Raw genomic sequence first — 288,358 nt, 5'->3', positions numbered from 1 at the left:
CTGCGATCGAGTTTTTAAACTATTATAACCTTATGGGACTACGGATGTATATATGCGAACGGACGTTGTCCGAATGGACGTTAAGCAGCGCATGACTGTTCAAGCCTTTGGCCTTTTCTTTAGTGATTTTCACAATTTCCAGTGACTCTGCATTTGTAAATTTGTGTTCCCTTTAGAGCTTTTTAAACATCTCTCCAAATATGGAAAGCTGCTATATAGTATTTCATATCTCATTCTTATCGAATCGATATCAAAGCGAATCGAATCGTTAGCTTGTGAATTGGAATCGAATCGAATCGGGGCATCTGTGCCAATACCCAGCCCTAGGTGCTTACTGCCTTATGTGCTTTATTGATCTAGCTTCCACAGTGAGGATGAAGACAGTTAAAATTAGACCTATCCGTTGCCTCATAGCTGGACAACTGAAGATGTGTTGCACTGTGATACAGGGTAACTCATTGATATGGCAAAATCTGATAAATTATTGAAATCATTTTTGAGAGACAACGACAACTTGGATGTTGCTTTTGGGTTGGCTTCCTATAGGTGAATTACAGCATGGTTTCCAAGTAAGTGTTTACTGAGCTACTGTTGTTATTAGACAAGTATTAAAATTACACCAAATGTATTCTTACTGTCTGTGAAGATTACATAACGATATTAGTAGTCCTATACTGTATAAAATAGCCAACTACAGTCAGCAGAGTTACCTACATGAAACATTTTTAAAGGACAGTCATGTGTATGTGTTGCACTATGTGTATAGTGGTGCCATTATGGTACTGTATGTGTACATCCATTTTGGAAAATATCTTGATGATGGCATTATGTGAGTAATTGTATTTGTAGTGATGAACTTTTTGCATTTACATTACATTTATTAATTTGGCAGACACTTATTCTATTCAGTGACACATCTCCACATGTCTGAAAGCTTGTAAATGAAAAGTGAAATAGAATAAAAATCAGTTTTGTGCACATATGTGCTAAAAGTAGTAGTAAAAAACATCTGCAGCTTGGCTGCATTAACAGCAATGCAGCTAATGGTTATTCAGATTATTCAAATAATAATTTTAAGAACAAGAATCCCAAAATCAATAGCTTGCAATCACATACAAACCAAATACAGCAGAAGGGCACATTAAGATTTGCCTGGCATTTCTGACATTCCTTAATTTTAGACTGAACATGAAAGGTTACTCTAATGTGGTAATCTGGTAACATAAAGATATGTTCCTACCACATTTAAAGCACTGTTAGAACATAGAAGAGTGTTTTAAAGTAAATATGTCTCTAATCTCTTTTCATGGGAAGTCCAGTACATATGACAGCCATCAGATAGTAACAGGACATGCCAGTGGAGAAACGTTACTCAAAAAAGCTACAATATTTAACTGAACTAATCTCATTTAAAAAAGACTCAAACATACATGGACCATCCTGTTCCAATTTCTGCCTATTTTCTATTGAAATAGAGACCTGCACCTTTGTTCTTTGAAGTTGAGAGTATGTGGGGGTTGGCTCAATTTTATATTGATTTCCATGGTCTTCCATCCACTTCCTGGTCTGTGATGTGGATGTGCATTTTTCAAACATTCTTAGTGGGCCTTTGATCTGATGTGTCCCTGCAAAATTCTGCGTGCACATGCAGGTTGCAGTGAAGCAGACTTGAGTGTCTGCTGCTTTCACAGTGTATGAGGACTGGCTGGATGACACCGCTCATTTAAAACGAGGCCTTCTGACCAGCCCTCACCTGAGATGCTTGCAAAATCAATGCCAAAGGCCCCCAAACCATGAACAAAAGATGAAGTGAAAAGAAGCTGACCAAGAGCTTTATAAATACAGTTTGTTTCAAGTGTGTATTGAAAAATACTGCAAGCTTTAATGAATTGTTCAGTACAGAAAGCTTCAAAACACTTGCCCAACCACAACCACTGCACTGTCTCAAAGTAAGGCTTCATAAATCTTGTTCTTCTTAAAACTTCTTTAAAAAGCCCAGCTATTTTCTATATTATGAAGATCAGATGATTTTAAGATACAAGAAATTGAAGGTAATTAAAGCATATTGTCTCAATTTGAATTATGTTAAAATAATATATCCATCCTGACTGAGCTGTACAAACAAGGTGGTATTTTCTGCAGTGTTTTCAGTAAATTGCTTTAGTCCCAAACCACCAAAATAAACTACATTAAACTGGAACAAGAATGTAATAAATATGTTAGTTATACATTCAACAGCTTACCAGTAAAGGCAGTCATAGCAGATCTGAACTGCGTATATGTAAACTGTATTACTGTTCTATAAAATCCAAATGGGTAGCATATACAGTTTTACATTAGCATTACATTATCTGAACAATCTTCTGAGACAGAAGAGGGGCATATGTGTGAAAGCAACATACAGTGGATATAAAAAGTCTGCACACCCTTATGAAATTGCAGGTTTCTGAAATGTAAAGACAGAAATAACAACAATGTAAATGTCAGACTTTTTCCATCTGTAATGTGATCTTCCAACAAACAAAAATCCAGAGAAAGAAAGAAGAGTTAATTATTAGGAACTTTTAAAATAATAATAATAAAAACTGCAACATCCTTGTTGGGGGCTCTAGCTGTGTTCAAAGTTAACCAATCACATTCAAAATCATGCCTGTAGGTAAATAGCATACACCTGCCAGTCAATAGCATGTAGCTACAAGTAAAAATGAAGAAAGGCATGTCCGAACTTTTGACTGGCACTAAATATCCAACAAAATCAGGCATTTAAGCACTAAGCAACAAGTGTATAATCAGATTGTTAATTGAAGTTAATTGAAATTGCTGTTATGCAATTGAAAAGTGGAGAGAAGCATGTACAGTACCAGTTTGGACACACCTTTCTTTCTATAATTTTAGTATTTCCCACATTACAGAATAATAGTAAAAACATAAAAACTATGAAAAAACACAAATGGAAATATTCAGTCAAAAAAGTGTTAAACAAATGAAAAGAAATTAAACAAAATGAAAATAAAAATCTCATATTTTAGATTCTAGCCAAAAAACTATTGTTTTCAATATATATATATATATTTTTTGGTAAGATATTCATACATAGGCATCAACTTCATTGTTTATATTTTTCTAAGAAACAAATTTCAAACATTTAGGCTCAGACTTCAAAATGTCTTTGAATGCAGGTTTCCAATTATCTTAATCGGGTGTGTCTAAACTTTTGAGTTTAGTTTGAGACTTTTGATATATATATATATATATATATATATATATATATATACGTGCGCATGTGTGTTTATCGCCTTTCATAGAATGAAACTGCAGCCCAAAGTGCTACATTTTACAATTAAAATCTGACGACACCAATAAAGTAAAATTTATCTCTGAGGCCTATCTAGCTTTCGTATATACTAATATAGATATGAAAGCTATCTGGGCAGCAATGCTCAAGGCTTTTTATGTAGTATAGTAGTAGCATACACCCTGGAGGGTATGTTAAACATGCAGGGGAAAGCATTTAGTTAAAACACCCAAATAGTTTCATCTGATGACTACTTAGAAAGGTGATGCATTTGTAAAGAAGTGACATAACACTGATTGAATGCAAACCAATTTTCTTTGCTTGATATCTGTACCACTGAACCTCAATACTTTAGCACGTCTTGAGCAAAAGAAAAGAAATTTAAAGATGTCTTACACTGCCCCAGCAATAACAGAGATCTGGAGCACAGATCTACTGTATCTATATATGTCTATTTATTTGGTAAGATGAACTTAGTTTGAACCGAAATATTATCCTTGTTGGCCCCACATCAAATGGCATCATACGGGTTCATTGTTAAAAATGACTCCTGCTTGATTGAAGTTCCCTGAACAAATGTTCCTTACGTATATCCTAGTTCTGGTTTCAAACACTACAGAAAGAAAAGTTACACAACAATACACAACCAAGTTTTTTAATCGGTGGAAGAAATTATACGGCTCTGCAAAAGGACATTGAATACATTTAAATCAGAAGTCGCACAAAAAGCATTTCAGTTTAGCATATTCTTGCTTGCATTTATGGAAAACAAACAGACCTGACCTTTAAGCACAGAAGGCAAGCCAAGGGACTCTTGCCATTAGCAACTGGAGCTCAGGAAATGAGAATAGCTCAATCTCAATCTGCTTTATTGCAGCGTGAGAGACACCAGCGTGACCTGGAGCACATGGGACAAACCTTTCAAATAAACCAGCGAGGCCTTGGGGATCGAGCTCTGAATCAGGAGACTGTCAGATAAAAGGCAGTTGTGTCTTTCTATGACTGGCTTCATCTCTTCTTTTAAAAAGAAATGGGGGACAGCAGGGGGGTGGTGGAATACTTTCACATGTCAACTGGCCGGGTGAGGGCTTGGTGAAATTGTCTCCAGATGTCCTCTGCTTTTAGATCTGTCTCATTTATTATTAGTCAGCTGTAGGTTTTGGGAAACTCCGCTGCGGCATGTGATGTGGAGTGCCGAGGTCAAATGCCATCATGTCAAGTTCAATGAAGGCTTTCATTCACAGTGAATAGGTTATTTCTATTTGGTGTTTAAATAAAGTGCTCTTTTTCCTAACTTAATTTCTGCACCGCAGAATACAAAGACATGTTATATGTGCATGAGTAGTCATTTCTGCACCACATAGTGCAAAAACATATCTTATGTGTTGGGAAACAATTAAGTTGAGTGGAAATAGTGTATGAAATTATCCTCACTTTACAATTAAAATTCTTAAAAATTGTATTTCACTGAGACAATATACAAAGCTTTTGACAGTAGAAAATAAACAAAACTAAATTGACAGTAAACTGAAAAACTTTTTACCCACTATTCACAAACATGTCAAAAATAACTCGGTTATTGGCACTTCAACAATAAGGCTTTTCACTACACTGCAGCACATAAATGTCTGGCAAAGTATCACTGCAGAGCAAGTTCCTGTGTGTGCAAACAGTGCAGGTGAGAGCATGTGCTGCTTTGAATAGATTTCCCCTGTGCCATTTGCCCTTGAGTGTGGACGCACACTTTCTGTTGTTTTATCTCTTCTGGTTTCTATGAAAAACGTACCCCAATGGGCCATTATCACCACAGAATATCTGGAGTGTTTACTCTCGCATTAGGGCCCGTCACGGGACAAGCATCTATCTAACCAGCCATCTGTCTGTCTAACCGCAGTGTTGGCTGGAGGATGGTCTTGCAGCGTGTCAATCCCCCGTCACAGTGGGGGTTTGCACTTCCTCCCTCACAGGAGCCACACCTGGAGCAGGCTGGGTCTGACAGAGAGTGTAGTTTGAGGTGAGATAAGGAGTACCGCTCTCCCTTTGAGAGAACCGAGTTGGTTAATCAGCACCATGCTTGCAGAGTTGTCGCTCAGCTCACGGAGTGAGTGTCTGCTACAGCTGGTTCTTTTTTAACCCGGATTCCTATCTGTAACAGGTAAGCTGACGTGCCACCTCTTCTCTTGGGAAATGAGTGCAGGTGTGAAAAAGAAATGAACATCATTTAGGATCACCCCCCCCCCACACACACACACACACACACACACACACACACACAAACATACACACGCACACATGCACACTCATGCACACACATTCATATGTGATTGCCTGAGCAGACAACTGGACTGTTCTGAAACGAAGCAATCCACCCTTGTGGAAGTCAGGTTTGCAGCCACAGCAATGGGTAGTGATGCATTTCTTTCCACTCATAAAGAGGGAGATCAAGGCAGCTGTGTGACAGTTGTCTGTGGAGCGGCTGTGGTTAGTATCTACAGGTGCTACAGGGCGTGACCATAGTCCCCGGAACTATTGGCAATTGTATTTAAATACACGATTAATCTTCACAGGCTTTTCAGTTCAGCACAGTTCCCTGGTCTGCATTAAGATTTGATCAGATCATCACAATCATCAAAAAATAGTTTGGAGTGGCTTACAGTTCTTCTGGCATTTGAATCATTCATGCACAAAAATAACACAAAGGCCTATGTTTGTGCAATTGCATACGTTTGTGCATTTGGAATAATGATGTCATGTCATCAGAAGTACTAAAGCTCAGTTTCTCAGCAACAGGTGCACTAGCTCACTTTAAGACAGGGGTATCTCAGGAATATTTTACGTGTATTGCTGATGGCTTGGCAGATTTAAGCTTATGAAACACTAAACTGTTGAGAGAGTGTCAGAAATTAACTGTTGAGCTGTTACTTTCTACAGTATTTCCCCTCTCTGTAATTCCTTTCCATATCTCTCTCCTCTAAAGCTCATTTTGATGCTATCCTTTTCATGCAAGGTTCTAGAGATTCCTTGGGAGTGATTAACTGACCTGAACCAAACAGATCCTTCTCTATGGGGACCAGGGATCATCTATGCGCTTGCCCCTGTGGAGTGATTTACAGATGCATATACCAACAAATAAAAGGAGCTGAAATGGAAAGTAAGGAAAACCTATTCAAATTACCACAACAAAAAAGGCAATGTAAGAATGCAAGTGAGGAGAGCTCAAACTGCTGTGAAAGAGCACACCACAAAAACAATGTCTATTGTCAACCACTGCATCACATTTATATTTTAATTTTGTCCCAAATCAGCTACAGTACTTCATACAGCAATGCAAATAAGCACTACCCACAAATGAACATCCAAACAACTATCTTTAATGAATATTTTACTTTTGATTTTGCTTTTTAGGTTTGGCAGGAAACAGCCCCCACAGTCCATCATGGTGTGATACGTGGCATAAATTTGCTTTTCTGTTGCTCAAACCATATCCTCTAATCATCTTGGACAGGTGTGGTTGCACCACTCAGGCTGGCTGACTGAGCTTGAAATTAAATAGGCTGAATATGATGCAAAAAATAATAGACTTTGGCTGAAACTGAACAGTTCTAGGATAAAATATTCATTGTTCTTCTGTCATGTGTGGCCTTAGGGGATTGAAAGAGGGATAAGTTATAACTAAGGGAGTATATGCCCTTAGTCCAGTGACACATTTACCAAAGAAAAAAAGCAATCATTACAGAACATCCACTTACAATAATTAGCCACCCTGTTCACAATGCAGGGTAAAATAGCCCTGAGGTCCTGAGAATGACTGGCACTATAAACCTTGTGTCAGATTGACTTGAATGTACAGTAAGTCTTCTGTTTATTAATTGCAACTCTTTCCATGACATTGTCATTCTGACTCAGTCAGTCTTGTAATTAACACTTTGATCTAACGACCAGCATCTTTCTCAAGTGTGTAACAGTTCTGAACAAATAGCTATAATTTAATATATAGCACTGCAATTAAATGTGCTATATATAATAATATAATATATAGCACATTTAATTGCAGCTGTTAAAGTGGCCTATCCCTGCATGAAAACTTCTCATACAACAACATGAACATGCAAATAGAATTCTTCCACTCTCCTTCACAAAGATTACCTGCAAGGACCAGTTTCAGCTTTTGAATCAAGTCCTTACATAGGCTATAATGATCTAGTTCAGAGTATAGGGGCTCTGAGATCTAGGCTTTGTTTTATTATGAAACTGTGTCACCTGTTTGGTAGAACAGGTCGAATGCCATTGCTTGTAACCAAATCATAACACCATTTTTAAAATGTTCTCAGCTTAGAGTTTTTCATTCTAGCATATATTTATCTGCATAGTTTTCCCTATGGCTGCTGACTTGAAATATCTTGGTTTCATTCATTTCTAAAAGTAATGCTTTTCACACCATGTCATCAACACATCTGTAGAGGTCCTGAAAGCTGTTCCTTCCTGGACTTTCCATATTTGTGGCAATATTTGTAAAAACTAGCAATAAGTGGGTTTTTATTGGGAAAACACTTCAGATTTGCTCCTGATTTGCTTACCTGCTGAGAGTTGTTATACAGGTTGTTTCTGTCACTGGCCCCAGGGACCATTTAAGATTTTAAGAAGTATTCTAATCGGGACTTCTATTCAGTTCAATTCAATTCAATTTGTATAGCGCTTTTTACAACACAGATTGTCACAAAGCAGCTTTACATTGTTACCAGGCCTGAGACCCCCTGAGAGCAAGCCTAAGGCAACAGTGGCAAGGAATAACTCCCTAACTAACAGGAAGAAACCTTGAGCAGAACCCGGCTCAGAGGGGGAGCCCATCTGTTTCTGGCCGGCACTGGGCAGGTAGAATTACAGAGAATACTAAAGTTGTAAATGTACTTAAGACAATCGAGTTATCTAGACAATAGTAATTACACAACAGAGTAATTATAAAATGTAATCCTGGAATGTCCAGTTCTTGGCACACAGTTGGCTTGATAGGTAGGACAGTGAGGTAGCTGAACTGGAAATCGGGATGTGGCACTTGAGCTATAGGTTCAGGCAGGAGCCCAGAGCAAGGACAGGAAACAAAATGAAAACGGTGATTAGAGGATGTTAATTGCAGGAATGAAAAACATAAAGGCAAGGGAGGAGCAGAGGGGGGAAAAGAGATGCCTGTGTGTAATAAGGAAAAATCCCGGCAGATATGCATTATGGTAGCATACCTATGGGACGAGAGGCGAGGGGCCAGCACAATCATGAGGGTGACCTTAAGGTAGTCAACACCAGACCACAGCCAGATTAGCTGAACACAGAGTGACCAGGCCATGATGTAGTGACAGCAATGAACACTTAGTCCACCAGAGACTATATGTATGTATATTGTATATTGTATATTATGTGTGCACGTTAATTAATATCATGTTTGCCTGTTATGTGTAAATGTTGTCACTGCCATAACCATTAACACAGTTAAAAGAATGTACTGGCCTAATGCCCTGTTCCTGCTTATTCCTTGCAGGAAACCACACATACAAACAACACACATACACAAGCAGGGTGCGAAATACGGGGGTTCTCGGGGTCTGAGACCTCTTGATTGACACTTGAGACCCCCTGAAAGCCTCAACAGCAAAATTTTAGGGGGTCTCTGGAAAAATCTTAAAAAATTTATTTGTCACTTGCAATGTCACTAAGAATGTCTTTTAACCCTTAAAGCCCGACAGACGCAGCCTGCATCCAAATTCACATCCCTTCTTCTCGGTTGAATTGCTTACGAAGTATTCATCGCTAATGATTCTAGTTGCTTGTCTACGCGAGGAAGTGCTGGCAAGAAAATTTTGAATTTACATCAAATTTAATCATAGTTACAATCTGCATACAGCTCTGCGTCCATCGCTACACCAATTACTCTTGTTTGAATTACTCATGAACTCATCATTGCATAGATATGGAACCGGAGGTTTGTAATGATGCTAGTCACATATTTGTACATACCGAAGTAATCATGTTATGAAGACAGATCAAACTTCTCCAAAGTAATATCTGTACTAATTTCGTCACCCATTTTCACGCTCCTGCTTCTCGGTTGAAGCAAAGTCCCTATCACTTCATGACGTACCGCATATCAAAATAAACAGCAGAACCCTTTCCGATGACACTAGTTGTTTCTCTGTGTGACAAAGCGTTGTTGAGTAATCCGGTTTTGAAATCACAGTTAATTTCTGCATTGTCTCCAACATATGGACAAACACAAAATAATGTATTTGCTTTTCATTGCAAAGAAAAGCAAATACATGCCGAAAAAACTTCCCATATTTTGAAACCTAAATGTTGGCAAGTATGGGTAGGGGGGACCCCCCGATTGCCACCAGGTATTTCGTACACTGCACACAAGCAACACGCACAAACCACACACACAGACACACACACACACACTCCATGGAAATCCTCAATAAACTTCTGAATCTGGAACCTGACTCCTGTGTCCTGACCGACACCCCACTGTGACAGCAAATTAGCCTGAACCTAGTTTACAGGTGGACCTGCCCCCTCAGTTTCAATTGGAGAGTTTGCTCCTGATAGACTTTGGGCCAATAATCAATATTTCTGTTTTGTCTGAATTTAGAGGGAGGAAATTATGGGCCATCCATGTCTTTATATCTTTGTGGCAGACTTTCATGTTTGATATTTTCAAGGAGACATCAGGTTTGGCTGATATGTATAACTGGGTATCATCTGCATAGTAGTGGAAATTAATGTCATGTTTACGGATGACATTGTCAAGAGGGAACATGTATACATCTGCGTAGTAGTGGAAATTAATGCCATGTTTATGGCTGATATTGTCAAGAGGGAACATGTATAAAGAAAAGAGCAAAGGTCCAAGCACGGATCCTTGTGGTATTCCATGTCTTACTCTGGAGCAGTTGGAAGACTCATTGTTAATAAAGACAAAGTGATGTCACTCTGATAGATAAAGACCTGAACCAATATAGAGCCTTTCCACTTATGCCAATCAGGTTTTCAAGTCGGTCTAAGAGAATAAGATGATCGATAGTATCGAAGGTGGAAAGAAATAGGCCATTAAGCACTTTTAGGAGAGTGGTTTCTGTGCTGTTATGCTGTCTTTTTATTGTTGGACTGTAAAAAGGAGCAAAGTTACTTTGTTGCCATTTTTTTAAGATTTTTTAAAGGAATGGGAGATGTGAGATGGGCCTGTAGTTCAACAGGTCTTTCAGGTCTAGATTGGGCTTCTTCAGAATAGGCTTGATGACAGTTAATTTGAAGGACTGAGGTACATGTCCAGAAATAAGGGAAGCATTGATAAGATTTAACAATGGTGTGCCAATTTCAGGTAGCAGCTGTTTTAAGAATCTTGTCAGAATAGGCAGGTGGCTATTTTAGATGAATTAATTAGGGAGGAGAAGTAGCTAAACTCAATGGGTGTGAAAGAGTCTAGGCATGTGGCTGGCCTAGTAGACATATCTATGTTATCTGAGACTGGACAGGCCAGGCTGGAGGCAGAAGTAGAGGAAAGTTTTTGGATTGTGTCTTGTATCTTTATGATTTTGCTGTCAAAAAAGTTCCTGAAGTCATCGCTACTATGAATTGTTGGAATGCAGGAGCTGCCTGATGCAGGGGTCTTAGCTAGTCCGGCGACAGAGCTGAACAATTCCTTGGCATTGTCCTTATTTTTCTCTATTAGGGTAGAAAAACACACAGATCTGGCAGCGGTGAAGGCATGCTTGTAGTTTAGAAGATTTTCTTTCCAAGCCAGGAGAAAGACCTGTAATTTGGTGGAACACCATTTTCTTTCAAGTTTCTGCACAGCGTGTTTGATAGCACAGGTCTGGTCATTGTACCATTGTACGAAAGACTGAAATCAAATGCATTTTAAATAAGGGAAGATTCCCTCTTCCTTTTGCCATTATCTAAATATACGCTTGAAATGATGTTATTTTCTCACACATCACTGACAGAACTTTCTGGCAAAGTGTATTTTAAAAGGTGACATTTAGACTCAAAAGAAAACCTGATTTGCAATTTGTATTAAACTCCAAAGCGGTTCATGTCAGATGTGAACCCCTAGATGATCATTAATCTAAACTCTCTTCAGCACACTTAAAAATTTCAGAAGTCTTCAAACAAATCTGAATTGCAAATATGATGATAATAAGCCAACGGGGAATGGTGTGCTTCTGTGTTCATCTAAAGGCTTTGAGGAATAAGGACACCTGAAGCTTAAGTGCGCTAAGGGCCATTTCATCACGTCTGCTGCAAATGGCGGGGGCCACAAACAAATTGGGACAAAGCCACACTAAGGTGACGATTAGTAAGCAGCCTTCCATGCCTTATTAAAACAGAAAAAAGGCAGGCTGAAAAATTATGTTTCTTATGTCATGTGTGTAATGTTTGTTTTTTTTTGCTAGCATTTCCTCTAATTGTGTCACATTACAGTGCTTATAATCAGCATAATCGCACTATAAGTGAAGTCAAAACGAGGGTTTTCAAGTCAATAAAAACAGTTATATTTGGCATTGTCAGCGCCTCACTATTTTGTTGTCTGACTTGACAGGGATATGGAAACAGGCAATCTGCACAGCCAACAGGCGTCCTTTCAGAACACTCTTCCTGCGATGCTGTCAAAATTCAAACTTGATTAATTTATCTTTGCCATGTATCTGTTTTCAGCTGTAGTGCACAATCTTGTGAAATAGAAGTATCTTACTTTGTGTGAATCTTGCAACCTCACCAGTCAAGGAAGGCCTGTAGTATGCTTTTGTATGTTCTGGCACAAAATTTACCTGTACCCTCCATTTCTTTTCACATCCCAGAAGAAATGTTTGATAAGTCCATTTCTGCTATTTTACGAGGAGCTGTTTTTCTTTCTTCTAAATAAGAATTGATTGGACTAATGTGAAAATAAGCTTTGGACAGCTGCATAATTTTGAGTGATTTCTTACACGCCAGTTTCTAACCAAGAGCCTACACTTGGCAAAAACAAGCTCTGTTTCCTCTCAGCTGTAACTCAGGAAAGGTGGTGACAGTACAATTGTAAACAATATCATAACTTCCCACCTGGGACCGCTTCAATGCTCGTCCCTACTGTTATGTTCGCCATTGCCATGGCAATGCAGTGTTCTCTGGTTTACGTATGACGTTGCACGCAATGTCAGTCAGGTTGGTTAGTTGTGTGAGTGATTAAATGGAGGACACTCCAACTTGAACTCTCTGTGCCCGAGTCGTTCTTTACATAACATTTGGCGACGAGGATGGCTGACTACTCTCTGCCACCACCTCCTCCTTTCCTTGCCCTACCTGGGGAACCACCCGTGCCGTGGTTGCAGTGGTTTGCTGCCTTCGAAACCTATCTTCTAGCTGCAGGCTTGGACAATGTTACGGACGGGAGAAAACGTGCGCTGCTGCTGCACTGTCTCGGAACAGAGGGTCAGCGAGTCTTCGGAACTTTCGCGAAATCCACCAAATACGACGAGGCTGCGAAACAGCTCAGAGACCACTTCGCGGCCCCACAGAGTGCCCTTCTCCGTCGCGTAATGTTCTGGCGCAGACACCAACGGTCTGGTGAGTCTGTCTCCCAATATGTGGCTGATCTACGAGGCTTAGCTAGTTCGTGCAAGTTTAAGTCACTGCAAGACGAAATGATACGTGACCAACTCATTTTACACACGAACTGTGATAAAATTAGAGACAAACTGCTTTTGGAGAATGACGACTTGACACTGGCTCAGGCGGTGAAAATAGCGCTACAAGTTGAATCTGCTCTCCAATGCGCGGCAAATCTGTCAGTGTCCGCCCCATCACCGTCAGCAACAGCAGACGAATTACAGCTCCAAACTTCCTCTGCCAAGCAAACTGCCAGTTCAGATTGTGTGCAAGTAGCTTCACAACCACGCGAGCGCCCCAGACAGCCATGTGGTAACTGTCGTTCCCTCTCACACAATTCTAGAGCACAAGCTTGTCCTGCACGGGGGAAGACCTGCGCCAACTGTGGGAAGCTTAACCATTTTCACAAAGTTTGTAGATCTGCTCCAACCAGAGTCAATCAGCAACATCCACTTGCCCCCGCAACAATTATCCACAATGTCCGTTCAGGTGTTTCATTTAAAACCTGTTCACTTATGGTTGATGGTGTCACACTGCCCCTCCTCCTTGACACAGGAGCCACTGTATCACTTTTGAACTGGTCAACCTGGAAAAGGTTCTTCTCTCATAAGCCACTGGATCCAGCCTCCACCACGCTGCATGGCTATGGGAATTCTAAAATCGACATTGTCGGTTCTGTCAGACTTCCAGTGTGCTATGGGGACAAGACCCTGCCACTATTCACATTCCACGTATCCCGCCATGGTGCCAACTTACTTGGTCTAGACCTTTTCAGTGGCCTCGGATTCACTCTGCTCGACACAACAGGCTCAGAGATTCACACTGTCGCCTCCACATGGCAGGAACAATGGCCTGGCCTGTTCGGTGGGTTGGGCTGTCTCACTGCTTTTGCTCACCAACCCATGGTAGACCGTAACGTCACACCAGTGATGCAACCACTCCGTCGCTCCCCGCTAGCCCTACGCGATGACATCACAGCTGAGCTGCAGCGTCTGCTAGATGAGGACATAATTGAGCAGGTGAATGCCTCACCATGGATATCTAATTTAGTCGTGGCAAAGAAAAAGAGTGGGGGCCTGCGCATCTGTGTAGACCTGAGGTCCATGAACAGGGCCATAATACCCGACTGCTACCCCTTGCCAACAACTGAGGAGCTCACCGCCCAGTTTTATGGGTCTACAGTCTTTTCCAAACTGGACCTGTGCCAGGGCTACCTCCAGGTGCCTTTACACCCAGATAGCCGCAACCTGACTGCGTTCATTACGCATAAAGGGGTTTTTCGCTACAAACGCATGGCTTTTGGCCTTAGTTCAGCTCCAAGCTGTTTTCAGAAAATAATGGCCTCCATCCTGGCTGGGATTTCAGGCGTGGCTGTATTTTTGGATGACATAGTAGTCCATGGCTCCACCACCGCGGTGCATGATGAACGGCTCCAGAGAGTTTTCGCAGCATTATCCAAACACCACCTCACACTTAACGGAGGAAAGTGTGTCTTCGGGGCCTCGTCTATCGAGTATGTGGGGTTCCGCCTCTCTGCTGAGGGCATAAGCCCGCTCCTCTCTAACACAGAGGCCATCCAGCAAGTCCCAGAACCCACGTCACCAGCTCAGATTGCTTCTTTCCTGGGAATGACGGCGTACTATCTCAGGTTTGTGCCGCAGTACTCCGAGACGACTGCGCCGCTGCGCAGACTATTGAAACACAATGAGCCCTGGGTCTGGACACCAGCTTGTTCTGATGCCGTGCAACGCCTGAAGATGCAGCTCACAACACCACCGGTCCTGGCACATTTCGACCTAGCCAGCCCCACTCTGGTCACATGCGACGCCTCAGCCATAGCCATTGGTGCTGTGCTGTCCCAGGTCCAGGGAGGTACAGAAAGGCCTGTCGCTTTCGCCTCCCGAGCCCTCACCCCCACAGAACAACGCTACTCTGTGGGGGAACGAGAAGCGCTGGCGTGCCTGTGGGCCTGTGAGCGCTGGCACATGTATTTGTATGGCCGCGAATTCACACTGAGGACTGATCATCAGGCACTCACTGCCCTTCTGGCCACATCAGGCACTGGCCACAGGCCACTACGGTTGCACCGTTGGGCTGACCGCTTACTGCAATACAACTACCGCCTGCAGTTTACGCCCGGACGTGACAACGTGGTAGCAGACCTGCTGTCCCGGTCAGTCCCCGCCCCGCCCACATCTCAGGTCTTAGTCCCTGGCCGCGAGCAAGCAGAAAATGACATCATACAGCTGCTCCATACACCACTCCAGGAAACTGTGTCGCTGCGTGAGCTGCAGGATGCCTCAGCAGCCGACCCTGTCCTTTCCTCAGTATCAACATACATCAGGCAAGGCTGGCCAAAAACGGTGCCGGATGAGCTAACACCCTACTTCAGGATCCAGGAGCAGCTTGCATGCTGGAATGACACCTGTGTTGCCAGGGGGCTCTGTACTGTGGTCCCAAGTTCCCTGCGTGCGCGTGTCCTTGCTATGGCGCACGAGGGCCACTTGGGCATAGTCAGGCTCAAACAACGATGTCGGGACACAGTGTGGTGGCCTGGGATCGACAGGGACATTGAGACCCTGGTCAAGGACTGCACCGCCTGTCTCCTCAGTGGCAAGACCAGGGCCCCAGCCCCGCCGCCACCCATGCAACCTTTGACCTGGCCGTCCAAACCCTGGGAGCATCTACAGCTCGATGTCTGTGGTGAGCTGCATGGCGTGCCACACCATCAGCGTTTTCTGGTTGTGATCTACGACCTTCACTCTAAGTGGCCAGAGGTGACACCAGCCGGCTCAGTGACAGCCAAAGTGCTAATTGACATTCTGGACTCTTTATTTGCCCGTTGGGGTTTGCCCAAGAAAATCACCACTGATAATGGGCCTCAAATGGTTTCATGTGAACTGACCTCCTACCTGAAAGAGAAAGGGATTCACCATATCCGCACAGCTTTCTATAACCCCTCTGCCAACGGGGGGGTGGAACGGCTGAATCAGTCTCTGAAGAACGGAATCAGGGCTCACCTTGCTCAAGGGTGCACATTCAGCGCCAGCCTACTGCAGACATTGTTACATTATTGTGCCACCCCACACGCCACGACTGGAGTCTCTCCCGCTTCCCTCATGCTGGGACGAGAGCTCCAGTTGCCTCTGGATAGACTTCGCCCTGCCCTGGCCCAGACTCCAGCTCACCCGATCCAAGAAAAGGTGGATGCACGTCAGTACCAGATGAAGACTCGGTTTGACGGGAGACAGCGAGCTCGGTCTCCTACCATCGCAGTCCACGACTGGGTCAGGATTCGCCGACCACTACGCGAGAATAAATTGCAGTCTTTCTGGTCACATCCTGTCCAGGTCAGCCAACGACTCGGCCCGGCTACTTACAGGCTTACAGATGGCACCCGCTGGCATTCCAGCCGCCTGCGCAGGGTCCAGGCTCCTGTTGGGCTTAGTGAAAGTATGGCCCCTGTAACAGCCACATCAGCCCCACAGGATGGCCCCTGGACAGATCCCAGCACAAACCCGGATGGCCCCACACCTCCAGTCCAGCCTGGAGCCATAGCCCCTGAACTCACGACCCCTGAGCCTGCCACTGAACCAGAGGGTCGTCCAGCTCGGGCGCATGCGCGGCCTGGACGCTTCAATGACTTTGAGGCAGTCTTTCACACTTAGTTTCCTGTGAGAGGGGGGGGAAATGTTATGTTCGCCATTGCCATGGCAATGCAGTGTTCTCTGGTTTACGTATGACGTTGCACGCAATGTCAGTCAGGTTGGTTAGTTGTGTGAGTGATTAAATGGAGGACACTCCAACTTGAACTCTCTGTGCCCGAGTCGTTCTTTACATAACACCTACCACAACAAATGGGCTGCTTATGGCGCTAAAAACTGCCATGTCCCCACTTTATGTTTTCTTGGCAGTGGCATGGCATAGCAGTTAGGAGCAGGACAAAGGTTGCCGGTTCAGTTCCACAGGGGCCACTTCTGTCATCCCATTGGGCAAGGTATTTAATAATCACCTAGGTGAGCATCTAGCTATGTAAACGGATAACATGTAAACATTGCAAACCATGTAATTTTATCTGGCTAAGTATGTGCAATATAACATTTTTAGCATTTTCCGTGGTTTCTCTTTTTCAGACACACACACAGACGCCTGATGCGATTAGATTAAGAGACAGAGATCTCGCAACCTACTACTAGGTGTGTGGGGAAAAAACACAATCACTCTCATTTCCATTATGTAAATACATTCTTTCAATAATTAATCAGTCCCAAAAGCAGTGGCATTATAAAAAGTATAAATGGATTCCCAATATCCTCTGAAAGACACTTATTTTATTTTGACACTTATATTCGAAAATAGCACTTCACGGCATTAGTCTCACTTCTTCAGGGGGCTGTTACAACTTCCTAAACAAATACCCACAATTACTCTCGCTCTCTCCAGGCCTTTTAAATATTTAGCTTGTGAAAGTGTGAAAGTGACGGCCAGATAGAAGTGTTTCAAATGCTCTGGGGGGGGGGGGCTGGCAGCAAAGTGTGTTGTCTGTGGTAATAGATACCCATCCAGCAGCAGAGGAAGCCAACCTGCCGATGATTGAAAAGAAAGCTAAGAAATGGTGCACTGTGGCCACCTTATCAATCTCCCCATGTTCCCTTTCGACTTCCTGTATCGGAGCAGTCTCTGTGAGCTGCCCTGGCTGCATCCACGGGACCTCTGTTAATCTTTTTGTACAGGTCAAAGGAAAGTTATCCATCACAGCTGCGATTCATGCCAGGTGATAAAGTGTTAAGTTATTACTCTGCAAGATTGTATCTCCCCACCGCACCGTGCCACACCGACCAGACAATGTAATTGCAAACTGCCCTAAGCTGGTTCAATTGATTTCCCCTATCGGCAGTGTGCTCTGGAGGCTCAGTAGGCTGCACAGCCATAGATCGGATAACGTGCATGTCTGCTGACAAACTTCAGCTTTGCATTGTCCTTCATTATTGAAAAAATATATGAAGTTATGCAAATTGCATATATATATATATATAAGTTGATGTGAATGGATGACACTATTGAAATGAATCACTTATGGTAAATAACCCCCCCCCCCCCTTGTTTTGAAAAGTCTTATTTTCTGATGTGCTCAGTCATGTGTCTCTAATGCCTGTCTTGTTTTGGAAGATCTTGATGCAGAAGGTAAGTGATTCGGTGAGGAAAAGTAAGCAGTACAGTGAGGTAATGTAAATTCATGGTTATTTTGTAGATGCAAATCTGTTGACACCAGCACCATTATTCTGTTAGAATCTGTAAAATATTCAGCAAGTCACCTGTCTCCTACACTCTGTGGTGTAGCAATGGAATTTGAATAAAGCACATTGTTAATGCTAGTTTTAATTACAGCATTGCAAGCTGGATCAAACCAAAATCCCCAATGCATTCATCAAAAGGTTGTGATAATTTTGCCCATTTCCATATCAATATATTATTCACAATATGAATTGTGTCTGCATAAAAGTGAAATAACATGAATAAGCAGTAAAATGGATTGCCAGTAGATATAGACCTCGACTGAAATGCACAAAAGAAATCACAGTTGCTAGGGTGCAGACGTCTCATCTCTTTGTTTGAAATTCATCAGCTGCATGGTTATACGGGTGCGTTTTCAAAGGTTTACTTTGGCAGCATGAACTAATGAAAACAGATGCTCTTCCTTTTGGCTTCCTGCTGTTTATGTAATCTCCATATCTTCTAGCTCAAGCATCGTCAAGACCACCAACGGACACGTCTATAATTCTCGTATCACATTTACATTCTCCAAGGCCTGGCATCCTCAGAAGCCGTTAACAGGGTTGATTCTGATGCATGTGCCAGGTCAGTCAGAAAGCAGTATTGATAGGAAACGTCACCATGTATCCATGTGGTTTCTGGCTCCCATTTTAGATGGCAAATGTGTGTGCTCTGCCCATACCCCCTTGGGTTTAGTGTTCATGTTTGAGAGGAACCTCACATTCCTCTCTGAAATAACATTAAACCCTTTTTATGAAATACCAAGCATTTATTATCCAGTATTCCCTCCATTTGATGTGTGTGCAGTTCCACCAGCCACAATCACTTTGTTTCATGATTTAACTCTAAAGAAATTTCAACCTCCAAGTACAATGGAAGAATGGTACTATAATGAACTAGTATGTACTATAATGTATGTTAATATTATCTTTTAATAATCTATTGATTGTGTTAAGTCTTAATATTGTCTTTTAATAATTTTCTAATCAATTAATTTAGTAGTCTCTTGTGAATCATAATTGTTGGAAATACAATCCCTCTCTTTTTTTATTCCTGTTTTTCACAGCACAAACAGTACCACGGAGGGGCAGGAGCCCAGGAAGAGTGGCGAATGATGCAGGGGGGTGGGGGGACCTGCCACAGTCCGTTTGCCCTGCCTGTCTCACCACGCTGCCTCTCATTACGAAAGAATGCCAATTCATGGAAATGGTGCTTCATCTGCTCACTTCAGCTCCCCGCCTGGCCCGTCGGTCACCCGCCACTCCTCCTCAGGCACACTAAATTAGACACTCTGTCACGGAAACGCATCTGGGGAGGCAGAAGGGTTCTTGCGAAGGAGTGTTGTGGGGGAGTTGTGCTTCTTAATCTTGCTGGCTATACCCCCCCCCCCCCCCTTGAGTTCACCTTCACTTCAAATAAATGTGTCAGTGCCAAGGCCGGAGGAAATTGGAAATGCATTGAAAAAGAAGGCCTCGCTTTAATTCTATTCTTCCCTGTCCATGTGGTGCGGACAGACCGCGTTGATTGAGCCCCCGCTGCAACGCCTGCAGAGCACACAGAGATGGATGCACATCAACATTTTCACAGCCTCAGTTAGGGCACCAGAGCATTTGAAAGACACACTTTCTTAGAGACATGATAATAAACACCTCTCCACCACTCCACCAGGGCCGCAGATTCTTCACAGAACAATTGGCTTCTTAAGATCTTTGATATTTGTCTCAGCCATAGGTTAGTGGATGTCTATTGTATGATTCATTTATCAGTCATTTAAGTTGTAGAAGCCTTTTTACACTTTTCACAAAGTCTAAAACCAAAGGAGGCAGTGGGCAACAGAACAGTTGTCAAAGGGAGCGATTTGGTATTATTTTATTAAGATTTCCAACAAATCATGAATGCTTGAGGCAAAATGCTCTCATGCATGGTAATTACAAGTTTATCCCTAATGTACGAATCCAGAACTCTGTGAGAGAGAAAAAACAGTATAGAATGCAATCGCAGAATCAAGCGCCTCTTGCAAAGAACACATTCCATATGCATGCTGGGATAGTAGCATTAGCAGGATTGGTCACTGAATAAAGAACACATCTGGAAATGTTACACCTGAGGTTTTTCTGACATCTGAGAGATTTTTAGCAGGGGGTGTGACTGCTTTTAAAAAATGCAGCCACACACTCAGAACCCAGCAGCCTTTCAATGAAAATCGGTCTTGGCTATGACTTCTGTCAGTTCTGGGCACCATACAAACACATGTCAGCAAAATATCAGAGCCCTTCAAACTCCCTTATTTATCTATTAAGCATTTCATTCACCAAGATTAAAAGAAAGCAGAAAACTAAATTTAGGCTTGGCCCAGCAAGGAAGAATTGTTTTGGATTTAATGAAATCAATGGCTAATCTAATCTGAGATGTTGTCCATCATGCTGATTGCACATTGTATTAATTACCAGCACAAATGGTGGTGGTTCATGGTAGATACAGATCTGTTCTTTTATTATATAGGATTAACATGGAAATTGCTCACTGATGAATAAACTCCTCCTCTCCATCCTAGTCATCTAATCCTTCATGGTTGTGTTTACCATCCTCATATTATTCAAATGCCAACTAGCTACATAGCATTCATGGTAATCCAATTAAGAGTGTGCTTTTGGTTAACATGAATATGTAAGAAACATACACTGTACATACTCCAAGTTTTTTTTGTCATCCACGGGTAGCCACGAATAACAGTTCTTTAAGCACATCTTTCTTTAATAGCAGTTCTTTGAGCCCCTGTTAAATCACCCACTCTCTGAGGTTTGAACTGTGCTGTAAGTGTTGCAGTATTACCAACAGCCCATGAACTCTTTCTGTTGGGATAGGATTTTGTTTGCCAGTTTATTTAAAGGATTTCTACATACATGCAAGTCCATGATGCACTAAAGCAGCAATTGGAGCCATTGGATGTACTCAAAAACCCCTGTCTGAGCTTCTTTATTTTCCAATCATTTTTAGGCAGTGAAGTATTACAAAAACAATGCATGAGAAAATCAGAGCAGATATGGTCATATAACTAACACATTGTCAGGGTTGACAGGGAAAGGACCCAGGCGCAGACAAACAAGCAGTAAAAGGAGATCCTTTAATAACAGATCCAAATGCACAGGCAAAGTCGTAATGAAAAAACCAATCCAAAGTCAGTAACCAAAAAATACACAGGAAAAAACATGGTATCAAAAATGGCACGCAAAAAGGGAGAATGAGGAACAGGCAGAGACAAAAAAACCAAACAGATCAGAACTAACAAACAGCGAGAACAACACAGGAATAAAGCTGAGACAATCAGGCAATGAACAAAGGAAACAGCAGGGCATATATACATGGGCTGGTGATGAGAGAACCGGGAACAGGTGTGCAGGATGGGCTTCAGGTGGTGGGTGTGGCAGCAGGGCAGATAGGCAGGACAGGAGGTAGGGCAATGGCTGAAAACAAAACAAAAGCACATGCATGGGAAAAACAAACAAAAGACACACCCACACTGACAGACAGGGAGAAACCAGCCGCTCAGACTGGAGTGCTAACACACATCCCATAAAACTCTCAAATGCTTAAACAAGCACAATGCCACCACACATTTATTACGCATGACTCTCAACTATTACCACCAAGTAGAGTTATACATGCATCTATTTCTGAAATGTAACTGAACAGCACTCTCATAATCAAAAAAGCTTCTAGCCATGTTCAGTCCTCCCAAATGAAACAACACAGTAACACGGCTTCATTTTAGAAGTCTGTTATAAATTGCAAGTGACTGCTTGGCCATCCAAAATATTTCCTGATGATGCTTATTTGGCCATGTCATTATTTTCTTTCTACTTAGTGAAAGTCAAAGCCTACATTTAAGAAAGGCAACTTTCAACCCTATCCTATCCCACTGAGTGTGTAATAGCTTCACAGCTACCATTCTTAACAAGAGAATGAGCTGTACAGTATTCCTAGACCATGGGTTGGTATGCTTGTTAAATTCTAAGGTTCCATTAAACAGTACAACTCCAGTATAAACCCATGTGTGAAAAAATGTGAATGTCACCATTTGGAATACCTTTTCTTTCTACATATATAATTTACCTTGTTGTAATTCATTTCCATAGTGCATATGTTCATTTGGTTCATACTTTACCTTTCCTGGTTGTAATTGTTTGTGGATATATTCACTTTTGACCATTTCTGCTCACCATTAATAATCCATTACAATGTTTCTGTGGATGGAATGGCTATAGTTACTGTGAGTAAATAGGATTATTAACAAATGCTGAAACTGATTTTCTCTGACCATAACCACGATTTGTGTATGGAGGTTAAGAAATGTTCTATATATGTTTGCAGATTGTTGAATTTTAAGGATATGCTTCCATGTTCTGTGGATCAAACAAGCAGAAAGGTGAAAGGAATCTATGAAGCTCCATATGCTGCTGGAAGCTTTCTGAATTATGAGCCTATTAACTCCCATTCATTTTCAAACATCCAAGCTAATTCAATAGAATTTTGGCCAACCGTTTCCCTTCAGAATGTCAAAATTCCAACACTGGTTACACTGCCACAGACATTTATAAAGGCTAGTTAGGAAGCTGCATCTTCTTCTCCCATTGATAATAACAGATTTACAGCTGAGGATTTTTAGAGGAAGTGCACAGAACCTGGCCTATTGCAGCTCCCTCTTTGCTGGTCTTCCTTCCTGTACCATCAAACCACTGCAACTAATCCAGAATGCAGGTGCACGACTTGTCTACAATCTGCCCAAACGTAGTCAAGTTACACCCCTACTCACCTTACATCATTGGCTTCCTGTCATCACTCACATCAAGCTCAAAATCTTGGTGCCAGCATACAGGACAGGTCCCTACAATCTACCAACAATCAGTCTTCAAACGTTATGTTCCACCAAGATGACTATGCTCTGCAACCATGGGGCAACTGTCTGTCCCATTCAGATGGGTTCGCTCCTCTCAGACATGATCTCTGTCTGTACAGGTCCCTCAGCAGTGGAATGAACACCCCACAGGGGTCAGGACAGCAGAATCACTGGCTATCTTCCAATGCAGACTAAAGACCCAATCCCCACCCCCATAACACCTGATACTTGTTTTTATGTGTAGTATTGTGATGTATTTTGGATTCTGTGTTCTTGTGACTGATGTATGGTAGTATACTTGGCTTCCCTTGTCTAGTCAGGTTGCACAAGTTAACCTGTAGTAGGGCATAAATAGTGTTATGCTCACACTCACAGCCCTGGGAGTGTGTTAGCCTGGTCTAACTCTGTTGCTCATTCAATTTGAATGGATACACTTCTGTTCTTTTGTGCTGGAAGTTGCTCTGGATAAGAGCATCTGTTAAATGAATGTAATGTAATGTAATGCAGTCTGACGGTATTGTGGCTATGCAAGAAGGACTGAATCTGAATCAAAGTGACCTGATGAATCAACCAAATTTTCCTGTTGTTGGCATTGCTTTACTTTTAATTTTCCACTGTTTTCTTGTTGATTGAAGAATTCAGTGCAGAATCTTTTTTTGTTTTTTTTTTGGTATGGGCTGAAATTCACACCCATCACACAGGACAGCAATGGACAATAATGAATGAGAACCTTCTGACATGTACAGCTTTTAAGACATGCCAAAACAGCTAAAAGCTTTTGCTACCCTGAATAAATCTTAAAATGTAACTAAAACATTTCTGACACAAAGTGTTTTGTGGTCACCCAAGGGGAATGTTGTTGTTGAATGTAGTTCACCACATTGAAAGAAAGGCATGTCCAAACTTCTGACTGCTCCTGCCCATCCAAAAAACAGTCATATGTGTATAGTCAAGTTAGCATTGATTATCTGTCAAGTGTACATGTAGAGTGTACATGTACAGGATCAGTCAAAAGTTTGGACGTGCATTTCTTTCTTTATTTTTATTATTTTCCACATTTTAGAATAATAGTAAAAACAAACAAAATGTGAAATAACACAAATAGAATTATGCAGTGACTAAAAAGTGTTAAACAAATTAAAACAATCTTTTATTTTAGATTCTTCAAAATAGCCAAAAAAATATTTTTTAAATTAATTTTGTTTGGATAAATTCATGCATAGGCATCATTTCCAAAATTTACATTTGTCTAAGAAACAAATTTCAAGAATTTAAGCATGAGTCTTTAGATCAAAATGTCTTTTAATGCATGTTTCCCATTACCTTAATCAGGTGTGTTCAAACTTTTGATTGGTACTGTAAACTTAATATACCTATTCTTTTTGCAACAATGTAGATTTTCTTTTTCAAAGCAAAATAAAATTCCAAGCTCAACATGAATAAAAAATATGGAATACATATACAAAAAGACATCAGAAGACTTCACCTCTCTCTCGTGCTTAAGCAGAAATGCTACTAATAAAACCCACCTGACAATTTCTTTCCATTTTTGAGGAAAGTTTGAATTCTACAAGGACAGGGAATGGCACATGATACAAGTAAAGTGATTTAATTGGGGTGGGGGGAATGCTAACAATAACTCAGGGAGGACAGCCCAAACAAAACTGATTCTCCTCCATCCCAGTACAAGGGCAGCAACAAGGTGTTGGAATAATTCAGCACCATGATGCTCTGCATCCATAGCAAACAACTTGCTTTTATCTGGAAATCTTTGTGGCTGCAAGGAAGAGAACTGTTTGTGTGGCACGGTGAGCATCTACAGACATTTTTTTTAGAAAAAAAAATAACCCCCGTATTCTCCTAGCAACAGCATCAGCCTATCAGATGAATCCTCCCTTTCCCTCGCCCGCACTGTCCTCCAGTCTGCAAGCTGAGCCTGAAGTAGGTCAGGTCTGCATCTCTAATGACGGCATGGTCTGGTGACCCTCCCGTCCCGTCTGTCTGCCCTGCCCCATAATAACCTCAATTGCCTGGTGACACGATGACATAGTACCCTGTTAGAGTGCAGTCAAATCAGCTTGCATTATTCCGCCCAGAGCATCCCTGACAGACCCCCGGGACTCCGGCGAGGGGCCAGCATCAATCAAGCGGTCATTCAAGTCTTCCTGCGCCTCTGACTTCAGACGGAGCCCTGCATTAATGACCTGCTGTTTGAGGGAAATACAAACAAAATGATGTCTCCTGCCCTGTTTGACTTACAAAAAACACTGACCGACTGCTGCCAGGTTAAAGCTATAATTCTGCCTTTGAAATTAAGTGTCATTGGATAACGTAGTGCAGAGAATGGAGGGGGGGCATTCTCATGGATTATAATTAAAAGGATATGGCTAGACAAATATTCTACAATTCTAAATATTGAGTTTTTTCCAATTCAGAGGGCAGAAATGAGTGAAATGGAACAGATTCCAGGACCACCTTGCTTCCAGTGATGTGATGAAACTCTCATGCCTAGCCTCCTTTGGCCACAAACTATTTCTCTGTGTCATCTTCTGTAAGCCCTCACCTTGATGACACCAAAAGCACAGCAGAGGCTCCTCCCTCTCAGGCAGCCCTGCAAATTGTCTGCTTTGTCACAATCAAGGCTCCACAGAGAGTGGCATCTGCACTCAACAATGTCAGTCTACTTCTTACTTCAGAGGGTATTTTTCTCAGCCAGTTTTTTCCTTTTTCCCCCAGAATAATTTTGCTCAAAAACATTTTCTTTAAGAAGAGAGAGGTTTAATCATTTAGAGAAAATGATTTCTCCAAAAAGTCACTCCATCCCCCAAACTGAGGTGGCCAGCTGTCTGTCACAAATACCATTATGAAACAGTCTCTAGCATTACAGATAATATTGTACATGAATCCTGAGCATGACTGATTACAGAAGCAACCATATTGCATATGTGTTGTCAGGGTAGCCTGACTTGAAAGCTGATAAATATTCATAAGCATACCCTGTTTCATGATAAAACCTACTTATCTATCTCATATAATATCCAGTTTGAATGTCTAAATATATATGACATATTTCTTTTGAATTAGTATCTAGTAAGTATCCTAATTTATGCATAATAAATACATGAAACCTATTCAATGAACTGTCTCTAAAACTTGGGAGTATTTTAAGACAAAACAACATATACTTACATACTTAAAGTAGAGGTTTTGTTTGACTTCCATTCTGTCTTAATTTCTTAGCTACAGCCAGGGGCTGAGCTGATGGCTCATTGCAGAGGGGGCGAGGACCTGTAGTGGGCCCTTATGCAACCTATTATAGGCTGTATGGAGATGCAAGACAGATCCAAGGGGAAATTTATGGTGACGGAAGGGCGGAGCGGAGTGAAATGCGGATTACAATGAGGTGTGCTATTTCAGCACACACCTCATTGTGTGAGACCATATTTAAATACCGCGGCCCTGTCAGCAGTGACAGCAATGGGAAATAAAACAAGACAGCCGGCGATCACCTAGTTCCTACTTTGGGACTCAAACAGAGGGCGTAATTTTTCTGTTTGTACACTTACACAAGGATACTGGACAGCAAATAAAGTTTTCTGTAACGATTGTGTCTCTGCTTATTCAAAATAAATGTCGCGGCGAGAAACTTAACTAGGTTGAAACCATTACGCCCTCAGTCTGACTTTTTATTTTTTTGCGGCAATGAAGGCACACAAACAAACTTTATTCAAAATATTCAACTAAACAACAAAAATGCATGTTCAGTCAGGCAGATTGGGACCAAGGTGGGCCCCTTTGTAACTGGAAGAACCGTGGGCCTAGGGCAGCCTCACCCTCTGCTCCCCTGCTCGCTCTGCTACTGGCTACAGCTGATACATCAAAGAATTGATAAATTACCAGAAATATTCCTATTATTTAATATTAATAGCAGTACTATCTCTAATCAATACCAGTAATAATATTACTAAAACATTTGGAATAGATTGTTCCTTAAAAGTTAAACCTGAATTTAAATTAAATTAAATTTAAATTTAAATTAAAGTCCTGCATGACGTATACCATGTGAAACACAAACGACTCAAGACAATAAATGAATGAAATCATTTTCTGCTGATGTGACAAGCTATTAGCAGCAGTTAATATTTCAGATAAAGGTGTGAAGAGCTTTACAGGCTGAAATCCTATTAGGTTTCCATGTGCATTCATACCGATTTTTTAATTATTACTATTATCACAAGTTATTTGAGTGATCAGTGTGAATCTTATAATCCTGTGAGGTCCATACCTCTCAACTGTCTCGAGATAATGATTTCATTTGCAAGCAACCAAACCCAAATATTTCCCAGAGTATATAAGGCAGCTTTGACATTCCAGTGGTTTAAGTGTAACAATGTCATACAGGATAATTAATGCAAGGGTTTAGTTTGCAATACACTCAAATATCGGGTCATGTCTCAATGGACGTTGCAAAGTCACCTGTTTCAGTTATTCAATCAATTCAAGTTGCATTCCTCTTCACCAAACTGGCAATAGATTCCAGAGGTGACTTTGGTCATGATCTTGGAAGCTTCATATTGCCAAAGGAGGATCGCCTTACCAAAGTTTAAAATGTCAAAAAGCTTTCAACAGCATTAGCAGGCTGAAATAGGACCCTGAAATGCTTTCAGAGTGAAACATTCACATAGCAATAAGGAGGTTGTAAAAGACCATTCATTCATCTGATCCCCATTTACGAGAATTCTTGAATAAGAATAGCCGATCCATGTGGGGAACATTTCAGTCTTTGGGCCAACTCAGGTCCTCTTTACAGATGAATTCTCTCTGCCTCAATTGAGTCTTATTGCTGCAGGGATTGATGATCAGGGGCTCCATCCAATCGCGGAATCTAAAGTTGATTCTCCAGCATCCAGATTTGCTTTGATGGATGGGAGTGCTGCTCCCTGGGGTCAGAGGTCAGATGTCTTATCCGCTATCGAGGAGCGCAGGGCTGCTTGAGGACCGTCTTTGGCATCGGACTGTCATTTTCAAACATCATCCCCTCTGACTGTAACAAATGTGTTAGCCGAACAAGCACCCACTTTATCTGACAAAGTTAGAGATGGAATGTTCCCCAGCGCTTGAGTGTATGAGAAATTTGATTAAAGCAACAGAGAATTGTTTTGATTCATTTATTTGTAATTTGTAGTTTCAAAATTGCTCGTTATTTTGATGTGTGATTAACTTTAAAAACTGCATAGCTTAGGGATGGTTTATATATTTATGTGTTTATTTATTTTAAGTTTTGTTTATGGCTGACAGCGTGCGTTGTATGTCTTGGTATTAACTGAGTGTCCTTATCCGACTGGTTTTAAGTAAGCCTCTTATGCAGGCCAAAACCACAATATCCATTTATATACTACTATGTTATGTATTTATTCATATGCTGAGTCATTGCTTTCCTATTTTTAAGATTATTTATTGTCTGAAAACCATCATCTGAAGCACAGCATATTTGCTGAGTTCAGTTTTTTTTTCATTTATTGTAGGAGTGTTTAAGCCTCCACTATTCGGCTTGGTTTAAAAGATGCACACATGCATTTCATTTTTCCCCCAAAGAGGTTGCATTATGGTAGGGAAAAAATACACTATGGATAGTAATCACCCCAATTCCTGACTTGTATGTTTTTGAAAAAAAAAAGTAATTTTAGAGTATGCTTTCAGCTAGGTCCACAGCATCAACAAAATTCCATTTCATGAAAATTATTTTACAAAAACACTCCAGCATAACATTTCAACTTATTCCAGTGACATTCATTAAAACCAGCTGAAGTTGGTTATTTAAACAAGGAATGTGTTGAAAAGTTGGTACGAGTTGGTATTGAGTGGTACCATCAACATTCTAGGGTATATCTGTAACACAGTATGGCACAATAATATAGTGTTTATGACTATTTGACAAATTCTCTCTGACTCAAATATGCCCAACCTGATCTTTTGCATTATTATCATTTAGCTGATACTCATATCCAGAGGAACTTACAGAGGTTACATCATTATGAGATGTTCCTGCCTACAGGAAACAGGTCCAGTTGAAAGTGAAAGTTAGATGCTCCTTAATTTGAAATAAATAAGAACTCAATCGTGAGTAACCAAATTTCAGGAAGTGAATTGCTTCTCTGTCCTTGTAAATGCAGCACAGGAGCAGATGAGATATTATGAGATTATGAGTGAACTGTGTGTTCACCATGGGATTTGATCTTTGATTGTGTAGTGCTTAAACAGAAGTTGTTTATGTGTTTTCAGTGCAATGATACGGCTGAAAAGAAACTGAAACACACTGGGTAGTTTATGTGCAATATAAAAACAGCAGTTATGCTGAACATTTAAAAAAAAATGATTAATTCCAATCATGCTCAAAACTGTGTTTTGCAGCATGATCATAACCTTTTTTCAGTTTTGTCTGTCTCCCTGTAACACGGAAAGATAATTGATTTATTTCCATGCTGATACTGAACCATATTTCTAAAGTTGTTTCTATACTGAGGAGACAATGGTGCAGTCACATCGGTAAAAGTATTTGTTGTATACCTTTCTTTTCAATGTTGGTCCATTATTCTGCTAAACAGAAACAATTTATGCATTAAATCACTTAAAATAACTATTTGACAAATTCTCTCTGACTCAAATATGCCCAACCTGATCTTTTGCATTATTATCATTTAGCTGATACTCATATCCAGAGGAACTTACAGAGGTTACAATTCTTATATGTTATCCATTTATATAACTGGATGTTTACTGAGGCAAATGTGGGTAATAAGTACCTTGCCCAAGGGTACAACACCAGTGCACCAACAGGGAATGGAACCAACAACCTTTTAGGTTCAAGTCCTGCCCTTTACAACTACACTATGTCAGGCCTGAAGTTCTGCCTTTATGGTGGCAAAGAACATCATTAGGAGATGTTTTAGTTTGCCCCTGCCTACAGGAAACAGGTCCAGTATACCATCCTCTTTTCTGTAGTAAAAATGAGACTGTTTCTCACTCTGCTTTTCAGTCTTCAGTCTGAGAGCAGTGGACAAGCTAGCCCAGAGGAATGGTTCGCAGGAGCAGGATAAACATAATAGGCTCACAGAGCCACTTTTGCGGACCCAGATCTGTGGTGAGGGATCTTTGCAGTGAGCATGTTGCTGGCACCAAGGATGTTCGTGTAAAGATACAGGAATGGTAACCTGAGTTCCGGCTTCAGTCCCAGCACCATGAAGAGCTGGCTAAAACGCAGCAAGTGCACATTGCATCTGTCCTACGGCCAAGGTTTTCCTGTGATATCAGCACAGCGTGATTGATGGGGACCTGCCAAGTGGAGTCAAAGAGAAATTACTGCAGATGAAAATCATAGTGATATTTATTTCCCATTAAATAAAAGAAGATCTATGTTGTGGGTGAGCAAAACAGACAAGACTTCTCCAGACTCCTATGTGCTTGCAAGGGTCCGCTCCTGAAACATGGCAGGTGTTCTAAATGTGTTGACAGGGTTTTATCACCAGGTAACATATCACTATGTTAGGGGGAATGAAACAGGATCACACCATGAGACCACAAAATCACATCAGAGGCCTTGCCTGGGGCCATCTTTGTGTCAGCCCAGAAAACCTTATTTTGATGGCATGCAATAAGTAATCTAAGACTGTAGGGATTTTCAGCATTTTTGTTTGATACACTTTTACCTGGATATATTGGCTGAGTGCCATGTTTTAAGACTGGTTAGAACATTCTAGGATTGTGGAGACAGCTGCATCTTTCTTAAGGTGACATACATGTCATAGGTTAACTAATCACCAGTAAGTCAGCCCATCAGCCAATCATGTTGTACGTCATTCCTCTCTCAGAAATCTCTGCATTTTCATTTGCCCTCACCCTGCTTAGATTTTAATATGTGGATACTACTAGAGCCAAAGGGAATATCTCATCCAAGGGGTGTGTACGCATTGTTGCTTAAAAAGAAGCTAACTGGCAGCACACTCAGCTTTCCCTCCCAGTGGTGGACCAGCTCCAGCTCCACAGCTTTCTAAGCCCAAATATTCAGCACTGCATCTAAATATTTGGGTCAAATTTCGCAAAATTCCTGTGTGTGATAATTTCTACTTTTTATTGCTGGCAATCCTTTGACACACCTACACACACACACTTGTGACTACAGATACAGTTTTTTTTTTTTAATCTACATTTGAAAAGTGCATTTTTTTTACTCCAGGAAATATTGGTGTGTACCAAGAATCTTGTTCAGAGTCAGACTTCAGTTTAGAGTTTATCTGAATTGTTGCCCTCAGTTATTTTTGTCATTGGCCAGGATCTCAGTGTGCACACACTTAACTAACCTGCTGTGGGAGTTGAAAGTGAAAGCTAGATGCTCCTTAATGTGAAATAAATTATAACTCAATCATGAGTAATCAAATTTCAGGAAGTGGATTGCTTCTCTATCCTTGTAAATACAGCATAGGAGCAGATGAGATATTATGAGATTATGAGTGAACTCTTTTTTTTTTTAAAGAAGTCCATCACAGGAAGCCCACAACATAATGTCTGCATAAAATTGTGGGTGATTTAAGGTTATGATGTTGAATAATGACACAATGCACTGAGTGTGCACCATGGAATTTGATGTTTTATTGCGAGGTGCTTAAACAGAAGTTGTTTGTGTGTTTTTAGTGCAATGATACGACTGAAAAGAAACACACTGGGTAGTTTATGTGCAATATAAAAACAGCAGTTATTTTTAAAAACATTTTAAAAAATGATTAATTCCAATCATGTACAAAACATGATAAGACAAGATAATTAGTTTATTTCCATGCTGATACTGAGCCATATTTCTAAAGTTGTTTCTACATTGAGGAGACAATGGTGCAGTCACATTGGTAAAAGTATTTTTTGTAAACCTCTACTAAACAGAAACAACCTATGCATTACATCACTTAAAATTTCTTTCTATATTTGAATTTACTATTTGATTTCATGTGGTGACAAAAATGTCATAAAAATATTAATATTTATTCAGGATGCCAACCTCAGTCACATTAAACATTAATTATCTTGCTCCTGGATTCAACATTTGCCATTTACTTTTAATTTTACTTTTTTTTCATAAATGAAGTTCAGGGATTCAGCCTCAGGGATCACCAAAATTAATGGTTTGTTTAAAAAAAAATTATTTTCAATTCAAATTTAAGGAAAACTGCATGCAGCATGATTAGGCTGAGTTACTGATGGATTGCGCTGTCATGCAGTGTGATTATACTGGTTATGAGTTACATTCAGATGGCACTATAGCACAGCGTGTTTTGGCTGGTCATGAGTTATTGATGAATGCACTATGATGCAGCGTGAGATGAGGCTGGTTATGACTTACTGACAGATGGCACTATGGTGCAGCACAATTTGGTTTGTTATGAGTTACCGCATTTTTTCCCACAATATCAGTCTCTACTATATTGAAGTTCATCACAAGATGTTAACGTAATCCATTGTTCTCAGAACAATGTTGACAAATATGGAAAAGACCACAAAAAGTCCACAAAACAGATGGCGATAAAGGATGATTTGCTATTATTTAGGCATATTAGTTAGAAGCTCTTTGTAAGTAATGTAGCTACTGGACCTAGTTTGCCATGTGAAACCTTTAGTTGCTGTAATTATCAAAAGCACACTTAGTTCCTTAGCTAGTTACGATGGGGTACTTATGAGCTAGCTAGCTAGTGAGAGATACTGTGCCTAGCTACAGTAGTATATATATCAGTGGCGAACCATCAGGGCCTTCAAGGTATTCAGAGAAGGCCCTGGAATCCTCAGATGAAAAAATAAAAAACGTATCTGATTAATTCTATAAATAAAATAAAATAAATAAAAATCGTCTCTGTGTTGCTTATCTCTAATATTACAGTGTTACACCGACTTGTTTCTGTTGTTTTCTGTCCATGCACTGAGCATTTGAGTGGTTTTGTGTTGGAAAAAAATGCAACCAATCAGATATTTTTCTATGGAGTCTCTGGGGGGAATATCCTCATCCGGGGTATCCTTGATAGAATGCCCTGACCATTAAACAGAATGAGAGCGTACGTTTGGATTGACAATTTGATCAACCAATCATATTTGGATTTGTAGTCATTCTTTCAGATTTTCCCACGGCTCCAGGGTATTCTAGAAGACCCGCTCACTCACTCAGAGTCTCAGACAGAGACTTAGCTTAGTGCTAACTAGCGATTGATAGCTGACATTGAAAATGGCAACAGGTGGAGATGATATTGACGCAGCAGGTGAAGATATTGATATTGTCGCAGATTCATTGTCAGTTTTTTGTTAAAAAAGGCCGCCCAACGCCCGAACATCTCGAGCTCAATCAACCTGCAAAAGCAGGCTATGTTCGCCAGTTTCAGGCTAGCAACTGGGAACGATACACTTGGCTTACAGGCTCAGTTCGACCCAAGAGGCTCTACTGCTGGGAGTGCTTGTTGTTTGGGACTGACAAGGGTGCGTGGAATTGAAAAGGCTACAAGAACCTTAGCTGTTTAACTAAGGCTGCACAAAAACACCAAAACACAGCAGGTCATCTTAAGCCTTTCGCACGTAACTTACTTTATGCTATGTAGCGCGTGTGTTGTTACATGGTTCGTTATGTTTTCTTCAGCATTATTAAGTTTCTCATATATTTTTTTAATGTTAAATCACTGTTTCCTCAAAACTAAAATTGGCTAGAATTTTTCCAATCTGGTGTTCTAATCACACGCATACGCATTTTAGCATACGCACTAAATGGCAAATCACACCGGTGTGATTGTACGCGCGAAAGGGTTAAGACAATGATCAGCTTTATGACCAGGTTATTGAAAAATTCATCCAAAAGGATAGGAGGGTGGATTTCGTCTTCAAGTGAACGTCATTGGTGAATGATTTGGTGATGTTTTTATTGCTGGTTTTGCTACAGTGTTGCATCTCGTTGAACTGGTTGCATTTTGTTTCCACACACTTGTTGAATGATTGCTAATTAATGGTGAACTTGGAAATATGACAATCTTGGCAATGTTGCCTAAATCAGATCACACATAAAGTGACTGCCTCCGTGATGTCTGAGTGTGTGTGTGTGTGTGTGTGATTAGAACAACGCAATTTTCGAAGATGGAGCAGTAAAATTATATTTTGCCTGCCTAAAGCGGAAAAATGGCCAGGGACGCCCCGCATTTTTCGTTAATGATTTTTTTTTTTTTTTTGGGGGGGGGGGGGGATATATAGAAGGCCCAGTTCTGATAGGCATGGTTTGCCACTGATATATACTTTTTTGTTTTTAAATTAAAGGTTTTTAAAATATTTATTTTAAAATAATAAATACAATATGCATCTGTAATCCCTTCCCCCAAACACTTCAAAAATTGAGCATTGACTGCTCATGTCCAAGTTCAATCTACCCTCATTGTACTTTGTCCATATGTTTAAAAACGACATGTGACCATACTGCTGTACAAAGGCAAAGCACAGTAACTACATATTTGGTCAAAATTGAGTTAAGACTCGAAATGGGCTTTGTGACATCTGTTATGTCTTGTGACAAAGTCTCATGGTTAAATTTTGTCCGAGAAATGAGAGGTTCAAAACTGCAGCAACTACAAAATCCCAACTAATACCAGGGCAAATCTCAGTAAGTGATGTTACTGCGTTCTGGCTTTGTTTCCTGGCTCTGACATCTCAGACACTGCGGTCTGCCTTGGTAGCTCTATCCCGACAGGGAATACGATCATACCACTCCCTCACACATAAACACCATGGCTCTATCCCGAGAAAAAATGATGGTGGAACTCGCGTTAAAACGCATATATCCAGAGAAGGGTAAGGAAGATAGCAAAATATGAACACCAAGCAAGGCAAATGACAACTATCGGTTTTATCAGTTAACATTGGCTAAGTTACTGCCTAGCCAGCTGCTGGCAAATCACAGACATTTTAGCCTATCTGCTCCCTTGAAGGCAATATCCACTCTGACAGGGTAATGATAATCCGATTTATATTCGCGTTGATGTTTCTTGATTGGGACATCTCTTCACATTTCACACTGCTAATCCAAGTGACAGAAATTACTCCTTCAAAAGTTAGCTGGATCCAGTAAAGTTGTAACATTAGCTAAGAGAGAGTTAGCTAGTTAGCTAGCTACTTAGTTGAGCCTCCTCAGGAAAGAGGACGAGCACGCATGGCAGCAGCTGTTTTGAAATAGCTGTCAAATCTGTCTGTGTTTACTATCCTCAATTTGCAAACCACATTAGATCACATCGAGATAAAATATCACGTTAGCTTTACTGAGCACCGGTGAAATTCAAAGGTTGCCAACCACAGATATAACTCTGATTATATCAGTGAATCACAGGCATTTGATGTGTCAGACAGTGTGTCATTAACACGCCCCCCAAAAATTCAGTCCTGTTTTTGTTAACCTCTTGCCAAGTTAGCCTTAAATAGGCAACCCAATGTGATGATACAACTGCTTGTATTATTATAGCTTTTAGTTACATAATCAATAAATTTAACAGATCTAGGCTATTTAATTTGTGTCTGTGTCATATTTTCAGTTGTCAGAGTCCAATTGCCAATTATGTGTCATATATAGGTACATAGGATATATTCATCTATATCAATTGTGTTTAAACAGGTTACTATTTTATAAATAAATAACTAAATCCATTCATTTGTTCATTTAAACATTCATTCATTCATTCATTCATTCATTCACATTCATCTTTCTTTATTGCAGTACATTATGAGGAAATTGCTCCAAAAATTTCTAAGGCAGAAGCAGATAGGGAAGAGGAGAGGATGAGAAAGCATTATCTGCAGGAGTTGTTTGCCTCACTGGATGCAGTTTGTCAGTCAGGTAGTTACACTGAAGAGTGGGCAAAAGAATCTGTAGCTCCAAGTAACAAACAGGATGAGGACAGGGTGATGAGGGCTGATGACAGTGATGAGGATGAGGAAGTTGATTATTATGATGAGAGGGATGCTACCTATGTGCCAGAGGATGAAGGTGATGATGATGAAGATAGTGATGATCATAGCATCCAGATTCCATGGATGGGGAAGCCTTGTGGTGAAATGTGTAGAAAAAAATGCACTAAAAAAATAACAGAGGAGCAAAGGAGACTGATATTTGCAGAATACTGCACCATGTCCTACACTAAAAAGAAAAAATTCATTTTCCATATGGTCTCACAGCGCCAGACCAAATACTACACCACAGCTGTTCCGAGCAGGCTAACCAGGTCACTCAGCTACCATCTAAATGACAACCTCGGCCAGCGACAGGAAGTCTGTAAGACAACATTTCTAACAACTTTGGGCTATCATCCAAAAAATGATAGACTGATAGTAACTGTTATTGGAAATTCAACCCCCTCAAGTCTAGTACCACCAAAAGAACGTAGAGGAAGGCATACTCTCATCAATAAAATTGACATGGCCCCAATATTTGAACATATTGAATCATTCAATCCCACTTCCAGCCATTACAGACATGAGCATGCCCCACATAGGTGGTACCTGCCGAGTGACGTCAGCGTTCAGCTGAAGATTTTAAAGAAAAAAACTCTCTCTAATGTTCATATGAAACATATAGGAAGGCTGTGAAGGAGAGGAACATTAGCTTCACTAAGCTGGGTGAAGAGGAATGTGAGCAATGTTTGAGGCAAGATGTCCATTGTAGAGCAGAACACCAGGCTGAAACCAGCATGCAGGAATTCCAACCCTGTCAAAAGTGGGAAGAACACAAGAGGAGAGCTGAGAGAGGAAGGCATCACTACAGGTTGGATGCAGAAAGGGAGGAGATTGATAGCCTCTCAATCCGTAGTGTTGACCTGCAGAAAATCATTATGCTGCCCCGAATGCCTGGAGTGAAGACTGCAGTATTTACAAAACGCATCTCAGCCTTCCATGAGACCTTTGCAGCTGTGGGGAAAAAAATCTTCCAAAAAGAATACCATTTCCATCATATGGCATGAAGACATTGCTGGAAGGAAAGGCAGAGGAGGGGGCATCGGCTTTTGTTAGAGCAATTAATCAGGAACAGGACATAAAACACATCATTTACTGGGTTGACAGCTGCACTGCACAGAACAAGAACTGGTGCCTCCTCACAACTTTAGTCACTGTGGTAAATGACCCCATGACCCCACTCGAGGACATTACTTTAAAATACTTTGAACCAGGGCGCACCTTCATGAGTGCAGACAGTTTCCACCATGGGGTGGAGAAAGAGATGAGGAAGCGGCCTGGAGGTGCTGTCCTGGATTTTGAAGAATTCAGGACTGTCATTGCCTCCTCCAACTCTGGGAAAGTCAATATGGTGGAGATCCAGAGTCAAAACATCCTGGCATGGAGGGCTGGCCACTCACTGGCTAAACTGAAGAACGCATCAAATCTCTCTGACATGGCTGTTATTCAGCTAAGGAAGGGATCGAGAGTGATGTTCTACAAATTCTCACATGATGACGAGGACTTCCTCATGAAGAAGGTAAGAGAGAATAACAGAATAAGAGTAAAATTTGTTTGTCATATACAGAGTTATAAACAGTGTACAGCTTCTGGTGAAATGTAAATTCTGGTTGACTCTAGGTGACTCTGAAGTATCCAAAACAGCTGCAACCTGGAGACAAGGGGATAGAGAAGGAGAAGAAGTTGGACATAATTTACAAGCTTTGTCCAATGATGCTCCTCAACCGCCGTCAGTTTTGGGAGAACCTGGCTGAGGAGGAGTGAACATTTGGGACGACTGAACAAGCCACAGACACAATTCTGCACACACAAACGAGCATGTACACACATGCACACTCGACCACTCACACAAGCACACACACAGACACACACACACTCACAAGCACTCACATGCACACACACCTACATATACATCATCTAATTGTTGTTCTATTCTATTGTTTTTGTTTAAATGAATTTCGTTAAAACTAATGCTGTTCTTGCAACTAATGATTTTAAAGCATTCTGGGCTGCAGAAACTGACATAGTTCAGTCCATTGAATCCACCCTTAGTTTTGGGACAACCTGGCTGAGGAGAAATGAACAAACTTGCTTGTTGATCTTCTATTCTTTAAATTTTATTCACAATTTTATGTGAATTTTTAACTTCTGTTTTTTAACTTCTTAACTTTTTTAACTTCTGTAATTAAATTTTTTGTTCATTTGTAATTAAAATAAAAATTCTAATCCAAGCCAGCATATTAATATTTATTTATTGTGTGAAATGCTAATGCTGCTTAGGGAAATGATGACAATGAGAATGACAGTTTCTTCAAAGTTTAACGTTATTGTCAAAACACATTGTGATAAATAATAGTTTAACCTGTCATTGTCAATTTCTTAATGAGTAAAACACTGAGGTGAAAAGGGTTACTACAGATCACTTTAAACATTCACAACTTGCAAACATCAGTAAAACTATTAAAGCTATTAAAAACAATCAACATGTCGTAAGAAACACAACAAGAAAGCTGGATGAACAAATTTAGTTTGAAGATACTGCACTTTGCCTTTGCAATAGTGTTATTGTTGTTTGAGGTCATCCAAAGGCAAAGTGCAGTATCTGCTTTTTGGGGGTCAATAGTCACATCAGTGCTCATGGTTTTTATCTATAAAAATTTTCTTCCTAAGAAGACAATATATGAATGCATTACCAGTAATCTACCCACAACATGTTGGACTGGCTGGTGCAAAAATGTTAGAGGTATTTTTCTCAATTTCAGTGTTTGCGTAGTTACTGCACTTTGCCTTTGTAGGGCAGCATACATACTTGAATCATTGTCATAATTTTTAGATGGAACCACTTTGATGTTAAATTGAACAGAGGCTGACATCAGTCTTGTCAGTAAAGCAGGAAAGACCACATTGATAGCCATATCGAAGCTTGTAAATGTCCCAAGGAATCAAAGTCAGTGATCTTCATGTATGTCAACTAATTGCCTTTGTTTTGCTGACACACATAAGAAACACAAAGGCTGAGTTTCGTTTCCTGAAGGATAAAACCAGGCTGTGTTTATTTACTGAGAATTTCTTACAATTTTTGCAACTCTGCAGTTGTTTTATGGGAATTACCTACAGAATTCATGGTTTTCTGAACTGAAAAAGAGTACTGTTTCATGTTATTATTGTGATGATTGGGAAAAATGTGCCACCATAATTGATAACGTCTGTAATCACCCTAAAGTAACTAACTGATATCTTTAGTGGATTTGGGAATATGATGATCATCATCTATGTCACAATGCCAGCACCTCATATCGATATCTGTTTACTACAAACATGACCCAATTAGCAAAATGGCAAGGCAAAAGTACTATTGAATGCATACCAAAGTCTGTTAAACTTGCATTGTGGTTCCTGTTTCTATGAGTAAGGTTTCATTCATATAATTCAATTTTCTATGCCATTGGTCATACTTACACTGTATCAGGAATTCTTTCATTAAATGATTTTGTATCTACCTAAACTTGCACCACTCTGATCATAATCTGCATCTGACACATTTTATAAAAGCCGTGGCTCCTAAAAGGGAGAAAATGCAGATACAGAGTCCAGAAACCTGTGCTCTCATCGGAATGCCACCATGTAAGTATTAGCTAAGTATCAGCCTTCAGAAAGAAGTGACTCCTGTGTCCCCATCCCCTGCGCTGGCTCCGCCCATGGATCTCTGGGATTATAAACCAATTTTCCCCTGCAGATGGAATTCATTACAGTAAATATTTAATGTGCGTGTGTGGTATTTGATTGAGATTACAAACTCCCCTGGTTTTTAAATGTCACATTATGAGCACCTGAACACAGATAGCCTTCTGAAAATCCACATTTGGCACGCAACTTTCGACTTTGCCCCCATCTCTCGGTTGCTTCCTCTCCCCACTTTTTTCCTGGGTCTGGTCCAAAATCTGTGATGGGCAACCCATTGTGAACATTTATGGAGGAGTTCCATCCGGTTGCATGTGTGTGCCAAATGCTATTGGCACTCCAAATCAGATGTCCTTTACCTTTGATGGTGCAAACTTCATTCTAAGAGAATGGCTCCACCAATAAAGAAAGTAATAAGCTCCCCTCCCGATATACCATGATTATAAATATATTTACATTGTCATCAGAAAACATGTTGTACCCTACCCTCCCATGTGATATCAACAATTTATGCTCTCAGGATAGTAATCCAATGGCAGCTGGCTGTTATTCAGACTGTCTTCGGTTTGCAGTTTCAACAGCAATGGGGAAAATCAAACTAAAAACAAGAATGAGCCTCACATGTGAATTCCTCAAGCAAGTTTTGCGACTAACTTTGGTCACTGTACGGACTACATCAGCTTCATAAATCTGCACTGAGTGCGCCGGGATGCAGCTAATTTAAGGTTTCAAATGCAGCTTCTTTGGCGAAACTGGGTTAATGACCCCTATCTACTGTGATGATGCAACCATCTGTGAAATGTGAAACCTCCAGGGACCTGCTACAATGTTTGCAAATGTTAATGGCCAGCAGGAGGACAGGCTGTGACAGGGACATCAGCCATGGGAACTATAAAGCTAAAAAAAACACATGCTGACAGGATGAAATGGCTTTTGGAAGTAAAATAAGACGAGTGTCAAGAGTGCGGACCCTGCTTATCAAAGACACAAAGGGTTAAGACTGAAGTTACCAAAAAAAAGACACAAACTTGGTTTTGCTGATTGCTGAAGTCTTCCCATCACCACAAAACACTGTAATGAGTCAGTTGAATTACAAAACCAAAAAAAACATCTGAAGCAATTGGTGTCACCAGTTTCTGGTGAAAAACAACAAGGACATCCCTGTGTGGCTGCAGAGCCGTGTGTAGTATATACATGCCTGCATAAATATAGAGTACTCCCAAGAAAAGCAGGTGCTCCTGAAGGACCCCCCCCCCCCAGTTCTCCCTCTTCCCTCCTCCCAATTGCCCGTTCTTCAAGGTCCCATTAATGGCAGATCCAAGCAATGCCCTGCTTCCTCCAGAGTGCCCATTCCTGTGACACTGCAGTTGGTAAATGAGGCTCCCACGTTAACGGCAGAGCAGGGGAGGCAGTGGATGAAGCAATCATGCGGCATGCCATTTCATTCCCCCTTCCTTCCCATTCTCTCTCGCTCTCCCTTGCTGTAGCCGGGGTTTTGACAGGCAGGATACATCACCAGGACTGCCTGTCTATCCATCTCTCTGAACGTGGCAGACAAGCGTGCTTAGCGCAGCCAGAGATGTTGAAGTGCATTTTATTCCAAGTGATTAATCCAGGGATGCAGGAAAAGAGCTCACTCCAGTGCCGTGTCGCTTCCCTTACCCCCCCCAGAAAAAAGTGGTGCCGAACTCCTCGATCCCCTCCACCTTGCTCCCATCCTCGCCCAAAAAATATCTGCACCATCCTTTTTTTTCACAAGTTGCCTTGTACAGGCAACTCAAGGATGGCATTCCCAGCTTCCCGGCCGTGGCATGTGCAGAGCACAGGCACTGAAGGCGTTGGTGAGCAGCTCTCTCAGACAGAACAGGCAGAAATAAACAGTGCCGGCGTAGAGCTGTCTGGATGTTGCTTCTATTGTTTCAGGGTTTCGAGACACCGGCAGGCAGACCCTTTGCCAGCAGCATCGGAGTAGCAAGCAAACAAACAAGAGAGACTGCAGCAAAAAAAAAAAAAAATGAAATTACAGCTCCGTACGCAGACGCATGGATTTGTGTCCTACCCCCCAAAACCCCCCCTGAAGCTTTCCTTCAATTTTTAGGGCTTTCTTACAGCGATTTGTGTTTTGGCTGCACCGGCTGCTGAGCAGAGACGCAGTGGCAGAAAGCCTGCTCTTTGGATGAGGCACCGTTCCCGTGTCACATGAGGAGCCACATGACAAGCAGGGCTGCCTGGGCTGCATTGGTCAACTACTTTAAGGGAGATGCCACGTGAGCCGAAAAAGAGCTCTCTCTCCCTCACTCTGTGGTGGATGAGCGGAAATGTCTCTCCTCTTTCCTCCTCTCCCTGCTCTCCCCTTCCTCAGTGTTCAGAGCTCAAGAGTGGAGGATGCTGTTCTGCAGGCATTAGCTTGATGGCAGCAATAATACTTCAGACAGCAGTGTGGTGCTTTCACTCAGGTGGCTCCCTGATTGAAGGAGGGAGGCTCAGGGGCTGAGTTGTCACATAAAAAGCCACCATGCTCCTGTTGGTAGGGCTTTGTCTCAGACACATGGCTCCAGGTCACAAAAGTATTGGAACCACCCCCCCCCCCCCCTCCCACACACACACACACACACACACACACAAACACATACACACATGGACACTCTTATTTGTTTTGTTTCATCTGATAGCAAAGGGTCTTAGAAAGAAGGTGCCTCGTAGCAAAAACATCATAAATTCATCAATATGGGTGAAGGACTGAATCCACAAATTACTCTGCGATACCCTCAGCATGCAATTTAGATTTGTTCTCACTGTCACTCTTTGTATGTACTGTATGTGTGCGTGTGTGTGTATATATGTATGTATGTATGTGTGCATGCGTGCATATTATGATACATGGTGATTATCATGCAAACATCTCAGCCCATTGCCAACAACATTCTTTGCCATGCTTGGAGATGTTTGCATATTATGATACATGGTGAATATAATGCAAACATCTCAGCCCATTGCCAACAACATTCTTTGCCATGCTTGGAGCCATGCTTTGGAACCATGTGTCCGGCCAGTAGAACATGGTTTCCTGAGGAATTGGAATACACACACCGATTGTTCATGCCCTGAAAATCGGTTCACATGCACTGAATCCTGGACAAGGGCCACCAAGGGGCAATTAGGGATTTAACAACCACAATGACACGAAACAAGAATATGCCAGTCTATGGGTCTTGTCTAGGAGGTGGCTTAAGTTGACATGAAAAATTCGTTACTGAATATTGCTAGCGAACCTATCTAACAAGCAAAAGTGAAATGGTAGCTAAATATAACTAACTAGCTAGCTAACAAAGTAGGCATAACGCCAGCCATGATCTAAGCCTGCTAAAGTTTTGCTTTACTGCCGACTAGTTGACAGTAAGTGCAATAAACGGTGTCTGAGTACAGTGTTGATCGCAAAAACAGTTCTGTTTTTTTCATAAGAAATTATTCAATGAAAAGGTTTTCTGTAAGTTACTGTAACTACTTACCAGCGCTTTAGCCAGCTCGTCAGGTCTAACACCTGCTTCGTTTCCGATGGGGCATAGACTAAAGGAACCATTGACATTTTTTACGTGTTTGTATGTTCATTGTATCATTGGCTAATATGTTGTATGAGTGGGAGTAAAATGTACAGCTGTAAGAGAGTTTGGTTGCACTTCTCTGCTTCTCTAAAAGCAAAGATTTTTAAATCATTAAACGCAGCGGTAAACTGACTATTACTTCTTTGCTTGTCATTGGTTTTATGAATACGTCCAATAGGTATACAATAAATACATATACTGTGACAGGGACGTGGGAAGTGGGGGTGCGATCACACCACCTGTTAAAAAAAAGGGGGGGGGGGGGATTTTTTTTTTTTTTTTTTTTTTTTAAAGAACTGAGATATAGGCTACTGCTCCTCCAGGGTGGTATTTCAGAAAGTAGGTGTAGTAACTAACTTGAGTTAGTTAACCCGGAGTAGACTGAAATTTGGGATTTTCTATTCCAAAGGCCGAGATCAGATTAATTCTAGGTCAGTTACTTAACAGCAGTTCAATTTGATGACCTCTTTGGGAAGTACGTTCATCTGCATCAACACAATCATAAGTAGCCTACGTGTGTGTTCATCTGCTGCAAGACGAAAAGAACTCTCATGTATTGCTAAAACCGGTGCGATTAGAAAACTAGATTCGAAAAATTCTAGCTAATTTTAGCTTTGTGAAAACAGTGATTTACATTTACATTTATTTAGCAGATGCTTTTATCCAAAACAACGTACAAAAGTGCATACAGTAAGTATAGCAACAGTATGGGGACAGAATGTGTACAGTTCCACAATGAGACAGTTCTCAGCTGAGAGCAAGGTCTGTTTGAGGACACAGTACTATCAGATTTGTACAACTACAGCGTATAGTACGCTGTAATAATACGATACAGGCTGGGAGGCCTGCGAGGAGAGCGTTGCAGTAGTCCAGTCAAGGGAGAACTGTGGCCTGGATAAGGAGCTGCGTCGCGTATGTTGTCAGGAACGGATGAATCCTCCTGATGTTGTGGAGGAGGAATCGGCAGGCCCGTGACATGCGAGCAATGTACTCCTTGAAGTCCAGGTTGCTGTCGAGGATGACGCCCAAGCTCTTTGCTGACTGAGAGGATGGCATTGTGGTGCCATCGACGGTGATGGAGAGGTCATGCAGGGGGGAAGGGCTGGGATGAAGAGCAGTTCTGTTTTTCTGAGGTTCAGCTTCTGATGGTGGGATGAAATCCATTTGGAGATGTCAGCCAGGCATGCAGAGATTCTTTCGTTGACCTGGGGGGGTAGAGGGAAGAAAAGAGGAAAAAAAAAGAGTCAGATGTCGTCAGCGTAACAGTGATAGGAGAAGCCATGTGATTCGATAACTGAGCCAAGAGAGTTGATATAAATTGAGAAGAGTATAGGTCCCAATACTGAACCCTGTGGAACTCCTGTAGTGAGGGAGATGAGTGCAGAGGTGGAGCCTTTCCAGTAGATCTGGGAGGATCTACCAGTCAGGTCGGACTTGAACCAGGAGAGGGCGGTTCCAGAGATGCCCATCTCAGACAGCTTTGATATAAGTGTCTGGTGGTTGACTGTCGAAAGCAGCGGAGAGGTCGGAGGAGGATGAGGACAGATGACAAGTCGGAGGCTCTAGCAGTGTGGAGAGCCTCGGTCACGGCCAGGAGTGCGGTTTCCGTTGAGTGGCCAGCTCTGAACCCTGACTGATGGGGGTCCAGAAGGTTGTTCCTGAGAAGAAAAGGGGATAGTTGCTTAACTACTGCACGTTCCAGGGTTTTAGATAGAAATGAGAGGAGAGACACCAGTCAGTAGTTTGTAACATCTGATGGGTCTGTGGATGGTTTCTTCAGAAGTGGTGTGACCACAGCTTTCTTGAAGTCTGTGGGGACAGTACCAGAGATTAGTGAGGCATTGATAAATGAGGAAAGAAATGGGGTGATCTTGCCAGATATAGATTGGAGCAGAGTAGAGGGGATGGGGTCCAGAGGGCAGGTTGTGGCATGGTGGTCTGTGATGAGTTGAAGCACTTCCAAGTCTTTGAGCGGCATGAAGGAGGACAGCTGGTTGATGCAGTTGGTCGTGGTGGTCAAGGGTGTTGTTGAAGGAGTGAAGGAGTGCCGGATGCTGGTCACCTTTTCCTCAAAGTAAACCCTGAAATCATTGGCAGAGAGGAGAGAGGGGGAGGGAGGAGGAGGGGGGGAGAGGAGGGTGGAGAAGGTGAAAAGTTTTCGTGGGTTAGTTATGTTAGCATTAAATTTTGGATTGGAAGAAAGGGGACTTAGCTGATGTTGCGGTTGTAAATGCTGTTAGCAGAGAGTGATAGGCAGCCAGGTCCACGGAGGATCTGGATTTCCTCCACTTCCTCTCAGCAGTTCGCAGTGCAGTCCTGTCAGAGCGGAGGGAGTCAGTCAGCCATGGACAGGAGAGTGATGGTCACGATGGCCTGGAGACAGTAGGGCAGAGAGCATCTAAAGATTGAGAGAGACGTGTTAAGGACTGATGTAGCAGACTCAGCAGGCATGATGGAGAAGGAGAGATGGCGAGGGAGGGTAGAGAGAACAGTGGAGGAGAATGCAGAGTGGGAGAGAGTGTGGAAGTTTCTTCTGAAAGTGAAGGTGGGGGGGATCAGTAGGGGGGTTGAGGGTGGAGGGGAGAGTGAGGGAGAATGATACGAAGTAGTGGTCCAATACGTGGAGGGGAGTCACCGTGAGGTGGGTTGTGGCGCAGCTCCTGGTGAACACGAGGTCGAGCTGGTTGCCGGCCTTGTGCGTCACAGGTGATGGTGAGAGGTTGAGGGTGAAGGACTGGAGGAGGGAGATTATGCTGGCCATCGCAGAGGTTGCAGATGGAATATTGAAGTCTCCCAGTAGAGTCAGTGGGGTGTCTGGAGAGTATGGAGGGGCAGAGGGGAGCATCTCCAGGATGGGGAGATGAGCAGCCCTGTGCCACCTCCTCTGCCTGAGGCCCGTGGAGTGTGAGTGAAGGAGTATGAGGAGGACAGGGCAGCAGGGGTGGTGGTGTTGTGTGTGGTGGTGGAGTGACATGGTCTCAGCGTAGGAATTAGAAATAGGTTTCAGATACGTTCATTATTTAACGTTGTGTTTAACATTTATTTAGAGCGTGTCAGTCACATTGGTTATTGGGCTTCCACAGTTGGTGTAAGTTGACACCAAATCAACACCTTTGTTAAACGTTAGAATCGGTGTCAGATATGTTCATTTTTAAACGTTGTGTTTAACATCCGATTAGAACGTTTAAGAAATGTTTCTTATTGGGTTCCTTCCATTGGTGTCAATAAACACGTTTGGTGGATGTAGTTTACACGTTGGTTTTGTTGAACACCAAAATACAACCCAATCAAACGATGGTTTTGGTTCAAATAACGTGTTTTGCTAGGCTGCTTGGGTTTTAGTTTTTCAGCTGAAAATCGTGGACATAGGGCCCCAGGAGGTGTGTTAGCCCTGGGCCCCGGGGAGGCTTAACGCGGCCCTGCCTGGGAACGTCATCCACATCTCACTACTTTGCGTACCAGCAATAATGAGAGGAGAAGACAGTGAATATAGAGGAGAGGACAATAAATTTCAACAAAGTGACATCTTTTTTATTTTCAACATTTGTACTGCAGACAATTTGCCATCACTGCACACAGAGGAACAATGTGTCAACACACCATTTACAGAATTGGACTAAACTAAAGGAGGCTTGCAAAGCTGAATTTGCAAGCATAAACTTAAACAAAAAGTGCCTGTACGTAAACCTCAGACAAACTGGGGAGGAAAAAGAGGGGGGAAGAGCTTATTACAAGTTGTACTTGTGTTTAATGTCCTTCGAGAGTCTCCCAAGAGGACCATCTCTGTGTTGGTTTACTAGCCAGTGAGTCCACTCAATTACTGAAATATGTTCTTGCAGTAGGTCCTCCGTCCTATTACCTCTCATCCGCCATATGGTACCCTTATATGTGGACCATGCTCTCTCCAGGCTCTGTGTGTGGCTGCCTGTTACTGGGTCAACAAACCATTGTGTCAGGGCTCTGCCCCCTTAGCTGTGGTGTTTTTGTTTTTCCCTGTCCATGTGCTTTTGTTTTCCCTGTGTTCTAGCCCCGCCCCGCTCCCCGCCTGGTCCCCGCCCACCTGATTACCTCATCGCCTTCACCTGCCTGCCTGCCCACCTGCATCCCATCTCCTCGTCACCCCAGCCCTATATCTACCCTGCGTGTCTCTGTCATGATGCTAGTTTGTTTCAGTGTTTCTACCTGTCTTGGCCCTGCCGTAGTTTGTCCTGTTGATTGCAGTTTCGCTGATTCTGCCTGCTGCCTGGACTCAATCGCCTGATTACTTGCCTGCCTGGTTCCTGACCCTGTCTGCTCCGCTTCCCAACCTTGGATTTGCCCCCGGACTGCTTTCCTGTTTTTCAAACCCTGCCTGTCTCTGGTCTTATGAACTGCCTGCCGATTACAATAAACGCCTGGAACCTGAATCTCGTGGTCTGCGTTTGTGTCCCAGTCACCCCTGTGACACATCGACTGTGGTTGACAAGAAAATCGTGGAAGCCATAATCAGTGAGTACACCTCTGTAGGCCCACCATTCATCACTAAAGACGGTGCTACCAGGACACACATGGCGCACTATCAATGGAAGGTGATGTCTGGACCTAGTGAACCAGTTTTAATACAGGTCTGCTACTCCTTGGGCCAACATCTAGAATCCCAAAGACCACTTTCTTCTCTTCCACGTATTTGCAAACCTTCCTCGTCCATACTGACAAATATGAACATTATACATTTCACCACCCCTCCAGGAATGGAGTTGTGTACTCCTGCATTAAAACAAGAGTTCAAACAGACAGCATAGACAACTATGTATTCTGGGCTCTATTTATGCACTGGACAGTGGTGCAAATCCCCCAATGCTGTTTCTGTCCATAGATTTGCCTTCATCCCTTTTTAATTCATATTATATTCACCTTTGAACACTAGCTAGGTACATTCCTCATTCACTCTTATTTACATCTTTTGAACACCCCTTATTGCCTGGAAAAGAAAATGAATATAGTTACCAAGCCAATCAATACTTTTTGATAGCTGCGTCAGTATAAGGAAATGCAAACCTCATACACCTTCCAAATGATGTTTGCTACTGTGTCAATGTTCACAGCTTATATTGCATAAATATCACCCAATGCTCCCTATGTTTCACTTATGTCAGAAGTTACTCTCATCCAACATTACAAACTCCCTGCGCCGTCCCAACAATCTGGCCTTTCCCTCTGACATGTCTTCATTGAGCTTATGCATGCGGTAATCAATTCCTTGGCCATCCTGGAGAGAGTCCGTGAGCTTCCAGCAATGTTGTCCTCGATCATATCAATATGTCTCAAGCGGAGCCCTTGTCCAAACCAGTGTTTTGGTGACAGATGTATTAAGGAGAAAGATACAACTATTGGTGTTGTAAATTTACATCACCAAAAATAGTATTACTTCAACATAATAAAAACATAGACTTTGATATATCTCAGCAATTCTTTCTCACTATCATAGTTCAACAGATTAGTATTTGAATCTATGTGTAAAGTATTTGACATTTTTTCAGAATGAATGGAACCCAGTAACCGTAGTGTACCAACAAAATATGGAGCGTCTCCACATAACATATCCCAAAAATCTTGTATTTTCTGTGAATCATTTGTTTAACCCAGCAAACCCCTGAATGTAAAATTTGTGAGATGATCTTTTTAATACCTATAGATGAATTTCATCCAGGAGAATAAGCTGGCCTTGGACTTTCTGAACAATGTTCCAGACCTTACTGATTTTCTTGTTGGTATACCCCTGTGCATCCTCCATCTACAGATCCTTAGTGATATCAAATAGAGAAACACAGGGAGATTCAACTCTGCCCTCGTACAGTCTGGGTTCAGTGATGGACATGCAGCTCACAATGGTAATAGATTGCATTTTTCTATAGAATAAAACATACAATGATTAGAAATAGTTATTTTTACTGCCTTGGTTAAACAGAGAAGCTGTTCGTTCATGATCCGTCTTTTCACATGCACTGTTAAAAAGTGGGGGTAAGCTGCCTTCAGTTCAGGGGACATGAAAGACCAAGTTCAAAGTGCTCACATTTTTCAGAGCAGAGTCATTCATAAGTAAAATTGAACAAGAGCGTTACAAGAAACAGCATAACTGTGGGGTTACATAGTTACATGTAGGGGGTACTAGTGTGGATGCGTACAAGCCATGTATTAATGTATTACCATATATATATATAACAAAGTTATATATAAATGCTTTCAGCATTTTTTGGAGCCATTTTATTAACTTCAAGGTCCCCTTCTTGGTCTAACGCCCTTCAATTAGTGAGCACAATTTCCTTCCTACTTTGTTATGACACCTGTACAGACGTGTTGAAATATGAGTTTAAGTGGATTTGTAGACCTTGGAAGGTGGGTTAGTTAGCTAGTCAGTTATTCAGGCAGGTAGGTGGGTTGGGTTTTTATTTGGGGAAAAAATAAAAACAATATAAGACTAAAAGAGTGTCACACAAACATGTCCTTTAGAGTGTGTTATTTTCATTTTAAAATAGAATAGCATATATGTTTGCATGCGCTTTTTATGAGGCTGAGTGTTTGATTGTATCTAGCGCACCATTTTCAGCATGGTGCTTGACAGACACAAACAACATATAGACACGCTGCTCAAAAACACCTCAAATTAAAAGCATTAGCTGTTGTACCTGAACATGCTTAACGTTGCATACAGAACATGCAGCAACAGTAAGTCATCCCAACAAACACATAAAACAGAATCAAGAATAGCGACCTGTAGGATAGGCTAATTAAAAAAAATTGTAGATGTGTAGGGACCTGTGGGCTAGGCCTATTGCGTAAAATTGCATGTAACTGGACAACGTGAAACATGAAGAATAAAAAAGGTGCACAGTCAGAAAAGTATATTTTATAACAGAAGCATATATTTAACAAAAGTAACGTAAAAGTCTTACTTATGTTTCACAACTTGACAGAGACATTCCAATGGTCTATTCCCTCGCTTTTTGATCTGATATTGATCACGTTACTAGACTCCAAGTCCTGCGCTACTTTTGAAACGCAAGATTTTTCTTTTTCATGGGTGACTACTGCTGCCAGTTTCCACAGCCCAGCGTGGTCCGCCGTGAGATACCTAGCTATCCAGCTAGCTGTCTGATGTTTTCAATTGACAATTAACATGCAAAACCATTGTTTTCGAATATCTCCACCTCGAACAAGGGACCACGCAGAAGTCCAGGGACAGATCTGCCAACAAAGCAGGTAGCTTTGTCAAACGCAACCGTGCACAGTAACTGGCATTGCACCCAGGTGGTGAGGCTCAGGGAGGAGATCTGTTATTAGTATTGCACTGTTTCCACTTAGGTTCCGAATCCTACTCCAAAGTTCCAGAATTACTTTTCTAGGAGTCAAAACCTATTAGGAATAAGTATTTACCATCATTCAATCACAGACACTCTAGCTAGCCAGCAAGATGAACATCGATGGCTCCCTGCCCTCGGGAAAAGTAATAAACCACATCGTCCATGAGTAGTAATAGTTTTGACTTCTCTGCGCATTATTTTTAACCTGAGAGGGTTGGCTCAAGGTGAAGGTAATGTTCTATAGACATTGCCTCAGACTTACTCCATCGCAGACCCGGCGCTAGAGCAAATCGATAGGACGGGCATTTGATTTTCGTGAGGTGGCACACAAAATCATCACGGCAACTGCAAAATAGCAACAACAGCACCACTGCATGCGCACTACCATGTTTTACTTTAATGTTTTCGTTAATGAAAAGCCTTTAATAATTATATGTTATTATTACTATTGTTGTAATATTATTATTATTATTATTATTATTATTATTAATAGGCTCCAGCAACCCCTGTGACCCTGAACAGGAAAAGTGGGTATCGAAAATGATTGAATGAATCCACTCACCCTCTATGTCACCCCTTGACCCTAATAAAGCTGGAGACGGCGTTTGCCTGCAGGATTGAATCTCCTCAGCAAATGTCCATTTCCCATCAACTGAGGGCAGGGAAGACCCTTCCATGTGTGTGCGGAGAAACTGTCGGGCAAGAGCATATTCATCATCCTCTAGTTTGGTGCTGGTCAACTCCAACAGAGGTTTCACTTTGTCAGTGTCCAAAAATATGTCACTCTCTGGATTGAGCGAGATGAGTGATTCCAAGAGCGCACTGTTACACTCTCCAAAGTGCTGGGCCATTTCTCCACACACCGCATCAATACAACCATAAAACAGTGTCCATTGCTCCGCGGTATGTGTGTTGTCTTCCTGATCGTTGTTTCGCACTCCCATTGATTGTTCAACGACATAATCTCGAAGATGTGTGCTGGTTGTTGTGCGTCTTTTTTTGCTTTGCAGGCTGTCTGCATCAGTAGGCCTACACTGATCCCATAGCTGTGTAGCTCTGTGTAACTGCGGAGATGCTCAAAACATTCTGTGGCAGAATTCACCAGTTTGACGGCTGTCAGGAGATCCATATCCTGGGACTGCAGCAGTCTGTTAGCTGTCTGAAGAAGCAACAAAATCTTGTTCACCAGAAGTGCTATTAACACTGAAACTAGGCTTTGAAATGGCACGCTGTAATCCCACGGCTTCCACCCTCACATCTCCTGGAAACAAGCCCATTTGTTCAACCTGATTCAACAATTCAGATATGTCCTGATGAGATTTCAGTACAACCTGCACAGTAGCCAAGTGCCCAGTGCAGCGTTGGTCAAGCAGATGTTTTAGTGTTTCCCCTTTATAATGAACTGCGACCGTGGGCTTTCTTATGAACTTGTACAAAAGGTTACAAATACTGAAGAAATCTACGATTGGCACCTCTGCAGACATTGCGTGCACTACCACTAGAGGAAGTTGATGATTAAAACAATGTACGTAAGGAATTTCCCAGCCCAATTCATCCAGAAGAATTTTCTGTACACCTCAATGATTGCCCAACATCAGTGAGGCTCCATCATACACTTGGCTGAATATTTTCCTGTCTGCTCAGTCCAGACTTTGGAAATAACCGTTGGCATGAGAGTGTTTGCACCTCCAGAATCTGCTGTGGTGACTGTCAAAAGGTGTTCTTTAATTTCATAATTCCCATCAACAAACCGAATTACAATGGAAATGTTCTCCCGGCCTGTAGGATCCCTCATTCCGTCAACTTTAATAGAATAAAAAGAATCCCCTATCTCCCCAACAATATGCTCTGTCACTAAGGTGCTCATTAAAGCTATCAGTTCATTTTTGATTGTCATGGGACGTGTATGTTGCCTTGTGGGGAATGGTTTGTATTTTTTTCTTCAACTCTGGGCCTTTATGCATGGCATATTCGAAGAGTGATAGGAACACCCCACTTCCTGGTTCTGTCATGCTTTCAAATGAATCATGATCACCTCTAAGCAGGAGCTGATTAACAGCCAAAAATGTTATCATATCAACAACAGATCCCACGTAATAACGGTTCTGAGCCAAGTGATCTGTGTGCACGAGTGTACTTATTTCCTGATTGGCTGCCTCACGCATCATCTCACATATATGTTCTTTTGAAGTGGCATGTCTGTGCAATCCTTTATTTGTTTCTAACGCGTGCTTCCAGTCACGAAATCCTTTGACAGCAAATGCTGAATCTAATGAAGTAGCATTACCAAATTTGCGGCACAAAAAACAAAAGGCTGCGTCAGCTTTAACTAAATATTCCAGCCAGGGAATGTTGTGGTACCATGCACTTGCAAAAGTGTGTGTCTTCCCTGAAATCATTCGAGCTGAAAACATGTCCAGTTTTACCTGGTTGAGCATATTATCACCGAGGTCATCCAGGACTACTGATCGCTGTGGGGGTGCTTGCTCTGATCCGATCCAGTTAGCAGCAGGAGCGACATCAGCTGTTGTTGAAGCTGAGCTTGAGGAGGCTAATGTTGCTGGTTATGGTGCCAGCAATGTTGTGCTCCGGCGGTAGGCCGATGTTGCTGGTTGTGTTGCCAGTGACAGTGACGTTGTAGCGTCAAGAGAGGTAGAGGGCTCATAGGCTGGTGGAAGCACTGGTGGCATGGAGAATGAGGACGCTGATGTGCTGATTGAGATTATTTTTTTTTGGAAACCAATTTCTTATCTCCATTTTGTTAATGGGCTACAGTGCAAAGTTATCGGTGAAGTGGTGGTCTAGCCTTCCGTTCCTACACCGTTAGCTAATTCCACCCACCAACTTAATTCAAAACTCAAGTCAAGTGACGCTGTGACAGGGCAAAAATTACATCAATCACAAATAGGTTTGTGCGGGCGGGGCCGCTGTCAGTGGGCAAGGAGTTCAAATGAGCGGGCACAGCCCGGTCTGGCCCGGCCCCAACGCCGGCCCTACTCCATTGGATCCAGATGGTGAAGCAACGTCAATACTTTTGTGCATACATTCGCTGTCTTGGCTATTGTGAATTACAGGCATGTTCACACAGTGTACAGTGTAGCTAAATCTACCGAGTTCTTCAGGATTTTAGGTGACAGCACAATGGAATTTATACCAAATTCTTAAGACACCGATTGCAATACTTTGGCTTTAAATGTTCTGATAAAATGTGAGCATTCATGTTGATTTCTCTCTTTCACCAGTATTAATAGTTAATTTTTAATCCATTTCATCGTTGTGATCAGTAGATTATTAATCTGTGTCATTCTCACATTTCTGTAATATAAAATAATAATATAATACATGTAGGTTATCATTTGTGGTATTGACTTTTATCAATGTCTGCATGTTAAACACAATAGTAGAAGTTACTAATGGGGAAAGAAGGATTTCATTAAGGTAGAGTTATTATAATTTTAACATCCCAAAAGACATGCCTTGGGTCTAGTGTTGAAGATGTTGGATAGTGTATGTTCAAGTTGTCGGATAGAGCAATTTAGATAATTCGTTTTTAGATGGGTTTTAGGTTTAAGATGAGTTTGAATATAGAAATTATATTTGACAAAGAGTATATTTTCATTTAAGGAACTATATAACCCTAAAAAATCATTTTGTAAATGGGCGTAGCTAGTGTTTTTTGGGCTGGAATCCACTTTTCCTGGTTACAATTCCTATAAAAATACTGTGACCTACCTCAAATAAAATTAGAAATGCAAATGGACATCTATTTATGTATTTAATTTAGTTTTACGTGGTTTGAAGCCTTTTAAACCTGTATTTTACCAATCTTTTACAATTTTTTTTTGCTTTTTCACTAGGAATTTCCATAGGGAATAACTGGATTACCTCTCAGCCTGTTTCAATACACCACTTTTGTGGTGTATTGAAGGTGAAGGTGAAAAAGAAGGTGAAAAAAAGAAGGAGAAATAATCCAAGAAAGACAGAAGGCATGAATACCATCAGAGGGGTACATGGAACTAATTTTATTCATATTTGTTTATGCCTGAATCTGCTCAGACAATAACAGAAATATGTTTACTGTCAAACAAGATCCTTATATCACAATTTCTGAAACCTGTAGTACATGATATGAACTTAAAATTGTCTTTACCATAGCATTTCGGAATTTTGGAATAGTGTCTAACATTAATTCTTCAAATGCATATATTATTCTCATTTTCCTCTTTATCTGTGTCTTTATATCAGTTGCAGAACCATAAGAAGTGGTGCGTCGATACCAAAGGGTCCTCACTTTTTTCAATATGGGGAAGACCATGTCGCAAGCCTTTGATAAGTATGGAGTGGGTAGGGGCACAATTGTTCAAACTGCTGAGCTAGCAATAGCAGCTCCTGAAAAGTACACAGAGCTGCTAGACAATCAGAAAAAAGGGGGAAAAAATTTCTGTGATCGCCAAGAAGTGCCAAGAAGCAATAGATGCAGACACAGCGATCTCCGACACTATAAATACCATGAAGAATGTGGGAGAGCTGCTGCCCATGAGAAAGTGTTAATTCCACCCTTCCTGTCTTCCTCTCAACCACTTCCCTATTACATTTGCAGTGGACAGTGGTTTTTGAGCCATATTTATTGAGCCATAGTCCTCATGAGAGACTCATGAAAGATATTCAGCACAAGTACTGCTTGCAAGAAGCCCATCCTTTGAGGAATGTACTGGCACGTTTTGTTGATGTTTATGTTGCATTCAGCTTTGCAAGCCTCCTTTAGTAGTTTAGTCCAACTCTGTAAATGGTGTGTCGCAGGGACGTTTCTAGCCATTGAAAAGATCCGGGGCTAAGTCAAGTTTGCCTGGGGCTTGTCTTTTTTTGAAGGGAGATCGGCATCGGTAGCTTGGAGATGTTATATCTACTGTAGCCGGTTGAACCCCGGTAGTCACCAAATTGATTGGGTTCACCTGGTGCGACGGCACGTAATGTGCACGCAACTTCCTCCAGTATTTAGAAGTGCCTCGGGATTGTTTGAAACTCACGCGGTTGTCCCTGAAAAAAAAGCTGTTTGTTGCGGGTAGCTGTGCCGTTTGTCCATGGAAGCTTGTGAGGTTTATTCCAGCCGAGTGTGTGAGGTAACTGCTTTCATCTTGTTCCCAATTCACTACGCTTGTGAGTTTTAATGTCATCGCTCACCACTTCGTAGTAACATTCACCTGTTGTACCGTAGTGCACCGAGAGCTCCGGGCTTCTCTCTCTTCCCTGGGTCACCAGTAGCGTTTACCCCCGAGAGTAAAGGTAGGCATGGTAGCCTCATATATATGTACATCTCCTGTTGTCCATCATTGTGATCTATACGGGTATAGCCATCCAGGCTGTTGAGATACTAAGATCTGCTCTTTCCCGCGACAGATTTTGTTGTGACTGTGGACCTGGATTTGATCACTGTTTTTCCCCGTCTTCTTTTTATTGTTGTTTTGGTTTAGCGTCACAGCCAGTCTTATGTTCTACAGTCTTGTGTTTTTTTCTCTTTCGTATCGTGTGCGTGAGTGTGTTTGGTGTGTGTATGTGTTGCATTGACTGAGACTGTGTATGCAGTAGTTAGCGTAGTCTAATCAATGCCGGTCGAGTAGCTTCAGTGTTTGTTTGGCTGAGTCTACCGGCTGCAGAGTATAGCCCCCTCATTAGTTTTCCCCCCTTCCTCCCCTTTCTTAGCTTCCCCTGCCGTCACGGGTTCGCCCGTGTCGTATCAGCGGCTTGCCTGTGTGCGGCTGCTGCGTATCTGACCCTCCCTCCTTGGTTCTACTCTCCCCCTTGCCTTTGCTCCTTCCCCATCTCCACGGGCCCAGTCGGCCCGCAGCGTTCGTAGCAGCCGGGAGCAGTGTACTTTTTGTTACGTGTTCTCTGTGTTCTTTGTTTCTCGTGAATAAGTGTTTTCGTTTTATTTTTGATTGAGTTATTCAAGTTTGTCCCCTTCCTCCCCTTTCTGCTTTCCTTGCCGTCACGGGTTCGCCCGTGTCGTATCAGCAGCGCGCCCATGTGCGGCTGCTGCGTATCTAGTCCTCCCTCCTCAGTTCTACTCTCCCCTCTGCCTTTGCTCCAATTCCTCTTTTGTAGTAGTTGAGAGTGGTGTACTTTTGTTCTGTGTTTTTTGATTGTTTCTTTTTTTCTGAATGATTATTTTTTTTTCTTTATTGATTTATTTTGTTTCCTTACCCCTTTGCTGCCCCCATCTCTATGATCTGTGGCCTGACTGTAACTGATCCTTTTGGTCGAAGTTTACATAGCAGTATTGTGTGGACACGCCCTAGTGGCAAGAGTGTGGGTTGCACCTCCTGTGTGCTTTCTGTGCAGTGTAGAGTGATGCTTGATAGCTCTTAACCATTGTGTGTACACATGTAATATAATCCGTCACTATGAGTTTTTTTAATACTGCTTAGCTCAGGGTACAACTGTGCTTCAGTTAAGTGGGCACAGGCTCTCAGTGAGGGAATTCTTGGTTTTGGCATCTTTGTCAGTGTGCCACCTGTTGGTTTAGCGTGTTCTCATTGTTATTTATGAATGTATATTGCCTTGCTTGTTTTTAACTAAAGACTGAGCGAACACAAACATACATGAAATTGAACAATAATAAATTATTGATTATTTATTGACTGTAACAGCCTCTCCTCTCCATTTATTTGGACAGCCTGGGTTTAGGTCATCATCCATCACAGTAGCCTAAAAGTTACCTAGGGTATTCTTGTAGTTTGGGGTGTATATTCCTGTTACACTACCTTTTATAATAAATAAATATTATCACAAGTCAAGGCTGGAACACACAAGGAACACAAACACCATATACATGAAGACATTGGAGGATGTCCACATATCTCAAGATTAAGAAGATGTGGTCAGCTGGAGGATGAACAAATAAGTCATACACCCAAAACCAGAATAAGAGACAGATCTCTACAGTCAAAACAATTTGAAAAACAGTTTTCATATTGCTTTCAGATTATAGATTTACAGGTTGTGTACTGTACATGTAGCCAGCAGTGACATAATGGTGTGTGTGTGTGTGGTGGTTGGGGGGAGGGGGGGGGGGCCCTTCTAAATCATTCATATCCATCATGATAAACTTTTTTTTAATCATGTTTTCATAGAGGTGTGGTATTTTGTTAAGATATATATTAAGATATTCACCCTTTATTAACATTTGCAAACCTTTCATTATATATCTTGTAATTAACCTGAACCACAATCTTTATTAATGATTTATTAATGTATGTGTTAATCTTATTCAAACTTCACAATGCTAAAAAATACATTAGCTAACTGTTAATTCATGCTACTGTATTAATTCATGTTAATTTGTGTACCCTTATTGTAAAGTGTTACCGAAATAATTTATTTCTCTATCCATTACGTTAACCATGTAAAAGGTACCTTGGGTGGGTGTCTGAGAGGGTATCCCCAGAAACATCCTGCACTTGGGTGGATGTAGCGGGCATTTGGTAATCAATCTTGAAAGCAGCATTTACTTGGTTCATCTTGGTATGCTTCACTAAACACTTTCCCTGGGGTTCATTTTCAAATAATTGTTGACTTTTTTCGTATTAGATATACACGTTGCACGAAAATTGCAAACTGAAATGCTGATCATTTATCACAGTCATTTGGTGATAAAACATTACTTATGAATTATGTAAGAATTAAAGAGATGTAAAAATTGTAAAAAGGAACAAATAAACCTGCAAATGCATAGAAAGAGAAAAATGTTTGTTGGTGGAATGCAAAATTGTTTAGAAATGCATTTTTCAGGCATTATGATTGCTGTAAAATTGACTATTTTGGGAGCAATACACAAACCAGTGTCATTTTGCATATGTTAAAATTTCTCACATTCTCAGGGGAACTATCTCTTGTTCTCTTCTATTGTGCATTCATCAACCTACAACTGAGTGTGTACAGGGAGGGAGGAGACATGTTTTCTTTGAGTGCTATATGGACACAAGGAGCTGCTCCCCCAGCTCACCAATCATGTCAAAAAATATTATTTTTTATTGTTTTTGTTTTTCAGATGCCCTGTTAATAGACACCAATGAGAAGATCAATGCATAACATAAGACCAAAAGACTCTGTACTTGCGTTGTGCCAGCTGTAAACCCATGTTCACAACAAAAAACTGGGTTTCCTCAAGAGGAAACCCTCCAAAACCTCTTACTCACAGAATCGCATTAAGGCAGTTACCCTGGAAACCCTGGAGGTGCAAATGTTGGATGCCCACATACGCTGAAGAAATGGAAGTAAACATGAGCAATCCTGAAGTGCTCTCACAGTTGGCTAATCTCAGTCCTCAATCATCTCAGTTTGTTGCGTGTATGCTAAATGATGATTCATCTCATCCACACTGTCTCAGTGCACCTTACCATCTCCAAGTCACAGCCATTACATCTCAATTGCTGAAGTCAATCTCAGAACTGACATAGTTTTGGGGCAATGCACCACTGGCTTTGCCACATTTTGCTCAAAATAAATAAAATGTGTTGCCAGAGAAGTGGTAAATTGCATGTGAATCTTGTCATGGCATGGAATATCAGCCAGGTTAAAAGAGGGAGGGCTGTTTGTTCATCTGCCAATGGGCTGGCCTTACACTGGCAGAGCCTGGTCAGGAGGTGCGGTTTCCATGCTACACCCAGATGTGACAGCCTTCCAGAGTGCAGACAGCAGGAGGATGGGAGGAACCGCGGGAGAGGCAGGAGTGGATTCACCATTTAGGGCAAAGCTAAATGGGCCATGTTTGCTTCTTGCTCCACCACTGTAAAACGTCTCTCTCCTCTCCCTCTGTCATGACAGAAAGTTGCACCACCTGGGTGTGTTTGGCTGAGAATTGGGGGGAGGGGGTGTTCCCATCCATGTAAACACAAATACAAACACACATACACATGCATGCAGGTGAACACACACATACACATAGATGTGTACAGGTAGATTCACAAATGCACAAATACATGTGAACACACAAGTGGACGCAGACATATGCATGTAGTCACACACACAACAGGCACATCCATGTAGACACACAAACACACCCATGGACACATACTCATTCCCTGTACATATACATGAAAAGCACTTATGAGAGAAACTACTGGTCACAGATGGAAAATGCATTCAAGTGAGTGGAGCTAAAGGTCACATTCAATCAAAGTGAAATGCTGACAGCATGATGTCACCCCTCAGGGAACTGCAGAGTCCCCTGGAATGCAGCTGATTCCCTGCAGAGCATGAGACTGCTGGACTAGATATATCTCCACAGCATGGAATGGACTGCTGCATATAAAGTTGAATAATGTGTTCTGTTCGGGAGTCCCACCTCTTCAGGCTACACCTCAACCACCCCTCCCAAGCATGATCTTTTGTCTGTCTTTTATGGAAGCGTACTACAGAGTTTTATGTAATTGGGTATGTTGAGGTTTACTTGCATGCATGGGGTATGTGTCAGCATTATAATTGGAATGATATAGTCCTCAAATCTTACATATGGCTTTGTACTTACAAGTCAATGCAGGCACACAATTACAGTCTCAGAACAATGTTCATGTGTAGTTGGTGGTGTCCTGTTTGTGCCGCTATTCATGCCACTTTGTTCTGGATAAAAGAATCTGCAAAATGATGAAAATGCAATGTAATGTAAACGAGCCAGGAAATCAATAATCTTCATTTGGTTTTAATTCTATTCCAAAGCAGATAGGACAGATGAATTGTGCAACACCAAGTTGGGAAGCAAATCTAACCATAGGTGAATGATATTTGAAAGTTATTGCAGACCATGCATATACAGTTTCGAGTGCCTTCTCATGCGTTGTTCTGTAATTACGGCTATTGCTCTACAGAATTCAGAATTTTCTGCCAACGTGTGTGAACCATTCCAAATATGATTCCATAGCTACAGACTGGTGTAATTAAACTAATTTCAAAAGTTTCATATAATAAGTGATCACAGGCTCAATTACATCTCTCATAGCAAAGAGTCAGGACATTGGAAATATGAAATGGTATCTATCACTTGATATTTTACATATGATATCTATCAATGTAAGATGTCATTGTTACTGCATGGTGCCCACTGTCACTGGGAGTTGGCATTTGGTGTAGAGGTTTCTCCTCCAATCCCACAATCCCCCACCAACACACATGCATATACCCACCCAACCCTGGCCAATCTATCTGTTTTTTTCCTGGGTTTCACCTATATAATTCATTTCAGGAGGACCACGGAAAATACCATTAAGGTGACATGGCTGGCATCTCGAACATTCCCTACTTTTAGCACCACAGGTGTAATGCATGTGATTATCTGCATGCACCACACAGCACAACACAAACGCATCAATACTGTTAACACCCAAAGGAAATGGCTGCAGATATGAGCACATTACTTTCATCAATCATTCTGGCTTTTTACCACTGGACGTAAAATATGTATGCATTGGCGGACAGTGCAGCACAGGGCTAGGGAATGTTTCTGCTCTCTGTGATAGGTCCCAAAAGATTGCTCTGAATATGCACAGTGATGAGAATCATTTGATTCATTATTTATGAAGCTTTTGTTTTTTGTTTTTTTGTGGCCTACATCAACTCAGCAGCGTAAGCCCATACATGCAATGCATGCCTTTGTGTCACTGCAGCTCTTAGAACACAAAAGGATATTTTGTATGGGCCATTTATGCAAATTGGTCTCTGTCTCCATTTAATGAACTTTCGTGTGTAAACTTGTCCTATTAGGGTTGTATCTGTCTTCGTCTGGTTGTCATCATTTACAGAAAATTGATTGCGTCCGTTCTTAGAAGCCATTTTAATTGCATTCTCAGTATAATTGAAGAAAGTGATAACCTTATCTTAATTAGAAGTAAGCTACAGAAATGCCATTAAAAGCTTTGAAGGATTAACCTACATATTCAAGCAGGACCCCAAGGTCTCTTTTTTAAAGGGATGTATAATATATGAAATATAACTATAAAATATGACTCCTGCAGTAATAAGAAAAAAATTTTAGAAAGAAACAGAACTAAATCTACAGTACAATGGTAAGCTTGTCACCCACACTTACACACACACACACACACACACACACACACGCACACACACACACTTGCAACCCCCCCCAATAGCTGAGATATGGGCCTTTCTGTCAGGACTCAGGCACGGACTCAGACGCGGACCACAAGAGCTCCAATTACAGGCGTTTATAAGCAGAATCGTCAAACAAGCCGGCAGTCCAAAAACAGGCAGGGTCAAAAATACCAGGTAGACAGTCCAAGGGGAAAAACAAGGATCAAAACCAGAAACAGGCAGGGTCAAACCTTGAAGGCAGGCAGATCAGGCAATCAGGACAGGAGGGCAGGCAAAAACATAGTCAAGGAACAGGCAAGGCAAAAACCAGCAAAATCCAAACAGGAAAACAGGCGGGAAACGAGACAGGCAGAAAACACTGAAACGATCTGGCAAACAACACAGAGACAAGCAGGGTAGATATAGGGCTGGGCTGATTAGGTGATGGGAAGCAGGTGTGCAGGCAGGCGGGTGGAGACAATCAGGTGGGCGGAGACAGGGCGGAGAGCGGGGCAGGGCTAGAACACAAGGAAAACAAAGGCACATGGACAGGGAAAAACAAAAACACAACAGCTAGGGGGCGGGAGCCCTGACAGTACCCCCCCCCCCCCCCTACGGACGCCACCGGGCGTCACAGCAGGCGAGCCTGGGTTCCGGCGGTGGAAGTCCCGGATCAAGGCGGGGTCCAGGATGTCCCTGGCTGGGACCCAGCATCTCTCCTCGGGTCCGTAGCCCTCCCAGTCCACCAGGTACTGGAGACCGCGCCCTCGACGCCGAACCCCCAGCAGACGGCGTACAGTGTAGGCTGGGGCTCCATCGATCAGGCGGGGAGGCGGAGGAGTCCGGGGAGCTGGGCAGAGAGGGCTGCGGACGACGGGCTTGATCCTGGAGACGTGGAAGGTCGGGTGGATGCAGCGAAGAGAGAGCGGGAGTTTCAGCTGGACCGCTGCAGGGCTGATCACCTTAGCGATAGGAAAGGGACCAATGAAGCGGGGAGCCAGCTTGCGGGAGTCCACCTTAAGGGGCAGGTCGCGGGTGGAGAGCCACACTCGCTGACCCTGGCGATTAGCCTGAGCCACGGAGCGGAGCAGCGTGTGCCGAGCGCGTCTCCAGGTGCGGCGGCAGCGTCGGATAAACGCCGCCGCTGAGGGTACGCCGACTTCCTCCTCCTGGGCCGGGAACAGGGGAGGTTGGTAACCCACACAACACTAGAATGGGGACAGCCCTGTAGATGCAGAGGGCAAGGAGTTAACGGCGTACTCCACCCAAGGAAGGTGCTGGCTCCACGCTGACGGTTCCTGGGACGTCAGGCATCGCAACACCGTCTCCAACTGCTGGTTCGCCCGCTCGGTCTGGCCGTTGGACTGGGGATGGAAACCGGACGACAGGTTGACGGTGGCACCCAGTAGCCTGCAAAAAGCCCTCCAAAAATGAGAGGTAAACTGCGGCCCCCGGTCGGACACCACGTCCATGGGCAGACCATGCAGCCGGAACACATGATGGATGAGTAGCTGGGCAGTCTCCTTGGCGGAGGGTAACTTGGGCAGCGGTATGAAATGTACGGACTTTGAGAACCGATCCACAATGGTAAGGATGGTGGTGTTACCATCAGACAGGGGCAGGCCGGTGACAAAGTCCAGGGCTATGTGGGACCAGGGTCGTCTGGGAACAGGCAGGGGTTGCAGCAGGCCGGCGGGCGGTTGGTTGGACGTCTTGTTCTGGGCACAGACCGAGCAGGCGGTGACGAAGTTCCGGACATCGTCCTCCATGGTGGGCCACCAGAACCGCTGGCGGATGAACGCCACCGTGCGACGGGCACCGGGATGGCAGGCGAGTCTGGATGAGTGCCCCCACTGCAGGACCTGGGAACGAACAGACTGGGGAACAAACAGACGGTTAGGGGGGCAGGAGCTAGGGCCCGACTCGGCCTGGAGGGCGGTGCGGACGGTCGTCTCGATGTCCCAGCGTGCTGCTGCGACAACGCATCGAGCGGGCAGGATGGTGCTGGGCTCCTGGGTGTCCCCGGTGGGCACAAACTGGCGAGAGAGGGCATCCGGCTTACCGTTCTTGGTTCCCGGGCGGTAGGACAAGGTGAAATTGAACCGGGAGAAGAACAAGGACCAGCGGGCCTGTCTAGGGTTCAGACGCTTGACTGACCTGAGGTATTCCAAGTTCTTATGGTCGGTCCACACCAGGAACAGCATGCTTGCCCCCTCCAGCCAGTGCCTCCACTCCTCCAGCGCCAGCTTGACAGCTAGCAGCTCCCGGTCGCCGATGTCATAATTGCGCTCCGTGGGCGAAAGGCGATGGGAGAAGTAAGCGCAGGGGTGGAGTTTGCTGTCGGTGGCCGAGCGCTGTGACAGGACGGCCCCCACTCCCACGTCCGAGGCGTCCACCTCCACAACGAACTGCCGGGCAGGGTCTGGCTGAGTCAGGATAGGCGCAGAGGTGAAACGGGTCTTCAGGTCACGGAATGCTTCTTCGGCTGCCGGGGACCAGGAAAAAGCCTTGTTGACTGATGTCAGAGCGGTGAGGGGAGCCGCTACCGTGCTGTAATCCCGGATGAAGCGGCGGTAGAAGTTGGCGAATCCGAGGAAGCGCTGCAACTCCCGGCGGGAGGTGGGACGAGGCCACTCCTCCACCGCTCGGACTTTCTGCCGGTCCATCTGGATGCTCCCTGCCGTGATGACAAAGCCCAGGAAGGAGATAGTGCTTTGATGGAATTCGCACTTCTCCGCCTTGACATACAGGTGGTTCTCCAGCAGGCGCTGGAGAACGCGACGGACGTGCTGGATGTGTTCGGGCAGGGAGCGTGAGAAGATGAGGATGTCATCCAGATAGACAAACACAAACCGGTTGAGCAGGTCTCGGAGGATGTCGTTGACCAGGGCCTGGAAGACAGCTGGGGCATTAGTCAAACCGAACGGCATGACCAGATATTCATAGTGCCCAGATGGAGTGTTGAAGGCCGTCTTCCACTCATCTCCCTCACGAATCCGGACCAGGTGGTAAGCGTTGCGGAGGTCCAGTTTGGTGAAGACGGACGCCCCCTGTAACGACTCAAACGCAGAGGACAGAAGCAGCAGGGGGTAGCGATTCTTTACTGTAATGGTGTTGAGACCCCGATAATCAATACAGGGACGGAGGGAGCCGTCCTTCTTACCCACAAAGAAGAACCCAGCCCCTGCGGGTGAGGAGGATGGACGGATGATGCCTGCAGCAAGGGACTCCCGGATGTACCGGTTCATGGCCTCGGTCTCCGGGGGTGACAGGGAGTACAGACGCCCCCTCGGGGGTGACGAGCCGGGCAGGAGGTCAATAGCACAGTCGTATGGGCGGTGCGGAGGTAGCGACGTGGCGCGGGACTTGCTGAATACAGGTTTCAGATCCAGGTACTCAGGAGGCACCGCCGACAGGTCCGGGAAGTCCTCGGGGGCAGGAGAGACCGGCGATAAAGGAACCAAGGCATCCCGAAGGCAGTGGGAGTGGCAGTACAGGCTCCAGCCCAGGATTGTATTGCCCACCCAATCAATGTGGGGGTTGTGCTGGGCTAGCCAGGGGTGGCCCAGGACCACGGAGGCTTGTGGGGTGTTAATAATGTGCAACACGATCTCCTCGCGATGGTTACCAGAGACGAGGAAACTCACCGGAGGAGTGGCGTGGGTGATCCGAACCAGCGGGGCCCCAGTGATGGCGTGGGCTTCCAGTGGCGAGTGCAACGGGACACGGGGCAGTTTCAGCCGAGCTGCCAGGTTGGCATCGATGAAGCTCCCGTCGGCTCCCGAGTCAATCAGGACGGAGACTGCGTGAGACCGACCCCCGACGAGCAGCATGGCCGAGAACAGAGGACGGACCTCACAGGACTGGTGTAAGGGGGTGACGCTCACCTGTAACCCCCTGGCTGTGGGTGAGTGCTGGCCTTTTGCCGGGCAGGTTGCGATGAAGTGACCAGGCTGTCCGCAGTACAGGCAAGATCGGGTGCTGATCCTCCTCTGATGCTCGGCGGAGGACAGACAAGTGCGGACAACCCGCATCGGCTCTGGGGAGGCAGGTGGCGGACGTGCAGGGTTCCGTGCGGCCGGCGCGGGCGGATGTTCCCGGGTGAGACTGAGCGGTCCACTGGCCTCTCTCTCTCGGCGTCGCTGCGATAGGCGCTGATCAACTCGGATGGCCAGGTCCACCAAGGCATCAAAGCTAGCTGGCAATTCCCGGGTGGCCAGCTCATCCTTGATGGGCTCCGAAAGACTGTGGAGGAAAGCGTCATACTGCGCCTCCATATTCCACCCACTAGTGGCGGCCAGGGTGCGGAAATCAATGGCAAGATCGGAGACCGACTGGTGCCCCTGGCGGATCAGCAGCATCTCCCTGGCGGCCTCGTGACCGTGCCTGGAGCGGTCAAACACCCTCTTCATCTCCTCGGCGAAGGCTCCGAATGAGTGACAGAAAGGAGCGCCAGCATCCCAGACCGTGGGGCAGTTCTCCTGGCTCAGCTGCAGCTGCTGTGAGCTGCAGCTGCTGTGAGCTGCAGCTACAGTGACCATGTTGGTAGCGAAGCTCTCCAGGGAACTGCTGATGGCTTCCAGTTGGCTCTGATGGCTCCCCAGCAACGCACCTTGCAGCTCCAATGCCACCTTCATCTGGGGAAGGTCCGCTGAGTCCATACTGGCCAGATCGTACTGTCAGGACTCAGGCACGGACTCAGACGCGGACCACAAGAGCTCCAATTACAGGCGTTTATAAGCAGAATCGTCAAACAAGCCGGCAGTCCAAAAACAGGCAGGGTCAAAAATACCAGGTAGACAGTCCAAGGGGAAAAACAAGGATCAAAACCAGAAACAGGCAGGGTCAAACCTTGAAGGCAGGCAGATCAGGCAATCAGGACAGGAGGGCAGGCAAAAACGTAGTCAAGGAACAGGCAAGGCAAAAACCAGCAAAATCCAAACAGGAAAACAGGCGGGAAACGAGACAGGCAGAAAACACTGAAACGATCTGGCAAACAACACAGAGACAAGCAGGGTAGATATAGGGCTGGGCTGATTAGGTGATGGGAAGCAGGTGTGCAGGCAGGCGGGTGGAGACAATCAGGTGGGCGGAGACAGGGCGGAGAGCGGGGCAGGGCTAGAACACAAGGAAAACAAAGGCACATGGACAGGGAAAAACAAAAACACAACAGCTAGGGGGCGGGAGCCCTGACACTTTCTAAATGCACTTTGTATGAGTTTTTTGCACCAAATTTGTTTTCAATGTTTTGTTCTGGAATGATATTACAATCCGAGCATGGTGAGTAGTACAGGTTTTAGTGGTGATAAACAAGTACTGTATCCATTAATTTTTTTGTTAATTAATTTGCCCCTGAAATTAAAATTCTCATTGAAATTCATCAGGGCATAAAGGGAAGTCCCTACTGTGCAGTAACCACAACAATTCATCTTATGCATGAACTTAATATGTTTTTCATGTTACATGAACTGGCCAGGACAGATGATGCCCTCTGAACACAAGCACAGCATTTCTGATATTTAAAAGCTATAATGATGCCCAGAAGAGCTGGAGAGAGCTTGCGTACTGAGATCGCATTTGAACTATGGCCACATCAACTAATCCAGTTTGGATTTCTTTCCTTGGATGTTGCAAATTGCCTTCAACTTGCATTGTTTATTAGAATTGGTCCAATATGTGTTGAGTTATCATGGTATAAGGAAAAGTACTGTATGGGCCCCAATCTTCTGGGATGATGGTTTGAATACAGACACACGTGGATTATACATACAAGGGGTGTAACAACAATGGGCTTTCAAGACGGGACTACCAAGGTGAAACATAGTTAGTCATAGAGTTAGCGTTAGCATATGGTGGGGAAACGGATCAGCTTCTCTCACACCTAGGACTGAGACATCCTGTCAGCCCTGTCTCAAGCCCAGCCCAACTCTAAGAAATGACCCCTTTTGAATGCAAATTCATATACGCACCTTCACACAAAGGTTCTTTCATGGGGAGAGTCTTATGGGGTATAAAGAGGGGTCAAGATTTCTAGACTATTGGTACTCAATCCGCCTTGCGCCAGTCTATGCATACACTGTGACCTATACTACCTTTGCTTTGGAATAAAACATTGATTTGTAAGAACCACCTTTTAGTCTTGCAAGTTGGAATTCTTACAATGGAAAGCTTCTGACTATGCATCGACAGATACAATGATACTGAGGAGAGTGAGACAAAGAGTATGCTGTTTGCTGGAACAAAATGAAATAAATGAAAAAAAGCATGTTTGTAAAACAGGCTATGGAGTGTAGTTGTTTATGCCTGAATAAAACATGTTGCACCAACAACAAAACAAATGAAAGTTTGCAGCAACCAGAAACAAAAGGGAGACCCTACATCAACACACATTTTTCTTAGACATTAGACAGCCGCATTGAACTTGGATCATGTAGCCAACTATGGTAAACTGATCATTTGAAGCATTGCTGGAAAAAGGTACAAATCAGGATAAAATTTCAAAAGCAGGCTGAAACAAGGGGCTGTGGGCAGGGTTGGGCATACAGTGAAAGTGAGCTGGTCACTAACAACCACAGGTGGAAACGTCCAGGTGTAGGAAGTAGAAGTACTCCCAGCACTTGTCTTGACCGCTTGGATTTCTCCACAACTCTTCAGCCAGAAGGGGAACTAATTAGTGAAATCAACTTGGTTCAGTGCATGGGGTTAATAAATACATATAAGTACTTCTACTTTTGATGACAGAAGTTTTCCATCTCTGCAGAGAACCTTGGGAGATTCCTGGTGAAAGGTAGATGGAACGGCATGGGGCAAGATCTGTGAAGCTACTGGCTGAAGGAGAGAGAGGGCCCAGTGATAACACAGCAACAGACCCACGACACCAGCATCATGACCAGACAAATGGCCCCTGCATCACAAGCCTTCACCCGGGCTGTCCCTCATCCCCTCAACCTCTCACCCACATTTCTGGCACATCATCAGTGCCAAGTGGTCCAGGACAGATGATACACTGCAATCAAAGGATTTGCAGAGAAACCCAGAGTGCTGACAGAGGGAAGCTTCTGACAGAGGCTCCAGGGTGGAGAAGCGTGCTGCATGCCACACTGGTCTGGCAGGCTCTCCCTGACTCGGCTGTGCCTCATAGTACATGGGTTTGTGGACAGATATATTTATGCCACTACAGACAGTCTGATTTTCTCTGCTAACCATACATTCCACATTATATACATTTATGCCATAAACATATGTGTAACAAGAGAAATGTATGTTTGCAGATATACCAACAAATCATAAGATGACGTCTTTTACTGAATAATTGATTGATCATCCATTCTGATGAATCTTCAGATCTTTAGTGATGAAATCTCTTAAGATCCGAATGAAGTCAAACCAATTTATGACAGTTTTTTACCATGCTGTCTAAAAAAGTGTGGAATGTTAGTCAATGGGCAGGCGGCATGTCTGCTTTACAATACTTCCAATTGAAGTGACTTGTTTCATTGTTGTCTTCATTTAGGAAAGCCACATGACATCCAAATGTTTTAGGCAATTGCACCATATATTAAGAAAACAAAATGTCACATTTTCTCAGTCATAGGACAAACAAATTAAACTTGAAATATAAAAATGATAATGGTATTGAATTTAATTTCAGTTTATTTTATTCTTACATCTATAACTGTCAATCTCATACAAGCAGTGACTCTATATTTTAAAGCACAGACTGCAGGGTGATTCATGTCAGTGTTTTGACTTTGGAGCCGTGACCGATCATCTTTATTTAAGCAGTCTAAGGCTACAAGTCAAAATATGATTTTTGACATATGTCACTCCAATTACAATAAGTTAACCTAAAGAGATTTCTAGAGGTGAAGCCATGGCCAGACACAGGCAGATACTATATTGCCACCTACTGATAATCCACCCAGACACCAAAAGGCCTATTTTCAATTTTTAATGCTGACTCAGACAACAAAATCACAGGCTTTGCATTCCGTCATTACAACCTATAGTCTATCTAGTAACTTATACACATATACATTATTGGTACTAATGTTCAGCAAACAGATTTTTTTCTTACAATGTATTTTGTAAAAGCATGGCTGAATTCCTTGTTACATATTAATGTAATGTTGTCAGTGCTCCCGCCCCCTAGCCGTTGTGTTTTTGTTTTTTCCCCATCCATGTGCTTTTGTTTTCCTTGTGTTTTAGCCCTGCCCTGCTCCCCGCCCGGTTCTCCGCACATCTGATTGCTCATCGCCTTCACCTGCCTGCCTGCACACCTGCTTCCCATCCCCTTGTCAGCCCTGCCCTATATCTGCCCTGCGTTTCCCTGTCCTGTTGCTAGTTCGTAGCAGTTCATTTTCTGACTGTCTTCGTCCCCGCAATTTTTCCTGTTCGTTGCCTTACTCCGTTTTCGACCTGAGTTTTGCCTGCCGATCTGTTCTGTTCGCCCGATCTCTCTCTCTGCCTGCCTGTTGTTCGACCCTGCCTGTTCCGGTTTACCCTTTCCTGGATTTTCCCACGGACTGCCTCTCTGTTTTTTGACCCTGCCTGTATACTGTTTACGATCTGCGCATCGGATTACTTCTGCCCGGACATCTACGCACGGTGGTCTGCGACTGAGTCCTTGCCCGAGCCTTGAAAAAATGTTTTAAATGAGTGATTTTTTTTTTTTTTTTTTTTTTTTTTTTTATACAATCTAACTTATTAGTTTAAGGGCTTCAGAAATCACTTTCCAATTGAATTCAATTGACTATAATGTTAAATTAAAAAATGGAATGAAGGTCACTTGGTGTGATACTTTCTAATTAACAGTTGGTATATGCTCAGACTTAAGACGTTATCATACATTTTGTCAATTGCATTATGTAACTGGGACTCAGTGACTCACTCACTGCAAAATGGCATGAACAGTTGAGAGTGCGTTATTGGGTTTTATAATACATTAATGTATTTTAGCATGTTTGGAATACACACATAATGCATTATATACAGATAATTCATTTAAAAAGCGTTTCCAGTTTTCTTGTGCACACTTGCAGCAATTCTGACTCCACCGGTTGTGGACGAGATGTGATTGGTTGGCTTATTTACTGACATAATCCAGGTGAATAGTTACAGGCTGTTCAATGTAAATGCAATACCCACCCAAAAAGTGGGTTACAAATTTAAGTTACAGAGTTAAGAACAAAGTGCATTGTATTCAGAGTGCACAGATAGATACTGTAAAGGTTAAAACTTTTCACTGGGGAGTGGAGTGTAGGGTGTTGGAAGAGGGATGCACGGACAAGGTGACACTGGGTTGACAGGAATAACTGACAGGCTTGAACCTGGAAATTATATTATTCCACAGTCATGAAGCAGACCTAACGTTCATGTCAAAATTCTTCACAGGGGAAGCAGGATAATGTATATCTTCTGTCTATCAGAATAAGAGACCAGGTTTTTTTTATCCACTCAGGAAAATATTGGACAAGCACTCCTTACCGTTTCCACCCCTTTTAGCAACCCAGACACAGCTGAGATGATCATGGCCTGGAATTTTCTCCTTCTGTATTGTGATATTACATGATGTGATATGAAAATTCAGGTCATGGGGCAAGCCTTAGATGTGAGGCATATTGAGCAACAGCAGGCAGGATGACAGTATCTTTTACTGACTGTTTCACAGCAGCGATAACTTACCTTAGGTTTTTCTGCTGTTCTAAAAAATTTCACCTCAGTCATCTTAAACATTACATTTTCATGAGTCCTCATTCACCCCACGGTAGAAATGTGCCAAAGCAGAACATTTCTTATTCTGGGTGCTATGAGGTTAAAAAGGTTAGGTCAACATACAGAGAGCAATTAAATGTCAAGTACATGGCACACAATCCTTTGATTTTTCTCCATGGTAAATAAAAATGTTTTATGTTGTCAAGGCAGCCACATTAATTTCCATATAACAATTTCAAGATGGTGTGGGCACACACTGCATCTAACCAGCCTTCACAAAGCAGATCCCTGTTAGAGAAAGAAGCAAGAAGGGATTGAACTCAAAGTTGGTGTCAAACATGCATGGACACTGATCCAGTTCTTTTCTATTCTGGTATGGGTGCTGTTTGGAAGAAAAGACTCAACGCATAAGCTAAGCACCCTGACATACTTTCCTTAGTGAGTCACTGACAGTGTAAATCTACATAACCTTCAAAATTCAACTGGTGTCAATAACCTGTGCTGTGAATGTGTGCAATATGAAGTACTTTCTTTGTCTACAACCGACTGTCTTAAGGTGCATGCACATCTGTATTCAATAGTTCACAGGCCTACTGACCACAATTAACTTTGTGGAAGTATACTGTATCACAGACATAAGTGAAAATGTGTGGAAAAATGGCTTCTTAACCAGAAAGTTGCCTATTTGATTCCTACGTGGGCCAGCAACATTGTACATTGTACCCTTTTGTACAACAGCAACATTGTATCGGAGGAAATGGTCCGGCGTAACAAAGGCAGAGATCTCAGCAGCATGGGAAGTTAATGGAACCTGCCAATACCCTTTTAAGTTTGCTTACAAACTTCGCGGACCCAACTCGGTCGATACAATCCTCCATATGCGGCAAGGGGAAGGAATCAGTCATGGTCACTGCATTAACTTTACGGTAATCCTTGCAAAAACGGGCTGTGCCATCGCTCTTTGGTACCAGAATGCACGGTGAACTCCAGGGGCTCGAGCTAGGCTGGGCTAAGCCATGGTCAAGCAGGTAAGACACCTCCTGGCGCATCAAAGCTTTCTTAAATGGGTTCATGCGATAAGCGTGTTGCTTAATTGGCCTGGCCCCATTTACATCAATGTCATGCTTGAGCACACTTGTTTGAGTTGGCACATCATTAAACAAAGAGGGGTACTCTTGTACTAACTGTACCATGTCTGCTTGCTGCAGGGCATCTAAATGCGTGAGGTGACCGGGGAGCTCCTGTAAAGCAGCAGAATTCTGCAGCCTAGCACACTGCTCAGCTTATGCAAAGCACACTGCTAGCTAAGCTAGCTACTAACCAGATAATAAACTACTAACCAACATTATTAATCATTGTAAGAGACAAGTTTTCGCAGTATAGCTATATCTAACTATCTCTTTAACAATCATTGGACTCAAAATAGCATGTATTTGGACATATCCGCAATGTCAATGAAAGAGTGGAAAGCAATATACAGGAACGCAGAAAAGAGTACGAAGCAGATGTTTGTATTCTTCTGGTTTTGCGCCAGTCGCATGATAGAAATGTCATCAACACGCCCACTTGCTCGCTGTGTATTCTCCGGAAAATGACCTGCTCTATTCACACATGGACTCAGTCCAGCATTAGACAGACTTTGTACTAGGGAGCTGGCAGAGTGAAGTCCATCTGATGTCCAGTCCCACTGATTCGGACATTTGCGTTCTCACATACAGCTCCTCCGGGTAATGGCTAGATAAGTTCTGGCTTTCAGTGCATGTCTGAAAGGGGCTCTAGTGCCGGTGTCCCACTCTTTCTCGTGTTCTGCACAGTAAGCATGCAACATGGACTTCAGGGTCTGATGAAAACGCTCTAAAGCACCCTGTGACTCTGGGTGATAACCACTTGAAACCTTATGGTTGATGGAGAGCATTTGCATAACCTGTGGGAACACTTTTGACAAAAAGATCGTGCCTTGATCAGTTTACATGATCTTAGGCAAGCCAAAGGTGGAAAAAAACTGCATTAGTCCTTTGACTATGACGGGGTCTGTAATCTTATGTAGAGGAAAAGCCTTGGGGTATTGGGTTGCAGCACACATTACAGTCAACAAGTACTGATTACCGGACTTGGTTTTAGGTAGAGGGCCCACGCAATCAACCAGCACCCACTCAAATGGTCCTCCAATCACCGGGATAGGATACAGAGGCGCAGGGGAATAGTCTGGTTCAGTTTTTCCTCAAGCTGGCAAACAGGACAGGTTCTACAGTAGTCCACCACCACAGACTTCATACCAGGCCAAAAGAAGCACAACCATAGCATACAGTTGTAAGTCTTAGTGACTCCTAAGTATCCTGCAAGATGGTGATCATGCGCTAACTGTAGAATATACAGTCAGTACTCTGTCTGTACCACAATCTGGAAAACAGTGTTCCACCCTGAGGCATCAGATACCGCTGGTGACCACCTCAGTATAAGTAAACCCTTCTCAACAAAATAAGCACTCTGTTTGCCCCGGATAGTCTTGGACTCTCCAGCAGCAGACGAACACAAAGCGAGGGAAGGATCAGCACATTGGGCCACTATGAGCCCCTCACGGGTGATCGGCAGCTTAAGCCTTTCCCTTCTACTATCAAACTCAGCATTGTCTTTAGGACATTTCATCATGGAGTCTGCAACTGACGATATCTCTTAGTCAGAGGAGGTGAGAAATGATTCGGCCAGATCAACAGCATCTCCATATTTACGGGACTGAGCATGAGTCATTACACAGGCAGGAAACGCGGAAGGAAACTCACGAGCAAGTCCATCATCCTCGGACTGCTTCGCAGGTGTAGCAGTCACTTCTGGTAAAGGCAGAACCTTACCACCCGCTAGGACATTCCCCAAAATTAAGGCAACCCCTTTCACCGGCAGCGAGGGTCTTACCCCTACTTTAACAAAACCATTCACAAGGTCAGACTGCAAGTGGATGGTCTGCAGCACAACCCTCAAACAGCCCATCTCAATGCCCTGCACAAGGACATACGACCCAACAAAAATACCATCTGCGAAATGTAGCGTATCGGAGCAACTAAATGACTGTGCTGCACCAGTATCACACAGCATGATTACGGGTTTCTGCTCCTCCCAGTTGCCAGATTTTGACACTAACCCTTCCAACAGGAAAGGAGCATAGCTCGGGTCAGGTGTGGGTTTAACAACAACCGGACTGTTAGAAGGTCCAGAGACTGTCTTAACCAGACCCATGCCCTTAGACTGGTCTGACTGTTGTCACTGCTGTTTGCTTTTTAAACTTGGACACTCAGCAATTACATGACCTGCTCTATGACAGTAAAAACACTTCCACTCCTTGGAATGGGATGAAGTAGGGCTGAACTGCTTCCCATTCTGAGGCTTGGTGACTGTGGGGGTTTTCTCAGCACTCTGAGTCGGGGCACAAGCAGACACGAACACATTCTTGTGGGTCAAGCTAAACTCATCCGCCAGCACAGCTGCTTGAGACAATGATTGCACCTTCTACTCATTCAAATACAGAGCCATATGCTCAGGCAGACAATTCTTAAACTCCTCCAAGAGGAGAAACCACCAACCACTGCTGGCTTGGACGGTGCAGAGATGAAGAAACACAGACACTGGAGCAATGTATAATGGTGTGTGCTATATTTACAATATTTACAGTCACACAAACGTACATGGGAAAATGGGAGAGGACAACAGACGGTGCAAACGAAAAGAACTTAACAAAACAGAAACAGCCCTAAACACCTTCACCCAAAACATACAACTGACTACAAAACAAGAGGGTGGCAGAGCCAAACAAAAACCTAACTACACTAACTACCTTAAAACAAAACATACAAAAGTGGCACCCACCTCTAGCCTAACCCTATACAAAAGTGAACACAAATATGACAATCCCCACCTTACCTTCCCTCTTCCCACAACCAAATGCAGCCAAACCTGAGACACGATCCAGAATCACAGTCAGAAAACGATGCAAAGTCAAAAACCCAGTTCAGGCAAGTTTGTAAAAGTAAAGTACGAAAATAATGAGGGATCCAAAACAGCAAGATATCACTCCAAGAATCTGGCATCTTTAAATTGTGGCACTCCGTCTCTGGTTGGCCGGGCCGGAATGAGGAGGCGGGACGCAGCGCAGCGGGATACCTGCATCAGGAGAGTAGCGAGAGAGGAGAGGGAGGAAAACTAAGACGCAGGTGGCCCAGGCTCCACACGCACAGCGTGCTGCATGTAACACCCTTCTACAAGGTGCTGAACCCAAATTGCCTCAGTAAATATACAGCTCTATAAAGGGAGCATATGTAAAAACTAACAGCAACAACAGAAGGCAGACAAACCCAAAGAATCTTGGAAAACATTCATATTATTGTACAAATTCTACATTTGTGAGTATTTGTGCAAACAAATTTAAACATAAGATCATGATGTGCATCATATTTCCCCATTAATCTCATGATTAAAAGGAAAGGTCAAACAGAGGGAAAGGAATGTCAGACAGAGGGAATGGATAGAGTGTGGTTACTGAGTGCAACAGTGAAGTTCAAGAAGGTTCAGATTTATTTACTGAGAGCTTTGTGTCCACTTTGTTCATTGTCTCCAGTATGCCTCTGGTAAGTTCCTTGAGATTTATCGCTGAACTGTGATGCGATCCATCTGCTCTTTTTAACCAAACGATGCACCTGAAAATGGAAGCACTGTAATTCCTGCCTTGAGAGGGACTGGCCTACCGCAACGTCTGATTCTTACAGCATTGCATCACAGGGTTTGGTGTGGTTCTTGGGTACAAATTTCTCATTTAATGCCTTTCTTTCAGCAATGAAGTCTGAATGCACAACTGGCTGAGCAGAATATAGATGAACCATAACCTTCAAACAAGTGCAGCAAGACCCTCCCTGATATGAGAATGCTTACGCTGACACAGGAGATATACTATGGCAAATATGGGCACCAGGTGTGGCAGCCTTAGGGATATGGACCATGGACAGGTAACCAAAAGATGCCTTGCTGATGATGGCAGTTAGCACAAGCTACTTAAGCTGAGTTCAATAAAATGCTGCACAATTTAATATGACAGAAATTTTCTTTAAATCACGCAGGACATGAGTGCATACCAAAACTAAAATAAAAAACAACTAAATCAGAATCCAAACCATATAATTAAAAGCATGTCTACATGCTTAAGTGCATTTAAGACAGACATCTCATTTAGAGTCAGCTATCCCAGCAGGCATACATTATTTCAACTATAAAATGATAATCTGAAAGTGAAGTTAACACAGAGCAGTTTTCTGCTGAGAGATAGTGAGGATGTAGAGACGAGGGGGCAACGTTCAGCTTACAGTCATCTGAAGTGTGTAAGTTCCAATAGAGTGAGTAGCAAGGTGATGTCAGCTCAGGGACAGAGATGTCCCATGCATTTATTTCAGGGTACTCTTTCACTACATGCTTCATGAGAAATCGATATACATGCCCTGTTTTCATGAGACAGAGACATGGCATGCACTGCTTTGCTCTTCATTCTTTTTTCCCCTTATGTTGCGATAATAAACAGACATACATGCACAACCAAAGGGAAAGAGTGAAAGCGGCTTTTAAAGGCTGTGTTAATTACCCATCAAAAATCTACAAGAAGCCCCTTACATCCTGGGCTATTCCCCACAGATCAGGTTCAGCTTGGACCTGTGCTTTTTAGAGAGAGCGCACCAGAAACACACACATGGTAACACAAACAAACATGCACATGCACATTCTCACACCACAAACACGTACACACACTACACAAATGCAACACACATAGACGCGCACACACACTTGCTCGCTCACACACACACACACACAGGCACACACACACACACACACTCTTAGCAGCAATGAAGCAGCGTGCTGAGCAGGACTGAATTCCACAACGGCAGAAATCTTTGTGCATCCTTTGCAGGTATACCTGACCGCACTACCATCGCCATCATTATCATAACCATAATCATCACCATCACCATCATCATCATCATCATCATCATCATCAACATTGTCACCATGGCCAGCATCACCTGGGCCTGTAATCCTCTCCATGGTCTTTTCAGCAACAGTGCCCTCCCACCACCTGATAAGTGAGGATAATAACCCAATTAAATATTTCTTGAACGGTGCTGGGGACATGCCACCCTGCCCTCTCAAATCTGGTTAAAAGGAATTCACCACTCAATCAAGCCTGTCGCAATGCCTCCCCACTCCCCCCTCATCCCCCACTCCCCATTCCCTGTCTCATTTCAGGGGCCGCACAAAGACAGCTCCACTGCACACAACCATCATGCCAGTGTGTTCAAATACAAATTCAGTGTATGGAAGATTCCTGTGTGTCATTGAGGGTTTGTGGTTCCTCCCCTTCTATACAGGGGCAAGTGGCAGGGGGGTGGAGAGACAGTCTTTATTTGGCTGCAGGCACTTTGGATGTCATTTTAGACCCACTCTATTCTTTGAGGAAATCATCACTTCCATGCATTGCATAGAAATGATTTGGAAACATCATATTGTCCAACGTCAGCCGGGGCGCACTTTGTCATTTCTGCAGCTGTTTAATACACACATCAATCTATCTGCTGGGCTGCCTGCTGCACGATAAGAATGATTTTCAATCCAAATTTCCCTCTGAATAAAGTTTTCATTTTCATCCGTCTTTATGGGCTGCATACATAATGCATATTCTGTTTTGTTACACCTTATTATCCTGAAGCTGCTCCAAATGATAATTCCTTGCAATATAAACCCATCCCTCCTCCACCACCAACTCCACCTCCACTCCCCCCTAAGCCACCCCCTCAAAAAAAACAGGCAAAATTTTAATATCCTTTTTAGAGGAATGGAACATGGTGTTTCCAGGGTTTCCATGGCAACCCTCCCAGACTCAACAAGAGATGAGTTGAGATGGCGAGACCCCCGTAGGATCAGCATAATTGCTGTCAGTCTGTCTCCGTGGCAGGAGAAGTGTTAGGGCACTGTACAAAAGACCCTACTGGCAGAGAGAGGGCGAGCCAAGCACCCCCCACATCCCCCACACCCTAAAAAAACAGGCGACAAACGCACAAAAAAACCCAGGCCTCTTAGTTATTGGTTTAGGTAGGCATGCACATACAGGGCATTTCCATGTTTAAGCATTATGGGTTGAATTAATCCTATTTCACACATGCTGCTTACTTACCTATCTGAGAGCGTCGTTTATTTTGCTTCTGTCATATGAATAGTACTGTATGTAAGGTACAGACATTTTGGAGGGGTACAGAAAATGTATGGAAATTTCATAACATGTATGAAGAAAATTTGTCCAGTGAAAAGTAATGGTCATTTTTTTACTTTGGGGCATTTAATTATTCATGGAAGGAAAAATTAGAAGCCTAGCAAAGATGAGTAGATTAGCCTAAATTCAGAATATGATTGGTAACTGTGAAACAGAAATGGATGTACACACATACACACAGACACACACACTTTTATTCTGTGGCAAAACAAAGATTTGAACACAACTCAAAATACAAAAAAATTCCTTTATTTCCTGCTGAGGAGAAACACATTATTTCGGCTTATTTTGACAAGAGACTGGATTCGATGCCATTCTGAACAATGTGTTCCTCAGGCTGTGCTGAGGATGTAAGCTTAGAGGCACAAACTCAAAGAAAAGAAGCCCAGTGTCCCTGCCAGCATCAGAGAACACATGGAAAAATAAAATTAAAAACATATAACTCATCTTTAGTTATTTTGGCCAGTGGCAGTCTGTAATTTACACCCCCAACCTGTTTCTTTGCCCTGTCTGTGAAGAAGAAGAAGAAGAAGAAGGAGAAGGAGAAGAGGAAGATTTATAAAACTACTAGATGTACACAGCAAAGGGTCATCCCAGTGAACTCTGAAGGAAGGCCATAAACCAAGCTCAGTCTGTATAATGGGCCATTCTTCAAATCAGCTGCAGTAAATGTCACAGGAGCTTCCTCGCCACAATATATTCTAGTTGGCGGGATTGTCAAAACCACCTTTCTCCCTGGGCAAATAACCGGGAGGAAGAAAACAATGTTTAATATTACAATGGCATTGTTGTCTGCAGATAGTTTACTATATAGCCCCATACTATATTTGAATTATTATTGAAATATACTGTAGTACAAATCCACTGTCAGTGAATGCTGTATTTTTATGATAAATTGTTTTTTTTTTCCTGTCAGAAGAGACACTTCTGCCCAGGAATAGCCCTGCACCTGCAGCTACCAAGAACAAAGGGGTCACTTCATCCTTCAGAACTTCAACTTCTCATGAAGGTCCCATCCTGGTCTGTTACTGTGCACAAGTGCAAGCTCATATTAGCTTCTTTGAATGAAAATAAAAAACAGTGCAAAATAGCCAAAGGAGATGGATGCTACCGTGCTCAGGGTGACAGAGCAAACAGGAATGTATCTGGGAGCAAACATGTATAATGTTCAACTATTGATTGTTACTAACCCCTCATGCAGTTGAAATGCAGTTAGGTTTGAGAGGTAATCTGTATCTACTAAGATTTCCTACTGATTAAATTTTAATGAATATGCTTCTATAAAACAAATCCTTGTAATATCCATTTAAAAGTGCCTTGTGAAATATTAAAACAATACATTAGTATCACAGAATGGAGCCTGTTTCTTTTGGTCTTGCAAACAAATGCCTGGAATTAGAGGGAGGGGAGAGACAGTCATCAAAAGGAAAACAGATGTTTTAAAGAATGTTTTATGTTTACAGAATGTTTTATTTTCCTTTTAAATCAAGCATTTGATCAATCATTGATGCAAACCATTAGAAACATGCTGCTTGGACCCGCCGTGGTTTACATATTTAGGTCTACAAAAATCTACAGCAGGATGCAAACTAGTTTCCAAAATAACAGTCAGAGTTCAAAGCTACATTTACTTTAAAAAAAGATAACAGTTATTGCTGTGGTGCCATTGTATGTGATGCCATAGGTTACACTTATGTCATTTTTAGATATGAATAAAACCAGTCAAGTGTTATTTATGATTTCTTTACATATTTAGACATTTCATTTTAGCCCAAAACAATATGCGTGAGGTAATTGCATATTCTAAATGTGGGAGTTTTTGCATTCATTTTTAGTTTCAAGGTAATCTGTTTATGCAGGGAGCGGTGATTAAATTGTCCAGTGGAGGGAAAAAAAAGGAAAAGCACTGTACCGCAACCATTGGAATTATTAGCACCAAAAAACGACAGGGGCTTTGACTGAAATGAAAGATTACAGCTTTTATTGTAATTCTCTCTCCAAAAACTCTATCCAGTTGAATACCTTTTTTCTTTTTGATGGAGAGCCACAACTCTCTCCCTAGCTTCACATGTTCTCATTCCAGTGATGGCATTGGTGATGGTAATGTCAATGTCCTTGCAGAAGTTATACAATGAAACAACAAAAGTTACAGTTACAATGAAAAATATGTGAATACCTACCGTAATGATGAGTGTTTATCATGCATATGCAAATGCATCTTGTCATATATATATATATATATATTACACAGCGTCCCAGACATTATCCTGACCCACAGACAGAAGTTCAAGTGCAGTGCAGCGAGGCACACGAGCTGAAGTGTTAATGTATTATGCATGTGTTTCACCTCACAGGGAGGGTCCGATTTGCATACCCTCTCCCGCTTTGATCACGTACGCCCATGTGCGCACTTCCACCAACACCCTGACCTTGGATGTGGGTGGGGAAGTTGAACTTCATCCTCTGAAGGTTTTGCATAGGGCTTTATCCCCCCGCACCCCTCACCCAACATGTTATCCCTGTCAGGATAAAATTGTACCCTCTTGTACTGTTTTTCACCTTGATTTTTGGAACTATGAGTATAGCATCAGGTCTGACTGACTACTACATCTCCTCAGCCAATCCTCTGATTTGACTATTCTTCCCTCTACCCTCCAAGCAGGATGCTAGTGGAGAACTAGCCACTCTAGCTCTAGCAGATAAACTTTTCAGGTGCCAGATGAGTCACTAGGTGAAGCTGATTCAGTGGTGAGCTGAGCAACCCTGGTTAAGGTACCACTGGCTCTCATATCTGAGCGCAACAGAGGGCATACTACGCTTCTATGAATGTCAGTGGTCTTATATATGTATTATACATTGTGTGATTTTTCCATTCTAAACCTATGAGGTAAATGCTGCCTTTCCATTTACATTAAACAACCTATTTGAAGCCATATGAATGCAATTTTACTGGTGTAGAGTCTTATCTAAACACATCCTGGGAACCTTATGAGCTTATGTCTGCATTACACAGCACCCAGACATCACACCACAGGACAGCAAAGGTCAGGAGTATGGAAGATTAACATCAATTCTCAATCTTACCCAATATGTTATACAGGAGGTGAGGGCACCTAGCCGTATGGTGTCTGGGTACAGGTTTAAATTTTGATCACCCTGTTACTATTTACAAATCTGGAAATAAGCAAATGGCATTTACTGATGAGCACAGTAAATGCCATTTGCTTATTTCCAGATTTGTAAATAGTAACAGGGTGATAACACTGAGGCCTTACACATATGCCATATAACCAGCCTCAGTCTGGACTCTGCCTTGGTGAAAGCAAAGAGAATAAGAGGTATTCATACTCCATCCCTCACTCAAAGAGGTGGACTGGCTGACAAATTCTGGGCAGGATGTCCTATACTCCACATAAGGTAGTAATGTGCATTTGAGGTGTAAATCATGGAAAAAGCTGTAGCTAACTGCAAAACATATCGACCTGGATCCACATTCCCTGATACCAATGCATTATAATGGTGTTACAATACCAAGTTTTTTGTTTATTATTATTTTTTAATTAATTGAAAAAAATCAGATACACGACTGTTTGTAATTATACTACAGCTAACCTGCAGTTCCTAACATTTTGCACTGGATCCTGTTCATATTTAACTGTCATCGGTCTGAGAACCAAAGCAGTTGGCACTACATTTTGAAATAATCCAATTATAATTCAACCATTAACAGCCTCACTCCTGTCCCTCTTTCACATGCAGTGGGCCGCCATTTTAGAGTTACGTTATTTGAAATCCAACAGACCTCCATTCAACTTAATGAAAACAGTCTCCCAATGTGAATGAGACTGATTATGATTGACAGTCCCAATGCTTATTGATTAGTAATGCCTCTTTATGATAACTGCGTTTAGAGTGTCCAGTGAAACCAATAAATTAGTGGCCTATCCCCCATACATCTGCTTAGCCTCATTAAGCAGCGAACCTCAAACAGGCAACAGCATGGCCATCTCAGACTCGAAGCTGCTTCTTTCAGGCAGTAAATTAGCCACTGAGGAGGGTCTTGAACCAAGCAGATGTCCCCATCAGCCTACCACACAGCTGCCACCCATCCACCCCAACCCACCCCACTCCACCCCACCCCCATGCCTCTGATCAAGGGCCATGTTTGTTAAAAAAGGCCTTTTTCTCAAAATCCCCAATGAAGGTTGGTAATCTGCTTTCACCCCCACTGTGTCATAATGTCAAAATAATACACAGCAATGAACACGATCATGATAACACACCCATTCTTCATGCACTCCTGCTCCTCAGAAAGGACCTGACCAATCAGACAGGTGCTTCATCAGCATGGGTGGGCGCTGTCATTGCTAGAGACACAGGTCTCCTGTAGCAGACAGGTGCTTTTCAATCGTACTGGAGATCACTCTCCTCTCAATGCCACTGACTTATGGAAAGAGGCTAAGCATGGTGCTGAGGTAATGTAAATTATAGGAGGGGATGGCAAACACAGCTCTCGGTACCCAACATGCAGCTGCGCCGATTAGGCACATCGCAAACAGATGACTAACAGGAGGCGAGCCATTTGTTGTCCTTAAAGAAGTGTTGATTACGGAAATAGAGAATTCATAATGAATGTGCATCCAGATTTCGTTGACTTTAATGTATTAGCTGCCCCTTGCAACCATAAGAAGGACTTGCTGAATTGCAATTTAGCATGCAAATGAGGCATTGTGTGGCTCCTAATACACATCCTCCACTCCAAGCTCCCTCACCAACTTAGCCTGTTCTATTAATGAGTAATTCATAATATGCACCTGGTAAAAATATGGCTTACAATTTCACCAAGGATGTTATGTGTTGCACCAGGACTAATACAGAAGATTTACAACATTAATTTTGTTATTGAGCAATATCAAGAAAAATCATTTAAATTATAGATTATAGAATAATTGCTGACAATATACATGACCCAACTGTGATATACCACATGCACAGATTGTATTGGGTTGTAACTAGTCACTAGACATTGTCACCGAACAACAAGACCATAAACTCTATGCAGGGAAGGGTCTGGCTGAGTGATCAATAGATAGCCCTTTGTGGGTATGCTATAAATCTGTGTTTATACAGCAGCGGTCCATTACGAACAATATCTATGAAACGTTTTTCTCCAGTATAAATGATGATACTAAATTAATAATAAATAGTGATATCACGACTCAGCATGGGCTGTGGTGAAGCATATTGTATTGAAAAGAGGCAAATATATTTTTAAAAAATCAGGAAGCTGACAGAGAGAGAGAGAGAGAGAGAGAGGGCGCACACAAGGGAGAATATAAGACCATTTCAAACAAAATTTCAACCAAGTGCGGTATGGTCGACCAGCTACTTAAACAGGAAACTTGTTTAACTGCCATCTTTTTATTATGACTGAGATAAACGATCCTGTCTGCTAGGAATTTTAATTTGCATTCAGTTCAACAAACTCGTCCACATTGAATCTCCTCAGTAACAGAAAAGTCTTTATGACCAATGCACAGCTGAAGTTCTTTCACTCATCTTTGGTGTTTACCTCTTGGGAGAATTATAATGGTCATATGATACTTCATTACTTTAGCATGTGGAATGGCCTATTGGAGACTGATGTTCAACTGTCAAAGCTATGTTTGTTGGGTGCAGTGTCAAATGTGTTTGTGTGTCTATAATTTTAGGGTAACTTTAAATTGTCTAACATGGGATTACTTTCCTCATTGGTATGAACTGTTGTTATATGTAATTTTAAGGGGAATTCACAGGTGCGGTCTCAACCAACACTGGGCAGAGCTTGGTTAGTACTTGGACTGGAGACATCCTGGGATTACAAGGTTGTTGCTGCCACTAGAGTGGGCCAGCAGTGGGCAGCCTTCCCTCTGGGCCAAGTGGATTCTGGTGCCATAGTGCTGTGACAGAGATACTGTGCTTTAGGAGGTGTTGCCTTTCAAATGAGACATTAAACTAAGGTCTTAACTCAGTGCTGGTTAAAGATATCCAACAGTGGCAGCATAAATGAGAAGCAATTGTCTCATATTATGGCCTTCACCCATTTGCTGAAAAGACTGATGCATCCACAGAAGGTCTGGTTAACCAGAGTAGAAGGAGAAGATTGGTGTGTAGTTTGTCTTGACTCTAAAACAATGCAAAACATGCCTACATGCAGAGTTTATATTACATTACATTCATTTAGCACATGCTCTGACCTAGATTGACTTCCACCACAAGAAGTGTATCCGTCATATAGGCTCAACCTCTTTTATAAGTATGGAGGTGTATCGATGTATAATTGTACATTCAATTAAAATGATATATATATATATATATATATATATATATATATATATATATATATATATATATATATATATGCATATACGCTGTGTTTGTATATATACAGTATATACGCTGTATATACTGTATATACACACACACAGAGTTACTGCAGAGAGAGTTTCATTGTTTTGATATTGATTCTCTTACTTTCCACACACTAACCCTGCCTGCACACACTGCATCCATCATATCTATAAAAAGCATCAACCATTGCTGGGCCTGTTTCCCTTCTCAGAAATACACAGGCAGATATAATCTGCTCCCAGAAACAAAATAAAAATACATATTTTCCACAAGCACTCAGAAAAACAGTCTAAAGAAATGGGGGCAGCATTCAACCAGAACATGCCATGTCTGAAGTATGATTCTTGCTCCAGTACAGCAGATCTGTACTGCAGAGATGGCAGGTGTGGTAAGTGTGGTGAATGGATGTACAACCGTGTTTTGTTTTATCAGGTTATTGTTAGACCATGTGTGCTTATGGCTCACAGTGGCCCACTGTTTTTTAAATAGTGTATTTAAGTATGTTTGATACATGTCTTGACCTACCAATCCGCTGAGGTTGGTACACGTAGCAACCAGGCATATTCCTGTTAATCTGTCACAGCTATCTAGTGCTCTAGCAATTTATTTGACATCACGCACATAACTATTTTGAAACTCCTCCCGTTAATTGCTTCTCTACTCTTCCACTTATTTTTCATCTTAAAACACACTACTATTGTCTATTTTGTATGTAGGTTGTGGTGTAACCAGCCAAGTTGTTAAACAGCGCTAGCATATTTTTTCAAATCATCATCTTCCATTGTAATTTTTCAGGAGAGAACATTATCATAGGTCTACTTGTTCAATTCTGTCACCTATTGCTCAGTTAGCCAGAGCTGTCCTTTTACATTTACATTTACATTTTAGAGAGCATCACAATTTATGATTGACTATAGCACTTGAAAGCACAAATTCTTCTTCAGTACGTTATTGTTTTGCCAGCAAATGAGGGATGATCACACTCTGCTATGTGCAATGTGAGTATTTATAAAACACGACAATTCATAGCAAGGTCTAAACTGTAGAGGAAGTGGAAAACAGGCATCGCATGGGAACACAAAAATCTCTCAGTCTCTTGGCTGACATCTGTGCAGTGATTTATTTTGGAAATACAATTTCCATCCTTCCCAGTGCATTAAATTTGACAGTAAACCTTATTTGGCTGGAACGTTTTCAGGGACAAGGATAGGTCTGGACATGGCAATGGAATGTAGCCGCCATCTTGAACTATGCTGAATCTGGCATGGCGTAGCCCTGCTATAGCCTGTAGAAAATGAGTTGTCTCAAACCACCAGGAGGGCAGAATAATCTCTGCATGGTGCCAAGCCATGCAAACACTGTGACAATCAATGTTACAGCCAGATTGCATCACCAAATTACCAGATATTGTCTGACCCGAACTGACTTCTGATTCCCACTGAAAATTAAATAGTTTTCATGCAAGCACCAAGCGTGCGGAGAGAGGGGTTCATAAAGCTCCATGAGGTAAGGTTGACCACATCACAGTGAGGGAGTTCAGTTGAGGGCAGCTGTGCATGCTTTGAGCACTGCAGGGGGCCTCACCTAAACCAACGTGACCATGGAAACACATGATACCATGAAGCACAGGTTTCGGTGCCTCATCTAGGAGCAAGTTATCACCTTCTGCCAACTGCTAGTCCTTATCCTTGGTTCACAGTGGTGTAAAGTAGCATCTAGAACTTTTTCATGCCATTCCTTATAATCTACTTTGTAGATTAAGTGCAGCTGCATTAAATGGTAAGGTAATTTGCTTGTAAGGTTGTAAGGTTGCTTTAAATTTTGCAGATATACAGTAGCTGGAGCTAATCATCCATTTGACGCCTAGTTTAAGAAACAGCCTCCCTCCAGCCAATCACAGTCCAGTGTCAACCCTCAGCAGCCTTACTGAATGGTAAATTTAGCCCCATATTCTACCAAAGACTACCCGATTTCATCATCAGAATGTATCATACAGACAGCAAGACTGCTGCCCAGTCAGTCAATGGCATGAGAAACAGTGAAAATGGCTCTTTAATTTGCTTTACACATGCAACTGAAACTGGTTTCTATTACCCTGACAATCCAATTTTGTCACAGTGTTTGATTTTAGGGAAAAGAGATCAAAAGGGAATTAATTAAAATTTGAACATGAAGCGCAGAGCAGTTTCTTGATACTTTCACGATGGTCAAACCAATTTGTTTAAGTGAAATGGAGCCCAGATAATTTGTTCATTCTGGAGCGTTGCATTGCCATTTACACAGAATGTTTGGTGTTGGCCACCAATCAGCTCCATTACCATGACAACAACCGTCTGCAGCGTTTTTTTTTTTTTTTTTTTTTTAAGAAATAGCCCATCACAGGACTTTGATCATTAGCCACAAACAAATTTGATGGTAGAAAAAAGAAGAAATGAATGGTGGTAATAATGAGGAGGTCACTTTATGCATAAAACAGTGAATATTCTGGTGGTGTTGCTGTCCCATCTGACAGCTAATAAATGTGGGGTGAAATACAGCCAGTGTAGGGGGTACTAATGAAGGTGAAGAGATAACATGTAGAGAGAGGGTTCAAATGCCTCATTGTCATCAGCTCTGGAGGGTAAAGGTCTTGCACGGAGCTGGAATCAAGGGCATCATTAGTGCCCCTCTATGGCCAGGCTTTGTTGCAAGCCAGTGCAGTGCCTAAACCATAGACCAGAGGCTGAGTGAAAGAAAATACATTTCTTTTTGTTGTGTGGGCAGGCTTTTTTAATCTGGTAGTTTTAAGGATAAGTTAAAGAGTGTCTCCAGATTAGCTGGGATTGTATGCCCTGTGATTCTTTCCAAATGTTATTTACACATTTAGTGTGTCCACATATAGGTGTTTAAAGATTGCACCCAGGCTAGAAGTTGTACTGCTGGGCCACTGGTAAAAAATTACAGGAATTCATCTCTGTCCTGGAATGTGGAATTTTGGACCAATTAGGTATCAGTGTGCAGATCTTGAGGGCAAGGCTGTAACATCTAAGGCAGTGCTATCTCAGTTGTGCAATTCAGAGTAAAAATTGTGGATTTGTGCTCAGTTGTGTGTGTAATTCAGTCACATCATGACTCTGTGTATAACCCAATTCTTTATCCTGCACAGGTACTAAAGTAATCAAATCAAATTCATGACTTCAATCAGAGTCACCCTCTGGGCTTCTTTGAATCACTGAAATTGCAGCAAAATTCACAAACTTCAACTGAGACCAAATTTTAAAATGATTTAAATGTTATGCATGATTATAAACAGCTGTAATTTTCATGTTGTTTTTGTTAAATTTGCTCCCAGTTTAACAACCTTTTTTAAATAACCAGTGGTTTTTTAAAACCAGTGTTTTCAGTATTGTTAATCCTTTGATAAAGTGGATATATGTGTGATATATGTAATTGTCTGGGGTCACTGCTGTGCTTTACTGATATTTCAGGGATCAGTTCTTGCTTGTGCATCTACACTGTCCATTAAACTGGTGCTTCTCAGCACCAGAGAGAATCCGACTTTTCATACCTACAGTTACCAGCAATTGGACCCATTGTTCTTGGCAGCGGCCTGGTCTTGCATGATGCATTTAGATACAGAAGTAGCCCACAGAGCTACAGCCCAATACTCTCATAATCGCCTGTGTAATTGAAGCTTAGGCATTTGCATTCAGAAGCTTGGAATGCTACTGTACATACACATTCTCAAAATGTTTTTTTAGATCTGAATGCATTTGACAAACCCCCACATAATTTTAGTGTCTTTTTTCCCTCTAGAGACGTGTTACATCATTCTCCAAATATTGAATGTTGCCATAGTGATGAGGCTGTGGTTTACTATCATGCTCACCGTGTACTATAATGCTATACACACTGACATGTATTTTGGGATGTTTCTCATTCTGAACGATTGCTGAGATAGGCCAGGTATTCAAAGAAACACAACTCCAAGCTTTTGTTCAAGCACAGAGGTCAAGCTCAGCCTGCTCTCATTTTAATTTAATATTATCAGTGATGTCTGCCTGGTCTATTACATAATTATCATAACTTTACATCAATATTAACTGAAACCATGTAATAGGTAATACTGATCTTACATAACCACACATTTGTGAATTAATGCACATATTTAATCTTTCATTGGGAGATGAGGAACACTATTATGCAAGTCTGTGATGTATGAAGGCATCTCTCATGTTATGAGAAGGGCCTTTTTACACTCAGTAAGTACAGAAATGCTTGCCATGCCAGTGTGCTCATGTAATAAGCTGAGGAGTAGGCTGCATGAATGAAAATACTAATGTTGCTAAACAAATATTTGATGCCTTTTATGGGCATTGACTGATATGCATATCCTAATGGGGAAACTGCTCTCAGTTTGCTTGTCTAATATGGAGAAGGCATAGCATTTTTGCATGGCTCCAGCTCAAACCCATTTGTGCCATGTATTCCAAGTGTGTGAAAACTGATCTTGCTCAAATGGATATGAGCTACAGCTACAACCATCCTCTGAAATGCCTAGTAGGACATATGATTCAAAAAATGCTACACCTCCTATAAAAAACACTTAATTTTTTTACTTTTAAAAGCTCTTTATAGGACAGCTGTCACAAAGAGCATTATGATACAGGAAGAATAACAAAAAACAGGATTCAAAGATAAAATATCAAAATAAAAAAATTAAAGGGCATATTCAGGCTCTTTTCATTTTGAAACATGCTTCCATTAGTCAGATCCCTTGTTAAACTTGCATTTTTCCTAGAGTAAAAAGGTGTGACAGAAAAAGAGAAGGAAGCAAAGAGGGAAATGTATCATATGTTCTGCATACGTGCCCTTCAAATACAGTACATTCTAGCACATTCCCTGGTTGGTCTGGACAGAGGCTTCACAAATTCAGCTGTTTATGTTTTAATCTATTTATTTATTTATCTTTGCACATGTATACTTCATGATTATAATTAATAGCTGTTTTAATATTGAAATAAACAATAAACAAAGGGACCAGTCTTTGGCAGTCCAGCAGCAAATGTTTAATTGATTCATGTTCTCCACAAAACATACAGATTGATTTGAAACTGGGCTCCAGCCTATGCATAACCCAACACCTCCCAGCTCCCATCAGGGACACTGCCTGCTGTAACTGCTGCCCAATAACTGCTTGCAATCACAGTGTGCAGGAAACACATTTCACATTAGCGACTGCAGAGTACACACCCCTACTGCTGTGGGGCCTAGCGGGCATGTGCCCGGCCTCTACCAGATCAACCGCTTCCTGACTTCAATCCTGACCCCACATGACCTAAATTTCCAAACCCTACCAACCACTCAAATCGTGGTGTGTCCCAACCAGAGAAGATAAATCCAGCTCTCTGGTGTATGGGTTAGTCCAGTTCCATTGCAATGGTGAGAACTAGCAATGGATTGGCTTTCTTACGCTCTCCTGGTTGAGTGCTCCTGCCATAGCCTTTACAGTCACAACCCATGGTACAGCACGCAAATTGTAATGTGCTCCCATGGCTGCATGTGTGTGCGTGCATGGGCTCACACCCCTGACTGAAACCTCACTACTGCTGTCACCTTAATCTTTCCCATGGGGCTGCTTTCATGATGGCAGGGACTCCATTGTTCCTCTATGGCAGTGCCTCTCACACTGTGGACCAAGCAGATTAGGTCATAAAGAGACAGGGCATCAGCAATCAGAGCAAAGTAATTACCAATCACAGCACCATGGCACTTACATCATATTTTTGAGTAAATGTGTTAATGTATGTTACACTCACCAGGCCCATTTGGTGAGGCAACATGAATGGGAGACCACACGTGGATAAATTATAAAGAAAGTAGTTTATTAAAGTAAAGAAGAATACTCAAAAAGATAAAATAGCATCAAGATAAATGCAGCAGTAAGACACAAAAAGGTAAAACAAAAACAAAGTAGACGTCCAATGCGTGCTGGAAGGGAGAGAGGGAACGCCACACATCAGCAAGGTAGCCCTTTTATGGTCCCAGCAGGCCAATCAGGTAAACTACCTGCACCTGCCCACTAGCTCCACCCTGCAAGACAGACAAAAGCCAGGAAGGACGGGGAAAAAATTGGCAGGGCTGTAACATGTAATGGTCATGAATTAATGCATTCCTTATAATGTGATCTAGTGTTATGTGTTTATATTAACATTGCAATTAACATTTTACCATGTTCATCAATATCTAACCATAAGTGTTCCTTAAATGTTCTTGTAAGTAAACTAGTTTACAACCAATGGAAGTGATGTAACAGGAAAGCTCATTTTCAGATCTGCAAGAGTTTCTGTCTACAGGCAACAATTTGGTCCATGTACTAGCACAACAGTCACCACTATTCTTGTGTTAGGAGAGTGATTAGGTTTATCAGCCTCTTTGCTCTTGAACTGTGGGTGGACTATCATGTTGCATACTGTAAAGCATAAAAACACACACTTTGTAACATCCCTTGCCCCCTGTTGCTGAGCCTGATGTACTTGCACATCATCATTATAATTCAGTGTCTTCAATAAACCACACCCTGTTTTCTTGAAGTATTATTCATTACTTGTAAATGCAAACTCCACTTATGGTCAAAGGACATCCATTTCAATATTTATTTAAAGGTCCTTTTAGTCACAGTATCTATAGACATTCCCATTTTCCTTGGGCAAAATTGTAATTGTGGATTAATAGTGATGGCCATGGCTGAAAGAAAATCTAAGATCTCAGAATGATTACAACCAGGAAAAACACCAGAAATGCCTGTAAAGGGATTTATCAATAGATTAGTTCCTTTTCACCGGCCCTCGTCTGGCTGAAATGAATTAAATGCACATTAAATGAACGTTTTTTCTAAATAAAGGACCCTCTGACAAATGTCCAGAAAGCTGCCACTCCAGCACTGACACATATCCGATTTTATCAGAAAGTAAACTGCCAGAGAAGCTAATCTACTGAGCAACTAGGAGCTCAGTGCAGGCAGAAGTCAATCTCCTTTGAGCACAGTTCAATAGCAGGCTACTCTTTATCAGATAGAAAATGAGCCAGACAGTCTGCCAGGGTGTCTTTTAAATGTTAATGGAAAAATATTATCACCACTGATATGGTGTTTTCTATTTAAGCAAAACATTTTAGGAATTCTCTCTAAAGTAGATAGAGATGAATAAATTATGTCTCTTTCCCCTACAATTTCCCATGCGCACTAATGACAGGCCATCCAGTGAATCTGCTGTTTTGGCTTGTGCTTCACTCGCCCATCTCTGAAATCAAATTTCATGAAAAAAGGAATTTATGACCTGATCTAAGCACACCATACAGAACTGATCATAGCCACAGTGCATTTGTCTGCAATTTTGACTTAAAAATGTACGTCAGAAGGGTGCAGTACACATGAAGATCACCAAGAGAGCTTTACTCAACAGCTGTTTAATGAACCTGATAATCTTTGATGTTTAATGTTTAATCTCACCAAAATGGAGATTAAAAAGCCTATAGGCTCTCTCATATAGCATTTTGTTTTATTGCTGTATGTTTGCTGTCATGTCTAAGTGCAAGTGTGACAGAAAACATTAATGTGGAATGTACAACAAGTAAAATGTACAGTACAGAAAATGTGAAGCAATCCCTCATAGCTTCCACAGGCCCTGTGAAATTATAGCTATCCAATTTACCTGCAAGGCAGGGTCAAATCCCCAGATGCCACTGTGTAATTCACAGCATTCCCCTGGCAGTAGTGAACCTTTCAAAACCCTGCGAAAAATTTGGACTGGATCACTATGAAACCATATGGGGTGTTTGAGCAATAATCTCCTTCTCCTCAAAAAAGACATATTTAGCCACAGACAAGAAGCCAGAATCCATTAAGATCACTGATGTCTTGTAAATTAATCTCATCTAAATAATGGCCTATATATTTGCTGTGGCTTGTTCTGTTACAGAGGCATTTTTTCCAATTTTCCATTTTGTCCAATACTTTTTAAAGAATTCCAGATGTCTGAAAACAGTCTGTGTACACTTTGGATGGCAACAGCCTTGCAATACAAGCAGGTATAATTGCATAATTGTGGCTATTTGGCAATTCTTAAAATTAAGATTTCTTTAAAAACAGATCTGTGCCTGTGTGCTGAACTACAGTGTAAATTGCCTCTTTTAGTTTCTCCAGAGTTGCACCTATTGGCATAACATGCTTTAGGCATCATCAGGCCATCCAGGTGCACTTATTTCATTTATCAGATCTGCAAACATTACCAGCTCAGTTTCAGGGTTTTTGTTGCTGTTGTTGCTTTGTTAATTGCAGCATTTGGCTCCAAAACATAGTGTTCACTGTTTTCAGAACTGTTCTCAGGGTGCACAGTCTTGACAGTGAGTATTATTTCCTTCAGGTATATCAGTCATTTGTCGTTTTTTAAGCACATCATACATCCCAACCTCTGAATAGTTTCTCAATGACACAGGGATAAGACCCCACAGAGATTTCACATGCATACAGTGTTGGTAGACCTATACATTACTTTCTACACATTTACATTTACATTCATTTGGCAGATGCTTTTATCCAAAGTGACTTACAAGTGAGGTAGAGTTCAACATGAGCAAAAACCATAAGGAATCAACAATATTAGAAGCACTGCATGACCAGGTTTCAGTGGTTGGTGAGACAAGTTACAAGGTAACTGGTAGAGATAACAAGTGCGTTAAATCATTAGATTACATTTTTTTATTTTATATTTTAATAGGAAACAATTTTGAGACATGAGAAATTCCTTTAGGGGGTAGTGTTTCAGGTGTTCAGGTGAGAGTGGAAGAATTGTGTCTTCAGATGTCTCTTGAAGACAAAAAGGGACTCGGCAGAAGTGTGGAAGTTCATTCCACCATCTGGGGACAAAGGCGGAGAAAGTTCTGGATAGTGATTTTGTGCCGCAATGGGATCACCAGACACCGTTCGATAGCAGAGCATAGCAGTTGGGAGGGAACATAGACTTGTAGTAGTGAGTTCAGGTAGGTAGGTGCAGTTTTGTTGGTCGTCCTGTATACAAGCATCAAGGCCTTGAACATGATGCAGGCAGCAACAGGTGGCCAGTGGAGGGAGACCAAGAAAAGTGTATCGTGATCGCTTTTTGGTTGGTTGAAAACCAGACATGCAGTAGCATTCTGTATCAACTGCAGAGGCTTAATAGTACATGCAGGTAGGCCAGCTAAGAGAGCATTGCAATAGTTCAGTCTTGACATGACCAGAGCCTGGACAAGGAGCTGCACAGCATAATCAGATAGGTAGGGGAAAGTACCAATAGTAAGTGATGTGTTGATGATGTGGGTGAGTACAGGTAAGAGTGTAGGGGAGATAGCTTGTAGGATATCGAGGGGATGGTGTCCAGGGGGCAAGTGGTGGGTAATTTGAAGAGGAGAAGCTTGGAGACGTCAGCCTCAGAGATAGGGGATAATGTGGAAAGTAAAGTGTTTTGCAGGCGTGGAGACTGGCTGTGAATGTGTGGAGTGGATAACTAACTGCTGATTGCTTCCACCTTTTTAGTAAAAAAAGTGGCAAAGTCATCAGCAGTCAGAGAGGTGGTGGGTGGAGGCAGTGGAGGGCAGAAGAGACAGGTGAATGTCCTGAACAGTTTGCAGCTGTCTGAAGTGCTGTTGATCCTGTCCTGGTAAGTGACCTTGGCAATGGAAATGTTGGGGGAGAAAGAGGAGAGGAGAGATTGATACTCGCTCAGCTCCGTGGGGTCTTTTGATTTGCGCCATTTCCTCTTACAAGTGCTGGCCAAAAGTATTGGCACCCCTGCAATTCTGTCAGATAATGCTCAATTTCTCCCAGAAAATGATTGCAATTACAAATGTTTTGGTAGTAATATCTTCATTTATTTTGCTTGCAATAAAAAAACACAAAAGAGAAAGAAAAAAAAGTCAAATCAAGTATCAATTTACACAAAACTCCAAAAATGGGCCGGACAAAAGTATTGGCACCCTTTGAAAAATCATGTGATGCTTCTCTAATTTGTGTAATTAACAGCACCTGTTACTTACCTGTGACACATAACAGGTGGTGGCAATCACTAAATCACACTTGCAGCCAGTTAAAATGGATTAAAGTTGACTCAACCTCTGTCCTGTGTCCTTGTGTGTACCACATTGAGTATGGAGAAAAGAAAGAAGACCAAAGAACTGTCTGAGGACTTGAGAAGCAAAATTGTGAGGAAGCATGGGCAATCTCAAGGCTACAAGTCCATCTCCAAAGACCTGAATGTTCCTGTGTCTACCGTGCGCAGTGTCATCAATAGGTTTAAAGCCCATGGCACTGTGGCTAACCTCCCTAGATGTGGACGGAAAAGAAAAATTGACGAGAGATTTCAACGAAAGATTGTGCGGATGGTGGATAAAGAACCTCGACTAACATCCAGACAAGTTCAAGCTGTCCTGCAGTCCGAGGGTACAACAGTGTCAACCCGTACTATCCGTCGGTGTCTGAATGAAAAGGGACTCTATGGTAGGATACCCAGGAAGACTCCACTTCTGACCTAGAGACATAAAAAAGCCAGGCTGGAGTTTGCTAAAACTTACCTGAGAAAGCCAAAAACATTTTGGAAGAATGTTCTCTGGTCAGATGAGACAAAAGTAGAGCTTTTTGGGAAAAGGCATCAACATAGAGTTTACAGGAAAAAAAAACGAGGCCTTCAAAGAAAAGAACACGGTCCCCACAGTCAAACATGGCGGAGGTTCCCTGATGTTTTGGGGTTGCTTTGCTGCCTCTGGCACTGGACTGCTTGACCGTGTGCATGGCATTATGAAGTCTGAAGACTACCAACAAATTTTGCAGCGTAATGTAGGGCCCAGTGTGAGAAAGCTGGGTCTCCCTCAGAGGTCATGGGTCTTCCAGCAGGACAATGACCCAAAGCACACTTCAAAAAGCACTAGAAAATGGTTTGAGGGAAAGCACTGGAGACTTCTAAAGTGGCCAGCAATGAGTCCAGACCTGAATCCCATAGAACACTTGTGGAGAGATCTGAAAATGGCAGTTTGGAGAAGGCACCCTTCAAATCTCAGGGAGCTGGAGCAGTTTGCCAAAGAAGAATGGTCTAAAATTCCAGCAGAGCATTGTAAGAAACTCATTGATGGATACCGGAAGCGGTTGTTCGCAGTTATTTTGTCCAAAGGTTGTGCTACCAAGTATTAGGCTGAGGGTGCCAATACTTTTGTCCGGTCCATTTTTGGAGTTTTGTGTAAAATGATGATTGATTTAATTTTTTTTTCATTGTCTTTTGTGTTTTTTCATTGCAAGCAAAATAAATGAAGATATTACTACCAAAACATTTGTAATTGCAATCATTTTCTGGGAGAAATTGAGCATTATCTGACAGAATTGCAGGGGTGCCAATACTTTTGGCCAGCACTGTAGTTGCCCTGAGCTTCGTCCGATGGTCGAAGAGAACCTCAGTAAGCCAGGGGCTGGAGGGTGATGCGTGTGCTGGCCTGGAGGAGAGAGGGCAAATGCTGTCGAGACAAGAGGTTAGGGTGGAGCACAGAGTATTGGTGGCATTGTCAACATTAAATGCAGAGAAGTAGTTGGGAGATGGGAGGAAGGCAGAGATCAGGGAGAAAAAGTGAGTGGATGCATGCATGTTGCCCTCTTTTAATGCTTCCATTCAGAAAGGTTACATTACATTATTATTACATTATTGGCATTTAGCAGACGCTCTTACCCAGAGCGACTTGCATCAGTTACAATGTTATCCATTTATACAGCTAGATATTTACTGAGGCAGTTTGGGCTAAAGTACCTATGCTACACTGCCGCCCCATTTTAGAATGTTTAGATTGGTAAGGACACATGCAAGCGTAACTTATCAACAAACTTACTGACCTATCTATTAATCTACCAATTATTAATCATTATTCTATCAATTCTATCAATAATGATCAGCAATTATCATTTTTTGCATGGAGAGAAAGTCCAATGATACATAGATGCCCCCTGCAAATACCCTATAATAAACCCTATATATTCACGCATAACATATGTATAAGAGAGAGAGAGTATAAGAAGGCACACAGATCCACACACACTTTCCAAACACATTCCACCACTTTCAAAGATGCTTTTATCACAGGATTTACAATTTTCCATGTCCTCATGTTTTATTGTCTCTATCCCTCTTTCTCTCTCTCTGGGTGATGTCATTGCAAGGTTTTTCAGGCAACGCTAGAGATGGAGGCCTGACTCCTGTGTTTTTAACCCCATCTCCATGACCATCTGTGAAGCTGTCAGACCCAGTGTAATTAAAGGTTATGACAGCGCAGGCTCTCAGCAGGGGACCCGCCGCCAAAGTACCCTAGGCCTGACACCCATTCAGAACAATGCAAGCCAGGCCTTTTCTAAGGAAACATATGCTAACCCTGCTACAGTCCAGCCATTTACTGCATGTTTCAGAATGGGCCAAATGCTAACCAAGACAGACTCTACAAATGCCCCTTCTTGAGACTTAATGACATTTGATTCGCCACATTCCCTGAGCTATCTACATAAGTCACTTCTACATGAGGCAGGGGCTGATGAACCCTTGATTATTTTGGTTTAGAAGCAGTCCTAGGGTCTACTACTACTATGAGGGTCTACGAGTTACCGTGTATCGCAATTGCTGAAACTATGCCAAATGCCCCAGTGGGATGACAGTTCAGCCAAAGTTTCTCTATTAAAAGCCTTTCACTGCACTATTATGAGCCATTATGAAACCACACGTCTAAGGTTTTTCATCATGTTTCAGTAAATAATGGGATTGACATTATTCATCAGTGCTTGTCATTTTACATAATCTTTTCATAGTCTTCCACACAGGCAACATTTCTAGTTTTTAACAATGTATTTGAAAGGTTCTTCTGAAACACTGTGTTATGAATCTACAGGTTAGATCTGTACTTTGTTATGATAAGAAGCCAAACATTTCCAAAGAAACACTTTTGACTATGAAACATTTTGCATTGTATATATGATTAAATTGTACAGAATGTATCAATTAATGCCTTTGTTGTCAACTTTTCAAAGTTATAAGATTTAATAACTTAAAAACATCCATGCATACATGGGGCTCGTTTAGCAGCAGGCACCCTGGTTACACCCCCCTTGTTTCCAATGTGATCTGATTAATCAACTAGTAAGGTATCAACAAATTTATTTATTTATTTATTTATTTATGTAATCAACTGATGGTGTTAGCATATATTTTTGATACATACAGTGCAGTCCAAATGTATGCATACCACTGATTAAACAGAAACAAATACAATGCAGCAGAAAAAAATGGTAAGCAGCTGGATAGTTAGGGATTTTTGAAGATTTCATCTGACATAATTGCTCAGGATCCTTCAGATCTTTTGGAATTTGTATTTCTTTTGGTCCTGTGCATCTTTACTCTCTGCACTTGCAGCCAAATAGTTCGAATTTAACAAGCCTATAGCTAGTACAAGTGACGTAGCCAAAGTTCCAGTGCTAAAGCACACAGCTCTGTGAGAGGGAGTCACACTTCCTGCCCAGACATGGCCTCGGCACCATTGTCTTGAGAGTGTACATTAATGATCATTGTTTACTTTATTTAGAATCACTTTTATGTAATATCAAGCGACAATCTTAAATTATCTTTAATATCTACTATCTATAGCTCAAGTTGTGTAAAGTCATAAATATTCCTCTGTTTATGGACAGTGAAAAGTATCCACAGAGTAATTTACCGATAGTAACATAACACATTATAGTTCACAGTCTAATATTGACTGCAGATTTTTCTGTCAAAAATGGCAAGAAATCTAAAAATTTACAGGTTTGTAAGCCATATTTTGTTATTGTTTCAGAATTTTTCTGAATCTGACTCTCAGACACTAACAAAATATGTTCAAAATTGTTGCAGCATAACAAATTGTTTAATCTACTCATCTCATCACATTATTGCATGTACTAATTTTCTATTTTTCTGTAATTAATGACAGTAATGATAGCGCTTCTGTTTAGTTCTGCAAAAACTAAAGGTGAATAAAACTTCTCTCTGAGTTCTCTCATAATTTCAACACACTTATCTGTGGCCCAGTAGAGTACTTAACAGAAGGTTCAAAAGAAAAATTGGAGAGAGTGGCCCAGGTTCTCACCGCATTTGTCTAAATTCATTACCTAGATGCACACTACAGTTTGATCAAATTTTGGCTACTGCAATGGCCAAACCCATGGAGAAGTGCATATGTGGACCTCTTTAACAACATGTGTCAGACAATCAGCTCCTCAGGAGCAGGGGAGAACTGTGTGTCAATGTGTTATAAAAACCAGCAGTGCTAGTGGTGGCCGGTAGAGGCCCCAACAAGCCCTCAGCTAGCTTTCGCAGAGTTCCGTCACCACTAGCCTGCAGAGTAAGAGGGCCTTGCCACCTCTCACTTTGCCAAGAATCACAGCTGGATTGGAGAGGTCCTGCAATTTCGCACCCTGCCTCAAAACCCATTATTTTCCCCCTTGGGCGAGCGAGCAAGAGATAGTGGGTGTGCACTTGATTTTCCAGAGCCATGGAGGAGCCTCTCCTCTCCAGCCTGATGTGCCATAAAATCAGGCTTCATGTTGTGGAACATTCAACTGGCACAGGTGAAGGCAGCTTAGCTGGTTGGCTGCATGCCACAGTTTTAAAGCGTTAGGTGCATGGGTATGCACAAGGTGGCTGGATCCGGTCCAGCACACATCCTGCCATAAACGTCTGCTCTCACAGGTGTTTGAAACATTAACAAGCCCCCCCCCCCGGTTACGCTTAAGTATAGATTAACCATTGTGATTACAAGAGTGATCACCAATCAGCTGATAAATTCAACATTGCAGTCTGTTTTACTGTCTCAGTTTTAAATGGAGAGTATTTGAATGCATTTTCATGAGTCAGTGAAGAATCACTTTCTGTTGCCATTACAGTGTGGAAGTCCAGCAGGGAATGAGAATTAATTGAAATTGCTGATTGTGACACATGTATGGCTGAACTTCTTACTGTAAGACAGTTTTAGAATCAGGTATGAAATGCACTGCATAAGAATGAGGTCGTTCATTGCTTTCCTCTGTGTTTATATGACTTTTCATTGACAGTGGACTTTCCACCAGCAGCTCAATAAACATTTCAGTTTGGTTTGATCCAATTATCACTGCATGTTAGCCTCACTTACTCCCTTTCAGATTTTTCCAATAACAATTGCACGTAACATCAGCTCTTTGATTTCTCTGCACAGGAACATGGGAAAAATATATATAAATATATACAAATTAATTAATTAAACAATTTCACGTTGTAGATTTCACAAACACACAAACTACAGACAATCTGCGCTGCATAATCATGTACTCCATTTACGCAATTGGTGCCAATTATTCTGTGAATTATTTGTTTTATTGTTAATCAAGGAAGATAAAGGGGTACAAGTTGAAAGTAATGATAGATTTAAAGGTAATGTTTCAGCCTCCCCTGTTTCCAGCTCACCAGCCGCCACTGATATATATATATATATATATATATATATATATATATATATCCTTCAAATCAGCACTTAAGCATGCTTAAGGGCATTTAAGACTGGGAGAGTCCACTGTTTTAATGTGTGGGTATTTTGATTCTATTGGAAGTCAAAGATGCAAAATGCAGGCCTGTCCATGGAAACACTCTTGCACAAGTCCTGTAAGCCCGCCTCAACCAGGATGGATGGACTTAGAGTTATTTAGTGGTAATATCAGCCGATGTACTTTCCCTTCATCGAATTTAGATTGGCCCTCAGCTGCTAGCTACATGACGTTTGGCAAAGATTGAAAGTGCCAGGAAGATCCGTCTCTCCAGCACACAGAGTCCTACATTCAATTTCAGATTGACTTCCAGCCACACTCTATTGATTTTCTCCTCTTAGTTCATAACAACCTACCAGCATAAACAAATAACACTGCGCACTTCCATCCAAACCCCAGCAATTCTATATCTTTTTAGAGCAGACAGCCCTGGTTTGAATGTTTGTGGAATTTAGCAGCTAATGTCCCCTTTCTGACCAGCACCGTGCTAGGACAGAAGGGAGGGACCGACATTGTTATTTATAGCGCCCATGTATTTTTATAATTAGTATATTCTAGGCTTGGTCGCTGGAAATAACCACTGCCTGGAAATATGAACAGGATGAAAAGAAAACAATGAGCTTAAACAGTGACTTTTTTATTCTTCTTATTATTTTTAAGTTCAAGACATGCACATGAAAAACTCCTAAGAAAGTGAGTCTATATAAATATGTATGGCTTCTTTGAGCATAGAAGCTCTTTGAGTTTGAGCCAGCATTTTTGAAGTCAGAAATTCTGCTGTGAGCTGTATGCAGAGAGACCATACATTCGGCTAATGGTATCTTTGGTGACCTATGATAACAGGAAAATTGAAAATATCAACAAGCTGGGCTTTTCCATGACATATCTAGCTGTAGTATCACAGAGAGTTGCCAAGCACAACATGCAATATTATCTCAGGAAAATCATGATGCAATATTATCTCAGGAAAATCTGAAATATTCCCCCATGCGATCCACAGAGTCTGATTCGTGCTCTTTTCATCCTATTTCATGTTCCAGATCCGCCCATGAAGCCTCCAGGTGTATAAAAAGACATATCTAATTTTAACTTACAAAACAGCAAACGAGTTCTGCAAAAATTCCCCATGAGCTCACTGAGATGAAATGGAGCCAAAGCAAAACAATGTTTTTCAGGTGGCTTCTCCTCCCTTGTCTTCACAAACACCTCCACACATTCCACTTCCCCATTTAATAAACGTTTAACCATGCCCTAACTACTCTTTTGTGGTTTATTTACTGCCTGGCCACTGGGCAGCACAAAGTAAGCACAATACACAGTGACCACATGAAAATGAGAAGCCACATCTCACCACACCATCAAAAAGTGGAGTTTACAGTGTGACTCAGTGTACTACTTTATCCAAAGTTCTTTTTTTTGGACAAAGGTAGGCCATTATGAATGAGATGTGCAAAATTCGCAGTTCACACATTCAGATAACCTACAGCTTAACAGCAAGCAGCATGCTTGATATGAGGCTAGTATCTACACAGTCCGAATTCACATTTTCTCTCACCTTTTCCACTGCGAAAAAGACTGCCCCGACCTACCTCCAGGACCTCATCCAACCTTACGCACCTGCTCGACAACTTCGCTCTGCCACATCCAGACGCCTCGCTCCTCAGAACGTCGCTTTTCCGTCATCGCCCCCCAATGGTGGAATGAACTCCCTGCCCCCCTGAGAACAACCCTTCAGACATCGTCTAAAGACACACCTCTTCAGACTCTACCTGGACTGACACCCTTGCCATCTTGAGATTCTTGGCATGTACTTGTAGCTCTGTCACTCACCTTGTATTTGTAGCACGTTTTACCTAGGTAGCATAGTGGTACTTCTTCGTCCCTTGATTGCATTTGATATATGTATGCCTAAATCAGATTAGCTCTGTCTCGCTACACTGACCTTGTGCTCAGCCTCAGCACTATCTGCTTTGTATGACATGTACACATCTTGCTCTTGTGCCTGTGCCTGTTTGCCCTTTGTATGCACTTTTGTACGTTGCTTTGGACTAAAGTGTCTGCTAAATGAATAAATGTAAATGTAAATATTACATGTTTCTCCATGCCATTACAACACTACATGACTCCAAACAATAAGTCCAAGATGATTAATAAAAACCAGTGTCAGTTAAGCATTGGGTCAGGCCACACAGCAGGATAATGGCTGCTTAGGTTTGACCCAGAGCCGTGTATAGAGAGAGTTTGGACAACTTGAGTGACAACTGTTCTGCGCTATGATTGGTTCAGGGACTATCACGTGACTCATGGGTGCCATGTTGTAACCTAAGTGTCATCCCAGTGCCCATTCACGATAACAGGGATGCAATAAATATTGTTCAGTTTTTTTTTTTTAAACATTGACTTTATATTTCACATCATCAGTTTTTTTTTACAGATGAAGCAGTTATGTAGCCGATTATCTGTGCCATTCTGTTGTGGTTCATTCTATTTTTCATCTATTTTTCTATCTATTTTTAACCCTTTCGCTCCTACGGTCACACTGGTGTGATTAGCCGTTTAGCGCATATGCTAAAACTGGTGCGATTAGAACACTAGATTGGAGAAATTCTAGCTAATTTTAGCTTTGAGGTAACAGCGATTTAACTCTATATATAGCAGATGCTAAATGAAATCTATGAGAAACCTAATAACGCAAATGAAAACATAACGAACCATATAAGGTAACACACGCGCTACATACCATAACAAATAAGTTACATGAGAAAGGGTTAAAACGAAATTTGCCATTCAGCACATCTGCGTTTGCCACGGCTTTCAGTAATTCAGCCAGGTAAATATCCGCACTGGAATTACAAAAGGAAGTTGCAGTCAAACTTGATAATATGATTAATTTGCGTTAAAAAATTAACGCATTAAAGTTTCCAGATTAATCGCGATCGAGCGTTAATGCAGCCCTAATAATAATAATAATAATAATAATAATAATAATAATAATAATAATAATGTTTCTTTTGTGATTTTTGAGTGACTTTAATCCCTTGCAATGAATTTCTACGAACTTCTACAAACATCAGTTAGCCTACAACAGGGGTGGCCAACCCTCTCCTGGAGAGCCACATGTCCTGCATGTTTTAGATCTCTCCCTGCTCCAACACAGCTGGTTGTTATTCAGCAGCTTCAGGAGTTCATAACGAGTTGATCATTTGAATCAGCTGTGTTGGAGCAGGGAGAGATCTAAAACATGCAGGACATGTGGCTCTCCAGGAGAGGGTTGGCCACCCCTGGCCTGCAAGATTACGTGAGGGAACGGAAGAAGAGAAAGTTAAACACTGACTGCTTCTACGACTTACTACCGATAGTTGTTTCACGGTTTCTTTGCAGTTATTGGGGTACACAGGCATGGGAATATTTTTTTCGGGATCCTGTCCTTCTTGTACGACACTTATAATAACATTTATGAGCCTGTTAGTGGCAAAAACAGCGTTTTACTTCAACATAGCATGTTAGTACATAGGAACGCACTGTAGAACCTTCGGACTTAAGGTTACAAAATGGCGCCCTATGTTGGAGTTGTCCAAAATCTCTCTATACACGGCTCTGGTTTGACCTAGAATAGGAGTTAGTTTCACTATAGTACTGTTTGTCAGAATTGGTACATGTTTCAACATGAAAGCAACATTTATCACACCTTACTGAGAAAGAAAACCATTACCGTGACACCACAGACATACGACTTAGACTTACTGCCTTGTCCACCGGAGATGAAAAGGAAATTGACGAGGTGGAAATCTGGATGATAATTCCATGTAGTTACACCGCCACACACAGTCAGGAGTCTCAAGTCAGAGAAATGGCAAGGGGAACTTTGTCTTGCTGGAGACAGCATGTCACAGTCAGTGCCTTGTGTTTCACTCCCCCTGTGTGAAAGTGGCCGCAACTGTCGGGGTTTTGTCGCTGTCCTGTGATTTTGCACGTGGCTCACCTGTGAGATCGACAGAAAGAGAGAGGCCAGCCGGGAGGGGGAAAAGGAAACCCAGGAAACATACCTGGCTCAGATAAGCACACAAAAAATTAATTTTGTCCAACCATGACTGCAAGGCACAATCAACATTAAAAATGAATTTAAGCTTGCGCTGAAGGTGTCTGTCTGTGGTATGATGAACTGCAATCAAGAAATTAGTCTAGAGAGGTTCAATGGACAATGCAACTCAGGAGAAATCTGTATGGTCTGTTCTGACATTTTGCAAATGTCCAACTTATGTAGGTTTAGTTTAACTAACTTGAAAGCACAGTATGCAGACCTGTTTTAATCTTTATTAGTGGAACATAGCATGTGAATCAACATATTAAAAAGATGTAAAAGAAAAAATATGTAAGATTTACTGTAGAGGACATTCTACATTAAATCCTGTGACTATAACCAGTGGACACAGGAAATAAACACAAATGAAATTTCACTGGATTTCACTGGAAGAACACTGGATTATTTCAGTGTTGGGCATCATCAGTGTTTCAATATTTCAGAGAGGGGACTGCAGGATCCCTTGAGCTCAAACTCAGAGCACTAAGACTACATTCTTTGTCCATTGATTACTGAACACTGAATACTGGCTTGCCCTTTGAAAAACGCCCCATGAAATAGACTGGATCCCCTGAGCAACTTTTGACTGCAAAGGGCACTTTTAAGCACATTTGCACAGTTTTACAGTTTTAGAGAAAGCACCCTCAGCTCCTGTTCTGATAGAGGGAGATGTCCTCATTTGTGCCATCTGATCTAACCATGCAACCCTGAAACCCATGAATTGGAAAACCAAAGGCCTTGGCCCACCGCGCCTTCCCTTCAAGTAACCCACTTTTGACCTCTGTGGCAACTCTTAGCTGGGCATCACCATCTTCACCACCCCCACCCCGCCACTGCACTGCTGGGCCTAACCATACCTAACCACCAAACAGGGGCACAATGTCACCTAGGGGTCACAGGTAGCCCCGTCCCAGGTCATGGGCTGCAAAGTAGCCTGTTGGCCCACTTTTTTTTGAAGACGGCTTCGTTGCTGAGGACACCCTCAGAATGTGCAAGACAACCGCATGCCACAGCACAGTGAGCGCACGGCATAGCCTGGCGTAGAAAAGACTGTCACCACTTTCCCATCATGCAGCTGCATAGGACACTGACTCAGATCAAGATCTGTTTGCAGGAATCCTCAATTTAGACAGCGTGTCCTGAAGCAGGTGCTTGGTCAGGGTGCATATCAGCATTATAGTGAATTAGTGGAACAGGTTATATTTTGGTTGATTTGCATTGAATTCATTTGTATATGTTTTGCCTTGCTGGCAACCATGTACATGTTGGTTTGGTGGCATATGCATTAGGTCATCATATGTCTTTTCCTGTTGCATGTTATGTTTTGTTAGCATATGTATTATTTTGAATAACATATGTACTGATTTGATATGCAGATATATTAGTTTGATTTGCATATTTCCTGTATGTCCATCACTATTTGAGGATTTATGAACTCTTGCAGTACAAGTGTAAAAGAAAATATCAATTAAAAGAGCTATATTAAACCACAAGATACAAGTTTCTGGGGCTTAATTAGATTTAATTGGGAAGAAACTGTTACTTGAAATGCATTAATGTGGCTGGTGCAAGAGCTGGATTTGACCTTCTTGGTTGAAAGTGGAATTGGAGAACAACAATTGACCAGTTCCAGTGGCAAGGATGGCTCTTTTGCCATTGCCTCCTCATAGAGCACTGCTTACCTGGAAAGACTGAGCTTTTGACAATATTTAGAGTTTCATAACACTGTCTTAACCTATCTGCCATTATGGAAGGCAGCCAAAACATTTTCTTTCATTTGTACAGGGCTATATAGACCTTCTTGCAAAGGAGTCATACCTGGAATAAAAATTCAGTGGTATATGAGCAGTGCACACAGTGCATCCGGCCAGCTTCCACTCATCCTCCAAGTGTGCTGTATTCAACTTTCTGTTACTGTAGTCTATTGTAATTCTAAAGTGAAAGTAATTTTAATCAGGGACAGAGATATAGCTCTTCTAGTGTGAGTTAAAAAAAATATGGCTACAATATTTGATTTTGAAGTTAATGAATGCAATAACAGTGTTACTGTGGATGTGATGTTTCCCTTGGTGAATGTAAAGACGACTCCCATGCAGACAACACAGCAACTATATTAATCTTCACTTTGACTCCATAACAATACACACAGTTGAGCACACAGCTTGGCAGCTTTTGTCATAAGAATATTACTGCAGAAGGACTAAACCGAATGCTGCACATCTCTCTTTAGAGTTCTTTTCAAAACAAAATGGTTGGATACTTTTTCAGCCTCGTCCTAACCTCTTTGGGTCTATGAATGCTTGAAAACATGAACTTTGTGTGAACTTCTCAGGACTTGCTGAAGTGTGGGCAGATGTGTTTTTGGTCAGGCGCTGAACATTAAAGACATTTCTGTGTAACGAGCTGCACACCTTTCCAGCTGGCCATTTCCTGATCAGTTTGTTTGTGGGGGTTGAGATGTGGGGACTGGAGATGTGACAGCACCCCCCCCCCCCTCCTCCTCTGATTGACAGGAAAAATCTGCTGAAATATGGTATGTTATCGATGTTTTCTTGAACGTACTGAGGGTAAATATAAAACAGGGCATTGTGGTGTGTATTAGCCGCGCTGCATCAGGTTCTTGGAACTGTGTTGCAAGTGATGCCAAGAGTGGGAGGTCAGCTGAAGTAATACAGCACCAGGCTGAGGGCGGGCTGAAGTGATGCCTCTGTGAAACAGGGCCTCTGCAAGACTCAAGACGAGAATAGAGGATTTTTAACCACTCCCCCCCAACCCCCACCTGCACACACACACACACACACACACACACAAACCTGTCTTTGGAGGGCAACTTTTTTACAACTTTTTAACATTCAGCAATTAATATCATATACATATTGGCACTGTACAAATGCACACATACATAATCATACAATCTTGTTACAATTACCATAATGAATGGTTAGTTTTAGCAAGAGTTACCCTAAAATATTCAAATATATGAAAAAAGGGAGAGGAGAATGACAACAAAAAAGGGTAGAATATTGCATCTTGCAGTGGCCAAAAAGCTTCCCCGAATATACTGGTGTTAGACAAAATTCTTAAAGCCCACTCATGCACTGGGTGAAGAGTTCAAATGCTCTCCTGTCCGTGGGTAGGCTCTCAAAGGCTCCCGCTTCACCGCCAGGAGCCTTAGTGTGTCTCAAAATTGAGGGTTATGAACAGGCGGGGCATCAACCTGACACAGTCAAAAGGTTAGCACGCTCTCACAGCCAGCACTCTGAGCATAAGCAAACCTGAAATTAAAAACAGAGCACTTGAAAGCCACCACCAATGTGTGGGTTTTAAAGCAAATCAACAAGCAAGTTTAAGAGCTACTTGGAACATTTGAACATACTACTTAAAAAAGGGTCATGATTATAGTTGATTATAGTTAAAGTTAATTCTAAAGTGGTATGGGAGTACACCTGCCAGTACTCTGGTCCCCTAGCGGTTGTTTTGGTGTTCTCCCTATCTGTCAATGTGGTCCATGTGCTTTTGTTTACTGTTTTCCTTGTATTTCAGCTCTGTCCCTGCCCACCATTTTATCCTTCTTGTGTGTGCTGTGTCCCTTGTCCGGTAAGAAGCATTGGTCCTAGGACAGAGATTTGCACCTTGTGGTTTGATGAGTCCTGTCCTTCCAGAACCCACATGCTGTGTTTGGCACAATACTGAACTTTCGCTTTATATGAGCACATATGTACACAAACATTTATACAGTATTAATATCTCATTAATTTCTGAATAAATCCCACATTTACCTCAGTTTTGTGAAAAATGCTGAATCTAGCCACTGTTCAGGAATGTAAGCTCTATTAACAATGTTGGGCCTTTAGGAATCAACTCATGATGATTTTTGTTACAAGAGTTTCCAGACATATTTGCCATACAAGTGAGAACTGCAACTGTTTGTAATTGATACATTCAGGCTCTGTGAAAAACGTTTGAACCTTTGTGATGCTTACATATGCTTACCTATTATATGCATTAAGCCTCCGAAAGCATGATATAAGGGCTGCAGTAAGTATTCATAAAGTATGCTTTATTTATTTACACCAAATGTACAGTGTGACTAGTATTTACAAATTGAATATTGTTGGAATTGTTAATAACAGTTTCCCCTGAAGCTTTACCATTCTAGTTAATCCTTGAAATGTATTATGACAAACATATACAATGTAATGTTGAATATAAACAGTCCCCTTTGTATAAAACATACATTCTGAGAGGATCTGTTATAACTTATGGAACAGCACTGTTCAAGCTGCAGGCTATATTTGACGTATTTCTTATTGAAGTCAGGCAAGGGTGCTATTTTATGGTTACAATATTTCATCAAATAAAAAAATTTAATAGCACAACATAGAACATTATGATTTGTCTACCCTTTACATACAACATATTACAATGTGTTGCAATAATATTGTGCCATTTCCTTGGCGTAAGTACAGGTATTTTATAAAGATATGAAATGAGCATAATTTAATGAAATTTATTTTATGAGATACCATCTGGGACCAAGGCCAAGTAAAACTGTATTTCATAAATTGTGAGCATCTATCACATGTGAAAGCAATGAGTCACACTTGATACAGGACGATATGTAATTGCATGTATATCCCAAGCCTTTTGTAGGACTCACAAAAGCAGTAGTAAACTTCAGATGATTGGTTATAATTATGCCAAAATATTAGCCCATGTCATCACAGAAATGGGTAATTTGCCAGACACTGTTACTCAATATAGAATCCATCGACAAAATATGCTGACAGGCTGGGCTGCATACCAACTTCTCTGATTCGAAGTTCAGAAAAATAGGAACACATTATGTTCACACACATAGCCTCTAGTTTTACAGCTTCATAAAAATGGTGCCTTCTGAGCATGTGTGGGTGTTCTCTGGCCTGATGAGTCTGGGTGATTTAGGAAGCTGCTGAGGGGGAGATCGAGTAAAATGGAAAGAACAACAGCAGCATCAATGTGTGTTATTCACACAGTGTTATCCCTCTCGTTTCTGTGACAAAACTGTCCCAGCAACCCCACTGCCATGCCAGCGCTGTGGCTGGTAAGTCTGACGCTTACGTGTGGTTTGAGGACCACCTTCCCCATCCAACTCATAAGGCAAAGAACCCGTGCCTCCATTCCCACAGTTGTTAATTTGCTTTCACTACAGAACAGGACCAATTAGGGGATATAATTGATTGGACACAGATAGATGGACAAGGGCATATAAATGGATCAGCGTGATAGAGATTGACAGAGGAGTAAAATGGATCGGATGGCAGCTCGTCTGTAGACAAAGGCCCTAGAGAAGGGACAGTTTGGCGGGTGAGGAGGATGAGATAACAGAGGGTGATTAAACAGCATTTTCATCATAATCAGCTCCCTTTTCATTTTTCAAGTGTGTGTAATTTTAACCTACATCCCACAAAGTCATTACATCACTCTCCAGACATCCTGCATAGTAATACACATTTGCAATACAGAGACTATGTATCAAGAGTGTGATGGAATCATTAATTTTAATTATTTCTTATAAATTATTGAGACTTTTTTTAAATCATAATAATTGGCAGAATTGAGTCCCTTTTCCACTGCACCCAAACGTTTATTTTAGCACCACTGTTAAAATGTATGAGGTAACTGCTGCGTTCGCATTTTGTCAGAAAAACAACAGTCATTGCCTGTACTTCAACACTGACAGATTGTCCTTGACATGATGCAGCACAAATTCTCTAACAGTACAGAAGAGGCTCTCCATGTGATTTAAAGCAATGGCTACACGCCTTCATTACCTGTTTGTCTAAACCATAATTTACCATGAGCCAGAGGATGAATAACACATTTATTTATCAAGAAAAAGCTGTCAATTACACATGACATCATTTTATGGGTTTAGGGACATTAGGCGTATTTAAAGTCTGGCCTCAGTTGAGACAGCCAGCCATTATATATAGTAACATTAATGCTATCATTATGTTTCCCATTGGTATGGCACTCATTGAGGATTTGACATCAATCCATTTTAAGGTAGCTCATTTATTATTTGAGGAAATTGCCATTCTAATTCAGTTGAATCTATGCCACTTCATTAAGATACACTGCCCACACAATTAGCAAAAAATATTTCTCACTGATGAATGCAATGTATGGAATATGTAGTGACGCAACAGCTTATTGCATGAACATTACAATACTATAATAACAGTATAATGCAGAAAGAAAACAGAAATTAGAATGACAGCTTAAGTGTCATATTGCAAATGATTCTTTGGTTCTGTAGTTGCAGGTTGACCAATGTGCAAAGTCACAGCATGAATTGATCAGCAAATTAATGCTTGTTATGTCTGTGATGTGAAAACATGTTTGTACAGTAATATAAATGCCCTTAATTATTAGTGCAAGGACACAAAGAGACATTTTTATAATTAGCCAGAGATCAGTGTAATATTTGTTATCAAGTTATTCAAATGGATTCAATTTCTTCAAATTTCTCTTCGTTATTACTGGTCATGCAGTAATTTTCAAAAGGTATAGCTAAAATAGCACAAAACCATAATTAAAATAGTGCACAAATCATGGATTGAACCATTACTCCTGTCTCATAGTTTTATGAGGCTTATATTAATCTACAAACAATATGTTTCCCTAACCTTAACCTTTTTTGCACAAAAAATATAGATTACAAACATAAAGAGAAAGTGTTATCCACTGTTATCCAATGTCAATGTTAAGTAAAGGAGAGTTAACCTCCAATTTTTTTTGATGCTGAAACACACTTCAAAGGTGTTTTGAAGGACCCCATGTTGGAATGACACAGGTCAGTTGTAGGTGAATGAGGCCAGCAGAAACAATAAAAAGAAAGCTTGAACCGGAATGGGGGCATGTCCTTCTTGTCAGGAGTCTGGGCAGTGGTCTGCCAATTTGTATAGAGCGCGGACACTAATTGAAGTCAACTGAAGCAAAGTGGTGGTGCGTCAGCCGTTTTCAACCCCCACCCCCCACCCCCCAAATCCCACCCCATTTGTGAATTTAAATCACAACACTGCTATGGCAGTGGTTAGACAGGAGTTAGGTTCCCCTCCTCACATGGCAGGGAGAGGGCGTCCTAGCCCTTTGTGTAGGTAACAAAGTCTGGACTACCTCTTTGAATAAAGACCTGCCTCTCCTTAAATTTTCCAGACTGGAAAAAAAACCTATTTCATTTGAAAAAGGCAGAAAAACTTCCTTTCTGTTCTCAGGAGACACAGGACTCCATTTATTACAATGTACAGTATGATGTCATCAAAAATAATCTTATTATCTAGTTATCTAGTCTCCTGTGAATGTATTACACTTGTTCATTAACTTTACCTGTTTGTACTTTGAAAGTGTTCCCTTGGTTAATTCACATGGTTTAATAATGTACTCCTAACTACTTCTCCTTAATGAACTCTGCTGGAAACAGGCCGCGTAAATTAGCAACAAAGGTCTGGTTATAGCTGTTCACTATGGGGTGCCGTATAGGAAAAAAATAATCCATTTAGCATGTGTGTATATATATATATACATATATATATATGTTTGGTGTGCATATATATATATCGGTTTGATGTGTACATGTATTGGTTTGTCATTGACACATATGTTGGTTTATCATTTACATTTGTATTGGTTTGGCCTTTTCACACCTAATGGTTTAAGTGTCACATATTTTCTATTTATGCATCTATCGGTTTGATTGTCTTTTATAGTGGTGTCATTCACTCATGTATTGGTTTGATGTGCTGACATATTGGTTTGTCATTTTTATTTGTGTTGATTTGACATTTACATTTATGTAACCCCGTAGACTCAACTACAGGACACAATAAATATCTAAGGTTCTTTATTCTGAAGCTACCCTATTTGTAGGTACAGCAGCCAATTTAGAAAGGTTCTGAGATTTGTGTTAAAATAAAAAGTGAAATAAACAACTACTACTTTACACTACAAGTGCTTTTGCGAAATTTGTTATAACAAAATGTACTTTTACTGCTAGCACAGAAGCTAGTATGCGTAGGACACCATTCACTCAAATATAAAAGAAACTAACACACTCGTCTCGTGCGCTTTTCCTCAGCGCGGTGACGTCACCCCCTCAAGTAGGCTTCTAAAACTTTAGCTTCAACATATGCTAGCTTCAAAAAATGGCACTTGGTAAAATAAAAGTATCTTTGAATACACAAATTTCCTCAAGAATGAACCTGCTTGACTTTGCCTTGGAATGGCTGCAAGAATAAAACTAAACAGTGAAAGAAAATAGCGAAATAAAATACGGTACTGGCCTCTGTGACATGTACAGAGAGAATATGTTAATAACCGCTAACATGGCAAACATACACGGTGATCATACACGTGTTGACACTTTTATCATTTTGAACAGTACTTACACTCGCCAACGTTACTTTATTAACAATATTAACCGCACACAGACAACTTAAATACAGTAGTACAATACAATAGAACAGTTACCCAGACAAGTTGTTTGCCCTCTTCCCAGGGACTTGCAACACTACGCCGTGTAACATCGCTTCCGAGCTTGGGTTTCTGGCTGACGTCACATAAGAGCAATCCCTTAAAGGGGCCAGGCAGTTTTTTTTTTTTTGGTGATATTTCTCCACTCGGCTACATTTATATTGGTTTGTCGTTATGCCAAAACATTAACCTTCTGAATAGCCACAACTTCCTCTGGAACATGTAAGCTCCGATCTATGACAAACCAATATAAACCAATATAAATGTAAATGACAAACCAATACAAACAAAAATGACAAACCAATACGTCAGTGCATCCATCCAATACATGAGTGAATGAAACCAATATAAGATACAATCTAAATAATAGATGCGTAAATAGCAGACCAATATATATCACACTCAAACCAATAGATGCGTAAATGACAAACCAATCGATGTGTAAGCAACAAATACACATATGCGCGAATGACAAACCGATATAAACGTAAATGACAAACCAATACAAACGAAAATGACAAACCAATACATGAGTGAATAAAACCAATATAAGATACACTCAAACTGATAGATGCGTAATTAGCGAACCAATATATATCGCACTCAAACCAATAGGTGCGTAAATGACAAATCAATAGATGTGTCAACGACAAACCAATATAAATATAAATGACATACCCATACAAACAAAAATGACAAACCATTACATAAGCACATCAAACCAATACATGAGTGAATGACACCAATATAAAAGACAATCAAACCGATAGATGCATAAACAGCAAACCAATAGGTGCATCAATGACAAATCAATACAGTCATTAATGGCGAAACCAATAAATAAGTAAATGACAAACCAATATATGTTTCAATGACAAACCAATACATATGCACATTAAACCAATATACAAGTAAATCAAACCAATATAAATGACACCCAGACGAATAGGTGTGTAAATGACAAACCAATACGTGTAAAGGACACACCAATATATGCGTGAATGACAAACAAAAATGACAAACCAATATATGTGTGCATGACAAACCAATACATGTACACATCAAACCTACACAGTATATGCATACCAAACCAATTTATATGCACACTAAATGGATTTTTTTTTTTCCTAAACGGCACCCCATAGTTCTCTGTAAATGTTTGCAAATTCATTTACATCCAAGGGCAGGTCTACATACAAAAAACACCATTAGCACTTCTCTAATTGTCTCAAACATGTATCTAGGATGATGATGTGTTTGTTATTGTGAATGCAAGAAGAGGACTTGAGAGGAAGTGTGTTTAAAATTTTCCTTTGTCAACAAACCACCAGCACTATCTCACTTCATTTCCCTGAGGAGGGTCCTGAATGTATGTTAGTTACTCCTTAGTAGTGTGAGGTAACAGGGAGTGAAATGAATGTTATGATTAAGTATATCCCACCAGCAGTGATGTTGTCCTTGTAATCATGGGAGATTCTGCCACAGCTGTGACTCTGGAATTGAAGGATCAGTAAATCTATAGTGTGAAATAGGGGTTTTCGTTATCTTGGGCCACAGCAACATTTCTGACTTTATTGCATTTAATTATCTTTTACGTATTTCTAGGGAGTGTGAAAAAAAGGTTTTAATATTTACCAGTGGAGAAAAAATGCAACCGTCAGCACTAAATTAGGAATTTGAAGGAAAAGGGGACAGAGGCTCTGTGTCTGTAATCCAAAATGCTGAAGCCATGTTTCCACTAGATTCAGTGACTTCTTTAAATATACATCCCAAGACAGGACATAATTCTCTTTTGTGAAGTGTGCATTCTAATGAGTGTGAGAGCATGACATTTATTTTATTTTAGTATTTCAAAAATATTATATTATATCTAATATGTTCTGTCTTTCTTTTCAAAGGTGTTCATTTGTTACCATCCATTAACTCTAAATGCATCAAATATGAGATATTTTTCCTCCCTTCAGGCAAACAGTTCATTTTGATTGATTGACTTTTTAATGGAGGGAATCTCTAATTAATGTTGGGTCTGTTAGGAATATATAAGGACTGTACCAATTAGCTGATTAGTGATCAGCAAGTTCACCAAACCATTAAGAATAGAAAATAAACCTATGCCTTCATGTGTGGCACTGTAGGACAAACAAAAGGCTTTTGTTCGATAACATCTACAAGGCTTATCAATGAGGAATGACAGGGTGATGACATCACACATACCATTAATGCAACCAATGTCTGCAGACATTGTTTTTCAAGGAGGGTTTTAAACCTTTAATGCCTTCCCTTATGGCATTATTTATCTCCCTTGCAGCTGGATATTTACTCAAGCAAGCCTTACAGTAGCAATGCCTAACAAAGATTCGAGCTCACAACCGTCAGGTGTCATAGCAGTTCTGCTGCCAACCTCTGTTATTTGTGTGCAAAATTAAAAATTTTAACCACACTGGGTGGTTATGAAGTGATAGCCCCATGCACATGTCTGCAAAAACACATGCACACCCATGCATGCCTAACAACCCCCTCCACATACACAAATACACTCACATACACACGCACAAGAAAACATACACATTGGCCGGGTTCCTCCATAGATTAAAAGACTAGCTTCAGCATCAGTGGGGAAGTCATCCATTTGAAAATGAAAAATACAGTGCAGACTCTATCACGGTCAAACCTTAGGTGCATCCATGAGTGTTTGTTCTTGATCCCAGTATCAGGCAAGTGAATTTATTTCAATCTGCAGTACTTTTCGAAATGTATTTAAATGAACATATAACTAAAACAGTGGAAACAAACATTTGTAGCTGGTTGCACAGCCTTGTTAAATTATTTTATTTTACATTAGACACATTGTCTGGCATGTGTGTGGCATGTTTTAGTTTCAGGTTTCAGGTCTCCATCCTGAATAGACCAGAGGAGTTGATCCATGTAGAAATAGCTCGAATGGTCGAGCATTAGAGGTGTATTCCTTAAATACAGGTGCCAGTAGTCCCGGATTAACATTTAAAGGGACAACTCTTTGTTGCCTGCATGTTATTTCTCAAATAGCAGCTTCAAAGAGGGAGAGGCACAGGACAGTGTGGTGGGGCGGGGAGTGGGGGTAGAGGAAAAAGACAAAAAGTCAAAGTCAAAGGGAGAAGGGAAAGGCACAATAAATACTGAATCATTCCCCTTGCCCTTTAAACTTACTGAAGTGGAGAGAGAAAAAAAATGAGGAGAAAAATCAGCAAAGTAAGGCTGGATGTGGGCATGTTGCAACTAATTATCTTCAAACAGCATAAGCACAGGCCTCCCACGGTGTGCAGCACAGGCCGACAGAACCTTGGGTTTCCCATTAGGAGACCTACCACATAGCCAGCCTCTAACAGAGACTGGAGAAAAGCTCTCTGAAAAAAATTGCAAGACCTCTACCAGGCAGGCTGTAAACATTCAGTGAAAAAAGCACCACCGAAACCAGTTTCTGCTGTACCTGCACCAGCATCCTACTCCCAGTAATTTGGGCTATCGATGAAGGGGGTGCGTTTCAAATGGTCGCCAGGTGGATTATCATTTTCTTTCCTTAGTAGTCACTGTTGCTGGGCTAGATTGTTTTCCAGATGCCCTTTGTAAAGAAGTCAGGCCATATTCTGCCCCTCAGGTTTCTTTTTTCGCCTCCAACCAATCTGGCTGTGTAGTATTAAAGTATGAGGTATATTACATTTCCGCAGCACATGCGAGTCTGCTCTGAGTCACTTGTCACCACAGCCAAGCACACTTTGAGGCACAGACTTCCTGATACAGAGCTTTCTAAAAAACATTGTCCCTCATAAAAGCACACTGTTATGAAAACAGTTTTCAATTTTCTGTCTACCTAATTGTTTTATTGGCTGTCATATTCTCGATAATTAGTCTTCAAAAACCATTAGGTTTAACTGAATGGTTTGAGTCAAAACTACATTAAAAGACTAATGGAAAAAAGGGGGGTTGGGGGTGCACATGATTTTACATTTTGTGCGCTTTCACAGTGGACAATGTAACTCCTGCAGAGGGCGGGCCCTAATGAATGTCATTCTAGACACAGGTTCTGCTTCGAAAATCCCCTTTTCAACAGCCACTCAATGCCAGAGGAAGCCGTCCCACTCTGACAGGGGGCCAGTGCAGCCCTAGACAGCTGGAGACCCGCAGCCTGGGGAGACAGAGACCCCTGACAAAGACCCCCTCCACATACACACGCCGCACCCCCGTCACCCCAGAGATGCTGCCCGACTTTGGCAGCAGGCTACTGTATTAACAAGCACCACAGGGAAAATGAGGCCTTGCCAGTGTCAAAGCCTGCATTGCCCTGCCACACTGTCTCTCCACAGAAGAAGAGGGAGGAAAAAATGGCTGCAAATCCAAGCAGAGGGATTCTTTGACAGATTGCAGCAGCCTTAAAGTAGGGGTCAGTTGTCCTTTTCAAGACTGTTAGCTGGGGGGTAGGTGATGTCGACCACTGGCAGGTAATTTTGTCTGAGCATACTTCTCTAGGGGAGACTTTGGTCTGTTCTTGGCCCCTTCAGCTTTGCCCTCATCTGTAATGCAAAGATTCTAAAAATGGCCACTGTCTTACAAGGAGTTACAAGGATATTTTTTAATTTCTTATTGTGCATGCATGCATTTTTTAACAAATGTTGCTGTGCATGACATTATTGAGCTAAAAGTCATTTGTAGCGTTTATAATGAAGACCCTTCTACAAAATTTTGTACAATTTTTCAAAAATGACACTTACCATACTTTGCATGTGCTTATGTGTTCTTTCAAATGTATGACCAAATACTTTTCTCTAGATCAGCAGTCAGTTAAAACATTTTTGAAAGGACATAAAACAGATTACCAGGTCATACAGACTGATACATGCAACAGCAATGACCTGAATACTGTGAGAATGTGATACTGTTGCTGCCATGCCTCTATCTCTTAACTGTAATGCTCCAAAAATCAGGAGCATGTTTTCCAGTTAGAGGCAACATCTTATCCATGACAGTCAAGGCGCCAGCACATCTTTGAAGAATTTAGTGGTTTTGTCAACTTGAATTATCCCAAATAGGCTGGACAGTAATAGGAAGATTGTGTGAAAATGTGATTTTGTGCGACAATATAATATACCAATTAATATTGATGCATAGTGGATTGTGACCTTTAAAATTATTTCCACAAAGAAAATTAATATTCTACCCTCCAGTACAGCAGGTGGCAGTAATGTGCTTTTTTTGATGAAAATGCAACCAGAACTACAAATGAGGTGATCAGAAAATCAGTCAACTGTAGCTTGCAGCAGAGTAATGTAGTATACTGCAGTATATATATATATATAAACTTTAAACTGCATTATCTTCACCTGTGTGTCTCTGGTCGCACAAAATGGATGCAATATGACTGTTGTTTTCTGATCATAGCTTGCATCAAAGGCTGAGGGTCTGCAATCTCTAATAGCACTTGTTTTTATGTATTTATTTTGTATTTTCTGTATTTATAGTACAGTATAGAGTTTGTATGTTTGTCTGTTACTCTTTACATTAGGGGAGAGCACACATTGGAGTCCTGCTGGATTCATACACCTGATATAATGATTGTTTGTCTTCACCGTAACAACATGTTAAATAATGCACAGGACCCAGAAATAACATTTTTAATCAGAGCATCGCAAACGAAGAAACACACAAGGCTGTAGGGTTACGGCTGGCCACCCTCCCGATGGATAGGTGCAACTGGTTTCCTTCAAAAATATCAAGTCATTCTTCTGGGTGTGACTAGCACTCAAACATACCACCATTCTCCTCCATTTGTCAAAAATGTTCCTTCTATCTCACACCCAGGCACCATGAAGCAATTAGGACACACTGCGATTTGCCATCTAAAAATGCATAGATGGTCTGCGCTGAAAGAAAAAACCTACATCTGAGTTCATCAAGTGTTAAACAATGACTGACAGATGCTGAAACACTTCCCCCAGACGTGCCATTTACATGTAATTTTCTGTGTTACAGATATCATTCTGAGATGTCAGTGTCTATTAGCCATGGATTGATAGATAATTTGACTCTGTTACCATCATGCATTTCAAAGTAATCAATTAAATAGTATTGCAAGGGATAATTCAGAGTGAGGAACATGAAATACATCCAAATGCACCAGATGTCATATGTGCGCCATTGGTAGTTATTTATGGTAATGTTGAACACAGTCCAAAGGCACTGTATAATTTGAAAGAGGATTACTTGTGTACTTTGTCTATTACAGAATTAAGTTCTCTCTTGATCCTCATTCAGGGACTCATTACTTCTTTTTTTATATCGTTACAAGACGTCCTTACCCAGTACTTATGACTTCCATTTTTTTTTTTTTTTTGACAACAAAACAACAACAACTACAAAAAACAAAGAGCAAAGGGAAGCAATGAAGAAAAAGAAAGAAAAAAAAATATGGAAAAATGAAAAATTAAAAAAAAGAAAAAGGAAAAAAAAAAAAAAAAAAAAACCCATAATAACATTTAATAAATACATAAATAAAATGAATACATCATTCTTTCTATATATGTATTTACGTATAAAGGTTGAGGAACAAAGCATAACAAGACTGACAAAACGTGATGGGGCAGGACAAACAAGACCAGACAAGCCGGGCTGGTGGGACAAACTGCACACTGTGTTTTCATGTAGGTTTGTTGGAACTGAAAGAAAAGAGAAAAATATATAAGAAAGGAAAAAAAAACATACAAATAAATAAAAATTAAAAGGAATAGTAATGTTAAGGGTCATTTGTGGAGAGAGGATTCAGCGTTGAAGGTGTTGTAGAAAAGGGGACCAGTTATCTTCATAGGATTTAATGTTGTTTTTCAAAGATGCGGTAAATTTTTCTAGATTTGAATGGTCTATTAGTAGATTGAGCCAGTGAGCTATGGATATCTTGGTTCTGTCTTTCCAGTTCAGTAATATGGTCTTTTTGGCGATGGTTAGTGATATTAATATGAATGATTTGAGATGTTTCGGTGTATGTAGTGTAGAGTCATCGCCAAGTAAAGCTATGATGGGGCATAAAGGGATGCTGAGGTTAAGGATCTCAGATAGCCTGCTCAAGACCTCCTACCAAAAGTTTTGGACATGTGGGCAGAGCCAGAGGGCATGGAAGTAATCATGTATTGAGGCTGAACAATATGAACATGTATTACTTTGGTTAAAGCCCATGCGGTAAAGTTTGTGGGTAGTAATGTGTGTTCTGTGGAGGACTTTATACTGTATAAGCTGGGTTTTGGAATTACATGTCATAGAGAATGAATTATTGCATATGCTTTGCCAATTAACATCTGTTGGTAGGTTGTTTATGTCTGTGGTCCACTTGTCTATAGGGATTGATATAGTGCTGTCTTCAGATGCTAGGAGTTTGTATATTTGGGATAACATTTTTTTAGGTTTGAGTGATTGTAACTTTAAATAGAGGGGAGGGCTGTGATTATTAAAATTCCTAGTGTTGATGTTTTTTTATGACTTCTTTTAACTGGATATACTGGAAGTAGCAGTGGTCCGGTATGTTATATTTTTTTTGGATGTGGTCAAAGGTCATGAGCAAGCCATCATCGAGTAACTGTCCCAGCCTGGTTACTCCTCTCTCATTCCAGGTTGAGAAGAAAAAGGATTCGTTATTGATTAAAAACATGGGGTTATGCCATAATGGAGTATGGATAGATGCTGAGAGGCTGTAATGGAGAATTTCATTTGACTTCCACCAAGCAGTTAGGGTGGTGCTGATAGTGCTGTTGTTTTTGTAACAAGTGTGAGTTTTTATGGATTTATCTATAAATGGGAGATATTTGATGTTCAATTCTTGAGCTAAAGTGTTTTCGATATCTAGCCAAGGTGGATTGGTGTTATTTGTCCAGTGGCGGATATACTGTAATTGGTGTGAGAGGAAATAGTAAAAGAAATTTGGGGCCCCGAGTCCTCCGTATTGTTTGAGCTTTTGGAGGGTGGATAGTTTAATTCGTGGTTTTTGGTGTTTCCAGTAAAATCTAGTGACTGCACTATTGAGAGAGGAGAACCAGCCCAGGGGAGGGGTGACAGGGGTCATGGCAAAGAGGTAGTTTATTTTTTGGAGGATGTTCATTTTAACGGTTGAGATTCGGCTAATTAGAGATAGTGGTAATTTATTCCATCTTTCCAGATTGTCTTTTATTTCTTGTAGTAGGGGGGTATAGTTAAGTTTGAATAATTTGTTTAAATTTGGAGAAATGTGGATTCCAAGGTATGTAATAGATTTTGCTGTTCGTTTAGGGGCCCCAGCCTCAGCATCCCAGTTGAATTTGGATATAGGCAGAATCTCTGCTTTTGTCCAGTTGATGGAGTAGCCAGACACCCTACTATAATTACTGATCAGATTATGGACTGCTGGAAGTGAGGATGAGGGGTTTGTAATGTATAACAGAATGTCATCGGCATACAGTCTGATTTTATAGCGGTGTGAGTTTGATTGGATGCCTGAGATACGGTCACATTGCCTAATGGAAGCAGCCAAGGGTTCAATGAAAAGTGCAAACAGTAGTGGGGATAGAGGGCATCCTTGTCTAGTACCTCTTTGTAACTGAAATAGTTTTGATATAAGTCCATTGGTTATAACAGATGCAGTGGGTGAGTTGTACAGTGTTTTAATCCAATTGGTGAAATATGACCGGAATCCAAAGTGATTAAGGGAGGTGAAGAGAAAGGACCAATCTACCCTGTCGAACGCCTTTTCGGCATCAAGGGTTGCTATGATGAATAGTGGATTGTTAGAGGAGGTGCTATTTTTGTAGAAATTGATCAGGTTGAATACTCTTCGTGTGTTTTCTGAGGAATGCCTCCCCTTGATGAAGCCGGTTTGATCTATGTGTATTAATGATGAAATTACAGATTCCAGTCTGACTGATAAAGCCTTGCTAATAATTTTCGTGTCTGTGTTGATTAATGATATGGGGCGATAGTTGGAGCATTGAATGGGGTCCTTGTTTGGTTTTGGGATGAGTGTAATATAGGCAGTGTTCATATGATGGGGAATAGTGGTATTTTGGTGGATTTCAGATATCACTTTAAAAAACAGAGGTGAAAGGAGAGGCCAAAACTGTTTATAAAATTCTGCAGGGTAGCCATCTGGTCCAGGTGATTTATTATTAGGCATAAGATGAAGCGCTCTGGTGATTTCTTCTAAGGAGAGAGGTACCTCTAGATCTTCTGCTTGGGTTTGAGTTAGTTTAGGTAGGGAGACATTCCTGAGAAATCTTTCAGCATCTTTAGGCGAGGAGTTCTGGTCTGAAGTGTAAAGATTTGAGTAAAAAGATCTAAAAGAGTCATTAATTATGGAGGGGTTTTGAGTTTTATTTCCGGATGAGTCTATGATTGAGGTAATGATAGATTTCTCTGTTTGTTGTTTTAACTGATTTGCTAATAGTTTGCCTGTTTTATTTCCAAATTCAAAATGTTGCTGTCAGAGTTTGAGGATGGTGCCTTCAGTTTTCTTGTTCAATATGTTGTTTAACTCATATTTAGTTTTCAGGAGTTCCTTCATTACTGAATCGGTAGGCACATGAGAGGCCAGAAGGTCCAATCTCTTCACCTCTTTTTGCAGGTTGTTTTCTTTTGCAATTTCTTCTTTCTTTTTGTATGTACAGTACGATATAATTTTCCTTCTCATGACTGTCTTTGCAGTTTCCCATAGTGTACATGCTGTTATTCCAGGAGTGTTATTGATTTCTATAAAGGATGCCCATTCGTGTTTGAAGTAGTCGTGAAATTCTTTGTCCTTAAGTAATGAGTTATTGAAGCGCCATATGGGAGGAGGGAGGGGCTGATGTTCTGCTAAGAAGATAATACTAATGGGGGCATGATCAGAGATGATAATGCTATGGATGGCTGAGTCATTTATTCTGTGTGTGATAGAGTTGTTAACCAAAAAGTAGTCTATACGGGAGTATGATTTATGGTAAGGTGAATAATATGAGTATTCAGTATTACTGGGGTTATTCATTCTCCAGATATCCATCAGTCCATAATCTGTCATGTACTGTTTAAGCAAGGATGAGGAGTGGTTGGGTTTATTAGTGGAGGTTGATGATGAGCGATCTATGTTTGGGTCCAATACTATGTTAAAATCACCGCCTAAGATGATATGTGAGTCAGGAAAATTAGACACTTCTGAGAATAATGAGTGTAAAAAGGAGGAAGAGTCTGCATTGGGGCCATAGATATTTGCTAGAGTTAGAGTGTCTTTTCCAATAGTACCAGTGATAATGATATAATGTCCCTCTGGATCGATCAAAGTTGAGTTGTGAGAAAATGAAATGTTTTTACTGATTAAAATGGAAACGCCTCGTTTTTTGGAACTGTATGTGGAGTGGTATGTCTGACCAATCCATCTATCTGTAAGTTTACGAGATTCTGCCTCTGTAAGGTGAGTTTCCTGTATAAAGCAGATATCAGATCTTAGTTTATTTAGGTGATTTAATATTTTTGTTCTTTTTGCTGGGGAGCTGATTCCTCTTATGTTCCATGATGTTATTTTCACTGGCAGTACCATGGGATAGGTATTGTGGTGATTGATATTGAATTACACAATGTGCAGTAAGGATGCATGTGGGGGAAGGTTTTGAATGTGAAAGCATATAATAAAACTAAAATAAACATGTAACATAAACACAGAAACATACAAGCACTCAGAGTGAAGAACATTGACGTAATTGGGGATAGGTAGTCGAGTTGGGAGGTCATTTGAAGACTCAACTGTGTACAGCGGGTCTGGAGTAGGGTTGTAATATTACAGCAGGAAAGTCATTTTCATAATATCTTTGGATTTGTTTTTTATAAACAATAATCGAGACAGATAAGAGGGAAGACGGGGAGAGAGAGATAATGGGTAGATACTGGGAGATAGAAGTAAGAATCTTAATAAAGAGTAGTGATGGCAGAGAGGGGTGCAATTGCGGTGAAGTAGCGCGATAGAGATACATGGCGGGAAGAAGGGAAGGAGAAAAGAGAATAAGGTGGGGGTGATGGGGTAGAGGGGGTTGCCAATTGTAGGTGTTACTGAGCTAACACGCATACACATACACATACACACCCACAGCCACCCACGCACCCACACACACATGAACCCATACACGTACACACACACGCCAAGGGCAGGCCGGTTTCACTTGCAACAGGAAGGTCTTAATAATGATAGGACTTATCATTATAATGAAGGACGTATAATGATGATGATAATAATAATAATAACAGTAATAATAATAAATAAAAGTAAATACACTATACATGCACGTCACCCATTAACCTGCCTGCTCATAAACATCATTTCGCATTATGACTGTAGCATAGCACTTATATATACACATGCATGGTTTATTTTCTCTACCTCCTTCCTGCAATAACTCCATATTCCTACCATTATATTATTAGGGTTAGACAGTTATGTTTTCAGCAGCTCTCAGTTCACAGACAGTCACTGGCGCCAAGAATTGGTATGAGGTAAAGTCATTCTAGCCAGGGGGTGATATAGAGTTTGTCAGAGATCAGACTCACCCGGCTGCCGTTCCTTCGGTTGCTGTAGTAAATGGGAAGAAGAACTCTGCGTCGCTCCATAATCAGAGGTGGGAATTGTTCATTTATGCCGAACGGCTTACCTTTAAGCCTTCTTGCGAGATTTCTGGCATATTCGCGCTGCTTGAAGTGTTCAAACTTGGCCACAATGGGCCTGGGTCCGATGCGTTTTGCTGAGGCTTGGCATCGATGGGCCTGGTTCCGATGGGTGCTGCTGAAGTTTGGAGTGCGTTGGCGTATGTTCTCTTTTTCCCAATACGGTGGACTCGGGCGAAAGTGACCTTGTTCACGGTCTCTTCTGGGATGTTGAGTTCGTTCTTCATGAATGTTTTTAGTAGCTCCTCTGGATTTTTGTTGTTTGTCTCTGGAATTCCATTAAATATTAGATTGTCTCTCATTGACCTCGTTTGGAGGTCCAGCAGAGATTCTTTCAGACGGTGGTTTTCTTTTTTAATGTTTGTAATTTCGGACTGTAGATCTTCCATTTTAACAAATTATCCAGGTATTAGTCCCCCCCATAAATGAGAATCACGCCCTGATCTTACTGAATGCAGAATGTGCAAAATAGTTAAAATAGTTAAGCAAGAGCAAATTAGTTGTCAGCATAATTGGGATTTTTATAACAAAGAAAATTGACAAAAATATTACCTGAAACTAAAATAAAAAACAACCTGTTCAACAGATGGTCCTATCAGTTTGTCAAGGCATTTGGTTCTTACTTTTTGTCTGTCCAGGCATGAGTCCATCTTGATTGTGGATGATTCTGGAAGAAGGTTCAGAAGACTAGTCTCGCCTGTAGCTCAGACCCCTAGGGGCTGCCAGAGCTTGCCCATTTCACCACCATTTTCCCATCATTAAAAGTTTGGAACTTATTTAAGGACATAAGAAACTTGTTTTGAGCCAGTAATGGATTGAATGGCACTTCATTTCTGAGAAGCAGGTCCTCTACACATGTGCAAACAGTATGATTTAAGACATAGTTTAGCTCTGGTAATGGTCCTTATATGAAAGCAAGCAAGTTAAGCAACTTATATTTTCTGTTCAGCATTAAAAATTCACTGGCAATGGAAGACCTGTGGAGGTGGAAAGACATAATGGCAACAAGACAAAAGGGGAAAACATAAAAACAACAAAAAATGTTTCTTTGTGAGACACGAATGATAATAGCCCTGACTGCAAGGATTCTGCACTAGCTAACTTATGTAGTATGACAAGTACACTCATAGTACAGTAGTGTTAGATTTTAAAGCATAGGGTGTTTTCATACAGTCACATTATGTGGTCTAAGCTGAGCTGGTGGCATGCAAATGGCTGGCTGCTGTCATGAATTCATGGGCAAGGTGTGACAGATAATGTTATGTAGCCAGCTTGCATATGCCAGTTTAATTAATGCTTACTTTGGTTACCAATATATTGTTGACAATACTATCAAGATCTTAATTTATGTATCTGTGGAGTTACCTGAGCTTTATCATCTTAAACTTAGTTTGCCATGATGTTACACACTGGCTAACCAGCTAACAGTTAGCTAACATTCAGCATTCACCTCCTGCTTCACTTGTCGTGTTTTTTTTTTTTTTTTTCCAACTACGTATGATATACCATCACTTCTTTCTTTCAGAAGTATTGTATTTTGATATAGACAAATACAGCTAACGAAAAAAAGATTGAAAATATCTAATGAATACTGTATAATAACATCAAAATTATTGCAGCCGGGTTAAAAAACTTTTACAGAGCCAGTTATTCCACTGAACAGGAGTAGGCATTGATCTTATTTGTTGTCGTTCTTTGTTGTGATTATTGTGTCTCTCGGTGGATACCCAAATCAGTACCCAAGGTACTGAGCTGGTTTCCTCCATTTTCCTCGAGTCCTCCTTATAATAGTGGTATGCCGCTATTATGCATAGTGGAGCAGTCTGATTTCTGCCTCTTCACATTTATGCAAGGGTGTGCCCCTCATTTAATGGTTCACTGTTGTTTTCCATCTACAGCAGGTACATTTGGCCTCTCATAGCCATGAATGGGATTTTAAAATACTATTAAGTAGATGATATAAAGATCCCTCTGTTATGTGTTGAGAAATTCTCTTAAATGTTAACAGTTATATGGATGTATGTGAGATGAAAATGCAGTATGATAACATGCCTCAGTTAGTCACTGTTAATATTTTCCCATTTTATGTGCAGCTCTCAGAATTTGGCCTAATTATCATCATCAACATTTTTCCCCTCTTAGAAAGAAATGGACAATTGGATTATATTTTGGATAGCATTCATTTTAAAAGTGGACAGAGCATATTGATTTTTCGAACACTGTTCCTGCATTTCTCAAGCGTTTTGAAATAGGTACCAAAGAAATCAGTGCAGAGATTCCTGGCAGTACAGTACTGGTGTTGTAAAACAAGGTACAGGATATCAACTGACAAGAAATGCAGTAAAACCCAATACATCAATGCTAGTAAGAGATCTTCCAGGCTGCAGCATTAATTGCATGTGGAGAAGTGGTTAGTGTGGTAGCTTTTTACCCAGAAGATGGTATTTTCAAGTACTGTACTGGCCACTATTTTTGTACCCTTAAGCAAGGTATTTAACTTGAATCATTTTCCAAAAAAGCTGTGCAGATAGGTATTATGTAAAGTGTCAGTTATGTAACCCTGGATAAGGGTGTCTTATAATGAAATTAATCACAACTCACAAGTCAACCTCACTGGACTGACAACAAAAAGATATAAAGACAGATGGAACTGCTCAGTTTTTGCTTATATATATATCCAATTCATCCACATTCTCAAACAGCTTGTTAATTTGTATGTTATCAACACCCACACTTTAACACTGACATAAACAGCTCCAATCCATGAGAGGGTGACCTGTTAAAGAAAACAGCCCAAACAAAACCAGAGTACAGCACAGGGCTGTATATCAAAAAAAGTAAAAAAGAAAAGAAAGTTTTTGAATTTGCAAACAATTACTCTAAATTTAATATTATTGAGAAATCTGTACATGTGTACAATTATACACTTAAATTCAATATGTCATTGTACCCTATTTTAATCCAATGCAAATTACACAACAATTTGGGAAGCATGCCACGAAAACAGCATGCAGGCAATTGGTTAATGTGTATGCTTTACATAATAGGTTACATAATTCCATGTATAAAAGGTAGATTAAAATATCAACATTTCTACAGAGCTTTCCTCAGCTATGGTCCCTGCCACAAAGACACTGTACGTTATGAAATGATTCCATGTGGAGCACTTGCATCCGAACCTCTGGTCGATTTCTGGGGCCAAATCCATCAGGATTCTCCTGTGTGATTGAACCAACCTCTGGTCTCCTCTCCAGTCTGCTCTGGCCTCCCTCTGCAGCAGCTGTCTGTGAGACTACCAATTACACGCCTGTGTGTGGGGGTCCAGGAGCCACCAAGGGCCCGGCTCAAGCCCCATCCAGGTCAGGGATCCATCAGCCAGTCACCCCACCTGGGGAGCCCCATCCAGACTCTGGCAGATGTGACCGCTCTGGACACAGCTTGTCCATCACTCAGAAGTTTGGTGCCTGGTCCGCAATGGCCAATGAAATGTCAGGGGCTCCACGCAGGGGGTTGGGGGGGGGGGGGGATTCATGCCTGTCTGACTCAATCAGTGGTACTCGCAATGGCAGTCTAAAAGCTAAACAAGAAAGAACAAAGACAGGAAAGGAAAACTCAGTTTCACATAGCAAGAGAGGACAATAAGCAATATGGGTTTGAGAAGAGGTGTATCCAAGGAGACTAACACATAAAGGATGAGTCCATGAGGATTCCATAACACTGAACCCACTACAGGTATAGACGGGTGCAGGTTTTGTGTACCAGGAAGTATTGTGATATCTTGTGAAGAGCTGTTTGTTTAACTTACAGTAGTACTGGCTAGGTGCTGGATCTGGTTTAGCTTTATCCCACATATGCACAGAATCCTGCCAGTGCCCGCACAAATATCCCATCCCGGAAAAGGAACTGCAGCAATTACTTTCTCCTACCATGACAATGTTTTCATGTCCCAAGGCATGACTTGGAAAATTAATCGCCAGCGAAAACATTCTGTAAACTGGAATAAATTGTGACATAACTGAGACAATGTGCGGGGGAGCCTGGAGCCATTGAACTAATCGTTTCTATCTCTGCAGTTTTAAGCAAAACAAATATAGTTTTTTCTCCCCCGCTAAAAATTACTTGAATAAAAAATGGAAAGTGTACAATTGATTTGAGAATTTCAGACTCGCCTGACTGGCAAACAAAGGTTATGAACGTAAATAAAGAACAGTTGAGTAAATAACCATATCATGTTTATTAAATGGGTAACCCCCGGTGGATTAGGGTTGGTTTCTGTACAGTGGCATATAATCATAATTTTACATTCTAAGATGTATTTCAACCAGCGAGAATAAATCAAGGCTGCGAGTGGAATCATTTCATTTCCCTGTAAAAGCACACACACCCAATCCTCCATTCCTGTTGGCCTCTTTGATATTAAGAGCACAGGACTATCTCTCACAAAACGTCAGACTTCTCTTTCAATGTCACCAAGGTAATGCAATCTCAGAACAGAACGATAACAGCCATATGTGTGTGTCCTCCTTGCCCGTATTCCTTTAGAGAATGGGAAAAAAAACAGCTGAGCGATGCTCGTAAGGCATTCTAATGCATAACTCGCATTTCGTTAAACAAAGAGCCATCTGAGGTTTCAGGCCCATTGGAAGCTGAAGGCAAACGTGGAAGGCAGAGGGGGATCATGGCCAATATATATGCAAATGTAGAGGCAAGGGCAAATATCTGTTGGGACTGTCTGACAGGGGGAATGTGTTACGGACAGAGCGCAGGCTCGCGTGGCACAGTCAAGGCTTTGGATGCGGGTGACCTTTGACCTTTGCAGACACCCTTCAGAGTGCAGTCCCCTGGCCCACGCTCCCCAAAGTAAACTCATCAGCTTCAATGACCCGCCCCAGCAGTTGCATGTGAATTACGCTGTTTACAGTGCATCTGAAACCTGTTGTTCCTCACCGGTGTTTGCTTTGTACCTTTGATTCAGCATTCTGAATGAATTTGGTAAGTAATGCAATGGAAACGCTTGGCATGCAGCTTTACAGAGCAACAAGAACACATGGTCAAGTGGGCGAGATGATTATGTTAACATAATTCCTAAAACACACGGCAAAGCAATTTTGCATCTTAGGGCACTATGGAATTCACAGCCAAGCTATAATGGATATATTAACACTGACAGAAACATCAACCATCCACTTACGTAATGAGAAAAACTACATTTTAGCGGGATCCAGGCTTCTTTTTTAGTTTTAGTGAGGAACCACAGCACTGATGTTCACTCAAATGGTCATTATACAGTATGTGTGTACATATTACAGGCAGTCAGCAAATAGGTATGCACATTATACAGCCACATATCATTTCCATATGGAAAACTGAAACCAGAAAACAAAATAATTGCTCTGTTTGTCTCAGACTTTGTCTCATTTGTGGTGTGAAAAATTCACATGGCTAACCATTTCCCCACGCCAAAGACATTCTACCCTTCTACAGCTGGCATGCCAAAGTCATAAATCAAAATGTTTTCCCTTTATGTTTCAAAGCAATTGTGTCAAAGAAACGGATTGTTTTTGAGGTCACACAGGGTTGCTGGTAACAATATACTCCAAGTCTAGTATTGAGACTGACCTCTAGGTCACAGAATACACATATCAAAAAAGTGTAAGGGTTTGTCTGCGTACCGCACAAACTCTGATGAAATCTGGGAGGATAGAATGACCTGGGATGATTACCTGTGTGCAGCACAATTCATTTGCTCCGTGACACTTTGTGCTCTGAAGCAGAGGCCACAGGAAGGTGTTACATGGATAAAATGAGGTCTCATTTAATGAAAGAAAAGCAATGACTGACTGCACAGGAGAACGATGTCACACTCTGGTCTCGATGTAGACTTCAAACACGCAGCTCTGAATGCCTGGAATTACTGTGTATGTGTGAGTGTGTATATGTGTGTGTGTGCATGCATGCATGTGTTTGTGTGTGTGTATGTGTATTCATGCCATCTGCACATGCACTATTACGGCAGCATTAACTAAAATGGTGTAAAATGTGCTGGGTTAAATAAGGAGGCATTTCTTAAAATTATTTTTTCAATTGTGTTTTTCTTTCGCTACAACCATGCAAACTGGTTACTGTAACATAGTCTGACATGTAGAGCCTTACATAGCCTGGGGTGCAGACATACAACCTTGGATTCCCCCCTCAGCATGACCCACAGATTTCAGGAAGGCCTCCAAGAGGCCCAGACTTATTAATAGGACCTGCGGCTGTCTGTACTCACCCATCACTCTGGCAGCTCTGCATGAGCCCCTCAAACCAGCGAGTGTTTGCAGCAGATTGGGGAAGACCTCACAGTGACACTCGTGAGAGGGACAGATAGCTGGTTAGGCATGGCCCCTGGAAGGAGCTAAAGAAAGCAGCCTGATTGCAAAGCTGTTTGTGAAATATCTACAATGGCAGGGGAGCAGGGGATCATACAGTGTTTTTCATACGGCCAACGAACAATGGACATGTACCATATTCTGAAGGTCACTGGTGCAATTTCCGATGGATTTGACACTGAAGCAAGACAAAATATGAAATATAAGTCAATATAGATCTTCAAGGCTTTGTATGTCAGGAGTGACTGTCTGAATGGATGTACCATCAACATACATAGACACACATTCTGAGCCAAATATCTCAATTGCCTTTTGCCAGTAAGGTTCTGCTCTGATTTGAAATAAAATTCATCATGCTTTTAAATACTGCTTTAACCCATACATAATAACAAAATTACATAGCTATACAAGTAGAAAACAAACAAACACATATAGGATTGTGGATTGTGACAAACCCTTTCCTGCTGCAGTATCTCACAGATTCTAGACAAGAAACTGCAGGCCTTAATTAATTATTAGTGGTTCCCCAGTCACATTACATGGGATGTCTGAAGACAGTAACCTTGGTGCTATACTGGTACAGAGGACTGCAAGAGGTAGACAGATTTAGGTGGTTCTGTGAGACAGTAAAATTGGTTGTACATATTGTGCCTATGCACCTGTACCTGTAGAACCCAGCTTTCTAATGCTGCTTTTTTGTATTGTATGCTTGGAATGTTGAACTACTAAGCATTTATCCCATAGTTTATGCCATGTTTATGTTCCTGAAAACTTATGAATGCCATAGGTAAATTCAGGTACAGTATGTCTACCTAATGTTAATTGTAGAGTCGGATCACCCAGTCAGAGTCAATAGGGGAATATTCCACCTTTTCCCACATGTCAAAGGTATGTTACATAAGTATTCAGCCAAGCAAACACAGACTTCATTATCATTCCCATTTCCTGAAGGGGAATCACAATTACACTGTTTCACACATTGGCTTCAGGCAGATTTTACAATGGAAGTGGGAATGTCAATATTCTGACAGGCAAGTGACAAGATTAATTTAAAATGCTGTTTTTTTCATATTGTGCTTATTGCAGTATACATTACCTTGTGAGCTTTGGTGAGCAGGTTGAATGTTTAAATTTCAGCTCACCATCTGCTAGCATACTGTGTGCATTTCTGTATTGTGTGGCAGTGAAACGGGATTTGTGCCCTCTGGCCTGTTCTCTCTGCTGACCAATGGAAGTTTATCCCTTATGGCTGTATCCATGACTGGAAAACATGTCTCTGTCTCCAGTTGCAACTTGGTCTTGGAAACATCCAGTCCTTTAGCTCTTCACAGACTATGGCCATACATGTACATGCTGCACTCTTTGTTCTCCAATAAGTGTGCCTATAAATTAAACATTGCTATAGTTACTCACATCATCACTATATTATGACAGGATACAATACATCCAGATAGTTATTGCACATTTCCTTAACTATTTCTCATCCAGCTGTAGTACATTGTATGTTATCATGATTTGTAATTATTTAGAAGAAGAGGAACCAAAAAATCAGTGACATAAGCAAAGGAGTTACCATTTAACTAGTTGAAGAGTGGGAACAAATGTAGAACTGACTAAGTATGGAGAACTTTATTTAGCTTGGAATATTTTCCCTCACAATGACTTTTCAGGAACAAGCCAGCTAGCATTAGTTATGACCTTCTGACACAAAATAAATAAATTAATTACAGTGGCTGACTAGAGGTATGACAGCTGTCCTAAGATGAATTTGTTGTTCAGGCATTTCATTTTCACTGGTTTCTTGGATTTCACTGAGTCAATGCAAGTCAAATGTGGTTAAAAAAAGCACACACACATCACATAGCAGAGAATAAACCCTATTCAGGTGTTTTTTCTTCATCAGTAATCATCAACGCCATAACAAGTAACACAGAGCAGGGGTGAAGGGAATACACAATATACTGGCAAAACATGGTTTGTGGGAAACAGTGTATATCAACATGAAAAATCGAAACCCTGAGCTCAGGCACAAGACTCACTCAGGTGATTTAGGATGAAAGGGCTAACACGCCTCCATCACTGCCGGTGTCTCCTTCTCTGACGACACTGTGGCTTGCATCTAGAGAGTGGCCTTTCTCGTAAAAAAGGCGAAGCTTCCTGTAAACACTGCCACACATTACTTTGTGTGGGTTTTATAACCTTTATTGCATTGCACACAATACAAAACTTCTCTGAGGGAGTTCGAGGCTGCTGCGCATTGTCTTGTGAAGGACACTTTATTTCAGTCATTTTAGCTTTTCACACCTTCCCAACACATAACCCAAAAGTGGAGTCCCTGAACAGAGGAATTGGCTATTTTACACCCCCGAAAGCTACAGAGGTGAACATGTCAAACAAATGTCAACAGGTGCTTTACAGGAAAACACATTGGTTTAGAAAAAATGATTGATCACATTTTAAAAACTGCTTTTATGTTTGGAAAAAGTGGTTAGAGGTAATGATGACCTTAAGGAGGCTTTATCACAATAGTCTGTTCCAATGACTAGATTGTCCTCACCCCCCCTTTTGTTGTCCTGAGTTGATCTACACCTGCTGTGCATGTGAGACATGTCTGCTGGTGCCATTATTGTGATATTGGACTATGTGCTTTTATGTGTTCACACCTCATGGTACTGCATGAGGACAGCCAAAGCTGTTGCCAACATCCACTGCCAAGGCTTCCACCTCAAGAAACAGGTCTGCTTTTTAAGGAACCTGCTTGTGCCATCAAAAAATACCTTTTATGCATCATTTGCTTACTGTAAGCTTTTCGGTTAATCAGCAGTCATTAGTTGTGACATGACAGATAATGATGACAGATGTCTGCATAAAATCTATAGCTAGATGTTGTTTCAGAACACTTTAGATGTGTAACAGAGATATGTGGCTAAGAACAGGAAATATGTGTTGCCAATTACCCAGTTTGATTAATCCTAAATTGTCCAGCAAATGCAAATACATTCCCACTTGGTGGCCAAACCATGAATGATCAATATAGATCAAATGTCAATAAAAATGAAAAGATTATTACAGGTCAAGTGGATGTGTGCCTGTTGCTCCAAAGTCATCGCGGAAGTTTCAGACCATTGACTCATCAAGGTTCACTGAGGTGCAATCACACCAAGAGAAATCAACCACAGCCATTGGTAGGTATTTTCAGGTAGGCAGTGGTTAACATAACAGTACAATCACCTCTAATAAAATACACAGACTAGGTCATTATAAACAATTCTCAATGGACAACACTTTCAAGAACTACTTCTTCTGTGTTTTTGTCCCGATGGATGATAACCAAGTCCTGCACTGTTTACGTCACATTCATTCTTGATGTGAACTAATTTCAAAAAACATTCCAACAATATGTTACTAATTTTTCAATGTACCCTGTTGCCTTGTTTAATAGTTGCTGGAAGCATATATTATAACATTAATGAAGCAGAATTATTAACTATTCATGTAATCACAGGTTTTATAAATTATATGCGATTATAAAAATGTGTATACTTCATAAAAAAAATATTGGCATTGTGAAAGCACTCCATGTATCTGCACTTTTTCCCCAACAGATGACACAAAACTGCTCCTCTCACTCACAGACAATTATTTTTCTTTTCCCAAAATACATTTACACATCTGTAAGCAGAAGAGCTTTCATAATTAATCATACCTACAACCTGAAACAAACAAAATTTGCATGTCCCATTTAAACTAACAGTTTACATTGCAAGAGCCAGATTTCAGTGGTTTTGATCACCAATTCTGAACATCCTTAGCAAAGAATATAAAGCTTTATTTTTATTTACATTATTTTTATTTAAGGGCTGCAGGATGTGCGGCTTGAAGCCTCAGTATATTCACATGGTGCTACACTTTGGAGGGGAGCAAGTGTGAGACCGCCTCTCTCCTCCCACTCTCACCTGGGAGAGATTTCACCTGTCCTGCCACTCCACACTCTCTACCATCCAGTCAGCACCAAGGGAAGGGGGAAGCTCTCAACATCCAGACACCTGCAGTGAAAGGTGGAAGTCTGAGGATACAGTACTGGACAATCAAACAAAGGGCATTCGGTCATACTCCTCACCTCATTGTCTTCTATTTCCCTCACCTTTTCCAGTTTATGAAGCTACATGTCAGTGCTCCGCCTCCTTAGCTGTCGTGCTTTTGTTTTCCTTGTGTTTTAGTCCTGCCCCGCTCCCCGCCCGGTCTCCGCCCGCCTGATTGCCTGCACACCTGCTTTCCATCCCCTCGTCAGCCCTGCCCTATATGTTCCCTGCTTTTCCCTGTCCTGTTGCTAGTTTGTCACAGTGTTTTTCTCCTGTTTCGTCCCCGCCGTTTGCTTTCTGCTTCTGTCTCCCTGTTTCTCGACCCTGCTCGTACCCTGACCTCGTTTTTGCCTGCCTCCTTGCCTCGTTCGCCTGATTGCCTGCCTGTCCGGTTCCCGACCTTGCCTGATCCGATTTCCCGATCCTCGCTCTGTCCACGGACTGCCTCCCGGTTTTCGAACCTGCCCGTTTTCTGATTAGCGATCTGCCTGACGATTCCATTAAAGACGCGTGGAACCGAAGCTCCCGTGGTCCGCGCCTGAGTCCCTGCCTGAGCCTTGACACTACAGTACATTTCATCAACAGTACTTCTTTATCATAAATGCCACTTTGGTTGAGAGCCCTAAGTCAGGTTTGTTTATTATGGATTTATCATTAATTTGAAACTGTGTCCTAATATTTTTAAATATGTGTTTACTCTGGGGATAAAAAACAGCGACATGTAGATTGAGCATGGCTCAAGTGAGAAACAGCAGCGTGAGGACATGAGGAGGGAGAGCACAGATCGGTGGCACACTGAGCCGCTGCTGTTCAAGACGCCGCTCAATGAGCCTAATGATGTCACAGCAGAGTGCTTCCACTGACGGCTTGGCAGGATCTCCGCAGCCCTCGTTATTTTGTTACAGGTGACGAAGCTTCCACACGAGTGCATGTGTCCATTTTCTTCCCTGTCATTTTAACACTTCAAAGGTGTAAAAGTTTATGCGCATAGTAAATATTTTAGGTTAAATCAAATATTCATGCATATATATATACATGCAAGCATACATACACACAGACACATATATATATATATATATATATATATATATATATATATATATATGCATACACATATACATGCATGTACCTCTGATAAAAAAATAATAAAAAAAAGACAACTAATAAATAAATGAGAAGGTGTGTTTTGTATGGTGTTGTATCACTTTTTATGGTACATAAAACTGATTTAACAGTTCACATTAATATTAAAGGCCCCGTTGCCTAATATTGCCAGCCTGGGGCTGATTTAAGACCATACAGGGTCAGGCGCAGCTGGCTAAACCCACATAAATGAGATCTATATGAAACTAGAAACTGTGTTTTTTAGTATCTTCTTTATGCGTTTTCCATTAATTGAATCTGAATCTGGAATCACTATTTGTACTACAGCAGGCATGTCTATAAGATAAGAGAGCTTTATTGTCATTGTTCAGGACAACTAAAATACAGTTGCTACTCCGTGTCAGTGCCATGACAACACATAACAAGAATGTAAAAACAAGAATATATACAAAATGTATAAATATATAAATTAATAAATAATAATAATGTGTCTGTGCATTGACAGGAACAGTCAGCAGAGTATGTAGAAGTGTATACACACCTGAAGTTTTGATATAGTAGTAATATACTCCAGAGCTGTTACCATAAAAATCTGTGTTGCACACGCATCTGATTATTGCGCATGCCCGTATTATTATTGCATTACATTGTATTGTATTAAGGTGTGGTGCACTTGGTGTCCATATTATTGCACAAAGGGTAGTTTGCATTTCATTGCATGTCATTATTGCAGAGGGTGCGGCTGCCCCGGGCCCATGGTTCTTCCTGTTACAAAGGGGCCCACCTTGGGCCCAATCTGCCTCTCTGAACATGCATTTTTGTTGTTTAGTTGAATATTTTGAATAAAGTTTGTTTGTGTGTCTTGATTGCAGCAAAAAAATAAAAAGTCGGACTGAGGGCGTAATGGTTTCGACCGACCCCTAGCTAAGTTTCTGGCTGTGATATTTATTTTGAATGAGCAGAGACACAATAGAGTTCTCTCAGTCTCTCATCTCTCAGTGGTTAGAATCATTCATAAATTTTATTAATTTGCACAATGTGTCCTTGCACAATTTAATTCCCTAAATTGTGCAAGGACACTCAGGTTTAATACTGGCTTCAGAACTGCTGTGAAATAAATGTATTATTTGATTTTGAAACAGTAGTCTTGTGTTGTTATTATTTAGTCTTTGGTTAGCCTGAGGCTATTGCATGGTTAAATCGAAGAATTTCATTAAACCTACCATCAGACCAATTTTAGGTGGTGACCTGGCAATCTGCCCCAAATATTCCTATTTCATATTATGGCCATGACGCACAAACACATGGAAAAGGTAAGGTAGGGAATTGTTCGCATCTACTCAAAACGCCACTATATAGCCACCTGCAGGATGAAAAAAATGCGGAAATAGGCATAGCAGGATGATTACCTACTGTTTTACTATATAAAAAGATTTGCCCCCTCGCCATTTTTAACTGCCCCCTCAGTCATCTCATCCTGGTGCTGGGCCTGGCACGATAACACTCATCAACGATTGACACAAGACCCATTTACTTGCATCACCGTTAGTTCTTCTTGGTGTCGCCAATCTGCAAATTACAAATTTAATGCATATGGCACCTCAAGACCATGTACAGAGGTACGCGTGTTTTCCTGGGCAATATCTTTTCATAAATACCATTTTATGTGTAGAAACATGCTCAGCACGATTTTAGTGCGTATGCACCGTTGATGCATGTGGCCCAAGAGCTGGGCTGAACAAAAACGTGGCATCATTTCTGCCATGAATACAAAGGCACTGGAACCAGTCCGCTGCAGGAATGTCCCACACACCTGCAAGATTTGACTTGCCGCGAGGCGGAACCGCACCTCACGCCCTGCCTTTGATATGGTGCCCGTGAGCCTCTGTAAGTAAGCCCACGCTGCAGTAGCAGCTTTGATCATAGGTTTTAATTACATATAACAGACTCTCAGCAATCACAGTTGTGGTTATCCTGCTTCCATTCTGAAGTATTTTCATTAGGAAGAGGAAAGATTTTTTATTCTCTCCTTCTGTCACACCCCACTCTCTCCCACACCGGGCCATTGGCTGTGAAGTGACATGCTTCAAGGGAGAGCCAATGACAGGCCTGAGTCTGGCACATAGTGCATTACTGAATCCATCCCATCCTTACCCCTGCTTCCTTAGCCACACTTCCCTTTTCTTGTTTTTTTTGTATTTTTTTGATTATCCTGGTCTCTATAGTTTTTGTTTTTTAAGCAAAGGGGCGGGGGGGGGGGGGGGTCAAAATGCAATCTAGTAATGTGAGGCACAGGCAAACCCTTTGATCTTAATTCCATTTAACAGCAAAAATGCAAAAAAGGAAAAAAGGGGAGGCAGAGGGAATTGATTCTTCCTGTTATACACTCCTTTCATGCTTCGTCAAGCTGGAACCAGGTAATGGAAGAAATATGCAAGGCACGTTCACAATTAAGGATTAGCTAATCAAAATAGGCCCTGAGCAAGGCTAAGGCATGTCTCCCTGTTTTAGGAGGCATGATCACCATAATCAGGCCTGCACGCTTCTCTATATGGTGGGTCATGCCAAGATCACAATCAGAATGATCTCAAATCACTCTTCAGCGTTCCCTGTAAATGTTTACTGTTCATGTTGAGCTACAGCACCAAGATCATTTGTGGGGTCCTTGTTTACAAGTATATTTAAGCATATTTTTCAGTGTTTCAGCAGTTCAATATACTGTACAAAAAAGGTTATTTTTGTTTTTGAAATTTGTTTTGAATTAAAGTCTTTACTGGTTGTTTATTTGGTTTTTAACAGAAACACCATGTTCAAAGGCATGCTAAATCACAATCTCAGCTCTTGCCAGTCTCCAAGCCTGCTTGTTGCATTCCCTGGTAAGAACACAAAGGGGGACATATGACATCATCTCATCTCACAGATATAGGTCTTGCGCAATTTACTTGTAAATAGCTATTAGCAGAAAGTGCAAATGTTGAAAACAGGTTCAAAACAGTGAAGTTGTCTGCATCCGAGTACTCAGTATGCACTAACGTCGGTAAAGAACGTACTACCCGACCGTTATTGTAGTACGTACTATTGAGAATGCAAGCGAGTAGTTAGGACACAATTCGGACGTACTGCGCCTCCATCTTTCCTGTCCTTTGACCCGGATGTTTAAATGTTTACATGTTTTAAAAATCAGTCTGCTTTACTTAGCTGACTGTCAACCTGAGGTAAAACGAAAACCTAACATTACATAACCAGCCAATTGATTTGTTAGCTTAACCAAGCTGACTACACCGCTGTCTTCTTTCTCTTTTTCCCCAGGGAATTCTTCTTCTTCGGTTATTCAGGCTCCAGCTGACTTATGGGATAGCGTAGTGTAGTACATTTGCATACTTCGGATGTAGTAGGTCACCCAGGTACCGTTCGACTACTATTAAATGCCTACTAGGTATTCGGACACCCTACGGATTGTGACGTACTGCTTTTTGCATACTATATAGTATGGAAGTATGAGTATTTGGATGCAGCCTAAGTCTTTTTTCCCCTGTAAAATATGCTATGGTGACAACAAAGTGAAACTTTCAGGGGTTTACTTTGAAATATAGATTTACGACATCATCAAAAATGTGCTTTTTGGCTAACCTTGATGTTAATGCTCTTTGACCCCTGGGACCCAGGTGTGCATTGAAGAGAGGGAGCTGCTCCTCTCTGATGTGTGGATCCAAGAGCATTTTGTAGCCCTCGAGTCAGTGTGCTTCATCTCCCGTGTCCTCGGGGTCCCAGGGGACACCCACTGACAGCTAAGGGAAATCTCATGGGACAAAGCGTTTTTCTTTACCCCAGTCACTCACATGTTTGTCGTAAACAACATCTAGCCACAGCAAGGATCCGGTGTCTTCTCAGTAAAAAGGCCTTCTGTCCAAGCTGAAAGGTAAAGGTAGGGCTATGTGGTATGGTGAGGACTAGAGCTGGAACTTGCTGGAAATCCTACTTTTGAGATGTGCTGAGTGTGTTGAAGTTTTTTTCTTTTTTTCTATGATCAGTCAAACAATTTGTTGGTGATGCAAAGATCTTGTATGAGGAACCTGAAAGAGTTCTTTCTGTCTGCGTCAGCTTGCATTCTGAAGCTTTATATCATTCCCCCTTTTTCCTTAAACAAACGATTACAAGTGCTTACATTTCACTCACATATGGTGTGGTATCCTGCATTCTGAACCCAAACATTGACTACCAAAATGCTGCAAAAACAATGCCTCTGGCTTAATGATGAGCTAGCAGTGCCAGAAGACCAGATTCCGTGGTGCATCCTTTGAGCTGACCCCTTTCTTTTATCTCTCAAATCAGAGAGAGTGAAGTGACCATGTAACACAAAGAGGTTCCTTACACACCAGCTTCCACATCTTGGCTTTTCCTTTCATGGTCTGTTGCCCAGGCAAGCTAGCCATCAAGTAACAATGATTACTTATGAAATGGAGCATCTTTCTGCCTTAAATCATTTCCATTCTTATCTCATTACTGAAGCCAACTTTATGAGCCTACTTTAAAATCCTGACTTTGTGTGTACATGCACACACACACACACACACACACACACACACACATTCCTGTACAAATACTCACATACAACCGAAATATCACTGTGCACATACAGTACAGTCCTGGTACATAAAAGGTTTGGTTGCAGAGGGCAGCAACAACCACACAATTAATGACAGGGACAATTCTCTATAATTTGTGGTCTTTACTCTAAACAAGGAGCTCACTCTTTTCAGAAATAAACGGGGAATGTGTAGCTTGGTACCATATTTGCAGAAAGTGCTGTTCCTACATATGCTTACATGTGTGTGTGTGAATGCACTATTTGAATAGATGCAAGGCATTGTTAAAATGTCTAAAGTTTAATAATGTAATTAATGAAGTGGAAAAGGGTCCATGGGAAAGTGAAGCCAGTCACGTTTGAATGTATGGTTGTAAAAACAGGTAAAGTAAGTAAACCCCTGATTTCATTTACTGGTGTAATAAGTAACAAAGTAAGCCCAGTAAGTAAGGAAACAACTGGTGAGAAACAGAGCCTTTCAGTAGGACAGTAGTTTGATTTTTCCTAAGCGTTCTTCTGTTTTATACTGTGGAAAAATTAAAGAATAAAGAAGTTTTTTTAAAAAAACTTTCATAGTCATAGCCAAACAGACAAGGAGCTCCTTTACTGTCAAACAAAGCTGTCAGGAGCCAGAAAAGGGCTAGACTGTAGCTGTGCTCTGAAAGCTGTCAGAATTTTTCTCAGTAGGTGGTCCTTCGCTCATGTATGAAAGGAAAACTGTCGCTTTTGTCACAGAAAACTGGCAAGGTGAGAAGTCCTCCAAGGAAAAGTGACACATTTTACACATGTTAAAGAGGAGTGCTTTAAACACAGATTTTATATCATATACTCATGTGAGAGGGGAGGACAAGAAAGGAAAGAAAGGTGTCACAAAAAAGTAAACAAAGGCCCAATGAAGGAGATGCACCATGTTTGTTCCATGCAGCCTTTCACAATGAGTGCCAATTGTGTAGCCTCCCCCTCCTTCCTTCCGAGGGTTGGTTCTGCACGCACAAAGCTGTCTAGGAACTGACAGACCACTCACCTAACTTGGGCCTCGCTCTAAAGGGATCTCTCTGTTCTTGCATGTGAGACTTGGGTTTTCATTGGCTGCAACATCACAGAGATCTACAAGCGGGTTATAAATTAGACAGAATACCAGAGGAAACAGCACTTCAGAGAAGCGACACTCCATTTGGCGTGCAGCTCCGATGCATTATGCATTAACAGTGCTGATCATCTTTAGCAGAGGCCACACAGAGATGAGAGGGGGTTGAAAACAATGCCAGATCAATAAAAAAGCTAAACAAAAAATGTCTATCTCTGCTTGCTGTGGGTGGCTGGTTTTACACTTCAACCTGCACAAGCCTGCAAATCTCACTCTTTCACAAATTCAAAGAGGAACAAGTGCATGCTGATCACAAGCATGTTGAATAACATCTACACATCAGGGGAAAAAAGTGAGGTCTGGAATATATGCATGGAGTATCTACTTCTGGTTCTCTCTTTGTTCCAGGCCCTGTAGATGTCTGAACACAAGGAACAGTTTTCTAAGCTTGTGTGAGATGGTGGGCCAAGGGCAAAAACACAACCACAACCACAAAAACGGAGTTATATCCAATGCATTGCCTTCCTCTGTATGATTTGTTCCTATCTATATTTGAATTATAACTGGCTTTTTAATTATTAGTACAATAAATCCCGAAATTTTGAAATATAATTCTTCCTTGGGTAAGCATTGTGAACTATTGTTTGACAAGAATAAATGGCATGTGGGTTTATTTGCTAATATAAGCTAATATAGCCTGCTGTTTAGGCTAGCACCAATGAACTTCATTGTACTGTAATTGTCCAGTTGTCTGCACTGTAATTGTCACTGCACTGTATATAGTGTATATCAAGAAAAATGAGGCCTAACATATGCCCAAAAGCAAATGTTGAGGAAGAAACTAAGAAAGCATCTTACAACACACCGCAAAATGGCAGAGAGAGGAATATTGGCATTGTAACAGTTAATCCATATTTTCCTGGGGCAGAATGGACTCATCTGGTGGCTGTCTGCCTTCTGGGGCTGCAGTTGGCCCATGAGCCACGTTTCAGAATTCCTGTTTTAATGGAAGCCGTTCTGAACTGGCATGGTGTGACACAGTACAGTATAACTACACCCCATGAGCAAATGACCAGTCTGCCACACAGCCGTTTCTCCAGCTCCACTCCTTCACCGCTTTGTTGTGACGCCACTTTGTTGTCTGTCGTGGTTTCAACTTGTACAGTTCCACTTTTCTTGTTGAGGTCCTTCCTGATGAAGGACAGAAATTCATTCCTGAAGAGCAAAGCTTGCTAAATTGGATGGCCTCAGCTTCAGAGGGGCAAGAACAGCCAACAATAACACACATTTGGAGTCTGTAATCCAGAGAAGCAAAAGGCTCACTCATGAGCTAATTCTCACACCTCCCCTATGCACCATCCCATGCCTCTGACACTAGATACCATTCCAAATTAATGTCTTTAAAACTTGGCTGCAAGGGAAAGGGCTGCTATCCATCTTTGTCGCAGAATGGATTCTCTCCATGCTTGACACCCTTACACAGCTGGTTAGTTCAATTCTAAAGGCTAAAACTGGTTAGCAGAGGTAGCATGTGGATGTGTCTTGGAATAGTGCACCCAACAATACACTGGGGTATTAATTATACACAGGAATCACTTCAATAAAACTATTCCAAAATATTTTATCAAAAGGAAAAGATGAGAATTTCTGTGAAGAGGCTTGCTTTTTTAAATCATCTTCAGTTTTCCTCATCTGGCTTTTCACTCAATTTTAAACCAATGAAATCATTGACTGTGTGCAAACCACACACTGATACTCTCTCAAGATGTTTTTTCTATGGGTCTTGGCACCTTTAAGTGATCAGAGGACTATCTGTGGAAACAGCATTCTTTTTTTCAACAGCGTTTTGTATTTCTCTGTTCACTCTAATGAAAAGCTCTTGCTGATAACAAGAACCAGCCTTTGTCACCATACACCAAGTGCATACACACACCAAATTCCATGAAGTTATGAGACTGTTTTCCATGGTTATTTATAGGCCTACTGATAAACTTTGTACTTTTGGATGTAGTAGTTTTGAAAAACATGTGCTTTGTTAACCTTTTAGCCATTTGCACACATCCATAGAAGTCTTGTCAGGTGAAGCCAAGTCAAACCACTGCTGCTTAGCAATATGTTGACTTAGCAGGGTTTGAACAGCTGGAATCATGGTTAGCTAGCAATTTTCTTCTGTTAAAATGCATGAGAAACTATGATATTTAAAAACACAACCAACCAGCTAACTAGATCATGTTAGCTGGCATCTTTTAGCTAATTACATTACAAAGAACATGCTTTTCCTTACATTCCAGCAGTTATCAAAATCAATGAAAGCCAATAGCCAACAGCTGCCAACAACAGTTGAAAATTAAACTCATCTTTTATCAGAAACATATTTTTTAAACAACTGTAAAAGTAATTGTGGAAGGTTACCTATGGTATATATGTATAGGGACATAACTATTTTCCAAATGTGATACACACCAGCTGATTGCATTGTGAAGGCTGTATAAAAACCTAAAAGCACTATCAGCTGAGAATGACTTTGTTGATCAAGTGTATTTTGTTGTATTTTTTCAGAGGGAAATCCAGAACCACTACCTGCCCCTGGATCTACATATCTGGTATGCTATAAATCACATGTGGCTTTGGCTCAATGGTAGTAGAGTAGTGATTTGACAAAATACAAACGTGCAGTGTCTCAGCACCTGAGTTTCCCTGCTCTTCCTGCCCCATTCAGCACATGTTAGCTCCACTAATTTTGATAATTCAGGACACCCCCCACCTTTCAATAACCATACTGCCTGCTTCTGGAATATTGAAAAGCCTGTCTCCGCAGAGAACAACGCTTGTGAAACAAACCTATCCTGCAAGCAACACACTGTCTGCACTATCCCCGCCACTGAGCGTTTATGATACGAGACGTGCGCCTTGATATCTCCAGTGACGCTGCCTGGAACACAGGTGGCTGAGATCCCACTTGTCACACTGTATTCCACCTGGGGCAGGTGTGTATAATTCAGAAACATTCACTCCCATTCCATCTCAAGACACTTTTACAGTCGTCAGGAAAAATGGAAACAATATTGCTGTTCCACTCACAAGCCGAAGCACCAGTATGGCCTGCAAATGTAATACCCAGTTGGGGAGGGTATCTGAGACCAGCAAATTGCCACAGTATATGTCCAGCTGAATAAATGGATAATGTAAAAACTGTAAGCCATGTAAGTGACTCCGCTAAGGAAAGGTGCTGTAATGATAACTCGGCATGATGGGCTGGGAACCGATGGCCTGTGCCATGGCTGTAGCTCTAAGAGCATAGGCTGTGTAGTCTGTCTCACTGGAAATATTTTGTCTGTGATTTTACAGAAGCATTGTTTTCTGAAACTAGAATTGTATTCACTTGGTTTTTTAACCACATTGCAGCCTCGCATCAAAAGTGGAAGGAGGAGCAATATCTCTGGACAATTAAGTAGTGAATTACATCTATATTCATTAGTGTATGCAAATCAAAGAATATAAAGGAAAAAGTCAATATTTCATAGACAATAAATGTCTTTCCTTCTGAAAAACATGAAACGCTATATCTGTTAATTAGCAATTCAACACAGCTGACTAATTAGTCACACGCAAATTGTACTTTGCAGGAGTCAATTTAGCTCAACTGCAATGACAACAGAGGCTCGATTACTCAAATCCCAGTGCTGGTTGAAAATAAACCTTTCCATTCCATCCACTCTGGTCAATTGGAATGGTAGTCAGTTAAGTTAACCACCTAATATATAAATGTTAGCAAAGGTTATGGGGCAGACTCAAAGAAGTGATATGCTGTAGCTTCAAATGGAGACTGTAAATATACTCACATTAGACACACACACACACATATATAAATTCACACTGTCCATGTTACACATATTACAATAAACACATTGATATTCAACTGTTCATAGCCTGCAATAGGTACACAGTCATACAGTCATATGTATCCTTCTATCTCTTATCCAGTACTGGAAAAATAAAAACAAAAAAATCAGGAAGTCAGTGTGATTTGTGTGACTTTTGAGAGTGAACCAGACAAATAGGTACGTAGTCTACGTAAATAGGTAGACTACGATTACACACAAAATGTGTGTCATTGGTGTTAAATTCATTACTCAATGATGTGCACTACATCTAATTAAAGTGTGATCCTGCTGTGGAATCTAGTGTGTACTGGCACTGGTGAGACATGAACATTCCTTTTTATTTTTTACAACTAACTGAAGTTTACTGCATATACAAGTTAATGAAAAATATACACATTTGTTCCTGCGTGTTCCACAAGGAAACCATTCATTTATATTACGGGCTGGACATGTTACGTGAAGGCTTCGGGCATGTGTTACTTAATAGAGCACAAATGAAAGAAAAAGCAATGGAATTTCATATTTGCATGCATATTCAAATTAGATCAACGTCTGCAAAGCCAGAGGAGGAAGGCTGGATGAGGATAGCCGGAGGTCTTTCATTATCTGTGCTTTATTCAGTGTTTTGCATACACATGCCCCACAGGCCAAAGGTATGTATTCACAGAAAGACACACATAGACTCATATCTCAGCAGTTTTGCAGAAAAAATCATTATTCCATTCATGGAACATAAAAAATAAAACACCATGGGCATATATTCAAAATGATGCTAAACAAAAGTAAGTGACAGGGCCTCATTATACCCAGTTACTTTTATGTATCTACACAACTCCGAAATAGATATTCAAAAATAAGACCATTTAATACAACGGAGCAGAAATGCATGCAAAGAGATGTTCACTTTGAAAACAGACATCTTTACATGCTTATACATCGGAGAACTAGATATTCACATATGAGCGCATTTATATGAAGGCAGTCGAGATGAGTATGTAAAGAGGTGTTCCTTCTGAGAGTTGAAAAGGTTGAAAAATCATGAGGTGAAACTGTGACCTCCTCATGTAAAATAGGTGTAATTCTTTTAGATCTTGTAATGCATTCAGATACTGCCAGATTAAACCTCATCATGGTCATTTACCCAGCAACAGGAAAAAATCCCAGCTCAAATGACCTAATGTAGTAATCAGGAGTACTGAAGATGCGGGACCTATAATTTCCTGCACTTAAAATGAAATAAGTATCGGATAAACCATCTGACTATAACTTTTGATCAACGCCGCAACTGCCTGAGGCTTATGCCTGCATATGCTGCTCACACCAACAATTGCCTGAGCAAGAGCGGTTTGTAGCTAAATATTTCCAGATCTATAAACCTATTACTGCACTTTTCCCACAGTTAATGACGTGATGACAATTCCCAAGGCTATAAAAGTTAGCAAAAGGAGCCTTGCTCTCATTGGAATGCGCCGTGCAGTTTCTGTGCTGAGCACGGGCGTAGGAAACAAACATATTAAGTACATGGAAGACCAAATAATTCATTTTATAACAGAAAGACCCTTCTAATATTAACAATGAACCCTCTCTCTGTGCTCTCCATTTACACAGTGCTGCCTTGCTAGCATCACAAGTAGACTATCATCTACATATACAACAAAGAGCACCTCCATGTGCATTATAAACAGACAGCTGGAAGTGACTCTTCTTTAACTTCAGCTGTTTCTTTACTGCTGTTTGTCTTTGTTCAGGGGCTAGCTTTTGCCTAGCAAGCTACAGCCCTGCAAATAATCTAGATAACCTCACAGTAAAATACAGTGTTCCTTGAGCACATCCTTCACTTGAGCTAATTTAGCTTCGCAATTGATCAAATTGTGTGATTAAAGGTATGGCTAGAACAAAATCTACCCAGAAGTCTCTGTCACTCAGGCAGCAGTCTTATTGACCCTGTGCTTTCACTGTTGCATTTTCTTGTGGTTATTAATTTAATCTACAGCAGAGCAGACACGGTCGTGTGCATGCCTCAGTCGCCTTTTCATACTTACTTACTTCTGAAATTAATAAGCCGCATTCACTCAAAAGCACGCCCTTGTTTTCAGATGGAAAGTTTAAACGGGGACATGGACAGTGATGATATTGCCAGCTGCAAAATGAACTGCCTGAGGTGTTTAAATAACTTCCTGTTTATTTGCTTCTCATTACAGTCCAGCTGTCAGGGCTCCGCCCCCTTAGTCGCGGTGTTTTCGTTTTTTTTCCCCTTACCTATGTTTCCCCTGTGTTTCAGCCCCGCCCTGCTGCCTGTCTGCTCACCTGCACCCCATCGCCTCGTTACCTCTGCCCTATATCTCCCCTGCGTGTCCCTGTCTGATTGCTTGTTCGTTTCAGTGAGTTTCTTCCTGTCTTGTCCCCGCTCTAGTTTCCCTGAGATCTGATTGCTGTTTTCCGAATCCTGCCTGTCTCCCGACTTCGTCCTTCGCCTGCCGACTTGGTCCCGTCCGACACTTTTTGCCCGCCTGGTTACCGACTCTGCCTGCCCCGACTTCCGATCCTGGATCTGCCCCCGGACTGCTTCCCCGTGTTTTTGAACCCTGCCTGCCCCTGTACGACGAACTGCCCGACGATTATTATTAAACGCTTGGTTCTGTTTACCCGGTGGTCCGCGTTTGTGTCCCGATCCCCGTTCCTGACACCAGCAAAGGTTGGGCCAGCTGAAGCTGTGCCACTGCTGCATGGGTAAGGGACGCTCTTCAGGTGTCGCTACTTGAGATGGCAGGACACCCCCCCTCGGCCCAGGTTAAGAGATGGAGGGTGTCGCATCCCCACTCCCATGAGCCTCGTGAGAGCATGCAGCACTGCAGGGCATCTGTGGAGTCTAGTCAGTTTGTGCCGTGGGGGCAAACAGTGAACGCACAGCGTAGCCACTCTCTCTGGCCACCTGCAGCAGGGCACAGGAAAACCATTTACTCCTGCCTGTAAACAGCAGTCCCCACTCCTCTCCCCAGCACATTTCCTACTGCGCAGAGACAACACAGTAACAGCATGCTGACACACTAGCGCAACACAGCGTGCACGCACATGCACACACACAAATACACATACACATACACATACACACACACACACTCACACATGCATATACACACAACACATGCATGCACACACACAAGTATACACACATAAACACATACAATGCACAAAATATGAATGCACACTCAAGCACACATTCACGCATACACACGCATACAAGCACTTGCACACACCCATAGATGTACACACCATAAACACACTAAACAGGGTTGTGTGCCTCACACACACAAACAGGTTTCCCCAACTTTAAAAAAAAGAAATTTGGACCCTTGTCCTGCTGAAGCACCAAGTCCTCCATTGCCAATAATGAGTTAGAAAGAATAACAGGCTCCTTGCAGGGGTCAGACCAGTTCTTCTGGACCACTGGGCCACGTTTGTTTTGACAGCTCCAACTGTAGCCCACAGAGGCAGCAGGCAGAGAGGGAGCTCAGCAAGGCCTCTCTCCCTCCATCCATCAAAGAGAGTGCGAGGGGAGACTCAGAGACCTTTCAGAAGAGAGACCACTTTATTTAGCCCTTATTAAGCTGGGAAGATTAATTGGATCTAAGCTCCCACTCATGCTCAGTGGAACATACATATTCACTCAATTAAAAAACATTTACGCAAACCAGTGCAAGCATCTATTTCCCATTAAAACAACATTTTGATGTTGCATTTTTTACCTGCTGCTATTATCTATATTTCAAAGTAAGAAAAATCCTGGATGAGATAAGGAAATCTTACTTCCTGTTGTTTGCTTAGTTTTGAAGCTGTGGGAGTGCTGGGGGTCATCGAAAGGACAATGTTTAAAATGAAAGGATAGGAGGATCAACATGATGCTGTGATTGATACACGTGATAAGCAGCTACGGCGTTCACATTAGCGCTCTGCGTGTTGGGTTTCTGGAAAGATGAATCTGAGCCTTTTCATATTCATAGGGGTTCTCTTCTTCTCTAGGTCTCTTACCTGCCTCCACAAAACTGAAGAGCAGACTTCACAGCTGTCAATTTCCCTGCTCAGCAGATATGGTTTTGTGGCCAGTTGGTCTACAATAGAAACTACAAGGAGCAAAAGGTGGTCAGAAGAAAAAAAGGATTTTTGATGGTATCCTCACATCGTTATATAAGTGTGTGTGTGTGTGTGTGTGTGTGTACCCGTGGGATGGAGAGACAGACAATGCAGTCGTGTTGTTTTTTGTATGAGGAAGCTGGTGGTGTGTGTACTTGTGTGTGTGGATGTGGGCATGTGTGTGTAAGAGAGAGAAAGAGTGGCAATGTTTTATTTGTAGATTTGTGTATCTGGGGAAGCCCATTACCTATGTACGTATGTGTGTTTTGGGGTGTGTGTGTGTGTGTGTAAGAGACAGAGAGACCATGCTTTATTTGCAAATGCTGTTCTGTACCTGGGGAAGCCTGTTCCATGTGTGTACCTATGTGTGTTTTGGTGTGAGAGTGTGTGTGACATTGACTGGTGGACTCAGGCTTAATTTGGCCCGTAATAACAAGCAAGCGTTATGTGCTCTTGTTACAGTTGTGCTCACCAATGGATGCAGAAGATGAAATAGTCATTGATAAATTTAGCCTGGTTGCCATGGAGGTGGCTTTCACACCTTTCAGTCTGATGAATGATTGCGCTACTGAGCTGCTTCCTACTGAAGACTCCTTTCTGATCCTCCTCAGCCCTGTAGACTTGAAATGATTCTAAAAAAATTGTTCATTCATCGACAGCCGTGATAAAGGTAACCCAATCACTCATTCAATTACCCTGGTACGCTAGCTACACAATGATACATTGAAAAAAAAATCAATTTAACAACAAGATAGAATAAAAAGATATGGCCTCAATGAATCTGAAATGCCACTCAAAACCAGCAAGAGTAGAATGAGAGAGATGCAGTATATTCATCAGAGAGTGAAATGGCAGCTGATATCAGAACTGGATCTTGGAACTGCACTTTGATAAAAAGCTATAAGGACCAACTTTCCTTTCAACTGGAATGATATATGAACTTTTAGTGTTCAGGGGTTTTTTTGTTTAAACTTGTAACCCCAAGTTGGTGGGTTGTGTGTGTGTGTGTGTGTGTACCAGTCACTTTCTTTATTTTTACTATTTTCCACATTTATGAATACTAGTAAAGACATCATGAAACAACACAAATGGAAAGCAGTGACCAAAAAGGTGTTATAAACAAGTCAAAAATATCTTATATTTTAGATTCTTCAAAATAACGAAAAATATTTTTTGAAAAGAAATTCATACATAGGCATCAACTTCACAATTTATGTCTGTGCGTGTCTATAAATATGTCTTCTAGCTTGTTCTGCAAATGGAATATAAAATAAAACCAACAGCACAGGACTAGCCCCCAACTCCAAACCACAAACACACATGCATACATGAGCATAAACGTATGAGCTGTCCCTGCAGCAGTGTGTTTAAAACAGTACACCTGCAATTTAACTGCTCCCCCTTCAACTGCAGGCAGAGAGCTGGTGGTAGCCCTCACTCAGAGAGAGGGAAGGAGGCCACAGTGCCGCTGAGACACCGCCTTGGAGAGCTGGGGATCGCACACAGGGCCCTCCCAACTTCAAAGCGAATTGCTAATGAAAGTGACTGCACGGCATCACGCACAGATAGCAGTCTAGACGGCCAAATTTGAAGCTGTTGATCTGAATTTCAAATGTGCAGTGAGGTTAAAGGGAGGGTGTTCCCTCTCCCCATCTCCAAGGAAGCCGGGGAAACAGCCGCAGTGGAGACGGGCAGAGAAGGACAGGCCTACACCATGTTTCCTCTGGAGGGTAGAGTTTATGCTCGCTTTCAGGTTACACATGACAATCAAGACAATAAATGTATGCACAGGCTGGGCTGCCATGTTCGGATGGTTTCTTTTTTTAACTAAACAACTTACAGTATGGAGATTGATTTGTGAATGCTGAGATTCCAGAGGTTTGTGTGCTCTTTCTGAAGCAGTGCTACTGAAAGAAACAGTAGCCATCAAACATGGAATTCCTGCTGCACCTTGGAGAATATTGGTCAACAGTACATAGGTGTGTAGTGGATCTGTCCTTACTCTGTTTTCTCAGAGTAAAAGAGATGAGAGAAGCATTATGAAAATATGAATGAAAAAGACTGACAGGACCAATACCACAATTATTAATATAATCATAGAAAGCATATTAATTTGTGTTTATGAGCACCTCAGCAGGACTGTGAAACTGATAGGAGTCTTTGTGTAGTTATATCCAGAGCCAGCACAATGATTGAAGTTCCAAACAAAGATTCGAGAGGAGAATTTACAGACAATTCCTGTACAATCAAGAAACGTCAGACCTTTTGAAATGGCATTCATTGCCTTTGATATAGAGCAAGCATTGAACTGCTCCACTGTATGACTTTCAGAGCAGTTCCAGGACTTCACCATTTATGCACCATAATCAAATATAGGAAATATGCAGTTCTAAGGGGGTGAGCTTTCGAGGCAGTACACCTGTGTGCAAAATGATAAGACCCATGCTTGCCAAATGAGCTTTTCCTGTGCATTTCACCTTCTCGTTAGTCATCCATGATGCATGCTGCTGTTGAAGACCTCATTAAGCTCTCTGCTGTAGAGAGACATTTGGCGAAAGTCAAGGTATGTGTCAGCCATATCACTTTAAAGTTTGATTGGCCATTTAGCTATCAGTAATCCATGGCAGATTTTGCAAGGAGACTTCTCAAAATGAAGGCGCCTAAGAGTTTGTTCACATGACATCTCTGCATGGTGATTGGTCAATGCGTTCCACCCACAACAGAAAGGGAGCAAAACCATGGGCCATAGGCTCCAGGCAAATAATGCTGATGGATAATGGCATCAATCAGAGAGAGATTAATGAACGTGTTTCTGCAGTGACAATTACTGTAACTTATTTACTTATAATTTACTTATAATTACTTTTTTAACCCGTTAATTTTCACCCGTTTGCGTCATTAGCGTACCACAGTGCGCCATGAAATCGCTCTAAGGAAAACAAGAGGGCGACACTCGTTTCAGTCAACTGGGAAGGATTCCTTTGTTACATCCAGAGAAGCATCAGAAGAGCACATTGAGAGGAGCAAGCCCTATCTGTGATCCATCAGTATCAATGAGCAGTCCCCGCAAGCTACCACAGCCATCAGAATAAAGAGCTTCATCCTGACATCAGTGTTACAAGAAAGAAACACACATGCACACTTTCCCAATGAGGAAGATCAAAGAGCCAAGCAGAGAGTCTTCATTCTATAAATGTCTCCAGATGTGAAATCATTCTTTAAAACTCTTTTACTTTGAAATAAGAGAACATCTTCAGTAAAGCAGTATTTTTTCCAATATAATTGCATATGCCCTGTGTTTGTTTTTTTTTTTTTTTTGTTGCTTTATCCATCCTCTTAATCCTGTTAAGAAATGAGAAAGTCATAAAACCTTGGCCACATCACAGTGTGAAGAAATGCTAATGAATGGATTTGTAAAATCCAGCATCTTTCCAGTACTCTCAGGCTTAGTTTGCTTTTGGATGAGGAGCCTCGTGGACACAAGACTGCACCCTGTAGCCTGCGTAACACACTGTGTAATGTCGCTATCATTTTATTGGTGGGTGGTGGCTTCTCGAGCTGAGTGTACTCTTCTCTCTGTTCCTCCTGACAGGTTTCTCCCTCATCTGAGTCCCAATTTTCTCAGACACCATGTCTGCATTGGAAAAAGCGCGGGAAACTGTCAGAATAGGTCACCGAGGTGCCTGTCGCCAGGTTCTGGAACAGCCACCCACAGGAAATGTTGTCATATCTCCGCCGCTATGCTGGAGGGCCTTGGTGCCATCCGGGGCTAAGGGAGGCCATGTGGTCTAATAAGAGCCCGGAGTGCTGGACTGCAGAGCTCTAAAGTGCAAGCCGCGAAATGCGCTTTTACCACCTCTTGCCCTAGCCTATGCTGACTTCCAGACAGCATTAATCTGGGGCTGCTACAGTGCCACAGATAAAAGGCTCAGAGCTGGATGGAAATCTGACAAGACCCCCCTCCCCCAATCCCTAACAAGTCGCAAACCACACTCTTTTGTTGGTGCCTGATTAAAAGTAATCTGGCTGGGTAATAACGTGGACACCAAAAGGCACTTTCTTAGCCCTCATTAGCATGACACACAGTCACAATGCCCCCTATTGTTTCCGGGGGCTGGCGGCTTTTCTCTTTTCCCCAGCACGGTCTTTTGTCAGCACATAGACGGGGGGACATTGCGTTCTACGTTTCCAAAAAAAGTAAGCACTGGGCCTCAATCGCATCTCCTCTCATACAGAGCAGTTGATGTGTATGAAGTGTATGATACTGGCCCTCATAACTGTGTGGTCTTGTCTAATTAATATTGCGGTGGTGAGACTGTGGTAGAGGTATGTAAATCTAAACGGGTCTGAGGTTGCCATCCTTGGGAGCAAAAAATCAACATAGGTCGAGGGAGCCATCGGCTTCTCCCCCGACAGCCAATCTCGGCGCAGCCGTAGGACACTGAAAATTGCAAATTATGGCAGAGAGGGCACACAGTGGATCAGTCATTACCCAGGAAAATAAAACCCTGGTCTTGATCCCTCCGAATCTTCTGTGAGACCTCCATGCCACATCTTAAATCTGCACCCCCCCCCCCCCATTTGTAGCATTCATTACAGCAGATAGGTCATCTGGTGCACCAGGGTTTCCTACTGTGCTCATACAACAACAACCAAACACCCTTTATTCTTTATTAACTTTGCTTGTTTAACTAAAACCATTTCTTACACTGGCTGCATTAAATAAACACATTAGCAAATCAAAACTTGAATTTGGTTTGGGAGAGAGGTCAGTTTTGTATGTGTTATATGTGTCATTGTGTAGCATGCAACACAATGAACGCAAATATAACAGTAGTTGTCCATAGACTAATGCAAGGTGAAATTAATACTGCCCTTACAACAGCAACTGGGCAAAATTTCCTCCGATTTCTATATGCAATATTTTTGAGCTTCTGAGCTTCTTTTGCAATTGGATGTCTTAAGTAATTACAGTTCAATTAAACGACTTTACGTTCATTAACCTTTCAAACTGTTGGGGCTGCGTGAGGAGACAGATGGGAGTCAAAGGAACATCTGAAAAAACTGTCTGGTAGAGCCGAACTGACTTAAATGCTTCCTTTACACGGCGGCTAAGCAGGACTCATTGTAACGGAAACAGGTTTATAAAAAGGAAGTTGTGGTTTACTTTAAAGTGCATATGATTCTCTGAGCACAGAAGAATGAAAAACACACTACAAATTGTTCACGATGCATACTTCATAGACTCAAACACACCTTCCTGGTATGCAGTGACTGAAAAACATTACAGTTTTAGTTTTTTCTGAAATGAAGGACTGTGGTAATATAGTTATATCACAGGCTGAGGTGATAGGACTCATCACATGGAAGTGCACCTTTTTTGATTTTCCCATTTTTTTTCTCAAATGTTAGTTATACACTATATGGACAAAAGTATTCAGACGCCTGACCATTACATTGTATTCAAATACATATACTTTAATATGGAGTTGGTCCCCCTTTTGCAGCTATAACAGCTTCTACTCTTCTTGGAAGGCTTTCCACAAGATTTTAGAGTGTTTCTGTGGGAATTTGTGCCCATTCATTCTGTAGAGCATTTATGAGGTCAGGCACTGATGTTGGACGAGAAGGCCTGGCTCGCAATCGCTGTTCCAGTTTATCCCAAAGGTGCTTGATGGGGTTGAGGTCAGGGCTCTGTGCGGGCCAGTCAAGTTCTTCCACACCGATCTCATCAAACCATGTCTTCATAGTCCTTGCTTTGTGCACTGGGGCACAGTCATGTTGGAGTAGAAAAGGGCCTTCCCCAAACTGTTGCCACAAAGTTGGAAGCATAGCATTGTCCAAAATGTCTTGGTATGCTGAAGCATTAAGATTGCCCTTCACTGGAGATAAGGGGCCTAGCCCAAACTGTCACGGGGTGACTGGGACACAAACGCAGACCACGGGATTTTCAGGGTCCAGGCGTTTATTGTAATCAGCAGGCAGTTTGTATGACCAGAGACAGGCAGGGTTCGAAAAACAGAAAAGCATTCTGGGGGCAAATCCAAGGTCGGGAATCGGAGCAGACAGGGTCAGGAACCAGGGAGGCAAGTAATCAGGCAATCGAGTCCAGGCAGCAGGCAGAATCATGGTCTGGATGCAGGCAGGTTCAGCAAAGCGCCAATCAATCGGAAAAACTACAGCAGGGACAAGACAGGTAGTAATACTGCAACGAACTAGCAACAAGACAGAGACACGCAGGGAAGATATAGGGCTGGGGTGACGAGGAGATGGGATGCAGGTGGGCAGGCAGGCAGGTGAAGGCGATGAGGCAATCAAGCAGGCGGAGACCAGGCGGGGCTAGAACACAAGGAAAACAAAAGCACATGGACAGGGAAAAACAAAACACCACAGCTAAGGGGTGGAGCTCTGACACAAACCCTGAAAAACAGATGTGGCCAAATACTTTTTTCCATATAGTGCAACTCCAGAATTAAATGTGGAGGAAAAAACCCTACTACCTTCAATATTTTTTGCTCCAGCTGATTGTCTTGGCTTTCACTGTGCCTGAAATGGACGGAAATACAATTCCCAGAAGCAATAAATATATAAATGTTGTGTTAAAACTACTTTCTCTCACAGTTGTATTGTGTCTGTGCATGTGAGAGACACTCTAGAACTCAGTTCCTGTGGTGAATCCCTACTGTATATTTACATTTAGCTTTACTACTGCAAACAAACCCCATTTAGTTTATTATTCAGCTAGCTATGTTATTTATTTGTATATGATGCTGCTGTTGCTGTTTTTTTAATGTGCTTCTAGATTAGTTCATTTTTTACTTAGTGTACACAAAATATAGATTATATTGTTATTTTTATAAGGTTTACATGTAATATCATTCATGAACTGGTGTTAAAAATACAGTGCTATATAAGAAAAAACTACAGAACATTTAGTGATCTCAAAATGATCAGTCATCTCAAAGTAACCCATAAAAGTGCCACCCCCAATGTTTAAGCTTATTGGTTGATAAATGTAATTGGCATGTAATGTAATTAATCTAGGTACGTGAGAGGCAAGTTGAGTCATAACTAGGAGGGCCAAACTATGGCTTGCAAATTCTATGTCCTCAAAGGAAGATGTAGGAATCACGAAGGAAATGTAAATCTGTCCTTATCACCAAAGCCTTGTGTAAGTACACAAGTACAGGTACAACTAAATGGTATGAAAATCCCCCTAATACAGACATGATGACAGGAAACAGGTTCCCTTTCCAAAACACAACCCTGTTCAGCATATGTTGTGTCTGGAACCTAGAGCAGACATTGCAAACATTTTTTTATGGACTGTGGCTATGACATAGAACAATGAGAGCAAATGTTTTTGTGTCTCGGGCTCAGCTGTGATGTTTACTGTTTAATTCTATAGGAGTGAGAGAGTACTCTAACAGAAACAGGCATGCAAACAGATGTTATGATGTTGACTGAAAACAGCTCATTTCCAGCTCCATATTTAAATCCTGTTCAGCGCTGTAATATCCTTCTAACTGACAACAAACTGAAGTAGTTCACTCAGAGAGCAGTTCATCATATGTAGTGTGTGTGCAGAGGAATTATTTCAATTATCATCACTGGTGTAGTGATTATTGCCATTGACTCTTCTCTTCAGCACACCAATCAACTTATGGTCTCCATCCATCCAGCCTTGATAAAGGAGTCATGCAATTATAACTGAAGGACAGATGCTTCAGGAAACGTCCATACCTGTCTGTTAGAGCATTAGATTAACTTAATGAGCTAGTAGCAGAGAGCAGCTCATTCGCTAAGAAAGAGGAGTTGAATCACGCATGCAAGTACAGCCGGAAATTAATACTCTTCAACAGGCCTCAATTTGTGGAGTAAGGGTGTACTTGCACACTAGGTAATCTGTAGCTACCGTGCCCGAGCACGTTTGACCCCCAAAGTCCAGTTCGTTTGAGTAGTGTGATCGTACCTCCGCTTGAAGAGGGGGGTTCGGGCACGGTTCAGTTGGACTCGGGCATGGTACGCATCTAGTGTGATCGCTAACGGAACTCGAACATTACGTTAATGATGCGACTCTCCCATTTAACAAATCTGGATATCTGTTAGTTACACGCCCAGTAATAATAAGTCCTTTAAACCATCATTTGATTCGCTAGCTGACTTCCTTAAATATAACAAGCTGGCTACCTCCAAAATGATCTTCGATTGGTTAGTTCTGTAGATCTATACCTAAAAATAACTGTGTGGATCCCCACATTAGCTTGATTACCAGCAAGCGAAATAAAACGAACCATACTTTACATGGCGATGTAAGTATTGCTGTTGTCAGGGTATCACAAATGAAGCAGCCCACCTGTTTAAGTAGTCTTCAACAATCGTTCAGATAGGTAGCCTGTTAGCTAACTAGCTGTGTTTGTAAAATCTATCACTAGATAGCTAACGTTAGCTCCCCAGCCAGTTAGCATCGATTATGGAACTCGGCGATCTTGCACGTATGTGAAGATTTTTACGGACGGGGGTAATGTTGAGGGAGAAATTTGGAGTAATAGAAGTTGTTGTAATGATGACAATAGCACACACACAAGTAGTAGCCGTGACTGGTTAACATTATCTAACATTATTGTGATTAGGCTACAGTAAACTGACACAAATCTAACACAAAATATTGGTCTGTCCCTTAGCATAATGACTGAAATGTCAGCTGCCTCCGTAAAAATCTTCTTTATATGTGCAGCACGATTAACTGAAAATCGCTGCGTTGCATAATCGATAAATCTATAGGGCATGTGAGAGGGCCGTGTGTCACCACGCCTAAAACGACCCCAAATAAGCCACAAACTACAATCATGAACTCCATTGTGCTGTGCACGAGCGCTTTTCTTCAACACAAAAAGTTCGCATCATGATGACGTAAGCGTGCTCGGGCCGGAACGTTAAGCGCAATGTGAGCGCAGGCCAGCCGGGGGGAGTGGGGAGGAGGGATAATCGTGCTCGGGCACCGTACAAGGCAACCGGGCCACTGCCACCTGGAGTTCACCTCTCTAGTCACAGTTTTCCATCACCTTCAAGTAGCAGATATCAGTAACAAAAAGTGCACTTTGGTTATAAGAATAATAATAATAAACTTTATTTATATAGCAACTTTCATACAAGAAATGCAGCTCAAAGTGCTTCACAAGAAAGAAGTTACATGCACCGAGTGCTTCGCATTGAATGAACATAGAAACAGGGATAGAATGCCATAATTAATGGTAAAGTAAGATGGAAAATAAAAATAAAAAGATAAATAAAAGTGAAATTAGAATACGTAGTTGCATAATAAAACAAAATAAAATAAAAAAGATAGAATACATAAAGTCAATTAAAATACAGCATTTTAAAAGAAGTACAGTATTGCATAAAAAGAATTTCAGGCCTGTGTCAGGAAAGTCATAGCTAGTTAAATAGCTGGTTATTTATGTTTAAGGGTTTTTCTGTGAATTAATACAAATGCAGCCACAATCACAGCAGTCTGAGATATTATTATAGCCTTTTTGTTAGGTTGAAGAGGCTGCATTAGAATGGATGTTAATTTCTTTCCCAACCACTCAATTTTTGAGAGGGAATCTATGCATTGCAGCTGTCGCAATCAGACCAATATGTAGAGCAAAAATGTTTGGTGAGTTTAAGCATATTTTCTTGCAAAGGTGCAGACAGACAAATTTGAAACAGCTAACAGATAAGTAACATGCACTGAGTTCCACCTTCCCCGTGCCCTCCCTCTCCCCGCATCTCTCGGTGGTCTGGTGGATGAGGGGACCACTCAGTGACGCAATGCTGGGACTTGGGCTGGCCTGGTTGCACTGGCTCCACAGCAGACCCTGGATCATCCAGATGGCATTCTGTGATCATTTATTAATGACAAAGTTCAGAGGATCCCTGCCAGCTGCTGCCATGCTGTCCCCCCTAACGCCTCTGCCCACCCACAGAAGCAGGGCATCCCTCCCCTTCACCTCACCCTGAGCCAGACACACAAAGCCCCCCTCCCACCCTAGATAGAGCTCCTCACCCCCAGCGGGCTCCAGAAGGAAAACCAGGGGGCCTTTTTGCCTGGAGATAAAGATTTGGACTGTACCATGACGATTCAGAGTGGCCCACATTTCAATTTCCAGCAACTCATCAGTCTCACCTGGCTGACAGTACCTCTTAACAAAGCCACAGCAATGGCAAAATGCAAACTTGCATAAATAAGATGAAAAATGAATAATTGCCTTTAATGATGAATAAGAAAATAAAGGTTATCACTGCCACATTCACTGCTTAATTGTGTCTCTGGACAGAAAAAACATCAACACAGGAACAGCCATTCAGGTTTAAATGCCTGAGGTTTAAGTCCCAACCAAGTTCAGCTTTCAGCAGCAGCACACAAAAAGGCACCTGATGTAAACTATTTCTTTTAATTAAATGGACGATAAAGGCTGGCCTTTCAAGTCTGTAGGATTTAATCATATCTCTGACCAAATCTCTGGAGTGTTTAAAAAAGTTACCTTAAAGTACATTGTTGGGTGTTTTTTTTCTCTCCTTGTCTCAGCATTAGGTATACTGCTGAAACAAAATAGTTTCCAAGTGTGAAGGGAAGCCTATCCTCACCTGTCCTCAAACTGCTGAAAGGTTTGACAGTAATCTATTCTTATTGTTATTTGAGCTGGTAAATGTAAGTGTAAACATTAATGGAGAATCCTTGATTTAACTGTCAACTCATACTTGCCAGTAACCGATAAAATTCCAGCATCTTCATTGGAAACAGCTTAACTGTATTTGACAGTGTAATTGCATGTAAGAAGTCCAGCAAATTGGTTAATGTGCCACACATGACTTATTCACCAGCATTCAAAACAGATGTGTATCTGCTGCTGTGAAGTGAGTTTTTTTTTTGAGAGAGGAGTTTGTTTGCTGTGACTGTAACTGTGACTGTGACTGTGACTGTGACTGATTTGTTTTTTATTTTCTTTTTTTTTCATTTAGGTTCTTGCATTTTTCATGTGTGATGCACAGTTACACCTACAATTCTTAAATTGGGAAAACAACCACTAACTAAAAATTCTTTGCATCTGTACATTTGAGGTTTTCATTAAAAAGCCAGTGACTAATTGAAAAGCGTTTATGTGAAGTTAGCAAGTGAAGTAAGACCATGAAGATTGTTGTGCATTTTCTGTACCTCCTTATGCACAAGAGGAATCAAAATTAGATTTTTCTCACAGCAAGGGATATATATTAGGAGGAGCATTGAGTGCAAAATCAGTAAGTGAAACTTAAAATCAGACACAGCATTTAGTTAGACCTACTGGTCTGGTTAGGAAATGTTTGGTATGTCCAACCAAAGTGTTTGCATGGGCTTTATTTTCTCACCAAACAAGACTAGTTGCCTTTGAAATGCACTTGCTGCTTGAGGACAAAGAAACATTTGAAGATAGACCACACATAATAAGAGTTAACAGCTTTTAGAATAAAATATGAGGAAAAGGAAGGAGAAAAGTGGTTTCAGTACAAAAGGGTGTCATAAAAAATATATATGCCCTTCCTGCAAGTATTATAAATAGAACATGCATCTTCCTTTGAAGTCACACATGGAAAACTGATGTGATGTGCACTATGCTCCCCTGAAGGAGTCATTTGTACAGGCATTGTTATGCATCCTGGTTGGCAATCATTAGTTCTCTTCCCAGGAAAAATGTTCAGAGAGAACTAAAAACAAACCAAAAAATGTATTAACTTAGGCAAGCATGGGGGCTCCACATTTGGCCAGATGAGATGCTGTGCAATACTCTTTGCTGGGGACTTAGTCACCATGGTTTTACAGTGTGTGTCTGTTCGCTCCAGTACTGGAATGTGTGACCCTTGCTACCTTTTGACCTCTTATGACCTCTGAGAAGATTAATAATTATTACGGGGTCCTTGCTTCCTGCTGCCACCCTGTGCTCCAACTTATTAAATTAGGGGTCATTTTGAAATGAAAGAAATATTGAAAATATTGAAATATTTCATCAAAATGTAAACTGTGTGTCTTAATATGCTTAACACATTTTTCCTCTATAGAAATGATAACAGGCAGAGAGTGGTACTGGATAAAAAAACACTGTCACTGTTTGAAGCTATTTAATATGCTCAGAGACATGGAAGCTCAAAAAAAAAACATTATTCTGCTTCAGCAAGTTTGGCCACTTCAAACAGGCTAGTTTGGTGTTCCTTTGGTCTTCATGAACAAATGCACAAAGACGAATGACATCAGTTTGGGTTTTTAATGATCAGGAGGCCTTCCGCAAACTGATAAACACCTAGAAGCAACCTACTAATTTGGGGGGATTTTTTTTGTATAAACTAAACACACCACTTCAAACATTAACTCTTTCCCAGAATGCTGCTCACTTCCTCAGCTCTGAAACTAATAAAGTAAGAGCCTAAATCGGATGTCAACCCCACTACACCCCCACCCAAGCTCCTTCATATCCAACTTTTTCATTTCACACCATTCAAGTAAAGGCCTTAGCATGGGTGTGAAAAGGCTAAAGAATTTTGTCACCCAGCAGCCCCTAGAAATAAAGGCACATTTGAAGAATTAAGAAAAAAATATGTAAATGCATACATTAATATATATGGAGGCGGAAGGGGAGGTATTCAATACACCTGCAAAGCCTAATGCAAAACAATGTGAATATGTGTGTATATGATTTCAACAGCATGGCACAAACCATGTGTTTGTTTTTTACTTTCCAGCGTACACACACGGGCGTCATCCACACAGGTGTTTGTAAAGCCTCACTCACACCTATCCAGGTGTTGGTCATGCTAAAAATTCCATTTGCACTTGGAGCTGACTGTGAGCAAGGTGTGGCTGCAGGCATTTACCTCCAAGCACAGCTGGCTTCCTAAGTGGCTTCCATGTGGCTGAGGACGTGGCCACACCATGCTTGGCAGGAGTGGACACAATTATAGACTTCTGAAGGAGGTACTAGCTTGGCACAATGGCATTGAGAGTTTCATATGCTAACACCCCTCAGAGCTACTAGTTATTTGGTGATTAGCATTATCTCAACTCTAGCTGTACTACAGAGATATGATGTAATGTACATTGTACTGTATATAGTAATGTAATTCTCATCAACAACTGAGAAGCAGCAGCAGTGCAAGAACATTAACATGAAGGGTGAATGTAGTTAGCTTGTTGATATAGCCAACTGTTCTAGTTAAACATGCAATGATTTGCTACAAGGATTAATCAGCTAGCTACTTCCTACCAAAGTAGCTGGTTGGAAATGCTTCCTTTGCCAAACTATGATTACTTTTCCAAAATAACAGTAACATCAGCTTAATGGCTATTATGTCAGCTAGTGTTGTGTTGAACTAAAGTTGTTACAGTTGTTGGCAACACCCTTGGTTGTCTTGTGCATTTTAATTTAGAACATGAAGAACATTTACAACATCTAAAAACTCTTCCTCACATTTACCTTGACCTGACACAGCTTCCCAATTAATTGCAGGATAACTGAAGTCCCCCATTACTATTGTCTCACCCTCCTGACATGCTAGCTTAATATTATCAAAGAGCATACCGTTAACACTGATGTCTGAGGCTGGTGGCCTATAACATACTCGGACATTCAGACCCTTTATATTTTCCCCCAATATTTTAATCCATATGTCTTCACTAATACCAAGGGGCTCTATTCCTGGAATTTCCTGAATATTAAGATTATCTTTTACATAGAGAGTTACACCCCCTCCTCTTCTATTGGTTCTATCTTTTCTTAGCAGCTTGTATCCCTCTGCGTTATACTCGTCCCCATCCCCTGCACCAAGCCATGTCTCTGTGATCTCAACAACATCATAATTACTATTAGTCATAACAGTTTCTAGTTCCAAAATTTTATTTTTTATGCTTGTAGCATTTAAACAGAGGAATTTCAGGGTACTGCGTGTGTATTTCCTGTCTTTCCTTTCCACTCTCAGCTGCTCAAAACCAAGTCTATAACAGTGCTGCTCTGACTGATTAGCAATCATGGTTCCCTCACTACTAATAAAATACTTAGCCATGGTGCGTTGTATTCCGGCAACGTGCTAGATGTTTCAATTCTTTAATGACTACGCATTCAAATCTGACATTTTGACAACAAAATGGTAATCACCAGTCCTAACTCTGGTAATGCAGGGACTGTGTACTGGCCCTAGCATGTAGCAGTAACAACTAATAAGTTTAATTTAAGTTACAGAAAAAATGAAATGTGATGTGGGATTGAATCCTTTGGTCTCCAGTCATTTTTTCTTTAATGGACACAGAACTGAGGAAAAGTACAAAATTGTGTGCTAAACGAGTTTCTTTTAACTGAACATTTGGGATATTGATACTAGGATATAATTATATGTATTTGAACATTCAAATTTCAAATGTTAACATAATGCACACAACATAAAAAATGAACCAATGGTGTGGATGAAAATGATCATATAACTGAAGTAAAACATTTCAAACATTTTCTAAAGAGTATGAAAATCAAAAGTTCATAGCCCTAAATATGAAATATAATCTGCCAGGGTCTCATTAAAATTTGAATGGCATTTATCTTAATAACCAAACCATCCGTATGTTCTAAATGCTTTTCTCTCCTGTGAGCAAATCACTTTCAGATCTATCATTCATGGGTCATAGCTGGAATAATGTAATTCTCGCAATAAGCTGTAAATCTTGAAACAATGTCAGTCTCTCCTTTGTAAGGGTGGGCTGATGGGCTATCTAAGGGCAACATACTGTTGGCACTTTGTTACTATTTCCTCCACCCATATAAGTTATCATTTTTGCACTGGCCTTCAAACACTTTTCACAGAAAAAATCGACTTAATGTCTCATGTAAACACACCAACAAACATTTCTGAGCACTGAATAAAGTGAGATTTTAAATGTGCAGTGTTAAATTGTGTTTTTCTTCCCTCTTTGACTCGCTCCACATTATGAGCTAAATGCGCACATTGACCACAATCAACTTCCAAGTCAAAATCCGAGTCAAAATCCATAAAAAGTTTCAAACTGTAAAGACATTTCCACTGTGTGTTGCGCATCCTGTTTTACATATTTCTTAATGAAGAGCTGCTCAGGTTCAGCTAGGGGTGACTCCAGCATGTGTACTCCTTTCCCTTGTCCCTAGCCCCCTCTCAGAGATAGTAAGTGAGCTTTCTGCCTCCTTCAGGTGCAAATCAGCTGCTAACTGTGAGGTAACTCTACAAAATTTGACTGTTGCCTTCAAGGACTGAAACTGCCTGCACTAATCCCTCTGCCTTTTTTGAGCAATGACAAAAGCACACAAATGCAAGAGTAAAGTGACCATGGTACCTCCAAAGGACATCAGGAAGGACAGCTAGGCTGATGCATTCCAACAGCAGCCATCTGAAAGAGAGGAACAAATGTGCTTCAGTGCCAAAGCTGCTAAAAATCCAACAACAACAACAACAAACAAACAGACTGGCGGCAAGACAGACAGAAGCCTGCAGCCTTGCTAATCGTTGTGAGGAGGGAGAGAGGGAAAGGGAAAGAGAGAGGGAGAGAAAGGGAGATGGAGAGAGGGACAGAGGGAGAGAGAGACAGATGGGCAGACACGTCAGGGGGATCTTTAAAGTCAAGCGCACATGGAGCCAGGCTCAGATGACTGCAGTCTCGCTGAGATACATGCAAATGAGCTGAGGCCTCAGATCCAGACAGCCTGCATGGCTTCTTTCAGACAGTCTGTGCAGCTCGTCTCAGACAGAATGCACTGCCCCCCTCAGACAGACTGCACTGCCCCCTGTAACGGAGTGTGCCCGAGCGGAGAGGTGGTCAAGACTGAAGGAGGGACAACTGCAGACAAAAGTTTCCAATTTGAAAACTTTTTATTTTACTTTAGGCTACCGGCAGGGTTACACGCATGCAAACACTACAGACAAACAAACAAACAAAACACTTTAGCAAAGAAAAGGAAAAGAACACTGAGACAATGCCCATATTCTAACTAGGCCCTATTACAAAGGTCCCATGGCATGACCTCTCACTTCAGAGGCATCTCCTCGTCTGAGCTACACAGCAGCCATATAAAACCCCGGTCTCATCCATTGCACAGACATAAATCAATTAACTACTACACACAATATTTCATTGATAACAGCACCTAGGCAAAACACCTTCCTTACAGACAATCAGGTGTTTATTTTATCAATGCCCTTAGACACTTCTTTAACGATTAAAATAAATTTGCACGGAGCACCCCTGCACCAATGAGCGCTTCCTTATCGGAGCGCGAAAAGAGCGCAGAAAAAGCTTCCCCGTCCTGCACCCCAGTTTGCTCGCGCACACCCAGAAGACAACAGGAGTACAGAAACCACCAGTAAGTAGATACATACATTTAGAAACAGCATAAATAACAGCCAACTAGCAAGTGTTCTGATGTTCAATGTGCGCACTAAAAGAACTCTTACATAGCAGCTTTAAATAAATTGCGATTCTAAATTAATGTACTGTGTTTTGCGTCTTTCCTTGATTCTGTTACATTACAACTTATAATTGTTATCTCAGACTCTAACTAAACCCCAGACCTACCAACAAACACATTAACATCATAGAAACCGACGGTAAAGCATTATTTGCGGTTTCATCATGTCATTGTTCATGCGGAGGCGCTGCGCTCCGTCACACCCCCCTCAGACAGACTGCACTGCCTCCCTCAGACAGCCTGCACAGCCCCCCTCAGACAGCCTGCACTGCCCCCCTCAGACAGACTACACTGCCGGCCTCAGACAGCCTGCACTGCCCCACTGAGACTGACTGCACTGCCACCCTCAGACAGTCTGCACTGCCTCCCTCAGACATTCTGCATGGCCCTTCTCAGACAGACTGTGCAGCCCCCCTCAGACAGCCTGCACAGCCCCCATCAGACAGTCTGCACTGCCCCCCTCAGACAGTCTGCACAGTTCCTTTCAGACAGACTGCACTGTCCTTCTAAGACAGCCTGCACTGCCCCCCTCAGACAATCTGCACTGCCCCCCTCAGACAATCTGCACTGCCCCTCTCAGACAGAATGCACTGCACCCCTCAGACAGTCTGCACTGCCCCCCTTAGACCATCTGCACTGCCCCCCTCAGACAGTCTGCACTGCCCCTCTCAGACAGAATGCACAGCTCCTTTCAGACAGCCTGCACTGCCCCCCTTAGACCATCTGCACTGCCCCCCTCAGACAGACTGCGCAGCTCCTTTCAGACAGACTGCACTGCCTCCCTCAGACTTTCTGGATGGCCCTTCTCAGACAGAATGCACAGTTCATCTCAGACAGCATGCACTGCCCCCTACAGACAGACTGTGCAGCTGACTCAGACAGTCTGCACTGCCCCTCTCAGACAGACTGTGCAGCTGACTCAGACAATCTGCACTGCCCCCCTCAGACATTCTGGACGGCCCTTCTCAGACAGAATGCGCAGTTCATCTCAGACAGTCTGCACTGCCCCCCTTAGACAGACTATGCAGCCCCCCTCACACAGCCTGCACAGCCCCCATCAGACAGTCTGCACAGCCCCCCTCATACAGCCTGCACAGCCCCCATCAGACATTCTGCATGGCCCTTCTCAGACAGACTGTGCAGCCCCCCTCAGACAGCCTGCACAGCCCCCATCAGACAGTCTGCACTGCCCCCCTCAGACAGACTGTGCAGCCCCACTCAGACATTCTGCACATCCCCTTCTCAGACAGTCTGCTCTGCCCCCCTCAGACAGACTATGAAGCCCCCCTCACACAGCCTGCACAGCCCCCATCAGACAGTCTGCACTGCCCCCCTCAGACAGACTGTGCAGCCCCCATCAGACAGTCTGCACTGCCCCCCTCAGACAGACTATGCAGCCCCCCTCACACAGCCTGCACAGCCCCCATCAGACAGTCTGCACTGCCCCCCTCAGACAGACTGTGCAGCCCCCCTCAGACAGTCTGCACTGCCCCTCTCAGGCAGTCTGCACAGCCCCCTCAGACAAACTGTGCAGCCCACCACAAACAGCCTGCACATCTCCCCTCAGACATTCTGCATGGCCCTTCTCAGACAGACTGTGCAGCCCCCCTCAGACAGCCTGCACAGCCCCCATCAGACAGTCTGCAATGCCCCCATCAGACAGTCTGCACTGCCCCCCTCAGACAGACTGTGCAGCCCCCATCAGACAGTCTGCACTGCCCCCCTCAGACAGACTGTGCAGCCCCCATCAGACAGCCTGCACAGCCCCCATCAGACAGTCTGCACAGCCCCCTCAGACAAACTGTGCAGCCCCCCTCAGACAGCCTGCACAGCCCCCATCAGACAGTCTGCACTGCCCCCATCAGACAGTCTGCACAGCCCCCCTCAGACAGACTGTGCAGCCCCACTCAGACATTCTGCACTGCCTCCTCAGACAGCCTGCACAGCCCCCATCAGACAGACCGTGCAGCCCCCCTCAGACAGTCTGCACTGCCCCCATCAGACAGTTTGTACTGCCCCCCTCCGACAGCCTGCATGGCCCCCCCAGACAGACTGTGTAGCTCCTCTCAGACAGTCTGCACTGCCTTCCTTAGACAGTCTGCACAGCCCCCCTCAGACAGACTGTGCAGCGCCCCTCAGACATTCTGCACATCTCCCCTCAGACATTCTGCACAGCCCCCTCAGACAGACTGTGCAACTCCTGTCAGACATTCTGCACATCCCCTTCTCAGACAGTCTGCACTGCCCCCCTCAGACAGACTGTGCAGCCCCCCTCACACAGTCTGCACTGCCCCCCTCAGACAGACTGTGCAGCCCCCCTCAGACAGTCTGCACTGCCCCTCTCAGGCAGTCTGTGCAGCCCCCCTCAGACATTCTCCAAATGAGACAAGGACTCAGCCACAGAGAGTTTCACAGCAAGAATTATCTGGTAATATTACTTGTTTCCTAATCTTGCTAAATAATAGCGGCAGTAAGAGATATGGGAATCTGCATTTGTCCATGCAGGTAGAAAATCATGATCTTAGTGCTCTGTGAAGCCTGGTTCACAGTGTTCCTTCATAGCGGGTTTGAAACTCTTCTCCAAATTCTCTTATACAAAGTTTGCCATCACTGTTACTGTGATTATAAAGTGTGCTAAAGGGATTGACTGCAGTTGATGTCAATATCAATATGTTACAAACCTCACCTCAGATGCTGCAAGTTCTGTGTGCAGCTAGAACAATGAAGCCAGGATGTTTTTTAAGCTTTTACAAAAACATGTTTTCTTTTCTGTCTTGGAAGCAAAGGCTTGCCTGTATTGTCTGCAGCCTTTACATTACACGGAAGTACAAATAGGTAGATGGTCAGTCATTTCAAAAAATCTCATTTTGAAACTAGTGTTGACGCAGAATGAGCTTCTGAAAATCATTCACTCTCAGGTATTTTCCCCCGCTGAATTTACAGTCACATCTGAAAGGAATATTTAGACATGTGTCCTTAGTCAAGTCAACCAGATCAACTGAAATGACAGTGGTATCTGCACTTTTTCTTCAGTACACCTTGACTGAGCTCAACATCTGTTAAACCCTCAGGTGCTGTTGCGTCCATGAGTAGGAAAGTTAATCAGAGGACAGATATTTCAGCTTTCAATAAAATGCTCAAAGGGGGGCGCTATCTGTGCTATCTGAGACAGGTTGTAGAGAGGTGTGGGCCGCACTGTGTAGAAAGTGGAAAACAAAGGGAAGTCCTTCTATGTACTCCAGGTTGTCACTGTCTTCATAAATCCTGCTTTCTTTAGGTTTGTCAGCAGATTTGTGCTTTGAATAACAAATAGTGGACAAATCTGAAAATAACTGGTACCTTTCGCCCTTCCCATAATTCAGTCTTTCAGAAACAAATATCATTCAGAAAGGGCTTATCATAGTTTTCCATAATTTTCCCATCCATATTATCAATCCTGTCTTCCCCAGGACAAAAGGACTTGTACATGCAGGCCCATCTTATACCTGCTCCAGAAAGGTCTGGCTGCCAAGAGCATGGTGTGTTGTGGGAAATTACTGAAGTATACTCATCCAAGCAGTTTACCTACTGTAAATCTAAGGTTATGCTGTAATTGCATGTGTGGGCTAATTATTGAGGGCCCCCTAGTGCATGGACACTTCTAAAGCTATACCAACATGAGATCTGAAAGTCTGGTTATTTCAGGTACGAGACATGCAAAATGGTCCTTAGATTAAGGACCTTAGATTGAACAGAACAGGAAGAAAAGGCTTTGGGTTTTTTAAATAAGTGACCTAGAGGAAGGGGTCACATTAGGGAACCAGACCCTGTGGAGGGTCAACACTTTTATTCCATGGGTATCACTTGCACACAAGCTTTTCTTTTTGTTTTTTATCAAGGAAGAAAATTTGCCGTCATGTGCTTCAGAGGCAGGTACTCCTCCCCCCACATTCCCACATCATAACTATTTTACACTTCGCATCTCATTGTTTTAAGGCCCCAGGAGACCCAGAGATAAAGTCAGTGTCGGAGCTGATAATCTTAAATTGGGAGGGAGAATGCAGCACCAGCACCCCCCCACCCCCGACAAAAAAAAAAAAAAAAAAAAAAAAGAACTTGAGTCTGAATTTATTCCACCGTGATTCTGTGATGGGAACTATATCAAAGGCAAGATTGCCAAGGAGGCAGATCTGCTTGGAGGCTAAATTGATTTACAGGAAAAAAATAGATTTACAAAAAAAGAACTTGTGTTGAAGAAAAAAACAGACTACTTTGACTTATTTTTTATTACTGTTTGATGAGCTAAATACACAGTTATTTGAAACGTGCCATTCTTTAAATCCTGTCTCCAAATTGTTGAATAATGGTACTTTTCCAATCTTGAAAATAGATTTAGTATTATTGAGTCTCTTGAACCCCTACCCCCCATCCCACCTCTCTCTTCTCTGACAGCTGCTACCTTAATGGAGGCAGCTGTGTCCTTTTGTAAGCTGATTCTATCCCTAAATTTACACTATCCACTCCCAGTTGTCTGTAAGGACAGCTTGCTGTTGTTGTGGTTGTGTCAACCACTGCATGCTCTCATTTTACCAGCCCATGACATTCCTGTAAATTCAAAGTCTGAGAGGAGTCAGCATTTTCACTGGCTGCCATGCCTGTGTTTTTTACAGCCTCTTTTCATGCTTTTAATAGACTTATTTTGTTTTGTTTAGAGGAAGAGGAGCAGTTATTCAAACACAACACATCCTCTTGAGATGCAACTAGTGACAAAGCCACATCAAGCATAGTGATGGCAGAGATAGATTCACCTGCTTTCACCCTCCCACCTTGGACCATATGGCGGACGTGCACCCGCCCTGTAGGGCAAAGGTCAGCTTTGAAAACAACGAGGGAGGGTCAGAGGTCTCCTCAGCCTAACAGCCTGTAGCTACTAAAATGTTAATAGAGGCACTAAAGCCTAGCAGGACCTGGCTCCATTGTTAGGAGGACCCTCTGAGGGGCAGGTGGGAGGGGGTCAGGGGATGATCCCTTCACGGTACAGGACCAGCCTGGTTTTCCCATGCTGGGGCTTTCTGAAGGGGTTCCGCGGTGTTCCTCCAGCAGACCTCAGCCACTTGCCGTTCTGGTGTAAGCTATGCCCATGGGCAACAAAACCCCTCCTCCTCTACTTCCCAGCAGCTGGTGTAACTGCTCCAATGGACTGCCTGTAGAGGTAGCCAAGCACCTTATATTGGGAAGAGACCAAATGCTTCTGTATGATATTGTTCCACACACCCACTCTTAAAAGTTGACAAAGATAATTAAACAGTGGTAATCCCATATCCTTTTTCTACCTGCTTTAATAGCTTCATGTAGCACTATACTTCTAATGATCCCAAGATCACGAAGTTTGATCCTTTCAAAGCCATTTAAGATCTGGCAAGCGGTAAACTCGAGTGACTCATTCGCTTGGACCGGGGCTCAACACCAGCCCTGTCTTCTGTTGATCATGACCAGGACAGTGGCAAAAAAATTGTCTTAATTTCACTAGGGATAGGAGAGTGTAGGTTGGCCTGCGCTTCCCATTGTTCTCGGGCACCCTGAAATTCATCAGGCACCTGCAACTTGCTTGGATGACATCAGTGGTGCAGCACCTGCATTAAAAACAGCTTTGACTGCAGGTAAGTGTATGGCAGAATTGCACCCATCTCGCCGCAGTGTTCCTGTGCCAGTTCAGAGGCATCTGTAATGACCAAATATCAGGAATAAACATCTGACGGCTTGTGTTTTTGGAATTTTACTGGCATTTACTTTTTAACAGAACTATTTAACTATTAGTATTTAACAGAATTCTTCTTTTGCCTACCTTCCTACAAGTGTTTCTTTCACTGTGTGTCTCTTTCTCAGTCACACAAACACAAAATACACACTTAATGTAAATTTATGAATATTGGCTGAAATTCAAGCACTAAAACCATGTAAGTATCAGCATGCTGTATACTTTACACGCAATTAAAAGCATGAGCTAAGTCCCTGCATCCCAGTTTGTTTGTATTGAAACATTAGGTCTCTATTGGGATTACATTATTACATTATTGGCATTTAGCAGATGCTCTTATCCAGAGCGACTTGCATTGGAATACATTTTGTTGTTTTAACAAATACATACATGACTCCTAGCCCCTGAACTTGCCCTACATAATGAACAATTCTACATTTAAAAAAACAATATTTCAGACCTACACTGGGTGCAAGAGATTCCCAGTGGCATAGCCGTACATGCCCCACACCAGGGCCTCAGGGCTCCTAACGCAGGGAGTTTGTTTAGAGACCTACATTACTGGGAACATCTGGGCTCACTGCATACTGGCAGATTGGGGGATAGGGGGCAGTTAGGGCTGGATTTTAGTCCAAGCTGAGTAAGAGGAATGTTCAAACCAGACATTCCCCCCACAGAACTGACCGCCATGGGACCCCCTGGAACATGTGGGCGAATATCAGCCATGTTCTGACATGACTGATTGCCCCACCGATGCTTCATTGGCACTCAGAGTCATCCGTCTCTTCAACGACTTCCTCACAGCTCCTGAGAGCAGCATTATGGTTTACTCACACTTGTAAATTGCTCATATTCACTTTCACAGCAAGAGGGATGGTCTACAGAGCAATGTATGCGTTGTGTCATCAAGCTCCTTACAGCTTCTGTTGTACTTCTGTTTCTGTTTAGCACTTCTGGTATGTAGTGCTTATGTTCTCATGGAATGAAAAAATGAAACTGAAGCCAGGAGGAACACATTGCAAAAGCAGATTGTTCAAGACCATAATAAGGACTTTGGTGTCAAACAGTTATCACTACATAGAAAAAGAAAATGTGCATAGCGGAGTGAGCAGGTGATTTGGGTATAAGAAAAGGAAAATTGGGTGAAAATATGTGTAACTATCGTCAGTGCCTAATACAGTAAAATTCATCATTATCATGAATACAAGTTGTAATTCAAAACAAAACTTTGAGTTTAATCAAAAGCTCACATGTGCAAACCAAGAGAGCTTTGAGGACAAGATCCAAAAGCAGTTTAATATGTTCAGGACCCTGGGACTGGTTGGATCTGCTGATACCCATTACTGTTTCCCATGCAGTTTTACGGAGATAGGTCTCCGGGTCTGGTGAAAGCACACATTTAAATGATTGTTTTAATGACAGAGGGAGTAACACAGGGAACATTGTCGTTGTATGAATTTGCAGCATTAATGAAAATACACTTGTGCTCCTGCAAGCTGTCTCACCGCGCAGCCCAGCTAAATGTCGCAAGGGCTGCAAGAGCTTTTTCACACGGCATCCCAAAATGGCTTGTAATGAGTCGCCCCGCCCCCCACACACACACACACACACACACACACATACACACACACACACCATATCAAACCCTTTGATTAATTAACGCTTGCAAGACACAACGTTACCCCATGGCCCGCAGGGGTTACCGTAGCGAGGGAGGTTTGTGCAATGGCAGAAAGGCAGAAGTGGATGTGTTTCCCACGGGATAGGAGAGGTCATCCACAGCAAGACGGAGAGAGAAGGCCACAAAACAATAAGCTCACTGCTCATCCACAGCCAGCTCGGAGGCAACAGCTAAAAAAAGTGTCAATTATAAATAATGACGTCACTCTCAGATAATATGAAGATGGGTACAGTGTGCTTCTCAATTGCTAACATTGTCATACACGGCAGACCACACTGCCATGGGCACACGCCTTGTGCGGCAATCAGGTATCCTACTGTATTCCATTATGCCACGCTGCAAGCGACAGATGGGAAGGACACACTAACTGTGGCTGAAAAAAGGGGAAATAGGTAGACCAATCGTGATGCAGTTTCAAATCAACCTAGCCACATTTATGTAATGACACCTGCATCAATGACAAAAGGAGGAAAGCACATCCTGTTGCAGCGCTTGGAAAAAGTGGCACAGTGGCAATGCTGTCTGAGAGGACATCACAGATGTCAAGAGTTTGTTATGCGCCTTAACTGAGAACATGCAGGTCTTCTGCACTTTAAAAGAGAGAGACCAGTTTCTTGTACTGGAGGGGTTTGGGGGGGGGTTTGATGGCGGGTGTGGTGACGAGTTACGGGGTGAGGGTAGCATGGGGCTGGAGCAAAATAGCAAGAGTAGCAAGATTATTTCCTGCTTGTGGTGATACATTAGGGCCCATTTTATACATTTGACTCATATTTCTCTATGTTGTGGCAAGTGGCCCTGAAATTTCTGGCCATTGTTCATCTAGGAACACAAAATACCTCACACATGACAAGCTTGGGGAAATGGTGTCTGGCACTAAATGCTGAGAAATTTGTCGAGGAATTACAGCAATAACAGGCATTACAGATGTGAGGATAAATCATATCAATTGACTTAAATCATGTCCAGTGCCATTCTCTCTCAGAATAGATTATTCAGCACTGAAACATAAAATAAATCAATAATCACTTCTTTCAGAACTTCACCCCATTGATATATGCACTGCAATGAAGGTTATCTGAGGGGCCTTCAGCAAAATCACTTTAAAAAGTTTGCAAGGCCAAAACACTTCTCTTTATCTTATTTCAGATTTGAGTGGGTCACCTTGCCTCATTTTTTTTGGACTCTCTATAAAATACAAAGGAAAAGTGTTGGAACTGGTGCTTTGTTTTTTCTCCACATGAGAAGCTGATCCTTTTTAACACTGGCCTCCATTTAGTCAACACTATCCTCAGTAATGTCTTGCTCTAATGTTTGTTTGTCCAGAAAATACCCGAGGAATTAGTATGGCTTATAATTATTATCATTATCATTTTTTGTTTCCAAGTTACAACAAAAGTAATCCTAGGCAGAATTGAAAGGAGATGGGTGCCATGAATAAAACAACATTTGTTTAAATGTGTTAATGAAAGTACAGGACAAACAACAGAGTGGGAGGATTAATTCATGCCTGCTGTGTACCAGACCCAGCTTGTCTCCACTCTGCTGTGGCTCTGTCCAAGCTTTCAGTAATATAGTTTTACACCAACTACAAAACTCTGTATAGAGGTCCCAATAAAGAGTTATACAAAGACTTTGCAGCCTGTTTGGTCTGTGTGTGGATCAGTCTTGGAGAGATGGAGGAGTAGTTATCTGGATTAGGAGTAGTCACTTGCTCCAGTCTCCTTTCAGCCAGGGGGTGTTGTTGCAACCACTGCTGGCACAGGGTAAGAAGAGCATGATTTAACTCCCACAATATTCCAGTGCTTTAACTTCTACAGCATATCATTGGAAATTTTGAATTAGTGCTGACAGTCAAAACTATTGACATGGTTATACTTGCCTGTTACAATCATGGATTTATCACCAGAAAGCTACATTTCCATAACTTTTTGTGCAACATATTTCATTTTATAAAATGTTCTAAGAATGTATTTATTTGCATTGTTTATGCTATTCTGGGTTTTACTTAGCTAAACATATTATTCATTTAACATATGATAATCCTAACCTCTCTCCTAGAGACCTAGAGATCTCTTAAAATATCTCACTACCAAAACAAGATACACCTCAGAATAACTATAAAGAAAAGCACAATCAGGATTTAAGGAATATCTGAAGCTGGGTGATCTACAGATAGAGTGTAAGATCTCTGTAGTGTCTTTAGTGTTCTTTAGCATTCTTTGAAAGGTTTTCCAACACCTCAAAGAAATCTTCTACGGCTTAATGATACTCTGTCCTCATAAAACATACAGTATCTTCTATTCTATTCTATTATTTGTGTGCCTATGTGTGTATGTGTGTGTGTGTGTGTGTGAGAGAGAGAGAGACAGAAACCTTCCAAGAGAACCTACACCCATATGTTTATTGCCTTTTAAAAACAAATGCAACTTTGCAGGTTGCAGTACAGACTTCTAAATCTATTCATAAAGCATAATTTGGTCCCTCCTCATTCATCTTAAACAGTACTGTGTACATTTGCCCTCAGAAATGATCACTAGCTCTTTATTGTGTTTACTATGAGAACCAAGAAATATGTGCATGGCTTAGATATGAAAACAGACTCCCTCCCCAACAGCTGAAACCTTTGAAGCGGTGGCTACCCAAAGAGCGCATTTCAAAAGCAAGCAATCTCAGGTCCATCTGCATCTCCTTACTGTCCAGAGCTGACCTGAGAAAAGCCGTCTCCTGCAGAGATGACGCAGCCAGCATTGTAATTGCTGGCAGCTCCTTGGGGCTGGGATGATGACTTCATTATTTTCCCAAAATTCTAAGTTCTAAAAAAAAACAAAAAGAAGGAAAACAATAGTTGGATGAAGCCTTGTTCACAGAGTGAGCTGAGCTTTGGATATCAGTCCAGCTTCACAAGAATCCAGACTCCTAGAGGTGTTGTGTTTCTCCAGATGATAAGCTATACAGTACCTTTATTTTAAATAAAATAAGGATACTAAAAGAAACGGTTTCTGTTTCTAAAACTTATTTTAATTTTTGAACAGATGAAAAAGTGATTTCATCCTGTTCAGGTAACAGGATATTAGCAGTCCTTCCCAGTGGGAGTGGACCACAGCTTTGAAACACGTGCAAAATGATTTTTTTTCCTCAATGAATAAATGCAGAAGAAATGCCCCAGCGCATCATTTCCACCTTCTCATTCACGGTGAAAAAAACCTCAGGGGTGTGAGAAGTCAAGAGTGGCTTGGTGACAAGCACAAGGCTTGCTGCTGACTTTAATGAAGACATCGAGCTAATTCCGGCATCACCGAGTCTCACCAGTCAGCAGGACTGCACATGTAAGGAAAGAAGAGCATTGTGTAAAAGGCAGTAAAAAAGGACCAATCAGTTAATATCAATGGACAGACTGACAGAGCTTCTGTCTATCTAGTGTTACACTCGCCAACAGTATCCTAATGTGCACAATTAAACCTAGATAAATTAAACCGTACTTAACACAAAAAAAAAACACATGTAAGGCACACAGTACAATAAAGAATAGTGCTGAGATAGCAGTGTTTTACACAAGTGCTTTTATTGACCGAGAGATCAAGGATGGGCACTTTTAACTTGTAAATAAACACAAGATTCCTGACACCTCCATTGCCATGGATCAACAGCAGTGTCCGATCTTTAAATGCAACAACAGCGTATGTCCTCAGAATCCACGGGGCCTGAGGAACCCACAATGCAATAGTATTGCATTTAATGTAAATGCACGCTCTCTTCTGCAGACACTTACCAAGCAAGAGTGGAAAAGCATATTCTATTATCTAATAGTTGGGGGAACAATGGTACACACAGAACGCAAGTGATCAGAGTCCCTGTGAGGTGAATGTTATTCACTCCAGTCTAGGTGTTTTCAAGAGAATCTCTGAGAGACTGAGAGAGCAGAGATTCACAGAGTTACCCTGCACTGAATACAGGGTGGGTCACTTGCCCTCTGCAAATTGTCGGTACCTCAAAGAGGGTATCTGCCACTCATAAAATGCAGACATGGTGGCCTTTGTGTAAGTTTCTGTGCACAGAATATGGAGTTGCACAGCAGGTCGCAGAATGACAAAAATAAAAATACAGAACAGACTGTATAGTGGCTGATGCCATCTATACAGACTGTATAATGGCTGATGGCTTTGAATGGGGGTTCAAAGAGAGTGATGGAGTGATGTGCTATCCAGCTGTCGCATCAGGAGGCATGTGTAGCACAAAAAACCTGTTTCCGTTAACCTGCCATCTGAGACATTCTTCTCTGACAGGCAGGGGCAATATGAGATGGAGGAACAGAAACAGTCATACACGTGTCTGTGGTGAATTTATTTTCATTGTCACCACGTCTCCATTTTTATCCACAGCAACAGGGTGGGAAAAATGAGACACAGCATGTATTCCAATGTGAGTCGTTGACATTGGAGTCTGTCTGAGTGCGGAGTTTAGGCCTGGTTGAAAATAACATTCTCCCACCCACATGCTACTGTGGCAGCTAAAATAAAGCCGCTGAGTCACGGCAGACGGTGCTTTCCGGCTGCCAGTTATAACCGTGTGCTCCTGGGCTGGTCCTGCCTTCTGCTCTGGGAGGCAGTCGCACCCCACCGGGGGAGTTCAGCCCTGAGTCTTGGACGGGCAGCATGTCGCCTGGCGAGGAGGAGTAGCTGAGGGGGAACCATGGGGGACGGGTCCAGTCTAATTGGAGCCGCGAACTGGCGACAAAACAGGAGACCTGCGGTGAGGTAATTATGGTGGTTAGCCAGGCTGTTGGCTCGCCAGAGGGATGCGTGCCCGGATCAGAGCGGACAGTGGGTAGCGGGCGTAGCTAGCATCACCTTACCAAGGGACTATAATCGTCCACAGGGTACAGCAAAGCCAGGGGGCAGAGCTGGCATAGCAGGTCACTGACCACCCAAACAGAAGACACCTGAGGCAGGGGAGTGAGGGGATCTGTTTAGTACCAAGTTCAATAGCAGGTTTGCACATTATTATGTGTGAAAGTGGCAGTGCACTGTAAACTGCTCCAGGAACAGTGGTAAGTCTAACTACCCCAGTAACTGGCCACTGTTCCCACACCCCTGCCGCCCAGACAGACTGCCCCCCCCCCCCCAACCGCTAAGCCCTGTGAGCGCATCCATGTTCCCAGGAAACAATGCTCCCGCACGCCCACGTACGGCCGCCTTTCATGTGAAGCAGGATGTGAACTGTGGGAAAGGGGTCCGTTTACCCAGATTAAGCTGATGGCTTTGGGCCTGCTAAGGAGGAGATGGGTCCTGTCACAGTGATAAACTTGTACCACACTCCCTCCCAGTGCTCACAAATGGGGTTCCTGATATATTCCATCTCTCTTAATAAGGGGAATTACAATCTTACCTCATCCCTTAAGTATGAATGAAAAAGGCCAACAACATTGACTATACTACTATTTTAGGTTCTCCTTATACTTGCCAATATCTAGTACCATAAACACCAGTGAGCTAACATTTTCTAAAGTTCACTAAATTTGGTGGCATGGGATGGTGGTGGGCCAAAATCTCCTGTCATTGCTACTACTACAACATAACAGCTTCTTATAATAGTGTGTGTATATACACTGATGAGCCAAAACCTTATGACTACTCACAGGTGAACCGCATAACCACATTGATCATCTCCAAACAAGGGCACATGTCAAGGTCTGGGTAGACCTTAGTTGGTAAGCAAACAATCAGTTCTCGTAGTCAACGTATTGGATGCAGGAGAAATGGGCAGGAGTAAAGACCTGAGTGACTTTGACAAAGGCCAAATTGTTATGGCCAGACAACTAGGTCCGAGCATCTCTGAAACGACAAGGCTTGTGGGGTGCTCCCGGTCAGCAGTGGTGAGTACCGACAGTGGTCCGAGGAGGGACAAACCACAATCCGGCGAGAGGGTGTTGGACACCCAAGGCTCATCGATGCATGAGGGCAACTAAGGCTATCCTGTCTGGTCCGAACCGACGGAAGGTCTATTGTGGCACAAGTCACAGAAAATTTTAATGATGCTTATGGGAGTAATGTGTCACAACACACACTGCATCGCACCGTGCTGCGTATGGGGCTGCGTAGTCACAGACCGGTCAGAGTGCCCATGATGATCCCTGTCCACTGTCGAAAGCGCCTACAATGGGCACACGAGCATCGGAACCTGGGGAACTGATGGCACCAGGATGAACTGTGGGAAGACGACAAGCCAATGGAGGGAGTGTGATGCTCTGGGCAATGTTCTGCTGGGAAACTCTGGGTCCAGCTATTCATGTGGACGTCAATTTGACACATGCCACCTATCTAAACATCGTTGCAGACCAGGTACACCCCTTCATGGCAATGGTATTCCCTGATGGCAGTGGCCTCTTTCAGCAGGATAATGCGCCCTGCCACACTGCACACATTGTTCAGGAATGGTTTGAGGAACATGATGAAGTGTTCAAGGTGTTGCCCTGGCCACCAAATTCTACAGATCTCAATCCAATTGAGCATCTGTGGGATGTGCTGGACCGACAAGTCCGATCCACAGCGGCTCTACCTCGCAACTTACAGGACTTCAAGGATCTGCTGCTAATGTTTTGGTGCCAGATACTACAGGACACCTTGTCTTGTAGAGTCACACGGACATAGGCGGTTTTGCCATAAGGCATAGGTAGGCAATTGCTTGGGGCCTCATCTGCAAAAGGGCCTCATGAATTTGTGTTCCCTTTTTTTTTTTAATTATAAAACCTTTTTATCCTTTCTTGTCAAACGAATGATAATCCATAATAGATAAAAATAAATCTGTCTATATGTAAATGTGGGTCTATCCAATTAAATATCTATATTTGCCAATATTTATTATCACCCACATTTCACATTTAATGGACTATTCCACCTTGACCTTCCAACTTTGCATGCTGCATTTGCGCCAAATCAAATGACGTAGCAATTCAAGTTACCATCAGAGACAGTCACTGTCTTTGTGAAGCGATGAAGCGTTTTCAAAGTGGATTTGAGAAGAGAAAGAGGAAGGATGAAGATGCCCAGTTTAAGGAAAGTTTGCCTAAACTGACGAAATTCTTTAATAAAGCAGACAGAGACTCCACAATGGAGGGGCAACAAGTAGCGGACATTACAACAGGTGTAACATTAGTTGAAGAAGCTTGAACCCGCAGCCGGTTGTGCACCCACCACACCTACAACTTCTAGCGTCAGTGCCTTTGCTGGTTGCGTTGGGAGGAAAGTGGGAGGCATCACCGACAGACAGCAGCAGCCCACCACAAACCAGACACCCGCTAGGACTGCTCCAGTTCAGCATCCAGCAGCAGCAATTCAACCACCATCATCACAGAGCGACCTGAGCAGCGCCATTGAAAGCAGCAAATCTGTGAGTGAGACTGCGATCATTAGTGAAGAGCCCGCGCTGTGGCCAGATAAATTGATAGATAAGGAGATAAAGGGCCATAAAAATCTGCTGCTGTCTGTCGGTGTTGTAGCTGACGCTAGAAGTTGTAGGTGCAGTGGGTGCACAACAGGCTGAGGCAGCAGTAAGGCTGCTAACGTTAGCTAGCTCAGTTTCTTCAACTAACGTTACACCTGTTGTAACATCAACTACTTGTTGCTCCTCCGTTGTGGAGTCTCTGGCCATTTTATTAAAGAATTTCGTCAGTTTAGGCAAACTTTCCTATACTTTTATCTTGGAAGAATTAAAGATTATATACTTATAATCTTTTTCTTGCCATATTTTCTTCTTCTAACTGACTAAAGGTCATTTGAAGTTCTTCAGTTAGAACAGTTAGAATTCTCATTTGGGTCTGTCCTTTACTTATATAAGTTGCTTTGTTAACTGAAAAGAGCTGCCTCCAGGCATGTACTGGGAAAGAAATTCAGCCTGGACTTATCCGCTAGGACCAGGGGGTGCTCGGGAATTAAAGTACATTTGGCTACAATTCTCAAGTTCTGTCTACAACTGAGACTACTTCTTAATTAGTTATTGTGCATGGAGTTTACAAATTATTGTATTCTTCTGAATATAGGCCTATGTCACGTAGCAAGTTTTATATCATCGCATTTAATGCAGCTAGCTAGCTAGCTAGGTACAACTTGCACATCAGTGATCCTGAAGTTCCCTTTAACCCCCTACGTAGCCAACTAGCTAGCTTGCTTTCCTTGCTAACGGCGCACAGCTAACATTGAAAACTTGTCTCGTTTTATTTAGCAGTAATTTAAAAAACAGCGGTGACAATGCAATATTTTACTTGGGTTAGATGAGCGCATTGTTGGTAAGCTCACGCAACTGGCCTGGTGCACACTAGAGGATTTTCAAATCTTAACCGATTTTAGAAACATGGGAGACCACAGACAGATTTGACCGAGCTTGTTGCACTTGTGTGTGCTATGTTTTGTACCAAAAAAAATAGGAGAAAAAAACTGTGATGAAGTCATGGCTGAGAAGACGGAATCAGCATGGCTATACATATATACACTGCTCAAAAAAATTAAGGGAACACTTAAATCACACAGTGGATCTCGATGAATGAAATATTCAAGTCGAAAATCTTCATTGGTATACATTGTGTAATTTGTTGAGAACAAAATGGAGTAAAAATGGTAAATGGAAACCAAACTCATCAACCCATTGAGGGCTGGATTCAAAATCACACCGAAAATCAAAGTGAAAAAACAAAATCACAGGCTGATCCAACTTGCATAAATTTCATCACGACAACTCATAATGTGGCTAATAGTGTGTATGGCCCCCATGTGCCTGTATGCACTCCCAACAACATCTGGGCATCCTGCTGATGAGATGGCGGATGGTGTCCTGGGGGATCTCCTCCCAGACCTAGACCAGGGCATCAGTGAGCTCCTGGACAGTCTGTGGCACTACTTGGCGGCGTTGGATGCACCGATACATAACATCCCAGAGGTTCTCAATTGGATTCAGGTCTGGGGAATGTGAGGGCCAGTCCATGTAATCAATGCCTTCGTCATCCAGGAACTGCCTACACACTCTGGCCACATGAGGCTGGGCATTGTCCTGCACCAGGAGGAACCCAGGGCCCACTGCACTAGCGTAAGGTCTGACAATGAGTCTGAGAATTTCATCCCAGTACCTAACAGCAGTCAGGGTACCATTGGCTAGCACGTGGAGGTTTGTGCGACCCTCCAAGAATACAGTATGCCTGCCCAGACCATCACTGACCCACCACCAAACGGGTCATGCTGGATGATGTTGCAGGCAGCATAATGTTTGCCACGGTGTCTCCAGACTCCTTCATGTCTGTCATGTGCTCAGTGTGAACCTGCTCTCTTCTGTGAAGAGAACGGGGCGCCAGTGGGGAAGCTGCCAATTCTGGTGTTCTCTGGCAAATGTCAATCGAGCTGCACGGTGCTGGGCTGTCAGCACAGTCCCACTAGACGACGTCGGGCCCTCATGCCACCCTCATGGAGTCTGTTTCTGACAGTTTGGTCAGAAACATGCACATGAGTAGCCTGCTGGAGGTCATTTTGTAGGGCTCTGGCAGTACTCCTCCTGTTCCTCCTTGCACAAAGGAGCAGATACCGGTCCTGCTGCTGGGTTGTTGCCCTTCTACGGCCCTGTCCAGCTCTCCTTGTGTAATAGCCTGTCTCCTGGTATCTCATCCACATTCTGGAGACTGTGCTGGGAGATACAGCAAACCTTCTTGCGATGGCACTTATGGATGTGCCATACACATGGAGGAGCTGGACTGCCTGAGCAACCTGAATGGGCTGCAGGTACCGCCTCATGCTACCAGGAGTGACAAGAGCAATAGCAAAATGCAAAACTTGAGAAAAACCAGGCAGGAAAGATCGGGAGAGAGAAATGGTCTGTGGCCACCACCTGCAAAACCATTCCCTTTTTGGGGGTTGTCTTGCTGCTGCCTTTCCTGTCGTTGCTTTCCTTGGCACTGAAGCAGGTGAATTTGATTCGCAATCACTTACCCTTCCTAACTGGACAGGTCGATATCCCAGAAGTTTAATTGACTGGTGTTATACTGTGATGATTGAGTGTTCCCTTAATTTTTTGGAGCAGTATATATATATATATATGTGTGTATGAAAAAGTATTCAGCCCCCAATGCTTTTTTCACACAAATGATTTCCAGAACCTGAGAATTTGACTAATTCTGATCAGCCCAAAAAAGAAAGAAAAATTATAAACCATTAAAGAATAAAAAATGAAGAACTTAAATGTTAAAAATTAATGAGTATTCACCCCCTTCTTTAGTGCTTGGTTGAACAAACCTTTTGCAGCTACTACAGCCATCAGTGTTTTTGGATAAGTATCTATTAATTTTGCACAACATGATGGAGCAGTATTAGACCATTCCTCCTTGTAAAATTCCTCAAGCTGTACCAGGTTAGTTGGGGAGTGGTGGTGGACAGCAGTTCTGAGGTCTTTCCACAGATCTTCGAAGGGGTTAGGTCATGACTCTGACTGGGCTACTCAAGGATGTCAATCTTCTTTATTTTAAGACAATCCAGTGTTGTTCTGGCAGTGTGCTTTGGGTGGTTGTCCTGCTGAAACACAAACTTCCTCCCTAGGTTACACTTTCTGATGAGGGGAGCAGGTTTTTATCCAAAATCTTCCATAAAGGCCCTTTTTGTGAAATTCCTTGGAGATTGTTGACCCATGGACATCATTTTCAGTTGCAGCCAGGCTTCTGTAGCACAGTTAGAGTGATAGTTGGCATCACAGTAGCCTCTCTGACAAGTGCCATTCTTGTGCGGTGACTAAGTTTAGGGGGGCAGCCTGCCCTAGGATGTGTGGCAGTAGTTTCATATTTCTTCCACTTCTGACTGCACTGAGCTCCGAGGTATGTTCAGTGCCTTTGAAATGTTCTTGTGTCCTCCCCAGATATCCTTCCCATAATGCCTCCAAGATTTGTGCTTTTGCACAATTATATCACTCACTTGTTTCGAATGCTCTTTTCTCTTCATTTTTTTATTTATTTTTTTATTTAACCTTTATTTCACCAGGTTTGTCTCATTGAGATTAAAATCTCTTTTACAAGAGACACCTGGCCAGGAAAAGCAGCACATCAAGTTTCAGATGAAACAAAACAACATAAGCATAAAAAATACACAAAAAGACAAAGGACAAGTAGTTCAAAGTACAACAAGTGCAAAAGCAATCAATTTTCAACAATTTTCATTTTGTTTTGTTCAATGGAAAATCCAACCATACTGTTTGACTGTATAGAGAGGGAAGCTATTTATGCTCATGAAGTAATTCAGAACAAGTGAATCACTAATTTCCTACACAGGTGTGTGTAGGATGAATTTATAAGACCTGAGCAAGGTTAGCCTCATAATTACAAAGGGTATGAATACTTTCTAAATCTCAAAGCTTTAGTTTTTTTTTTTTCTAAAGTTTTTTAAAGGTTATGGATGTTTATTTTGATTTGTCATGATGCACAATACTGTGTAGACCAGCTGGAAAAAATATCTGTAATATATTTTAAATTTGAAATCTGAGACAGTAAATTGTGAAAGCAGTATTGGGGGCTGAATATTTTTTCAAGGCACTGTGTATGCCTTATATATGCCTTGTATACCCCCCCCCCCCCCCCCCCCCAAATCAGTGCTGTCGTAAATTGCTGTGCTCTTTAAATTGTGCTTTTTAAATTGTTTCTTGTTGCCACCTTTACCCTGACGGTCATTGCGCCGTTTGAAGTCGTTGAAGTTTGCCGTTTGAAATGGTATTGTATTAGTTGCCCTATAGGCTGTAATTGTACAAATCTAATAGTACTGTGTCCTCAAACAGACCTTGCTCTCAGCTGAGAACTGTCTCATTGTGGAACTGTACACATCCTGTCCCCGTACTGTCGCTATACTTGCTGTATGCACTTTTGTAAGTCACTTTGGATAAAAGTGTCTGCTAAATAAATAAATGTAAATGTAAATGTAAATGTATATGTGCAGTAGAATGTAATGTACTAATACAGCCATGGGTAATAACTGATTTTAATACATATAATCTGAATAATGTTTACTGGTATCTCTCAATATGCCTGACTTACTCATATATAATCAATCAATCAATTTTCTTTGCTATATTGACTTTTACGGTCAGATTGTCACAGAGGGCACTCTTTCAAGAGGGGATAGTATTTTGAAAAAAAAAAAGTCAGACTGAGTCTGAAAAATCTGAAAACAGTTTTATGACTCCATTGAAATTGTGATGGAGATTAGATATGTTACATGCAGTCCTAGAAATATGTAAGATTAGATATGTTACATGTATTTGCACATGTTATCAGACAACTGTTCGACTAGCCAGCCTACTGAGTCTCTGGCATACCATAGTGAATTGTAAATCAGCAAATTGAGCCATCTGCATTTTACCATTAGACTTCACTCACCACTACTTCATCCTGTATTTTAGTAGTGGTACATAATTACAGGTTCCATATGCTCAGCCAAGCTGCAGATGTATCTTACATTTCATATCCTAAAGCCTGGAACACACATCCCTTTTTTTGACAATCGCAGGTGTGCATTTGGTGAGTGTATCTGGCAGAGCTGAATCAGGGCTGATCTGTCATTCAAAAACATGACATTTGAAAGTCCTAATATGTGCCACTATTTCAAGATGTGCCCACAGTAATTACTACCAGTTTTACCAAGCTTAATTGCTTTTTTTTTTTTTTTTGCTTGGTTGCTGGGGGTTTTGAAGCACAGAGTATACATGGCAAATTCACCCAGCTGCTGTTTCTTTCCGGTATGTCTGGTATATATGGTAGCTGGGTCTCTGTGCAGGCTTCAGATAAATACAGCTTTTTAGCCCCTTAAGCTCTTTGTCTTCCACTTTGTGGTTTTGGCCTTGGTGCTGGCATTGGCCTCCTGAGAGGAGCAGCTGTTGAAATATGTCACTGAGCAGACGTTTTTCACTGGACAGTGGCAACCTGTCTCGTCAGCTTGACTCCTGACACCAAACACCCAGCAAAGAACAAACATTGATTGACAGCTCAGAAGCGCTCATGGGAAACATCATCACTCTATCACTCTACTTGTAAGCACCTGACACACTACAAGATCTGAACTGTTAATCCAAAGTAGGATTTTGGCATGAGAGTACCGAATTTCAACAAGAATCATTACCTCCCATCTCACACTAAATGCAAGCAGTTATTATCAGGGCTAAACTGAGGTTAAAATCACATGTGTTCTATGTTTAATTTCATATGTTTCCTTTTTAGGACAGTGCTATAGTAGCTATATGCTATAAGCAGCTAACTTTGAACATGTGTGACACAAAACTCTAAAAATGTAAGACAAGTTCACTTGAATACATAAAGATCTTTTTCCCCCTCTGTATGCTACAGTGCAGAATGCCTTGCTGGTTGATTATGCATTTATTGAGTTTATTGTACCAAAATTCACACAGGCAGGCAACAAAACAGTCCCTGTTAGTTAGGGTAAAACAAGGTGGGAGCAAGTAGAGCAGACAGTGCATAAAATTTCAGGCAAACTATTTTATCAGACATGAAAGCACAGGCAATTTCAGAAGAACAATCTGACCAAACATGAAAGCATAATGTCGGTTTGTGTTTTGGCGAGGCTCCTGCAACCAGTTGGGTCCAAGAGTTGCGCCGGTTCTGCGGGTCACTTGGAGCTTGACCTGCACATGCCAGAACACTAACACAGCATAGGTATGCTAACCCATCTCCAGCAGTCAGCATAACAAGGAGGCACATTCCTGTTGCTTTGGCAAAGGGTGCAAAGCTGAGACTGGAGGAAAGAAAAAGCGCTCTTGTGACACATGGAATTCGGAGTCGCTGCCAGGGCTTCTGTTCCTGGCTCCTGGCTGACACTGGCTGAGCGCAGCACCCTGTTCATTCCGCTGTGGAGACCAGAGCAGGCTCTTTGAGGAGCTGATTATCAGTCCCTCTGCAGTCATCAGGGAGTCACAGGTCTGCGCTCGTACAGAGGAAGGCTCGAGGCGTCATTTATCAGACTCTATCAGTCATGGTCGTCTTGTGTTCCTTGGCCTGCAAAACTCAGCCCTCAGGGATCACATCTGAGCTGACAACATCTCAAACCTCCTCTGCATCATGTATCATGGCTCAGTAAAACCCTTTGTAAAAATAAGTACCTGTCTCTGCTGTGATATACAGTCAAAGCTTTTAATGAATCCTCACTGTCAGATCTAGAAAGCAAAGGATCTTTGTATATAAATACAAATTAAATTACATGAGTACTGTAGGTTTTCCCCAGAGGAAAGTTAATATTAGCAACAACATAAAATTCAGTTCGAATTATATATAAATATAATCATCAAACAAAACTGTAGGAGATGCAGCCTCTCTCACATTCCCTTCTCTAATATTTCACATTTGGTCAAGTGCCTTGTCCATGACAGCTCAGAACAAGAAAAACTCATGACCTCACATTTAATGCCCTCAGCTTGAGGTGAAAGCACACCATTCCTGTCCTACATGTTATGGAAAATAAGTTATGAGCCAGTAAAAAAAGACAGGAGACAGAGAAAGAGGGAGGGTGAAAAGGGGGAGAGAGAGAGATTGAGAGAGATAGAGGGAAAGAGAGTGAGGAAAACAGAGAGCAAGGCAGAGCAAGGGAGAGAGAGGAAAAGAGAGAGTGACTGAGAGACTGAGCAAGGGAGTGAGACAGCGAGAGACAGAGAGAGAAAGAGAGACACGAGGGGCTCAAATTTAAGCGCCAGAGATCTCTGAGCTTATCTTCACACAGCCAGACCTCCCCCTCCCACTCTCCCAATGCTCTAAAAACAAGCCGGCATGGTGGACACACAGCCCTGGAAGAGGAGCACAGAGTTTCCGCAGTTTCCAGCTGCAAGATGAGGCCATGGGAAAGCGGAGGGAGGAGCCAGTGCGTGGGCGACCACAGGGGCCACTGTCCAAGTGCCGCGCAGGCTGGAGATCGCATCAAACTTCCCACGGAAAGCCTGGCATCGGTCAGTCCCAGCCCTGCCAGCTGCAGGCGTCTGCCGGCAAGGTAATGCCGACAAGACGATGCGAGCACTCTCCCCTGCAGGGCTGAACCCAAACGGAGGGGTAGGAGGAAAAAAGGAACACTAAGTTCTGCAGCGACTGCTCCCCGCACTCCAAGTGGAAATTCCTGACTTCATATGCTGCCAAAATCATAACAGAGAGGGGTTTTCAATTGGCTCGCAGGAGCACCATTTCTTTCCGGTCCATCTTCCGCGGGCTGCGCTCTCTGAATCCAGCATGGGGGAGAGAGGGGATCGACGGGGGGGCGTGGGGAGAGGAGCACAATCGCAACATGCACAGTTTTTTGGATAGCTACATCTTCCAATGGGAGGGAGAGGGAGAAGGAGAGGGAGAGGGAGAGGGAGAGGGAGAGGGAGAGGGGGAGGGGGTGGGTGGGAGGGATGTTCTGTGGAGTGGGTGGGGGGGTGGGGGGGCGCTGTTCACGTGACATGGAGGGAGCAAATCGGGCCACTGGAAACCAAGTTCACCGGAAAGTTTACTGGGTCAGCACAGCTGTGGCGGGGAGCCAGCCAATGAAGTCTGGCTCTTGTGTCTGGGAGTAGCAGTCTCAGTGAGGCAGCTGGAGCAACACCCCAGACAGACTGCGTGAGCGTGCCTGTCTGCAAGAGAGGGTGTGTGTGTGAGAGAGAGAGAGGGAGAGAGAGACAAAAAAAGGAGGAAAAAGACAGTCAGGGAAAGCAAGGAAGCAAAGCAGCACAACAGGAAGACAGTGCTGGATGAAAGAGGGAGCTAGAGTCAGAGGAACATTTATAATGTTGTGTCTGATCCTGAGGGTTTGGAAACACTGTACACTGAGGCTTACCAGTCACCCTCAGTTTGCAGTCTGGAATTTAGAACAGCAATATCTGACACATAAAATGTGAAACATTCATTGCTTTTTACCTTTGTGAAATTTATGCATTTTTACCCAAAAATATAATAAATGGAGACAAAGAAATGAATGATGCTGGTATGTTGTTTTTTTTTATTAATCTGTGTGCTATTGTTACACAGCATCATGAGATATTGAATTATTTTGCTCTGAATGCCCCCATTCTTATTCACCATCAGATATTGCTAAATCCACCCAGGCTCCACCTACACAACGATTCCATCTCTCTCTGTCTCACCAATATGGGAATGCAATTCACTTGCAAATGTGTCTGCATAAGCCTGCATTAGTCAGTTATGCTACAGTGAAAACATCTCTAATAACCCATAAAAAAGTCCTCGAACACAGGGCTGGCAGTGCCGCCACAACAGACGATTCTTGCCAAAGCCCGGGACAAGGCTGTCTCATAAGTCCCTATTATCATTACAAGCAGGTGAATAAACATCCTAAAATAATAATAAAAATGCATAAAAAATGACAGTGGTTCTGCTGTCAATGTGATAGCTGGAACATTACTGCCTCAGTGCTGCTGTGGAATGCATGGTGATTGCATTAAGTGTCAGAGTTCACAGAGAGGTCCCCCATGCCCCCACCCCCCATCGCAAGCCACCAGGCAGACACACTGACGATGGCCCACTGCTGTGATGGCCCCCACCTCTCCCATTTTGGACTGACTGAGCAAACTGTGATTGGAGCTTAAGGCTGGGAAGGGCCATCTTGTGCAGCACCATCATTGCAAACATTCAGATTACTTCATCCATTTTGAACACACTGTTCCACATCCCTCAGTGTTCTCACTCCTTTTTGTTATATTTGCCATAATAGCATGCAACAAAAATACAGAAAGGGAAAAATCTATTTCAATCCAATTTGTGTTTAACTACTGTATTTTCAGCTTGAAAATCTGTTTCTCTCCCTTCTGCTGTTAACACATAGGTATGTTTTGAATTTTTATTATTGTGACTTCAATCTGTTAATTTACTGTATAATTTAAAGGAACTCAAAAACTAGTGAGAATGTATTTAATCACTGTGCAATTAACGTTCATTGAACATTTCTTCCTTCACAAATACATAAAAATGTCAACAAAAGCTTATCTTGGATTTTATATACAGTGTATGCAAGTTGACACAGACACACTGTCTCTCTCTCTCTCTCTCTCTCTCTCTCTATCTCTCCCTCACACACACACACACACATATGCGCGCACGCATGCATGCATGCACACACGCACACGCACATGCACACACATACACACACAGGCTAATAAAAAAATGTGGCCAAAAACTAACAACTCTCAGTTTAAGGAAGAAAATCAACTAATGGCTGGGCCCCACTGAGAAGGACCTTTTGTTCTGTTTGTTATTTTGAGAACCAGAGACCCCAGAGGAATTCGAGAAACAAACAAGCCTCACATAGGACCACTTTGGCAACTTTGTCTATGGTGCAGTTCATCTGTGAAGTTCACAGGGGGGACGCTGTGACAGGAGGAAGGAAATGCACCTTCAATGCGTCAAGGTAACTTCCTGCTAGGGCAGACAGTCAGCACAGACCCCTGACCTCACCATTGATCTGTCACCAGAGGCGAGGTGGGAGAGGTTGTTAGACAAGAGAGAGGAGGAGATATTTGCGGCCCAACTGAGAGGTAGATCTTGAGACTGGCCTCAGGGAGGTAAAAAATGATCACTAGCTACCCCAGCTGTGAACGAGTGCTGTTTTGCCTATGCACCAAGGTCAGGGTGTCGTTTTTCTTTGATTCACCCATATTTCAGTCTTTTTGTTTTGTTTTGTTTTGTCTGGAGTCTTTTTGCCTTTTTTTCCCCAGGAGCAGGAGGAGAAAAAAAAAACCCAGTGCTGTGTGGACTCGTCATGGAAGACGCCTCGCTCCTCAGAGTGGTGTGCTGGGGAGAGACGCGGCTGGCTTGCTCTATTCTCAATGGGCCAGCCTGCTTCCCAGCCTCCCACGGGCAAAGCGTTATGTAACGCTTCTATCACATCCTCGCCCAGGCTCCTTCAACAGCCCCAGCTCAGTGCAGACAGTGGGAAAGTGGGGGGCGAGCTCCAGCTGCCAGTGCATTCTGGGTAGGGAAAGCGAGCCTGAGTCTCGACTCCCCCACGCGTCTTCAAAAGCAGGTTTTTTGACTTTCTTATTCTGCATGGGTGCTTTTGAGCTTGCTGTGCATTGCATCATCTGCAGCTCAGTTTCCACAAACCATGTCAATACAGTGTTGTCTTCAACAGGATGAATAAGTAATGGATGTCGGTGTGCTTTCACTGTGTGTGTGTGTGTGTGTGTGTGTGTGTGTGTGTGTGTGTCACCTTGTTGTCTGGAGAAAAATGGTAACTGGAGAATAAAAACATTTTTATATTTTTATATACATATTTAGTGACTCCAGTGATTTGCACACCCACAGGTAACAGACATAAAGAAACACAGTAGCATCTCTGAAGAGTGTCTATACATGCAAATGTCAGGGGATGAATGTTTGAACATGAATGTATGAATGTGATAGACACATATCTGAGCGTCGTCTGGGTGATATTATTTAAACCAGGTAACCTATGTGCTGTCTAATATATGGCATCTTTTCTCTTTCCATATCCACTGAGTAGTATAGTAAATAAAAACGTAAACATATAAACTGTATAACTGTAGACTGATAAACTGAAATGGTAACCACAAAATAACACAGGTATGACGGAATGAGATAGAACAGTTCGTTTCATTGCCATACATGTGCAGTGCTGAGGAATGCCAGCGTTTGGTGGAAACTACAGCTTTCAAATCTGGAAAAAATCACCCCTTCACGAGTGGCACAACCCCAGATCACCTGTTTGCAATCTGACACAGAACTGGCAGGGATGTGGATTCACTGGACCACACTTGACCTTTGCTTTCAGAGGAAAGTCCAATGTTTGGGATTGGTTTCGTCGCAAGCAGTTGCCACAATAGTGTTATGGTTGGCATTAGCAAGAAGGAGTACCACCCAATCAGAAACAGCAGGAGGACTAAAATTATCACTTCTGTTGAAATCCAGAGTGATGTCACTCAATATTTATTTACCTCTTATTTATATATAATATTTATTGTGTTATAATTTATTCCAATTCCATATCACCGTTCATGTCACTTTTCATGCTCTTACCATCCAATGTGCATGTGGAGCTATGCAAATATTTATTTTGTTAATATTTAAGATTTATGGATTTGTAGTTTATTCTAGTTCCGTGATGTCACTGTTCATCTCACTTTTCATGGTATTACTCTCCAATGTGTATGTAGGACTTGTCCATATTCATGATCCTGTAGTTCATCAATGAGTTCTCAAGTTTTCAAGCAGGTGAGGAGGAAGAAGAGGATGTAGAAGAGGAAGACTGCCTCAACAATCATCACAACACGTTCGTAATACTGTTAACAGTGTTACCACGTGCAACCTCGTTAGTGTTAGCTTGATTCATGGTTGGGTTTCTCTTATTCTACCAATTCTCCAGACTCTCTCACCCCAACAGCACAGATTCTTCAGACATAAGTTGCTGATACAGAACCAGTTCTGTTGTTTAGTTTATACTGTAGTTTATATGGTAGAATTGTAACTGGGTAGTCTGGTCCTAGACCAGCAATTTATGAACTAATTCTACCTCAAACTTTTGCCAGCTGCCTGTTGTGTGTGCATTACGATAGCCACTTCCAGTTTGCCCCCACTACTCCTCCATTACTCAAACATAGAATTATTTGACATTTTATCCCAAGATGCGTCACTGGCATGTTGTCGTAATTACACCTTCTTAGAGTTAACTCATGGCTGACCAGTTTTAGAGTGCCGTCCCAGGTGGCTGGGATTTGTGCATACTTTAATGTGACCTTAATCCAAACAGGTCTGTTGAATCTCTTTTGTCTCATCTCTGCACAACCGCGCCCGCTAATTACCTGTCAGCTGCACCCCTCTGGAGACAAACTAACCCAGAGTCCCCTGCGAAATGATCTCGGATTGATAAAAACAATTAGCCAATTAGTCTCTGAATTAGCGCACACTGAAAACTAATTCTTCATTAAGGAGCAACAAGCTGGCCTAATTGAGTGGCCGCTCTATCTGGGCAGTGTTGCCGTGCCAGAAGACTCTCTGCGAGGGCAAACCGTCCCTAGCTGCTCTGCAGAGCCTCTGGCCTCTGCACCTGTTGAACTCCTTACTGGCCTTAATGAGCGTGGCCTTTGACCCACCCGGGAAGATCAACTTTCTTTCCTAATTTGCCTTAACGAAAGACCAGTTAGTGTGAGATGCAGAAATTGGTGGCACCACACAGGGGGGAACTACCAGCCCCTGCATGATGCATGACTACACCCCCAAACTTCGCTCCCCTCCACGCACCAGAGCGGCTCGTTTTCAGGAAGGCTGCGCTCCCAGGCCATCTGAGGTTATTGGGAGTGACGGCACCTGCTGCAAGCCTTGCGTCACCCCAGCTCGCACCGAACACAGCATGTGCAGACAGCATCTCTGAGAGTCAGGGCCCGCCATCATCCGAGGCCAAGAGAGACACCTGCTGTAGGCTGTGATGTCCCGGAGAGCCCGTCGTCCTGCAGAACGAGGGGAGAGGTGTGTCTGTGTCTGTGTGCATAATGTACAGTCCCTAAAAAAGTTGTCTCCCGCTCTGTTTGCTGTCTTCCAGGCCTGATTCTAACACCTGCCCTGCAGCGCTGTGCTGTCAGGGCTCCACTTGGCACAAAGACCAGGCAAAGGGGAACAGGTAACAACACAAAAAACACTGCTCATAACCAGAATGGCTCCTAGGTCTGAGAACAGAATTAGTCAGCTCTAAACAAGATGAGAAATGCTGCCACTTGAGCCCTGGAGTCCATAGACGGAGCACAAGGGAAGGCCCTGTGGGCTCATTTCGATGTGGGCAGAGGTGTCTGGGGCCATATCAATCTCTCTCAGTAGACTTCCTGAAAGGGGAGAACGGCCATGGGGCCCCTGAGGTGGCCTGAGTGAAACAGGAAGAGAGCTTTGCGAGAGGCTCTGCAACACCTCGCCCCTCCTCACCCCGCCCCATGCCTCCTGTTGCTGTTGACAATGCACCGTGCACTGCTGTGATACAGCAGAAATTGCAAGACGCACCACAAGACAGGAGATTCTCCAGGCCTACAGAGATCACTTTCAGCAGTATCAGAGTTCTGACAGTGAAATTAACTATGGGCCCATGAAGAAAGGTACCTGCTGTAACAGGTAAGCAATTGTTCAGAAAAACAGAACTGCTAATGCGAATTTACACATGTATGTATTTCTGGTCTGGGGCCAGAGAAATGTTAACCAAAATAAAAAAGGAGTACAACCAACATACTTCTAAAAGTGTTTTATTGTGCTGCCACTAAAACCCACTTGGACCATTTTCACATTCTGTGTTAAACAGACAGCCAATGGCTTCAAGCTAATCAGAAAAAAAGCATGCAGATTACCACTATGATGTAAAAATCCCACAAAAAACTCCAATTAGGGCATGTGAGGTCTTTCTGATCCTAAAACCATGGTTATAAACATGCTATGGGGATAAATAAATGACCAAGCCCCTCTTCTCTCACTGTTTTCCCTCTGTTAACTTCTGTGTCAAAGATAGACAGCACGTCCCTCCTATTATTCATAAAAAAGGAAAAAAAATCAAATCAACTAAGCTAAGCGGCAACGTCTCCCCGCCAACACAGGGCAGTTCTTATCAGTGATGAGTCACTCCTCTCTTCGCTGTGTTTCTCCAAGCACTCCTGTAATAACTGAACAGGGTGTTCTGTAAAGTTCTGTTGGGTAACAAGCCGGTCCTTGGAGACAGACTCCTCTTCACTCCTTCTCTGAAACCCTGACAGAGACATACACACACATGCCCAATGCTGCCACGGTTGAGTGTTCCAATGCTTTACGCTCCAAAGTACCTCTTAAACTTTTTGACCCTGGGGCCCTCAAAAAAGCATATCGCCCTTTTTCAACCTCTTCAGAGGCTGCCAAAAGCAAACTTAATACTAGGGAAACAAAGGCATGTACTTCTGCTTAAACAGATGAAATTTCTTCTGAATGTTCCCTCCTGAAGTACCTACATCACAACAGACACTGTGCTGTATGCATGCCTGCTGTGTTGATTCATATCCCCAGTGACCACCATGTGTGCTCGACAAGTCATGCATGCATCTCAGACACCCGACTATGATATACGAACGTATCTTTTAAGTTTTTGAATGCAACCTTTAATGAGTATTTAAGCCTGCAGTGGATGCACAGATGACGTGGGGAGCATGGGCCGAGGTTAACCACGTCTTGGGACGACTGCACTCTGCATACCTGATGCCAGGTTTTACTTTTTTCAGCCAAATTGGGGGAATCATCACTGATTTTACACTGACTTGTGGGACCAAAAAGCCACCCATCATTTTGGCTTTTTTTCACAAATAAAAATATTTGTTTTCAGTTAGAAAAGTGAGATGAACTTGTTCCTGATCCCAAGTCATCATACTTTTGTGGCTAGTTTGTTGTAAGAAGCCAGTTTGCTGCCCCACTTTTTTCCCTCCAAAATGACTGATGCTAATAGTCTAGCTTTCATTTTAGCCCTATAAAGTCATGATTTTGTTTGGCTGCCAGATGATGACACCTTAGCTTGGGATTTTGAAATTTGGCTGGCAGCCCTGGTCAGCTCCTCAGCTGGGTAAGAGCCTCACTCAGTGGAATAAAATGTTGATATCCCATCCATCCAAAGCCTAACCTAATTACATCTGGGAAACAACTTTGTACACTTGACATCTCAGGAATGTATCAATCTAAACAATAAGCAATATATCATTAACGGTAACTACTTTATTTTTTGTCCTTTATGTGCATGTCATATTTTCATGTTAGAATGCAGATATAGTCACAATCACACTGAAAGCATACCATAAACACCAAGATGGGTCTCCCTCTCAGTCAAACACCATGGACAAACCGTCAGGGCACAGGCACGGACTCAAATGCAGACCAGATGTACTCAGGTTCTTTATTGAAGTCTCAGGGCTGGTACGGAATGTCAGAACAGGCAGGGTCAAAACCAAGGAAGCAGTCCGAAGTGGGGCAGATGAGGGGCCAGGGTCATGAACAAGGCAGACGGGGTCAGAACCAGGCAGGCAGGTGGATCAGGCAATCAGGACAAAACGGCAGGCAGAGACAAAGTCGAGGAATAGGCAAGGTCAGCACAGAAAACTCCAAAACAGAATATACAGGCAGGAACAAGACAGGCAAAAAAAAAAAAAACACTGCAACAAACTGGCAACAAGACAGGGTAGATATAGGGCTGGGCTGATGAAGCGATGGGATGCAGGTGAGCAGGCAGGCAGGTGGAGGCAATCAGGAAATCAGGTGGGCAGGGACAGGGCGGAGAGCGGGGCAGGGCAGGAACACATGGGAACAGTTAACAAAAGCACATGGACCACACAGACAGACAGAGAGAACACGAAAACAACAGCTAGGGGGCTGAAGTACTGACACAAGCACTGATGAAGTGCCTCCATCTGGGGCACCTCGGTGGGTGAGACGCTCTTCTTTCAGGGGAACTCCCGCTTAGAGAGCTCATGTGAGCCACCCTCCAGAGGGGATGGTGATGAGCCGCTGCACGTGCCCACTGATGGAGAGGCCTCGAGGACCATAGCCCCGAAACGCAACTGCAGAAGTACCTATAGTAATAATAAGCAGATTTTAAATACTCACCTTGCAAAGAATGAAACGTAACATTTCATTCCTGCATTTCACACTAAGGGAACAGGGTTGGTCACTCCAAGTTTGCAGCTTTGAGTTCCAAATGGAGCACTTCTACTGCACCCTTGAGCAAGGAACTTAACCATAACAGCTTCAGTGAAATACCCAGATGTATTAAAGGGTAAGACACAAAGCTGTGTGTCACTGTGAAAGAGTCTTAAGCAGATGAATAATGCAGAGCCATAAAGTGTACACATTAAGGACTGCTGCAGTGGCAGAGGCAGCACCCTTAGGTGATGAATGCGTAGGGAGTTTATACTCTTCTCGAAATGAAGGGATTTCCGGGCCAGCATGACCTTTTAAATGCCCAATTCCTTACCGCGTTGCCAGTCACACCGGCAGTGGTTTCCCACTCTCTCCCGTGTTAAATTGAACGCGCTCACTAGACCCTTGTGTCTATGCATCCTCACATTAAACACACGCATCTGTCTGTACTGGTTGCATGTCCTGTTCTCATCTTAACCTAATGCCATTATCCTGTCTGTGGTCTCTGTGATCGCAAAATCACATGGTCTGCTTCTTCTCCGTGAGTGCATTCGAGCCCCAGACACCACCTCACCCCTTTCACTCCAACAAAGATCCCTTTCAACCAAACTTTTTTCCCTCCTCAGATTCAACTCAAGTGTCTCCAATTAAACGTCTCTACCGCAGATTGCCTTGGTCTTCAACACAGATGAAGCGACTAACCCTATTAAACGCGACAAATATGTCGAGAAAAAGGGCAGAGAGAACAAATTCACATCTGCATATGAAGTCACAAGCTATGATACTGTTTTCAGAATGGGAACAGCATTTGCCTCCAGATGGTCGAGGAGATATGGAATGCTTGGAACCTCTCATGCAATGCATATTTTCCATGGTGCTTGAAATCTCTGTGAGCTTAGTAAATAAGAGGGCTCCTATTGGCAGGCATATGCTTGATTACACAATGACATTAGTGTAATCTGAACAGTGTGATCTGTATACTAGGAATTACGCATTATTCTACTTCCAGGCTGTGGAACCCTATGGCCAGGGATCGAACCTGGCCATGTCCTTTCCCAATAGCAACTGGGATCTATTAGTGATAGAACCGTTGGGAGTAAGGGGGTAGGTCAGCTTGGATTTCCTTGTCTTAGGCACCCTCTGATTTGCTGGATGCCAGTGAACTGCTTGAATAACATCAGAAGAGTAGCACCTATCCACCAATGAGTGCCCACTCCAGCGTAGAGTGCGAGTTATAGTGCAAAAAGAGCCATTGGCTGTATGTGAGTGTATCGGAGGACAGCGCTCCTAGGCAAGTGCAGAGGCTGTAACAGTGAAACAAACCTGATACCCAATTGGCACTTACAAAACAGGGTTGCATAAAATGGAAAAAAGCATTAAAAATTATTATGCCAGCACTAACGTATTTAAATACACTGTCTACAACTAAAACTAAAGCAAAAATTTTTGTGATTACCAGTTTATAGCCAATTAGCCATCAGTGAATTATTTCAGTAACTCCAATCTTCTCACTGTCAACTAGTATCAACTACTGGAATTCAGGTGACCTATTGTGAAAAATGCAGAGTAGTGTGTGACCACATATCTGGTGTTGGAAAAGGACAGCAACAATTTTTAAAAACTAAAAGTGTCATACATAGTTATATATTTATGTCTACCAAAGCCACAGAACAATAAAATTGTATTTATGTATTCTATAAAGAAGTGATTTAAACAGTACTTTATCAATGTTACATGGTTTCTTAACATAACCAAAGCCAATAATTCCTCAAATGTTTAGTGTTTTAGCTAAATACAGGTCACCCCACCAGAAAGGATGTGAAGTATGAAGCATGATTTATGAAATAACAACTATGTAACACCTAAATTCAGTAGTGGTTTCCATCAATCCTTTCTCTATTTTTTGCTCTACTTTTACAATTACTTTAGGATATATTTTACATTATATTTATTTTAAGTGCACATATTGTTCAATTAAACAAAAAAAAAAAAATTAAACACTCAATTTCTGAACTGTCTTCCTGATTATTCAGAGATGATCATTAGATGTTAAGACAATGACAATGATGGCACAAACCTAATTCTTTTAACAATTACAGAAAGGCTGGGGTTTTATTGCTTTAAGGAATAAATTTGATCTCTGTGATCCCTGTCATTCCCCCAGCACTTGCTCCTGGACTCACACAGCTGAGAGACCTTAACTTGGATTATAAATAAATACAAGTGTTTCTTTTTTCAGTACAAATTACATTTTTGTTTTCAGTCATTGCTGAACCCACTGAACTCTGTTTTCAAAGAAAAAAAAACTACTGTATTTATTTGTGAGTCAAATTGTTGATTGAATAGGAGAGTCAGTCTCCTGCACTCAGTGGTTCGTACTTCTGTTGACCTTAGATGTTCTTGTTTGGAGAATGTTTGTGATCACATAAGAAATAATCAGGGGCCAGGGCCGTCTGACATGGAATGATGGGTAAACAAGGTCAAGCAAAAGTGGCTTTAAGGCTCTTTGAAACCTTCTGTTCCCTTCTTCCCACAGCATGTACATGTTTACTCAAGTGACATCTTCAGAGAAACAAGGAGTTTCTATATCACTTTGTGGAAGATAGTGCTTACTCACTGAACCATGGCATCCACTCATACTCTGTATGTCATAAAGTCTTAACCTCAAGTGAAATCCTAGGCTCTTGTCAGCAAAATTGCCGGCTCACACAGGAATTGTGCATGGAACTAACAGCGCTCTCGGTCATCAGCCAACCGTTTGTTGGATATTTCCACTCTCAGTGTAGCTATCATGCAAATTACACCGCTGTATATTCAAGGTTTTATAGTTGCCCACTAACAGCTGTCTAAGGCTGTGTTTAGGACAAGCAAACAGCAGTGCCACAGCGCCAAGGAGCAACACTGAGCCACAGCTGCCACACTTGTCACCGTGCTGGGGAGTTACGTAATGTGGCGGCCCGCCAAACAGGAAACAGCAAATTTGGACCAGGGAGGGTGTAATTAGGGGCTCCACAACCCATGTCAGAGGGTTTGAGATAGAAACAGCTGTTGACACGGCTTCCTGTTTCGTCTGCTGTCCTAGTGTAAAAATAAAGCAATTGCAGCCAGGGAGAATAGCACTGAAGCCTTCTGCCATGTTATCTACAGAGAGAAAGAGAGAGAAAGAAAAAAAATAACAAGGGCACTTACCCTGACAAATTTCACCCTGCCCATCCAGCTCTCTCCATCTCCATCTCTGACCTGAGACAAGACAGCAAGGACACACTTAGAGAAGCCCTGGATTCCACGTGCTTTACACATTAAGCATATTAGCATGAGTGCTAAAATACAGCCTGAAGGTCAAGCATTAAGGCATACTGACACCCACAGTGAGGCAGGACAAGAGCTCAGCACGAGGTGGCTAGACTACACATGCATCCATCGAGAACACATAGGTCTATTCTCAACACGGAAAGTGAGAAATGCAATAGGCCGATGCAAATGGATCCCTCCTAAAGTAATTCAATTCAAAAACTGAATGGCACCATTCAAGGAGGGGTTTGTTCATTGTAAACATTCAGTCCACTGTTACAGTGCATCTGCACATAGTATCCTGGTCAAAGGGGCCTTTCTTGTGGAATAAAGAACACTGGTCAATTAAGGCACTGTATCAGACCGAGTCACTGTGACCAATCGTGAATGCCATAACATTCACTTGGAGGGAACACTGATATATTGGTGGATAGCTTTTCACTGTAGGTGGTTTGGCTTGCATGTGAATTGTTTTGAGAAGATGCTGTTCTCCAAATTCCCATGGGTTTCTGTGGCCTTTGGCCAGTGGGAATGATAAACATTGTACAGTGTCTGAGGAGGTCAAAACAAGCTCAGAGAAGCTTTGAATTGGAACTCTGTCACATTCCTAGTTCTCTACACTGTAAAAGCAGCATGAGTGCATTTTCTGGGGGTATTTGCAGTAACACTACTAAAAACAAATCATTTGTTTTCTCTTGAGTTTATGTTGTGTCTTGTTAGAGGCCACCATTGTACACACTTCCCTGTTGTTTTTGGCGTGTCTGCCTGGTGAGAGCCTGGATGCAGAACTGCAGAGGCCTTTAAATGCAGGGGTGCATTTCCTTGCAGGATGACTTAACATCAACAGACAAATCTAAGGTGGCTCTAGAGCAGCAGGCAGCTTCTCCTCAAAAGGACCTTCCTGTTGTGACCAATCACAATAGAAAGATCGCAGGTGAGTGATCACTTAAAATAAAAACCACAATCTGTCACACCTCACAATGACTTTGATCCACTGGAAAAACAGTGTTTCCTCATCTTAAAAAAGTAAAAAAAAAAAAAAACTGGTTCAAACATGGTGACCATCAATTTATGTTCATCATTTATATAGACAAAACACAACTCGCTCACAATCTCACTACCCAACTTTCTTTCAGCTAATAGTAACTTAACTGCTAATTTAAAAACATTGTTCAAAGACAAGGCCACATATCGCTCCAGGTGACTTAATCATAGCACTAGGGGCCCTGTTTTATGCCAACAGCATTTTGGAGACTCCAGGTATTTGGAGAGAAGGCCCAGAGCAGAGGCTTTGCTGTGGTTTCTATTTCCAGCCTTTCAGTGTCAGTCAAACTGGACAATTATACTTCTCTACAGAAAGCAATTTTACGGGTCAGTTCACCGGTCACCTCTCTGAGGGAGGGAGGGGGTCGGGTCCTGGGGGGGGGGGGGGGGGGTCTTTCTTCTCATCACGCAATAATGTCAGATCTGCCTTCAGAAAATAATTATTGTATGCCAAAGAAATGGACCACAAGAGGGCAAGTGGACGTCGCTCAATGGTGGACTTGGTGAACAAGCAAAAACCCACAAACAAAATCATGATAAGTCATCACTCCAATGATCTGCCTGATTGCCTCTCTAATTCCCCATTCAGTGCATGGCTGAAAATGTCCATTAAATAAATCGGTTGTAGGTACAGTGCCGTCCACAGACAGATTCGTCCATTTTATTCGTTCAACTTTTACGGACAGCAATGTGTAAATCGCATTTAATGTGAAACGCGATCTCACGGAAGTGATGTTGCAGTTTTACGACCTCTCACCCAAACAAAAAACAGCTACAGTAAACATGAAATGGCCCCTGCAACGATGCAAGTAAAAAAAAACGGGTTTATTCCTTTACTCTTTCTCTTGCTTTTGTACGTCCGAAGAAGACGGCCGTACCGCTCTCTCTCTTGCTTTTGTACGTCCGAAGAAGACGGACGTACCGCTCCCTCTCTTGCTTCTTACTCTCTTGCTGCGTATGTCCGAAGAAGACCGACATACTCTCTTGCTGCGTGTGTCCGAAGAAGACGGACGCATCACTCACTCTCTCCCGAAGGCCGCACCACGCGGACGGGACACGGAAAGCAGATTCTCCAAGCTAGCGACGAATTGCTAGCGGAGATCAATAACGCAAGAGCCGAGTTTCAGCGCCAGCGATCAGAGCAGCGCTAACTTGTTACTTGTTATCAATCGTCCGAACATATCCTGTACCAGACAGACGTTATGTTCGTTCACACATGCACATAGGCAACTCAAACTCGCCGCCACACGCATGTTCCTTTGTTCTCTTTGAACACGTGTGTTCAGCAAGTACGCGCAGCACACGCGCCACTCAGAACAAAGGAACACACACACGCTCATACACTTGCACGACATTCACGCAAATCTACACATCAGTGTAAATACGTGCATGTGCTCCATTTACTGTACATACATGTGCCTCCCGACTCTGATTTTATATTTCAATAAATGCCTTATTTTTTCCAAGGTTGTGTGTTGTAATATTACACGTGGAATGAATATCGCCAACCTCTGCTGATCAGAATTCTAAAGACCTTCACCTCTTAGTTGAATCAACAGTGTTATTTGTTTAGTTAGCTAAATAGATAATATTGTGATTTGATTAAGATTAACTATTGATGTAGTAATAAAAAAAATGTAAAAAAAAAATTAATTATTAATTGAAGTTCCAAATTAATAGCTTAGTATATTTTACGAGACTGATATACGAAACGAATCTGAGACTGATACTTTATTTTAACCACTATGGTAGACACCATATTCTGTAAGGCACCTCCATGTGTTTAATTTAATTATCACCAACATAATTGGTACCTCATGTAAGGATATTCCTTACATGTAAGTGGGACCCCTCTGTAATCGTAGGCATTGTCCCTGTGAGGAAGACTAACTTCCCCCTACACAGTCAATTAAATCACAGACGCAGACTGAAATTAAGACAGCAATATGTGACTCGCTTCCAAAAGTTCCACTGCGGCCTTGAGGGCATGTGGAACCCTATCAGTCCATGTATAACATTGATAAGCAAAGGTTAGTCTTTGTGCTTTGTTGTCCATGGTGTCTCTCCTTGTTCTCAACAAATCACATTCTAAAGCCACACTTACTTGAAAATTGAGGATTCAATAGTGGTTTTGTCTCAGATAAAGAGAGACGGTCCCAGATGACATGGTTTAATTAAAGGAACTAGACTTTGAATTTGATTCATGTATTTCTAAATAGACTGACACCTGCTGGCTGTCAACCAGGATTGATTCCACTGTACCCATGCTAGTAGACACCTGACAAAAGGAAAATCTCTACTGCCATACCTTTATTGCTTGAATATTTGAGAAATCACAGTTCATTTGTATACATTTGTATTTATTTGTATTTCCATTTGTATGAATGGCAAATCTGAAGGTAGAGTTTACTCATTTGAGGTCACAAATGACAATTATTGCCTTGAAATATTCTGTGTATTAATTTTGCCATTGCAAAATTATTAATACTAATTAATACTAATATTAAACTATTAATACTAATAATACTAATTTCATATTAGTAATTGCAAAGTAAGAACAATGAAAAAATGACTCTATTTAAGGTTTCAGCAGTTTCCTTACCAGTGACATTTACTAAGGTGCACATATCTCTCCATGTCAGTGAGCAGAGCAAACATGGATCCACCATCATGTCTCCTAATGCAAAGACCCCTTGGGGATGGCCTTAGTTCAATGCCAGAGCTTAACTGTGCGTATGAGTCGTGTGGCCCCTTTCAGAGTCCACTACAATTAGAGGTTAAACAACATGTTTAGGACAATGGATCCTATATTTAAAGATCATCATCATGTTGTTTTAACATGTGTCTGGGGCCAAAGACAATAGTGATCAATGAATAGTCAATTTTCAATACTTGTACTTGTATTTCAACATGACACATTTATTGAAAAGTTTAAAAAGTTCCTCCCATACAATTTCCACAATACCATGTACATTTAATTTGCTGGGATAAATGTTTTATTTAAACATTAAAAACACCATTAAAACGCAGATAATAAGCACAGTAGTGATCTGTACAGCACAAAGGATTATTGTCCAATAATATCAGTGTAATAGTATTGGGACACATTATTAATTGCTGTGTGTTTTAATATAATAATAAAATTTAATACAATTTTTAATTTTGAGGTTTATAAACACTTAACAATATTGATGGTTATGCCATAAATTAGGAGTTGTTTACCAGACATCCAGTGTTTGTCTTAAAAAAAAGGCAACATAGCTTTTTAAAGGAGAATCATTGAATCTTTCTTTAAAACCCCCTTTACATAAATAACAATAATAACCTGTATATATAAATAAATACATCATAAACAACGAATACATCTAACAATAATTAAATGTAATTGTAACACTTGATGTAGTAGTCGTGTTCCTATCCTGCTGCATATCAAACACATATTGTACTTCCTTTGTATTTTTCCTGCTTCCTGCATATGACATATTTTCCTTTCCTTTGCATCTAGACAGAATGTCAAAACACAATGGGTTGGGCACCTTGAACAGGATTAAATTGGTTTCATTCAACCAAACAAGATTTATTCAAATGGATAATACCCAGTTTCTGGAGAAATCATACATAATTATTAAAGTATCTATTAGCACCATTACAAAATACAACTGCAGTGGCATCTTGTGTCCTACAGTTTCCAGTTCATCAGCAACACCTCATTACAAATTCAGATGAACAAAGAATGAAATAAAGAACACTGAGGTGTATGCAAAACCTGCTTGCTCCTTTGTTCAATTCAACACTGAAGAAAAAGGTCTGCTTTTAAGCAGAGGGGATAAGCTGTTCCCTCCACCACAAGCAGATTCTTTCTTTCCTCTGAGCAGGTCTGCAATGCCATCTCAGCATGTCTCTCCCTCTAACTCGCTCTTTCCCGGTCTTGCTCTGAGGCAAACCTGCTGAGTCGAAGACATGATGTCACTGCACTGGTATGTGGTGGTACAGTAACCACAGCACTGGCCACTCGGCCGTGATTGACAGATGGCTGGGCAGAGAAAGTGTGTTGCTTCAGCTAGGAGGAGATGTGAGAGACAGCTGAATTTATGAACAGTGAAAAGACAAATTCATAGCGATGCTGTATTCTCTAAATTTGCTTTGTCAAAGTGCAAGGTCAAATAAAAAAAAATGCTGCCAGAGGAAGTCACATTTAATCATGATTTACAATTTTATTTGTAAAAACTGCAGTGGAGTTTTCAAGCTCATGAAGAGGTTTGGACCCTTGTATATCCAGTCAAATTATGATGCAATGTGAGTATCCCTAGTGCTAACATAATGCTAACATAACCAACTAAGGTGCATAAATTTAGCAAAATCTGACTGCCAGGGAGTCTAAATTGCAGGCTGATTGTCTCATACTGTACCAATTCTGTGCCAAGTGAAAACATTCAATTCAGAAACAATGATGATGGTGTTATATGTTAAAAAAAATTCACCAATTACTTAATGAATTTGCAACAATGGGTACTTTTGGCACCTGAGGTTTATACCACATTTTCTTAAAAGACAGAAGATATAAAACACTCCTTAAGTTGTCAGTGAATTGTAAAGAAACAAGAATATCAGTAATACAGACAGCGAAAATGAGGCTGAAAGGTTTCTTATGAGCAGACAAAACATAATACAAATATAAATATATATCAGATCATCTTACAATTGGACTCTACTGCCCTGTGTTTGGAGGGGTTGCAGATATGGAGGAAAAAAAATGACATAAGCATAAATCAATAAATGCAGAAATAAATAAATAAATACATAAATAAATGAAAAATAAATACATTTTGGTAATGAAAAAGGCTACTTCTGTATTTGTACATTTATTTATTTATGTATTTCTACACTTATTTATTTCTGTTTTTCTACATTTCCACATTTATTTATTTCTGTGTCCGTATCTTAATTGAGTGGGTTGGCATATACCTCAGTCTAAAGCCGGATTGGTCAGCTGGGCGAACCAGACAGAACCAAACAATTCCTATCAAATCTACATTACACAAGCTGGTTAGCTAACCTTGGTACTAACTCCACGCAATGGCTCCTACAAAATTTTCCATCAATAACAAAGAGCTACATTAAAACTAACTGTCGACAACTCAGTTTAGCTAAGCGGCTAGTAGCGAGCTAAAGGCAAACCTCCCGTATAGAGGGTATGCACTGACGTCACTTTCCCACCGAAATACGCCCCCTCAGTCGTACTGAGTGGCACAACATGCTGCAACATGGCTGCCTTTAGTAGGGGAACCTGCGAAGCCGGGAGTAAAACAAACAATTATCTGGCTAAATTAAAGACAGTTGGACTCGACAGTGATCCTTACAACTTACCAAAGAACCAGTAGTCCATGGACACTGACATGTGGCCAGGAATCGGGGTTTCCTTACATTTATATGTACCTGATTTAAACGCCGGGGAAATACACAAAGCAAAGCCTGAAGGCATACAAAAGACCTTTCTAAAAAAAGACATTCTAAAACGCTTAATGTGGCTTAATATTCCAAAACTGCAATCAATGATCACCAAATTTCTCTTGGACATCTCTTGTCAGAAACATTTGCTCCTGTCAAAAAATCAAAACCGAAATCCTAGGAGTATGGTCGTTATCTCACGTTTAGCGTTTTCCTCTCCATTGGCGCCCATTATAAGGAAAACACTTCGTAGCTTAGCCTAATTTTCCAAACAGGATCAACTAACAAAAGAGCAAAACTGAGAGCGCTGAAAGTAACGTCGACCTAACTACCACATTCCTTGGATTTTAGTTTTGCTTTTTTTGATAGGAGATGGTGTTTATGACATGTGAGATGTCAGACAAATTTGGTGATTATTGGACGCTATTTTGGAACATTAAGCCACGTTAAGCCTTTTCCTTCTAATGGGCGTCAATGGAGAGGAAAACACTTAATGTAAGATAACGTCCATACTTATAGCATTTTGGTTTTGATTTTTTTGACAGATGGAAGTGTTTATGACAAGAGATGTCCAAGAGAAATTTGGTGATCGTTGATCGCTGTTTTGGAACGTTAAGCCGTTTCATGTAGCCTAAGCATTTTAGAATGTCTGCAAAAGCCTTGACGCTTGGCCGTAGGCTAGCCTACTTCAAGGCGGGATTTGTTGGTGAAATTAAAGTGATGACGACACCAATGGATATTTTGGTTGTATGTGGTTTGTACAAATGTTTTTATTTGAAATCACTGTTGATATGAGTGTGCTCTCCTGTTGATCCTGTGGTGACTCAGTGTTTTGCAATCACCAGGTTGTATTGAGGGAATGATATCCAACCATTATCTCCATCAATTACTGTTCTAGTGCAGAGTGCCATATCAGGTGAAATTTATTATGGACATGACATCACACATCTATATTTGAATATGGCCTTCATGCATTTTTAACAGCAATTTCTGCAAACTCTGAATTTGCTCCCAGTTATATATAGTTTGATTTGATGAATGATTGATTAATTGAAACATTTCAAGATTGATTGATTGACATAGAAGGAGATTGGCAGAAGGAGTGAATTTCATGCTTTCCATAACAGGGGGGTGATTTTTCACTGGTTTAAAAAAGTCTGGCTGTCATAAATGAGTTGTCACCAATGAAGTTCATTAATATTGTTCATGTGTCATTTGCATTTCTAAATTCTTTCATCCGTGTGGTTACATGGTTAATTTTGTCTACAATTAATTACTCACGACATTTTATAAATCAAACCAAAATACCAATGACGATTGTATTCTACAAACACTAATAAAAATCTAACAAAAAAAGAAAGAAAATTCAGAATGATAACTGTGAACTCCTGTGCAGGCCATCTAAAATAATACACCTTTTTTCCAAAAAGTTGACTATCTGTTTTAGTGGAAAATTTGATCTTATTTAAAAAATATTGTGAGCAACCAGCTGGCATCAAAAACTTCTTTGTGGCAACTGGTGCTGAGTTCATGGAACCTGCCCAGGCTGGTCTGGATTATGCCCACCACATTGCCATGATGGAATGCCACTGCATCCGATATGTGAGGGACCCATGGGTTCAGGGTATCCTCAAAAGAGGTCCTGCACACCGCTGCTACCAACACTTTTGCTCGTTCAAAATTAGTCAGTATCATAAGCATGTCTGCCCATTAACCTGAGTGCTTCACATTACAATGGACTGGTACAGAGGCATCCAGGACAGTATAACTCAAGTTCCCTGCTGGAATCGAACCTCTCTCACGCACTCTGCTATGGAATGGCTGAGTCATTCTACCTGCAAGAAGGTAAACCTGGGAGATGCAAGCGTGTGTGGGTATTAGCACAGGCTATTATGGACACAGCGCATCTCTGGAAACTCAGTCCTGGTTTAATGTTATGCCATGCACTGTAAGTTAAATAGCCCTGTATGGAGAAAATGGCACAGCATCAATTCCACAGGACTCTCAGCTCCCCCCTCCCGAAATTGAAGTGGTAACCACACACGGCTCCGTACGATGTCTGCCCAGGCCAATCTGCGTGTGGGAGAGGAGCGGCGCCAGCTAATTAGCATCATTATGAGTTCCGGGGAACTGTCATCTCCTGACGAAGGTTGAGGTGAATATCTGCTGAGTAAGCAACTAGAGGGAGGGACGGCAGGCCTTGTTCAGGGACTAATCCCGCTTGACACCTGTAGGTGGAAGGGTTTGTATGGCCAACGGCAGACTTAGCATATTGAGGGACACTCCCATGCTCGGAAGCATACGTAGGGCTTTGGCATAATTATGGCGGCCGCTGCTGCTGTGCAGAGCAGAAGGGTTTTGGTGTCTCTTTCCAGCTAAGTTAATTAGCGCATTCATCTTCGCCTCTCAGTGGTGATGGCCATGATGTGCCACGGCCCAACTGCTCAGAGGCAAGCTCTGATCTAAATACGGGCCTTTCATCCAGGGATGTAATTTAAGAAAGTGCTGCTCACCCATTCGCTGACAGACAACATCTCAGATCATTGTGGGAAAGCTCTTAACAGCTGCCATGAAGCCTCAGAGCTCCCATAGCGATGGTGTATCACTCATCCTGATCTCTCTCTCTGTCTCGCCTGTATCCCCTCCTCTCTCTCATGCTCTTCCACAGACATCACAGCCAGGCCTTCCACAGACACCAGAGCCAGGCCTTCCACAGACACCAGAACCAGGCCTTTCACAGGCACCAGAACCAGACCTTCCACAGGCACCTGAACCAGGCCTTCCACAGACACCAGAGTCAGGCCTTCTACAGACACCAGAGCCAGGTTCTTGCCTTCCTGTTTACACATGCCTGAGATGAAAGGAACTTCGGGGCAAGGGAGCAGGCTACTGCTACACAGGTCTCTCACCACAACCCCTTCCCCACAGACAGGCTCACAAACAGCCACCTGCCAGCAAAGTCTAAGCTTCCACATCCCAGTCAGACTAGACTAGCTCACAGCAGAGGCCCACTCCAGATCACCAGCAAATAAATCATCATTTCAGACTCTCGGGATCAGCATTGTCAACCTCGTTATATTCACATTCATTACGAACACTGCATACATTACAAAGTCTTGTGAAAACATGAACTTCTAGGTTTGTTCCTAAACACGTCCCTTTTTTTGATGATGAGGCATTTAGGGTGGAGGCATCCTCCACACATGGGGGTGAGAGGGTGCGCCTCATGCCTCTGTACCATCTGTTTTCCTTGCTGCGCATCAGTTACAGTAATCACAATTTCAAAAACATACTTCACAATAAAAATGGGGTGGGAATGTGCTCCCCATTGACAGCAAAAAAGCCTGGTTTAATGGAAGGCCTGTTCTGACTGAAAACCTGGTCATGTGCTGCTCCATGTTTTCCCTTCAGCAAGATTCACACAAGGCCTGCCTCTCGCCTCATGTAAGAGTCCAAGAGGTGATAGTGCAGGAAATATTTCACACTCTGTCCCAGAGCGAACATTAAAGCGGCAACCCTGCAGGTCAGTTTCTCCCTTTCTGTCAAGTAATTACGCACAAGGCATAAATATCATTTCCCAGAAACACCCTCACATACACACAATGTTTTAAGAACCTCTAGAGCTCTAAGGTTTTTTTTTTTTAATTTCAACATAGAATAACAAAATTCCTTTACCCAAAAAGACCTTTCACTTTAGGCTTAGTGTTTTGATTTCTGTTGTGTATATTGTGCTCCTTGAAAGACCCCCATAAGAGGAAGTGGGTCCATGCCTTATTGCAGCCTCCTTACATGCAAGCTCTGACATGCCACAGTCTTTCCAGTGGGTAACACTATCCCAGTCCAGCCAAAGAGCAGCAGAAATCAGGTTACTGAGCTCCAGCACATTGGTTACCCTGTACAGAGGAGCCAGTGTCTGCCAGCTTCATGGTCAGGGGGGTTGTGCTTTTGTGGGCTGGGAGGATCAAAATTCAAATCCAGTTTGCAGATGACTCTGCACCAGGGTGGTCAAGGTGAATAAAGACCTCTGTCCCACCTCAGAGAAGCCCCTCCAAAACAGGATTCACGCAGCCAGAGGACACGGTGAGGACAGGGCAGGACCAATCTACATCCCTCCATATAAAAAACTAATCAGAGCTGCAGCCTGGGAGGCCTGAGGGTGTGTGTGTGTGCACGTGCATGTGTATGTCTGTGTGTGTGGGGAGCAGAGGTCTGACATGAAAACAAACCAATGCTAGCGTGCTCGGACAGATTTGTTTTGGCTGCATAACTGCCTGCTTAGACGGCTGCCACTCTTGGGCTCATGAGAGTGGGATGAGAGAGCTCGGCTTGTAGAGGAAACTCCTGCACAGAAATGTACCAGACGGTCCTTTCTAAAGACACTACATCTGCTATTGTGTTAAAGGCAGCGTTGATTAAGCTTCATAAAAGGTTATGTTGCCCATCTCTCACTCAAATGAGGAAAAACACTGTATAAAACAGAGTATGTTTAGACAGACATTGGAGAGGCCTCCATATATTCAAGTCAGAGATGTGAGCTGTAACCTTGAATCAATCAGCAACACACTGGCAGCACAGTCACTCACAAGATTCATCATAATTCAACAGCACCTGAAAGTAATGGCATAAACAACCATCATCTCCAGTGTTTTAGAATGGCATGTTTATTACCAAGCTGCAGACTTCCTGAATTATGATCAAGCTCATTGAAAGGAGTTAAATATACTTTTGCATTTAACTAGGAATGTAGTTTACAATAGATACCTCAAGAGAAATGTAATGAAGACCATTGAGACTGGGTAACAAAACAGTCTTTAGTAAAAGTAATGGTAAAATCAGATGAGTGCATGCAGGGCTTGGACGATGTTGTCCAGCTAATGAAACCCCATTAAAATGCACTTAGAAGTCAAATCTAAAGCATATTCCTCCAATGTACAATCACAAACATGGGAGGTTGTATGAACAAAGCCCCAAATCCATAATTCAGAACTTGTACTCTCAAATACAAATTCTCATTTTTAGCTAACCTACAACAAAAATGAAGGATAAATAATATATTAGAAGTAAAAAAAAAATAAATAAAACAATCCTTGTCTGTAGCCACTGGTTTTTCAAAATATACCCAAGGTTTCACTTCTAAAAGTAACCCTTTTAGGATCTTTATTTTTGTGCCTGTGAGTCTGTTGACCCACACATCCGTGTTCCTGTTCAGTGCATTCACATCTCAATCCGATCTCACACTCCTGAGGGCCTCACACACCACGGAACAAAACACATCCCACACCCACACAAAATAAGGGCGTAAGCAAGCTTTGTTGTATAAACAGCACCAAAAAAACACCAACAAAAAAATGCCAAACTCCACCTTAATCAGCGAGTGTGGACCAAAAAGCAAGAAACGGCGTAACACTTTTTCCAGCAGCAAATTGGGATGTCTTCCACGGGAGCCTAATTATATGTCTGGTGCTGCCGATGCGTCAGCAGGTGAAAGCTGGCCTGTGTTTTTTTTTTTTTTTTTTTGGGGGGGGGGGGGGTAAGGTTAGATTTGTCTCACCCCCTTGAATGTAAGCATGGATGGCACTGGCACTGCGCTCAGCTTGCCTGTGTTGGAGCAGAGCTGTGTTTACAGATTCCCTCTGTCCCTGTCAATCCTCTGTCAGAGTGTCAGGTAGTTATTGTGCTGAATGGGCGCCTTGGCAACCAGGCTGATTATTTATTTAAAAACTCCCAGGATAAGTCCCATACTGCTCGCTTTCCAAGGTCATCATTTTAGCAGGCTTGCACATCATATCACCAGAGAGGCCCCCTGAGCTGGGGTTTGTATGAATAAGTCTGCATTAAAATATGCGACATCTACTGTAAAGAATACATATTCACAAGCAGACACATGTTTGAGAGTCAACTCCTATGGTATATGATTTGCAGTATTCAACCCCCCCCCCCCCCCCCTATTTTTGTATGACTTTCTGGTCCCGATAATTTTATTGATTAAATAAAACATCAAAAGCCCAGGTATGCTAATCCTTTCCCTGTTCTGCTTCCTTTTATGTGGTAGACTGCCACACGTGCACACATATGTGCAAACATTGCATGTATGTATATAAACATATATACATACACAATAGACACACATGCTCACTCACAAAATATAGACAGATAAATTGATAGGTGGGAACCGGTCTAAGTACTCACTTTCAGCCATTTTTTACCATAATTGAGAGTGAAATATCACACCTGGAAGGCTGACACCTGGAATATTGCAATAATAATAAACATTTATATGGAAAATCTATACCAGGAGTCTCTACAGTCACAAAGGAATAAAGTGTATTACACACCGGGGTGCGTTGGGTACGCACATTCTCACGCTCTCACTGGAATCAGATCAGTGTACTCATCGTGGCACGGTCACTTTTGTAAACACACAGCCACGTGGCACTCTCTGGAAACAGAATGGGGGATCTTGCGGAAACAGTTTCAGCTGGGTTTTCAGTCAACCAGGAGGAGGAAATTTTCAAGTGACAGATGGGCTCATGCACCTTGAATGGGAGACAAACATGCAATTTTAGCACAAAGGGCCCGCCCTGCTATTTTTGCTTTTTCCACTTTGCATATGACAGTTCTGCGCATTCAGACTCCATGTTATACATCACATTTGATTCACAAAAAGCACTTGGGCAAAGTACCTACAACTATATCCATGTGCAGGTGTGAGAAATGTATATGCACCAATGATTCTATTGCTGTTCAGTCTCCAAATATAATAATAAATGATACACTGCCTATTTATGTATTATCATAATATTCATAATATTCCATGCTCCTGCCAATGTGTTGCAGTCCGTTTCTATTTCATTTTTGAAACCTGAAAAAAGGAATTCTTAGGCCCATGTCACCTGCACTAACTTAGAATTTACTTTCTGAATTATTCATACCCCTGACTCAAATAGAACAGAAAATACAATATAACAGAAATAAATATATTTTATGGAATACTTTTGTACGCTTAAATATCTTAAAAATGTATTTTTAAGTAACAAATTAAATTATCTGTAATAATCAGTAATATCTGTAATTATCTGTAATAAATTATAATTAATTTTATTTGTACAAACTTGTATTGTTCACAAATAATACCCCCACACCATAGAGTCATTTTTCAAATAAAATATAATCAAAACAAATCTACATCAAAGATTCAATAGAATCTTCTGGAACTATATAGAAGCCTCTGAAAGTTTCCTGTTTACCCAGGGAATAAAAGAACGTAACATATAGCAAATTCACCAGTATCCTGCCTTATCATAGTTAAGGTCAAAGAGTTCTCTGAAAATGACAGACAAATGATCACTGGCCTCCACAGGCTGGGATAGTTATTCACAAATTCACAAAAAGCTAAATCTACCACATTTTAGTGTCAATTATTAAGATTCATGTCTATCTTGCCACCATGAACTGTGAGAGAACCATTCACAGGACCAAAGTCACTTCAGTGAAGGTAGAATTTATGGCTGGATTATAAGGAAGGTAAACTACAAATATCTCTATCTTTATATGAAATTCAACCGGAAGCATGACTCCTGAAGAGATTAACTGAAAATCATGCTTTTGCTCAGCATTATGCTAATCATTAAAAACTTGAAGTTTACACTGAGAAAAAAAACCCATGCCTACTTTGAAATATTGCAGGTAGTTTGGGGTTGTTTTGTATCTACAGGCCCTGAGGCCTTAAGACAGAGATAATCATGAACTCCAATACAGCATTTTTTGGTCATTTTGGTCAAACTCCTGGTTCCCTCTGCAAAGAAGCTCAACCTTGTCTGAAAATGGACATTCCAGCATTAAAATAATACAAATTACTCTTTCAAATCTATAGAAATGGTTAATTAAGCAAAAAGAAAACGTTCTCAACTAGTCATCTCAATCTCCAGACGTCAATCAAAACAAACATTTATGGTTTAAACTTTTGTGGTTCACAAATGAAAACCAAAAATCTGAGGCTCCTAAAATCTGCTGGGATGATGGTTAAAAAGCTTCCTCAGAATTGTTGCAACCTTGCAAAATACTGTAGGATGTGACGTGTCAATGTAACCTCTACCAGAGAAGGATTCAGGTAATACAAACAAAAGAGATGTGAATGAATGTCACTTTCATGTTTTGTAGAACAATATGAATTATTTGTGAACAAAATGACTTGTGCTATTAACAGTGCTACTAACATTAAACATTAAGGTTACGCAGAAAAAAACACAGCAATGCGACAAGGAAACCCTGGCCAACAAAGCTCATTAAACCCCAGTGGAATGGTTCCAACTGTGACTCCAGTCACTGCCAGCGAATGCCAGCTCATATTCAAACCCAAGACTCAGCTGTAGGACTCAGCAATTGAAGGCCTAAGCTGACTGAGTCACTCAGGTGCTCCACCAACGTAAATTTGTAAAAATATATGTTAAATAATTAAATTTCATACACTGTGAAAAGATTAAGATAGTACACTCAATTGCTATTAAGTATATACTGCATTCTGTTTTGGCTATCACTGTAAAGAAAAGATACTGAAGTTCTAGAAAGTGTAGTGAGGGGCAAGAAGACTGTTCCAAGACTTAAACAGATGATGAAGAGAAACTTAAAGATCTTAGTCTCATTTATCCTCAGTAAATGGAGACTCAGTGGGTATTCTGAGAAACTATTTGAAATCTTAAATTGGAAAAATAAGGTGAGACACAGGGGAAAAAAATCACACTGAAATGCATTTCTTCACACTCCAGTTATTTATTTGGCTATGAATGCAGTCCATGGAATAGACTGGAAGGAAGTATGGTAGAGGCAGAGATCCTTGGGCCTTTCAAGACCAAACAGCATACTGACAGGCAAAATGGCAAGCTAATCACTGGCCTTTCATTATAATTTCTTAAGCTTTTACATATCAGAGGCCTGGCTGACAACAACTTGTGTTCGGGTAGCAGCACCATTTATTATTTATATTGAGTTATGGTCTCAGAGTAACAAACAAGAAATGGCATAACATTTTCTAACTGAAAGAATTCACAGGAAGAAATTGAAGTATAGCGAGTCAGCTATAATGACCCAATAATGGGGACACAGCATCCTGGGTGCCATGTTACAGAATGGACAATGGATCGAGTCTGAGCACTTTCATTGGAACAAGACACAGAAATAGCAGGCACAGAGTGCTCAGTACATTAGTTTTCAATGGTACACTGTGCACAGAGGACCCATTGGCTCAGATATTAGATAACGTTAACCAATCAATGGTTCAGTTAGTCATCTGCTGAATATATCACCCAATGCCCGCAAGTCATTTAAAGGGTGGCACTACAACAATATACCCCTGTTTGCAATACAAACTACAAACATAATGAATGCAGAACACGGAGATGAAGAAAAAGGCAGAGCTTATATATTTAAAGCATAAATCTCAACATATAAACACAACGCCATGCCCTGGAGCCATAAATAATACAAACAGCCAGAGTCAGCACTAAACAACACTGTACATTGACACTGACTAATAAAACATCATCCAAGGCTCATTGTGCATTATGTAGTTTGTGGGTACTTAAAATGAAAGAGAACCCTCCCCTTGCTGCCTGCCCAATTCCAATAATATGTACAACCAGGATTAAACAAAACTGTACTTCACCAACACTAACACCAACCAATCCAAAATCATTCCTTTTTATTCATTTTGTGGAAGGGGGCACTTCAAATGAAACTGAAGTCCCCTCTTTCTCTCCCACAGAGACAACACACCCCCACCCCCCACATCCCCCCTGCCCCCCCGATTCCAAATGGATTTACTCCCAAAAATCACCCTCATCTGTACCTGGCACAACAGGGCACCAAACTGGCAATGAGGCATGTCACATGGTGTATAATTCCGATTACAGTGGTCTATTTTAGCAAAATGTTCTCCATGCGGGAGCCTGTCTGTAAACATGCAGAGGGATTGGCCATGCTGCATGTCGAAGCCTCACTTTAGAGACGGGGAGTTTAGAGACAGCGCATCCACAAAAAGAATCAAGCCACAGCATTAGCATATGATGGCAAGATATCCATTGGACACAAGATAAATTGCCTCATACCTTTAACCACTGCAAATTGCCAGTTACACAAGCATAATTTTATCTTTGAATGTGACTACCAAATATTCCACCACTTCCTCAGTTACTCCATATATGTTAATGACAAATGTCACTGCAGTATCTGCAAAAGCAGCAAGTTGCGTTACAGATTCACTATTTGCCGCATTTGCCATTTGCTTATCGGCCACCTTTAAGCAAATCAACACACTGAGGCAATTGAGGTGGAGAGCAGATGTATCTGGGATTTGAATGCACACTGCTAAGATCCAAATTCTAATCCTTATGCTACATGACACTCTAATTACCATATACCATATATAGGAGGAACAGGGCTAGGTGTAATGGCATTTAATTCTGGGAATTGGGATAGACAGACTTGGTTTGGAAAAGAGGGTGGCAACCAGGATGTAAGTTTGGTTACACTGCTACACTGATATTGCATGTTATTTTTTTCTTCTAATTGGCCCTTCCAGCACTCCCACTAGTATCCTGCATCTTCCCAATGACTTGGATCATATAACCATTTTGTAAATAGAGCTCATTGGAGATTCATTGGAAAAGATTAAAAATGAGGTAAATGTAATATTTTCCCCTGAGTGCACAACGTCTAAGTCAAATATAATCACATCATATTTACTCTGAGGAGAAAAGGGTAGCTCCCAATATCTAGCTACTTGGATGGCTGATAACATCATTGTCTGTATATAGCTAGTCAGCCAGGTGGAATGGAGTGAAGCATGAATATTTCGTGAAGAAATTAGCTAAAGTTTGTGATCCTGTGTCTCTTGCAAGGTTTAGTTGTATTTGTAATAGACGGATATTTCGGTATAACAGACTGTCCTAAGAGTTTTCCCTTCAAATTTTAATAGAATTGCTCATATACGATGTGATGACACAGGAACTTCCTTAACTCTAATTAAAACAAATCAAGCAACAGTTTGTTGCAACGTGGCTATGAAGCAGCTAGTTGGCTTGCCAAGCTTAGTTTCTCTGAGATGAGTTGTGCACATAGCTGCAAGTGTGACTTGTTTGTTTTATTATTATATCCAGCTACTGTTAAGCATGACTGCAACATTTCAATAGCAGCAATTTTCATATTAGTTCGGTGTGCCAGTGCTATGTACTGTATCATAGTTACAGACAGTTGGCTAGTGGCCAGTCTCCAGTTTGCCAGTGCTAAGATGATGGTCTTGCACACATTACCACAAATTTTCGCAACTGTCTTGTATTATTAGAACGTGGAAATTCTCAGTGCAACCGCGTCTCTTGATAACTGCAATTTTAATAATAGTTGAAAATAAAACTGACAATGTCTTAGACCAAAACGTAGCCCACTCATTCACTTTACTCCAATACCAGTGATTGCATTGGATGTTTGAACTTACTCTATTATTAGCCAGACGTTATAGGTGACGTATGTTAAAGTTATTAATTTTAATATTGCATTTTAACTTGCAATTTTAAACCAGTGACAGAACACTAAATTACTGTAAATAGTCTGGAGTATGAAAACTTGAATTAAATATGATAAAATTTTATTTAATTTTTAATTTAATCTGATCAAGTCTGAATCTTTTTCATTGTAGTTCAAGTGCACCATATCTGTTTATTGTTGATAAAAATGTTAATTTAATTCAGTTATTTGTTCTAATTCTCATTTTTCATTTTTCATGTCTATAGCCAAGAAATAAAAAGGCCATTTTTTGTACTACTCTTAAAAACCTAACTTTAGAAGTGCGCACTTCAAAGGCATGGTTAATTGCAACATTTGAAGTAAACACAAGGACCATCAATACTTAAGTTTGAAGTGAAGACCATATTATCAAAACCACAAGTGCAATGTAGCTTGACATATTCATTCATTCCATTCATTTCTGTGCATCAGATCAAAAGCAGATTTTTTTCAGACACTCAGAATTCAAATGGAAACAGCTGGAACCCCTAAAAACTCACACTGAGTATGTTTTCACACTTGGTCCCTTTCAGCCCTCAGAACGAACTTAGAGCAATTAGTCAGCATTTTTTTGTGCATTTGTGAACACTCCAAACAAACTCAGACCCCTCAGACCCCTTATCAAACGCTCCAAGTCCGTGTTACGGTTTGCTTAACCTGTGCATTGTGAACACAAAGCGCTCCAGGTTCACTTTGCCTTTTGCCATTGTACTTTAGCCCTCTAGGCTTGCCGTACACATATCACATGCTATTGCACTGGGACGCTCATAAAAACAAATAGACAGAACTAGGGCTGCTCGATTATGGCAAAAATCATAATCACGATTATTTTGGTTAATATTGAGATCGCGATTATTTAACACGATTACTCATTGACTTTGGAAACATCATGTGTAGCAGAGCTGAAGTGATTAGCTGGTGTGAGTCCTGCGTAAAGCCTTAGATAGCGGGTAGCAGGTAGCCGAGCGGTTGCAGCAGCTACGTCACTCCCCTGAGACCTGGTTAAGTAGCGTTGTTGCCGACGGCTAACGGCAATTTGCCTTTAGCTCAACTGGCAACGACGCTGGCTATAAGGGGTTGGCAGCGAGCAGTGAGAACCTCGGTTCAAAACTCGCTCGCTCGACAACCCACGTAACATCCAATACACAACGCAGTAAGATACCACCCGTTACATTGGTGCCCTGACCCGGATCACTGGCTAAAGCACAGCTTTGCCGCCAGTGGTCGCTGAGGAGTCAGAGGAGGTCAAATGGGGGTGAGTGTAGCAGAGTTTAAGTGATTAGCTCGTGGGAGTCCTGTGTAAAGCCATTCGCTCGTCAAGTGGCCGCCATTTTGAATATTTTATGCACGAAAACGAGGCTGAGGTTGTAGGAACAAGAAAGTTCATTGGAAAGTTGCAGTGAGTGAAGCGAGTGATTGACAAGCCATGGCTTACTGCTGTGTGCCAGGCTGCCATTGTTACCAAAGATGCAATCCAGAGCTGTCTTTTTGTCATTTCCCAAAAGAAAAGGACACCTATCGGCAGTGGATTGTCAAAATAAGGCATGATGTTGGACCATTAACTATGAAGTAATGCAACAAGATAAGCTAGCGTTAACTTTCAGTGTTGGCTAATGTGTGGGGTCGATAGATGCCGAAGCACCATCGAGTGCAGCAAACTTAGTTATAACCTTAGCTAACGTGGAAAGTTACCTTTGCAAGTAAATTAATAAATAAAAGTGAACTATTTTATGTGCTAATACTGATAATACATCTCTCATCTCAGATTACGGACAACACAAGAGTGTGCTCCAAACACTACTGATGACTGTAGAGTCAGGTCGCTCATCAGTTTAAAGAAACGTAAGTGTGCCGACTGTGTTTTCATGGTGTCACCCGAAAACCAGAAGGATAATTCATGCCACCAGAGGTAATCATCATCTGACATTACGCATTTTCATGTGTATAAGCATGATGACGATAATAAGGATGAGCATTGAACACATTAAAACACAATGTAACGTTACATAAAACACAGGCCTACATCATATTTCATGTCTTCACTTTAGTGAAAAGTATATATTAGGCTATGACTGAAGTTAGCTCTTCACGCTACCAGTATTTTGACGTTTGCTAAGCTAGCGCACCGATTGTTTACTTACCTTCTATATCATTGATGTAGCCCTCTATCCAGTTGCTGTAACCTTTCAGTAATACTGATCCCTTCTTCAGCCCACTTCTCAACATCAGTCATTGTGAATGATGGTAGAGACTCAAGGCTCGTTGTCCAAGCCATCTTTACGTTGTTGACACTCCATGCAATGTAACAGAACGTGACGTCACATCTGCCACCTCTGCCTCGTTCTCGCTGCAGCGTGACATGAGCGAATAGGCAGTGGGTAGCAGGTAGCCGAGCCGTTGCAGCAGCTACGTCACTCCCCCGAGACCTGGTTAAGTAGCGTTGTTGCCGACAGGCTAACGGCAATTTTCCTTTAGCTCAACTGGTAATGACGCTGGCTTTAAGGGGTTGGCAGCGAGCAGTGAGAACCTTGGTTCGAAACTCACTCGCTCGCCGACCCACGTAACGTCTAATACACAACACGGCAAGATCCCACCCGTTACACCTGCATTTATCGAACTTGTGTTTTTAACAGTGGATTTTCTTGAACTTTAACCCTTTCGCGCGTACAGTCGCACCGGTGTGATTTGCTGTTTTAGCGCGTATGCTAAAACCAGTGCAATTAGGAAGTCAAAATCGTAATTGAAAATAAGATTCGATTAATTGCCCAGCCCTAGACGGAACCATGGCCGCTGGTAGCGATAGCAAGACAATAATTTAACCAAAATACCACAGGAATGATAAGACAAGTATAGCAACAGCCATCTTGTTACAAGTGAAAGCTACCCATAATCCAAAGCAGTAAAGGTATGTGAGCTCCAGAGGAACTATAGTGTGAACAGCAAGAGGACTGAGGCCTCATCAGAGCTGAAGTGGACCAGAAAGAGAACTGAGTCCTCTTTCAAATGAGCTCACAATGTGAACGCAAAAAGAAAAAAAAGAGTCCCTTTTCTGTTGGTCCACTTTAACAGGACTGAGTTTGGTTTGTTTGACTATATGTGAAAACACCCTGAGAATTGTCAAAGCAGTAAAAGTCTACAGGAGTTGCTGTATAACAAATCAATTGAGGGCCTAAAATCAAACCATGATTCTTTTAACAAGAACACAAGCATCTTGTGAGTTTCTGTCCTTCTAGAGGCGATGGTAGTGCATTTTCCGTCATTATTATTATTATTATTATTTTCATCTCATAGCTAATTTAATTTAATTTAATTTAATGCCCTGGCTGACTGGAGTGAGGAACTGAGCCCAGGTCCAGAGTGCTGGACTCTACCCGGCTGCAGGTTTGAGTCATGTGCACAGCCAAGCATGCAGCTGTATAAACTCCAGAACATGAATGTGGGCTGCAAATAATGTCTGTTGCTATTTGCCTTAGGCACTAGAGACCATTAGACAGGTGATTCAACAGGCTTTTTATCAACAGCTTTGGTGTGGTGAGCATCCCAGTACAAGGGGGGCTGACTGTTTTTAGGTCTGGACTCAACCGAGACCAAGATGTGGATTAACACAAAAAATGACAATGACCCCTGGATTCAATCAAAATCTGTTTTTAATTTTTTTATGCTGGAACTGTTTTAGACACATTCAATATTTTTCATTAATTTCAGTGATAGCTGATGTTGCCATACTGCATTTGTGGTGACAATGTGATAATACCACATTTAGTGGTGAGTTAAATTTAATGTAAATGGTAACTGAACCTATTTCAAACCAAATACATATTTGTAAGAGAATTCAATTTTTTAAAGAGATTCTTTTTTTTACAACATTCAGTCTTTGATTATAATTTTATTGGGTACATTAAAAGCTTTACCTAGTCCCAGTGCTGAGAATGATTTATTTTCCATGTTTTACTGAGTTTTGTATTATTTGCATTCTTGTTCGTTTTCACTTTGATGAATAATTTACCATGTGCATTCGAGGAGCAGGGAGACACGTGGAGAGTGTTCGCTGGTGTACGTATAGGCCTATTTTTGTTTTCAATCCAGTCAGCAAGGTCCCTCAGTGTAAAGTGCCGGTAATGTTAGCGTACCTTCTGTCTCCGTGTTTGCCGAACACACTCCTTTTGTTGTGTTAATGATAGCCACGCAAAGAAGGGAGTTAAGAGTTGCAAGATCAAACAGCGCAAAAAAAGAGAAAAAAAACTGTAAATGAAAATGCGCTGGAAGGGCCACCCAAGTAACACCGCTACCCAGTTTCAAAACCTAGCCAGGCATAACAATCCATAATTCATGACCCACCGTCTAGTCCACAGACACAAGTCAACGTCGCATTCATTATTCATTGGATACATCTCACGTGATGAACTACAAAACAAATGGGTTTCCACCGAGTATATTTTTTTGTTGTTGTTTTTGGGAAGGGAAGCTGTTCTTGTCCCTGTTTCTTATATGTATATATATATATATATATATATATATAAATTTCAAATATATTTACAGTAGTGATTTGATAAATCTTGTTATGATAGTGTACAGTACATGAATAATAAAGTGAATGAATGGCATATCATGACATATGATGTCCATGTTTGGCGATTAACTAAATCAAATTGTGAAGTATGGTGAGCGATAATTTCACATTTTATGCAAAAATCAATAGGCTTCTCTGAGATGCTGAAGCAATTATGTTGTCAAATGGCTACAATCTCAAGATCTCATCAGAGACATAAGTTGGGTTGCAAATGGAACAGAATGCAGCCATTAGAATTGCAGCTGATAAACTTTTGCTTCCTGCTGAATTACTGCTTAGTTGTGCTTTTTGATACCACTACCACCAGCCCACCTACATATAGTCCATTTGTAAATACATGGGCAAAGTCACTTGCAGAGCTTGATAGAGAGGGAGAAGGAGGACATACTGATGCCTGCACTACTGTTTTCCCTGGTTTGGTTGGTGCCACAATAAAAAGACTGCGGAAAATAATGTTGATATGGATATGGTAAGTTTTCTGTACATCTTCCACCGTGAACCATAAAGACCTTGCTACCTTGTTAGGAGTGAGCGCTGCCAAAGATGGTGGAAACACCTTAGGTATAGCTGACCTACAGCTACACAACTATACTGTAAGCATGAGTTCAAAAAAAGGTTTCTTGAAATGGTGTGTCCTTTTCAAAGAGCGTGTTGGCCTTCTCGGTTCAAAATCATCTGCGATTTACCATAAAATATATTATCCTTTAACATGTTTGTGTGGCACGTAGGCTTTTATGTGCATTGGAAAATTTGTGTCTATGTGGTGTATCCCCTCCTTGATCGTACGTTATGGTTGTCTGTGTCTCTCTCGTTATTGTGTCTGTCTGCCGTCCACGCGCTGTGGATTGGCAGCGGGTGCAGTTAGGGAGCTTGGGCTGGGTTCTTGAGTTGGCCGTTGGAGACAGGACCGCTGAAGTTCCAGCCCAGCTCACCGCTGAAACGTTTGTTTTCTTGTTACAGGTGAGGGATGTCATATCCCAAATGTTACTCCCAAATGTAGTATTGTATTCGATAATCATAACTAAGATGTTGTAATGCCTGGTAATTGTCTGTTTCTATTTAATGAATAATTTTGTTTAATTAGCTAGCATCCTAGCGGTAGCTCAAAGCCGTTAGCCTGTTCGCTAGCGAGTGAATGCTGTTAAAGTTTTGTTATTGTTTAAAAGATATTTAATAATTTTAAATGTAACATAGTTTGACTCCCATGGTACTCAGGTGAACGTACGTATATACATATATATATATATATATATATATATGTTACCTTTGTAGGTGTAACGGAGTGACAGGTGAATATTTTGTAACCGTTTGGGTTAGACCGATTTAATACGGTTGAACGAGTGATCGGTTAACAATTCAGCTTCGGAGTGTTTACATCACCATGGAAACAGTGAGCGGTCCTTCGGTGACGTATGTGACGGAGAATGTAAATAAGGAAGTGAAACATACAGTGGATCAGTTCTATCAGACGTAGTTGTAAAGGTGATGTGAGTGAATGGAAAGGTAATAATTACTGTAAAGATAACATTATAATAATATAGGAAAATAGAATAATATATTTGGATATTCTGATATTGTCAAGATACTGTCCCTGTTAATTTGTGATTGTTTATGAGAATTTGTTACACTCAGTGTGTATTAAGTAATCAGTTTAATAATGTAATTAGATACTGTTCTTGAGTTGGCCGTTGGAGACAAGACCGCTGAAGTTCCAGCCCAGCTCACCGCTGAAACGTTTGTTTTCTTGTTACAGATTTACATCCAACATTAAATGTGTTGCACCAGATTGAGTTTTGAGATTCTTTCTGTGCCTGTAACATTTGTCTCAGAAGAAGTTTGAAGTTTTCTGGAAAAAAAGTCAAGGAGCACGTGTGAAGTAATATGATAAAAAATATCGTAGGACATGCCAAGTGAAACACATATCAATGGCCTTCAAAAGGCGGATCTGTAATTGCTGTGCAAAGCCTTCCAAATGCTTTTCTGGGAGTTTAGTTTCACACAGAAGCACACAGGGTGCCTTCTGACAAACATTCTACACAGCAATGGGAGAAACTGTTGCACTTAATCTGAGGTTATCTGCTCACTTAACCCCCTCTAGTCCTTCTCCATTCCAGCAGACCAAATGCATGCATTATAAATACTCTATCAGAGACAGCCTCAGAAGTTTTGACTCTGTACCTCTGACATCTCTGGGATCTCGGTAAACAGGGCTCAATGGTTTTAATCACATTTTAAAAAGAAAGTGTGTGTGTGTGTGTGTGGGGTGGGGGTGGTGGGGTAAAAAATCTCATCTATTTTTAATTGTATCTAATTTTGGCTTTCATATCTGTTCAACCTCCAGAGAATCTGCACATTTCAGTGACCTACTTATGGAAAGGAGTTCTAGAGTGAGAAAAGCCCAATGCAAAGAATTCTGTGCCGCTCGTGTCCTTCCGTCAATGTTACACGCAAAACTTCAGTCTGCCAGGGGTGGGGGGGCCAAAGGAGGGTCACAGCACATTAGCATGCTTAGAAGCCACTCTGTACTTTTCGCCCTTCTGTACTGACACATTTGCGCAAGGTCCCTTGGTGTTCTGCTTTTTACATGGGTTGGCTGGGGATCAAACACAATCAGATCCAGACCAAAGTGATCCTGACTCTGTGCACAAAATTCACAACAGCGTGTAGCATTGCTTTTCCCCTGTAAGTTGCTTAGACACACAGAGGTACGGCCAGCCTTTCCCTGACACAACATCAGACTACTCAAGCAAGTCCTGCTGGTCACTTTCAAGTTACATGGATCACTGTGAACATGCAGTATTGATTTAAGCAAAACGGACAACTGCCAAAAAGTGACTTGAGGTTTCCTAGCTCTGCATTTTATGTTATGTTCATGTGTGTGAACAGAGCTATGACCAATAAACTGATGAGGGAAATTGTGTCTCATAGCCAACCACTCAAGAGAAATAGGGGAATCAGCCAACTACCTGAGGTCTACATCTCCAGTTGATTAACTTAAATTGATCTGTACTGTAGGTACAAGGCACTTGTAGGGAACTCATGAGATTTGAGCAAAAAAAATAATAAAGACATCAAAACAGAATATGGATTTCAACATCCCAGAGTTCTGATCACCGAGGACAGTGTTTTTTCTGTGTTTGTGTGAAGGTGTGTGGATGTGTGTGTGGTGGGAGGTCCTGATTGGCAGGGCCCTGAGACAAGCTCATTTACACCTGAGCGGGAGACTGTGGACCATATCTGACTGTTGAGCTGGAGAAGTTCCTCTATCATGTAATCACTGGAATGCAGAGTCGGACTGAGCTCATGGGATCGCTTTCCTGGGACCACAGAGGCTGTAAACTGCTGCAGACACACAGGGAACACTGTTCAGCCCTCACGACTGACAGACTTCGTCTAATTCCTTCCTCTGCTCCTCCAAAGTGAGAGAGCAATGAGCACAGCTCAATGTAATGTTGGCAAAAAAAAACTGTGGCAAGTAAATTTTCTCATCAACAAACACTCCTCCTAACCCTACATCCAAGGAAACCTCCTTATTTCATTAGTACCTTAATTGCAAATCCATCACTGTAGGGTACATAATCTCTGAGCTGGAAGTGCAAATCATTAACCATTCTTTCCTGTCAGAAAAGGAGGACACCATTACTCCTTCCACAATCACCAGGCCACAAACAGACCCCGCATTGGCACCAAGGAGTGAGCAAAGCTTGCATTTGTCGATGGCATGTCTGTGTACCTCCTGTACCCCTCTGATTTCCTGGGAATCAGTTGAGTGTCATGCACATAGCTGCTGCGAAATGTTTCACAGCAACCCTCACTCATCAGTAACATGTTGTACAAAAGAGCCCTCAACAACAAATGCTTCTGTGGCACTGCCCTACCAGCCACTGTGAACACACTGCCTGGACTATCACTGTCTACTAATGGATGGAGGGTCCCCAGTCACAGCCTGCCTGAGACCACCATGCCATTGCCTGTTCACTACATCAGCTGTAGACTGGAACTGATGCCTCTTTCATACTGTCCCAATGTTCACAGTTCCAATGTTTCCCAGGGGTCTCTGGGCTGCCTTTTCTCAAGGTCAGGGAATCATTTTCCGTTTTTCCCAGGTGGCCCTGGGTTTTCTTTTTTTTTTTTTACTTTTTGTTTCTTCATATTCTGTCTGGAAAATGCACTATGCTACATGTTTGAGGCTTCGTGACAACTCCATGCCCTGTAACAATTTACTGTTACAGTGCACTGTTTGATTGATTGCTTGTTAACGCACTTCTCTTTCGCCAGATGCCCAGGGGTGACAAGGACACAGTCTGCAGGGGACTCACTGCACCTTCAGACTTCCCCACACACTCCCCTAATGACTCAAGACTCAATATGTGCTATAGGTGCCCAAATGCACTAGGGATCAGACTGGTCTTGGGATAGGGCTGTCAGAAAAGGACAAGGGGTATAAACTTGGGGGAACCCCTGTGACCCATGGCCCTTTCCACCTCTGCAGAGTTATGAGCGCCCCTGACCCAGGTGGGACTGGGTCCCAACCCTCTCTGGAAAGGTTCACATGCCCCTCTCTGCACAGGAGAGCTCCCCTGGTGTCACACCCCCCTGGTGTTTTGATATATCAAATAGGGGTGACCCCGACTAGTCGGCTATTTGACAATTCGATCTAAGGAGCCTGATTCGACTGCCAATCTCACAGTCGAATCATCGCAAAATGTGGTTATGAAACAAGGATCATTCCATTCTGGCTATATTGGGGTGCTGCATGTGTGTATATGTGTGCCAGGGTTTCCGCTAGGATTTTTTTCTTGCCGGTCTGGTGTCCAGAAAGAATTAATTTTACCAGACAAATCTGAAACTTACCGGTCACGTTTCAATAACAGTCTGTGTTACAAACGCAAATGTAAAGTACACCTATGTTGACGAAAGAATGACAACAACCTCAAATCAGTTTGACTATTTAATGAACAGCAACGATTAAGCAAAACGAACAGTAGGCTAACGATTGAGGAAAACCTCAACATTAGCCGCTAAAATGTAGGCTATTACGAAGCATCTGTAACCTGTAACATCTGTAGCCTGTTTAATTCGATTCTGCAGAGAGAAGCCCCTCTCTGCTGGCACGCTGGACACTGGCAGAACACAGGCGATTTTAGCCAGTGTAGTCCAGTTGGGGTAGAGCTCGCTGAACTCATAAGCACTTAAAACACAAATGTCCTGGATAAGGATAGCTTTCGTTATAGCTCCGTTTTGTATCAGCATTATTACTGGACATTTTGACCAGCAGGTTTTTAATTTATAGTTTTGTTTTTTTAATAAATTTTAAATACATTTTTAAATAAATTTTACCAGGCAAAAACCAGTAATTACCGGCTAACGAAAACCCTGATGTGTGCAAGGAGTGCACTTCCCGGGCAACGTGAACAAGTTGGTTTTCCTCGCACACAGTTTGAAAAGAATCAAATGGACACAAGCACAGCGAAAGACTGGCTATTTTGTTTGATCAGGATCAGGTAGGCTAAAGTGATTTCAAAACCTTTTAGCCGGTTCTAATTTGATTTTTGGACATTGTGAACTTGTTTAGCCTAAAGTTGGATAGGCTACCCACTGCAGTGCTTAGAGCCTGGTCTCTGCACTGTAAAAACTATTTGTTATGCACCTTTTGACAACCTGCTTGATTCTGACTTTTATTTCGTTATTGTGTTTATTTTTATATTTATTTAGGCAGGTTTATTCTATTGTAATTTTATTCGATATTTTTTGTTTGTTTTTTTTTGCATGGATGTTGCTCTGCACTTTACGGCATGCTCGAACACAATTTGAAAATAATCAAGTGAGCGGCAGACACAGGCAATTTTAGTCAATTTAATTTGATTTGCCGACATTGTGAAATTGTTTAGCCGAAAGATTAGGCCTAACTGCAAGAGCCCATTTGGTATCTCTGCAGTTATTTATTTGTTATTTGTTATGTTCATCCCATTCTATTTAATCCAAAATGTTGTTGTACATTTTGTTCTACTTTGCGTTGATGTTGTTCTGCACTTCATGGCATTAAATTGTTCATTTTATGTTAACGTTAAGGAATCTCTTAACGAATAATGTGTATTCCATTTTGCCTTTAATTTATAGCTTGTAGGGATTCACCTCAACTTAAAAAGATAAAAATCCAAGGCATGTGTTAGCCCGTTTGTTATTTAAACCTATATTTTGTTATGGTCATTTTTTATATGCCATTTGTTTGATATTTGATATGGTGACACTTGACAGTGGCCCCGTTTCTGTTTTGGTTGTTTCATTATCAAGTTGTTTGTGTGCAAAAAAAAAAAAAAGTTTTGTACCTACCTACTCTGGTTTCTTTTTCACTGTAAGCTATGGACCTTCTATATTCTAAATGGGCATATTTATTTTACATTTATTCATTTAGCAGACGCTTTTATCCAAAGCGACTTACATAGGTTACAGTTCTTTACAATGTTATCCATTTAAACAGCTGGATATTTACTGAGGCAATTGAGGGTTAAGTACCTTGCCAAAGGGTACAGCAGCAGTGTCCCAGCAGGGATTGAACTGGCAACCTTTCGGTTACAAGTCCTGCTCCTTAACCACTATGCTACACTGCCGCCCATTTATTATTGGTATAAGGTCACCATAATGCAGACTTTTGAAATGATGAGTGAGAAAAGGATGGAACATGTCCTATTATAAAATAAATTCTTATGCCAAGTCAAGAAGACAAATTATTTAATTGGGTGTTTCAGCTCTTTTATCTGGTGTGGAAAAAAAATGGAAGCCAATGTCGCAAATGAGAATATGGATCAATGAGAAAAAAAAAAAAAAACATGGTTCGACAATCAGCCAACGATAGGCAAGACTTGACCAATCAGATTCGACTATGTAAATTCTTAGTCAGGGACACCCCTAATATCAAACTGTTCTGATCAGTTAATTGTTTCCCTGTGCCTGCCTATGTCTGTGTCCTGAGAGATAGAATTCATGACAGGCCAGTCCAGACACTTCCCAAAGTACATACAACTGATCATTGTAAATCCACTCTAAGTGTGCGCCCCTGGTCTCATGAGCCTTACATTGAGCCATTGAGCAGGACGTGCCAGTGAAGTCAAATGGTCCTTCTTCATAATGTCAATAACGCACATTGTCCTGGGTGGTGCTACTATAAGCACAAAAACACCGTATCACCCTGTGCTCTCCCTCTGTCCTTTCATTAGAAAAACGGCATCCCTTCTCCCTGTGAACACTTGATGTGTGACAGACGTAAAGCTGCTGTATTCTTTAGCAAGAGTGATGACAGAGGGAGTCAGCAGACATAGACCGGCTAGGTCACATTGGACACCCCTGACTGCAGATTAGCAGTGCCGCATTGGGCCACTCTCCTCAGGGGTCATCTGAGGTAAAGCACATCATTGGCCCTTTACTTTCTCTTTCTGTTTTTTTTGCACCGATGCCTGAGGTTTGAAATGGTATGAGAATAATAGAATCCGTACATTCTAAAAGGTGTATGTTCATCCAATCAGAACAGAAGTTAGCTTAAGATCAGAAACAGAATTAGGTCGCACAATAACAAACACACAATGGCATTCTATTAAGTACTTACTACACACAATGGTACTGTATTAGGTGCATATTAGTGATCTTGCTCATATACTCAGCATTCAAGGAAAAGACCGTCAGACTGTTACTAACACCGAATGTAGCTGATTTCATATTTTACACATTAATCCAAACAACTTTGTTAATATGTACAGTCAGCACAAATGGTGCGCCCTGATCTGAGGGAGAAGAAGTGACCAAACAATGAACCAAATGAACTATTCAAAACAAGGAGCATCTTCAGCCTGAGCTAAAGCATGATCGACCCTGGTTTCGGGCAATATCCCCTCAGTAATATCCCCTCTCAGATCATTTCCATTTTCTTTGGCAGGTCTCTTGGAAAGGGGGGGCATGTAGAGAGTGATTTTTCCTGCATAGCCAATGATCTCAATCTGTATAAACACCATCTTATAATAATAGAGTTAGAAGTCTCGCTGTGGTGTGGTTTATGGTCCCATCAGAAATTAGCTGGACCCCTTTCAGGGGCCAACCTCTTGCACTCCCTTCCTCAGCCGTGTGAAATACACCCAGTGTGCCATGAAGCGTCTTTCAGTGCTGTGCGCTGCAGGCGTAGTCCTCATTTGAACTCCGTCCGTTCTCCCAGCTGAAAAGCCTGGATCACGTAGCAGAGGTAAGATTAGTTTTGATTACGTTATGAAAACAAGGCCAGCCTGTGAGTTTCCGAGGCAATGCATCATCCCGTCTTTTGAAAGCATTCCTTTTTTCACGTTCCGAGGCTTTAATTCGAATTCTGTCGTACAATTGACATATAAATATTTGATTTGAAATGTCTGGGGAGGAGTGATTCATTTTAAATATACATGTATTGGCAATTCAGAAGCAGAGATGCTGTGCCACGACAGCCTTGTGTACTCAGATGGCTTCCTTAAGCTTAAGTCTCACTTTTGTTTTTTGGTGTGGAGGGGGTGGGGTGAGCATAAACGCTTTGCGCCCCTTGGAGGCCAGTGGTGTTGCTCGTCTTCGGCATGAATGTCCTGCACTGTCCCAGTTGAGTATGAACCATAATGCCAGCTCTCTTCCCACAACACCATCCCCCTCCTACTCCCGTCTACACTCAGGGCGGTACAAGGTCACAAGCTGCGTTCTACAGGGTCAGGCTTGAATGATGTGTGCGTTGACACAAAACAGACCACAGAAGCTATAACAACAGACAATATCTCTCTGTGTCACCTGGTCCTCTGACACGTTAAGCTCTAGGACGCACTGCACATAACGGCAGGCTACAGAGCTGCAGAGGAGGAAGCAAAGCAACAAACAGAGGCATTGTTATTCACAGACATGCTGACAGGACAGGCAGCTCATTTGGAAACGGTACAGTGAAACTGCATTACCACCTTGCATCTACAGTAACTCTGACACCAACAGCTCCACTGGGACCCACAGCTGGTGAAGCAATCATACAGGTTGAAGACCTGTATTTTATTTCTTCCTGTGCATATGTGTGTGTGTGCATGTGTCCCACTGCAGCCATTTGAAACAGGCACGGACCAGTGAACAAGGGCCAGACGCGATATGGGAACACGTTCACGGGAGAACCTCAGGAGTGAAGAGATTCAAAAGCAAAAACAACCTTTTCTATACTGCTAAAGTTATTCTCCTTTAATTTTTTTCACAAAACGTCTTTAACAGGATAGTAGTACAGTTAATGTTGTCCATGTAAACAGATAAACATTGATGTAATATAAATACATGCACAGTAAGAAAGGAAATAGGTAGGTGAAACTTTATTGAAATCACAAAGTATTTCCATGTGTAATGGTGTTAAATACACAGATATAAATACACTACACACTAAAGTATTCACAATCCAAACACAACAAATAAACAAAATAAACAGAAATTAAGTTACACAGTTTACTTGTGAGTCTGGAGTATTGGTACACAAACTGTAAGAAAGCGACAGAAAGCAGTGTGGACAAGTTGTTTTAAGCCATGCTTTCTGATAAGCACAGGCATTTGCTTTGTGCTTACTCTTTGAAACCAGATAGCCAAAACCTATTACCCTTTTCCATTTACACTCTTCAGTGTTCATTCTTACACCCTCCCCTGAACAATTGTCAGTCAATCATCACCAGAGAGACAGGAGGCAGGGTCACGAGGGTCACAGTATTTGTGACGGATAAAGTCTCTGCTGTTCTCCATCAGGGTCTGTGTTCTCATTATATTATTACTGGGAGATGAAAATTAAAAATAATACATATAATTTTACAAAATATTCATGTCCTCATTTGTTTATGAATCCAGAACTGTGCCCTGAAATGTACGCCTAGGGTGAGAATATCACCAGAGAATGCTGTGGTAACTATGTGTGTGTTGTTCAGAGCTCTTCCCATGACAAGGCCTGCCCAGCAGCTGCTCCTTTGCTCTTACCAGAAATATCTCACGGGCAGAAATGCGGGAGCCACAGCTTCACAGGGCTGCGTTCTCATCAGAGTTTCACAGAGTCCTCCTTGCCAGTGCTGGTGTCGGACGTGCTCTCTGTTCCCCTGATGGTGCCGGGCCCATATGCTCTCACATCCACACCTCCGTCTGAGCACTCCACCCGAGGGCTACACCCTGCAATCTCCACAACCAAATTGGCCTTCTAAACACCACCCCTCCAAGGCTGTTAAACACACAGGGCTGGCTTCTATTTTTTCACAAAGTGATGTGCAAACACTGCAATGCTGAGAGAGGGAGAGAGGGCAAGTTCTTGGCCAAGAGGCAGCCAAGGGATTTTTGTTTTTTTTGTCACTTTATTGTGCGTGCCCCAGCACTGCAGTTAACCTGGTGGTGAGAATGGGATCGCTTAGAACTCCATGGGAACTTCCCTTTTACGCAGGTTCCCCTCACAGATTGCTGAGAAGTATGAAGGCACACAGACAGCCTTCAAAGGTCAAGGAGCGCCATAAGCACAAAGCATATCTAGCAAGGAGACTGGAAAACCCCCTTTTTCTCTTTTTGTCAGGGCTCCGCCCCCTTAAGCCATGTTTTTTTTTTTCCCTGTCCATGTGCTTTTGTTTTCCTTGTGTTCCAGCCCCGCCCCGCTCCCCGCTTGGTCCCCGCCCACCTGATTTCCTCATTGCCTTCACCTGCCTGCCTGCTCACCTGCATCCCATCTCCTCGTCACCCCAGCCCTATATCTTCCCTGCGTGTCTCTGTCTTGTTGCTAGTTCATTTCAGTGTTTTCTACCTGTCTCGTCCCTGCTGTAGTTTTCCTGCTCCTTTGCCGCATTGCCGATCCTGCCTGATTCCTGACTACGATTTCTGCCTGCCGCTTGGACTCGATCACTTACGACTCACCTGCCTGGCTCCTGACCCTGTCTGCCCCGACTCCCGATCCTGGATTTGCCCCTGGACTGCTTTTCTGTGTTTCGAACCCTGCCTGTCTGTATTACGAGTTGCCTACCGATTTCAATAAACGCCTAGAACCAGAAAATCCTGTGGTCCGCGTGTGTGTCCCAGTCACCAGCGTAACACTTTTGTTTAGCGTGCATCTTCTGTCTAGGCCTCAGGCCGTCACTCTCCTTTCAACACCTTCTCTCAAACAACAGAACAATCTGAGGAAGGGCAGGAAAAATCAACAGCAGTTTTTCGGGTCGAGGGCCCCCCACAGAAAGCCACAGGCTTTTCCTGCACACACACAGCCCAGGAGGGCACCAGGAAGCCCCCCGCAGCCCAGCCGCAAGTTTCCCCATTGAACACAAACACGACACCCCCCCGCGCCCCCCAGCCCCCTAGCCCCCTGTCCAGGAATGAAAGGCCAAGAGACAAGGTCAAAGCTGGACCTGCGAAACAATTAACAGACCCACCACCCTCTGCTCAGGGTGTTATTTTAAGCTGGAGAGATGCTCCCCCGGAGGTCTGGACTTTCTCGAGACCAGACCCAGCAAATGGCTGTTTGTCACTGGCAGGATGTACAAAGCAGCTTCAGTGCTGTGAGATTTCTGTTCTCAGTTTAAGGGTCAGGTCAAAAGCCCACAACCACGCAATGGTGGGGGGGGGAGGGGGGGGGCGGGGGGGGGCACCAGCTGGCCGGAGGGTTTAAATAGCAGTCCATAAACAGTGGAGTGACAGGGGGATGGGGTGGGATTGCAGAAATTGTAAAAAAAATAAATAAATAAAATAAAAAAGGACAAGTAAATATTTTGAAGGAACTGTCAGCTTCACTTTGTTCAAAACAATAAAACTCTACAGACCTGTTGTAGATTCAAACGATTTGAAGGAAAATTCAAACCCCATTATTAATTGATTTTGATATTTTTTATTAAATTGGGGTTGTTAAATTGTGCCTTTAGCATAAGTGAGGTTGTCAGAAGAATTCTTTAACCCATCTGAAAAAAAAACAAATAAATTTTGAATCACCTCAGCAGCTAAATTGTAGCTGCTGTAATGTAATGTAAATTTTCTTCCACAACATTTTGTACCGCTCGTTCCACGAGCGTTCTGACATTTTTCACAGACTTAAAGCAAGGTAGGCTGTATAACTGTGTCCACAATAAGGCCTCTAATCCTTTTAACTCTGACCGAGATCACTGGGTAATGAGGGTGCACATGCAAAGCACTAATTTGTTCCTGGAACCCCTTCACAAACTTCACTGCAGTTAACGCAAGAGACATGCCAGTCTTTCACCGTGGCTGTGGCTGGTGGAATGCACTGTGCCAGGGCAGGGGAGAACCTCCAAAGACCAACAGACTGAAAGGCGCACCATGCAAAAAGCCATCCTTAACCAGATCCTCACTCCTTCTCCTAGTAGCATCATCCTTCCCAATCAGGGCAGGTTATTTTTATCCACAACTTGCATATGAAACTTGGCTCTCTCAAAAAAAAGAAAAAACTTTCCATGCGGATAATAAATTAAAATTCCTGCTCTGGCTTTGCTTCCTAATTCGACATTATTTCAAGGTTAATAGCTCTGACATCCAGAAGAGCTTAATCACCCAATAAAACAGTGATTCTTTACTCTGTCTCTATCTTGGGCTATACAATTCTTAATGCTATTCAGTGCAGGACAGGGATGGTAGCACTCGTTCTGGTGCTTAGGCCTTAATGTTCTTTGGGACTAAACTCACAGCAAGAGGTAGGCTGATAATTCAGCAAACCGAATGGCAGCATCATCGGCAAACCCCCCACAGCTTAGCACAATTCGATCAAGGCCAACTCTCACCAGAGCAGCACTCTAGATTAATATTCTGTGATGCGCACAACTTGGTTAAACTTTCAGGAAGAGTGTTCTGGATACTCTCTCCACAATGCAAAACTGAGGAGCAGAGGAAGACCAGAGGAAGAGGAGGTGTGCATGTTAGGCAATGCAAGCAACAGTGAGCTTTTCTCACTTATTATTTTCTAGATTTGTGATGATGTCAAATTGCAAAGGAGGCATTAGCAAACCATTTTGTAAGGCATCACACTAAACTACTTGTATTTTATAAAATGCTCTTTTTTTTGATGAAAAACCCCATTTTTTGTTAGATTTTATAGTAAACTCCATTTATTTTGGGGGTGAACGCAGGTTATAGGATAGAGAAAAAAATCAGAGACCTGCATAACAACACGAAACGAAAAATGGAAAATTGAAAAGAGCTAAAATAACCCAATGGAGCTAGAGGGGGTTTTCCTCTACATGTATTTGTTGGACAAGATGCATGTTGATTTCCCAAAGTTGTCAAATCGATCTGACGCACGAGGTTAAGCAGTGACAATAAAAAGCAGGGCCAGCTCTGCCCACAGCAAAAGGTAGCCTTGTGTTTGTGCTCTCCTGAGGAGGGGGGACATTTCTGCGGGTCGCTTGCTGACACTGCAGGAATCTCTGGCTCTCTGGCAGTCTGGAGGTAGCACGTGCAGCGCTGTGGCTTTGGCTTAGCACTCCCAGCAGCTGGCCCAATCGGAGGGCTTTGCCTGTGTCTGATGTGTCCAATGTGGCTCTGGTTCAAGTGCTTTAAAGCCTGGGTTAACACCAGCTACTGATTCACTTCAAGCAGACAGATTTAAGGAGAAAGAAACCTGAGTCTATGTGGCACACCTGCCCACTGTGATTTTGATCAGTAAACATCAGTTTTGTGTGATTCAATGTGATACACCACAGCTGAGCCGTGCCCCCACTTGGCCAATCGAAAAGTAGGAGGACTTGAAACCACCAAGGAGGTCAAACTCTACTCTGTTTTATTCTACCTGTGCAGACTTTAAGTGACTTAAAGTGTTTCAACACACTGTTGTGTTGGCTTGCTACAATACAACTGGTCATAGTGCATTATCATCAGTAAAATTCCTCGGATCCTTCTCTGCTTTATGTTTTATGTTACTAGTTTTTTTATTTTATTACTTTTTATTATCACACTGAATGCACCCAAATTTGCTCACTGCTAGAGTTTGAGTTAAAACAGAACCTACGGGTTATTAGGAGCTCCAGTTAAAATAAACCTGTGGCAATGTGCTCGCTTCACTGTTCTTCAGAGATGTAGTCCTAGTTTCAAAAATCTTAAAAAAAAAACTAAAAATTATCTTTAAAAATGAACCTGGTTCCAATTTCCAAAAAAAAAAACCCTCTTGCTTACTGCTGCAAGTAGAAATCTTTAGCAACTGCACAGGTCAAGTACTCTGGGTAAGGGCGGGAGGTAAGGGAGGTATGAGGTCAGAGAAGCCAGCCAGACAGAATGGTGGCTGCCCCCCCCCCAGTGACAGCTTTGCCCTCAGATAGTGTCTAGGAGGAGGAGGTACCTGCCACGGCCATGGGTGATGCGTCGAGCCACCCCTCAAAAGTGCCCGTTCTCCACTCCAGCCGAGGAAGACAGAGTCAAGAGGCCTGCATCTCGAGTGCAAGTAACACCCCATGGCAACCAGAGCATGGTCAGAGTGAAGATTCCTCTGACAATACAGACAATGCAAGTGTCAGGCTCAGTGAGACCTGTGATGCAAGCGCTGCTCCAAACAGGATGAAGCTTTCAGAGGCAGAGGAACGCTTTAACATTGTATGGGTGCTGAGTCTAAACATAAAAGGCCCATTCATTTTTATTTTAACATAAAGTTTCATCGGACTAGTTACACAAAGGAGGTTAATACAAATTACACAACCACTGGGTACTCTTGCTACTTCTGTATGGGGACTGAATTCATCACATCATGTTGAAAAATAGCATCTAGAGAAAGTGTCATCCTGTGCATTTAGTCTGGATTGGGCTTGAAGCAGTCTGGATTTTTTGAAAAAAAAAAAAATTCTGGCAAGCAAGTTCTTTACATCAAATCAAAGAGCTCATCCCACCTTTTGGTGAATAAAATATAAACAGTTTGCAAACAGCCAAAAAAGGGTCTGGTATTTCTCTAAAAGAGAACCTTGTATTTCTCTTTCAAGGTGCCTGCAGTGTTTATTTGATGTTACACAAATCATTTTTCATTAAAATGGATATATATATATATGAAAAGAGAAAGTAGTTTGGAAAAAGTCTACCAAAAACTACCATTCAAGTAAAAATATTTTCCTGGTATCAGTTTTATCAGCCACACTCAAAATAATAGCTGAGGTAAGAGCCAATATGTTCCCTCATTCCTTCAGTACAACATGCTGCGTGACCTCAGTTAAACTGCATCTTATGAACGGGACTCCACAGGAGCTAAAAACAACCTGACAGGGTTCCATTGCTTGCTTTTGGAATCACGCCACCCCAATTTTAACCAGCAACCCCCAATGGATAACATTGAGCGTAAAAACATCCCTCTCTCCACTGGCTGAACCTATCGAAGCTCAGAACTTTTAAGAGAAATCTACCACCTGCCTGTGCCTCGTAGAAGTGTAGTATTTAACTGTCTTAACGCTGACATTGTGGGCAATTATTGAGGCATTGTCCATTCTCCATTGTCCATTGTGCGCTGTTTGATGCCTCAGAGTTTCCCCGTGAACACATTCCCTCCTGGCGGAAATAAAAAGGCTGAGCAAAAATATTTATACACACACGAAAACGGTGTAATGGCAGTGAAATGCACAAGCTCCAGCTATCAGACACACAGCTGCCAGCTGTGACCCGAGGACCAGCATTTTGAAATTTCTCTCCGTTTAATATGCATTGGCTTTGAGAGGTTATGAAAAATAGATCAGGTGCTGTGGAGTAGAAAGAGGGAGTATAAGGGAGAGAAGGGAGTAGGGAAAAAAGCTAATCATCTCATGCCATGCCTCACAAGGCTGAAGCACGGGCCTTGTTCTTAATTACAGTCCCAGAGCGCCTGGCGCCTGGAGGTTCTTTACAGCTACTTATGAGCAGGGTTCCTATGGGACCGGGCCCTGTCAAGTTTCACCGCAGGGCCAGAGGACCCACCCTCCGAGCACTGCAGGATAACGAGACAATCCAGGGACAGCAGGAGTCGACCAAGAATGGGTGCCTGACGTCACCCCATGACTCGCAGGTTTTCAGTTCAGAGCTATGCTCACAGCACCACTGATATTCAAAAAAATTTCTGAAAATGAACCTCATTCAGCTCTGTGGGTGAATGATTGACTGGAAAATATTTACTGGGAGTTTTGTAGCTGTTGTTTTGCAGGACACTGTGCTCACCAATAATTCCTGAACAACTCATGCTAATAATAATATGTCAAAGTCTTCAATTTTAATACATTTGAAGGATAAAACTGTTTTTTTTTTTTTTTTGTAACCACACTTGAGTCCTCAAAGTGTCCTTTCACATCTGATTTTCATTATCGGCATTTCTCATTGCAGCAGGATGGGCTTCTTTCACTGACCTCAGATCAGCGGCTCTGAGTTCAACTCCTGGGCATACCATTCTTTTACAAGCCATTTCAGTATGATCTCATGTTTTTTTTCTCTCTTATAATCTACATGTGCATTGCAGCCACTGTGCAGCCAATCAGCTTTGAACTCTTTCAGAAACATTTTTTACACAGACTGTCTGGTACCCAAAAACAGACCGCCACACAGGAACAGCAATTAGAGCTCTTGTTTCCTCCAGACTAAAAAAGCGAGGCATGGGCCCTCGTGGGGCCTGCACAGGAAACTCGGGGAGGGGTTCCTCTCCCACTCTACCCCCAGGGTTGGTGACCGCTGCCTTCTAATCGTTTCTCTTTGATTGCTTTCATTATGTCTAATTTCCTCCAGCGGATTTTATTCCTCGTTCACAGCCCACAGATGAGGGCAGGCTTCTCCTTTTCCCAGAACACTGTTCCTGTAGCATCACTGTTCCCCCTTGAAGCAGGGGCGTGCACTGGCCCCTTCAAAGGCCATAAAAGTGCTTTCAAAGTCAAAAAGTGCCCAGAGAAACTGCACATAACCCTGCCTGCTTGTCACTCTGCTCCTCCTCCTCCAATGTCAAAAGGGGTGATTTGCAGAACCCGCCCTGTAGGGGAGAGCAAGTGTCTCACACTGGCTGTTCTGTAGGTGCAAGTATACACGCCCCTCCTCAAAAGCGACCAACTCTCATTGACCGTTCTGTAGGTGCAACTGAGGGACTCCCATGGGCAATTCCATAGGATCAAACAAGTGATCCTCATCGGCCATTCTAGCTAGTGAGCCAGCAACTCTCTTTGGCAGTCCTGTAGGCGTGAGTGAGTGAATGATTCTTACTGGTCTTCCTGCAGGAAAATAGTGAGCGAGCGACTCTCATTAGGTGGCACCATAACAGAAAGCAAGTGACTTTCAATGGCCTCTAGGTAGGGCATCTGCTGAGCATTCTGCAAACCCAATCACTTAATGACCCCCTCTCGCAAACGCAGGCACAGTGAAATGCACACCTCGCTGCGTAATCTCTATTTCAGACAGAGATGCCTGTCGGAGATGGGAGGACTGCACGTCTGCCATGGACCAAGGAGCCCATCCGTCCTCCCAGCCCTGGCCCGCCTGAGGGAAGCTCATGCCATCAGATTAAATTGGATGCCCAACCCAACAGCTCTTGAGAACATCTGTCTGGTGAAGTGGGAGAAATCTAGTTTCACTCCATCTACCATTGTGGAAATGCACCACCACTCACACACTGTCCCATTCAAGCTCCTCTCTTACTCCAGCCTTTTCACCTTTCAACTTTGACCTCTTTCAACATCATTATCCACATGTAAGCCACATCATGGGAAAGGGAGTAAGTCTTGGGACTAAACTTTAAAACTGTCAAGCAAACCGTAAATTTCTGCAATCATTACACATCTAAGTGGTGACATCTGCAGGCATGTTTGCTGGAGTTCTTACAGTGCTCTATTTCTGATTGGAAGAATCATGGTAAAATCGTAACACACTGTAAAACATTCTCACTGTTATTCCTCAAAATCAGCTGTTTTGAGCAATGCCAAGCTTGTGACTTCATGCAAATGAGGTCAAAGAATGTGAAAATATCAAAGCTTTTTACAATATCACACATATACAGTACATACAGTAAATGACAAAATGTCCAGTGTAAATAATATGTAATTGCAAACCAATTCTTACTAGACTGAAAAGTTTACCATTTTTTTCCATTTTTAATTATTGTACCGTTCAAGTGATAAATGTTTTCATTCAAACCTTGTTTTCCACTTTGAACAGACAGGCTTTACCTTTGAAGGTTGATTTCAAAGGGCCTTGCACCTCCAGTGTCCGAAGATTGCACAGTGACCCCAGCCTCTCCCAGCGTCCTCCTCTGCTTTAATTTCACACATTTCTCCTGCCTGGAAACTGACAGGGGCTGGGGTACGCTGCTTGTGTAAAGACAGTCAAGTTTTAATTAAGTTCTGTGGAAGAATTAGGGTCATCTCCAAAGACCTAGCGGTGGTGGGATTTCACTACACTTATTGAAAGAAGTGACTTAATGATATGCCAAACAGGTCAGAGAGGAATTCTGGAGCTTAATTAGACACAATTCCTCTTATTTGTAGACTTAGCTCAGCACAAAATTGTTGCCAGAGAAAAAGGTGTTTTTTATGTGCAGCAGACATGGGGAAACACCACAGAGGAAGAGGAAGCCCTTCACGGTGTGACAAGGAGATCGCAACAGAAAGGATGCATAGAGGTGCATTCCAAAACAATGCAGGTCTCCCTTTAATTAAATTGGCCCTTTTTCCATCCATCTTGTATCTGCAATGCATTAGTGCAGTAATTCCAAACCTCCTTCGTTTCTATTTCAGGGTCCATTTGTGTACGTAACACTTATTCTGATATTATGTATGTATTAGGTTCATGTCTGCTTCAACTGTGTTTATATCTGGGGCCCATTACAGCACTGGCCTATCTTTCCCAACTAAATGAGTTAAATGGGCCAAGAGCTTGGATTTATGCAATAAAAACTGACATGATTTAGTTAAAAGTTGGAGATCCTTAATGGGGGCCATGAATCATGAAACTTTTAAGAACAAACACAGTCTGCTTCTCTAGCATCCCACAATCCATCACAACTGCGAGTCATGTGTCCGTCACCACCAAAGGGCACATGTTGTGACATTATGTAGTGATTATGGTGTCACAGGGATAGCTTAGGAAGCATTTCATAGCAGCAAAGCATGACTCTTTGCTAAGCTACAGATGCCTTTTTGAAGCTCATCTCACTTACAAAGTGCTTCATGCTGGCACAAAGGAGCCTGATGTCACCCACTGCAGCTCAGCTGATGGAAACCTTCAGCCTGGACTTAAAATGCCACAGAAGTACTGGCAACCCCTGATAAAAAAAGCTGTACAGTCTTCTAACATCAACAGCCAAGAGAAAAGTGAGAGGGCACATTGTTTCTTGATATATGTCTTGGCAGACAGGTACTTTGTGGTTTTTTGATTAAAATGACTTGATATCAATAAAATTGACAAAGACGGATAGTCCAGGCAGGGGTGGATACATATCCATGGCAATTTAAAATTCACAGAATGCAGATTGTTGCGTCTTGATAGCATCGGGGTGATATTACAGGGTTGGCTGAAACAGCATTCTTCAAGAGGCAGGGGGTGGGGGGGAGTTGCACATCCAAATGGAATAAGAGTAATAGAGCTGGCAGTGCTCTCCTGCCCTTGTTGAGAGCTTGACTTTCATCCAGCTGAACACACTTCATGTTTGTTTACAGCCACTGTCACACTCTTTACAGAGGACTCACAGGAAAACATCTTCAAAAAAGAAACCACCAAAAAGGGACCAAAAAAAAACCAACAGCTGCTAAACGGGAAAATGCCCGCGTTCACATGGGAGCTCTGTTTACAGTCCGCACCAGATGAAAGGCTGCAGGACTTCCACCAACCAGGACAGTCAGCGATGAGCCATTGCTGCAGGTCGGTAATGTGTGGTTTTGTTTATATTACAAAAGGAACACCATGGTGAGGCCTCCAAAGTTATTAACTGATCGCACTAAACACTGACAAATAATGTAAAGGCATGGACTGAGTAATTAATCAGTTACCAGGAGGTTTGGATTAAAAGGTTCTGACAGCAGAGTTTTGACAACAAGCTTTAAAGGCTGTTGTAGTCTCTGTGTCACTCTGAATCTCACTCTGAGCTCAGTAAATATATTGAAAATGTATCATTGCTGTTTTAGTAGATTGCAGTATATATATATTATTTTATATATATTTTATATATTATATACAAACAAAAATGAATTGAACTGAATTGAATTGAATTGAATATTTTTTTTCTTTGCAGTAATATATTTGAAATGCATCTGCAATACATATTTAACAATATATTTCTCATTATATTACAATATGTTTCATTTTCATATGGGCTTAAATGTGAGACGACCTGGGAAAATAGTAGGGGGGCACTCTTTTTTGGGGACAAGGAAATCCAATGCCTCAGTGCAGTGATGGGGGTATTTATCTATATACTTATAACTATATATATTCTATATAGTTTTACCATGCTAAAAATGACATTTTAGCTATTTAAATATTATTAATATTATATTTAACAAACTATATTATGCAAATGTATGAGTTTTGATAATTTTAAACTCTCAATGTAGAAGTCTTAGTCACAGAGGAAGGTGGTTAATTCAATTCAATGCCGACAAATGTATTACCACTTCTTCAACACTCATTTACTTCTGCAAGGAATAGTGTGTGTGTGTGTGTGTGTGTGTGTGTGTGTGTGTGTGTGTGTGTGTGTGTGTGTGTGTGTGTGTGTGTCTGTGTGTGTGAGAGTGAATGCAAATTCGTTTGCACAGTATGCCAAGATATTACACCAAGTGCCAAACAAAAGTACAAGCAAATGTCTTCCCTTCTTTAACCAACAGAGAAATCCCACAGTCGAAAACAAACTGCTTCATCCACTGTAAACAGGGCTTGGCCACAAAAAAGGACTATTGTGTGACTCCTGAAACATGTTCATCTTTGCATGCCAAAGATCAATGACAATTACTTTTTCGTGTGCATCCTGTTCGGTGAGTTTGCTAAAACTACTTATCCTTGGTAACAGGCCTTGTCCCTAAGTCACCAACCAGGGAATTTCCACAATTCTGTGTCTGACCATAGCCTGTTCCTGGGAGGTCTCCCTCCTCCCATACTCAGTGATCCCAAACACATGATATCCAATTCCCCCCAACCACCCCCCTGTGGGAGAGCTGTGTGAGAATTACCAGTACACCAGCATGACATTCCAACTGAGTCCACCATTAAAATTTCCCAGGATGCAATATCTTGCAAGAGGCCAGAGGGTTACATTCACCAATAAAAACCAAAAGCACTACTTCTGATCAAAGACAATCAACCTGGATTCAGTCAGCATTTGCCAGGAACATATCAAAGATGGAGCACGTCTTTGTTGCAATAAAGTGTGAGCTTGACATACAAGGCCCTGCTTCTAGGTCCTACACTGCCATCCCATTTGAGACAGATTTTTTGGCAGCAAAGGTGTGCTCTATCTTTAATGTTCTCCTTATGGAAATTTTCCAATAAAGGTCAGATCAAAAGATGCCATATTTTATTAATTACCCATGGAATAACCCTCAAATGGAATGCATATATTTTAAAATTCACAAAATTTAAGATCTAATATGTTCAAGTAAACACCCCACACAGCATGTGAATAATATTGAAGTTCTAAATGAAGATTTCAAGAGGAGAATTTACATCCCTATGCAATTAACAAAAACCAGACAGATCAGTAGTGTCCACAACCATAGAAATCGCACTCACCACTTCCTTTCTGCATTAGATATTCATGACAACCCTCCTCCATCCCATCTCCCCTTTTTTCCCAGTTTGTGATGTCCACATGGGGGATGAACAACCTCAGCCCATGGCCAGGTGCGAATCCAAGACAAATAAAAGCCCCAGTATAACCACATCAAATGCAACCTTCATGCTTCAGTTGTATGGAAATTCACCTCTAGTGAATAGCTGATATTACTTATTTTCAGCAAGACATTATGTGCATATGCATATGTGCATATGCACATAATAGTGCATATGCAGTCTAGGCAGATCTGTTTTTGCTGTAGAATAGTATGTCCAGTGAGAGAAGGGGGTGGCACTTCATTGAGAACCCACAGCTTGAGCCACGGTGTTGTGTTAACTGAAACAACAGGTAGGGCTGAGCATGCCTCTCCAAAGCCAAAAGGCTTTTCTTTCTTACAGCCTGCATCATTCTATCCAGCCATAAGAGCAAGTGGAAGAGATACCAGCTCAAAGAGATCAATGTGGAGATGTGTAGGTGTAACTCAGCATGGGCACGTCTGCACTAGCAATCTGGAGAGCGGTCATGTCCTCTTAGCACACTAACAGCTTTGCAAGACATTTTCAAAGCAAATTATTATGTAGTGCTTTAATTAACAGACACAGATCATTGCAGAATATAAATCAGTTATTACTTCTCCTCTGGCTAATACATTTACATACAAGCAGACACTTCTTGTTAATTCATGCATGTGTTTACACAGGACAGCTTGCGCACACACAGAATAGAAAACCACTGTTTACTGAGGTCAAACATTTAAGCAGCAAAAGTTAATATTAGTCACACATCACATGCACAGAGCGCACAGATATAACTTTGGATCTGGACCGTTGTCCAAAACAATGGGAGGAATATCACTTTGCTGTGCTCCCCTTGGACCGCTCTCTGTGCCCTCTCTTACTCCAGGGTAACAAGCAGTGCATTCACTGAGCAGCTTCAGTGCTGTACTCTGCCTGACTGTGCCAGCAAGTCCACAAACAGCACGCATTGTCTTGCAAAAACACTGGGACAGAACCTTGGACAGAGGGAAGCAATTTCCTGCGGTTTTGTGGTTTGTACCATAGCAATAAGGAGTTATGGAAAATATTCCCTTGTTTTTTGCTCAGGTTCTTCTTCACACGCCAGCATAAGATCTCCTGCATCAAGGGAAATGAGTTAGGGAGTGTGTATCAAATGCTGAAATCCCATAAGAGATCTGTGCACAAAGTCTTTATAATGCTCACGTGTATAAAGACCTCATAAAGCTTCATAAGTCCCTTACGGTTGATATGCTATCTTCAGATGGCATTGATCTATTTCAAAAAGTAGGGATGGTTCATAACAAGCTAGTTAGCAATGACGGTACAGGCTCGTGAAATATCAGAATAATCAGTGGCCACACACTGAAGATGTAGAAAAATAAATAAAAAGGAAAGTGCAAAGTATGCATCCCTCCTTTAAAGTACCCATAAATCCAGTGGTATTATCAAAGCCATGCTAACGCTCCAATACGGGTTTATGCATGGTGCTATGAATTTTTTCTTCAAATTTTCACCAGTCTTTAAAATTACCACAACTCAGCTTGTATGGAGCATTAAGAGTATATCCAGGGGGCCCTGCTGCAAACATTTTAACCACGTTTTACACCGCCAAATAAAAACAACAAATAACTTTGCAAGAAAGAGAAATGACCAGTCACCTTGGCAAAAGGGTAATTCTACTAAAATTTGAACTGCCATTTTAGCATACATGTTTCTCAATTAAAAAATAGGGCAGTAGATTAAGCCATAATTTCCTCTGCCACCAGGAGGCCAAATGAATTCATTGCTATGGCACAAATCCTTTTAGCTCTGGTGCAAACAGACAGCCACACCAAGTCATATCAGAACCAGAGGAGGAGGACGAGGATTTCCTTGGTGTGACTCCAAACATCTGTGTGCGTGCTGCCTCAGTGGGCTTGGCAGAGGCAATGAAGACAGATCTTGGAAATGTCCCCCACTTTGAAAGTGAATGGGGCAGAACCAGTATTACTCAGGTTAATTGGGGCAAAATGCAGGTGTGCAACAGGTGGGGAGGGAGAACTGGAGGGACATGCCCCCATAAAATGAGCTACCAATAACACATTTCTTCAGAAGAGGGTCATGGTTCCCACACCATGCCTAGTGACTCCCCATCGAATCCCAGTGCGGTCTTGAGGCCTACCATGGGGCTCTGTAGAAAACTACAGAGGGATGCCATGAGGCTTTGTGAATGGGCAGCAGGGTAGAACAATTATTAAAGTGCTGGACTCCAGCATTCAGACCTATGGCTTCCAACCGCATGCAGGTGCATGTAAGCTGACAATGTGCAGGCCAGTCTCCAAACACACAAACACACTAATAATGCACGCCAGGAAGGTGAAAGATAAAACATGCGTCGGTAACATGGCAGAGTGGCTATATAGTACAGGTAGGAATTGGTTTGGGGATTAAAAGAGGCAAGGTGGATTGTAGTTGCTACTTAGCTAACGTGTCTGATGCCACTCTCCACAGGTTTGTTGAAGAGAATCGTAATCATGTAATAGGCTATATCAGCTAAAAGCAATGGGATTGGACAGAGAAGAAATGGAAGTATTGTGATTGATAAAATGCTGTGCTGACTGTCAAAACACAAGTTATCAATACCGCTGATAACTAGGTGAAAGGCCAACACTGGCTCACTCATTTAGCACCAGGGATGATGACATAGAAGAGTCAATGCAAGTCACTTTCATTTTAAAAAGTTCATCTGAGTTTGAAATTACTGAATTATTGATTATATATTCTTGTGAGACACAACTGCTATGTAGATTAAAATATAGTGTGATGCATGTGTAGGCTTTTTTCCTGTATGACTTGACTTTTGTGTGTATTAATGTCTGTGCATGTATGGCCATTTATACTAAAAGTGATACAGCTCAGATTTCATTAAGTGAAATATTTTAGGTATATATGCCAAACATTTGTGTGGTTTAAAGGAGAAAGTCATTTTTAATGCAATGAAACACCGAGAGTTGGGGTCAGAGTTCCATTTCAGTTCAGTAAATTCAGGGAATCAATCAAAATCCAATTCATGAATCCAGAAAATCTCCACAGAAAATGATGGTGGTTTTTCAATTCATGCATGGAATTTCAGTTAATTCCCTCTGCTGACTAATTTGAAGTGGGACTGACCCCCATGTCCTCTGGTCCCATCATACTTCTCCCTTCATTGTGCCCCGGCAGCAGGTAGGATGTCTTTGTGGCCTACAAAACACAAGATTTCAGCACACTCATTTCTGAGCCAGCCTGCCCAGGCCATGGCAATGAGTTACCAGTAGGGCTGCCCCTTAATAGTCAACCAAACCATTAGTCGATAAAAGTCTTAGTTTAGGTTAGTCGCAGAAAAAAAAAAACCTCAAACTCCATTTGGGAGCTGCGCCTTGTCATTAAAAAGTTATTAAACTATGTTGGGCAGGAAATTATCCAAAGAGTGGAATCGTTTAGAGCGTGTAAAGGATGACACCAAGTAGGTTACGTGCGAACTCTGCAAACAGATGGCAAAGTTAAGTCTATAGGCAGCTAAATAAACATAGTGGATAAGCCCAATAGCGCATATGACAAGTGTTCATGGGGACTGGGGAAGCTAAATTACCTCGCTTATTGCATGTGTCAGGGCTCAGGCAAGGACTCAAGCGTGGACACAAGAGCTTCAGGTTCCAAGAGCTTTAATAAAGACATCAGGTGAAGTAGCAAAACCAGAACAGGCAGTGTTGGTAACAGGCAGGCAGTCCGTGGGCAAACCAGGGTCAAAACAGGAACAGGCAGGGTCAGTAACCAGGCAGGTAGACAATCAGGCGAACAGAGCAAGACGGCAAGCAGAATCAAGGTCAAGGTACAGGCAGGATCAACAACAGCCGGACTTACAGGCAAAAACACAGCAGGAATGAAACAGGCAATAAACACTGCAACAATCTGGCAAACAAGACAGAGAAGCAGGGTTGATATAGGGCTGGGCTGATGAGTTGATGGGAAGCAGGTGTGCAGGCAGGCAGGTGGAGATGATCAGGTGGGCGGAGAGCGGGGCAGGGCTGGAACACAAGGAAAAACAAAAGCACATGGACACAATGACAGATGGGGAGAACATAAACACAACAGCTAGGGGGCCGGAGTACTGACAGCATGTTTAAAACCTTTCGCGCATACGGTCACACTGGTGTTTAGCGCATATGCTAAAACTGGTGCAATTAGAACACTAGATTGGAAAAATTCTCGCTAATTTTAGCTTTGAGGAAACAGCGATTTAACGTTAAAATATAGCAAATGCTAAATGATAACTATGAGAAACTTAATAACGCCAATGAAAACATAACGAACCATGTAACATAGTATAAAAATAAGTTACGTGCAAAAGGCTGTTTATTTATTTATCATTTGTTTTATAAGGTATTGTGTTGGTGTTACAAGTTCATAAGTTGTGTGATATTATATTGTGTTGAAGTAAATTAACAAAATGTTCAGTCTCCTTGCTGGTTTTTCCAACACATTCGGAATCATTACTGCTTTTGCCATTAGCATTGTCGTTAACAGGTGGCTCGCTTTGTGCGTGTGCTTGTAAAATTTATATTTTAAAGACTCATTATTATAGTTTTGTATTTCTCTGTAATGTAGCACAGTGTTAACAATGTTACTTATTACATTCTTTCTCAGCCCTGAAACTGAAACCATTTTCTGATACCCCACAAATATATATTTAAATAATTAAATTAATATCATAAACGTGCAACGACTAGTCGACTAATGGCTTGAACTAACGACTACTAGTCCCGATCTTTGGTCGGGGGCAGCCCTAGTTACCAGTTTTTACAAAGTCTCCAAAATGCTTATTAGTGTGCCCAATTGGCCTTCCACCAAGCACTGCTTAGTGCAAGATGTTATGCTCCTGTTATTAAAAGTGACATCATGGAATCAGTCTGCACATCTGGTGAGGGTAATTCAGACCTGTGTCTCCTAGGGATCCTGAGTTTAAACGAGGTGAAAGGCATCAGCCGTTCCCCTTGGCAGTCAAATCTGCCCTTTCTGAGTGCCGACCTGACAGTCGAACCCCCAGTGTGATGGCAGGCCTTCATTAAAGGCCCAGGGAGGGGGGGGGGGTGGGGTTAGGTGCCGATCTTCCCACACCCTGCAAACACCGTCCCACCCCCACCCTGGAGCTGAGACGAGGCCCGTTTGGGTCAATCGGTGCACATAGCTGTACCCTGTTTAAGACAGATTTAGTGGTAAGCCACAGGAAGGCACAGGCTGCTCTAATGCATCTCGCCCTGTAAGAGTTTCCATCTGTTCCTTCAAAGTACCAGATCCAGGACTCTCACAATGGAATAAGGACCAAACTGTGACAAGGCACAAACTGAGATGGAGAGTTTTGCAATGACTGCAGGAAAGCACAATGCCGCTAATATTCAAAAGCCTTCATCTGCTGTACACAAATCTAGGTAGAACATTATACAGAACCAACAGTCCTTAAAGGAAAAGTTGTTTTGAGAAATGATGGAAAGGGACTGATGGTGGGTTTAAAAGCTGAAGCCTGTATGACAAAAAGCTGTACAAAATATGTATGCTGCACTGACAGAGCCCTCATGCACTGTGAACAAAAGAGGCCACCCACCTGGCATTACAGGAAGCTTTGACTCACACACTCGAACACAAAGAAATACAGACACACACACACACACACACACACACACACACACACACACACACACACGCAGATACACACCAGGGGAGGTCCTCTTCAACTCTGCCACTCAAATAGCTACTGTGCTGCAAAGAGCAGGGCTGTCCAGTATGTGTTCTGATATCCCATGGTGGGCCAGGGCACAAGAACGACACAAGGGTACACATGAAGCCCAGGTCCTCTGCTCTCTGATAGCATCATGACAGAGCTCCTTTCATTTAACACCACCAGATTCAACCGCTAGAAAAAAGTCCCAAAAACGCTTCAAGCTTACACAGAACGTCAGCCTCAAACAATCTTCAAATGCATCTCGCGGCTGGCAGTGGAGTTCGCATCCCCTTCGGCTGAAAAAAAAAAGCTCAGCAATTTGATTAAAAGCCCCCTGTTAAGTCGAGTCTAAACATTCCACAAATGCTTAGTTACATTTCGCCCAGGAACCGCTTGACCGAGCCTTTTCTTTATAGGCTAGAGCTGTGTGTGTTTGAAGTTCATGCCCAAGAAAAACAGCCGCGTGCTATTACTCTTAAAGCTCTCTGCTCATTGGCCGGCCACCCAGGAAGCAGGGTTAGAAAACATTCACTGTGTTTATAACCAAGCAGTGGATTACAGGGCACACTGGAAAGAGACAGGGAAGGCAGCTCAGCTGTGACTGATTAAAATACCCCCCCCCATACTGAAAAGAGTCAGACAATAACTTTGTTTGACTACAACTTCTGCTTATGAGGCATTGATTTTACAGAGGAAGGAGAGATCTCAGGGGCAGAGTGCACTGGACTGGCCTTGTGAAAGGTGGCCCCTGTTGGAACTGCCAAAAATGACATTCCGCCAAGCTCAACCGGTTCTATCCACATGAGGAGGGCAAAGGGATGAAAATGGCTCGCATTCTCTCACCCGAGAGCGTGGAAACTGGTCATTACCGGTGACTAGAGACCTGGCCCGTGTACCCAACAAGGCTTTCAGAGTCAGCTGTTTAAACATGCAGAGAAATCGCCCCACTCTACAGGAGCATATGTGGCTCTTATTCCCAGGCGCAGTCAGCCATGTTCACACTCCATAAAAAATAGCTCACTTGTCAGGACCCAGAAAGAGGGAGCACACATGTGACGGGCAGATGTGTGGCCACCCCGCTGAGCTGGTGGGAATCTCCCAGAGGTTGCACCTGTCTGTGCCTGTTCAGCTCCCTGCAAGAAATTGAATAGCCTTACCGAGAAAAACACCTAAGTCGCTAACACAAAACACGCAGATGACTACAATACACCCAGATCGCTAACACAAAGCACCCAGGATACCTCTGCAAAACACTGAGATCCTTCACACAAGTAAAATAGCAAGCTCTTACAGCTCAAGGGCGTGACCTCACCGCACACAGCAGATTTACAAATATAGCAAGATCTTAGGTACACATCTGCCACATTTACTGCCACACAAGCTAGTCAATGTTAATGTCCAGTTAATGAATATGAAGTTACAGTATCATGAACATAAAGTATGCGAATATTTACTAGAGGCAATTTATATCATACTATGTATTCTTAAAATTATATTTCGAAATAAGACAGTTCACATTTATGTATCTATATTTCCAAGTACCGTGGAACTTACCCACATTGGCTGCTGTTTTGCCCACCAAGGAAAACAAACAACAGACTATCATGTGTGCACATACAGAATACCGGGTCTGCGTATATGTCTGCTGCAATTCTATATGTACTAAACCAGTTTTAGTAAAGGATATTAGTTCAGATATTAACCAATTTACATGCCTTGTTAGCTAGTATAACAAACTGGGCTGCTAGCACTGGGCAGAAAGTCTTTATTATGACGTTATAACCAAATTCAAGAACAGCAGGTGTGCACAAGCTAAACTAAGTCACACTGGGGGGCATTTGGAAACATTATATGCAAAAGGATTAAAAGCAAAATTCAGTGACTAACAATGCAACAGTGATGGCTGATGGCACTCACCTCATCTGAACACAAGTACCCCCACTGACAATGTTTTCTGGTACAGTGTCCAGCAGGCCTTGACCCACTGCCCCCAAGCCCAAACCTCCAGCAGGGGGGGAGTGATCCTCTGCTGATCCAGGTCTAGCATTTGCAGCAGGAGGCTCCTTATACACATCCACCTGATCCCTCTGTCTGCCGGACTCCCAGCTGCATGAGCTTGTCCTCAAGCATGCTAACCTGTGGCCAGGAAGCCAGCATTGGGGGGCAGTGGGCCTTGCTGGAGCCACATCTTGAGAGCTTGGCAGAGGGGCAGGGGGCCTGGGCCAGATGGAAGCGTTGACCTTCCAGAGTCTTCTCCTGCTCGCCAGTCCACATTTATGCGGTTGAAACCTTGGCTGTAGCCCAGTCTGAAGTGCCGACCGCCCCCTACCCCCCACCAGCTGCCCCCACATCCTCCATCCCTGCCAAGTGCACACATACACACACACACACACACACATACATACACACGTTTACTCTAATGCAAATACACAAACACATATACTTTCACACCAGTTTGCACACACATACAAATGCATACATTATGGGGACTACAGACAAAATGTAGCTCCCTAGTGAATTATGGGGCAGTCAAGTAGCTTCCCACTGCTGAAGAAACACAAATAAATTGACAAACTCACACTGACATGCATGCAGAGACACACACATTCTATTGCACAGCTGTACACACAGGCCTCTGTTTCCCACTGCCTTCATATCCCAGCCAGATTGCATTACTGAACAAAAAGGTTTGCTCTGAAGCTGTCACTGGCTTGTTCTCATGCGAGTAGGCCTCATTACCTCTTCTTCCACCTACTATTCTTCTCTCACAAATGGGGCCAAACATCAACGAAACAAAACTTGATCTTTCGCTCCTGTTCTCTTGCGGTGAGATTAAATACATCGAAGGCCTCGAATGAAAGCCCCCGTATCATAGATCTGTCATTCCCGCCAGTTCACCAGAGGGTCAAAGCGAGTTTCAGTTTCTGGGGACCTGAGTAATCTCCAATTACCTGCAGGGGGAAGACGAATAGCCAGTGGCATCGTCTGGCTGGTGAAAGAACATCACGCCAAAGGGTCCCCTGAAGAACTGAACGCCTTTCAATCAAGAGAAGACGTCCGTTCAGTCATCACCTCAAAATAAGCAGGCACTGGAGAAGTGTGAGAGCAATGAGGGCTCAAGCAGACATTGCTAGAATGTTTCAAGTCACTCAAAACAGCATCACTATCAGCCACAGAGATGCGCTGTGCAGATGTAGGGGTCAAAATAAAATGAAACAGTCTGGGCTTTACTTTCTGCAAGTAAATTTCTCATAAATGAGTCCTTTACATCATAAAGTCTGTGTAATAGGTATATAGTGGGAGAGCAACAAATAATAAATTCAGTTTCAACCAGAGCATGTCCACCACGACATAAACCAGCAACTTTTTCCCCTGTGGTACTCAATAGCCTTTCACATACATAAGGGCAGTTTCCAGAATAGCACTAATAGGGAATCCTCATGTACACACACCTGAAGTCAGAGGTTGTATGCATGATGTTCATATAGCAGAGTGTGGAGGCCTCATGAATCTGGTAATGAGGGTGCCTTCATTATACATCTGTTTGTGGGGGGCTTGTGCTGCAACTCTGATGCTGCTCCTTGGCAGTGTGCAAGGAAACTGGTCAGAAACGTCTTATCAGTGTTCCAATACTGCCACCTGTGAGCTATGATGGAGCCGTATTGACTCGGGATACAAACAGCCTGAGCCAGCTCCTCCTGGCGATAGCTGCACCAGCTACAGGGCCCTCTCTGGTCACGCGACTCACTGCCAGCACACACGTCAGAAAAGCACCCAAATAAACTCAGTGCAACAGCAGCGAGATTCCATGACGGACCACCCGAGAAACAATACTGCAACCTGTGAGCTATGATGGAGCCGTATTGACTCAGGATACAAACAGCCTGAGCCAGCTCCTCCTGGCGATAGCTGCACCAGCTACAGGGCCCTCTCTGGTCACGCGACTCACTGCCAGCACACACGTCAGAAAAGCACCCAAATAAACTCAGTGCAACAGCAGCGAGATTCCATGACGGACCACCCAAGAAACAAGTGAAACCTGATGTTGAGGCTGTTGTTGAGGTTTGGGTGATAAAAACAAGTAGGAGGGGACCGTGGGAGGTCAGGAAGTTTCGCCCAAGGTGCTCTTCAAGGGTGTCTCCAACTGCATCTGCATTACACTTGCAAGAAAACAACCTCCACTGCACATCAGTATGCACCTAGCACTACAAAAATGGTCAGGACTTTCAAGTTATTTCATTTTAAACCTCTGAAGCTTATTTCAAACATTTTGTATGTGAGATGGGTCACCACTGCGGTGTGCTCTGGTGCACAGACGTGTACGTGCTGGTGGAGCTTGGTGGAAACAGCAGCTTGTGCATGATATGCTGCGGTTTTGCAATCTACAGGAAACACCTACATGCCAAACGACATGTAAAACACAATCAAAAAGTCATCTCCGTGGGAGAGGAGACGAATCAGGTGACATTACAAAACATGTATGATGACTCCCTGACAGTACAATTTACAATTTACAATTTACAACTTGCCATTTCACACACGCTTTTAAACCAAAATGACTTACAATTAGTGCATCAAACAGGTTTAGCTGACTTCCTCGTAGGCAAAAGTTCACAGTAGGAATGCAAATTATTTACAGTACCATGCTCCTGTATCCTGCAACAATAAAGCAGAAATCTGCAAACAAACCCTGCATCATAGAGACAGGGTTAGTACAGAAGGTTTTTTTTTTTTTTAATACAAACATAACAGAAAGGTTACTCAATAGGGGACAAGTGGATTCTGAAAAGGTGGGTTAGCAAGGAACTGAAAAAAATAACTATCAGTTTGGTTAGCAGTGACTTTTCATGTAATTCAATTCCCCTTTAATTGGCCAAATCCGTTACCTATCCGGATGCCTGAATGGAATGCTAACCAGCGAAGAGAACCAGCAAGTGAGGCACTCGCAGGAGAGATGATGACAGCTCACCTGGTGCAAATGTTTGCACTAACACTTTCCCCAGGGCAGAGTAAAGCACATTCAACATGTGGCTTCATTGATTCTGTTTGACAGGAAAATCACCACTTTGAGCATTACGCCACTCGATCCTCAACTTCATGCCAGGCTAAAAAACACACAATGTTACAGATTAGGACAACATTACATAAAGAAAAACAGTCAGCAACAGGTTGACAGCTGTCACACTGTTTACGAACGTGTGACCCATTGGGTGGTTTTGGAATGTATTGTGACAAGGCCCAGGAAATGCTGCATTGCCTTGGAGGCAAAGGGGTTAATACAAAAGAGCGGCGTCGTGAAAATCCTGTCAGAATATCTAACTGTGTGAAAGCAAGCCGCTATTCCATGGCTTTGACATCATCAAATTACTATTCCTATAAAACGACATTAGCAAGTGAAGTGAAAGACTTCTGGAATCATTTTAATAGGTACACAGCCTCGATACCATCACATTTTAAAACAGACGTTGAAAATGGTAAGTGTCAGCCTTTAATTATGATGAACAAAATAGAAATTGAATTAAAGCAATTAAACATTGTCTGAACCCAGTTTGAGCTAATTGGACCGTATAGATCATATAAAAGCAATTTTAAGATAGCACACTGTGCAATAATATGACTATTTAAAGGAAAACAGTCTCATGTTCACTGCACTGTGTCAAGACTCTTGAAGAATGTCTAATACTTTAATTAGTGACTATTGAAAAAGCAATGCTGGGATTTACTGCTTCTAATGAATATGAAGCAAAGTGGTCCAGGCCATTACTTTCAAAGCAAGTGTGTTTTACTGAGAACACTATATAGATGCTATGCTAATGAAGCCAAGTAATACTGAAATGACCTCCTCAGTATGTTAACTGCTTGTAGTTCCAATACCTGTCTCTTTTCTTTACAATGTAGAGCTACAATGACTTACAGTGCTAAAGAGATACTGAAAGTAGTGTAATTTAATACTCATATAAATATAACTATAAAAATCACACAATCACACACTTAGGTATGACAGTGTATTAAAAAAAAAACTTTCTTTTTTCCTTTCGCTATAAATATATGTATGTGTAAATGTATAAATCTACATCTGTTAGCTCAAATTAAAGACAACTTTCACTAGCGTTCAGCAACTTTACTAAAGCATAGAACTGTACATTCACGTAGAACAACTACAGCCATATATCAACAATGACCAACGGAAGTGCAACATATCCCGCACAAATACAAAACACTCAGGGAGAGGACCCCTGGACAGCAATGTGCAGTGCCCTTTTAAGTACCCTAAAGAGAAGTTGCATATTAAAGCCTCTATTAAGAGAGAAACTGTTCTACAGTTTTCATAAAATCAAGTCCTTCAAGTAACTTGTTCTTAGTCTCTTATCAAGCTTCCACAATCCCTAATTCAGTGCCTTAAGGAGCATTAGAGCTGATGCTCCCTTTTTTGTTAAACAGTCAGCTGTTTCTTTGTAGCTGACCACAGGATATGCTGGATCCTTCCACTGTGGAGGAGCTCCTTGATGCTGCTAATTTCAAGGCAGAGCCTCTTCTCTGTCACTGACTTGGTAGATTTTACAGCATCCACAAGGGAGTGATTATCTGTGACACGCACCACAGGCAAGATGTGCTGTGTAGCCTCACCTACGGTAAGTTCAGAGTAAAGCGTGGACAGAAAGATAGCATTGTCAATACTATCAGCAAGTGCAAGTGTCTCTCTAGCTAAAGTGCTCCGGACAACTCTCCTGATTCGTTTTGATTGCCAGCAGATAGGTGAGAATCTTCCTTCCTCACCCATAAGGACTATGAGATATCCCCCTTGAGTACCTCCATCTTAAAGGTTCCCCATTGAGGCATCACTAAACACCACTAATTTTAGTGTGCTGTCTTTCCCCACCTTTCCCCATATTCTGAAATTTTAAAGTTACATGTTCTGATTTCAACTTTTGGATTATCTTGTTTGCCTCATGCAAATTTTGTACTGTGGCATGTTTAATGTTGGATGCAAGGATGCAGGTATCACACATTACATCAGGCCTACTCTGTCTGGCAACCCATAGGATTTGACATATTTTTGACCTCAGTTGATCAGTTTCACTGTCTGTGAGAGGGGCATCACGCTGCACAGCTCTATCAGGATCTATATGCATGGGTTGAAGGCTCTGTATGTAGTTTTCTTGTTGCATTTGTATCCCTGAATCTCCAGATATTAATTCCATTTCTATATAGCTAAAGCTGTCATGGTCCTCACAACCTACTTGAAAAGCTGCTTTCTAGTGAGGAATGACCATTGTGGAGAATGTTTGTGAGCCACCCCAAAGGAAATCATCAACGTGACAAGCCAGCACTCCAATCACATTGCAGTCCTTATCCTGCCAGTAGAACACTGCAGCGTCGACCTGTGACATCTTCCTTTTGTTCTCAGCTTTGTGTGTTTGACTCCAGTACAATGATGCATCTAATCCATAGACACATTTCTTTAATTTCCACAGAGTTCCTTCACTCTGAGCCTCAGGGGTGGACGGACATAGATATCCCGAGTCAACTCCTTTCCTTGCAAAAAAGCTGACTTGATATCCATGGAGTGCAGTTTCCATTGTTTTTGACATATCATTGCCATTAGTAATTTCAGGGACTCTTGAGGCACATGTAGGTGAGTCTTTAGGAAGATCTTTTGTGTTTATTTCCTCAAAACCTCTTGCCACCAACCGTGCTTTGGGTAAAATACCATCAGGGGTTTCTTTTAGGGTACACACCCATCTTGTGGAGATGCACTTCTGGCCTACGTCTTTCACTTCATCAAAAACACTATTTTTCCTCCAGCTGCTAAGTTCACTCTGTTTAGCTGAGTCAAATAACACATCCTTTGTCATCAGAACATCATTCTCATGTCTGATAGGACTTTGCTCTGTATTGTCCTCAGGTTCAATCTGGAGATTGACCACTTGTGTTAGGTCAGCTGACCCTGTTGTACCAGCAACATCTGCTGGCTTACAGTATTGCACATTGTACCAGTTCTTATATTTTCCAATTGCCTTTCCTGCTTGACCAAGTATCTTTGCTGTGTGTGACATTCCACTTTCTCTATCCACATATGTAATAGTCTGTCCTGCTTTCAAACTCCGACCATCATTTACTCTTCCGACATTTGGCTGTTGTGGTCTGTTAACCCCCTGGTCTGTACCCCCAGTGTTGTTGTTGTCATGGCTGGAGGTCTCTCCCACACTTTCAGTGTCAGTCTCATTGTCCATATCTGTGGATTCGACATTCTGTAAGTTTGTGTTACTCTCTGTGGCCTGCTCCTGCCTATTAATATCTGCCCCCTCAGTATGATGAGCATTTACCCTCCGTAATCTGGACATAGGTGCCTCCATGTCTGACAAAGATCACCACCCCATCCTGCCCAATGACCACACCAGGACCTTTACACTCAGCACAGACTATTCGTTTATAGTATACTTTGTCCCCAGTCTCATACCTCTCATCAGTAGGCCGGAGTTGTTTACACAGAGCTCTTCGAATCCTGTCAGAGCATTCTGCTTCCGTGAAAGCTTTCCTTTGCTGCGTGTAATGATGAAATGTGTTGACCTACCTATGTACTCATAGTAGTGCCCTCATGAGCAGCGGGCTTGTCTATTAGTACCGAGGGAAGGTTTGGGTTCTGTCCAAACACCAACTCGTATGGACTGTACCCGTGCACATTGTGCATGGAGTTCTTTGCCATTAGAGCCCAGTCCAGGGCTGTCTGCCAGTCACATCCTGTGTCTTTCTTTACCTTTAACAAGATCTCAGTGAGGGTCTGATTGCATCTTTCTAAAAGGCCGTTGCTCCATGGACTGTAGGCAGCAGTGGTTTGTACTTCAATGTTAAAGTTCTCTGCCATGTCTCATCTCCTCATTATTGAACTCGCCCCCATTGTCACTAAACAGTCTTTGTGGAGGACCATGAACATTTATCCAGGAATGGATAAAATGGTTTACCATCTCACTGGGTTTCTTTGTGGTTACATTGCTACCTGCACTAATGTGAAGATACCATTCCCCTGGCTCTAGTTCGCGCAAGTCCACTGCCACAGTTTCATTGTAGCTGGATGCCATTGGCAAACCCACTGCAGGTTTAGGTTTAGGTTTGCTGTACTTGATACATGTTTCACAGTTGTTCACAATCTGTTTTAGAATAGAAATATTCCATTATCATAATTATTTGAGCTGATCAGTAATTTCTGCAGTTTATCAACTGATGCATGTCCAAATTGTTTGTGAAGCTTCAGTAATACTCTGTGCTTTTCCTCTGTAGTCATATTCTCTGTTATGGTAAGGACCATATTCTCACGAGCTATTTCTTGGTTCTCTTTATCTGTTATATTCACACAATAGTGTGTAGTGTCAAGTGTAGCTAGCTGCTTGAACATGACTGCCTTATCATTCTCAATATGTAAGACTGCACCTTCTCTTTTCAATGATGTTTTACTTAAAAGTAAAGGAATATCTGCTGGGACTACTTCAGTCTCTATCTGGCACTTGGTCTGGCCTATCTTGGCTGGAATTTTTACTCTCTTAGTGGAGTGTACAACTCTCCCATCACCAAACTTGAAAGCCTTATTACTTTTCACTTTTTGTACTTTTTTGCCTCAGTCCAGTTAATTCCACTGACATAATTGTCAAGCCACTTTTCTCCACAAACCGTTCTTGTACATGCATCAATGACTGCAGATCCTAGTGATTCAACCATAAATATTTCCGTGTCAGACATGGATTCGTTTGAAAACAGTGTTACATTGCAAATAGCACATTTCGATCTCCTCCCGTACTTCTAGTACGTCTAGTGGATTTGTACCTGGCAGTGGCATCCTCGCCTGACCTGGACATCGTGCTTTCTTGCCCTCTTTCTTACCAGTATCATCCGCGTAAATGCAGCATCTTCACTCACGTGAATTCTGTCTGCTCCTTGTGATATTCTGTTGCCAAAAATCCTTTTTAGCGCTGATTTCACTGCTGAACAAGCAGTGAGTGCGAGCTGTTTGTCTTTTACATCTAGCCCCCCTGTGTCCAGTAATTTGAAAGCCAACACAGCGTCCGGAAGAATCATGTTCAATTTACGTAGTCTGTTATATCTCTATAATCCATCACTGAAACAGCACTGTCTCTATTGATCCTATATATATATTGGTCCGTGTATTCATCGTACTGCCTATCCTTTTCTTCTTTGAGAAATACGGAATCTAATTTCTGTAAAATAGTTATCATACCATCGTCTTTATTCAGATCATCTGCCGGTATTTCCAGTGCAGTATCCCTCGCCCGACCTGAGAGCGATAAAGCAACTGCCAAAGCCTGTTTTTTCTTGTCCAGTTCTGTCACACGTGTCCACATTTCTATCTTATTATTCCAGCTTTCATATGATTTTCTCCCGTCAAATGCTGGGGGCACTTTGTAATTTCCAGAAGCCATCCTCTGCTACCAATGTTAGCTCAAATTAAAGACAACTTTCACTAGCATGCAGCAACTTTACTAAAGCATAGAAAGCATAGAACCGTACATTCACATAGAACAACTAAGAATAAGAATAAGAAATACTTTATTAATCCCGAAGGAAATTTGAGTGTCACAACTGCACCGTCCGGCACAAAACAACAAAAGAATAAATTGAATAAAATAAATAAAGAGGTATAAAATACAACAAATAGAAAGAAGTTTGTGCAATTATGCATTGAGAGGTTATCATGCTTGTGCTATGATTATATACATAGTATAAAATTAATTATGAAACAAGAATAAACAAGGGTAAGGTTATTGCTATTATACAGTATGAAGTGCAGTAGAAAAACAGTTATTGTTGTACAATATGCAAAACAATGATAACTGTATAGTGCAAATCCTGACCAGATGGCTAGAGAACAGTTATTGTCCCATGTGCAACGATTATGTGTGTGTGTGTGTGGGGGGGGGGGGGGGGGGGGGGGGGGGCAGCACAGGGCATCAGGTGCCAGTCAATCCCATGTTGCAGCAGAGAGGGGAGGAGTTGTATAGTTTGATGGATGTTTATTTTTCACTGTATTGGGGTTTGCATTTGTGGATTAGTTTTATTGTTTGTGGGATTACCTTTTATGTATACTTTGGGCTGATAAATAAAGTACTTTTTCATCTTTTTTCTTGCATGTTACTGGATGTAGCATGAGGCCTTTTATGGTACATTTCTGTCTGACAGTGTTGATGAATACAAACATTTATGGTCAGTCTATGATATTAATTCTCACCCTTTTTCCTCCATTAGTGGCCTTAAACAAGCCATTTATTCAACCGTTATTGTAAAAATAAAGTTTTTACAACAACTGAAGGTGCCATTTAAGTCCAATAAGTAGCTCATTCCTTTTGCCTAGCCTTGCAGCTGTGCGTCAGACCTGCTTTGTTCAATCAAGGCCTCCAGATTAGGTCAGGAGAGTTGGGCCTCCTATCCAGAAATCAAAAAGCAACAGGGCTCAGCATATCACAGACCAAGAAGTGCTATACGCTGAAGAGAAACATGTTCTCTTTTACATTACATTTAGTGATTACTCTTTTACATTACATTTAGTTGCACAGCAAATGCTCTTATCCAGAGCAACACAGGTTACAACTGTTACCCCATTATACAGCTGGATATTTACTGAGGCAATTAAGGTTAAGTACCTTGCCCAAGGGTACAGCAGCAATGCTCCAGTCAGGAAAGGAACTGGCAACCTTTCAGGCTATGAGCCTTGCTCCTTACCACTATACCATACAGCTGGCCTACTCTCAAGACACAGCATACTGACAGAGTCAGTCAGTGAGTCACAGAGCAGTCTGGTGGTTCCCAGTGGCATACAGACATGGTGGTTGAGCAGGGAACACCACTTCAAGCTCTACCAGTTGGGCGAGTTATTCTGCACGCTGTCAGTAGCACTGCAGTTCTCATGAACTCAGTAACAGTGATCTCCCTAATGTTGCTTGTTCCTCCAGTTTAACCTCCTACCCACAAGAATAACACTGTCCGATCCATATGACACAAGCGTGTCAACTCAGGGCACACTGCAGCTTAAGTGTTTTCATGCATTTTTAAATGCAGATGGTTTTTGGGTCCCTGCAGAGGTTTTTGGTTTATTTTTTGTCTTCTGTGCCTTTTTTGCAGAAAATGTAAAATTGCCATAAAATTTATATAAAATTTTCACAATGCCTGTATCTGATCATTAGCTTCACTGCATCATTCCGTTGCCTTATGACATACATTACAATGCCACAGGATAGCTCTGTGAGGAACATGAAACCCTGGGAAAGTGTTCAGTGGGACATACCACACATATAAATCCATCCCTATTGGTGCTCAGTACTTCCAACAAAACACCCTGTGGTTCATTTTCAAATATTTCCAACACCTTTTTCCCAGAGATCTCAAAAGTCATTTCAAGCACCAATTACATACACATTTTTCAGCAAACACACCTTTGGCACCCATAAGGCAAAGGAAGTTGCATGGTGCAAGCTCCATAATAAATCTACATGTACTGACACACACGCATGTTTTAAGCACACCTAAATGGTAATAAAAATCTGTTTAGACCAAAAAAAGAAATGAACAGATGTTTTGAGAAACACATGAAATATGATCACCTGTTGTCAGGGCAGCTGAAATCAGGTCTGCGGGGTATTCCTGTGGTCCCAGAGTCAGACATAAGGAAAGCTTTATGCGCGCGCCTTGAAAGGGTATTCTACAACTGTCACAGAACATTTATTTCAGCGCTATCTTCATCCGGACCCGCTTGGTGGTTTAGAATGGCTTCTGCAGCTGCTCACTCTGTGTACATAAACCCGTTTGCCCCCCTCCTTTTTTTACACTACTGTTTCTCCATTCTCAGCACATGCTTGCCAACACATGAGAGGGGCACAACTTTACCCTTACTGTTTTCACACATGGGACACTTGCCCTGAAAGCAAGTTTTTCTAGTAAGAAAACAGCGCTTTCACATATAGGAAATAGAGACGTTTAAAGCAGATGCCTGCCCATTAAACAGGCCGATAACGGCGGGCACAGCTCTGTGGGTGATGAGTGTGTCTCCCGTTAAATAATGGAAAATCAAATGCACCACAGACATTTGAGTGAAGACATTAACATTCTCTCCTTATTAATGCACTTCAAGGCAAATGAGAAGACAGTCATGAGCGCTGTCACATCACAGGACTAAATTTAAATACTAAAGATGACCTGATAAACCACAATATTAAGCCATCATCCAAAGGCAAGCCAGGAAATTTAAAAGATTATGAATAAGGAAACAATAACCAAAATGTAGCCATCAAAAAATGAACACAAACGGGACCAAACAGACCCTAAGTTTGCTTTATTTTTCTTTTTTAGAGAGATTATTTGATTTCTTGTGATACCAAGATTACCATCAAATTTTCCACCCAGAAACCAGAGGGCTATAACTAAGGCAATACCGTACATTTTTGCATATCTTATCTATGCAGTTGTGTATGCAAATTAGAATGGTTCAGACTTTGCACCTTATTCAAGAGTGGTTCCGCACCTGAGAATGGAACACGTGCCCTTCTGGCCGTGAGTCCATTTCCTCAGCTCATAAGACGTACTGTTTTGATACAGTCTTATTTCCCACAGTAAAATTACTTGAGTAGATGGGCATGGTGCAAGTGATATTTAACATCCTTCTCATTAACACTCAGAGGGAGCTCTCATCCACAGATATCAGAGCTTACCCATAAACCCCAGGTAGTTACCAGGGAGAATGATTTACATGTTTGAACCTTCTCTTACATTGCCACAGCAACACCACACATGGTAATGAGCTTGTTGTAAGACCTAAAGCCTCCAGCAGCAGGTGGTATATATACTGTTATAATATAAGGAATGTTAGCTACTATGAACATTTGACATTTACACCCCGATTTTTGCAACCAAAGGTCAAAAGTTGCCCAAATATGATTAGAATGCCAAGCATGGTCCCCTGTACATCACAACTTCTGCCAACTCGATCTGAACCTAAAAGAATGAAATAATATTAGACCAAAGGGGCCACCATGTGACCGTCGTCAGGAGAATCATGGCCTATAGTAAAAAATCCATTCCACTGTTGTCCCTATTGTGTAAGCAAATTCCTCTGATGAAACCAGTAGGCAGTGACCTTTTCCACTGAGCATTATTAATACATGTGGGACATTAGGAAAGGTTAACGAGCCTGAATCAGGCTATTCTTTGAGAATGCAAACAAGGGCCTGAGTCGGGGGACCCAAGTACCGAGGAGAAGCAGGTGATTTCGCATTGTCAAAGGGTCACCATGGAAAGGAGGGGAGGCCAGGTGCGTGGTAGAAATCAGAGGATGAGAAAATGCAACATTATCATATAAACAGCTGATGGGATGTCAGTTATGTCTGAAGCCTGGGGAAGGAGTCTGGGAGCGCACATCTGGCTGGTGGGTGCAGGGCAGAGCGGGAACGTAGCAGCGTTAAGCGGCGGCAGCACGGCGCACCAGTTAAAAGAAGCAGTGCTGTGAAGCGCATGCATCTGAACCACAAATGACGCAAAACCTGAGTTCCACCACCTCAGGATCTTTGAGGAACAAGCAGCTGAATTCAAGGCTGTGTGGAATTGCCCTGTACGGAATTAAAGCATCTGCTTTTCCTTTCACGAGTTCCTGTTAAAGAACACTCCACTCAGCAGTCGCTAAAGTCTTTTAGATTTTCAGGTTGGTGACACAGTGATCAAATCCTCTGAGGAAGGAGGGCTCTTCAACAGCATCATCCATCTCCCTCTTTTTACAATTCAAAGGATGCCGTGCCTTAGAGGAGGGCAGTAAATGTGACATATTAAAAGTTAGAAATGGATTACGCTGTATGTACTGGAGCAGTCCAGCCTTATTAGTTTATCGATAAGTTTAATTTCAAAGACGCCCAGAGAAACTTTCAACTCATCATTTCTGCATCGTGAGTCTCTTTGCTGATAAGCTACCAACGTGACAAAACTTAGTTGGAAACTTAACTTTCTGGCGCCATTTAAAAACTGGAGATACAGCATTTTGATCCCTTTTTTATTGTTGTTGTCAGAAACTCAAAACTTTTAACTCTGTTCCCTGATCAGATTCGACAAATTCCATATCATCTAATCTCAGAGTTATTTTCTTTCCATCACGAGTGCACTGTTTGGCTGCAGACCACTGGTGATGTAATCTTGCGATCTTGCGGGCAACAGGACATGTTTTGGCAAGAGCGTGTGAGGGCTAACTAGCGTTCCTGTCTTCTGTGTCACGGAGCCATGCACAGCAGACGCTCTGTCGACGGGCATGCAAGGTCTGGGAGGAACATCTGAAAGAAGCAGGGCGCCCCCAGAGAGGAGCCCGACACTGCACTCTGTGCCGGCGTCTCAACCCGGGACTGGTGGACGCTCCACTTCCACAGAGGCACAGCGGCACAATGAAGTGAGTGGGGGTGAGTTCTGACTTACCGCATGCTTCCAGCGATCCATGGCCATCCGTGTTCGCAAAGCGCTGCGGCACTGCAAATGAGCTGCAGCGCTCTGAGCTCATTCTGCAGAGTGCATTTTGGGACAGGGAGGCTAACGCGGGTGGCTTGGCAGAGGCTACATACTGAGCCTCCTAAAGCAGTACTGAGAGTCCAGGCGGGGGGGAAAGGCAGTATCATGTCAAACGGAAAGAGAAACACGACCATTTTTTTTCTTCTAGTCAGTGTTGCAGTAGACAGGACTGATTCATGAAGAGCTATGGTTAAAGAAGTCTGGCCACACCACAGGACGGTCTGCCAGCATCTGAGGAGCCACATCATGTTTCTGACACTGTATTTACAATATAAATTCCATTGTGTCCATCTGTGAGCACATGTGTGTGCATGTTTGCCTATTCGTGTGCATGCACGTGCGTGTTCATGTGGGGGCATGGCTAAGCATGTGTGTGTGTGCGCATGTGTGTATACTTCATGTCTGTGTTTGTGTGTGTTTGTATGTGTGTGTATGTGTGTGTCTGCATCTGTGAGTCCTTTTGCGTGTGTATTTGTGTGAGCGCATGCACTTTGCGTATGTTGTCTGTGTCTGCGTGTCATGTCTGTGTGTATGTGTGTGTGTGTGTGTATGTGTGTGTGTGTGTGTGTGTACATGGGTGGGTGTGTGTGTGCACGCCCTATGTCGACACATCTGGCTCCTGCTGAGCCAGGTGGCTACATGTGTTGTGTCCGTCCTCAGGGACTCTGAGTTGGAGTCTGACTGGGGATGGCGCCACCTCTGCGCCACTGCACCTGCCTCTGCGCCACTACTGGCTTAGTCTCCCAGGGAACCCTGGACCTCTGCTGATCAGCTGTCCTGATTCCAAAGCTTAACATTCTCCTATTCTGGCGTTGCACTGAGTAACTCCTCCTAATGACCACGTGAGCAGCGTGGAGTGATGGGTGTCATGAATTGAGATGAACTCCAGCACCAAATCGAGTCGCATGAGGCAGCCCATGACCATTGCATGTGTCCCACTTTTAATGCAATTCATCTGTACTCTCTCACAGCAAATCAGCAGGCACTCATTCTATTTGCCATTATAAGAAGGCAAAGTAGTCAGGAAGAAGAAGGTGGAAATGGAAAATGTACAACACATCCTCTTTGGATGCTGTCAAATTGACTGTATTCCTTAAATGAAGTCATTCCTAACCCCTCCTCCTCTCATTCCTGTAACTGGAATAAAAATATTGTGCTCATGTAGAAAGAAGGACACATTTGAAGTGTGCATTCATGAGAGAAGACATTGCTCTTGATGCTGTACACAGAGCTCCCAGTAAAGCCACAGAAGCAGCTGAAATCTGTTGGAGAGACCCTCCCAGCCCGGCTCTGCAGGGTCCCTCTGCTCTCCACTGGGGGCAGACCATACACATGGAAGCAGCTGTCCGTCCAGGAAGGAGAGCAGAGGAGAGGCAAAGACCACAGAGTTTAACATTAGTACACAATCCAGAGGGAAGTAGCAACAAAACAATTAAATCCAGCACAATTAAGTCCACAACAGCTCTATTTCACTAAACCGAACGCCCCCCACACCATCCCCAAATTCTCACACTTTTCTCTTCCTCTTCCGCTGACCTTCTCCCAGGCCACCTGCTCAGTTTCACCAGGAACAGGGGCCCTCCAAACACTTCTGCAGACAGGAAGTGAAGAAAACCTTCAAAGGGGTTTGTCCCCCTGCCCCCTGCCGGGGTCAAAGATCATCCAGGGAGCTGGCTGCACTTTCTGCCACTGCCACACAGTGATGTTCATTACACCTGTCAGTCAGCGACACTCGTCGGTGATGTATAATTTATAGCTCTTAATTATTCCAGCACTGGTGACAGACATCCCCGCGCTGAGCACCGGAGCCGTGCCTCCGGCACTGCAGAAACAACTCATTGGCTTTGTTGTCTGATGCATCATTGCCTGTTTTCTCAATGTGGCGGACAAGACATGGATTAGCCGTCTAGGCACGGGGCTAACGCCGGGCTCCCTGCATGCCTCGCCTGCGCTGGAAGAGAGAGCTGCGGTGGGAAGGAGTAGCGGGCTGGAGCAGGCAGCAGGAGGCAGGATGCAGGAGGCAGGGGGAGAGGGGCTTCAGATAGAGGGAGTAGCAGCATGTCTACACTCTGTGTGGTGCGCTGAACACTGGAGCCCAGGGCTGGCTTGAGGTCTATGGGAACCTGGGGCTGAAAGAGGTGCTGTGGCCCTGGTTAACTGGGCATGAGATAAGCATGCTGTACCTCAACGTTCCCTCAGTGGGAAATGGGATTTCACTGCACATTGCAGAGGATGACTCTCTGAGCCCCCCCTTTCATACATGCACACACACGTAATCTCTCTCTCTCTCTCTTTCTCTCTCTCTCTTTCTCACACACACACACACACACACACACACACCACACAAGCATAGAAATACATGCATGTAAACACACATGCATACTCACATGCACCTAACACAGACACACACACACACTTACCACACAAGAATTCACAAACACACACATGAACATACACCTGCACACTATACACACACAGTACACATACACACACCACACACACACACACACACACACACACAAACAGTAGCATACACACCACATACACCTACACATAATATAAATAAACACTCCACACACATGCCAACACAGTCACACAACTTCTTCAGTTTTTTTAGGATACTCATTTCCGATTTCTGCCACACAGATATATGGCAAGAAATGCTATCGCCTGCACAACACGCTACCACACCAGGCCTATATGTCTGACTGAACTCCTCTATGGCCTGGAGCTGCTATGCATCACGGAACACATGAGTGGCAACAGATTTCTGCACAAACAGCACATCAAAAAAGCCCCAAAAGTAAAGACAGGCACAATCAGCTGTAAAAATACTCCTTTCTCAAAAGCACACATGCGCAAACTCTGAAACAAAACTACATCTTTGATTCAACCCAGCATGTCCATCAACGCCCTGGATGCAGCCTACAAAAAAGCATAGAGGCTCTTATTATACTGGACGTGTATCTGCTGCTGACCTGCAGGATACAGCTGCCCATTCCTCCGTCAGCAGTCACGCTGATCATTCCACACACAGCTGTTACAACAGTAGGGTAACAGCAGAGGACCGCGGGGAAACATTCTAGGCATTCAGCTCCACATGAGAACATGACCGCTGTTTTCCTAATGGGCGTTGGAGGGAGAGGCCCACCATATAAGTTGTTCATATTCTAGCTCACAGGACGATTTGGGGGGAAGAAAAGGGACATTATTCTGAGCCCTGTTATTCTGCCCGTGAATGAATTGCAGCTTTGCTCTGGGTGAGGAAAATGCAAGATGTCTCTCAAGCAGCAGCTCTGGAATTTAAGGCTAAAGCAGGAAGTGGATGGTATCTGACATGTTGTTGACCCATCTAGATAGCTAATTGCTCAAATATAGAGTGTGCATTTGCCACCTCAAAATAACATTTGGCCAGATTACACTGGCCATGCTAAAATGTTCCAGCTACTAAGGAAAGCTTAAACGAGCCAAAATACCATATTGAGTTAGCTGCTATGATTTTGATAGTAAATAATTAATTTGATATTTTGATAGTTTAATACTGACAGTTATTTACTGTAACAATACAAGAAAGTATCACCTCCTGATTAGTCCAGGTACAGAGTATAACAAAAGCTGTTGGATATACTTCATTCAAAATTTTGACTTTATAAATTTCAGTCTTTTGCAAATCAATTTTTCTCATAAATCAGTCGAAATCCCAATAAAAATACTTCTAAAATATATGCTGTGCTCAATGAAAAAGGTGAGAACATCACAATTAAAACTTTAAACTAAAGATTTATTAACTGGAAACCATGATGTATTTGCTATAAAAATATGGATTTGCAGGACGCTAGCTATTTCTTAACCAATTCAACATCTCATAGATCTACATAGATTTCTCTGAACATGATTAAAAAGTGCAACCTCGGAACAAAATTAAAAATTAAAAGAACTATTTATTTAAAAACTTCAATGGCAGTGATATTGTGTGAAATTCCTGTATCAATAAACATTTCCCCTAGGCCTGCCACTGTCAAAAAATGATTGTACTTGTCCAGCACAAGGATGAGTGTAAATGCATGCTGCACAATGAGGAGTGCTTCATTTCCTAGGGCTGCCTTAGTGAAATGACAGCAATGCCCAACAGAACTCTCAACAATATCATCATGCTGTTCCCCTGGAGCTGCAATCCCTTGACCATGACTGGATGGGGCCCGTCCTCCACCCAGCCTGCAGGTTCAATCAGATGTGGCATCAACAGTGTCAAGTCTTTGTGGGAGGCATCTTTTCTACCTGATCACTCGATTACTAAAGACTGCAAATGAAACAACTAATGAGGATCAACTGCCTGGCACAAAAAGCTCAGCAATCCCTTTCAGTACCCTGTGTTTGTTTTTCTTTTTTTGGCTAATCTGCGAGAATATGCAGAAACCATCAGCCTCATATTGCACTGAACTTGGCTTGAGGGCTAGAAAGAACAGGAGGAGGCCGTTCCCCCACCACATGTGCAGTGAATGACCTCCGCATATTTGGGGTATGTCTAAAACTACATGATCAAAATTGGAGGAGGAGGAAACTGTTCTCCTTCACGGCAGTGTGATAATTCGAGCAAAGCCCCAAACTAGACACATGCTCAGTGACAAGTGAACAGTTTGCAAACCGTGGGGTGGGTGGGAGGTCGGGGGCAGGGTCAATGCGTGCCAGACTAGCTTGTGACACCCATTATCTATCTATGTGTGCATTCCTCAGCAGCACTATCCCCGTCTCCACACAACTCCAGCATGCCTCCACAGGACCAGCTGCTGTGAACAGGGGCAGTGTCTGGTGTCACTCTGGTGTTCAGGGAAAGCACACATCGGGCACGCTCAGAATAAATGGGTGAGCACTGACCGCAGATCTTCAAGCCTGCAGCATCAGCTGACTGTTACCATGTTGTCACGTGACACCTATTGTGATGAGGAGAAAGGCACAATGTAAGAGTTTCCTCAATGCAAAGTCTTTGTACAGCACACACTTTCAAATAAGTGATATTTATTCACAAACCTTGTTCATTCAATACGGAAGCACTGACCACAGTTCCTGTATCGGCGAAATCAAGAAGCTTGTAATAGACTGTGAATATTCTGTGCATTAATCTCAACCAAAATGTTTCCCTCTGAAACAATACCATTTCCCTGAGAAATGGTAATCACTGGTAATCAAAATAGTGATTATAAAAGCAGGAAAACTGTTCCAGGATTAGCACTAGCTGAAACTGGCATTGACACACCTTCCTCACCATCACCTGAATTCATTGAATATGTACTTGTCTCATTGACAATAAAATGTGCATTCAAGCTACTGAGCAGGAACAATGTAGACATGGCAACAATGAATGATTCTTGGGTTGGCTTAACTGCAGACCTACCACTGGAGGCAGACAGTAGAACGTAGACTAAGACTAAACTACTAATAAATTATTCACACGTGTTTATTACAGCACCTGTATTTACCTTCAGGTGCTCAATAAAATGATACTTGGTGGTTGATCATGTTTACGGGTTGTAAATCTAAGTGTGGCAGGACTCGTGGCTGGCTGGCTAATAGCCCTATTCAACACTGGGTGTCTCTACCATTCTACCAATCTGTTTCTGATTCCCTCAGGGAGGGGCCCAAATAGGACATAAGTTTAATAGTCAGAATTTGAAATGTACAGAAGTATATTTGACATTTTATTTCCTGCTATCAGATGAAAACTGGAGAGGGGAATTTTAATGCCAAAAAACAATGAACATCAACAGCAGTTTGTTTTAGGCTGGAATATTTGACTTGAAACAAATGGTAATAACCCAGAATGAACCATTTGAACCCAGTGCTCCTGTCTGTGAGAAGTAATTTACAATGATCACAATTTCACTGCCCAGTCCTCACAATGCAACTGTCAGTAAACAGCTTTTATATTATAGGAAATGTATATGTGACAGAAAAAATCATCATGATTTATTTCTCACCCAAGCCTCCGGTAAAAGTCCTGACTCTTCATAACTGCACTCATCATTGAACACAGACTTCTCCGATTCACTGCAATGGATGTGGTCGTTGCAACACTGTCTTTGTCATGTCGCCCAGGGCTGTCTCCCACCAAAGTGCATCAAAAAAGCAGGACATCTGTAGTGCTGCACTTGACTCTGAGCAGACAGTCCATCTCTGGTTTGCTTAATGAGATTTCTTTCACCAGTGGCATAATGCTGCATAATCACGTTCTTTTACAATAAGATGCTATGCTTATCAATGACTCCCCCCCCCCCCCCACACACACACACACACACAAACACACACGCAAGCATGCACTAACACACACACACACACACACGCCTACAAACACATATGCACGTATGCACCTACACACACACGCGCATGCACCTACACACACATACGTGTGCACACATGCACACACACCATGCACACACACAAACACAGCTACATACAGACACACACACACACACACACACATACACATCCATGCACGTCTCGTCAGCCTTTATCTGTCTTTCTGTGCGGATTCTACCACTAAAATTGCACTACCTGGGATAGCACCATAAGCTGACAGTAAAACCAGATAGATTTGCTGGTCAGCAGGGACATAATCTCTAAACAGCCAGACAATAGCAGATTTAACTTGATAAACCTCAGCCTGTGCACAGATTACCAGTGTTTTAGAGCAGGAGCAAGGCATATTTACAATATCCATAAATTCCCTGACAAACAGGCCACTAAACCTACACAGTCTAAATACAACACAGTCCCGTGAGGATATCTGGACAAATTAAATTTAGAGAAGGGGTTAAAAAAAGAGACTGAGAGACAGATAGAGAGAGAAAGAGGCAGAAATGACAAACAGCCCATCAAATTAACATATCTGCTGGGCACCAGTCAAATGGAAATAAAAAAGGATTTGAGATAGTTAAAATAATTATAAACTCCTGTAAAAAAGCTAAAAATAAGGGTTTTTCAAATGAACTCCTGGTGTGCAGCCATAAAGAAATAATGTATTCCTGCTTCTGCATGTGGATAAGTCTTTACACACAGGCTGAACATTTTTACTTATCTCAGCACTTCAGGCCCAGGGAGGTAAAACTAAGCCTGATATATATTTCCCCACTAGTCTGACCACAGTCAGCCATATTCTGGAAGGTAGGCTGTCATAACAATTGGTAATGCTGGCCTAATTTGTAAAGTATCTCCACCGCACATTGATATGAGGGAGAATATGAAAAAGAGAACAATGCAAGAAATCAGGCCCATGCCAAAATGGAATTAAAGATTAAAAAGGCATATTATAAAAAAAAGAAGAAAGAAAGAAAAGAAAGAAGGCCAGTGGCCTCAAACAAAAGTTTCAGAGAAAGACATGGGGTATCTACACTGAACTGCACCCCCCCCCCCCCCCCCCCCCCCACACACACACACACACACACACACACACACAAACATACAGACACACCTTTCAAGCCCACTGCCTGCAGGAGTGTTTAAGGCATCATACTTCTGTGGTTCATCCATGCATCCACTTCTTAAACATGTTCTGTGTATTACAGAACAAAAATCAATGTGACACCTTGTTAGGTTTGTCTGCAGGCCCTCTTCTAGCCAAGGATAGTTAAAATCTACATAATTTTGTATACAAAGCAAACAGGGTACTTTATGAACTAAAAATGGTTAATGGTAATGGTAATGGTTAAAGATGGTAATGCTATAAAATCTGCATTAATAGGAAAAAAATGAATAATAGCTTCATGTGTTTCATTTTATCTATTTTTACTCTGGCTAATTCCTGAAAACAATGACCCATTCCATTGCACCATGTAAAAAGACTACTTATTTCAAAATAGGCATTGTACATTTATCAACCAGATTAATCCTTGGGAATTCTAAAATGTTAATTTCCATGGCGTTCTGCAGACTCTCACGTGATTCGATGTTACATCAACATTTTAAAATCTGTTCATTGTTGTGCCTTCAAAATGACCTCCCTCAAAGGACCTATCTACTTGATTTACAGTTATTTCTTGAGGTAGCATTCTTTAATGCAAATACTGGTAAAACTACGAAGGCAATCAAATATAATATTCATTTCAGTTCTCCAAAAATATCGCGAAACGACAAATGCGTTTTGCTGCTAGGAAAGTATCTAAATTATCGACCATTATCGGTGTATACAGCCTTCTTGGCTAAAAAATTTAATCCATGGACCGCAACACGGAATGTAGTCTATCAGAATATAGTCTGGTTATCTCCAATCCGAGGCAGTTGCTACGTCCCACTGTAGACTTACTGCATTGTGATATTGTATGATGATGTAATTGCTAGACTATACAACTGGCTCATTGGTAATGATGGGGGATGTGATGGGTATGAAGAAATAAATAATTCAGTGATTTGAAAATGGAAAGGGGCAACCTGGTTAGCCGATAGAATGTGCGAGGAAATCAAATGTCAATATAAAACAGCATATTCTTTAATTATCCCAAATCAAACCCGAAGTGCCACGCTGAAGCTGAGCGGCACAGTTTGCAGAAATAAAAGACATACACCTTGCAAGTGGGGGAGATGGGGGTGAGCGGGCTTGGATGCAGTGTACAACTCGCGATTTCATTGGCTTTCAATGACATCATCGTCGAGGTGTGCCGTAATGTGAGAGAGCGGGCACTGTTCAGTTCAGCGCGTTATCCAAAGCGTGCATAGTTAACGGGTTTAAAAACAAAGTTTTGAACGCTAATCAAAACCCTCAAAAGGCCGCTAGCGCACCTTATACGTAATGCATGGTATGATGCCCTGAATAACAATCGTGACTATAATTCAGGCGGCTTCTTCCTTTTCTCCAAAGTCAGAGACGCTGTCCAGCTTCAACCCTGCTGAAGATCATTGTCATACTCAAACCGCGCCACCACCGAAAACACTTTCTTGTCCGCTGAAACACCCGAACAAGTGAATTGGGGCGTCACCACTAATATTTGTATTTGTTCTATTGTTACCTTTGATGCTCGCACTCAGCAGCAGTTAAAACAAAGAAGTTAGGAAGTGTTGGAAACATGCAAACTCACTCTTCTCCTGTTTTTAAAGTGTAAATTGTATCTTACTGAAAATATATCCTATATATTATCCAAAGTTTAAAAGGATACACATCGACAAGGTTGGAGTGTCCAAATCTGTGATGGTTATTTTCGACTTTCAAAGCTTCATTTTATTTTTACAATGTAGCCTATATGAACTGAGTAGCCTACCTTGTGTAGTTGATTAAAGATCCATGGAGTTTTGCATCCAATTGTTTGCACCAGTGTTGCCATTCATAGTTGTTGAAGGCCATTTGTAATCCGATGGGTTTGCATAATTCCATAGATGTAGAGAAATAATAGATCCCGAGGTGAATCTTAAAGTGTCCCTTTCCATGCAAGTTGTAGCCATACGATTTCCATGATGCCCCAAATGTAAGTCTTTACGAAATTGCGTCCTGCTGCTTCACTGGAATCTTTCACCCGTGAATCAATTCGATAAACAACAACAAAAAGTGAGACAGGCGTCAAGAAAATCACAGGTCTTGAAAGCGACGTCTGTTTTCATAATTGGAGGGAAAGTGCTACTGTTATCACCAGAATGAGGTAAGGAGCATATCAAAACTATGAAAAAGAAGATTGAAACTGGGAATGCAATAAAAGCTGCAAATTTTATCTTTTAGCTGTTCCATAACTCAAACGTGTTTTTGAGTACTTAACACAAAGCACGCAAATCAAGTCTCTGGTGTTCCAGTGTATTCCCCCAAAAGGACACAACAGTATTTATTTATAAAATGAGTGATCAAAATGCATTGCCGTAGCGAATTCCATTGTTTAGCCATTAAATTGTAGTGAGAGTTAAACTGTTCTGTGCGTCATTTAAGCTGCGCTATGGTAACATGCATACCGCCTTTTTGAGATTAGTTTCAAAATCTTAACAGTCAACATTTTTGCAATTTAACACTTTCAAGTCATGTGATTTTGTAATCACTTTGTGTCTATTTTCTAACGCAATATTTATATATAGATACATACTTTTTTGTTATGTGAACATGACGCAAATTATTATATAGGCCTATTAGTATTTCTTTTTTTAAAAAATTGAAGACATCAGCTGTTGATCCATAAATGCATCCGACAAGGACAAAAGCGATCCAAAAAAGCTTTTGTTTTCTGAGACAAGATAACTGACCTCTAAAACACCAGATATGTTTTAAGACAGTACAAAGTAAGTAAGACAGTACTAAACCTTTAGTACGAAGCATTGCGTTAAATTAGCGTATGGTATGCATAAAGACTTGAGTATATAATAATTTTGCATTCATCTTGCGACTTAAAGAAATCTCTTTGTCCTAAAACAGATTTCAAGTGAAACCATGACCGAAAACAGTCTCATTGTGATGGTTTTTCCATCTTTCTTGTCTGGAGATGTACTTTTTGCTTGGTCGTGACTTCCAATTTACTCACGTTTTATAAAATCAATACAGAACAAAGACTGGCGAAGGTGCCTTAAGTTCAGATAACAAAGGAGCAGCACCGACCGCTCATTCTACCTGTTGCTCATTTGCCGAACTGAGTTTACTCCCCATCACGCATCGCCTTGTTCTCGTCTCAGCTCGACAGGTATATTTTCTCACTTTTGTTGTAAATATAGCAATATTTTTATGTTTAAATGCCACTGTGACAAAATATATCAATGAAAAGTACACCTGAATGTTTCATGCCCCCTGTCCGAAAATGGAACCCATTTTCTGATGTGTAAACTATTTTTCTTGAAAATATGCTATAAACCAAAATACAGACTTTTGAAACAATTGTCCATGTTTTGTACAACCGTTAATTAGTCAACTAGCTGCCATGCGCAATTGTTTTTTGTTTTTGTTTTTGTTTTTTGTTTTTTTTTATTTTTTTTGCGAACTTCCCAAACCAATCAACTTTTGACAGCTGTCTGTTTACACGGAACAACTCGGGTACTAAACAACAAACATACCGGACAAATGCAAGTTTCCCAAGTTTCGCCTCGTCGCATAATCATAATGTAACAGTAGTTTCGGAACAGGATAACTCGAATTGTCCATCCACGGTTTCCCTTCAAAGCTCTCCGTGGAACAAAGGAACGCTCCTCTCTCCTCTCCTCTTTGTGCTCAACTTTGCAAGCTGACGCACCAACTCTGAACAACTTTTCAATGAAAACAAAGCCATAAAATAAGTTTAAAGATGAAATAAGCAAAATCGTTATGTTCGTTTACCTGATGTGTTCTTTTTCTTGTGTCCATGGGACCCGTAGGCATATCCGAAAAAGTTTATATGTGAATATTTTGGTTGCGTTGGTAGGTCTCTTTGTCTGCACGTGTGAAGGGGGTTCTTGGCCGCGCCTTGTTCATTTCAGTGTCAGTCCCGCCCTCTGAATACAACTAAACAACAACAAAGACTCTAACGAACGGGGATCTCTAGGTGCATGCAAAGCGATCGTTTCACATCACGTCACATTCGCATATGCTTTTATGATTTTCTCATTTGAACTTAATTAACAGTATAGGCTACTGTCCAATAGTTAAACCGCTACTTCAGAAACTCTTTGTTCTGCAACTCATGGGCAAAACGACGATGCAAAATGAAGCTACGTTTTTCTAAAGTGTTGCCCATTTGAAGGAGTGGTAACTTCTGCAGCCGTAAATATTTAGTTTATAGTTTCGGTCATAAATCTTTTTGTTTGTATTTGTTACTTTACGCTGGTAAACTACATGGCTGTCTTTTGTTTTGTCCACCGAGTCATAATTTGGGATTAAAGGACGCGCTCAAAAATCTACCACATATTTTGTGTGGTGTTAGTAAAGCAGTTCTTATACGTGTAATATCGCAGAAAGTGAAATGATTCCACTGCTTAACGAGAATGGGCGAAATGATTATAACAGGTATCCAGGTAACTTGTGTCGAAAGCGCATGAGCGGGGGAGAGTTGAAAATGATAAAATAAAAGTCCTGAATAGAACACCTGTTTGTAATTCCCAAATAGCAATTTTGCACGGTAAATGTATGTTTTACTTTCCAGATATACATACATATATAAGGGCATCGGTAAAATTGAATGATTATACAATATATGTCACTGTGCCGTCTATAACCACAAAAGGGGAGGGGATCTGCACTTACTCTCTGTGCCGTCTGTAACTATGATAGAACTATAATAATAATAACAATAATAATAATATAGCAGTATACCTGGTATTTCAGTTAAATCATTACACTGATTGTATCCAGTTGCGTTTTTAACTATGCTTGGAGTTCTAAAATAGTCCCATCCACTGACAAACCCGCTTTGCCCCTCAACAAACACTTCAGGAAAGGGTTCTGATGGTAGGCCTGATGGCATACGTGCCCTTATGGCATTGAATAATAGACTTGATGTTATTCTGCAATGCAATATATTAGTGTGAGTATGTTTTGCAGGTTCTACATTGTTTCATGGACATACTGCTGTATTATTCCATATGTTCAGCAGTTAGATGGCAGGTATCACAAAATATGGTGCCTATCAGTAATAGGCATACAGATGATAATTTGTAATTCTTGGTTGCAAATCCTAGATTAATTGATTACCAGTACTACTATTCACCCCTAGTACTACTGAACATACTACCACCACTACTATTACTACAGCTAGGACTAATATTACTAATATTAGTTACTAATGGTAACTAATTATTACTAATATTACAGTTAGTATCAGAAATTCCTACTGAAAAATCCTCTGTGGCACTTAATGAGTATTTACCAAGGAGATTTTCCCTGATGACCTAGCTCTGATTCGTCAGTCTGTTAACACTATCTCCTGCTTCATTCCTGCACAGAAATTGCAGGGATGAAATAAACGGTAGGTACACACACACGTGCATACACACACACACACACACATATATATATATTACTCTGATTCTTCTTTTTTAATTGGGCAGCATAAAACTACAGCTGAAGAGGTTTGCCCTTTTTTCTTTACAAAAATTACAGAAAAAAACACACCATATGATGTACTAAAGGCATAATCAGTATAGCCTTTGTAGGCAGGTATGGGGGTCCCTGATTCATCTAACCTCACAGGGCATGGTCTTAGACTTTTTAAAAATGAGCTCATTTTCTGTTTTTTTTTTTTTCTTTGTAATCACATGCAATTTGGTACTGAATGTTAAGGACAAACAACTTTGTAGTCAGATTGATCATGGGCAAAAAGATCATGCCCAGAAATAGCATCCATCCATCCTGGCATTCAATTGTGGAGCAGCTGATTTTTTCAGGCTTATAATACAAAAGCCCTTTTCCATACTTCCTGTAAACTATCTAAAAGAAAACAAAGTTCTCCTTTGACTGTATCCCTGTATGTTTAGTATTGGCAGGCAACTTGTTTTATGGCAGCCACGATACCAAAGGATTGATTTGAAATTTACATTCAAATTGCAGGAGAATGAAACCTTATGCAAAGCAAGCTTTGTGCAAACCATCAATACGGCTGCCATTTTGTGTGTTTGGTCCAAATCAAATGTAGCCACTGCACACTGTATATACCACAATCAAATAATAACAACTCTATATGCATGAGAGGACATGTGCCAGTTTAGTAGGAATTATTTAGCTTTCATGACATTAAATGCTTTATAAACCTCTCCAAAAGCAGGAACTGTGAATCTGTCAACCTCGTTTTAATTTCCACCATACATCCCTTAGTATTCTTAGAGCTCACAAATTTTCAATACTAAATCACTTGGTATTCTTACAGATTTTTCTCTGCTGCACTTAGCTGCCACATTTTTTAACTTTCAGATAAACAAATGTGGTAAAAAAGGTAATATGCGAAAAGGGAGTTAGGTTAATCACCTTGTAACAATCTGTGTTAAGTAAAATACTGAAGTAATGCTGAAATGAAATAGATGAAATGTTTCCCATGCATTATCCAACAGGAACAGGATCATGAAGTGAAGTTTCAGGTCTGTTAAGTTTCTGGTCTGCTCTGCGTTCAATTGGTTAAGCTTTCTGAAAATTACACAAAAGGAGAAGCAAGTTTATCTTACTATGATTTAGTGAAGTACAGATGGCAAAATGCCTTTAAGTGGGCAATTTTATGTGGATTTTCCTCTGTTGCTGTTTTCATTTGAACAATATTACACATGGATGTGAAATGTGTTCACTGCTGTGCTACAACACCAGTGGGTGGTGTTAGAAAGTCATGTGAAAAACACTATGGCTATGCTCCCCCAACCCCACGTGAAAAGACATTTCAGAGAGGCTAAGATGCGTCAGCTAGGGCCAAGGAAATGACTTGTCTTGTAGCAGCAGACAGTAACAGCAGACAATGTGATGACAGCTGCATAGCAAACCTGTAAGTTACGCAATGTTAGCTCTCAACCAAAGCTGTGCTGCATGTTATACAGATATACAGACGGCAGTTAAATGTTCAGTAATACGTTCAGAGATGTGATTATCTAGTGTATGAATCTCATGCTGCTAAATTGATTTTAAACAATTCACCTGCAAAGACTAAATTCTTAGATCAGATCCCTCATTGTCCTTCTAAAATAAATCTGGTCTCACAGTTCAATAACAGTTACTCACTTAAGTAATTCTCACATAATTGGGACATGGACAGGTGCTTCATGTCCACCTGATATTAGAATACAAAGACTGTGCTACTCTTTCAAATAAAGGCTGAAAGGAAAGGTCGCCATGGGGGAGGGGGGGGGGGGGAGGCGGCTGTGGTGTGCTAGAGGAGTTGTATGCTGTACATGGGCTGCTGGCATGAATCCTTGTTGTGGCATTTGTGTTATACCCACAATGAAGGCACTGTGCAAATATCCAGGTGTAAAAAAAGGTAATATGCTAGAAGGAAGTTAAGTTAGTTAACAACTTATGCTAAGTAAAATACTGAAGTAATGCTTAAGCACAGGCCTAATGTCAGAATAAAACGAGCAACATCAGAGATATCACAGGGCAGACTCATTCATAAACATCTCAAGTATGGAAAAAAACGACTCCATAGAGCAATTGTTTTAATGTGGATTTCTTGCGTAGTCATAGATCCATCAGTGAAATGTATCATTGAGAATATAGGTCATCACAGTCTCAGGTTCAGAGATGGGAGGACAAAGACTGCCTCTGTTGGCCATTCATTTTTACAGCTCTGATCCAACAATGCAATTACGCTGTGATTGACAATCACAGTTAATAAGTGTGTTTTTTTAGTTGTTTGCGATTCTGAGTGTTTTGTGGGGTTGGGTCACAATGTCTGAGCATGCTTGACAGAGCATGAAAACATAACTTTATTATTTTATTATGTCTACTTTATTATAGTAAACTACATTCTAACAAATGGTGCCCTAAGCTGCCACAAATTCCTTCAAAGGGGTTTTCACGTAATGCACAGAGTAATGCAATTCACGGTGTGTCTGGTGGAGTGCGTTCAGGTGGATTATTCAGACAGCAGCACACATAGTGTAGAGAAAGATTGTGCAAATAAGAATGTTAGGCTGTTGGTTGCTTTCTAGCCCTAGTTCCTTCTGCTTTCATCAACTGCCAGTAGAAGCCGTATTAATATTCAGGTTATGTTGAACAAAAAAAGCAAATGCTTATACTGTAGTTCTCAATGTCTGAGGATAACCAGTTCTTCCCATCTGGTTGTTGTCAAGAGACAATTATGAAAAGAAAACACTGGACCTTGCTTGTGGGAGAGATATGGGTGACACACTCCCAGACACACCGACAATAAACGCGTTCTAAAGGAGGTAATTACTTTCTATGGCCGTCCGTCAGTTCCACCATCCGCTGGGAATCTGAAGTCAGGCTTCTCCAAGCTCCCCTGTATAACACCCCTCCCCCATGGAAGCGAGTTGTCTGGACACTCCCGCTGATTTCTGCAGGGGCATTTAAATTGCCTCAAAATCAGCTGAGACGAAAAGAATACAAACGAGTGAGAATAAACTTTTAAACGTTTTGATCTAATGAACTGATTAATTTTAGGGTTTCTATGGCTGCTGTTCAAGACCATTTAGGCCTTTTTCTGACAGAAGCAAACGCGTCTGCTCGTAACAAAAGTAAACGGGAATTGAAATCGGCTTTTTAACTCCGCTCCTGTAGGCTTGTCTGCTGTGCTAGATGGCCTTCGCTGCCCATCCCCCACGCCTTAAGCAGCGCGACTGTCTGGGTTAGGGGGAGGGGAGACACAGTCTGTCGGATGTTCAGTAGCTGAATTAATGCAGTCGCGTCTATCACTTTTTTTCACGCGTCTTGGGAAGGAAAGTGTTCGCCTGTTCGAAGAGAGAAAGCAACGCTCCGACATGCCGAAAACCGAAACAGCGGGTGGAACCTCATTTCCTCAGAATGCTGTCAGGAAGGGCAAAGTGGGAGGGTCCGGTCAATTGTGCGAATTTCTGATGGTCTAGATGCCGTGCTAGCGGACGAGCACAGGACTCCTAAGGCAGACCAGTTTTGTAACCCCCCTCCGAGTGTATGAAAGGTAAACAAAAGGCATGTCGTATTTTTGCATATCTAAAAATAGGCTGGACGTTGGCTCCTGCGGACAAGACGAGCAGACTCCTCTTACACACACACACACACACACACACACACACACAGCAGGCAAAACAATTAAACCAGAGTCGAGTGGTAGGGTTCAGTTCCAGCTGATTTTATTTCCTTCTTGAAAAAAAGTTATGTACAGAAGTATATCCACAATCTGACAGGCAGTGACTTGACACGATTAGCTGGCATGAGTATTTTCCCCTCAAAATGTGTTATGGCATGATTAGACAAAACAATATTCTACACAGCATATTGCACAGAATGGATGAAAATAAAGTTAATATATTTAAAATCGTTTATATAAAATCATGAACAACCACTTTAAACGTAAGTAAGGACGTATAAAGATGTTGTTCTAGTGCCTGTCGTGTTATAGCTCAACAACATACATAAACACACAATCTTTTGCTTATAATACAGTCAAATGTACAAAGATGCTCACGTTTTTCCTTTTTCTTTTTAAACACAACAGCTATAAACCTGAATCGGAAATACAAATGCTATTCACCATGCCATAAAATACTAAAACAATTAGCTATATTTAGCCGACAAGTAGAAAAGATTAAATATTCAAATACAATAATGAGAAACGCAGTACATAACTCGCGAACTCAAATCGGCATTTTGAATGTGTTGTGTGATATATATTCCATCCAGTGGTTAAAACCGAGCTTTTCATTATAAAAACGCCAAGAAATGGTTAATTTAAAGCTACAATATCTCTTTATTAGGTAAGATACTGAAACAAAACGCAGAAATGGCTGCTTACAATACTTGTGTTGAAGCACATGTTTACAGGGGTATCGAAAATTGAGACACTGTGTCTTTAAGAAGCCTGCAGATTGAAACTGTAAACATGGATAGGAGGCTGATTTTGAGATAACCAACCACCTGGTTTTTAAAATTAGGAAATCCAAACAGCGATATACACCGATTGACACCCCCTTTATATATATTTGTACAAAAATACACTGAGAAAATAATCAAACGTTTCCTCTCTTTAAGTGTCAAAAGTCTACATTTAAATATAAAAAATTAAAAGTTAAAACTCTAGCCCTTCGGCGAAGGAGACAAACGGTGCAAGTATACACAAGACCTAAGAGAACAAAAATAATACAGTCAAAAATGTTTGGCCAGTATAAATACATCCATATAAAAGTGGCATCCGAGTACATGTACAAGGGAAAAAACACGAGGATGAAAAATCGGTGAGAAACTCTTCACTTAACATTTGAGAAACCAACTCTAAAGAATTTTGGTCCTGAATTGCAGAGCGTATAAAGTTCAGCACAGATTTGAGTCGTTTGAATCCTGAAGTTCAAAAATGAAAACAGCTGGTGATTTTGTTCCTTTTCTTCGCAGGAATCAAACATAGCGCCATCTATCATTTAAATAACCCTAACACTAGTTTTTAAGTGTTCGACAGTCTCAAAAAATCTCAGCAAAAGAGAGAACAGGTTAACATGCGTTTCTTTTTCTTTTAAAAATGTTTGTCTTAAGTAAACCAACCTGGTTATTAAATCCACCACGATGAAAAAAACTGCTCAAACAGCCTATTTCTGTACCTCTTACGTAATGAAGTTCACTTGGCGATTTTAAAAGTTCTCAAAATGTCCCTTTTAAGTAACATTGATTAAAGTAGCCGACCTAAGACTGCCTTCATGTACGTGCAAATCAATCACAGTTTTCCAGTTCAGACCGAGGGCTTATTTCAATAGGATCTCAGTCACTCCTAATCAGAGTGCACTAAATATCTTCCTCTCTTCTTTTGCCAAATACTTAAGCAGTTTCTTCTGCTTGCTTTCCAGTCGATACCCACAGTCCTTGATCCTTGAAATAAAACGCAAGCGTTCGCTAAGTTCATCAGCGCGTTGTGTTTTACTTTTGTCTCAGTCGGGCCGCAAGGTATGATACAAACTCACCTTTCCGGAATCCCTTTTTAAGAGCAAAGACAATATTTCCTCTAGGTTTGTCGCTCAATATGTGAACACCAAGTTGGAAATGGTCGACTCCAGCCAGTCCCCTGAAATCATTTCGCTCACCTCGGGGGTGCAATAGTCGGGGAACTCGAAGTGAGAGCCAGAACCCGACTCAAAATTAAAATCCAAGTCTCTGTCCAACACCGAGGAGCTAAAACTTCCCAGCGACATGCTGTCGAAACTGGGGCTTGCGTTAATGTCCAGTAGGTCGTCTTCGAATTCCTCGTCTGAGGACGAAGACTGGGAGGAGGACGAGGAGTGGGACGCGGAGGGGGTCGGCGAAGATGCCCGCATGCCGGTGTACCTATGGAGGTCCGAAGAGGAGCTGGGAGACTCAGCGCCCTCCTTACTGCTCGCCGCCCCATCCTCATAGAGACTCAGTGGGTCGCTGGATTCAGCCGAACTGCTCAAAGTGGGACTGGCGGGTACGGCCGCAGAAGACGGGCTAACGCCATGGTTACTTCCGCCGAAAATGTAAACCCGCTTCGTCTTCTTGTCCGGGATCTGCTTGGCAGCCGAGACCGACTTGGATTTGTAGAGCGAGTGGTGATCTGTGGGGACGGCGTGTGAGACCTGATCGGGGAACGCTGCTGCTTTTGCGCTGCCCAGAACTATCTTGGGCGGTTTGCTGGATGACTTCGGTCCGCTGCTCTTTTTCAAAGATGGCTTAGTGCTGGTGCTGCTGCAGTTGTTACTGCTCACCTTGTCCCCCTTCTCACCGGGCTTGGAGCTGCTTGATTTCACCTTCTTTCTCGGCCGATACTTGTAGTCTGGGTAGTCTGCCATGTGCTTCAGTCGGAGCCGCTCCGCCTCTCGGATGAAGGGGATCTTGTCGCTGTCTTTAAGGAGCTTCCAGCGCTTGCCCAGTCTCTTTGAGATTTCAGCGTTGTGCATGTCTGGCGACTGCTCCATGATTTTGCGCCTTTCAATCTGCGACCACACCATAAACGCATTCATGGGTCTCTTAATGTGGCCGCTGGGGGTTTTGCACCAGCCCGGGTCCAGTTTGTCCCCTGCGGATGCCGTGGACCCGGGAGCTGGAGAAGAAGCTATGTCCAGGTCCATAGCCCCGGAATCGCTGGACTCCCCGGCAAACACCGCTTCGGTGTTCTCCATGCTGCTCATTTTCTGTACCATAGTTCAGTTCGCAAGTGTGCACTTGTTCTGCCAACTGCAACTATCTGCTTCCCAAGTGCAGATGAGTCCTGACGTTTATCTCGACTGCTCGAGAAAATGCAAACACTTAGTTTTCACTTTACACTATACGTTGTTTTTGTTCAAGTTCTGCCAGTCCTGAGATTTGTCGAGCGGCGACGGGCGGACCGTGGATGTCTGTGGATGGCCTTTTCAGTGTGTGGCAGCACAGATGAAAAAAGTTCCGTCTCAGTTACCGCAGCTGTGAGGCTCAGTTCTGTAGGCATTAAACGCTTCCAGTTTCCAAAGCGCCTTTCCCCCAAGAATGCTTTATGTGATGGACCTAACTCTGTCGTTTCAGAATTGAAACTTATATTGTCAGCGCGGCTGACTACGAGTTCAGTGCTACTGTTCGCACTCTGATGCGGCAAAGCTCTCTGTGACTTTCTAAAGTAAAGTAACTCTTTCTGCATAGCCTTCCCTCTTAACACCATGCGGGAAGACCAAGCTGTTCAACTCTTTGTGTTGTGCCTTCCATCTGCAGTCTGCAAGTTATAGCAGACTCAAATTCCGCTTCATGCAGCTTTATCCTTTTCCAAAGATATAATGGCGACAGAATGCAGCCAATCCGCTACTGTCTCTAGCCTTCCTTGCGCCGAAGACACACCCCCTCTACGTTCATTGGCTGAATAAGGAATCTAATAATAATCAGCGCGTGCAATGAGGAGCGTTATGTCTGACCTCATTCCAGTGTACACTGCAAACTTAGTTTTAAAGGGACATGCTTGTGTACTTTTTCATTTTAGAAGTCATACATAGAGATAAACAGCGTTAGGTTTAAGCACTCTGGAAGTGGAACCCGTCAAACGCTGCTCATGAAATAAAACTATATGATACCGATGATGGAGTAGTCCTCAACCCACAACGTTATTGCTTTGTTTGGGGGGAAATACTACATCAGTGGTATAGAAACATTGGAGTCGTGAAAAAGTGTCTCCTACAGAAACCATTCAGACAGGTTTACATGTTAACGTTAAAGTACGGAATCAAAGTATTAAATTGATTATATATATATATATATATATATATATATATATATATATATATATATATATATATATATATATATATATACACACACACACACACACAGACGTTAGACATACAGTTAAGTGGGTATGTGTTGATCTCCGAATACTGAAACACTACCACACGCATAAACCGACAACTACTCCACAGTGAAGTTTTATATCACCTGATTTCCTATAGTGTAGCTAAACATTCAAATCGCCTCTCAAAGCCACGGTGGCCTCTACAGAGTCTGCTCTCGTCTCAGCTGCTCGTAACTGCTGTGAAAAGGCTCTCCCACAGGCTATAGTCTTGTCAGCCTGCCTCTGAGGGCGGAGCTGGTGAAAAGGCAGGCGGTCCTTTGTCACACCACGCACGCCCTGCATCGTCCAAAACACAAGGAGAAGGGGGGGGGACCAAATGCATTCACATGCAAAGTGAGACTCAACAGCGCACTTCGCCCTTCTATTTGCTTTGACGAGAAAGGAGCTGCGGGGAGCGCACAGACACACACTGCAAGCCCGCCTGTACTTTCTCGGTTTGTTGTGGAAAGCTTTCGTTCTTGTCAAGTTAAAATAATAGCAGCAATAATCCGTTTACAGTCGTAGCATGGGCTGGTCGAAGGTGCACCTCGCTGTACACGTCAAACACCTTACAGGTTCCTTCTCAGCTGGGAGAGAATTTATAGAAAATAAAACATGTTTAGCTGTATACGAGTGGACGCGCATAACGTGGAAGACGATAAACATGGACAGAGAGTCGACAGTTGTCCAGTGCTTTCATCTCCATGGAAAAGTAATGAGTAGGCTACATA

General features: G+C 42.1%; 1 protein-coding gene and 1 long non-coding RNA gene across 2 annotated transcripts; both read right to left on the bottom strand.

Annotated features, from left to right (window-relative positions):
• Positions 1-128,584: 128,584 nt before the first annotated feature.
• Positions 128,585-278,137, bottom strand: LOC118784852. Its single transcript, XR_005005256.1, has 4 exons — positions 278,048-278,137; positions 201,047-201,097; positions 165,676-165,729; positions 128,585-128,644 (listed from the first exon to the last, which is right to left on the bottom strand). It is a non-coding gene; the product is annotated as an uncharacterized LOC118784852 (long non-coding RNA).
• A 5,316-nt stretch (positions 278,138-283,453) lies between these two features.
• Positions 283,454-287,045, bottom strand: sox4b (SRY-box transcription factor 4b). The gene has a single exon (XM_036539486.1). The coding sequence runs from the start codon at positions 286,477-286,479 to the stop codon at positions 285,340-285,342; it is 1,140 nt and encodes a 379-aa protein (XP_036395379.1). The 5' UTR covers positions 286,480-287,045; the 3' UTR covers positions 283,454-285,339.
• Positions 287,046-288,358: the final 1,313 nt, after the last annotated feature.

Source organism: Megalops cyprinoides, chromosome 10 (assembly GCF_013368585.1).
Source record: "Megalops cyprinoides isolate fMegCyp1 chromosome 10, fMegCyp1.pri, whole genome shotgun sequence".
Classification (NCBI taxonomy): Eukaryota; Metazoa; Chordata; class Actinopteri; order Elopiformes; family Megalopidae; genus Megalops; species Megalops cyprinoides.
Note: the sequence above shows the minus strand (reverse complement) of the source record. Positions and strands in the feature narration are given on the sequence as shown.

What these genes read in the sequence shown, in the direction of transcription:
- sox4b (XM_036539486.1), bottom strand. Translation starts at nt 286,479, where the DNA reads ATGGTACAGAAAATGAGCAGCATGGAGAACACCGAAGCGGTGTTTGCC.